This window comes from Amyelois transitella, chromosome 16 (assembly GCF_032362555.1).
Source record: "Amyelois transitella isolate CPQ chromosome 16, ilAmyTran1.1, whole genome shotgun sequence".
Classification (NCBI taxonomy): domain Eukaryota; kingdom Metazoa; phylum Arthropoda; class Insecta; order Lepidoptera; family Pyralidae; genus Amyelois; species Amyelois transitella.
The window spans coordinates 4,265,766-4,554,123 of NC_083519.1; the positions used below are offsets into that span (position 1 = coordinate 4,265,766).

General features: G+C 34.3%; 4 protein-coding genes across 11 annotated transcripts; 3 read left to right on the forward strand and 1 right to left on the reverse strand.

Moving 5' to 3' along the window:
* Positions 1–2,877: 2,877 nt before the first annotated feature.
* LOC106129699 (uncharacterized) lies at positions 2,878–21,330 on the reverse strand. 2 transcript variants are annotated; one of them, XM_013328347.2, is made up of 8 exons: positions 21,017–21,330; positions 17,207–17,391; positions 10,068–10,285; positions 7,945–8,385; positions 6,176–6,440; positions 5,343–5,442; positions 4,826–5,015; positions 2,878–4,273 (listed from the first exon to the last, which is right to left on the reverse strand). In XM_013328347.2, exons 1-8 carry the CDS (start codon positions 21,125–21,127, stop codon positions 3,777–3,779), a joined length of 2,007 nt encoding a protein of 668 aa, XP_013183801.2. In that variant the 5' UTR covers positions 21,128–21,330; the 3' UTR covers positions 2,878–3,776. The 2 variants fall into 2 exon arrangements, with proteins under 2 accessions (XP_013183801.2, XP_013183803.2); XM_013328349.2 differs by lacking the exon at positions 21,017–21,330 and adding an exon at positions 20,368–20,930.
* Positions 21,331–25,067: 3,737 nt separating this feature from the next.
* LOC106129677 (furin-like protease 1) lies at positions 25,068–187,772 on the forward strand. Of its 7 annotated transcripts, none has more exons than XM_060948429.1 (16): positions 25,068–25,200; positions 27,855–28,092; positions 155,889–156,066; positions 156,156–156,316; positions 158,450–158,578; positions 160,775–160,940; positions 166,203–166,375; positions 171,541–171,750; positions 172,869–173,007; positions 175,472–175,695; positions 176,745–176,884; positions 178,424–178,542; positions 179,509–179,961; positions 180,988–181,184; positions 181,948–182,077; positions 185,936–187,772. In XM_060948429.1, exons 2-16 carry the CDS (start codon positions 27,937–27,939, stop codon positions 186,589–186,591), a joined length of 3,231 nt encoding a protein of 1,076 aa, XP_060804412.1. In that variant the 5' UTR covers positions 25,068–25,200; positions 27,855–27,936; the 3' UTR covers positions 186,592–187,772. The 7 variants fall into 7 exon arrangements, with proteins under 7 accessions (XP_060804412.1, XP_060804410.1, XP_013183749.2 ...); XM_060948427.1 differs by having other exon boundaries at positions 25,074–25,202; positions 27,812–28,092; XM_013328295.2 differs by having other exon boundaries at positions 25,074–25,202; positions 27,812–28,092; positions 180,991–181,184.
* Positions 97,810–100,825, forward strand: LOC132902659 (uncharacterized). The gene is made up of 2 exons (XM_060948618.1): positions 97,810–98,442; positions 99,339–100,825. Exon 2 carries the CDS (start codon positions 99,341–99,343, stop codon positions 100,823–100,825), a length of 1,485 nt encoding a protein of 494 aa, XP_060804601.1. The 5' UTR covers positions 97,810–98,442; positions 99,339–99,340.
* On the forward strand, positions 100,835–103,048 carry LOC132902619 (uncharacterized). The gene is made up of 3 exons (XM_060948491.1): positions 100,835–101,761; positions 101,856–101,996; positions 102,080–103,048. The coding sequence occupies exons 1-3, from the start codon at positions 100,973–100,975 to the stop codon at positions 102,572–102,574; spliced, it is 1,425 nt and encodes a 474-aa protein (XP_060804474.1). The 5' UTR covers positions 100,835–100,972; the 3' UTR covers positions 102,575–103,048.
* Positions 187,773–288,358: the final 100,586 nt, after the last annotated feature.

Here is a 288,358-nt window from a genome sequence, read left to right on the forward strand (position 1 = left end):
ATTATTTCAAATTATGTACATGTTTTTATGGCGAGCATCAGTATGGAAGCGAGTGGATCGTTAATTGCATTAATAAATATTTATGTAGCGTGCAATAATTTATGTAAAGATTCATTATGAAAATGTTAAATTTGTTCCGAGCGGTGTTTCCTGTCGAGTCCCGAATGAACTGACTTCTATATTACATATATACAAGACTGAATGAAACATTTCACCTTGTGTACAAATAAAGGCTCTGGGCTCATGTCAATTTAATAAAAAGAAACTATTCGCTTTCTTTATGGTCGATTTTACGACGGATATGAACGGATGGCTGAGACTCGGGGAGCAGTCAGTCAAAGTCAGTTTCAGTTGTTTAGTCATTTGTTGTAGTCTCGGGCGGCGATTGTTGGGTTCCGAGTCGGATTCGGATAGACTGAGTAAAGAATACATCGGAACGCGCCATTGTTTTTGGCCAATGAACCGTTCTGGCGATGAAAGGTTGCTACGTTGTTGGTGTATAAATTGTACAGCTTAGAAAAAAAAACATTTGTATATTTTTGCTTGGACTGGCGGCAAGGATTGGACAAGCGTGATTTGCGTAGAAGTAAGATTTTGTAGAAGTCATTCTAATCAATGCTATTTCGGTTATAAGAAGTGGTAACTGATGTGTTGGGACGGAAATTCGCGTTGATGATTTGTAAACAATTTGACAATGTCCTTTAGTATCATGGCTCTTCGAAAGCCAGTAGTTTTGTCTATTTTTTCAATTTGAATCATTGTTTTTATGAATCGCCAACAATTGGGCATAGTTGAATGGCATATTTTCACCCATGTCACCGAGAGGGCCAAGGCAAAGCAATAGTGTTGCTAGAAAGCATTGTGTTTATCGCATTGGCATTTTTATATTTTGGGTCACAGATCATGTAGTCATCACAAATTACCTTAATCCCAACATTAGCAGTTACTCATTTTGGCTAAGCATGAAGTGTTTTATAACATAAAACATCTTGTTGTGTCGTTTTCATATTTTTAGAGAAAAACTTAGTTAATGCGAGTATAATAATGTCTATATGTGAAGGGCTCCTGAATAATTTTTTGATAAATTATTGTGGACAAATTTACGTGTTCTCCTCGTTAAAATGGATTGTTAATAGTTATTGTACAATCATTGCAGTATAATCGAATGTAATAAAAATAAACATTGTAAGTCTTAATACACGATTAATACCATAGTTGTACCTAATTGTTACTTTCTATTTGCTAGATAGAATAATCAAATTAGATTGGAAATTTTTGAAGTCAAATTGTGTGATCTGTGAGTCGTGTGGCCACGGTGTCGAGTGGCCGCGTGTATGGGGTTTGGGAAAACACAAATTTGCGCGATTTCGCATCGCTTTTGTTATTGTATTGTCTGGCTGTTTTTGCTCTTAACTTACCGGAAAATACGCGACATTGCGTCGCGAATTTGAGTTCGAGCCCACAAAGTATTTCTTTGTCTAAAAGAACAAGGTTGGCACGAAACATGCAACAGTCGAAAACAATAAAACAAAAACTGTGATGAATTCTGCGACTGCAAATGCGACTACTTATTTATTGGAATAAGTGCTTTGGGAAGATATAAATTCATTATCGGCTCACGGTTTTATGCAAACTTTGTTCAGTACATCTAAACTAACTTGTAAAGCACTTTTGATTTCATACTTCGCCAATAATGGTTCCAATACATATTTATTGCAAAGCTTAGAAGTAGAATGTGCGCGAGACTGCCTCGCCCGGCGCCTGACGTGTTCTCTACTAGTTAATTTAAATTATAATTTTAAAAATTCGCTTACTAAGTAAGTCATGTTCAGTCTGTGGGCTTGTGGACGCACGAGGAAGATTATTGAAGAATAGTTATTAACTTTATGTATTATATAAAATACATGATGCTTTTCAAACAGGAATGAATTCTTATTGTAAGTATAAAAATAAATATTAATATTCATAGAAAAACTCTCAGTGTTTATTTTTTCTGTAAGATTTATGGTAAAATTTTGCATACGCAATTTGACTTATATTCAGTTAAGGTCACAACCTTTCAGAAATGGAAAATATTTGTTAACTCATAATTAAATAAAGCTTATTATAAGATATCGGTTTTATTCTTTTAAAGAAAATGGTACATTCTATTGTTTAATGGAAAAGTGGCAGTGCTTCGTTCTGAAGAATAAAGCTTTTCCTTCTTATATTGATGTGAATATTACAATAGATAGTAGGTACTTTTTAAGGTCGTCGTAATTATGGAAACTATTTATTTCGACGGCTATATCTCGCTAACTATATCTGCTAACCAAAGCCAATAAGAATTACATACTAATCTTTATGCTCCCCATTTTTTTTATAATATATGCCTCCCTCCAATTAGTGATACTTTGTAAGCAATACCTTGCGTACATCATGTCCCCGTGACCAGGCTGCTAAAACTACAAAAATGATTTGAGAATTTGATCTGAATCTTGCCTATTTCTTTTAAAAACGTGAGACAACAATGATTGCAGACAAAAGTGACAACGAATGTGAACTTTTGTCTGCAAAAAAAAGGAAGCTAAAGCGTAGGCTGACATTTCAACATTACAAAATGCGAAAGTAAGTTTGTTTGCTTGCTGTCTCTTCACGCCTTATCTACTGAACCAATTAAAAGCGGCGGTAGCATGGCACGCGCGTGGCATTTTATCGCGAGCAAAAGGACGGGGACTGGAGGACAAAGGGTACTTTTCATCCCGGTAAAAACTATAGTTACCGTGGGATTTGCAAAAACCTTTAATTCCTAAATTCCCGCGGGCGAAACTGCGGGTAAAAACTATTAATATCCATAATTTACAGGAGTGACTGCAGATTTGCGTCATTAAAAACAAATTTATCACTTACACATTTATTCCAACTAACATTCGTAAATAGGTCAATGTTCCCGCGACGATCTAAACCTAAATATAGGTAAAGGAACAAGATATAGCTTATAATTTGAACCTTAAAAAAACATTTAACACTGAACAAAATCAGATTTTACATAATTGCACCAAGTATGTAACGTGAAAATGCTTACATTTAATAAACTTAACTCTAAATTATATAACAAAGCACGATTTATAATAAAGTATTGAATTAATTATATATTAATTTTGAAGTCTCAAATAAATACTCGACATGCATTCAAACCTTACTAAAGGCTCCTTGAAATAATACTTAAAATAAAGCATACTTCTCAATCTCACTGATTTAATATTTATTAAAATTCGCTTTTACAAACGATAGGCCAATACTCCAAATAAACTTAACTATCGGAATAGCAACTCCTAAAAATAAAGTAATAATTTTATTGCATCTAATAGTCTGTTTATACGTACATGACGAAATTAATAAGATAATTAATTAAATTATTGCGTGTAAAAATTCACTTAATCGTTCATATGTCTCAAGTTATCAAAAAAAAGCTTAGCTGCGTGGATAAGCAGCATAGAATCGAGTCGAAAAGTAGCTCCCGCACCGCGCGAATTGCATTGGTTAGCGCGGCCTTAACTAAAATGTCATTAGAGAAGAACATAGAAAATTACACTTATGAACTTTATACTTAAATACTTAATGCACGTGTAAACGATCTAAGACAAAAGTTAAAATTAACTTATTAACTTTGTCACTTAATACGTATAAACAGGCTATGTAACGTTAAAATTGTAAATAATTAAAAAATAATCATCTGAAAAGGAAATGTAACAAGAAAAGTACAGAGTAATTAAAAAAATATACAATTAAAATATTTAGAATTCATTAAAAGTGCCGTTGACGACAAAGCTTTTCACTTCTGTTATATTTCTGGTGTCATAATCGGAAATTTCTTCAACCAGTATGTCCTCATTTTTGACGGGTATAAGAGGGAATGCTTCGAGTAGCTCGCCTAGTTTTCTGCCAGTGGAGAGAAGAGCATTAGTCAGCAATCCCTTGTCATCATTGTAAACATCATCGTCGCGCGTTTTTTCTATTTTGTAGAAGTTTTCGTAGTTCTCTTCTTTGACGATCGGCGGCAAATAATCTTTGCCGTCTTCGTAATCGAATTCCAGTTTTTTCATGCGTTTCTTCAGGTTCGGCGGCCAGTCTTCGTCTATGGGGAGGTCTACGTAACCTCCGTACAGTACCTTGGGTGTGTCGAGGTTCTTGACCACCTGGTAGTCGTGGTCGGAGTGGGGGCGGTTGAACGTGATCAGCTCCTCCATGTTGAATTCGCCGTCATCTATCACTGTCTCGTCCAGCGTCATTTCTGTTGACAATAAAAAGAGAATGTTGAATTACCGCTGTTGAATGTGGCAAGAATTTTGTAAAATGTTGCAGAAAAACATTATTTTTTTGTTCCTTCTAGCGTAAATCCCGGTTGTCCTCATCTCTGCAGAGGACCTTGGGCGTCCTGACCCGTGCGCCTTTTGATTATAATCTTGGATTGGGTAAGCCAGGTTTTTAACACAAAACGACTCGCGTCTTACCTCGGTAACCTTTTTGCACTTTCAGCAATCGCACCGTATGGAAACTTGCACATTCAGACAACTGGATGTATAAACCAATAGCAATGAACCAATGCATTTAACTCTGAAAAAAGTCATTTGGTTGATGGCTATAGGACGACCTTGTGACCGTTCGACCACCGACGCTTTCCAGCAAGCGACGAATATAATGTACTCTCTATTGATGGCCGAGAGCAGAACGCAAGTGTCAGATCAACAGCAGCGCCACGCACAATAGCAGAACTAATATACACGTGGCTGCTAACTGATGTAAGGCACACAGGTGGATCTCATGCAGTAGTAATTGCACTCACTGTTGGTGGCGGACAGCAGAGCTCTCGTGATGGCGCGCTGTGCGGGCTGCGAGTGCTGCCGCGGCGCTTGCAGCTCCTCGCGCATCGACGGCAGCGCCACCAGCGCGACGGACAGAAGCAGAACTAACAGACAGGTGGCAGGCTGCGCTGATTTGCTGCTGGAGCCTGTCGTCACGCCTGTTAGAACGTTCTGGAAAGAAAACATACTATTAGACCCTTATTCTCTAACAGAGTTTCATCTATAGTTATTTCCGGGAAAACAATCCGGTGTCTGCCGCATCTCTCTTATTATGTTATTCAGGCAATCACTTTCTGATGTATGTTATTAAGATACGCTGTAAGACCACTAAAATGTAAAGTGCATTTTGAACTATTGCAAATCGGTTCACAGCATTTTTAATACCAATTTAAACTTACTTTCGGTTTTATTTATACATTTGATTGCTATTAAATTTTGTAAACTACATATTTATTGTTATATATTGTCGAATTAATGTAATATAATCGTGTCATTTACCTGTAGCCGCTTCAATTGCGCGCTGAGCGTCTGGTTCTGCGACTGCAGTATCTTTATTCTTCTGATCAGCGTTTGGTTCTCAGCCGTGCACTGTTTGACCCTGCAAGTTCACATCATTAATTTATCTTCTTTCAATCTCTTATTGTTAATAATTTTGGAAGAATAAGTTTTTCCATTAGGTTTTTTTCAGAGTAATAACAGAAGGAAATAATAAGGATGTTTTTTATTTAATTTCTGCAAACGAGTACCCAACTGATAGGTTTTTTACAGGTCAATTGAAAACTGCTATTGTGAAATGATATTACATCATCTATGTAACACAAAATTTTATTGGAAGATAACTCTAGATCTAAAAAGGACAAAAGACAAAACTGCATGTAAACTACTAGGTCAAAATGAATAAAATTTATATGGGACCAAATGGCAAACATTCTGCGTCAATTAAAAAGAAGCTTGTAATCGATGTACACACATTTTTTTGAAGTTTTCCGGTTTAAAATACGAATACAAAGACTTTAATCTCATTATAGCAGTGATTCACAAGGTAATGTAAGTTCACTGCGCAGACGCAGGCGGGCGTAACGTTAAAACAGATGAGTCACTAGTTAATAAGATGCAATGTTTACATCAGACACATTTTGACCACAATGCACCACGTGGACCTAATAGATTAGCCATACAGATGACGAAATTGCCAGGCAACAAGAGGAAACAAGAATAACATTAAAATCAATCACCTTTCACTCTTGTAATAATTTATATCGTAAGTTTTCATATCACTTGGGCCTGACATCTCAAGAGCAGAATCTGGTCAAAAACTGAACAAGTCTCACCTATCTTCAAGCCCGTCAACATATTCCTTCTTCCTCTTTCTAGAATCTTGCGCAGAGATCTTATTCCTGATCTTGCGCCTGATCCTCTTTAATTCCCTCTCCTCGTGTTTAGTTAGGGGGTAGCTCGTCGGCAAAGTGATTCCTTCCTTCGCCAACAGCCGCCTCTCCTCGGCTGTTAGAACGAGACGGGGATAGCCGTTGCGACCGTCGTTCATTTCGCGTTGATCTGCTTCGTCATCCTCGCTCCGTTCGCTCCCCGAGTCGTCTGAAACGATGTAATTTTGCTAAGATACACCTTTTTTTATTTGAAGTGGTAATAATTTTAATCAGGTTGTTAAACGTAAATTTATTTTGAGTAAAATTACCTACTTCTGAAATCGTGCAAACAGAAAGCTGTGCTATTGCTTTAATCTTTGAAAGTATACATATATAATACATATACCTTAAAAATATACACTTTAACGTTTTATGCCATTTAGAAAGTGTTTGAAGTGCATCACTCAAAATTTCTAAATAATGGTTTATTCTAGTTTCATTGTTGTATTTAAATTGAGAGAGACTGTTTTTATCAGAATTCTCTTTCAGAAATATAATATCATTAAATGTGAAATGAGAACTAGATATTTATAATGATAATATATATCATTCGTTTCTATAATTAGATCAAATTTACATTAGATAATATAAAATTCAGCGCGAGCGCATGTTTCGGACAGACACGTTTTAAAACACGTGGACATCTCGCGTATTTGCTTATCGTAGAATTCTTTTAGTCAGTTTAACAAACCGGACTTTCTACTTTTAGATAAAACTAATTTAAAAAACTAGATGGTCTCAAATTCTGTAGCTTTTATAAGATCGTTTTTTATTTTCGGAGATTTCATCAAATTGCACAATAGTCTATTATGTAGGTTCGGTTAGAAGTGATAGTCCATCTAAATAACGGTAAATTAATGATTAAAAGAATTTCGGCGAAGTCTATTTAGTATTTACTTTATCTGAAAATCTATCATTTCATCTATTAAGAATACCGTTAGACTTTACAATACTATTATTGCAATTTTTTTAAAGTTAAACTGTTTGAATCGTCCATGTTTATTTTGATTCTAATTCTTCACATTTGTAAACTTACGTTACCTTATATTAATAATAACTAGAAATAAACATATCTGAAGAAAATAACTACAGTTTCTGAAATAGCTATTGTAGGTTTCCTTTCTATCAAAAGAAGATAAATCAGTATTAATAAATTTCGACTGCTCTTTATTAAAGTCACCACGAGGAAAATCTGTCACGATTACATAAATTATGAGATCATTGACCAAACGCAAAGCGACGACGCTCCTATATTCTCTCAATTGATTCTGGTCATAAAATAATCATAGTTCAGAAATAATCATAGTTCAGAACAAGCCTTGGTTTGGACTATTTCACTTATTTACCTGTAAATTATATATTTATTACATCAAATTTTCTACGCCGTTATCCATTGGAGTCCAGCTGTTAAACGTGAAAGCGTAACAAACAAACAGACACACAAACAAGTGTTATATGTACGAATGGAGAAACACTGCCAGCTTTATATTAAGAAATAGTAAAACATGATAGAAATGATATTTCCCACCACCAGCCATAAAGTGATTATAACTAAACTACCAGTAATAGTAGCACTAGCACTTTGTACGTATTGGTTTCATGCTCTCTTTATATTACATCAAACAACTTCAAACCAATTGAAGTGATAAAGTGCCATTTGCTTGGTAACTCACCACAATTGCTCCGGTCGTATTCGTAATCACTGCGCGACTCCACTTTGAAATCTTGCATCTTGCTGTGCGACAGGAGGTTAGCCGCAGCCAATTTCAAATTAGAATTCTTCAGATCAGCCGCGTTTATAATCTTTATCGATTTCAAATCCTTCATGTCTTTGATTGTTACAGGCAGTAGTATCGACCTTGGATTACCACCCGTCATAGGAGCTACTCTGATCACTCGTCTTTGGGGTGCGACTGTCTCTACTGGTTTCGAGTAGACTTTCGTCTGGGGATTTATGACTTGGATGTTGGATACTTTTACGGGTTTTTGGGGTTGTGCTTTGACAACCAGCTGAGGTTTAGGCGTGGCGGACACTTTTATTAACGGCTTTTGGACTTTAGGCTGAACAGTAGCCTGTGGCGTTTGCGAGAGACGGCGTTTGCGCCCGCCTTTTCCTGTTGAAAACAATTGATATTTTACTTACCCAATCTTGACGATTGAAAATAACAATTAATAATATTCATCCGGCTACATTTTTATATGTAGTTTTACGGACGAGTTCAAAATAGGATTTTACAAGTGAAATAATGATTTATTCAGATCTGTGCGTTTCTAAATGACGCTTTGCTAATTATCTTAGGTCATTACATACTTGTACTTAAACGTAAACTTATCACTCAGTCACCACATTTTCCTTCATATTAAATGTGTGAGTTTAAAGTCGATAAGTACTGCATATTATTTATGTCAAGGAGCCGATAAAAGTAATTAATTGATTCGTTACCACTCTCATTTTCGAAGCGATAATAATGCCAAATGCAAAGAAAGTACTATGCTTGAATTCTTATCAATCGATAACACATGAGTACAAAATGAGGCATGGAGCAAATGGTTTACTAACATTTTCGAGGTGATTATAGGTAACAATTTCGTAACTGGAATTCATTATTTCCATAAATTGAATGACCTTGCAGTAGTTTGATAACCATTAATAAACATTCCATTTCTAAAACGTTTCTAGAATATATTTACACAAGTGCAATAAATGATTCAAAATACCGCATAATAGTATCCGAGTAGGTAGTTACCTGATACAATATCTGATACACAATTTGAAGGCCAAGTCACCAATGTTAAAGCATAACAATATTGTGTGTGGATAATTGGAAGAAGCGAATGATAAGAGAATGTGACTAGTGACACAAAGTAATGAGAGAACAGATAAGCTTACATATCGTGAACACGAACACAAGATTTTAAAATTGATCGATCATTGAACGACATTTACAAAGCCGGACCTGTTGTTATACGAATAATAATAGTTTACAAAAATTGTCTTCACAACAGAATCATTAAATTGATAACACATTTGCAATATAAAAAATTAACTAACGATTGCTACTGCCTTCTCAGAGATGGCACAATAGAAACAGAAACCGCTACATAGAGACCTATTTTGATGCCCGTAAAAAATCTGACGTCAAGGTTGACTTGTATTTTATGTAAGAGACAGAACTGGCTTAATACCAGCGAATGATAACGCAGGTAGCTGTAGATAAAGACGTACTTCCCTGTTACAGTAACACTTCGTGCTCTAGATACCGCGAAAGTTGTTACATGAACCGAATATTTTTTGTAGGTGTGAAAAATTATGTGAATTTGTCTTTTTTATTTTGTTTAACATATTAAGCACAAATTTCTTTTACATCACTATTTTTTGAGCCCTGAAATGACGATACACAATGTTATATTTGGCAAAACTAAAATCCCGTTACTTTCTTAAAGGCCGCACATATCGTATATTATATCGCACATATAGTACAACCCAAAACTGCAAAAATGACAAACTTTATAAACCTTTGACCTTTTGGTCACAAACCTAACTACTCAATAACTTTTCAACTACTGAATAAATTTCTGTGGTATACCAAAACGATATATTTAGAGACAAAGGATTTAATATGTATTTCATGTAGTCTCGAGAGACTCTCAGAAGTTTATCTGGTGAGCTAATGGTCCGATTTCCGAATGTTTCTCTCCACTTTGGCCCGTGTTATTCATCCCAACTTTTAACTACATATTAGCAATTTTATCTTCTTGTTTGACAATAGTATTGTTAAACATCATAATGACTCACCGGGACTTTGGAATGTATTGTTATTGATGAAGCCAGGTACAACGTTTTCCTCGAAGTGCTGCATGTCGAATTCCACGTTGGAGCCGTTGGAGTCTCCCGAGTCTTGGATGACCACCTCCTGCGCGTCCCCGGGGCTAGTGGGCTCCAAGCCGGCCGTGGAGACCTCTTCATCGCAAGAGTTTTGGATAAGGAAAGGCGAGAGTTGCTGCTCGAAGTCACTGAAATAAAAAATAAAATTATCTCAGATTTTATTTGATCAGATCAGCCGTTCAAAATTATCTTTGTTTTTTTTTTACTTTTCTTTACTATATTACTCCATAAATTTTATAATTTATAGATTTTTCATTTATATGAACGAATTAATTTCAATATTATCTAAATAGTACCTCGAATATCAATATGTGATAAATAACTATGTATTATATAATGTAGAAACGTGATCGATAATATAAAATATATATAAAGTGCTTTACTTGTTTACTTATGTAAAATAATATCTGTTTTTCAAATTGGAGTTTTAGAGGCGTGCAAAAAGTAATATTTGCATTTTTTCTAATGATAATAAAGAAATATTGTTTTATCCATAACAATCTAAGTACTGATAAGGCAGGTACGAAGATCGCTTCAAAGAGATAAAACAGTGGAATATAAAATAAAGATAACTGTTTCAGTTAATGTACTTCAATTTGACTATCACAATATTCTAAAAAAAATATCAATAATGTTAAAGAGATGACATATTGAATTAAATAAATGAGACGGATTATAGTAGTCAATATGCACTCTATAAATAAACTGAAACTCAGAGACAGACATACAGGCAGTTTACACAAGCCATAATATTCATGGAAAGGACAACGAGGTAAGACATTTAAGGTAATCGAAAGGGCACACCCAGTTTTATACGCAAGGAAATCAAGAAGATAGCATCAATACTGCGTTTAAGAATAAATATTATTGATATAATTGTTTCTAAAAACCAGAACTTCATACATGTACTTCTTCCTCTTGAAATTACCCTCGGGTATATCTTCACCTCCTTGGAAAAGAGCCCTAGTTGACCATGAAACTGGATCAAGAACTTCATACAAGATATGCTAATAAAAACCTCAAGGAAAGACGGCCAAAGCAAGTGTCTAGAGACTAAATATTGCATAACGATTAAATATAGAGGTAAGAAGATTGATAGACAGAGAATTTAAAATAAAAATTAACAAAAAAGGATGTCAATGAGATTAACGGTTGGCTTCACCTTAAGAATGTGTTTTATTTACAAGGAAACTTATCTGAAGTTTTACAGGCGCAAGATTGGGTCTTGTTGACTTGGGATTACCTCTCAATGTTGTGTTTGATTCAATATTGCGTCATACTCATATGAACAGGAAAATTGTAGGAAATATCAACGAGTTATTTTCAAGCTATATTCTCATAAAATAATTGTAGTAATCTTGCTATTAAGAGTATTAAAATGACATTGTTTGTCAATTATTAGTATAATAACTTTTAAATATATTGCATATTTCATAATAAGTTCGTTCGTCTGTTCGTTTCAATCAAAATATTAAACTACATATTTAAAATCCAACGTTTCCTAAAACTTTCTTGGCTTACAAGCCAATACACCCAAGCGCAAATTGTATTAATCATTGTAAATTTTTACTATTACATATCATATATAATTTATACGTTACACAGCGTACGAAAAGGGTCAACAACCTCATTTATACATGGTCAGTCTAAGTAAGCATTGACCGTTATTTCTACGTCAAAAGGACCAAGGTTGTTAAAACCGACGCTGAACTTGAGCAGCCAAATTCAATCAACTTTACGATGAGCGTCGTATATAAAAAGAGTATTAACTGTTACTCCATCAAATGCTCATGCGTAAAATATTAGTTATCTTTCACAATGCTTAATAACAAGAAACAAAGATAAGATTCGGTAAGACATCATCGGCGACAAGTTAAAATAAAGGCGGTATATGCGGTGAATCGATAAAAATATCTCCATTCGATTACATAAGAGACCGTTATAGTCCGAAAGTATTATTTTAATATTCTGATAGTATTTTTATATTTATAACGTTGTTTGTCTCCTCTGAAATTTATAAGGTCTACAAACTTGTTCTTCGGATTTATTATTTTTACAGTCAGTCCATTATTTCTCTTTTCAATTAAACTTATACAACTAAAGTAAATATATATTTTGTAAACGTCTAAAAACTGTTGTTAGACTAAAACAATCAAACGAACTTCAAATCGCAGTTCATTAAGATTTATTGCCAATAACCCAAATAGTTGAATCGTCAATTCTTGCCACGCTGCATCCGACGGGCAGGCAAGCCGGCTAGAATGTTAAGCAACTACGAAACGAGACCAGCCACGTATGCTAAACCTTTAGTTAAACGAAATGGCAATGGGTTGCATCATACATGACTCAGTTCACGATCACCAACGGGCAAAATAACTAAGAATGTGTGACTCAGATCTTTTCCCTAAGATTTGGTCATTTGTCAACACGGGACGCTTAAAGTTTTGGCATACCGTGTAAAAACAAGAAACACTTTAATACGACAAAAAATACAACATACCGACTTATCGCCTAAGTGTCTTCTCTAATCTTAATCTTCTCCAAAGCAATCATAGATAGATTTGTTTATTTGTAAACTCTTTAAATACTTAATAATAAAGATAGGTACTTAAATAAAGAAATGAAAAAAAACAAACAAGCAACTTCTAAAACGCAGTCAAAACGTCAACTTCCGGACATATAATTTCTTCCAACGAGGATCATGGAGTGTGTGACTTAAATTCTGCAGGACCAGAATGTTATGTAACACCTAAAAAGCAACAATCGCCAACCCGACAGCAAAGTTGAGATTAACAGTAGCGTTGCATCATACGTTTTATATACGAGTTCACGATCACGACTAGTTATAATAACCTATGGCAAGTAATTATATAGGGCATAATGATTTCAACATACATGACATTTTAGCCAATGCAAAAATAATTACTTACTACAAGAGCTGTAAAGCGAACGTTTTGCAAATTCAACTAAAGTACCTACTTTTTCTTCGTTTGTACTTACTTTTATCACATTGAAATATATAGAAATATAAATACAAAGCTTGTTCCGTAAGTTCGACGATACTAACTTTAAATAAGTACTTAAACTAATTTTACAAGATATTTTGGGAATTAAGACAACGTAAATACATGCACATAAACACGTCTATATCCCTTGCGAGGTAGACAGAGCAGTATTGAAAAAACGTTAAGGCTACAGTTAGCTTTTCCGCTTAAAATAGAATTGAGATTTAAATAATGACAGGTTGTTAAACCATCGCCTATTCTGAAGTGCCGAGAACCACTCGGCAAAACTTATAAAACAATACTAGAAAAATGTGATAGGAATAGGACTATACTAAATGCGAATTGCTTAAATGAAGAGAAAGAAATTGATAAAAATTTTAATGAAGCGCAACAGTTAAAGTTTACAATATTTGTGGAAAAACTACCTCGCTTAACTCGCTTTTTGTATCTTGATAAATAACATAGATAAAATACAATAAAATCTTTATTTTGTACACCAGTCATTATCTTATCTTTTGATGATAAATTGTATTTATTGCGCACGGTACATCCGCAGTTTTCCATTTGATTTTTTCTATTTTATCATATCAAATCAAATCTTGTTTTTAACATGTCGAACAAACATTGGTTGATGTCGAAAAAATTAGTTAAAGTGGAGTGCTGCTTCCAAAGCGTCAGTGCAGAACAAGCGGAATCAAACTGCACTGCAGCATGTAATTGAATAACGTTAACTTCACAATCCTAACTTAGAACAACATAGTGGACGAGAGAATAAATTGTAATGATGAATTATCTACTGTCCATGGTTTTCGACAATATGGCAATCTGTTTTATCAATTAACTCATAGCCATGCGAGAGAGTCTGGCATAGCTATGAGTGAAGACATAAAACAGACACAGAATTGCATTCTTCAGCTATTGGTTACATATGGTGAGACTAGTTTAAGACAACAGAAGTGTTATTTTACATTGAAATAATTTGGCTATTTTTTATCAACTGCCTGTTAAAATAAGGAACAAAGAAATAATGGAATTTAAAAAAAAACGTGGAAAATTATTCATACTTGAGTGCTTCAATGATGCCCAAAATAACTATTCCACGCGGACGAAGTCGCGGGCACAGCTAGTCTCAGATATACTATAACAAATGCGCGGTTAACTTTGTAGTAAAACAAGTCCCAAATTTACTATTCTCGTCACCTACAAACCAGCACACGTCAGTTTAACGACATTTTTCATGCGCCCGCGCTGCGCCTCACGCGGAATAAGCAAATATTTCTCAGGGTAACGACCTCAACGACCTTACATTATTTTGTTGATCGCAGTATCTGTCTAATAAATTATCTAAAATATATTTACCGGTGCGTACAAGTGCCCACGAAACGTAACGCTCTCATGTCTATGCCTTATTACATTTTGCTCATCATTCAAACTTTTCGTTTTTCTAAGATCACCTTAATACGAAGTACAAATAAGCACGGAGTATATATACCTATTTAGTGATACCTTGTATCAAATTTAGAAAATAAATCTATTCTATTCTATTAAAATGTTCAAGTTACAATTAGGTCTGTAAGAGGTGTGTTCAAATAAAATGTATTTCAGGAACGTGTGGTTCCCGGCACCAATAAAAAAAAGAATAGGACCACTCCATCTCGTTTCCATGGATGTCGTAAAAGGCGACTAAAGGATAGGTTTATTAACTTGGGATTCTTCTTTTAGGCGATGGGCTAGCAATCTGTCATTATTTCAATCTCAATTCTATCATTAAGCCAAACAACTTGAAGGTGGCCTCAGTCTTTTCGAAATTGTTGGCTGTCTACCCCGCAAGAGATATAGACGTGATTGTATTAGGATAAGTCGTTCTTTTTAATTTCTTAATTTGAAGTTATTTTTATCTACACAGTGAAGCAATCATGTGTGTGTGTTGTGTATTAACTTGATAACAAAACTCCAATGGAACAGAGTCGATACCGTTATCGATTGAAATGTCCTATATTACTATGATGAAATTCTAATAGCTTTCTCTCAACATATCGTATTATCGATTACCTATATTCCGAGTTGACTTCAAAGCTAATTTATAAGAAACCGCTTAAAGACTTATCACACGTTGAGAAAAGATTCTGTAAAGTTTTTAAGACTGACACTAAACGCTTTGGAATTTTTTACCAAATGTATGTACTACTCTGTCAAGAAAGTAGCAGGAAAAGATCAATAATACACAAACTGTTTGTTATTCATCCAAATTTATTTTATCACCTTCAAAATATGCTCCTTTAGAAACGATACACTTACGCCAACGAATAATCCAATCATCAAAACATTTTTTAAACGCTGTTTCCGGAATTGAGGTCAGTTCTCGCCGCGAATTCTCTTTTATGTCTTCTACCGATTGAAAACGGGTGCCACGAAGTGGTAATTTGAGTTTAGGAAAAAGAAAAAAGTCGGCTGGAGCCATATCTGGTGAATATGGTGGTTGCTCGATGGTATTTGTTGAGTGTTTGGTTAAAAATTCGTTCATAATGATGGCCTTGTGCGAAGGTGCATTATCATGGTGCAAAATCCAAGAATTTTCTTTCCACAAATCTGGCCTTTTTCGTCGGATTTGCTCTCTTAAACGCCGCATAACACTCAAATAATATTCCTTATTTACCGTTTGACCTTCCGGCAAGAATTCCGAGTGCACAACACCGCGATATTCAAAGAAAACAGTCAACATGTCTTTGACTTTTGAACGACTTTGGCGTGGTTTTTTCGGTTTCGGTTCAGTTGGAAGGCGCCACTCCGAAGCTTGTTGACTAGTTTGCATGTCAAACTCGTAAACCCACGTCTCGTCACTAGTAACAATGCGTTTCATGAATGTTGGGTCGGAATTGACTCGTTCTAGCATGTCCTCAGCGACTCTCATGCGATTGAGTTTTTGAAAAAAATTCAGGTCTTTTGGGACTAGCCGAGCGGCAACGTGTTTCATACCCAAATTATTAGTTAAAATGGTACGGATCGACTCGTGAGATACAGAAAGTTCGGTGGCTATCTCTCTCAAAGTTGAATGAGGATTTTCAGTCACTATTTCCTTCACTTTTGCGTTGTTAACTTCAGTTGCAGACGTTGATGGCCTACCAGAGCGAGGCAAATCTTCCATCACATCTCGACCGCTTTTGAACGCTTTGTACCACTCATAAGCACGAGTTTTTGATAAAGTCGATTCACCGTAAGCCTTCTGTAACATTTTCAGTGACTCCGAACACGATATTCCATTGGCAATGCAAAATTTAAGACAAACTCTTTGTTCGATGTTTTTATCCATTATGAAATTAGCAATACACACTAGATATGATATAACTAAAAATAGCACTGTATTTAATGTAAACAACAGATGCAACTCAAACTCCGCGCCAAAATGGAAAACAGTTGTGCCAATCTAACAACAACAAAAAAAACAAAAATTTGAATTTGGAACCATAAACAAATAATCCATTCCCGATACTTTTCTGACTGAATGTATAAAATGCCCAAAGCAAGTTTACGTCGTTCAGATGCCTAAATATTTATACGAAATTATTTAGTAGCTGCTATACAAATAGTGAACTGCATTATTGCCGATAGTTTAGCTCGGAAAAATATCGAAAAACCATGTAACCAACAGTTTTGTGGCATCTCGTTTAAATTATGATAATTAATTGCATAGAACCACTATCCATCTCTTTCCCTTGGATGTCGCAAGATAATTCTAAGGAATAGGCTTATAAACTTGGAATAATTCTTTTAGGGGATGGGCTAGCAGCCTGTCCCTTTCAGTATTTGCAAGACTGCTGGCTTTGTCTACCCCGTAAGTGATAAAAGGTTTTGTCGCTATTTAATTAATTGCATATATAAAAATAACCCATCCCTTTTGTTTGAACATGAAGGTCATGAAGAACGAACAAACCAAGAAACACACACCTAGTTATTTTTTTATTTCAGGCTGTTTTGTAATATCGATCAATTATAATAGTATCTTATTTTACACCTATAATATAATGAAAGTATAGGTTTACTTACAATTCAGCCGGATCACTAGACAATCCACTATCAGAGCTGGAACTGCTCAGGGCCTGGGACGGTGGAGGGACGGCGTCTGGGCACAGGCCGAAGTCGGGCATAGACTCCTCGAGGAAGTTCAATGACCCCTGCTCCAAGGAGAATATGTTCTCCAACAGGTCATCTGAAGCTCCCCATGTGTCGGTCTGAAATTAATTGATTGATGACAACCAAAACGTGTGGTTTGGTTGTAACCAAGTGCCGTATGGTTCTCGGCACCTTTACAAAAAAGAATAGGACCACTCCATCTCTTTCCCATGGATGTCGTAAAAGGCGACTAAGGGATAGGTTTACAAACTTGGGATTGTTTTTTAGGCGATGGGCTAGCAACCTGTCACTATTCGAATCTCAATTCTATCATTAAGCCAAATAGCTGACCGTGGCCATTCAGTCCTTTCAAGACTGGTGGCTCTGTCTACCCCGCAAGGGATATAGACGTGACCGTAAGTATGTATGTATGTATACAACCAAACCCCAAAACAAGCGAATAGTTTGAGCATCGATGGTTGAAGGGGTTAGGTGCCTAAGTAAAAAAAAGCGTGATAAACAGGATAGTACGGCGAACTTAGGATATAGGTGTGCCATCTCGCCTTGATTGGTTTATGGGAGGAGCCCTAGGTAATGTGTACCTACATTTTCGATTTTACCGCGGACCACGGCCATTTAAGTGCCAATGATTATTCCTATACTTATACTACATTAGTTTGATTGCTAACCTTATGTTACAGCGAAGAAAAATATCATGAGAAATCAAGCACAACTCTATTTGGATACTACATGGGTTATTACACTTCCATCATTAATAGGAATTTCCAAGAATAAAGTACAGCCTAGTCTATACAGACTTATAGTGCTTATTTCTATCAAAATTGGCAGAGAATTTATTCTATGATTGGCTGGAAATTGTACCTCAAGTTAAAGAGGCAAGAAGGAAATACATGAGGTAAGCAACCTCCTACATACATAGAATGAAGTCTATATCCTTTACGGGGTAGACAGAGCCAAAAATTTTGAAAGGACTGAAGACACATTCAGCTTAGTAATTTAATCGAGATTCAAATAGTATCAGGTTTTTAGCCCATCGCCTACAAGAAGAATCGCAAAGTTATTAGCCTTTCTTTTAGTCGCCTTTTACGACATTCATAGGAATGATATGGAGTGGCCCAGTAGAAGGTACCATTTAACTTTTTTAATAACTTGATAGTTATGTATGTATAGGTACTTATACATTATTTACTGTATTGCAACATAAACAATTCTATTTTATTATGCACAGCTATTATTTAAGTAGGTCATGCATTCTATAAAGGCATCACAATAAAATTATTTACTCATAGAACTAAAATTTTACATAGTAAGAGATTCTAAAGTAGAACCAATTGTCCTAATTAATAGTCTTGATTGTAATAAGATGGTAGTGCGGCTAGTTATTAAACTAATTATAATAATTATGACATCACTATAGTTAAACCAAAATCATGGTCGAACATATCATTTAATAATGTTTTTCTTTTATATTATATATATATTTAGGATGTTTTATAACGCATAAGAATAATGAGATAAGTGTTGTGTTTTTGAGAAAATTGCTGTAATTAAAACGACTAGGGAAGTGGGCAGTAAACTAACATATATTTTTTCAAGTTATTTTAAGCCATTAGGTATTTATCATCACAAAATATGATGATTTTTTGGGCAATTGATAGATAATTATAAATAATAGTACATAAATATATATGGGACATATATAAAGGTTGTGATAATCCTAAAATCACTTCAAGACATTACTAAACTTGGGTATAAAATCTAATGGATTAGACGCTTGACATAATTTATCAGTCTACAAAGTAAGCACTTAATTTATCTTAACTGGATTCACTTTAACTTATAACAGATCAATGATCTAGTCTAGAACCTTGTAATATATTAGTTCACAATAACAAGATGTTTACAAGTAATAGGAGGATAATGTGATGCACAGAGAAACAGAAAGTATATTGACATAAGCTCAAGAGATAAACATGGCTTACAGAGAATAATGAAATACAGAAGCATTGGAGGATTATTTTTAATTATAACTAGCTGTGCCCGTGACTTCGTTTGCATGGAATAGTTATATTGGGCATCATTGAAGCCCTCAAGGATAAATAATTTCCTGTTTTTTTTTCACATTTTCTATCTTTCTTCGCTCCTAATAGTTGCAGCGTGATATTATATAGCCTAAAACCTTTCTCGATAAATGTTTTCAACATAAAAATAAGTTTTCAATTCGATCCAGTACCTAGTTCCTAAGATGAGTGCATTCAAACAAACAAACAAACTCTTCAGCTTTATAATATTAGTATAGATTACAATTTCATTATTTTGTGAAGTGCTTTTGTTAAACAAAAAATTTGTATTATCATTACAAAAATTTTAAATACAGGTCACTTCAAAAGAGCTCTGAATCGATGAGGTTGTACTAGTATGAGATAAAGTATGTATGAATCATAATAAGTGGAAAAACTTTGTCTGTTTATGCCTCTGAGAGTGATGCTATTCAGTGAATGTATGTAAACATTTACTCCTGACTAAAAAGTGTAATTGACAGGTTCAAATCCTAACTTGAATAATTATGTCAATCAATCAATCAAATAACATGTTTTCTTAATTAAATTTAAGCTAATTATAGCTCAGTGAACAGCTGAGAATGCAATTGGAAACGGGTACCTTATAAGAATATTGGAATAATCACCTTAATTTACAACTCACACCAAGAAAATTGAAACCTAAATTAACCTTGAAATGCAACTTTTGTTTTCAAGACTTTTACTTCAAGATAGTTTGAGAGAAAGGTGCTGAAATATAGAGGATATGATATTACATAGTGTGCTTTTATCACATTTTGGTGTTCCATAAACCTTATCACCACACTCAGCATTTGGTACTTCCTTTTGTCATGTTTAATTCAGATAATTTTATTATTAAGCAACTAGGTATAGGTACTATACAATTATCTTTTAGACATAGTACAATTATCTTATCATTTTCTAAGAGATGTGTAATTCAATGAGATTTTATGAACAATGTGAATGAAGTTTTTTACATGCCGAAAGATATTAAAAAGGAAAATAGAATATTACCTCAAGAAGAGATAAGAGATCTAGTTTCTTATCCATTTTGAGCACTTCCAATTGGCATTAATATTGCATCAACATCAGTCACTTAATGGTAAATCACAAGATAAAATCACTGAAAACAGTTCCGCTACACTCTGAATGGTTCACTGTGAGGTCCAAGGAAAGTTATTGATTGTTTCTAATGTTGGCCGGTGAGAACTTAGCTGGCATATGGCAGTGCCGACCGCATGGTGCCGAGGTGGCACGCAATATACTTGTTTACCTAAAACCCGGCGTTTCGCGCGACACCTTATCACACACTAAGGTAATTCCACCACACGCTCGTTACGGATATCCCTCGCGGTAAACACTAATTTAACTAATTGGATTCCTATTAGCAAAGGAATAATAGGAGAAAGACGCAGTGACGGGCGCACCACGGACAATCACCAAATGAAATGAATGTATAACGGTAAAGGTAAGCACGAAAGCTGCTCAACGAGGTTTGACCATCGGCACAATCGCTTATTACCTCACCGAGAGTCTACGTAAACACTCGTATTCTTCACCAAGCGGAATCAGTGATAGCCTTTGACTTGTTACCTTATCACCAGTTATCACTAGAGAAGAAAAGAGGATCGTCAAATACTTAACTTTACACTAAAATACTAACCAATAGCGTTTCTTGCTGAAAGCAATCCATTTTCAAATTTCCTCCTTCTAGTTCCTGGTCATTTTTAAGGTACTCCAGGATCCTGTTCATATCTTCATTGACGAGAGTCATATTGGATTTTTTCTTTTTTACGAATTGAGGTCACCATTATAAATTATGCTTCGCCTTTAATGTTAATATGTTTATAAATTGCACTGAGACCGATAGGATAACTTTTCACAATATTATTTTGATTTACATGAGTTTACAAAATAATTAAAGACATGACATTTCTGTAGAACTTCCAACGTGGAACTAATGACGTCATGAAAGTAGGACACTTTGCGCAATTTGATTGGTGCATTTCATGACAAACAACAGCAGCAAGCAAAGCAAGCAATGTCAATTGTCAAATAACAAGCAAGCATCATCCATATTATAACTAACGCCATCTCGCGCTTCATTTAAAGATTAATAAAAGAACTTTAACCGTACTGCGCTTGCAAGTTTGAAAACCTCATTAATTCTATTGAAATTCGGTAGAGGACCGTGTTTGTATGTTGATACAAACACGGTCCTCTACCGAATTTCAATAGAAAGAACTGATTAGGCAGGTACTGGACTGTTGAGTCCAGTACCTGCCTAATCAGTTCTTTCACCCTGAGTTTAGGCCATTTGATGTCATCCCAGAAAAAAATTATAACTGCCATTACACACACACTAACAGGCCACTGATTGACTGCCTAAACCGCTCGACCCAGATATTAAATTTATTTATATTTATTTAATTAATTTGGCATTGCAGGTTCTCTAAGCGGTCTAGGGGTCCACTAAGGGAGGATTTCCCGAAATTAGCGGTTTAAAAAATTAAGGCCATAATTGTGAAACTACTTACCTATTCAAAATAAAGTCACACTTTTTGTTTTAGTCCCGGCGTAAATCCCGTACTCTCACCTCTCTGGAAAGAAGCGCGGGATGCGCGTTTAGACCATGATTCTGGATTTGTTAAATCAGGTTTATACCCGAGGCGAATTACGGACTATATCCTAATTCAGGTAATCCGAGGATAAAATAAAATTTAGTAAAATTCATAATCGCCTTGGTGATGGAGTGCTAAGTGCACCGCATTAAAATAAACAATTTATTCTCAACTCTTTAAATTTAACTAGGTACCTGCCAGGTAGGTACTGTCTGAGAGGAAAATACGAAACCCAGTGAGAAATCCATTAGTGAGCTGTTGTTCAGGGAAATCTACAAAAGAAATTTCATATTTTCCTGAGAAAACTGAAAGATTACTTAGATGGGTTTTTCTAAAAATGGTGCACTTTGAAGGGCTTTGTGTGAGACCTATTGTATGTTTTACACTAACATGCCCCATTAGGTGATAAAGGAACGAGACAACCTACTACACTACTTTGTCCCTTTATTTTTGCCACTTTGTCGCAAATAAAACTAATAATTTTATTTCTTATACCTTTATCTTTTTAAAATTGAATTCTATCATTAAGCCAAATAGCTTAACGTGGCCTTTGTCTTTTCAAGATTGTTGGCTATGTTTACACCCGAAAAAGTTCTTTAGTTTTTTATATAAATTGTATTTTCATTACTTACCTGTCTACTTTATTATACCTGAACTAGTAAATGAGCCATATCATAGTTTAGAACTCTAGAGTCTATTTGCTCTATCAGAAATTTTGCAAGGGCATCAGAAATATCAACTGGATAGGAAAAACTTGCGCGCCCATTCGGTGACGGCATGGCTATACGAGTTCTAACGTGTATCTTCAGCCCCCCCAAGTATAGGGGTAATACATACAAAATTAAATGGACACTAAAGAGATTTTGTGGGGAGTCAAGAAAATGTGAGTTTTTGGAAAAAGTAATCTCGAGGGCAGCGTATCCCTCTCTTAATTCGGCTCGTATTACCGAAAGGTTGGTTGGTAGAGTACCACCGGAGGTAGGCGAAAGTCGAAGTCCTCAATTTTAAGTGGATTCCGTAGCCTATCTGCTCTGGTGCATATCGATTTATACCTGAATGGTTATCTCCTTATCTCTTATCAATGCGCACTGCTGATTGCATTCACAGCAAGTAGGTTTTTTAGAAGACGTAGTTACTAGGTTTTTGACACAATTGCTCAGGATGATAAAGTTCATGGCCATTATTATCCTTTTATTGCTTTTCACTATTTTTAACTGGTCTGGTAGTAAGGTAGAAGTAAGAAGAACATAGCGGTTGTTGCGGTTAATTTCGCGCTACTAGAAGTACTTACGAAACATACTTGCTAAGCCAATATTTCAATTTCTAAGAACAATTTGCATTAAATTTATATTTTGCTGTAGTCAACGACCTTTATATCACAGTTCTGTAAAAAGAGAGCATATAGGTAATAAAAAATGTTCCAAAAAGGCTGTACCTAATTACTAGAGTGATTTTATTTGCAATCGAAATTCGTCAGTTGCTTTATGTAGCAGAGTAAATTATTATACCTTTGCTTACGGAAAAGGCCGAGACAACTGTCTTAAAAATGTATCAATTTGTGCCGATATGATGGTTTCGACTATGGTATAGATTTCACTGAGACTTAACACGCTATTGGCACTTTTTTCAGACTTGACCCTCACGAAGAGGATATCTCATAAAGTGAGAAGATTTAATTTTTGTATTTTTTAACCTTATTACTCGTATTCACCAAAAAAAATTGTTTATTGGACCGACACTGAAGCTTTTTTCTGCAAATTCACATTGGAAAGGAAAAAACGGAAATTTGTAAAACGCTGGCGGAGCTGCGGTTAACAGGTTGTCATATTAAGAATAGCGATTGTCATCACATTGACTGAAGGTTGAACCATGTTTTATCACATTATGTCAGTAACTCTGCGGTAACTACTATGTGAAAATGCCATTAAATTGGCACAAATGACTGGCAAATGGACGCGCATCCGTAGCCTAATTTTAATTTCAATGGTATAGGTAGGTACATTGTAGACATTACAAGTGTATATTTACATCAAAAGTAAGTAATTTGGCGATTGCAGGCTTGGCAGCTCCGATTAAAAAATAAAAGCTATACCTAATAACCTACTTAACTACTTATTTTATTTTTGAAAACTTTAACGGACCGTCCCGTTGTCAAAGTTCATCAAAATTGGTAGAATGTATATTTTTATCTATATGTACCTACTTCTAATAGATATTTTAAAGTTTGTTAGTTTGATTGATTAAAGGATATAATTAAAAGAACAGGCGGTTATACGGCCTTCTTGATGGTTAGCGGCAAGGCACTTACAGCATTGTGTTATGGACCTTAGGGCCTTAACCTAAACGCATAACCTTCCAGGTGTTTTTCAGGGTTCCATCTAGTTGCGTCCTTCTTGTGGAGGAGCCGGGGTGCGCCTAGGTTTGACCATAAACAAAACAAAACAGACACGGTAGATGTTTATTCCGCATTTTCTTAAGACGAAGGTAAACGACCTTTCGAATGCATAATTTTATGTTAAAAGTAATTTGCACTTAGCAGATTTTTTAATACTATATAAATGCATAATGAGTTATAAGAGTAGAAAGAAATAAGTCTGCTTTATTAATTTTAGTTACGTACCTATATGGAGGACAAAAAATAATAATCTTTATACTACATGCGAATTTTATACCGTGAAGGACATAGGTAGGTATCTGTGATTGTTTACTCGGTGGTCTATGTGTTAGTTGCTTGTACGAGGTAGAAGTTATTTAAGTATGTGAAAAAAATATACAAACCCCTTACATACATTAGCTTTTTTAAGAAAATGTTACATGTGAAATGAGACAAATGTTTTCAATGATTTTGGCTAGATTTAACTTCATATAGAATCTTAACTAATTTAATCCTTAAAAGTTATAAAAAAAGTTTTGAAAACTGTGCTTAAATTTCATACCCCATTTTCCTTAAAGTCACATCATTACTGTGGCATCACTAAATCGCTATGGATTTCCGTAAAATCGGGGAATACTCGCATCCGTGCAACACTCATTTCGTCTCGTGCTCCAATCGCGGTGTGCGACCGAGAGGAGCGAGCGGCGAACCAGTCAGCATCACGTGCGCGGTCGTGACGGGCGTGTATCGCACCGACCCGCTCCTATTATTCACGCGTCACTTGACAGTTGTGCCGTGCAAAATAATGACTGTACACCAATACTGTGAAACCTAGTGCTCGTTTCTACTTATCTGTACGTGTTCAACCATACATTATCTGATTCTGAAAAGCCAAAATGTTAAACAGTGCGGGATGAGAGGTGAACGCTCGTCACAGCGGCGCCGACTCTCACCGGCCACTATTGTCTAAGTGCCACGGAATCTTGGTCCTTCCCATCGGATTCCATCGATGAAACATCCATCTTTCGACGTGGATTGCACGCGAAATGTGACAAAGATCGGCCAATAACGATTGTTTACACAGCGATAGAATACAGCAGATAAGACGAAAGGTCTTCTTGGCAGTTGTTTATTTCTATACTTATTTATGTCAACCTATTTTGCATCTGCACTGACGTTAGAGGAAATACCTAGCGCTAACTGTGAATAAATAACTAAACTTTAGTACCTACGTGTTCGCGTTTACTGGTGTTCCACTTACCTATATTTTGTTTTATTTTTTTGCAAAATAATTGTAGTACTTAAACAGAGTAAACTTTCTAACTGCATAGCGCAACCTGGTTTCACTAGTTGCTACATTGACGGAGTCATCGAATGTGTGAATCTTCAATTAGATTTCATTTTGTACTATGTTGTCATTATGTTGTTTCCGTTGAGGTGTAAACAATCAGCTCAGCTGATTTGTTTACCATAGTTAATACAACACATTATCTAGGTGGGCAACACAGACATACCTTTATACATCTAGTTTGGTATTCTATCTATTAATATTGGTAGTTTACCCAATAAATTGTACTAATTCATCTGGTTCATGTTCATGTTCTGGTCATACTAATTCAATAGGTAGATTACATACCTACCTCTTACACATGAAATCGTTGACATGTAAAGTGAATTGTAATTAAAATGATGGCATGGCATGAAAGTCGTGAAATCCACTAAGTCCCAATGTTATTAATCTGTATTCATAAAAACTGATCAAAAGTCGCACTGTTATTATCACCTGGGTACCTGGAATGATATTGATCTCATTACCGTGCCTATGCAAAAAAAGAATTATCTCTAATCGCATGACCAAAATGACCCAAAATTCGGAGCTTTGAAATTTAAAGAGCTAAAATAAATAACAAAAAACGTAACGTAAGGAAAGGTAAAGCAATCATTTTTTATACAATTACCAAGGTAGGTAGGTACCTACCAAGCCGGGGTAAAGTTACAGAAATGAGAACGTTTTATTTCGCTTAAATTTATATACATGTTATTAAAGGCAAGCTGGTATAAAAAGATAGCTTAGTTATATCGTAAAATCAATGTACGTATGACAATAATAGAAATAAAGACCTTGAGCTGAATGAAAGATCAGTCGTTTCCTCTTCTGAAGCAGGTAAATGTCACGTACGATATTAAAGGAAACAATATAGATAAGTAATTCACTTGTTCCAACAAATATAACAGAACAAAGATAAAACCAAAATAGGTAGGTATCTGAGCTCCATAAAAATGCATAATTAAAAAAATCCTTTTAAGTTAAAAGTAAAAAAAGAAATAAATTTGAGAAAATGTGCTTATATTGAGTGTGTTGCGTGTTACATATTTACCCCGAAACCATAGCTTTTTTATAAGAATATTATTCTAATACATATTAAATAAGTACTTTAAAATATACAGACTTTATTAACTTCCTTCCCACTCATAATCCTGCGATTTTGTCTCACTTTGGAGAATAGCCCAAATCTTTACAACAACATCTAGCTTCGAGTAATTTTGTCAACAATAGATAAATGATAGGTACACCAGCGAAAACTGCGGGAGATCACTTTGATAGGTCAGATAGCCTCACTAGCAAAACAAAAGGGAAAGAGAAGCGAAGAATGAAATATGTACGAAATTTTTGATTTATATGTGCTCAGAAAATAGGATCCTATTTCGAGGGCCGCAAATATGTTTCGTAATTATCTTATTTATCGAGGCCGGGTCAGGTCCAGATAAAGACGAGAGAATAACCAGGGTTATTCACTATCGCGAGAATATGGACCATTGATGATTAATGGCGATATAGTGATAGGCTAATAAAGAGTTATGTAACAAACTTCCTACCCCTCTTGCTGTGTCCTTCGTTTCTGCTTGACCTAGTTTTGTGGTCTACATTCAGAAGAGCTTAATCTGTAGGGAACAATGGCCGATCAATGCATAAAAATTGGCAATGACGATACAGAATACAACTGGCTTTTTTGTGATGGATGGGGGATTAAGATCCGCGCGGCATTCGTTAAGTGGTTCGTAAGCTGTTTCACATTTCGGTGTACTGTACTGTTATGTCCATTATTATAAATATTGATGATGAATTATACCTATGTTAATGATAAAAAAATTACAGTTTGCTATAAGGTTTCTCATCGTCTTATTAAACCTTCACACTGCCCACTGCAAGCCTGTTTCACTGCCTGCATAAGCCTCTTCTAAAAAGACTATGTTTCTAATTAATATTGATGACGGTGGACTCGTTACATAAGGTTCATCGTCATCATATTCCACTGACATTGGCCCACTGTTGGGCAGGCTGAAGAGGCTTGTCCTAAATAGGATTTTTTATAATATCCTTCATATCAATGAGGATTCTGCTAAATTCATTCTCTTTTTTAAATTGTTGGCATAATGTATGGATATGACAGTACATCTTTAGCATTTTCATAATTTGTTTAAAAAAACTATGAACATTGTATGACAGCTCGCTCATTGGCCCGCCGTCTCGTTCAACCCGTATCAGTGTGCAATGCTAACAAGTACTAGCCGGTGATTGTGAGTGTCATGGCGCGAAAGTCTTCCGCCATTTTGTTGGTGTTACCCGTGGTGCTGGAGGTGACTTTGGGGCAGTTCACCTCGCAATGGGCCGTCCACGTGCCGGCGGGGAAGGAAGCAGCCGATGCAGTGGCCAGGGACCACGGTTTTGTCAATTTAGGAGAGGTAAGTTTCTTATTCCAGGGTAGGTAATTACCGTCATCAGGGTGAAGGTCCCCATCAAATGTAGCCTGCCGATAGATATAGATAAAAATTTTTAGTTTTTCCACTGACAAAACCGAACAATATAATAATAATTACAGCTGAACGTGTTCTTACACAAATTTTTAAGTTACCGAAACTGCACATCTCTTATTCTCTGCAATAATTTATTACATAAGACCACCTGAAGCAATGTCGTCTATTTTACATCGCCATCTAATTATGCCAGCATTACTTAAACCAAACGGCACTTAAAATAATTTTCGTAGGAGTAGGTAACATGAATTCCCGTTGTTAAAAATATCTAACAATGCCGCCCATAGTTTTAAAGGTTTTATCGTGTTTGATTTTTCAATATATTTAAAGAAAATCTTTAAACAGTTTTAATAGTACCAAAAGGTTTTTCTTTTAAAATTAATACCCATAATGCACGTGTTTAAAAAATTCTGTCCATACATTAACAGCGTATGCATGTTTTTAAATGCAAAATAATTAAAACGTCCTCACAGTAGGCAAAGTGTTATCGGAAAACTAAAATAACTGCACAGTTAATTACTGGATTTCCTCTCATTAAATGTTCTTTCGATAATGAATGCTAAATAATTAAAGGCAAAGTGACATTTATGTTGTAAAAATAGTCTTATGTATTGTTTTTTGTTTTAAAATCTTCTGCCCCCAGTCGTCTTTGTCATGAGATTTAAATATCCTGCTTGTTAAAATTTTAACAGGTCACTCCTAGAGTTTGTGCAAATAATATAGGAAAATTGTTAGCTGAAAAACGGGCCATTGTCATGTCAAGAGGAACCTTTGTAACCTTGTCCGTTATCAAAGAAATACGTAGTCATTGTCTCTATAACAATTAAGTTATTGTGGTCTTTTGATTAATTACCGGGCAATGACGAAACATTTGTTTCAATAAACACATCAATGACACTGCTAACATTGACCGAGTTGGTTGGACCTCCTGTGGAGGAAGTGCTAAATTTTCTGCCAGAATTGTTTCATTTGAGGTCAATGTTATCTCTCAACTTCTTTAATAATTGAAAACCTATAATAATAAACAATGATAAATTTAAGTTTTCATTTTATACGAGTACATTAGTGTCCATGTCATCTCCAACGCATAAACCATAAGCAGTTTTATGATAATCATTATTAAGTCAGTCAAAATGCCGTTTTATAGCACATGAGAGAGATCAGAAGTGATCAAAAACAAAGTAAGTATTGTCTGAGAGTCCATCTTAGCCTCTACCAACATATTTTCCGCTTCCTTATTGCTGTCGGTCGGACGACCTTTCTTCTCCAAAAATGTTTTTTGAACCACTTGGTTTCTTCGCCTGTTGATTCTCTTGCTAATATACATATAACTTTATCGCGATTAACTATACATTATTTTGTTCCAATATTTTGTGTTAAAATTATTTAGAAATATCTTTTCTGAATAAGTGTATAATCTCCTCCAAGGATGGAAGAAGGAAGGTATTCTGAGAATGTCAGAGATAGGAAGGAAATGCTGGAATAACAGTTTCTTGACTCGATATATCTTTAGTTTTATCAATTCCGAGCAAATTTTGGACTTGTTCCAAAGAGGCGATTCGAAGGATTAAATACTGTGATTGTTACATGCATTTTATGTTAAAACCATGTTACAGACGATACAAAATGACATGTAAGTACTTACGGCAAGAGGGAACTGAGTAAAATTAGCGTGTTATTTCAAGTAGATGCACGAAGATCTCGTCTCGTAATAACAGATTTGAGGAAATTCCCCATTTAGCTGCCTGCATTTGTAAAGTAAAGAGAGTACAAGTACTCACACTTTATATAAGGAAGCATTAAAAAAGTCTAATTATATTCTATCATACAGCCAATCAGCTGAACGTGACCAATCAGTCTTTTAAAGACAGTGGGCTCTGTCTACCCCGCAGGGGACATAGATATGTATGTCCTTTTTTATCAACTGTTCTTTTCACTAAGTGGTTTTTTTGTTCATCTATCTAACGACTCACGACTTAATAAACACAACCTATTTAACTTTAACTATTTTCTAGATATTACAACAAACCATTTTTGGTTAGTACATACATACATATGGTCACGTGTATATCCCTTGCGGGGTAGACAGAGCCAACAGTCTTGAAAAGACTGAATGGCCACGTTAAGCTATTTGGCTTAACAATAGAATTGAGATTCAACTAGTGACAGGTTGCTAGGTTACTTATACCAAAAATTAGAGTAAATTAATAAACCAAAATTCAAAGAGGCTGTTCTTCTGTAACGATTTTATTTTGTACAGACGTTACCATTCCGCCACAATTCATGTGTCTTCAGCATCCACAACTGAGTGAATTAATTAATTCGTATGTAGCTTTTAACTCTTCTGTTGCCTCGCATTAGGATGCGGGATGATGATAGTTTTATATCGTAAGACCTATTTTATAGACGGCTATTGTCGGATTTGACATTCGAACCTGACACTATTTGAATCTAAATTGTATCATTAAGCCTAACAGTTGAACGTAGCCTATCAGTCTTTCAAGACTGCTGGCTCTGTCTACCCCGCAAGAGATATAGACGTGATTATATGAACGAATTAACAGGACTTACCTCAGTATGAAACTATGAATACAAACAATAGTGACGAAATGTCAACTAACTATGTGTTTGAATTAATTTTATTACACAAATGTTTGTCCATCGTCATTTGGTAGATAACGTCACTTCTTGCAGTTAAAATGTGTTTTATTGCTATTCGTCTATTTGACAAATGTTTCATATCCTATTGTGGTATATTTGCAATGGAAAAGTTTCTTTTTCTTGTTTTTATCACATTTATTTTAAGGAGTTTGAACCGTGAATGAAACAACGAAAGCTTTTCAAACACAATACGTACTTTATTTATTATAGGCTTAACAGAGCCAGGGTAATTACTTGTTTAGCCGGACTTATTAATTATGACGAGAATGATCATTTTTATAAGTATCGCATTATTTTAAAACTAATTAAGGGTCGATTAACTAATTGTTGTTTAAATATATTTAAGTAAACAATGATTTATTTTAGAGTTCTTCACCTAGAGATTATAAAAGTGTTTTAATACAAAACATTTTTTTTAAATAAAACAAATAGATACTTACTGTAAACGCGATATGCAAAATCATAAGTCACGAGAAAAATTCAGTTAAATTTATTAAAAAAAGATTAGATATATTTATTTGTATATATCAATTTAGAGTAGGACCACACCATGTCTTTCCTATGGTGGCCGTAAGACTATGGGATAAGCCAATAAACTTTGGATTTATCATGTAGGTGATAAACTAGCAAGCTAGTCGCTATTTGAATCTCAATTCCATCATTAAGCCATATAGATGAACGTGGCCTTTCAGTATTTTCAAAACTATTGGCTCTGTCTGCCTCGCAAGGGCTAAAAACGTGATTATATGTATGTATTATCCAAAATTGGAATAGAGATCTTCCAAAACCAAAACGCCTAAGCCGTGTCCTTAATATTAAAAACATTCCGCTTTTAGCCGACTAGCGTTGCGGACAGAAATACCCTGAAAACTGATGCTATTTGTCAGAGGTGACATCCCTGTTTCATCCGCACATGGGCTCTATTTATAGGGCTGTCCCCGCGGCAAAGTGCATTAGATGTTAATGTAAACAACGCTTATTTAATTTAGTATTATCATTATTTTCACTTTATGAGATTTGAGACTCGTATCGAGACAACGTGAGAGTCAAATCTCAAAGTTGAAGGTGATACTGCATTTTGTGTGATACGATATTCAACACTTTGTTTTAATTTGTCCTATCAACACTCCAGGGATAAACTGACAACATATTGTGAATTATCGATAGTTTTACTATTGAGGTCAACTTCACTTCGGAAATCGTCTCAATAGTAGTATCAAAAACTACAATACTATCGATTGTTATTTCGATATTGCACCTTGAATACTATTGATAGTTTTAGCTTATCGATTACGAGCTTGTCCTCGATAGTATTGCTTATACTATCGGTAGTGCATTCAATGTTTAAGATGTAATACTATAGATTGAATCGTTGGATGTTGTACATATGTAATTTCGGCAACTGAGCTATTGACATTATCGATATTCCTATCGATACTATTGCTCTTACTCAAGAATCCCTTATGTACAAACTGATGAAGATTCAGCAAGCGATAGAAAAAAGTGTCTTTAAAGACTTGAAGTGATTAGTTATTTCATACTATCATAAAATTCAGGCTTTAAGCAAGACGTCGCTACACCGAGCAAGATAAGTCATGATAAGAGAGTAGGCGTTCTAAAATTGACACACATGTTTGATAATAAACAACAATATAGAGGAGAGAAAGCTTTGAAGCGAAAGCGGCAACAAAGGATGCTGTCACTCGCCCCATCGGCTACGTGTGCCATTCGATAACAAAATGTCGTATACAGTCGCCTGCAGGGAAACATGGCCCTCTGTCCATACCAAACAATATGAGTCAGGTTTTGCGAAAGGTGAATGTGAACTAGGAATTAGAGATGTGCACATACAGGGCTAGAACTTACAATCACCATTTGAGGCCTCTGTGATCCAAAACGGCTCGAAAGTTAAACTTCTCTGCAGGCGACGCGACGGTACACTACAAACACAACAAATTAAAGAAGATTAGGTTCCCCCTGAAAAGGTTCCCGGGGTCTTCATGAACACTAAATCAAAAATGGACATTAATTCCAGACTTTTCACAGTCTAGACGAGGCGAATTTCATTAAAGTATTAGATTAAAGTGATCTGCTAAAGTGTCTGGCTGGAATTTTCCAACTGCCTTATTATACAAACGAGTACATCTACTTCACCCTGATTGGTTTTCAGAGAATGTAGAATATATCTGAACATTTTTGATAGAAAGTTATTGATGCAGGTTTTCAAATATCTTTTCTATATGCACAAATATGTCTTTATCTCACGAGGAAGACAAAGCCAATAGTCGCACCAGCCTGAATTTACCTGGATGGATCAAAGATTCAGATTCAGATAGTGAGGTTGCTAATCCTGCTAAATTTGCCTAAATGCCCTTAATAGACTTTTACAATCTGCTGAGAAAGAGAAGCAGATAGCGCATTCTTGTTAAGTTTTCCTTGAGAAGTTTTTAATGATAGTTTCGCAAAAATTCCGACGGCAGTCTATCCCGGGAATAAGTAACGTAGATATATATGTAAATATACCAACAACAGTGGGCAATAACCCTGTGTCCTCTGGTCGTCTAGTGCCACCCGGCTCTGCTTGGGCGGCCAAGCAGCGCTTTACAACTTATTGTTTTAGCGCATTCGTTTCTCATTTAATAGAGCGAGCTAATTGTACTCTTGAAAGTATTTATTTAATTTAGCACTTATAGTACTCATCATGTTTTTATTATACTTCAATCTACCCGCGGCTTCGTTTGCATGTCAATATAATCTGATGCCGTGTGGCTCCCGGCACCAATAGAAAAAAAAGACCACTCTATCTCTTACCCATGGATGTCGTTTTACGACTGTGACAGTGACTAAGCGTTAGGATTATAAACTACAGATTCTTCTTAAGGCGATGGGCTAGCAACTTGTTACTCTTATCATTGAGCCAAACAGCTGAACGTGGTTTACCAGTATTTTCAAGACCGGCTCTGCCTATGTAATATAATCTAATAGGTATATAAATTATATTACTCACCTATAAATTTTGCCTAAGGGAGTTACAAACATATAGTAGGTACTTACGTGTATAATATAACGGAACATAAGATCATAAAACATTGTATTAGAATTAAGTGTAAGATAATTTGTTTTCCAGATTTGAGTACTTAATTTTAAAATTTCTCAAAATAATTGTTTTCAATATAAATAGAATGATTTTGTGTCTTGGTAGAACGAACCGAATTTAACACTGTTTTGAAGGCAGCCATTATAAGAGGCTGTTTTGTGTTTACATTAAAATTGGTTACATGACATCATTCAGTGTCGTTTACAGTGGGTTGCCAAATTAATAGGGACAGTCGAAAAATATTGTTTTTTTACACTTTATTGGTCCATAACTAATTAAAAACGTTGTTTTGAGTTATAATTATATTTAATAATATTAGACACACATCTTACAAGTAGTTTAAACAAAAAAATAACAGTCTTTGGGTAATTAGAAAATATTAGCAGGTATTACGAAAATGGCAATGAGATATTGCTAATATTTTGTCACATTTCCTTTAGCCTGAATGAGTGCTTCGATCCGCCTCGGCATACTTTCTATGCACTGTTTGGCACTTTCCTTTATTTTAGGGTTGTGGTGCCACACATTTATTAATTTTTCGATCAGTTTTACCTTGGTGGTTATCACTTCCTTGGCAATTTCCGCCTTGGTAATTTCCCATAAGTTTTCGATGGGGTTCATGTCTGGAGAATTGCCAGGCCAAGGTAAAACTGGTATATTGTGGTCTGCTAAAAATTTTGTTACACTCCTTGCTTTATGGCATGGTGCTGAGTCATGCATGAACATGAATTCCTCCCCCTCTGAGAACCATTCCCGGAGTTGCGGCAACAAGCGAGTTTCTAGGACCTGCCTGTATTGGTCCTGTCTCATGGTTCCCTGGACAATGTAGAGACGCCCAACCCCTTTAGCACTTATGACAGACCATACCATTATTTTAACAGGGTGTTTAACGCGTTCCACAATGCAGTCAAGGTGAAATTTCTCGCCTGGGCGCCGCCTGACAAAGTTGCTTTTGTCGGCAAGAATCTCAAATGTTGATTCGTCTGAGAAACACACCTGAAAAAATATATTTATAACTTATATGAAAATCTTTTTAGATAATATACCATAATATTAATATAAATTATCAATTGACATTAAAACTGACCTTGCTCCAGTCTTCAACACTCATCAGACGGTGTTCACGAGCCCAAGCAAGTCGTTTCTTCTTCATCGCCTCTGTCAGTCGCGGTTTTTTAGCTGGGCGATGTCCGGTCAGGCCTTCCTCTGCCAACCTACGCTGTACAGTTCTCTTCGAAACTTGTATTCCAGACTCCTGTACCATCTGGGTTAACAATCCAGCACTTTTCTTCCTGTTTTGCAAACACATATCCCTGATTTTCCTATCGGACCGTGGTGTCGTAATCCGTTTTCTTCCGCATTTGCCTTTTCTTTTGGGCAAAAGTGGCTGATCTTGATCCAGATTTATTTTTATTTTATTTACTACCGACTTAGAAACACCAGCCAGTTCTGCTATCTTCCTCTGAGAATGACTTGTGTGCAAAAGAAGGGTTTTAACCTCAGATTTTTTTCTTGGAGACAAATCTACCCCTCGACCCATAGTGAAAGCTGTAAAAATAAAAAATTAATTAATTTCGTCCTAAAATCAGCCCCAAAATACTTAAGATTTAATAAAAATAAAGTAATACTTACTTGCAGTCAATAATAATTTCACAAAATCACAAAATAACTTTTTAAAATAATTAGTTACTTATTTTACTTTTACACGTGTGAAGGACTGCGCGTCTCTCCCGATAATAAAATATTTTTACAAAATAAACAAATCCCATAACACTTGAAATTTACTTTCAAGTTGATCTGTAGAGGTGCTGTGAACATAAAAATACATTCCAGGACCACTTACACCACTTGAAATAGCAGTCAAACGCGCCTGAAGAAAAAATATGATAAAAAATGTGACTGTCCCTATTAATTTGGCAACCCACTGTATATGTTCAAGTGGCTGAGTGTCACTGAACTAATGGAAAATATATCCTATGTTATACTGTTAAACCAGTTATATTTGCATATATATATATTTGTACTCTCGTTTTCGTTGAAATTTGAAATATAAGTGCACAGGTGGGCAAAAAATCGAACAAGCTGCATCCCGCGGTTAGGAAAATAAGATTTGTCCATATATTCACCCAAGATCATTTTCGCATATATGATGGTTGAGGTTACGATAACTGTGATTTTTTGATGTCATTTAAAACGGTCACTAAAAACCACCCAGGTACTATAACAAAGCTAAATGCGCAATTCTTATAGCTGGTATAAAATACCAGATTGATAATATTGAAAGAGACATAATATTTATTAAACACTCTTTAAGTATAATTAAATAATGTCCTAATGAATCACTCACATGGCTAAAGACAGTCAGGTTTGAGGGCAGTGATAAGAAATAACCTTACCCTGATAACACAAATAAATAAGCATGTTGCTTGTCCACATATCGGTTATCAAACTCTTATCAATAAGACGTAAGCGGTAAAATGTGATATGAAACATATTGACAAAGGAAATGTGTTTGTGTATGGTTATCATATCACATTCTGCGTAAGTGGTCAAAACTATCAAACTTTTTTCTCTAATAAATGCTTAAAAATCACTGCTCTCTACAATAGTGTTGCCAGGTCGCATTACGTAATGGCCGGACGGTAATCTTTTTATTTCTCGAGCGTTTGATATTTGTTTGGAGGTATATGTTTCTCAACTTGCTTGGTTTACAGTTTTTGGAGGAATTCTAAAAAGACGGGCATACCGAACTCCTTAAATTTTATTTTTTCTTAATTCCTCCCCGTAATTCGCCCTAAAGGCAATCTATCTCTAGCTAGTACATCAACTTACTAATTTGGGGAAATACCATGAAAATATACCTATGCCTACTCTACGCTTTTTAGTGAAGGAAGGTTACTTGAAATACATATTTTAAGGAGTGTGAATAAATTTTTCATTAAAGAAGGTAAATTAAAAAAAATAAAAACAACACTTTGAAGCCGTCAAAAACTTAACAATCCATTAGTCGTCTTTACCCCAGAAAATACACTTGGCGACAGAAACAGATCCAGTTGCATTATTTTTTGGCAACTCTTCATGTTTGCATAGCGCTGCACGCTATAAAAAATGGATGAAATAGTATTATGCGTCGCCGGCTCGAGTTCATGCGACAGCTCCCAGCAATATGTGGTGACGGAGGTATGGCCGAATGGATGTCTACTAATGGAACTCGCTCGTTTGTCACTTTTGTTTGTATGTCGCTAATGTTTCACTGTCATCACTTATTTAAGCACTTAGTTTTGTGGGATGACCTAGATGGACAAAACTTGTGAAAATAACGCTTATCTCCGCAAATTATGGCATTTGCAATAATAACTATTAAATAAAATGATACAATATAAATGTAGCTTTATATTGGACAAATAGAATTTAAGATATCGTCACGAATAAAGAAGATTGTAGTCTTTTTCACGCCCCTATTAAACATTCAGAACATACGAATTTTTCCGTACTTTCGATAAGCTTTTTTCGTCAATCATCAATAATGACAGTGAGTCAGCCCCTTACTCATACTTTTTATCTATATTTTCTAAAGACTGTTGACTGGCTCATCATGATACTGAAGATAAATACCATACTTGTGATGGGTATTTCAATGGTAAAATATAACGAGCTATTCATAATAATCCTATTCTCTTGTAATTAAAATAAGTAAACAATTGTAAAAAAAATCTAAGTAAACTGAAAAATTTCGACTACAAGCAAGTTCGAATGCAAAATGTAACAAAAAATCACGTCAATATCACGAGCGGGGTAGAGTGCGCGTGCCAAGCTCAGCTGCATGGAAAATATCTTTGTAAAACTTATTAAATATATTTTCCGAAAATGAACTGATTTGGAAATATTTGTCTTCTGGAATTTTCGAATACAATAGTAATGCAACCTGTTTACATTAATCGTAGTAGTTGACGTAGATGGGCTGTGAATTGTGGCTCGGTGTTTACGTTGCCTCCAGCCAGACGCAAACGACCCGTGCTCGGGCTTTACGAACCGTAAATTTACAACTTTTTTCTACGATATCACGTCCAGTAGATATTTGTATTCGACTATGGGGCTCCAAACGTTAGTTTTGACATTAAGTAAGTTAGTAAGTAAATGCTTTATTGTTAACTAAAAGACATTACAAATATAGAACAGTAGTACAGTACAAAGGCAGGCTTATACCTAAGTGAGATCTCATATTTACACTCATACAAAAGACAGCATTCTAGATTCTAGATTCATTCTAGATTCATTTCTAGATTTAAAGGTTTAAAATAGTTTTGTGGTAGAAGCTCCAAACGATGCCATTTGTTCAGAAGTAATCGTTAATACAGTTCAAACTGCTGTAGGAAGTCATTACTTACATAAAACTGTTAAATACTTACTTACTTTTGCGAAGCAGGCCTTTCATAAATAGCTATATGTATAAACTAATTCTCACATCGCCATTTTCAGACAGATCTTGTCGAATATTGAGAGAAGTCAGTTTTTATTACAGACTGTATATAACCTACTCGAGCTTCAATAAAATGTTATTTTATTTCGTACAAACGAACTGTTACAACTTCACAGAACAGCAAATTGGATCCGCCAAATCATCTTCTATATAGTATACCGAAGGTCTATTAAAGCTAGTCTTCCATATTTCTTGGCCGCATCTTGAATATGACAATTTTTGAAGTTTCATTTTGTGTATTACATTTAGTTTCACAAAAGTATTAGTTTATCTACCTCAATATTCGAGTTGTAAAGAGTAATCATTCTGAGAATGCGATGTTTTTAATGGTTATCGTTGAAATTTGAACATTTTTCAGCATTAGAGTCGTGACGGGTCTCTTCTGATGTTATATTTCCTTTGAAATCGCAAGCAAAATTTAAGGAAATTTCCGCGTAGATGCAGACAAATTCAACCGACGTTTAAAAACAAAGGAAGGACGAAGGAAAAAAAATTGAAGGAGAGGCACTTTGTCTCTTTAAATGACACCATCAGTCATTCTAAGCGGCATGAAAGCGTTACGTTTGGAACAAAATGGAGGTGCTGTAATGAAATGACAATCTTTTTGCAGTTAGTGAGGGGTCGTAATGAGAAGGCCCGTAAAAATCTATTGTGACAATCTTGATGTCAAAAGAAGTCCTTTGGAGGATATTAATTTGTATGGATAGGTGAGAGTGCCGTGCCCTTATTGTTTAATGTAGGATTATATCTTTAAATTTGTGTAAATTGCAGGACGTTTGAGATGTGTTAGCCACCGGGCATATCGGCGTGCTATTTCTTTTTTATTTATTCATAAGCCAAGACTCATTGAGCGTTCTTTTGTCATCATCTAATTCTTCTTTCTCCGTTCCTGATTCTACGAGTACTTAAAGCCGTGTATGCTTACTTATTCAACAAAATATCTCTCTTATCTCTGTGTTTCCCAATTTCTCCCTCAGCTACTATACTTCGGTGCCTGGGCTCCGCTTATACCAGAAAATATCACTTATAATTTATTAACACCCACCGACCAAGACTTCTAAAAGTACTTACTTGTTCAATTTGTTCTCAATAGTAGTTCGGTTTTTAGTACCGGAAATGGCAATGATCTCTAGTGAAGCAAGGACGTCAGAACGCGTTAGTTCGGATTCCTTAGTGTTGCCAGGTTCATTGACATTTGGGTTAAACCTACTCGGTGCGAATATTTTCGGCAAACGAAAACAACTATCAATAGTATGTCATTTGAAATTCTTTACTTTTAAATACCTTACCTTGTAGGTACCTTTAGAGTAAAACTTAAGATAGATAGATAGATAGATATCTATCTAACTTAAGTCTGTAAAACTTAAGGTTGTTTTTCCTGCCAAAAATATCTGTTCTAATTACTTAGAAGATGCATGTTAATGAACAGTAATCTATCGATATGATTTGGCTACTAAAGCCGTACTAATTAAAAACAAATGTCATTATTTATGTTACTAACATTAAATTTAAGGACCGACTTGAGATAAGCCAAAACAGACTAGGATATATACATTAATGACGTTATGTGTGTTTTTTTTTCTAAGTAATCTACAAACGAGTAAATTACCTTTTTCTTTTCATGCAGGATTTATGTTATGAGAATAAATTAATCATCCGGCATTGTTTTTCTTTGGTTTTCCTACAAGAGGTGACAAGTGATCTCACCACGACTCTGGGCTGGCTGCCAAGAATCCCATGGCCTCGGAAGTACTTCCTAAATACCAGTCATTCACACGAAATAAATTTCACGAAGGAATTTGTTCTATTTCTTATTAAATAAAAACTTCTGAAAAGGACCCGATTGATGTCGATATGTAAAACAAGACTAAATTAGAAGAATTATGGAATGTTAGGTCATGAGTTCTCTAAAATAAAAATGAATACTTTAATGGAAATACTAAGTATTAAAAGTAAGATTGATAATTTTATTTGGGTAACATGGTCGATTAAATATAATCTAAAGTTATCAAAATATTCGTTTCTATTCTTGGCCTCAGTTCAATTCTTTGAAAGGTAGTTAATGGATGCGTTCCTAATAAAGAATTAAAATAAGTTTTCTAAGATACGTCCGAATTTCTCATTATCGGTAATGTTGGTCGATTAAGAGATTAAAACTAGTCAAATAATAAATTCGCTTTATGTCCTGGGTTCAGATCCTACTAGGTAGGGAGATACGGAGGATTAAAATAAGCTTACAAAGATGCGTTCCACCGCAGTCGCTGGCTTATGTTACGTACACATAGGTACCCGTTATCCAGCTTAGAAAAGGTTCGTAATTAATGCTTTAATTGCAGTCGTATGATAGACTAGACAGTTATCTGTTGCTGGTAGTGGTTTCCAAACTTCAATAGATTTGAAGGAAATACATTTGTATAGGAACACAGATTACTTACCTCCTTTTGTTAGTAGGTTAAGGTTAAGTCTAAGCTAAGTTGGTAATAACATCCACATGAATAGTGTCTAACATTTGCAGTTATTGTGTATAGTAAATTGACAGTGCTGTTACTAAATATTGTTTATTTAAGGTCTTTATTATTAAATAATTTCTTTGGGTTTTTTAACTTATTTTAATATTGGCTCTGTCTACCCCGTAAGGGATAAAGACGTGGTTATAGTATGTACCTATGTATCTTTGAGAATGTCACGCGCGAAGCCGTTTTTATCGGGCGAATAACTTCGCTTCGCTTTTTGTTTTGACGCAAAACGGGACTGAGTTAGATATTCGCGCGATGAAAACGGCGTCGCGCGTGCCATACTAGGCAAGTCTTCAAAATTAGCGCCATTACTGTGATGAGCCGTTGACATGAAAGTTTCTTGCGTTTATTAATGTTTGTATAATGACTCACGTTCACATGACCTTTAAAGAAAGTTAGACAGGATGCACTTCGCTTTTCCTGGCTTTTCGTGTCACAACATGACCCTTGTTCCGACCTACTGTTGACCTGATGTTAACTACTATAGGTATCTTTATAGCCGCTGTTGCTTCTAATGAAGTACAACCGGATCGCTGTTTCCGAGAAAAAATACGACTTGGCTATCATACAAGGCGGGTGTGGTCCAAATTTGCAAAAAAAAATTGCAAATTCTTGTGATATCATGAGGGCTGCTACATTTTGTCTTTGGCTTTCTTGCTTTTAATAACTTTATGCTATGATTCTCACAGAAGAAAGACTTACTAACACACCATTTAAGTCCGTCTAAACTGTGAAGAAATGATAAACCAAATGCTGAGTGGTATGACTAAATGTAGCTTTAGCAGTGCAAAAGAAGTGACCTAAACTAGCTACATCAAAACATTATGAAAGTAATCATAGTTGGTACAATTTTGAGATATATTTACTCCATTCGAAGACAATGAAGATTTATAATTAGAAACTTGCTCTAGAAAATATATTTCATGTAGATTAGAACTGCCAATGTTAATAGATGAAGAGAATTGAAAGAGCGATCGAGTAAGATTCTCAAATTTCCAAACAATGAGCGCAGAGACGGAATGAGATGCCGTTTTCTTTCGAAACCATTCTGCAGCGGAATAGGAAGGAGGTGGGTCCGTGTCTGGCTTTTCTAAGGGGCAATCGTTGGCTTAAACGTTCTCCCTGGAGCCTGAGGGGAGGGGTTACGGGGGAGGGGTAAGACACGGGAGGGTATCTCGCCTTTTGTATGTCGTCGGCTTTATCTGCGACCGGCCAGTCTGGCTCAGGAGCGCTTCAAACCGATTGCATTAAGTCAATGACGTGTAGGTACTGAACACTAGATTAAGTCTTTGGCATTAGGAAGTTTTATTAAAGGATGCTACGGAACCTTAACCTTTTGACCGACTGCGCCAGGAGAGTTATGTTTTTATTGGGAATGAATTGTGTCCTTTACGGCTTGTTTAGATCCAATAGAATGTCATTTACATATTCATTTATTGGTGTCTACTATTTTCTCAGTTTACTAGCAGCTTGTATGTTCTTTCGGTGGCTTCGTTGGTCTATCCATAAAAGGTCAGATGGTTGTCGCTTCGTGTAAAGAACTGACTCGCCCAATTTCGGGTCCATGGACATAGACATACCTACCCCGGGCTCGTCTCCAGAGTGGTGAGGAGGCAACTGGGATTAAAGTCTGGAGGAAGAAGAAGATGGATGATGATAATTAATAGTAATAAAATGACTACATTATGACGTGAATTGTATATAAAATTTTCCAAAAAATTTCATTTATCAAAACTGATTTCCAATATCGTATTTAAGTGTGAAGTACTTGAACAATATCCGACCAATTCTTTATTTTATTTTTAAAAGCAATGCTTTGGTAAATAAAGACACGATTCTCGATTTCCAAAAGGATCGAATACGAATACCGAGTGAAATTCGAAGCGAATTATTTATTTTGGTGCGGTAAAAACAGGAAGCAAGGTAATTGAGTTCTCAAATTATAATTTGTTTATCGGTAGGGTTATTGTCGTACGTATTTCTTTTATTATTGTTGTGCATTTCCGTTATGTCACGCATGTCTATGTACAAACAGCGATAGTTGGGTATACCTATATAATAAAAAAAATGTGAGTCTTATGCCATTGATAAGTTTAATCAAATATCACGTGTTATTTGGCGGAACTCATAAGATGAGATTAGTTTATTATCCTATTTATGATAGTTAACAACAATTGCTAGACTATTGCCGGGGGCTTCGCTCCCGAGAGAATTTTACAAAAAAATAAATATAATAAAGATTTTTTCAAATAAAAATTAATTGTCTCTCATAAAGCTTTATATTAAATAAAATTTAATAAAATTTAATAAGTATAATTAATATTCAAAATAAATTAAAGTTTTATTATTTGCATATCTATACGTATTTTGATGCACACAACAAATACAGAATAGGTATAGACTGGTACCGGAAGAGATGAGAGAGAGGAGGCGGTATAGGCTGCTGCGCGTGCTTAGTTGTATTAAAATGAGAAATATACAACACTAGAGGAAATTTCCTGAAAAAAGTAGCCTAGTTATTTCAAAAGCTCTTATTCTACATGTGTAACAAATTTCATCAAAATCGGTGTAGTAGGTTGAGTTTATACGTTACAAAAATTCAAATGGTTTCTTTTTATTATTAGTGTGGATTATCAAGAGCTTTAAGCTCAGGAATCTGTACAGCTTCCAGTTGTTCGGCTTCCCGAGTTTCCAACTTTAAAGTTTGCACAGTTTTCGAAATTGCATTTCCTTCTGACGTTTGTATCTCCGGCTCACGGCAAGAATGTATTTTAATATGGCCGTAAACTGCTAAGTGCGTCTCAGTTTCCTGTGTCGCAACGCAACAATTTATATTTCATCTTGGCAAATAAAAGTATGCTTTTGTAAGTAAGTTTGTTTTATTTATTTAGGTACGTTCCATTGTGCAAAGAAAGATTCTATAAAAATAAAACTGTTCTTACACTGTACATAGGCATTCATTTATTAGTTTTATATAATGAAAAATTTGATTAAAAACGACCAATTAACTTAATTTATAGAAACGAAGTGTTAGGAAAAATATTGTAAGCTTTCTAGACTTTGACGCTGTCTACCCCTAAGGGATTAAGACCTGATTATATGTATGTGATAACATTGTAATTTTTACATCTCGAACTTCCTTTATCAAATAAAGCGGTTTTAGGCGACATTTAATAAAAGTGTCGAAATTTTAATAAGGTTTTTACGATTCCATCTTGCTCGAGTTTTCGCATAAAAGTTTTGATTCAAAATTGTATTTGTAAAATGAAACTTTTTGAATGAAGCTGCGCCGTAGACTTCGACGCTTACACTGATGTGATGAAATTATGCGCTGGATGAAATGTTATAAGTCAATGGCTGTATAGCATTTTTGTCAATGTCAACAATGACCATGTACCATTGATATTTTATAGAAAATGCAGTCCGATGGTTATAATTACAAATCTGCAGGGGAAGAGAAGCAGCTGGCATAAACTATATTTTTTATTATATATATGTATATATACATAAAATAATAGGTTAGAAAAAAGTAAGATCGTAGCAAGTGGAAGGATGTAGTCTCGGCCTACCCCTCCGGGAAAGAGGCGTGATTTTATGTATATATGTATGTAGAAAAAGTAGGCTTAGCGAATTGAGGGCAAAAGGTCTCAAGGGGTCTTTTATTATATAGTCATGCATACGTTAAAGTACTATAGATTTTGTATTCCAAAAGGTCTGCTTTCAAATCTCTCGGCTTCGTTGACCCGCCAAATTGTCGTCTTAACTAAAGGGAGCCATTTATTTGCGTTTAGTCTCTGATAGTAGGCCTGTGTTATATTATGCAAACGAGTTTTCATTCAGGGCAAGGGATTTGGGACCAGGGCTACCATTGGAAGGATTTTTATATAGCTCGCAGAGAATCTAACCCATAATAACACTTGAAAACTGATGTTAAAATTTATAGAACTGTATTTTTTTTTTAATTTAAATAATATCAGTCAAAAATACCACTCCGGATTATACCCAGCTGAATTGTAACAACACTAGCGGTATTACTCCGATGAATAGACTATTCCTGAAACATATGGCCCAATTTCTACATACATACATATAATCACGCCTATATCCCTTGCGGGGTAGACAGAGCCAACAGTCTTAAAAAGACTGATAGGTCACGTCCAGCCAATTCCTATTCTAAAGATAATTTTATATCAAAACAGAAATAATTTTTAAATTCGGTTAAAAATCATAAACATGCTGGCAACCCTGTTTAAAACGTAAATATTCCAGGGCAATCTCACAGTCGAAAGGGTTCGTCGAAGATGGTGTGTATGTTTTTCCGTTTTCCTGATACTATTTGTGGCCCTATATCAAATAATAAAGTAACAAAGACGTGATTTAGTGGCTGTTATTATGCCGAGTCTCCTTCCTTTTTATAAAAGAGTAAGTAGAAGATTTAGAAAATACGCGTTTTGTCCATAAATAACATATAACACAAAGGCATAATGAGTTGTGATTGGACAAATATACAATTGTTGATTACAATACTTTTTAAGAGACCAATTTTTGTCATTGATGAAGACAAGACCTTATTAAGTCTTTAGTCACTTTTTAACGGACTTGAACTAATTATAAAAGTAATTCAAGTCCGTTAAAAAGTGACTTATTTAAAAATTCAAACTATTCCTTGCTTTACATGTTTTATTTATTCTAGTTTCTAATTAACAGTCGTTGTCCTGATTGCATCAATGTTTGCCGGGAGTTATTTTCATATTTTCCTCAAAAGTTGGCTTCCAATTAACAGTATAGTCACCTACGGTCACAATCAAAACGACTACTATACGTAAGGTTAAAACGCAAACCATAAAATATGTATAGTCATAAATATGAGTTTGCAAATAAAATGCACGACAATTTTTGATTAATATTTTTTTGTGTTTATTAGGTACAAATATTCCTAAGTTGCCTCGTATGACCGGCCACATAATATGTTGATCCCTATCTTAAATTAACCTACAGAATAACAAAACTTGTACCACAAAACAAAATGAGCAATTGCTCACATTTGACACAGCCCTATTGTCGCCACATTAAAATAGATTTAGACCACTTTTTGCTCTTGCGCAGCGCCGACAGTTCAATTTGTGAACCATTCTGTCAACTAATAGTGAATATTGCTTTGATCTCAGGCTCAGAATATAACTTCACTGTGTTATAATCTGTAACATGTTAGGTCGACGACAAAGAAACAAAACGCAACTTCTAAAAGAGAGCAGTGCTTAGTGACGATTTTGTGTATCGAATCCACGAAAAAATCTTAAATCTTAATTATATAAAAGTATAATTAGACTTTTAGATATCATCTATGGTAAAACCCTATTTAAGGTTAATAAATTTATTAATTTGATTCATATATTTTATAACCAAGTTCAAAAAAAGATTATAATACTCCTAATGATCCTCATTAAAAATTGTCGACTGACTCTCACGATCCATCATTTTCACCAAAACATATCCATTTTTTTAAATAAAAACCAAGTCATTTATATAAATAAAAAAAATAATATTTACATTGTACAATTCGCTAGCACGATAACAACATCAAAAGCAAAGGATTAACATGGGCTTAAGGCAATAAAGTTGTAAGGGTGTAAGACGCGATTACACGCTGATGATAAGGTAGAAAAAAACTCGTACCTGCCCTAATGAAGGTGAGGTGGACCCTACAAATTGTGCCTTTCGGTGGGCAATTCATAACTGGAATTAACCAACGTTTTCAGGGTTTTACCACACTTTTTTTTTTGGAAAGAGCAAAGTTATTTGTTTTGTCCTCTAAAAATGCGAAGTTCCTGACAATGTGACAAGGACACAGTGCGCCTTTACGACTTATTTTTACCACTCTCTACCATGTTTGACAAACTTTTTTTGGTTACTAGCTATAGTTTGGCCGTTGAGTCATCCTATTTTTTATATGACGTCATCGATAGATGACCAGACAAATTCAGAGTCAGGTTATATAAATAAAACTTCGGATATAACGATGTAGAACACCTATCTTCCTTTTTCTTTTACCATCAAGTTCTATCGTCCTGATTTAAAATACGTTATACATCCTCCTTCAAAAAAGGTAGTATTCTGAGAACGACCTTCCACAAATTGTCTGTTGCAATGTAACGGTATTTCAAATTACAGTTATTACTAAATTAAATGCTAGTAGAGAGTTTTTTGTTTCCCTGTTTGTTTCACACACATACATATGTATAATCACATTTATATCCTTTGCGGGGTAGACAGAGCCAACCGTCTCTAAAATACCAATAAGCAACGTTTAACTGTACGGCTTAATGATAGAAATGGGATTCAAATAGTGACAGGTTGCTAGCCCATCGCCTAAAACAAGAATCCTAAGTCTATAAGCCCTTAGTCGCCTCTTACGACATCCATGGGAAAGCGAATTTGTTTAACAATGTTACGTTTATTAATGGTTTACTTAGTGTTATAGGTAATTCTATAATTTTAAAATTCATACGATTTTGTTCTTTTTACTACATATCATAACCAAAAAGGATTACAACAGTCTGTCGTTAATATAAAGTCATTATTTTTGAAAAAGGATTCGTGAGCGCTGCTCGCGGTAGGTCGCCGTCGACTTCGTAATAAGTCCATTTGAAACAATCTCCTATCTCTTTTATTTGCCTTAGTCCAGCGCTCAGTCCGTCCCTGTCTTTTTCTTTTTTTTCTCCACGTCTCCGGATTTATTTTTGTATGATTTTTATCTTGAGCTGCCCCTGCGCTTGCTGTTAATTTGGTTTTGAAAACAACATTTTGTGTGTCGTAATTCATTATATGTAGTTACTATAATGAATTACGACAATTACTACTAAATAAACAGAAATTAACAGAAATTACTACTAAATAATGTATTTGGGGAGTAGATCTATGTTTAAGGAATGATATTTACGGTTTGCTTTAGAAAGTTCAAATATTAAATGTATGTTATTTTTTTTCAGGTAATTTTATAGCACCCATCCAAACGACATGTGCATTTCACATCTCAGTGTGTTAAAAAGATTATTCTATCATCATCTAAGATCATGGCATATAAGTATTTTTGTGTTACGCGGGCATTAGAACCGTGAATGACTGATGCACCACTTCTTCTTAAATTTAAGAGCTAACTCTTGTCGGTGGAGTATCCTCCATTCATATCTTTTCTTTGTTATTTTTTTTATTTGATGCACCATAGACCGCCAAATTTAAGGAAGGCTGTATGTCATATAATACTTCTTTGAATACACATAATCAGGCTCTAAATTAAAATTTTATGAGAATTTCAACGTATTGATGTCAATAATATCTAACAACTTAAATGAGCACCTAAATATATTTTCTGCAGGCAAACATATTCCTTTGTCGGTGCAGTCTAGCATATTTATGATTTGGTTCGTTAGGCACATAGACATTATTTCATATCCTGGTCAAAAGACCTCTACCTCAGAGGAAGAGAATGCTATAAATTTTTATTTTCCTTTTCCTAGTGCACGTGCCTTTGAGCTGCGGTACGAATCATTAGCCCTATTGCAGTAAGGGTGATTTGGCTTATTGTTGTAGGTCCAATGTAGTTTTTGAACCCACAAAAGAATTTCTCTAGCGTACTCGTAACGTCCAATTTTTGAAGAGATGGGGCCTTCGCAATAACTTTAAAATGTTCTCTTGTATTGAATTTCTTTGGAGTACTCTCCAGCGTATGAATTTTTCCAATATAACATGTTGAATATATGCTACAATGGTACGTTTTATAGTTTAAGCTATGAATTTAATGGAAAAGTGAGCGGATGGTGTTTTAAAAACACATTTTTTTTATAAAACAGTGTTAATATAAATATTTGGGAAATTATATTTGAAAAAAAGAAACGTTATTCGTCCAATCCCCTTACTTCGGATGTATTTCTCTTTGGATGGCAAAAGAGGCATATTTTATAAGCGAAAGATTTTTCCTCATGTCGAGAAAGGAAAGCCTTGATGTAACAAGAAGAGAGGTTTTCATTACTAATTAAATTCTGTGTGCTTTTACAGGGAATTAATTAAACTTGCCTCTTAAGCGCGGTTTAGTAAGATAACAAATTGTATTTTCAAGTGAATCAACATATTTCTAATTCAAAAATTAAAGATTACACGACATGTGTGTAAATTACTTAATGGTCGTAAAATATTACAATTTGACTTTTTTTTAATACACAATACACATTTGTTTTCGTGGCGTTAAATTTATTTAAGAAAATGAAAACAGCAAAAAGAAAGTTACTCAATATTATTTTAAATTTTGATTATTTACTAGAAATTTCCGCTACATATACAGGTTTTTAAAATGTATATTATGATTGTTTTAAGTATTGTGGTTTCTTTGAAATAATTTATTACTGGCCAGTCTTATATTTAAAAATAAATAAAATAAATTCTCATTTTCGTGAATAGTACACATCTATGTATTTGTATAATTTTGAATAACATATTTTTCTCTATAGTTTCACGGCCATGAATACAAAAGTAATTTAATACACTTTTTTTTTAAATCTACTTTACAAAATTTCTCACGACTTGTTGTAACCATCCTTTTTGGTACCAAAGAGCCCTAGAGTACCGAACAATGAGAAGGCGCGATCATGCAATGCAGCCAGACAGGAGTGTACGGCGAAGATAAGATGCAGAAATAGCAATGACTGTAACGGAACGTTCTCTTTGTACTCCATTGTACAGAACAGCCTGAATTTGTGTAAAGCCAACTGGAAAATGCATTTATATCACTCTTGGTTGAGTTCCTTTAGTTACTCTTCCATTGTTATGGACTTAGGACGCGCTAGGTAGTACAGCTTCTATACTAATATAAAAGATTTTCTTTCCAAATTTAGTATTTTAAGCTCCCGAATAGAAGCCATATTCAATTCCAGAGATCCAGATAAGCTAAAATAGAAAAAATTTTAGTTATAATCCAGTTAGATCCGGTCTCCAAAGCTAAGCCAAACATGCAAAAATGAAATCCATAATTACAGACCTTTATGATACTTATATTTTTAAACTCAGAATTATTTCCCGCCTATATTACTACAGACACTTTTTGGCCCGAACCGTATCAATATTCCGAACACAGGGCGGTCAGCAGGATTCCTAATAAAACGTGATGGCCGCAACATTTGTGGTAAACTTTGGAGAATAACTAACTATAGACCGTAATCTATGGACCCATTTTTGGGAGAGGTCAGATGGGGAAACGGCCCTGGGTCGGCTTAGTGTCTGTCGTGTCATGTAGACACACCCTTTTATCTAAATCACTGAATTTTCTAGTCCAAGATATCTATCAGGTTGTCGCTGTGACTGTCTAATTCAGGTTCATCTGACATATGCTGCCGTGAAATTTATAGTTCTGGGCAATGAAACTTAATGGTGAACGATTTTTTAAAACAAATAGTTGTGTATGTTTATTACGGCTAAGATTCAACTATCACAACATATATGTATTTCTATCAAATACTATTTAACAATAGTAACAACTATCCACCAACCTCACATTTAGCCTTTAAGGAACTTTAACTATTCAATCCAATTCAATATACAAGGTCATCTGTTTAAAAGGGGAGTTCTGAATATATTTCAATGTTTGATATATTTTAAAGGAACCAATATACTTTGGTCTACCCCATCCCTAGTGACAATATTTCTACCTATTTATATATTCACATTTTCCATCAGCAGAGTATTTCGATTGTGGAGAGGAGCCCGGAATTCCGTGCATTAGTTTTGCGAGCTCCTTTGACTGTCAAAGCTGAGGAAACGGCTTTGGCTTGCTTTGAAAAAGTTGGCGAAGATTTACTTTACACATTACATTTAAAAAGGTATTTTTAATTATTGTTTCTTAGGTTTTATGAACTGTGAATAGCCGTCAACTTTTAATCTGATGTATATCTATAGTTATAGAAATAAAATAGTTTGTAATGATCCTTAGTGCAAGCAAAAAACTTGCCGATTTTTCCGGTCTCATATAGTTAGTCTTCCGCTAGTTACGAACTGCTAAATTCCTGAACTTCAACTGATTCCAAATTGGTCCTGCCAACGGTATCTTCAATTTCACTAAATAATATTATAGTTTACCAAACCAGAAGCACAACACAACACGTCATAAAATAAAGCCGAAGTAATCAACAACTACTGTTTGAACTGTTTTTAGCAAGTCCGTCTGACGCAGGAGTTAACACAACTAGTTTACAAATTGTTTTGCCGATATTTACATATCGTCTACGTAACTATTCTCTGACTTATTTATTTCATAAAGTACGTTTGCTTCCGACCAAACGGAAGCGAAGAAGAAGTCGATGAAGCGAAAAAGTAGTATCATGGGTCATGACAAGTGCAAAGTATACACTCAGCTTAGTGAACGCCTCCTTTGCGTACGTAACTTGAGAAAACCTGGAATAATATCATTTACTGACATGCTTGCATAAAAAAGACGATAAGTAACTGTTTGACCAAGTTTACAGGGGAAAAAAGCAATTTGATCTCTGCCCACCCGTCCGGGAAAGAGGAGTGAAAATTATGTATGTAAACTAGGTAAATACAGCATAACTCCACATTTCCATGATGCTAACAGATGATTAATTAACGTGTGCTACACGCCCAGTGTAGCCAACCCCTTAGCTTTAATGATCTACAGTTTTTGGATGTCTTTAATTTTCAGTTTTGCCATCCAATTTCAGTATTTTCTTTCTTTTGTATTTTGTGAAAGAAAAGCTAATTCTGGGAAGAATTTACTTCATGAAATACAAAATAAAAAATCTCATTCCGTAGCGAAAGTGTCCTAAAATCGATCTTTTCACCTCGAAATACGTTGGTAAATTTAATACCATTATTTCATGATAGGGTTGGCAACACTAGCACACGGTAGACATGTCACAGACAAGTTGAGATCGAGACACCTTATACCGTTGTACAATTGTGTAGTTCTCTCCGTATTAGTTGTTTGTTCTTGCATATCGGTTCCGTTTGAACTTATTATTGCTATTTTAACTTCTTTTGCGGGCATATTCACTCTTACGAGTATTTTTTTGGTCATTGTCAGAGAGGACACATGGTTGCGCAGGTTCAAACCCTACCACAGCGATTGTACCAACTTCTCGGAGTTATGTACTTACATTAGTTTAATTGCCAACTGCATTGCGCATACAGTGAAGGCAAACATCATAAGGATTCCTCTACATTCAAGCAACTGGATGTAAGACCGTGATCCAATATTGGTTAGGTTCCCCCTGCACAGATTGCGTGACTCGTTTTGTGTAAAAACTTACCCAATTGGCGGCTCGCGGACTCCTCTACAGAAAGGTGAGGATGTATCAAGGAATAACGTCAGAAGGATAATGGTGACAGAATGAATGTGACTCCACAGAGGATCAATTGGGACTGGTTTGCGATTAGGATTAACGTCAGATTTATCACCACTTCAAGAGACACGTGTCAAACTCGACACCTGTTTCTCAGACGGAGTCAGCATTAAGATTTATTAATAACCAGTTCGCTACCTTAACCCCTTTCCCCACGGTAAAGCCTGTAATCCGATTTGTTAAGGGACACGCGTCTCTTCTATAATTTAGCGCTGTTAGGCGTGATTAGGACGGATTAAAGATGTTAGTAGCATGACTTTATGATTATGTTATCATAAAGGTGATGTTTTAAAGGCAACACTCAACGTATATTTTGAGCTCCGCGTATGGGTCGTGGCCTGACTCATCTGTGAAAACAGAATTTTGTGCGATGCCAAATGACAAAGATCTTAATTACATACATACATATGGTCACGTCTATATCCCCTGCGGGGTAGACAGAGCCAACAGTCTTGAAAAGACTGAATGGCCACGATCAGCTATTTGGCTTAGGTTGCTAACCCATCGCCTAAAAAAGAATCCCAAGTTTGTAAGCCTATTCCTTAGTCGCCTTTTACGACATCCATGGGAAAGAGATGGTGTGGACCTATTGTTTTTTGTATTGGCGCCGGGAACCACAAGGTAATTAATATAAATTAATATCTTGAAATGAGTGCGATTTTCTAAAACTTTAGATAGAGTATAATTTATCGCTTGTATGTACATGTATGGGGATGGTAAATAATAAAAAAATAATTTTCATCATAATATATTTGTATCTTTATGCATACAATTACATGTTTGGCTTTGTTAAGTTCTTCTAAAATTAAACTTTTTTAATTAACTCTTTTGAATTTCTCCGAATGACGATTTTAGTCTCGAATCTGTCTGAATAGCAATAGTTAAACATCTGAAATCCAGCTCCAAAGTCGCGCTCGTCGGGTAATCATTCAGTGCAATTAATTTTAGTCTCCTGTCAGAACTTTGCTGAATTTTCAGCGTTAATTTATATTTCCAAGTATTCAGTTGTGCACTCTATTATTTGTCGAGCGGAAATTCAAATAAACTTGACATACATATATGTTGTTTTCTGTAGAAACGAGCATTTATATCGAAATTGAAATATTTCTTTTTTGGATGAAGTTTCTCGGCTTTAATTTCGTTTTTTTTAACTAGTGGGGGACGTAGACCGACTGGAAACCGCATTTACAGAGTGAGCAATGTTAAAAAACATAGCTGCAATGGTTAGGTACTTAATCTATTTAAAAATATTAATTCTACTTTGTTTTTAATTTGGGAGCTTTTTATCTGTTTTTAGGTTTATCCTCGTTCTTGGGTAGGGAAGGCATTCTAATGATATATGTGTATTATGTAGGTTTGTATTTTTTTTAAAGTAATTGCGTACATATTACATGAAGAAATAAATTTATAGGTTTTATTTGAGACCTAATATGTATTTAAACTTGTATTTTACAAATAATTGTCGATAATTAAATTAACGATGACAATTATGGTTCGTTGGATCTTTTCAGAATTTGTAATTTTTTTTCTATTAGTACAATTTGAAATAGTTTTACAATAAAATGTTGGTTATTTTTAGAATTCAAAACTCATACGCTGGTTTAACCTGTGTGATTGTGTGAAACGCATTTCACCATGACTCCGGTGCTTTCATCACACTGCGATAAAACTCTAAAAAATGTAAAATTAGATTTGCACACTCATAACTCTCCCTTTTTAGTCGGGTAAATAGGGCGTTTCAGATCAGGGTTAGTAGTGTTGAGAGCAAAACCAATTTTAAGCCGAACATGAAGTCACTTTATCCGTTCCATTTGACACTTTCACTATCTGCAAACAATTTATGGCATCCGTTCCGATATAGAACCCAATTAGGGTTGTCAATTGGGTTTCGATAATGTCTAAGTTATTGTTATATATATGTTACACCGAAATAATGAGTAATCAATGTTTTGTAAAGTTACCATGAAAGCAGTAAGCTTTAATATGTAAAACGATTTCTTTGAACAACGGTCACTTATAGAATTCGATAAGTGATGTTATTATCCATTTACGATAGACAGATATCATTTAATAAACATAACTTACAAATAAGAAGACGTCATAAATATACATTTAAAACCAATTTCTTCTGTATAACAACAAAAAGTCAGACGCATTATTAAAATCTTCCATTCCCCTCTCCCGTTCGTCGGGATTATAGAAAATTACAATTAGTAGCATTCTGGAATTCTCCACATAATGCCGGCAATGCAATGTCAAAATTCGTCAGGAGGGCAATTTATCTCCGGGATTTACTTCCCAGTAACGACGTGTCTGCATCAGCGGTGCTCAAACTTTTTCCCGCACAGAACCCTTTTCAATAAACATTTTTTTAGAGTAACCAAAAATAAACCGTCGATGTTGCATGTTTATTTTTGTTTCTGATGGAATAAAAATAGAAACATTGTAGTAATAATGCAATAAATATGATATTTTATTTTGAAACAATCTGATCTGATGCACATGTGTGAGGGAATGTGATAATATACAGTTCAGTTAGTTTTATTAATTAGTAATTTTAGTCTCTCGATGGGAAATATAGTTAGGTATAGTTCTTATATTAGTACTATAACTATATGAAGTTGTTGGCTTGAGGATAGGCTAAAAAAATTATAATGTATGATTTTGGCAAATATAAATTATGAGTTAAAAAAATTTATAATTGACTCAGGGAATGATCACATCACATCACAGGGGAGGTCACAAAACAGTTTGAGCATCATGTTCTTGTGTCTTTGTATCTTGTAAGATTTAATAACAACGCGCATGTAATCTAATTAAAATTTCAATTAAACATATTGCCAAGATAATGTTAAGGTAAATTTATGTTGTAGTATATATGTTGCGGAGTGCACGTATAACATAATGTTATAATCATTCTTGTTACGGTCTATAGTGGTAACAAATATGTAGCTGTTTTTAATTTGACTTCTAACTTTAGCTGGATTATCTGGTTGTTGTGGATAACAATTAATACTATGCCGTGTGGTTCCCGGTACAAATAGAAAAAAGAATAGGACCATTTCATTTCTTTCCCATGGATGTCGTAAAAGGCGACATACGGCTTATAAAGTTGGGATTCTCCTTTTAGGCGATGGACTATCAAGCTGTTACTATTTGAATCGCAATTCTATCATTAACCCCAACAGCTAAACGTGGCCTATCAGTCTTTTCAAGTCTGTTGGCTCTGTCTACCCCACAATGGATACAGACGTGATTATATGTACCTATGTATGAATGTATAATTAATATTGTAGTACTTTTAACCCGAAGAAACTTGTTGGTTTTAAATATTCTTATGTAGCAGCTGAATTTGTCATTTATTTTTGCTTTTTGTGAGAGATGCGTGGAAATCTGGTAATGTTTTTATGATTTTTTGATATAGACTACAACGTGCTTCTTCTTTAAGTCACCATTTAAAAATACCATAATTAAAAGTATATCTACCAAAATTCAGTAGATTCTGAAAAACTGGACATGACAGTCAACACACGAGCTCTATAACGGTTCCATTAGATTTCCTTTGAACTACGGAACCTTTAAATAAATTCAATCAGTGGTCAAAGTGAGAAAATTGTCTTCTTTCCGATTTTCACATTTTCAAACCCACTGAAACGAGAAATCGTTTTCACTCAAACTTAACTCACAGTTTTTCTTCGAGGAAACGATTCTCTTTGAAAGTTTTGCAGCTTTCTAAAAAAATATTCAGCTCGGAAAGCTTAGAAAGCTGCACTTGACGAACTTATTATCCGATCCGACATTCAGTTAGAGTCAAAGAGAGCCGGATCGCAGCACTCAGATTTTTTTATTCAATTGAAATCCGGAAACTGGAGTTATTGAGGTCTCGGGAACGTCAGGTGCGCTCTTTTATCTTCGTCTTTGAGGAATCTGCAAATGAAAATGCAATTCGAAATTGATTTCAACTAACTAGTAGGTACTCCCGTGAGCATTGTGTAAAATCCTTTCTTAAAAGTTGCTATTGTATTCTGCTGTATGTCGTCAAATTTCAGCTAAATCTGTCAAGTGGTTTCGATTGCAATATTACAGTCCGTTGCGTTCATTGTAAATATATATTTTTTTAAATTAAACAACGGAAATGTTAATTTATTAATTGTGGTTAAATAATCCTTTATAAAGCCATACACCTGATTTCCTACAAATCGCAGTACAAAAAGTTCTTTCAGATTAAGCGTAAAAATATAAAAAAAAAACTTTACCTATACTTTCCAATCAAATTTTCGTGCGTCCAATGTGGACAATTATACTTCGTAAAAAACTGAACGCCAAATTATTTATAGCCAGCGTCGTTAAAACTTCACAGCTTGGGTAGGTATAACGTGGTAAGGACCCTCAAGGCTCCATTTCTCCAGGCTAAGAGTCCTTAACCCGGGCGTGCAGGATCATAAGATCATAACATCTACGGTCACGGTAACTAACGAAGGTCTCAAAGGAACACACGGAGTCTAAAGGGCCGGATTTTCAATTTGTGATTTACAAGTGAAGTAAAGAAATAAATTTTACAATCTGTAAAAATTTTATGCAAAACTTCAGAAGATTAAAGTTTAGATGCATACTGCATAAGAAAGACGAAGACTAGGCGCGGACGTTTTTATAACTTAGGGTTATTTCTATTCTTATTTAGGATTAAAAGTTTAATATTATACACATTTTAAGACCTTTTCTTTCCACTTGCCACGTTCCCTTCATACAACTCTCGCTTCATCTACATTCATTACTTTTCATCCAAACTCGCCTACCCCTCCGGGGTGTGATTTTTATCAATGTTTGTTTATGAAATAGAAGAAAGGGACAAATGCCGTCGTTCGTCTATCTTTCTTTCGTGTCTTTGACATCGAAGAGATGGATCTGGCCCTGGGATAACGTTCCAGATGGGTGGTAAGAAGTTCGGTCTGTTTACCAACGCTGATTACGGTGACAACTTTGTTCCTGTTGTCATCGATTAATCAGTCATACTTTATGAGCATGAATTACGAGGTCATAAGCCTTTGTTTTTGACCAAAAACTGAGTATTTTAAACGACAAGCTTTGCTCGTAGCTGCGCCTGCGTAAATCATTTTACCGGAATGAAAAGCACCTTCTCCAGACTTAAGTTAAATACGCAAAATTTCATGAAGATTGGTGCCGTATATAACGCGTAAACTGGTAACAAACAAACTTACTAACTTAATTTGGCATTTATAATATTAGTTGGGACATCAAGAGTATATGTATATGTAAGCTTTAACCCTTAAGTAATTTATTATTCATTGTACACACACCGAGTTAAATAAGCATGTAATATTTTTTGATGAATCACATTTTCGTAGAAAGCATTTATGTGTCTGCTGCCGCCTTATCTCGAGACGTTAACGTAGGCGGTCTCGCATAATATATTCATTGACGAACTAAACATCAATCATAAAAAAAGTCCTTGTATATTAGGTACGCGAAGCCAGACTTCTTAGCAAAATAATATCGCTGTCAAAGTCCGGTTTGCTCTAAGGAAGAAAATTTCAAATAAGTAATCCACGTGGAGAAAATAACAGAATCCATCCCAAGGATGAATAAAAAGGTATGGTAATTTCCAGGAAGACTTAAACGAATAAAATTTTAATTTGCCTACAAAGACAGCGAAATGAGAATGAGCTTTGATTAGATCAAGAACCAATAGGTACTCGTATTGTAGTACTACAAACCATTGAATCTGAACCATTTTTTTTTTATTTTTTGTAGTTGAAATAGACGTATTCTAAGAAAAATCTTTCGGGCGAAGCCGATCGTCACGGCTACTTAGTATATTCTAAATATAGAAATTCATTATCACGTTTCTCAAACAGTCTTTCGCGTACAAATCAAGTTCGTGATTCGTGACCGGCCAACAATTGCTTATGGAAATACAAATCACAGCGTCTTAGTATAGGAAGCGAGGAGTCTATGCTTGCTCGATATACTCGTAATTCGTATACATATTTGCTGTGTGGTTACCGGCACTTTCAATTCCATCACTACTCAGTCTTTGCAAGGCCCTGTCTAACCCTCAAGGGTGATGATTATGCTTCAAGACGTGATGATTATGCTTCAAATAAAGCTTAAACATACCCTACGTATTAACCCTATGCTATCTGACTTTCCTTACGTGTCCATTATTATCTATAGTAATACCTTCAACTTTACCAAGTTCTGTGTTATTCTCGCCTCTATTCCAGGGAACATCTCTAAAGCCACTGATACTTGGTCCGTTGGCATTGAATATTGCTTGATTAATATTTCTATATAATATACTTATTTTTCTTCTTCTTCCTAATGTACTAGCGAAACAAACATACGAAGATTTCAATCTATGAAGCCTAATCTAGCTTAGGACTATCATAAGAGTACAAATCTAGTGTTAACTACACTTCATGTTTATTAAGCGTACATAACTGAGAACTGAGGCTCAATAGTTTAGTGTCTTCACCAGCAAAAAAAAATGTTTTGTCACCACTGTATCGTTATTCCGAATGAAGCTTTGTATTTTTTGCAGTTTGCGTCATCTCCGCCGGTGTGTCCTGTCTGTATCGCCACAGATAAGATGTTCTTGATGGAATTAGCCGGGGTAGTATGGTGGTCGTTTGAGACCTGCCTTTTGATGTGAGATTCGAGAGACTAAATATATAAATAATGACACTTCACTTGATAAATGATAAATTGTCACGTTCTAATGTGGTGTTTCCAACCACGACAGGTTGGTTAATATTTAAAAAAAAAACATACATATATACAATCACGACTATATCCCTTGTGGGGTAAATAGATCAACAGTCTTGAAATTATTGAAAAGACACGGTCAGCTGATGGAATTGAGACAGTGACAGGTTGCTAGCTTTATCGCTTTAGTTAGGCTAATAAGCCTTTCACTTATGTATAGTATTTTATTTTAAAGATAAGTTTTAAACTTTATCGTATCGATCAGTGTTTTCTGTATAAACAACTAGTTTTATTTTTAACTGACTTCAAAAAAGGAGGAAGTTCTCAACTGCACCGTTTTTGTATGTTTAAGAATACCCTTACTTACCAAAATATTTTGTCATAATTTAGAAATTCGACCGATGCTTGAGGTTTCCTTAAAATTTTAAGTAAAATATATCTTGGACGAGCACGGCTTTGTTTTAATGAACACAAATTAGACTAAAACGTCGATATTACACTATTGGCCCATGTTCCGCATAATTTATCGCCCCAATTTGCCCCGAAGACCGTGGCCGTAAAAACAAACGCTTACCTGACCGGCATGGCTGCCTTTTTTGTTTCCAAGATTCAAGACAGGTACAAACACAAATATCTGTAAAGATATTACTTATTCTAACCAGAGGGAGACAACACGCATCTTATTTTATACGTGAAAAAGTATCGACAATTCGTGGGTGACGGGTGACTCATACTATTACCACATAAGTAGGTACTTATAGTACTATACTAGAACGTAGGATAGACACGTATAAGTAAATTTAACACACTCAATCAAATTATGTTATAAAACACGTTTGTCGGCAACATTGGCAGGATAGAGTCGTAATAAAACTGAATTTTCGACAAAGTTCGCGCGTATTTTGTATTCGCGACATTTGGTAAAATTGCGTGGATATCATAATCTGCACATACAAATATGCGTTGGTGTTGATAAACATTGCGAATAATTGTTAATATTTGTTACTTATCTTGATTGCTATCTAAGCCTTACTGTAATTTATGTAATATCATGCCGAGAGAGCAATGTACTTTGCGCTTCTCAAAAAGTTCTTGTGTTCAAAGTTTAGTACAGGAAGTCTCTATAGCTTGGCTAGACAATAGTGTAGGCGACACGATGCGGTTTTTATTCTAGTGCCGGGAATGGTGAATCATGCGTCATTCAGTCATCCGTGCGAACCGCAAGATTTCCATATAATAGTAGTATACTAACAACGAACGAACGAACGACGACGAAAATCTAAACATGTATAGAAAAATCAGATACGGTTTCGTTTTAAGGTTATGGATTATAGAGGATGTTCAAGAATTTTATACATTAAAGACCAGCTCTCTGGGCCCTAATTTTAGACCCGATAGAAAACCGCTATAGACTATTGGAAAAATCATGATGTATTTTTTCTGCAACCCTGAGATACACACATATAAAATGAACCAGTGAAATGAAATTTTCTAATAACGGAAACCGTTTAGATAAATGCATTTACATTCGAAGCGGCGTTGATATTTACCGCAGCCTGTATATCAACGATTATCCCGAAATCTACATTTGTATTCAACTTTGAACCTAATGTTCTTCGTAATAGAGATTCAGAGGAATATGGAAAATATAGTTGTGTCATTTTTAGATAATTTCTGTCCATGTGGACAATTTGATCTTTAACTTTAGGTTTGGGGATTATAAGGATGAAAATATGGCAATAATGTTATGTGATTTCATTGATATACATAGTTTTAACGTAACTGAATCATGGATATAAAAGATATGAATTCTGTTTATCAACTTGAATATATTTTAATACAAAGAACCGTGACAAAAATATCTATAGTCTGACATTGTCCCTGAATTAGTATTGAACGTTGTGGTCTTTGGAGCTTTCGCCATAAGTTCTTTGCTTTTACTAATAAATTAAGTAAAAGAAGATATAATAATTTTGTAAAGCGGGGCCACGTGTACATGAAATAACAACTGTGAATGCGATGAACGTAAAGATGACTTCTTCTTTAAGTAGTTTAACATTATCATCCCCGGGGGTCACTATACATTTAAAATTGTTATATCTCATCGAAATCTGATAATGTAAGGTGCTGATACGGCCTACGTAAGAATGTTGCCATATCATCGATATCAATTTACTGCCTAGAATGAGGATGGAAGGAGATGGGGTCAAGTATGTGGGTTAGCAGTACAGGTGCGCAGTCGGCCCTTCTGCTCGATTTGCATATTAATATGGCTTAAACATGGTTGTTAAACGAGCACGGACAAATTCATTTATTTCATGGCATTTTAAATCCTTTTCCATGTTAATACAGCTTATTTTTGATCATGATACATACATACATATGGTCACGTCTATATCCCTTGCGGGGTAGACAGAGCCAACAGTCTTGAAAAACCTGAATGGCCACGTTCAGCTATTTGGCTAAATGATAGAATTGAGATTAATATATGTAGTGACAGGTTGCTAACCCATCGCCTTAAAAAGAGTCCCAAGCCTAACCCTTTGTCGCCTTTTACGACATCCATGGGAAAGAGATGGAGTGGTCCTATTCTTTTTTGTATTGGTGCTGGGAACCACACGGTACTGCCGGGAACCACACGGCACTTTTGATCATGATTATTGCATGAAAAGAGTAATGAGTGTAGAGGAAGCGGGAGAAGTCTGTAAGGATCGTAGCAAGTAGAATTCCATAGTCTTTGCCTACCTCAATGGGAAATAGGCGTGTATGCATTTTTGATAATTAAAAAAAGAACATGGTAAGCTGTGAAGTAAAACTATGATAGTACATGTCTGCTTCATTTGTAGAAAAATATAGGTTTATTATTAGAAATCATTTTTATTTATTAATATGACAATTTTACAATTTCTGAACTGTACTTATAATAAATATACCTAAATAAATAATATAAACTAATATTAATTATTTTGATTTATTATATCTATTTAATTATGAAATTTGGGAGAAGTTTGCTCAATACAGTCCATTATTTCCTGCAGAAGTTAACATCAGTGATTTATTGCAGACGATTCACTCGAGAAAGTAAAACGGACCATTGTTTTTGTTCAAAATACAAAATCGAAAGCGGAGACTTTCCCTTTTTTGGTAATTTGATATGGTGCATGGTCTCACGACAAGATTTGTAAAACAGAAAATATTTCAAAAGTGATCATCTTAACAATCCATAAAAATGTATGCAAATATTTTAATGTGATAAAGATAACCATATAAAATCTAACCTGTATCGTGTGGTTCCCAGCACCAATAAAAAATTAATAGGACCATGCCTTTTCTTCCCAATGGATGTCGTAAACGGCGGATAGGCTTATTAATTTAAGATTCTTCTTTCAGGCGATGAGCTACGAACTTGTCACTATTTGAATCTCAATATTATCATTAAGCCAAAAAGCTGAACGCGGCCTATCAGTCTTTTCAAGACTGTTGGCTCTGTCAACCCCGTAAGGGATATGGACGTGACTGTTTGTATGTATTTAATCTGAAACAATACATTAAAGGCCTTCAAACAAACAAATATGTGATGGTAAATAACAAATACATTTAACACAAATACCTATAAAAGTAAATAACAACAATAATATACCTATCAACAAAAAAAGTTAACTAGGCACGGTTAAAAAATAAAAGTAATGTGCTGTGCGTGCGAGACTAGACTAACAATTATTCAAATATAATTGAAATTTAAACGCGACCAAACTCACTTGATGCCCTCGATCGTCTGATGATGAATGATGTCATTATGACGGTGTATCCTGTTTTTTTTTTTCCTTTTTGAACCGCATTCGGTCCACCGCGCTTTGATCGCCCTTTTTGTGAGTCAGTAATTTTGTTATCATATTCGTATTGTCGAAAGAAACTGCTTGTCAGCGACCCAATTCAATACGAATAGAGTCATTTTTTCTTCTTATTTAGATCTTGTGTTGGGTGCTGATTTGTAAATATTGAATTGTGGTCATATAATAGATATTTTATAACATCTTTATTGTAGGTAAGAGTGTGTAAAGACATTTTTTGTTGTATTGTTGTGTTCAATGAGCCGTTTCAACAGTGACTAAGAAAAATAACAATTCACTTATTCATATAATCACGTCTAAATCCCTTGCGGGGTAGACAGAGCCAGCAACTGATAGGCCACGTTCAGCTGTTAGGCCTTATGATAGAATTAAGATTCAAATAGTGACAGGTTGCTAGCTCATCGCATAAAAGAAGAATCCCAAGTTTATAAGTCTATCCCTTAGTCGCCTTTTACGACAATAATGGGAATGAGATGGAATAGATGAATAATTGTATTGGTTCTATGCTTTTTTATATAGTTGCTGGTTACTGATAGTTCGTTTGATAGTTCTGCTTATATTCCCTGTAATTTATTAATACAACGCTGGAATACTGCCCTTAGTGTGCTCTTATTGTTATTTTTCTCTGCTATTTACCACATTTATGACTATTAATCCAAATGAAATCATTAGTACTTATACTCATAATAAAATGATTGATCATATAATATCCTTATGTTACCAACAATAGTGGAGTTAACGAAAGGTTATTTTTCACGGGTAATGTGTTGATTGGCCTATATATCAGTGTTTTGATGGATCGTTGGCCATTCCTAGTTCGTTGCAATAAATTGGCTGAATGGCTCGTTTGTTGCCCGGCGTGAACAAACATGACTATCCATCAAAACATATGTTGTCAACAACATTATACTAATTCAAGCATTTTGATACAAGTGCAGATTTCAAAAATAAAAAAAAATCTTCCGTTAATGTGTGATTGACATGCAATAAACAGTAGAAACCACTAATTATAGTCATGAAATTTCCATGTTTAAAATTTCGATGGTAAAGTGAGACTTTTTTTTATATTTCCTGTTATATTTTATTGTTATTGTTCACCTCAAAATAGTTCAAGCATAGACATCGAGCATAAATCGCAATGATGGCCGTTACCATCATTATTTCTGAAAAAAATCTGTTCTGCGAAAGGATGGACGGAAATACGTAACTCCGGCTTCTGCTTGAGTGGCATTGTTTATCAAATAAACGAATGATATGTAAAAACTGTTTCATTATATTATCTTACAACGTTATTCCTATTTAAAACATCATTGTTCATTAAAGAAGTTATTCGGAATCACCGATAATGTTTATCTTTACATTATGAAGTATATAGTTTGTATATTTTCATGAATTATGTGAGCTGCGAATGATTTCATTCTCACGGAGCTGTTTTTCTCATCAAATCAATATTAAGCTAGCCTTTCACACATTATTTTTTATAATAACGTCTATAAGGTCACAATTTTACTAACGGTTAGATTATATTTCTTATGTCTTTTCCTTCATAATATCATAAACTAATTTATCATGAATAATGACTTCAACTTCAGAGACTTCAATAGGTAGCTTCTAGGCATTGAATTTAAGTGACATTGTGATGCGATAATAATTTAATTATGAAAATTTTCTTGTTTCAGGTAAGTGTCTACCAGGTACTCTACCAATCTAATCCGAAGAATGGGGAGAACCCGAAGTCCGCCTATACTACAATCCCGAGTAGGAAAGTTGGGACATTTAGGTATAAGCTCTCATGACCTTTGGGACAAATCGCACAGATTGAGCTAGATACGCTAAAAACATGTGTGGTGTGATGTTAAATTAATTATTCTTTATTTTATAATAAATACCAAGTATATAGGTAATTAAATAAGGATAAACGTCCAATACCTAAATCAATGTGAAGAAGATAATGACAGGGGCGAATCAGGAACTGTGGCTCAGAAGCAACAAGACAACCCCTGCATCAAGCAGGCTACCAAGGGAGGATAAAAAAATGCATACTATCTGAATGCAGCAACATATAATACTCCTTGTCGAATACATTGACAATCGACAAGCGTCGACGCGTGGCGTGCATATAAGGTGAATTGTGCAAATCTGTCGCATTCATGTGGGATGCACATTTTAAAGGTGCCTGTTGGAATTTATGTCAGTCGCATAAATTTGGATATTTATTGCAATCCTGACACTCTCTTTTTGGCGTATTCCGCAAGTAGGCTACACAATTTGGTACAGCATATAACTCATACGTTAATGTGAAACAAACATATGTTATGTCTTTTTCACTCACGAGGTAGAGCAAGCCATCGGTCACAAAGGCCACGGTCAGCTGGATAGCTTAATTATGGAATTATGATAAAGATAGTATCATAAAACATATGGACCAAAAGAATCCCAAGTTGATCGTCCTTTATTGTTTCTTTGAAAACTATTTGTCTGAAAATATCTTGTCTTTGCCTTTCTCGCTCATATAATAGTCACTTGTTTATTTAAGGCACGTTTTTACGTAAACAAATAAATAGGGTCTTTATAAAAGTTCCTTCTCAGATACACCAATTACACGTTATCGATGCAATGGGCACCTATAAAAAACAGTTTGGAAATGTCGGGAGCTATCGGAATCGAATAAAACTAAGTGACTCGGCGCGTGACTCCAACTTGGCACAAGTTAGAAGCTCTGAAAAACTGGAACAGTTTTGGTGCGTTCCCATTGGTGCTATCATCAACACATGTAAGTACGTACAGTCAACAAAAAAATTAAACAAATAAATTCGATTTTATTTCTAATCATCACACACACACACGTCACATCTACGAGTATATCCTTTGCGGGGTATAGAATCGCCTTTTACGATATCCATGGGGAAGATATGGAGTGGTTCTATTCTATCGTACCGGAAACCACGCCGCATAGGATAAGATAAATATTATTAAAATGATAGAAGCTGAAAGGCCTGAAAAAGGGTAAAGGAACTCTACTTAATCAAACCTAAGGTTTATGACTCTGGCAAGTATCGAAAATCCCTTCTCATCAAAATAACAAGTCCCATAGGGATGTCTCTCGGACTCGTTCCCTATTATTCACACATCGACTAAGCAATAACTCAGCGCAGGGAACACCTGTTCTTCCATTACAAACAATCGACGTGTGATCGAAATCCGTGCTCGGATTGGGCCACTGATCAAAGATACAAGGAAATGTGTTTTTTTTGCTGACGCGAAATGTTTGTACTTTTGTCATTAGAAGTCAGTTTGGTCCAAAATTTCCAAAATAAAACAATTTGGCTTGCTCTAAATTTATATGTACGAATAGCACAAATACTATTTTGAACTGATTATAGTAAATATGATATACCTGTTTGAGTATCATACAGTTTCCTATGCAATCTACTAGAATCACTACTGCTGAATGAATAACAAACTTAAATAACTTGGGGCTTTGCTTTTTAAAGTGGTTCTTTTCCCAAGTGACGGAAACTACACGCGACCCTTTCTTTTTAAAGTTACTTATAATTATTTACATACTAGCTTTTACCCATAGCTTTGCCCGCGCTAATTTAGCGCCACCTATAAAGAATTCAGGTTTTTTGCTAATCCCTCGGCACCTTTAGTTTTTACCAGAATGAAAAGTCCCCTTTGTCAAAATATACAAAATTTCAAGAAGATTTGTCCAGCAGATAACACGTGAAGAAGCAATAGGAGGCAATAAACAAAAAAAAACTTACTTTTGAATTTATAAAATAAGTTGGGATTATACCTTTTGGTGTAGGAAAATTCCTGTATTAAAGATTGATATTAAATGTGAGGGAGCTCCAAGCTTTCCTTTATTTATAATTTGGTGACTCAAGTTTCACTAAATACTTCTATCTCCTCCCATCTTAGGTCTAAAGATACAAAAAAGCGATGAGACTGATGGAATCTCATGTTTCCTTTGTACTTATGTCAACCTTTATATTTCATCGGTTTGAGTGCTGCTATTTAAATTCAATGTCTTTAAATTCTTGTTTTTGATCGTTTAAATATGGTGTGCGGTTTGGCTGTGAATAATTTAGTGGGCATTGGTTTGCGATTGTGGTAAGCCTGTCCTAATGGGGATCTGTTAAGTATTTTATTAATTATATCATTCGCTTAAGTGCAATTTGCGTAAGCCCATTAATTAATGTCAGCACAAGGTTTTATGCATGAAGTATTTACATAGTTTTTTTAAGACTGTCTACAAAGTATGTATCCAGTCTAACTAACAATTATGTACATAGTGATCACGCCTGTTTTAGGCGGCTATAGGGTGGGGTTTGACCTGCACTTACTTTAGATCGTCCTCGATTTGATCACGGTACGTTTATCAAGGCCTTGCTCTTTCCATTTACACTTGCCTAGTAATTTGCTTAGAAACCTGCTTTCTTATATCTTAATAATATTGCTAAATTCAAGGACGAGGCTAAATTGCAATGTTATTTTTTAGAACATATTAATTCTTTTATTGTCCTTAAAGTTTTAGGTTTATTGTTCTTATTTCTTAAGACCACACCGTCTGGAGTCTGCCAAAGATTAACGTAAACATTCCATTAACCACATATGCGTTCTCATCAAACCTTATCTCGCACATAAATAACCCGAAACTTTTGAAAACAACCAAATTAGTAGAACACATAAACTTTAATGTCACTTTATTAAGGGTGCGCACTCAGGACATAACACATGTGAACAGAAAGTAATTTCAACTTGTTGGATCGTTAGACTAGACTTTTTCATGCTGTTACGAGTATTTTGTTAAATTCATGAAAAATACAGAAAAATATCCTCCTGGAAGATATTACCTATTCAGTTTTAATCAACGTTGATTAAACCCAAAAATAAACATTCACAAATAAAAAAACACAGAAAATGAATTCTTTGATAAAATACTAATAAGGATTTTATGTGTATTTACCATCTTAATGATTAATAAAGTGTTATTGTATTATCAAGTACACTTAGATTAGTTTTCGAATGGCGGCTTTTTACGGAGCCAACCTACTATTAGCCCCGTATATTGTGTCAACAGCTACAAGAATAGATTTTATTAGTTGGTCGGTAAATTTACTTCTTTTACGGCGCTCATAAACAGAAAGAGTTAAACATCGATTTGCTGCAACCACAAATAGTGTAGTTTATTGCTCACTATTACGTATTTTGGGTGCAAGAATTTGAAACCCGAGTTCACAACGAATGCACGTGTGGAAAATTGCTTGAAAGTCTGGGAACTATAAAGTGTCCAATGATATAAAGTGGGTATGTCTATATTTGCTTTATAAATTACGTTTTCTAGATAAATAAGAAAATGTGTCCAAAGCCCCGAAGCTCAATGATTTATGATGATGATCAACACACAGATGAGAGAGAGTGCGAGAGAGAGGTTATAAAGCTTTAAAAAATTCTGTTGTCATTGTATTCTCAGGCGTTGGTATCAAAACATAGCCTAAAGTAATACTTTGGGAGGATTAACAAATAATGGGTTATCTAACACCGAAATAAATTGCAAATCTTTATCAAGAAATACGCATGGGATTCATCCTTCTACGATCAAATTAATATGTCTTGTTATATTATTTCAAGAAAGAAATAAAAGTTGGAACAAGTGCAATTTAAAAGGTATCCAAGAGAACATTTCTAGATGCACCACTCTGTAACTTATCTAGGAAAAGTGTCGAGATGACTGGCTTCAAGATTGGCATCTATTGTGAGTATTGTGACTGCATTGACGTTATTCGAACCAAGGTCTTTTCTTTGTCATCCAATGAACTGCTAACTCGTATATATCCGGGAGGATTGCTGTCAATTTTATTGATTGTCATATACTTACCCTTTGGTAACACACACCATAGTCTTTGTGATATCAACATTGGTTTACAATTGCTTTGTATTATACATATTGTAAAAAATGTAAAAAAATAATATTAAAATGTTTAATATAACATTGATTACAAGGTCAACTTAGTGTGAGATGTATAACCTGTTACTTTATTATTTTATTTATGCGTTTGAGAATTAGAATATTTACATTTCTCTATTTTGTTTTGAACCAACTTCAGAAACGGATGTAGTTCTCAATTCGACCTTATTTTTTTATTGATTTTCCTTTACCTTATTCACATTAAGCACTAATTCTATTGGCATGCAGTCAATTTTGTTAGTGAACCCAGCTCTCAAATCTGGGTCAATGCGATGATTTTGAATTTGCTCGTACAATGCTTTATTGGCGCAGATTAAATTGAGCGGCTTTTCACAGACGCATTGAATTATATGGTCTCGAGACAATCATATTTATTGGCAGCAATTTATTTAATTAACGAGCGTTGAAAAGCGCCGATGGATTCCGTGTCTGAGTGATTCTGAAGAGGTTTCACTCTCAGTTATCAGTTACTGATTGCGTGTCCGATACTCTATTGTGTTTTTTATTTCCACTAAGTAATGTTTTTGTTTTTTTTCGTATTTGTAATATTTATTTTTGTGGTGGGGACTTTTTGTTTAAAACCTAATTAATACGAGTAGTATAACGGCCGGTTATTACAAGACAACAATAATTTTCAAGTACTTAAGCCTTAAGTACTAATTTATTTTTATTCAAAATTTGAGTACAGTAAGCCACTAGAAACTAACACTAATATGCGTACCAACAACGATACGAAATTACACTTTCTATATGGTCCATTATACCTCAGTTATCGTCACATCCCATCAGTTCGCTCAACCGGATTAAGAACCTAACATGAGGGCATCAGATTTGCGTCTCAAGTGAGGATATTATTCCGAAGTTCATGTCTTCAAAGTGTCACTATCGTGGAACCGATTTAGCGACAAACTTTCGCTATTACTGTCCAAGTTTAACTTGACGAAAGTGAACTAACCTATCTTCTATTTTATGGAATATGTCTTATGTGTTTTTGCTAAATGACCTACTATTTCGTTGTTTTGTTTTAACAAAACATAGCTATTGCTATTTTAAGAAGCTTGATGCTGACTTTTTTGTAATTTTTTTAAAGATTTTTTTACAAAATTTCGTTTTGAGCAACTCTATTATAAGCTTTTTCTTTAATTAATGTTATCTTTATTTATAACAATATCATTAAAGATTTCTTCGAGATTTTCCCTTTCAGCCAATAACCTCAGCTAAGTCAATTTGTTATCACATCGTTCCCACCCTAAAATGATAATAACTTCATTTATATATTTATCAATAGTTTGTGTACTCAAATTCAGTTTATCGGATTCAATATGTCCAACTAAACCATATGCGCCTAATACCTTCAATTTAACTGGTATTCAATCCGGCTGCGTCAAAGGGCTTGTAAGTCCAATCCAGGATTATCGAAGCGGCTACCATACATTTTGAATGTATATATCTTCAGTTTAAACATTATAATGCGCCATACATTATACCTATGTAAAAAAAAATAGCTTACACTAACCGTTTGAGTACTAACCAGTGCTCTAACGGTGAGGGAAAACATCGCGAGGAAACCTGCACATTCAGGCAACTGGATGTAAAAAAAAAGATCCAATACGCATTAAGGTATCCTTGAAAAGGTTGTTGAGGTCAGATGGGAGTCACTTCGTGTAAAAACCTGACTCACCCAATCCAGGATCCATGTTTGTGAATCTTAGGCGCGTACGTTCTTGTATGATTTGAGAAATCAAAAGGCAGTATTTGTATGTGTATGGAATGGAATGCTCATCCCTGGACCTATGTATAGCTATAACATATAGTTAACTTGCTCCCGGATCTCAATGAAAAGTAGCCATACCAGTCGGTTGTTCCTGTTTCATTCAGTGTTGGAGAGGGACGGCGATAGTCATTATACCTTCTCCGTATTGTGTGGCCATGCGATATTTTATTCATGACTCTCATTGTCAATAAAGTACGAATTTCGGTGTATCTATATTATTAGTAAGAATTATAAAGTTTCCACTTTTATTGTAGAAAGTAAGATTGTTATTATAGAGATACGTAAAGAACTTCATAATCCTACCAGAATCCTATTAAGTTCATTCGTTTTAAAAATGTGTGACTTGGTTACATTATAATTATACGTATAAGATGATTTATCACAATGCAAAAAGAAATATGATAATAAAATTATGATAAGTTTTTGTATTAAATTACTTATAATTTTAGTAACCTTCTTAAAATTAAAAGCTAGCTCTTGTCGGCGGAATTAAGTGGAGCGTCCTCCATTCATCAATTTTTTTTGTTATGTTTTTTATTTGTTGGTTTATTCTAGTCATCATTGAACTATAAATGAATACGGCTACTTTTTACTTTATCCATGGCGTGTTTGGTCCGCTCTGTGAAGTTACCGTTCGGGGTGTGATAGAAAAAAGCAAATTGTATTTGTTAGAGGAAAAATTCAATTATTTTATTTCCACCACAAAAACTCCTTTTTCACCGAAATCTAACAACTGGAAATGTAGGTTACGCTGAAATTTTGCAACAAACGTCAGTCAGTCAATCACTTCAATAAATGAAATACCTATATTCAAACTGCGCACCGTATATTTGACAAGAGTCTGCGCTGTCCCACATTTCAAATTGTATGACAGGTTTAAACATATAGACATACATGTTTATAAATGTTTGAAGTGTGGTGTGTGTGAGGGTTCAAACGATGTAGATTGTGTGTGTAGAGATGTTGTACTTTGATAAACCTAAAAAATACCCAAATTTTAACTCAATCATATAATAACCCATTCCCGATTGCAAAAACATCTTTTAATTTTACCAGGAGTTGAAGGCAGTAATTAAAACTGAACGGATATTTATGTGAAATTATTTATTAAAATCATGTACATAGTTGTTGTAATTGCTATTCTTAATATTATTCTTTAACTCGCGCGAGTCACAAAAATAGTTCGAAAATCATACACCAGGATGCACATGGTGCTAAGCAATGCAAGATTTTGCTTGAAGAAATTGCTTGTGTATTGTATGTATATGGTGTTAGATACCGCAAACATACGCTATTACAAAAACCTATCACATAAATATGAAAACGTATGTATTTATTCTAATGTTTATTCATTGAATGATTTCCATTCTAAAAGAGAAATAACAAAAAATAAGAGCAAAAAATAACAGCAATTAAGTTGGTTAATGTATTTCCATGCTAAATTACGAAATGATTTGGATGAATTCAAATCCAATTCTCCCCAATATTAAGTAGATTATGACCTGGATGCATAGATACGGTTCATACTGGCTGGTGAATTGCGAGCACCTTTCAGGGCTCTCACAAATTTAATCAGATGTTCCATTTATCCCTATTCAATCTCTGATGAGCTTATCCAATAAGCAATTTGGTCAGATATGATACTGCTTTAATCAGAAGTTATTTCGATTAATCTTGTGCCTTTATACGTTAATATCGATTCCTTAATAAAGATGACATAATAGTTAGATATATGATTATACGTTTTGGGCATGACTTAAAAATTTCTCTAATTGCTATTGTTCTTCCTTTTCTAGCTTTGCCATTTCTCTCATCTTGGCATTTTGCCATAGCATCCTCCGCCACTAAGTTTATGGGCCTAGGGACCCCGGGGTCCGCTTTCCTGACCTTGTTACCAATACCAAAAAAAGATTGTAGTAATATTATCAATTGATCCAATAAAATATCAGATTGATAAAGGTAGTCAAATAGAGCAGTTTCCTCTACACGCGGCATAGGTTTAGCTGTCACTTAGAAGTGGACACTTCTTACTCCCTCGTGTGGGGTTTCTCCCAAGACTGTTGCACTTGCTGTCGTATCCTTCCTAATAATCCGTCAGAGTCGACTCGCTAAACAAAATAAAATGTTAACCTTATCATGTTGAAAAAATAAATAAACGCTAAAAACCAAACTGGGTGAATAGGTCAAAAGCGAATGTTTATTTACTCGGCAGCCCTGTGACGAACAAAGTATCGCCGTCCATTGTGTACGGGCGCGAGATTGGAGCGTGCGGTTTGCATCCGGCACGTCACAATGTGTTCCGATTAGAATCGCGATCGCATCGGCTGCGATCATACATCCTGCATGGTGCTGTGAGCCTGGTACCGTCGGCTAATTTTAGAGCTAGGTTTTGCCTAATTGTGATCTCAGTCTGGACTCTACGTAAATATCGAGCGAGCTGATAGTCGCTAAAAATACAGATACACCCACTTTTATTTTATGTATAAATTTATTTACCAATTCACCTCACTCAAAAAAATATAAGTATGTAAATGTACTTACAGATATTGTTCATTCCATTAATAACAATGTAATACCGTTCGCTAATTTTTCCTTCATAGGAAAATGTTCATACAATTTCATAGTAAACTTTAAGTTTGACGAATACATCATATTCGAAAACGTCTCAACTTTTGTACGTTTCATGACAAACAGTTCCAACGCTTTAGTGTGGATTTCATTTGCTTTGATCTGTTTTTGTACAGAAAATAAACTCGGAGCTTAAAATATAATATACGCTTTTATGTTCATTTCGGTTTGACTACATCCTTAATGGAGTGACTAAAAGTTAGAACATTAACTGTGTGAAGAAAATGTGGTTACATATGTAAAATATACGTGAGGAGACTTCAAATTTTTGTGTCATTTAGTAACATAATAATAATATAATAACAATGAAATAATAATATACTACAATTACTACAAACTTTATTTTAAAAGGGAAATTTTAGGCTACAATAACCTTCAAGATTGACATTTGTTTAAGTACCTAAACAAATCTACTAAAAATAAACTGAATTTCGATTTCTATTATAGCAAAAACTTTATTTAAACCCTGTTTTCTTGGGATACCAAATACTGCTTAGATTAATAAAATAAATTTCGGAGCTTGAGTTGGGTTGGGATGAGAAAACAAAGAAGATTCACGGAAGATTTTATAATGGGGTCAGGTCAACTTCGGAATAACGGATTGCCTGCGAAACATGTTTATTTAGTTGAGTTTATTGAGACTTAAACTTACATAAGGTGAACGCGTTTTCTGCTAATTAATCGCGAAATGAACAATTAATAAAATATTATATAGTATATTTGTAGCTTACATTTGGATATGTAACTATGATGCCATTTTGATTTTGTTTTACTGCATAGGTTACCGAAGTCAGACTGTAATCGCTTCGTCAAAACATCTGACTTACAAATAAGGAATCGCGGTCACCGGCAAAACCCGGGCTCCTTTCTAGAGAGGTGAGGTTACAATACGTACTACAAGAGTTATCTGAAGTCTTAATACGCAGAACAAATCTACAGCCCAAAAGATAATCCTAAGTCGTGTGATTTCCGGTACTTTAGATTAGGATCACTTTTAAATGGATGTCGTAAAAGGCAACTAAGGGATTGACCAATAAACTTGTTATTCTTCTTTTAGGCGACGGGCTAGCAACTTCGCTATTTGAATCTCAATGCTGAACGTGGCCTTTCAGTCTTTGCGAGACTTTTGGCTCGCTTCGGATAGGGACGTGATCATATACCTATACGTATGTATGCATAATCCTATTTCTGATCTCAGTCGAATGAAATATAGGTACGATAGTCAATCGCACAGCTATAGTTTCACAAATCATCTTGATTTGCTGTGGTTTGTACTTTCCAGGAAAGCTATTATTGTGATTGACACCGCGGTATTAACCTTCTCAAAAGGTGATAAACAAAAGTTACTACTAAGAGAGTTGAGTTGAAGTTGAGTCGTTTCTTTTCTCAAAGCTAGGTATAATGAAAGTTTGATACATAATGTTTTTAAAGGTTCCGAAAGATTTTTATGCTGTATGTTGATAATATTCCCATTATTCAATCCATATCTTTCCCTGTAAAGGTTGTGGAGGTCAAACAGACGGTAGTCACTTAGTGTAAAAATCTGACTTACCCATTAAAGTATTATGTTCATTTATTCAACCGAGGCTCCTTTACAGAGAGGAGACAATCGGAAGTAACGATAGTTGGATGATAATAATTAAGATTTTGGGAATTAGGAATATCTTCCCAATTTCCCTGGCCATTTTTCCATTTCTAGTGGTAAGGAATTGACTTTGCTATTTGACTTTCTCTGTCAAAAGTTATATTTCTTATTAAAGGGTAATAATACAAATGTTAACGCAAAAGGTACTGCTTGTAAATACAACCTTGTTACGAGTTCCAAAAGCTCCCAAATTATGTTAATTTTTTATTTGCCTCCCGATTTCTGTTTGTGCAATAAACGATGCCACCTGGACCTTTCAGTGCCAATTAGTACCTTTATTATGCCTGGGATTTTAATTACTATAGCCAAATGAGTAAATATATACGGATACGACTTTATTACTTTTATTTGAATAAAATTCCAAGGCCTAACCTAGTTTTAGGATCTTGATCTGACCTAAAATTATCTTTAGCTAGCCTAAGGGTTTTACTAACTATAGTTTAAAAACAATTACCTTAGGTTAGTTATTACTTATGTAGTTAATCCATAAAATAAAACTTATCCAAGTAAGAAGCTTTACTCAGGAAATAAAATCAAAATGACAAACACGTGACGTGTTTTAAAGAGCTCCTTAGTCAGTTGAGAAACGCAGTTAAAAGGCTCCTTTAAAACTTCGGCTCACAAGGCATAAAATTTACGCTTTACGATAACAAACTTCTGAAGTCTGATTCTCTGAACGCAAATGAATCTGATCAAGTTACTTTGAAGAAAAAAAACATCACGCACGCACAATTACAAAAAAAAATACAATAAAAAACAAACTACAAGTTTATCTTGTGACACCAATGTCTCCTGAAAAATAACTACTATAATGGAAAAAATCAATGATTCAATGCATGTTGCTTTTGAGTCTTTTGGAGACCATTGGCTGATAGGCAGAGGCCTATCCAGAAAGGAATAAAACGTGATATATTTTTTGTATGTAAGAAAATATAGCCACATAGCGGTCAAAAGTAGAATTAATGGGTATCTATTGCATAGGCATGTTATATACATATTTGTCTTTATCGTCACTAAACATCAGATGAGATGGAATACAAATGCAATATTGAGTAAAGAAAATCTTGGCATTCAGGGTTTTCAAGACTGTTGGCTTTGTCAACACCGCAAGGGATATAGACAAGACTATATGTATGTATGTAAGAATATACATGTATTCCCTCTGAAAAAGTCATAATAAATAGCAACAACCAAACATTGAAACATAATTTTACATCAGTTAATGGTAGTTGGTTAACTCAAACATAAACTATCCCTAATGACATCATTTGACGATCCGCGGTTTAGCATTGTTACAATGATTTGAACCGAATCAATGTTAAAGCAGTAATTAACTAAAATGTCACACTTTGAAGTCATGTATAAAATGGATATGTCAAAACCGCATGGCTGGATGCAATACGAGTATTTTGTTGATCACAAATAGATGAACGTCGTGAATCCATCCGAAAATTTCACTATTTATCATATACAATAGCCTTATCAAAAGGCTAAACATTGATTTTAAAGCCCGCAGATAATACATTTGCTTTTTAACAGTGAAAGAATTTCCATGATCGATTTTACAAACAAACAATCAAAATAACAAATTTAGCTCATTTTAATATAAGTAAAGATGTCAAAATATGTTATGTAGATACTATTAAACAAGTATTCTTTGATGAAATCTTCAGAAACCTATTAAGATTTAAATGGAATCAATTAGAAAGTGAAGACTTACTCTATATTTTTCAAGGAATCCTTTCAACCGACGACAACCCTATGTATATTAAATTATTTTAATATAACCGGAATTTATCAGTACTGTAATGAAACGTTCTATTTAATTATTCTTTTTTTAATGTGCCACGTGCCTCAAATATTGATCGATTAGAGTATTGATCCTGAAAATAAAAACAGTTATACACATGTTTTTTTTTACTAGTTAACAGCTTGACCAGCCCGTTGTTTTTATGATATTTTGTGTGCGTTCGACCTCTATCTGCCTAGTGGTAAGCAAGATGAGGCCTAAAGCCACGCAAGCTGAACAATACTTGGCCACTCTTTTCTTTTCTGACCGAATAAAGACCTAATACTTCATTTTCTTACCACATTTTTAAAGCTCATACAAAGAAATGGAATACAATAAAATGTAGATATTGTGAGAGGCTGGTGCCTATATTAGACTAGCAGTTACATAAAAACATACTTAGAACATATCTCAAGTTATTGTCAAAGTTATGACCTCATTTTATTGTGAATTTATCTCCATCTGACCTTATTACATATGCATGAAAGAATATTCTTCTCGGTCATTCCAATTTCCTCTGGCGATTTCGTCCGGACCATATTTGTGGTTATTATTTTTAATGATATTTTTACGCATTAATACGGCCATGCGTTAATATTACGGTAACGGAATTATCGCACATATTAGCATAACAATTGCTTGGAAATTGGAAATTATCAGTGTAACTAATGTTAATGTTCTGCTACGTAACATCATGCATTTTAAACAGCAGATTTTACAGAAAAGTTTATATTAATGCCTTATAGTACGTCTATGATTAATATACTTGTTTTTCATAGACAGAGAGTTTGTTCTTAAAGAAACTGGGGTAAAAACTAGTATTCAAATCACAAGTCCACTAGCATTGTTGACTTACAAATTGAAATAAAAATTGTACCAATTAACTTCAAATAATATGTTACATAACTCTTTACATAGGTAATTTTTTTTTTTTGGGACAAATTACACTGATTCACGGTAATGTGAACACTATAGACATTATGTAAAATTATTTGCTAAATTGATGTGATGTTAATGATTGTATGTTTTGACTGATATTATGTCGGGATGTGAACCCATGGCCGGTTCAACAAGCCACTGCACCACTGAGGTAGATCTGTTGTATCAGTGATGATTATAAATATTTTACTGTCTTTGTTCTCGTGTAACAATACACTATTACTAATTTCAAAACAAATTGTTATTGTTAAAAATATTGTTTTAGCGATATAAAAGCTGTACATATTTCAATATCAATTTCATAGAATATCCGTAGGATTACAATTTTACTCTGAAAACGGTGTGAATAACAAATGCCAAATTGTTTACCGATAATAATTAATCGATAATCGATACACATATTTCCAGTCAGCAAAACAGCGTAGTGGTCATATTCTCTCTGTATACTTAAAATGGCAACACTTCAACAAATTCACAGCGGTAACGTGTAAACATGGGTTTTCAAATCCTCCAATCACAAAACTTCCCGCGTTTTTAAAGGAGCCAATCACATTAAGTCCCGCAGTATTTATATATTTTATTAATTGAGCCTCACTTGTTTCAAAAAAATTACAAATCAGTGAAACTGATTTTAAATTTTCAGTCCATACTTGACTGAGTGTTATTTAACCAATTAGAGTTATTTATCATTTCTATAAAGCAAGAGGTGATGATAGCTTTCTTTTTAAACCGAATCACCAAGGATTCTGCCTTGAATACTTCAGGGAAAACGTATAAAAAGTATCTTAATTGAAACAGAGTATTTCTTTTCTAAAATTTAGTTTTCTTTTTGTTAGTTTAAATAACATAACATAAGAACCCATAATTCTGTCTATGAGGCTCCAAACTAAATTTGACCTTCGAGTCTTGTGACCATTGGGTTTATCTGCGCCGTAAAGTATGAAGACATGCTATGTATATGAAACCAGGTAATTTTTTTTATTTATTAAAAATTAGACCCTTAAAACCTGACAAATAAATTAATTTCAGGGAAACGCTGTACACACAGATGAATTTTATACTAAACCGGTTCTTTCATGGTTTATTTAGGTTCGCCGGAGTTAACTAATCAACGTTCAGTAAACACCAATCAAATTGTTTCTTTTGAGCAACAAACGTAACTCGATCACATTTTTCAATTAACATGCAAATTTACCTAGATGTGAGTGAGCCCTGATGATAGCACAGTGGCCATTCATTACTCAACTCATTTATTATTCCGATGGTTTATATCAAATTTTCACATGAATTACCGTGGATTTATTGTTTAAAATTTTATGTAAAATTATAATCGGGTGAGCTAAATTTTTAAATAGATAATGGTCAAATGGTTAAGGTATTCGACTTAAAAACATACCTGTTTCAGGGTACTTGGTTTCAATTTTTATTTAATATGCTGTCCACATCTGTTCGTTGTGTCAATAGGGTTACGGAGGAAAAATTAACATACATACATATACTCACGTCTATATCCTTTGCTGTGTAGACAGAGCCAACAGTCTTGAAAATACTGAAAGACCACGTTTGGCCTTACTTTTCATAGAGCATCTTCTATTTGGAAAAAGTTCATCGCCCGTAGATACGTTACAAGTACTTACCTAAATTCTGACGATTATCTTTCTGCTATTCTTATAACTTTTGATAGATTAGGGATTAAAAAAAATTACAAAAAAAACCTATTCTGTTAATTTTTAAATGCATTCATGCGTGTTTAACGCAAAATATATTAAGTTAAAATGGCATCCTTGTCAGGCCCGCTGGTAATTTTGTCGTAAATTGAGCGTTATAATTTCATTAAAGCCTGTTTACTATAGAATTAACCTGGCCAAAAATGATTTATTTTCTCGTTACGCATTCATAATGTACGGTAAAAGGTTCAAATGGAAGTTAATAGGCCTGCTATTTTACTTAATTCAAGAGATATATTTATCAGGAGTAAATTTATAAAAGTTTTAATATAAACATGTAGGAAATTTCATACTATGTGTTCGACCACTTTGTGAGGATTCCAAGAACACGCTCGATGCAGTGCAGTAAAGTTTTAAATAAATAAATAAATTGGTTTATAGAAAAATTGTTCTTAATGTATTAATTTTTAAAACTGTATTTCAACCAAGTATAGAATAATAATTTATTTGGATTTTATGGGTACTATTAATTTCTCTTTTATATAATCATACGTAACGTCCTTACTTCAACGTATTTTAATATAAGACTTTATATAAATATTCTCAAGCGTAAAGCATGAAGCGGAGATATGCGGATCAATGAATAGAAAATGTGTGGAATTTTATTGAAATTCCATATTCCGGAAATATAAAAGGGCTGGTAAGACGTCCATTTGACGTCACCGGAAAATCTTGCGACTGGACCGGCCACATATTGTATCTTATTTGGAGTTTCCCACGAAAATATTTACTTTGTTTTTTTTTTTTTTTTTTGTATAAATGGCCTTTCAAGTCTTGTGTTCCGTAGCCACAGTACAAAGTTTCTCTTAGGCCTTTTGCGAGCACAGCAAAATTTTCATATCAGTTTTATTACTGTAAAATCCAATTATAAAGCTAAAGATAAGGAAAAACATAGAAATCTAGTATCTACTTATATCGAAAAAAAGCGAAACTCGCTCGCAAACTTATGCTCCGCAACTGATGTTTAACCAGGACGTACCCGATTTAATCAAAGAACATTCGTATGATCGGTTCCATTTTATAATTCTTAAATATCTGAATTTAGTGTGTACAAGACCTTATATAATATCGTGCACGATCGAACACGTGTAACGCAGCGGAATACAGCTGTAAATTAAAGGAGAAATCCGTACGAGAGGAAACGCTGAAATGCAATGAAATGCTGACAGAAATATTATGGAACTATTCCAGTCGATGCGCATTTTAAAATATAAATTGTACTCTTGTAAAGTTTTTATAGTCACCTGCCTGAAATGAATGTCTTGGACATTTTTGGGTTGTACACTAGAGTCCCTACGCCAGCGGCTCCGCCCGCGTAAATTAACATGTCTTATTAATTTCCATTTCTATTATTATGTTTATGTATGTGTAGAGAGGGCTGTGACCCCGCCATGTTGCTTTGAGGAAATAATTAGTGAGCTACCAGCAGTCATTTGTTTCACTCACCTCCCGTATTACCAATAGGCACACGAAATCTAAGGTAAGACTTTATTGATCAAATCGGTAAACAAGCTTCGTACTAGAGATGTCAAGTAAACTCGAAGTAAATAAAAGAAATGACCCATATCACTATCAAACAACAACCCATGTCATAACCCGCAACACTTTTCTTATGTATGTATAAGTTAAATAAAAATGACGTAACCTTCTTCTGTTGAGACGTCTACAAGGAGAAACAGAGAACTGTAAGTATCGATTTGATAGCGTTATCATCGGTTTTGTACCTTACCTCTCTGAATCGCCTGTGACCTTGATCCTGGAGCGAGCAAGTATGATTTTTACACGAAGATACTCCCGACTGACCTCCGTAACGTTGAAAAGGAACCCAACCCCTATTGTATGTTAACACACATGCAGGATGTCTAAATTTTATTTTATTTTTTTAATTATCAATATACCTGCATCAATAAAAAAAGAATAGTACCACTCCATCGCTTTCCCGTGGATGTCGTAAAAGGCGCCTAATGGATAGGCTTATAATCTTGATATTTTTGTTTTAGGCGATGGGCTAGCCAAACAGTATCAAAACTTTTACCCCATACAATTCCATCCCCCAAGGGATATGACGTGATGACATGTATGCATGTATGTTCAATAAAATTTTATATGTACATACAAATTTACAGACTTTATTCTAAAAACTATTTTAGTTGAAGATTAATGTACGACAAAAGTGAAATCAAAAGGCAAATTACTGTGGACGATCAAATAAGACACCCTATCTAAACTACAAAGTGCAAAACATATTATATGTCATTAACACATCACACACATTGAACTTATGTTCAAAAGTTAAATCCCTTTCGACGCCGAGATACGAAGTTATTCAAAACTATTTCGTGGTAACATTACACAGTTTGTGAACTGAGTTTTGGTTGATTTACAGTAATACAACAGTAATTATTCAAGGGAGTTGTCTCTCAGAGTAAGCTAGCAATTCATGCGTTGTGAACTTAGTAACTCACGTAAACATAAGTGAGCAGTTGTTCTTCCATGATGTAGGTTTAAATGACTTATGTTTACATAAATAATTTTGTTTATACTTGTTTTAGTTAAAAGGCACAAGAATGACAGAAGCAATGAAAGGCATTTTGTAAAAGTGATTTTCTCTTTCATAAATATATTATTTGAGAAATCTTTATACTAATGTTTATTCACCCAAAAAGTTTATTTAACGAATGACTACGGGTGGACCACTGTCTATCAAAGATCAGATTTATCAGGAAAAATCGTATTGAAACTGAAACTCAAAGTACTATCTACGTAATCAACCTAAATTTATTCAGAAAACATTAATCTTTTGTCTCAATGTCGCAAAGTACTTAGTGTTTATTTGCTCAGGAATATTTAAATGAAATACGGACTTCTGGCACTATAACTAACGAGGTAATCAGGTTTCACCGAGCGGACGCAGTAATAACGTTTTACTGAATAAACAAAAGCTTTCATTTAAACTAATGTTCAGTATTTTTGCAAGGAATGGTAAAAAACGTAATGAAGTTCTTGCAGTCTTATATTAGGTAAATGTTTATTAACTCTTCCTCTATCGGTGTCTTTTATAATGCAATCGCAATTGCATTATCAGCTGTTGTAGTCAAAGTAAGATAAAGACAGAGAGTGTTTTTCAAAAGAAGTCTAATGTATAACGTGTGTTTTGCAAAATGAGCATTCACCTAAAAACATTTTGCAAAGTGTACACTATTCCAAGTGGTCATTATGGCGCATCTGTTTTTACAAAATCAGACCGTAGTTATGGACGCAACCCTGGCTTCTCTTTAGAGAGCTGAGGATGTAACCGGAAGGAATTAAAAGAGGATGATGACTATATAAAAATAGAATCATTATAAACCTCTGCGATTTATTCGGTTATCTTTCTAAATGTGATTTGGGTTAGATAAATCATCGGCGATATTTATTTTGCTCAAAGAAAGATGAAGCAAAGATATTCTCTTGGAGATATTTAACCCTTTTTAACATAATTTTATTTTTAGTTAAGGAGATACTTAACGTTTTAATAATACATTATACCTTGACAGGATTCTCAAGTGTTGGCCCTAACGTCAACTAAAGACAGCTTGTAAATGTGCTGAAGAAATGTTTATGTTATACAAGTACTGTTGGTGTTTTGAAAGACTTATATTATGATCTTTATAGATTGGTATTTTAGGTATATTTATTTCACAAATACAGAATGGTTAATAGCACTGTATATATACATCACATATTCATGTTTGACAGACGTTTTTGGGACCAAAATATAACCTTTCTCGGTAATACTTCATCGAACCTAGGGAATTTATTCGAATCATTTTCTAAGTAATTCGTTTACCCTTATCAAAGCGCGGCGCGTGATATGAATCACAATATTGGGATTTTGAAAGCAATATGTTTTGAGAAAGACACTTTGCAGTCTTTCCATTAAGTGGCAAAGTTCGGACGAGTTAATTAAGCCTTTTGCTGTTCATTAAGACAATAATTAAATAACAAGCGGGTACCTGGCGTCGAGAATTCCAATTTGTTTGTTTGCCAAGCGGGAAAATTGAGTTACATCGGTATTGAATACTCGTTTACTGGTTTTGTCGCTCAATGCACGACTGACCACAGAGAGGGCTGTTACATTTTATGTCATGTATTGTATTGCGATACGTGAGTTTCTCGCCATCCAGTTTGACTATATACATAATTAAAATCGTAAGTGGCGCTAAAGGGCAAATATTCCTTACTCAAACGGGCATAGAAAAATTGACAATCACGTGACGTGCTTGAAAACTTTTCAGAGCATATAAATAAGTAAAGTTAAGTACTTAAATTTTGTCTTTTATTTTTTTCTGGAAAAATGAGCATCATTGAATATTATATGAACAAATAGACTGACAAACCAGTTAAACAAACAATACGGTAACACGTTTCAAAGGATTTAATGTTCTAAACAAACAAAAATATGTAGCATTTCTATCGCCGATTGCCAGTCACCGGGTAACCCTTTTGAGTCAAAGCGACACCGTGCCACCGGACATTCTTCAATATTACGTGACACGGAACGCTCGCCATTCGGGCGTCTGAAAAAACGAAACTAGCGACCGAAAACTGATACGTGTTGCATTTTGTCCGCGCCCGTCGCTTGCATGGTTAAATTTTGATAGGTCATCGAGTGCAATAAATTTTACATAGTTAATTTTACATATATGTATGTATAACATTACGCCTGTTTATCACAAGGGGACACTACGCTTTTCACTTGCTAAGATCTATACTGATAAATTTTTTAGGTAGTTAAGAAAATAATATTTTGATTTACTGTAAAAATATGTTGGGTTACACGAAAAGTGATAAGAAGTGATACCCAACAATTGACATACACTATATATGTATGTATGTCTATGGCAATTTTGTGATATCTTTAGGTATTCCATTACAGGGTAGCCAACAGTCTTGAAAATACGAAATGCTACGTTCAGCTTTATGGCAATGATGGAATTGAGATTCAAATATTGATAGGTTGCTAGCACATCGCCTTAAAGAAGAATCTTAAGATAATAATTATTTCCTTGATTGACTTTAACAACTTGCAGTTGGGATCCGCTATGGGTTTTCTACGCTACTCGTATCAGACCAGCATGGAAGCTATACGAATGTGGTCCTATACCCTTAGTCGCCTTTTACGAGTGAGCCTTTTTTTTGGAGTGGTCTTATTCTTAAGTACCGGAACCATACGGCACATTGTCATGGAAACTGACAAAATAAAAATAATAATTTATAAGTTGCGGTCATAATTTAGTAGTATATTATTAACGAAGTTGACTTAGGTAAGTATTAAACGCTTAAGGATCCATTTTTAACAGCAAATATTATATTCGTAGGTTGACTATGTTTGCTCTAGTGGTTAAAAAAAAGGGTTTTACACTTTTTTTTAGGCATTCCAAAAGATTTGCATGTTTAAGGTTACAATTTATTTTCCCCTATTGCATGACTTAAAAAGTTTAAAAGACCGTTTTGTGATCCAAACGCGTTGAAATTGTGGTTGGGTGAATATAATGAGCGATTCACATCGCATTTTAAATTGCACGCAATTCAAAATGCCTTAAGGATAAGTATAACGTTTTGATATCAAAATTATAAATTTGCGCAAATGCAAGAAATAACTTTGTTATTGTATAAGTGGCCTTATTGTACAAATGTATGTTCTACTGCTTAAGGAGCAGCCTTTATATCCTCTTTGCTTTGTGGCTAGAGGTTCGCTTTTCGACATGCCTTATAAGTAATAAAGTTAAGTCCGTGTTCTGCATGTTGTCATGAGCGTCGCCAAGCCTGGATTTCTTTAGTCTGCCTCTTATTGTCCGGATTTTTGGCGGCAGAGAAATTTGTCTTTGAATGAACAAACATGATGAAACAAGAAATAATGAACGTCTTTATTTCTTGTTTTTTATTCATAGCTCTTAAATAACATTTTACAACACATACAAAATTGTATCAAAATCTGTCTAGTGATTTAGCCGTCATAGCCGAAAGGGTAACGGACAAATAGACAGACATCCGCATTTATAATGTATTTAAGTTAGTATGGATAAAAAATAACATTGTTTTGACCAAGTAGATTCAATCAGAGCATATTTTGGTCATACCAAAACATCTGTTCAGCAATGTTTCCAACTTGTCGTGCTCAGTTTTGGGTGTTGTTTTTTCAGTATTTCCAACTTCATTGTTTGGCGGCACGGCAGGAAACTTGCGGCTACTTTATTTATGGCTCAGGGGCGTGCTGAATATTTTAAAATCCGTTTTTAAAAATACATCTCTGAATAGTAAATGTGTCTTCATGTGAACAAAAGTGAATTTTTGTTGGGAAAAAAAGAAGTACTCGCAGAACGCGTTTTACGAAATGTTTTTATATTTCAGGGAATCAGTATCGAAACTGATCCATGAAAGTACGTGCTGCCTTCTTCACTATATAAACTCTTAAATCTTTTAACGTTTCTTTACCCGTACTCTGTAAAATGTACTTACTTATTTTTAAATCTTATTTGTTCCAGGTAAGCAGTTTTGAAGGGCAACCCAAATGTCGGGCGAAAGTGGCCGATGCGATGGCCGAAGGTAAACTACCATTGAATGTCAGTTGTAGGCGATAGTTCCGTGTGGCCTTGCATCTTGGGCGTAACTTAGTATCTTTATTTCATTGTCATAATCTTTATTGAGGGGGGAAATTACCCACCTTATGGTCCTTACAATGACCTTATTAAAGTTGCAGGAAGACGCTTGATTCGGGCCGTTTCCGAACGGCCAAGGTGGAAATATTTAATCAGTCCAGCAGTAGTTTCATATAAAAATTTAGCGCTAATGTTCTCAACCTTCTTCGTTAACAAAATGATTTCTTAGGCAGGATATTACATACGAGTAATGATAATGCCCATTCAAGAATGATTAAAACATTGCACCTTAAACTGTTGCATAATGCAGTTGAAATGGATGTCATATGACATTTTCTCTCACCTTCGACTGCAGTAATATTCTAATTGGGTTTATCTAGAAATACACTCTTCAATGACACAGTACAGTCTTACTGCAATTCTTAAAGCAAAAAGTGAATAAGGCAAAACTAAGTAAAATGTATGGAAATAAAATTAAATATAGGGAGTTTTAGAAAACATTACACAATGTTCTAAAAAAGTTTATATTCAGAGTATGCCACAAAGTTTCCTCATTATATTTCAACAAAAGTGAGTGTGATAATTCTATAGCTTTGTGTTGTCAACGCTCAACTTGTATTTACATCAGCTATGAGTATAAACTTTCTGTAAAACCATATTGTAATGGAAACAAATTCCTACAAGTAAGAATAAAACTTTGTTTATTTATATTGCTAGAAATGTTGTGTCCAGTGTTACTGCAGTTAGACATAACTTTGGAGATTATTCTAAAGACCTTTGCTAGTCGAGCTGCAAAGTTGTTCAACAGCATTAAAGGAATCCCTGAGGGTACTATTAATTCTAAATTTAATTGTAGAATAAGCTGGAATAATTCGAAGGAGAATAGAGGATTTAGTACAAAGGCTAAGATATGCCAAAGCATAGCTTTTGAAATAACATTTATTATAGTAAGACAGTCGCAGAAGTCGACTGAAGGCTTAAAAAGGCTAGTGCATGAAAAAGTTTCAAGGCGGTATGGTTGTAAACTTTGCGAAATATAGGTATGTATAACGGAATATGCTTCATGTTAAAACCAAAGCGTGTAAAAAAATTTATCAAAACCAGCAATCAATTTAAGATATCTTTATATTTTTTTAAATGATAATATAATTAATGTACATATGGACACGTTCTTATCCCGTGCGGGGTAGACATAGTCAATTGTTGACCTCAAAAACATAGAAACATTTTAAAGCGAAAAAAATTTTGCTTCATTACAAAAATAGACATCAACTGTTTCAACTTAATTTATTATTAGCAATGAAAATTAACGATACAATGCATGTAATACATTGAATCATATCAATGTTGATTCCGATATAATGCAGGCCATTGCAGGCCTTATGAATGGTTACTGATAATAGCAATAGCCATATGTCATGTGTTTAATTATCTTTGTTATGTGTCGCGGTAAACTAAACAAAGGATCTGTAAATACATACATATTTATAATCACGTCTATACCCCACGCGGGGAAGACAGAGCAAACTGTCTTGGAAATTTAGAGCAGAATCCCAAGTTTATTAGCTTTTCCCTTGTCCACTTTGACGACATCAATGGGAAAGATATGGAGTGGTGCTATTCTGAAGTACCCGGAACCACACGGCTTAATAGAATAAATATTTTTTTCAAGTAAATAAATGAAAAACGCAGAATTGCACAGATTATATCCCCTGAACAAGTTAAATTTGTGTTGTGCCATATTTAAAAACAAATAACTACATAATTATATAATAAACAAGCAAGGCTGGGGATTGAACCCATGTAACTTTATTAAGACCGCTTTACCACTAAGCTATAGGGCTCGTGAATGGATCCCCTTTCTAATCTGAATTCAACTACCACATTCTTATTGCTAAACAAAAGATGTGTATAAACTATACATTGAAAAGACTGACAAATAAAAAGAACTTATAGCAATTCATAAAACCATTATGTTATTATGAAGGTTAGATAAGTACATATATCCATCCATATTAATACATAATCAACCGATGAACCATTTAAATGCGGTTTTGTCAAATTTGTTGATAAACTTTCCAGCTCTTCAATACAAGGTCACCTTTTTCACTTTGAGTACATTAAAACTTAGTTTCACATAGACAAAGTCGCAGGCAACAGTTAGTGTCAGATATAAAGGTCGATATAGGTAACATTATATCTCAGAACTAATCAGTTAGCTGCAAAGGTATCCGATACACTGCAATTAGAGCATCCTGATACAACGACCTCGGGCAATTGGCGGGAATTGCCGCAAACTATGTGTTTCCAACAAGACTATCAATTACACGCCCAATCATGAAGAATATTAAGTGGCACGCGCGTTTTTGTTTAAACTATACTTCGTTTTATAAGTATGAAATACGTGTTCAATTATTTTATTTTGTATTCAATGATCTGATCTTTGTGAAATTTTCAAAGCAGAGGCCGTATGTGGGTAGAAAATATTCAAAAAATACATTAGGTACCTTTCCTTGCTTTAAACCAGCTCAAGATATATGTAGTAAAAACGGGAAGGCTATCACTGTCCCGTTTTACGTCATAATAAAAACCGCAACAGGGATACTTCTTCTTTTGCGCGATAAGAACGGCGTCGCGCGTGCCATACTACGGGGCAGGATAAGCGAACAAGTAGTGAATACATAAGTTTTGTTTTGTTACTGAAAACTACGGAAACCCAGCGCTTTGAATAAAAACTTCCCACTTCCTTTAACTTAAAGTACGCAAACTAAGTAACTGTACGCTATCGTATGCATGGGAGAGTTAAATTGGTTTTCAAAGGTTGCTTTTTCTAGATGTAGTAGGCAAGCAATGACAATAAAAGTTAACTTTGTAACTTATTGTTTGTTTTGTAAGGATATTCTTCTGAAATACTGAACCGATTATAAAAAAAAGATGAAAACTAAGTTGTCACATAACTAACACACACACATAGGAGACCTAGAGAACTTTTCCTAACTAGGGGATTACAAACAGACAAGTTTCAACATGTAACAGACGAACCTTTTTCGGTAAACTTTTAGAAACAAGCGAGAGGCGCCGCAAAAACTTTTCCGATGCGTACTTAGTTACTAACGTTGAAAGTGTGCTTGCCCTGATTAACCATCCCTTTGTAGGGATACTAATTAGGGTTTCCAGACCCTGTTAGTTGGGAAAAAGGGCGACTTGTACTTTAGTTTTATTGAAGACTTTTACATAGATATACTATTAAAGTATTTTGAGCGCTGTGTAGAAGACCGCCTAAAATATGATCGATGACACTCACTTAGTGCCTGAATATTTGATTATAGATATTAAAATTTTTGACTTTCAATCGTCGAACGATTGCGTGAAATTCTAATCCAAGAGCATCGTGGTTGAAATGCGTTAATGCCTCGGATTGGAATATGTCAGCAATTATGCGCCGAAATGCAACATTGCTCAAACTGTTACATTATTACCGCAGAGATATCGGGTTTAAAGTTCTAACATTCAGAACAACCTTCCGATCGTTTTAAACAATCACAGCTGATCTCAACTGATGAAGAACTTTTACCACCAATACGTATCGTCTTAACACTTTGACAGCTGGATCAGACGAATCGCTACCTTTACTGTTATCATCGCAAATGAATGTAAACATGACATATAATAAAGTGAACGCTTTATGTTAAAGCCTGACTTACCTAATCCAAGAATCATCGTCAAGGGCGCACCGGAATCCTCTCCAGAGAGGTGAGACTAAGGCAAGGACGAAGAAGTTCGTATAAGTACATTGCGAAACAATACACATCGGGTCTATGTTGTAAATTTCAGAAAAATAATTAAAAAAAAACAGTGTTATATTGTTATTATGTATGAAGTAACTATCTCCATAGACCTGTCACACAGCCAAACCTGCCTGCCAAATCGAACTCAGATCCTGGTATTTCTAAGTAGCGATTCTATTTACATCACGTAGGTAAAATAATAAAGGTATAACTTTCTAGCCTGTCTTGTTACTAGTTGAATGCCCCAAGTTCGCTTGTTACCGATTGTTACTGCAGAACAATTAATTAGCTGCCACTTTGAAGGTTGCATTGTCTCGAAGTTTACTCTCTGTGAGACAAGCCTTCAAGTAGTATTATAAAATAATGAGGGACCAGAAAATTTTAACCTACAAGTATTTATTAATGGGCATATGAAGATATACAAAATGTAGGTATCTACTCATAGTTTAATTTATAGGAAAATTAGTAAAGCATTTCAAGTTCTTTTCATGTGAACAAACTCTTAATTTTTGTGAAGATGGTTACATATGGATCGTGACTAGTGGAAAGATGTCGACATTACTTATAATAATAATAATAATAATAAAAATCTTTATTGGCCTAAAAGAAAACATGTTACATACATTCCATACAAAAGGAAGACATAAAAGTAAATAAAAGTACTTAATATCTAAACTTGGACAGAAACAAAACATGCTACACAGTATTAACAAAGATTCCCACACTAGGCTAAGCCTGTTTCGTGGGTAACCTTTCAAGATGGGATTAACAGTCAGAGTTAAAGCGGACTAAAGAACATCGGTACGATATTATAATTATGGTAAGTAAGCATGCATTAAATATAGTGATAATAACTACATTTACCACACGCTTTTGCTAAAAGCTTCTGTGGTTATGTAGGACCAATTCAACAATTCGGTTTTGATTTTAAATTTTGCTTTGGTCAAAGACATTATGGATTCTACATACCCTATTAAATTTATTATACATGAAGGGCTTTAAATACGGACTAAATCTTTTTGCAAATGCTGTATTAACCAATTTTTGTGGTAGTCTGAATATTCGTCTTCTGCACATACGTTCGTAGTTAGGTGATTTGAGGGTTTCTTTATGTGTAAGAGAAATAACTTTAAATATATAAAATCGTCTGACATTTAAAACCTTGGTTTCTTCAAATAACTGATCCGTGGAGTAGCGGCGAGGTTTCTTGATCATTACTTTTAGCACACTACGTTGTGCTCTCTCTAAGTATATAAGATGGGAAGCAGCCGCTCCACCCCAAGCAAGGATACAATACGTTAGCACTGATTGACATAAAGCAAAATAAATAGTCTTAAGCAACTGGGGTGATGCTACATCACGAAGTACTCTCATTACGTATACTATCTTTCTTATTCTTTTAGACGTTTCAGTAATGTGGTTATTGAAGTTCAATTTTTCGTCAATAATAATACCCAAGTATTTAATGGACTGAGTTCTCATTATACGATCACAAGTGCAAACCGTTGTCATTCGATCACCTGAATCTTGACAGCAAACATGTCTCACCATTTCCGGAACTGATTTCGGTGCGGAAGCGGCTGTTTTGTGAAAACAAATCATTTTTGTTTTAGCTACATTAAGAGATAGGAGGTTATTATCTAGCCAAGACATTATTTCATTCAAGCCACTTTGCAATGAATGAAATACACTAGTCCACGAGTCCCCGTGAAAAAGAATGACAGTGTCGTCGGCGTAGTTAATTATATCAGCCCTTGACAAACTCAATGAAGACAGATCATTCAAGTAAATTAAGAAGAGAGTCGGGCCCAAAATGCTGCCTTGAGGTACTCCAAAAGTTGTTTCCCTGGAGTCACTGACAAAGGAGCTCACTTTAGTGCATTGTCTTCGTTCGGTGAGATAACTGCGAAACCAGTCTAGACAAATACCTTTGATTCCTATAGACTCTAGTTTACTCAAAAGGATTGGAATAGACACCGTGTCGAACGCCTTTGTCAGATCCAGGAAAACGCCCGCGCATTTTCTTCCCTGGTCGAGATGATTTGCTGTTAATGTTGTCAAAAGTGTGACTGCGTCTTCGGTAGATCTACCCTGTCTAAAGCCGAATTGTTGGCTAGATAAGATTTTGTGTGATTCCAGAAATTGCACCAGTTGGGCATTTACTATTCTTTCTAGTAATTTAGAAAAAACACTTAAAAGCGAAATGGGTCTGAAGTTGTTGGGATCATCAGATGGTCCAGATTTGTGTATAGGAATGACTGCTGCAATCTTCCAGATATCGGGGAAAGATCCAGTGGATAGACTTAAGTTAAAAATGTGTGTGAGTGGGTGCAGGATATACGGTTTTATGTATTTAATGAGACCATTGGTAATGCTGTCCAGTCCCGGGGCACAATATTCTTTAAGTTGAGAGATCAACCCGTCTACTTGTTCTGTGTTTGTGGGATGAAAGAAGAAAGAATAAAAAGGGTTTGAAGATTTGATCTTAGCTGCAAGGGAATCCTGAGTTTCATGAAGTCGATCTAAAATTTGATTTGCGAGTTGCTGCCCAATATCAGCAAAGAAGTTATTGCAATAGTTTAAGGATTCTAATGGATTTTCTTTTATTTCACCCAGGTTTTGTGCATTATTTTTGGAGGACTGAGAGTAAGCTATTTCTTTGATTGTATTCCATAATTTGTTAGGGTTGTTTTTGTGACGTTCAATTTCATTTTGTTCATGTTGCCTTTTAAGTTTGCGAAGAAGATCCTGATAGAAATTTCGATAGCGCTTGTAGACGAGCTGTTTTACAGGGTCATTAGGATTTTTCCGAGCATCCATGTGTAGTTTATCTCTATGAATAGAACATTTTATTAAGCCCGGGGTCATCCAGGGCTTTAAGGTATGCTTTGAGCGACTGATTTGAATGACACGCGAGTGAATGCCAATAGACTCGGAAATTATAGACATGAAAACCCTGGCAGCTTCATTTGGACAAGTTACATTTAAAACGTCAGACCAGGTGGCTTTTTGTAGGTCCTCATTTACGGCTCCATAATCAATACGCACTCGAGACCGAACCGTCGGACTAGACTGGACAGGTCTTCTTGAATTAATTCCTAGAATCAATAAATCATGATCTGTTACTGCGGAGGAGCACACCACAGATTCACAAGCTTCCTTTAGCGTAGTAAAGAAGTGATCCAGACATGATAGATCTTTACGTGTAGGTTTGTCTATAGCTGTTCTATAGCCAAGTTCCGACATCATATTTAGGTATTCTGAACCAATGTCCATTTTTAAAATGTCTATGTTTATATCCCCTGTAATAATATTGCAAGGACTCTTAGTCATACTCCCAACAACAGATTCTAAAGAATTAATAAAGTTAGTAGTGTCACTAAACGACGGCGAACGATAAATACCCAATAGGGTCAAACAATTTGGAATATGAACCTGTACACACATTGCATCCTGTAGATCGGGTTCACTAACAATAGGACTCCAGCAGTTTTTAACATAGATTACAACACCACCACATTTATTGATATATTTGGTTGAAGAAAAGGAGGAAAAACCGTTAATTTGACCGATCACTGAGCCGTCGCTAATCCAACACTCCGTGAGTACGATTACGTCAAAGACAATATTCAGCCTTCCAAGAAGTATCAGGAAACTATCAAAATTATGATTAATACTTCTAATATTAAAGTTCAGTATTTTAAGTTTATATTTAGAAATAAAATTCTTACAATCTTCAGCATTTTCTACCCTGTGGCACACAATGTTAAATGAACTATCAATATTATTTAAAACATCAAATTGAGACATTGTAAATATGTTATGGAGGGTGCTGGATTCCAATGAGATACATGTCCACAAGGCAGAGAAAATAGCGAAACTGTTCGTAGTAATTATGTAAGGTATATAGACAGGGTAATTCTTTACCATTTTTAATATATAAGCAGTAGAGTTGAATTCGTTGAGTTTGATATTTAACAATTGAATGCAACAGTGAAGTCAGAAAGCGAAGAAAAATATAATTAACCAATACACTGCTGATCAGAAAACTATGAGATAGGTTGATGAGAGCTGGCTTCTTTATTAGAGACAACCACTTCACTGAAAAGTCTGTCGAGATCCTCTTGTGAGCTGATAGCGACTGCCGGAAACTTCCTGTCTTTTGTATTGGCTGCCTTCCGGACAAATATGCTGCCGTTGCGAATCCAGCAGAAACGAAACTTATGCTGACTTGCTCGTTTTCTCGTCTCTCCGAAGAGTTTGCGGTTAGTTTTTGTCAGACGCTCGTTGAAATACAGATTCGCAGATGTTCCGCTAACAATATCTTGTGACGTTAGACCCCTCCTAGTTTTTGCAGCCGCTAGCAACTCGTCTCTTTTATTTTTGCGAACTAATTTCACAACTAGTGGTCTTGATTTTAGTTCGCTAGTCGTCTCTGAACGATTATGCGGTGCTCCAGCTCTATGCACGTGATCGATATCTGAATCTTGTAGATCAACTCCCAGCTTTTTAGAAGTCACCAACACTAAATGCATTAAATTTTCTGACTGTTGTTCGGGGATTCCAACAATTTCCAGTTCATTTTTAAGGTTATTTTGTTCCTGAGTATTTATTGATCGCTGCATTTCCGCCATTGATGCTTTCAAGAAGTTAATCTCCCGATCCTTATCCTCGAGCTTTCTATCGTACTCAATTATTTTTTGTGAAAGTGTACTATTCACAGTTACAAGTTGCGATTTTATCTCCAAAATATCTTGTCTTATCAGTTTCAATATGTCCGAATCAGTTGGATCATTTGTCTTGCTTCCGGAGGAAGCATTCTGCTTATTGCGGCTGCCTCGGTGTTGGTTAACATTGTCGTCCGAATAAGTACTATTAAGCGAACGAATCGGGGTAGTGGCGTCCCCTAGTTTAGGTCGAGCGCATGTGCATGTGGGACAGTTCCAATTGTCCTTATACTGTTCATCAAATTTAAGGAAGATCTCGACACGTATGTTGAGACATTCTAGATCATATGTTTCCTCGCAATTACCACATTTCATGTAATTTAATGATAAAATGCACTTACCACAAGCGTTGCAATTAGTAGCCATAATGTACGCTCGTTCGAATCCTCGAGGCGTCTTATGCACTCTTCCAATAAATTAATAATATCTATATATTTGCGTATAAAGCTAGCAATAGCATCAAAACAACGACGCCGCTGGCAGCGGTGATGACTCACGGTCCCCGGCGAGTTGCAGGTAGGTACGTCGTCGATGCGACCGCAGAGTTCGGAGCGATAGGTTGAGGTAGGTCCGGGTCATAAAACTGGGCGTCACATAAAATGTTGGAAACTAATCACGTTATAACTTGTGTTGTATATTGAATATTGGCGAAATACTTTCACTCCAGTAAAGGTTACACTTTTGTCTAAAACACGTCGCACAATTCCAATTCCAGTCCTTGATTTATTCAGCCTTAAAGATTAAATAATGCAGAGCACAACAAAATACGCGTTATCCGTTCAAGTACCGCCGAGCGGAAAAAACTTTATGTGTATGTATATGATTTACTGAATCCACATTTTTTATTATAAATTTTACTTTAATGCCAGTATCAAGTATTGAATGATTAAATTTTTGCTACGTATGAACTTGTGTTGAGAAGCCACGTTTAAATTTACCACGGAAAATTCTTGGAAGAAAATTGAGGCAAAGTAGCGAGCCGCTTTTAAATTAAAATGAGATCGTTTTTTTCCGTAATGTGGTCTCGTCGTAAGATTGCTTAATGAACTTTGGTGCACTTTCATTCTCAATTATTATTATAAAAAGGCATTTTAAAACTGCAATATCAAAAATTGCAAAAGCTGGTCGACGTTAGGCAGACAGCATATTTAATAACTTTGATACATCTATTCAAAGCATACTTTAAATGTAAAAAGGTACGTTATTGCATGATGAGTTTATTTTTGAAACTAATTATTCAGAAAGCAATAGGAAAAACATACAAACATAATATGATCATTCTCTTTTACGGAGGCGTAGGCAGGAATTACTAAATAAATAATAAAAAAAAATATCATTACATAAAAAAAAGTTAATCCTTATAAACAAACTTAAACATGCCCCCAAAAGCCTACCTGTGACCCCCCATTTAAATGGGTGTTTATTTCTACATGGAGCATCGTAATTTGCTTTCCCCTAGGCATTTTGGGGATTGGGGATCTTAAAATGAAAACAAACGATGGCAGCGAGATTATAAATTCGTGATTGCTATGCCTTTCTCAGGACTCATTCACACCGACGCCCGAAAAAATGTTTTTTTCTATCATACAGATAATCATACATACATACATAAAATCACGCCTCTTTCCCGGTAATAATAGTCTGAGATAATCATTTATTTTTTTATCGATTGTCTTATATGAACCAGTTATCTCTTCTAGTTCACAGTTGCAATTTCACCGCTAAAAACTTTACCTTATTATACCTAAAAAGTAGTATGTGTATTAAAAAATATTTATAATTTAAAGAACTGCAGTGATTCGGTGAAAAGTGTGATGAGCAAAGAAGTTGATTTTCTGCGATGTTCATATATTCGTTAAATCTAACTATGTATAATGGATACCTATCTAAATTCACATTCAATCAAATTTATTTTTAAGGCGACTGTATAAATTTCAGATTTAGTGTGTATACATCTTTACTTACCTGTGTTTCTCTGCCACCCTTATAACATAGACTATATTCAAGTAAAATAGGGTGGCTGTGTTCTGATCCGTTTATTTCTCTGGAGAAAGTTTATTTTGTTCATTTTCATACGTTTTTTAAAGTAATGCCTATTCTCTATGTGAAATGTGGCATAGAATAAAAGGTATTAAGTATCGCATATAGATAACAGTATTCTTAAACTTTAATATTCTTTGAAAATACGCTTCATATACAGGACCTGCTAGAAGAAATTATTCTAGATATAAGTAGTGCCCTTGTACTGATTTTCCCACTTTTTTTAAGTTTAATTCTTATTTTCCTTGATGTACATAAATGAATAAATAAGAAATCCCTTTTTTTTTGGGCAGTGACCTTTCTCTCATTTTGTTTCATCGATAATTTTGCCTGAATGTGCAGGTTTCCCCAAGATGTTTTACCTCACCGTAAAAGGGCGTGATGTCTTTTTATCAATTAATTAACTACAATCAGGATAAATGTATGTCGGAAAGTGAAAAACATACGTATGAGCGTATGTCAATCAAGTCATACTTATAGTCATGAAATTTTCTTGAAGGTGATGGTCTAGCAACCTGTCACTATTAAAATTATTAATTCCATCATTAAGTCATTTAGACTTTTCAAGACTGTTGGCTCTATCTTCCCCGTAAGGGATGGATACGGGATTATATGTATGTATGTATTAAGTCAGTTAGTTATCTTATCAAGGGATTAATTTCTTAACTGGAGTGCAGGAGTTGAAAGTGCAGTATACTTCGCGTTTTATTAAACCTTTTGTTCGTTAGAAGAAAAGAGAGGAATTCTAAAGCTTTATTGTTGGGTGCGATAGTTTTCAAGTTATTGTATCGATTTCATTGTTTCTCAAAACAATAGAGCTTAAAAGATTATATATTTGAAAATAAAATTCTTACAATATACTTTGATCTTCATCCTTCTTCGGTTCTGAAGTCTCTTATTTCCATGCTCTTCCTTGATTTAAATCTTTAATATCAAATTCTTGCGTGACCAACTGACGGACAAAGTACAACCGAACTGCTATGTAAGAAGATAAAATTATGCATGTATGACATTTTTGGGGGTGTGTAGGAGAACACTAAGAAAGGAATTCTCGGGAAATTCTCACGGGAAAGGGAATTAAGAGGATTGTTATTTTGCTGTTGTAAGCCAAAGTACACTTTGAATTGTAATAAAGGAACCAGGCAATTGAAAGCAAGTATGAATTAAGAATACCAACAATTAAACGAATAAACAGAGCGAAGAACTCAAAAAGAAATACATGCTGAAATACATGAGTATTTCTCAAAATAAATGTACATTCTGGAAAAAAAAAGTGTGCCTTGATAAATTTTGAAAAATACATTCGTTTTTATTTAATCATAGAAATAATTTATACACCAAAATGTAGGATAACTATTAAACTTTAGAATAATGTGAAATAAACAGCTTAATCGTATTATTACTATTTTTTTCGTTTAGTTTTTAAATAACGTTTTTTTACCATTCATACAAAAATCGAATTGCCACCCTACCTACCTCATACTTTTACACTTCATAAAATGCGAACTGTAACATGAATATTGTGCATTTTTGTGTATTGTGGTTCTTCATGAAATGTAGTTACTGAAAATAAGTGATTTTCTATGGGGTTGCTTAATAAATTCATAATTAAATGCAAAAAATATAAATGAGTCGCGTCATTTTACTTTTTAGTAACTACTCTTTAGTTGCGTTTTATTTTACTTCCAAGTAATTTCTGAACGCATTAATTTAATTTTCAAACGGGCAACCCTAGCTGCTTTCTGATTGGTTGTTGGTTTGACGTCTCCGCCATTACATTTATTGTGAAAATCAGATGTACACGTGTTTTGTTGAGTGGGAATACTATTTCGTGACAGGAATTAAAACAGCCTTTTTTCACATAACGGTAAGTCTTGATTTACTCATCTTTTATAAATCGTGTGGTAATATCATTTGGAAAGCCTATATATTGGCAGTTTCAGCTTATAACAAACAATTTCCTTTTTATAACCTCGTTTTGTAAAATTTCTATTACAATTTCGTAACGATTTTTATGAATTTCGTAACGTTACGAAAAAGTACAGTATAAAGCTGTGTTCATACAGTTCCAACCTGATAATATTCACTGCCGAATTCATAAAAAATAGATCTTAGTAATGATAGTGCATCATCAGCAAAAGACTTGACTGCCTCCGTAGACGAGTGGTTAAGGTGTGCGCCTTACAAGAGGAGGTTGTGGGTTCGAATCCCACGGAAAGCATACTTTGTAAAAGTTGTTTTCAGTCGCATTACGACATTGCAAAATTTGATTGTCTGATAAGAAAGATGATGCGTGCTTCGGAGGGCACGTTAAACCGGCGATCCCTGTTGCTGTCTTTGACAGTGGTCGTTATATAAACCATGTCGGAGGCCCTTGACCCGGTTTAAAAGGAAGGTTTTAGTGTATAATATGTTTATGTACCACGAGTGTAAATCGAGGCGGGCGGCTAGTTCAAGATATACTACTTCTGCTGAGGACACTTAATTCTGTAGAGCAGCCATTTTCAACACGTTATGGTGTGTTTACATAAAATTATGAATTTTATGAACTCACTAGCTGTTCCCTGCGGCTCTGCCCGCGACATGTATGTTTTTGTCTAAATCGTGTATTTTTTTATCTAAATTTTTTCAACCCTTTTGTCGTGGAAATAGAACATACTTATGATCACACATACTACACACATTCGCATGTATAATATTAGTAGAAAAGTAGGGATTTGATTTCTTTGTGAGCATAACATTTATATCTTTATTTTATTTTAGGAATGCCACCTAAAACTAATGCCGAAAGGCAAAAAGCTTACAGAGAAAAACTAAAAAAGGAAAAGCCAGCAAAATATGAGAAAATTCGAGTTAAGCATTTGGAAAAAATAAAAGAAAATAACAAAAAGAAAAAGGAAATGCTTACAGAAAAAGAAAAAGAAGAGTTACGAGAAAAGTGGAGACAAGCCAATGCTAAAAGAGCTGAAAGAAAAAAGAAGGCTAACCTTACCACACATGACAAAAATACATTAGAAGTTAGAAAAAACACTTATTCTAATACAAAAATCTTAAAGGAAACACTAAAAAACCTAATTGAAGAAAATAATCAGTTAAAAAGACGTAATAAGAATTTAAAGCAAGCCTGTAATCGGATGAGAAAGCGAATGGTCAATCTGAAAAAACTACTACATCAACAAACTGTGACTAATAATGACGTTATTTCCATTGAACCAACTGCTAAAACACCACAATGTGACGACACACCATTAACGAAATCAAATAGTTTCATAAAAGAAGTTTTACCAAATGTGTCTCTGGTAGAAAAAGAAAGGGTGAAAAAGAAGTTACTTTTACTAAACACAATTACAGATTCTTTAAAGACAGAGTTTAATAAAGCAGATCCCAAAGAGAGGACAATACTAAAAAAGGTAGCTACAAACGAAATTGCAAATAAAAAAAAATTAAAAACAGCTATTTCTAATGTTCTTGGCCTGAAAGGAAGAATCAGAACGACGACAAAAGGAAGTAACCAAATGAGAAAGAAATATAAAAAAGAAATCCAAAATTTCTTTGCAAGAGAAGATGTAAGTAGACCTAGCGCAGGGAAAAAAGAGTGCATAACGAGAAATAAAGAAAAAGTACAAAAGAGATATTTAATTGAACCAATATACAAGCTCTATAGAAAATACAGGACAGAAGGTGGTAAAGCATCTTTGCAAACTTTTTATCGGTTCCGACCATTCTTTGTTGTGAAACCAAGACTTCAAGATAGGAATACTTGTGCTTGCATAAAGCATTGCAATTTATTGTTTAAGGCAATATCTTTGAAGAAGCTAGGTTTACTTCAAACATCTGACATTGATGAACTTATGAAAAATGTAAGTTGCAGCAATTCTTTCAAGTGCATGTACTCCGAGTGTTCTGAATGCAAAGATAAGAAATTAGCTATTGATTTGACGATAAGTGAAGATAGTCCCGTGCAATGGCTCCAATGGAAAATGAGCACGTATACCTATACTAAAATTGGCAAAAAGAAATCAGAAGAAAAACAGACAAAGAAGTATTTAAAACAGATAGTGAAAGGAACAGTGACTACATTAATTAAAGAATTTCAAGATGATATACAAAAATTTAAAACTCATTACTTCAATGTTTCGCATCAGTACTTGGCGTGGAAAAAGTGTATTGAAAACCTTGATGAAGAGGAAGCAGCATTGATTTGCGATTTTTCAGAAAACTTTTCATGCAAGCAATCTGAAGAAATTTAGGCTGTCCACTTTGGAGGATCCCGGAATCAAGTCACATTGCACACTTGCGTTCTTTACAGGAAAAATGCGAATCCCCGATCGATATGCTCCGTATCACCAAGTAATGAGCATGGTCCTGGAGCAATCTGGGCTCATTTGGATCCAATAATGAAACTATGCAAAGGCTTTAACATAAAAAATATTCATATATTTTCTGATAGCCCAGCAACGCAGTACCGCCAAAAACATAATTTCTACTTGTTTCAAAAAAATATAAAAGAATATAAATATGAATATGCTACTTGGAATTTCTTTGAAGCCTCACACGGCAAAGGTCCAGCTGATGGGGTTGGTGGAGCTTTAAAACGACAACTTGATAATCATATTTCACATGGCAATGACATAATCAACGCAAAAGAAGCATATGAATATTTATTAATTAACAGCAGAGTAAAAATGTTTTATATAAATGAAAATAACATACAAAATATGATGAAAATGATACCTAAAAATGTTATTCCCATAAAAGGTACAATGAAGATTCATCAAATCGTAATCGACGATAATACGAAAATTAAATATAAACTGTTGAGCTGCTTTGATTGCAAAAAAAATAACATCTGTTGCGACTGTTACCACACAAAAGAACACGAACTTCTACCCACCAACTACCTAACAGGGCCAAAAGCTGTACCATGTCGTAATAAACGAAACGCCTTAAAAATACAGAACACACCAGCAAAAAGATTCAAAAGAATAAATAGTTCTACTACAACGGAAAGTGACGTCAGTGTAAGATATTATGATGATTTAGATCCGAGAGATGTAGAATTTGAGAGTGAAGGCGATGATAAAATTACAGACTTTATAAAGAATTTTAAAAAAGTAGAGAAAGTTGATCTAGTTTCAGATATAGAAGAGCTAACGCATTTAAGGTTTAAAGATAGAGAAACTCAGGTAAAATACTAAAATAAGTCTCTTTAAATTCAAAATTTACAAATTTCTCATAGCATTTTTCTTAAAAACAAACTTTAATGAACACTTTTTTCAGGACTCAGATGTGGAATTTGAAAATGAAGACAATGATAAAGTTACAGACTTTATGAAGAATTTTGAACAAGAAGTAAAAATTGATCTGGTCTCTGATATTGAAGAGATAACGCAATTTAGGTTTAAAGACAAGGAAACACAGGTAAAATACTACAATAAATCCCTTAAATTACAAATGTCTTATAGCGTTTATTTAAAAACAAACTTTAATGAACATTTTTTCAGGACTCATGGGAAAAGAAAACAGGCAAGAAACGAGAACCTACAGAAAACGAAAAAGTAACAACGTTATCTTCATCAAGATTTATGTCTGCAAATCGTGCTTTCTATAACCCCGAAAATAAAGTCGACAAGGCAGAAGGATTGACTACGGAAAACGAAATATATTCTACACAAGAAGGCAAAGAAACAAGAAAATATAAAGGAAAAGGCATTGGAAAAAAGACAGTAAAACACCAACAACTTATAAAAGAAGAAAAATATCCAATTGATACAATGAATGTATTAAGACAAATAGATGACACAGAACAATCTAGTAAAGATTTAAAAAGTCGCAGAGAAGAAAGATCATCAACTGATTTGAATTCTCTGCCAATTATTTTCTTTGATAATTTAGTAAGTGACGAAGTTTTAGTTACGAACGATGAATATAAGCTTGATGCAACGATATTTAATGAACCAGAATATAATTTAAACTATTTTGATGATAATATATATTGATGATATGATAATAGAAAAGGATAATGCGAAAGAAAATAACACTGAAAATGAGAATGGTAGCAATGAAAGTGTCATACCAATTATAGATACTCACAAAATAAAACGCAAAATACCTGGACTGACTATTATCAAAGACGAAAGACTGGAAAATAAAGATACGAAAAATAAAGTGGTTTATAAGTCACTGAAACCCCTATCATTAAATAATTATATTAATGCACCAAAACGAAATAATAAACCAAAGTCTGAAAAACTTAGATCAGGAACTTCGATTATGAAACAGAATGTTTTTAATTATTATAAAGATAAGGAAGAAATTTACAAAGCTCTAAAGGATACTGACTCAAATTAAAGTTACGAATTTAAATGTTTAAATTACAAACACTGTTTCGATTCCAAAATTTTTTTTTAAACCTATTGTACTACTAAAAATTTAAAAAGCTTGGTAATTTGATTACAATACGTTAATGAATACTCTCTTGTTTTATTTTTAACTCCATAAAATAAATGGTCCCTATAACATAATAATACGAGTATCTAAGTAATATATGTATAAAATTTTATATATACATACATAAACATATTACATACACATATATAGATATACTAGCGGCCCTCTCCGGCTTCGCAGGGTACTTATAAACCTTCCCGGTGAAACCCTGTATCTATTACAAAAAACCGCATCAAAATCCGTTGCGTGCTTTTAAAGATATAAGCATACATAGGGACAGACAGACAGAGCGGGAAGGGACTTTATTTTATACTATTATACATATATTACTTATATGTACACACACACTTATAAAATATGTATGTATATGTATACAATAAATAAACGGGTACATAAATAACTTTGAAAAATATATACGTAAACATATAATATATATAAATAAATGAATTAAATTGTATTTTGTTTGCCATTGTGTAATAAGCCTTACGTTTACTATTTAGTTGCATCTTAGGACTATTTCGTAACAATATTTCGTAACTACTTTTTCGTTACGTACATTTATTTTGAGAAATACTCACATACACTCTTGTGTCTGCGTTCACAAAAATACTTGTAGGAGTGTACCTATAAAGCCACTTTGGTCAAATCGTCCGATGCCAATTCAGTGAAAAATACTCGTACATAGTACATCACAATTGCGCTTCACGTCGCAAGACCGATTTAAAATTTAAGTCTTCGCCGTAAAAGCGGCAAATTAACTCCCCACATCGCAAGTTTTACAATGTGACGTCACAAAAGCAGTTTTTCAATTAAAAAATCAGCCGGTGTTGTGTGGCCCTAACGACTCTCGCGTGGAGTGCTCTCGCGAATAACCGAGGTTACTGCCTTTTTCCATAACCCGACTTAGAATGTTCAACTTATTTTTGAAAGTCATTTTGTTACGCTGTTCTTGCAAAACGTGAAGAGGTTTTTCTGTAAACTTGTTACGGGTTCATGAATTGATCAATTTAGAAATAATTTTTGGGCAAGCGGATAAAATTATTTCAGATTTTGAGTCTGTGTTTGTACTTATATTATGTGTTCCGCTTTTATGTCTTTAAATTTTTCAAAGCGGAAAGCAATTCATTTATTCAGATTCCTATGTGAAATTCTCATTTGCTCGATTTTTTGTAAGGATAGTAAAATTTATATTGCGAAGTTTTTTTTTTAATTTGAATTTCTTTTTTGTTATTCCTGTCTATTAAAACACTATTTACTTTTTATACCGAGTTTAAAATATGAGAGGCGCCACGAACAATCCACCGGTCACTAACTGGCCAGTACTATTTTCGTTTGTTCACTTGCACTGCACCTAAGTGTAATTGATGGTCGGTTTTTGACTGATATATAGCGGAATCCCGGCATTAGATGCAGTCACAGCCTAATGAGAGTACAGAAAGGTAGCGTTTTTATAAAAACAAGTTAAACCAATGAAATATGACTTCTAAATCATGTCAAAATTATCATTAGAGTTGCGTGAAGTAAACTACTGTTGACCCGTTGTTAGCAGATTGCATACCTCAGTCAGAACCGTTATTTTGATGCAGAAATTAATTTATGCTACGAGTACCTTACAGTGACGGCCCACATCTATCGTTCAATATTTTTAATAATTAAAGATAAGGTATATTTAAAAATCAAAGAAAAACAAAAATTTTTGTGCAATCCTGAAAAGGTCGGATCACTTTTTTTTACATTCAAGTTCTTGTTATAATAGTAAGAAGAATAAGTTATATATATATTTACTGTATTCATAATGTTTCTTCTTAATGTCTTGTAATAAATCGTTTAATGCTTGTATTATCTGAATGATGATGAGAATATTGTTGCACAAAATTGCACCTGTACTGTCTCTCTCATCTGTATTCTCTTTGTTTTGAGATACATTCGCGAACATAAGATTTATTTGGCCGCCGACTGGTTAATAGTTCCTAAAATATTTTACTCCAATACTGCGCTAAATGTTGCTAGAATATATGTGCCATTGTTGCAACTAACTGTGCACACGTTTGTTATTGATGAGAGTATGAGCATTAGGTTGGTAAGGATTATTTTCATCAAATGTAAATATGCCGTGTGGGTTCCGGCACCATAGAAAAGGGGCACCATATCTATCCCAAGGATAACGTAAAAGGTGGCTAAGGCAATGGCTAATAAACTTGTGATTCTTCTTGTAGGCGATGGGCTAACAACCTGTCACTATTTGAATCTCACGATCAACGTGGCTCTTGTCGTACCTGTTGGCTTGTGTACCCCGTGGAGGACATGGACGTGTTTATGTGTATCGGTGTGTAAATGTTTATTTAAGGTTATATTTATTTAAGTCTATAAGGATCGTAGCAAGCGGAAAACCATAGTCTCTGCCCAATGAGAGACAGGCGTGATGTTATGTATGTATATAATAATATTTTTGACATGAAGAAGGAATTTTTTATCGCATAGAAAAGTATCTATACTTAACGTGAGATTTATTTTACCATGCAGAAGCGAAGCAGCTGGAAGACAATAAATTTATAGAATAGCTAACAAACACCGTATTCTGACCCGATGAATCATGCCACATACGTATTGATGTAACACAAAGTTATTCTGCCGCTGACTGTATCACCTCGGGCCATTTGGAATTGTCTGAACAGGGATACAAATCATGAACCGACCAATTTATGTTTTGGTCTGACTCATTCGGGTAGCTATAGTAATAATGTTTACATATATCCATATAATTATGTCTATATATATCTCTTACGGCATGGACTGAGTCAATAGTTTTAAAAATGGGAGTAAAATTGATTGAAACTAGTATATTGAGAACGATACTTGAGCTATGGGTTTAATCGATCATATAATCATGCCCCTATTAAATTTTATCACGTTAGTCTCCATTAATTTGCTCACTCCATCAACACCTCGACAGTAACCTGCTAAAATCACGCACACATTTAATCCATTTTCTTACGTGCTTCAAAGGTAATCCCACCGCTGTCACCAAAATAATTGAATCAAAAACAACGGGTGCTAGACAATAATGCTTTATTTTACTTTATTTTATTAACACAATACATATAAAATAATATTTACCTGGTTCTCATTACAAAACTTTATCAGACATACCATTAAATATTGATCTAAAGTTCAGGCGACGCGAGCGGGAAATCAGTTAATTATGATTTGAGAGCTTACAGTAAGCTAATTAAGGAAAGTTTTGGCATAACGTCTTTACAAAACGTCATTAAACAGTGTAGTTTCAGGCTGTATAGGAGTTAGTAAAACTTGAGTAAATTAGGCGATCGCAACTTCTAGAGTTGAAAAATTTGTAATGAACTTTGAAAAACTTTGAAATATTGTGTGGTAGCGATGTGATAGTTTTGAAAATAAAAGTTTTTGCGGTATTTGTTACGTTAAGAGTAAAATGTAGATTCGAAATATGAGTCGTTTATCTTTTTTATTTTTGTATTAATAAGCCAATCCACAAACTGCGTTTAAAACAAAACATAATCTTTTATTGTTCTTCCCCTTTCTTTATCTAAAAAATAAGAAAAATGTGTCCAACGTTTATACCGTAAAAGAATAACAAACAAAACAGTAAGTACGGATCTTTAAAACCGGTGCAGTTCCAAAGGTTTGTTAAATAAATGCTGAACGCCCGTAATGTGTTTCGCGTAATAAAATATTTCGTTTCTACTCAGAAACGTTATAGCTACCCGTTATTCATAGTCGCCGCGTCTTTGAGCTCGACTGAGCCACTTTTCATAGTAACTAACGAACAAAATTATTTATCGCCCGTCAAGGGAAACTTGTTTGGAGGACATGCGGAAGTGTGAGCGTCTGGGGAAGCCTGGATGAATACAAATTGCAAGGGGAAAAAATGTTGCCATTATTTATCGCTTATAAAGCCCTCGCAGTAATTTTGTAATTCTCCCGTGAATTGGGGTGAATGGGAATTCGCAAGAATGACTCTGGGGAATTTCGTTTACTATAATTGAATTTTTTTAAGCTTTTATTTTTCTCGATGTTTACAAGAGGGGTGTAAACAAATTGTGTGGTAAAGTCAGTAAGTAGTTAGATAGGGAAGTTAACGTTGCTGGTTAATGTCGTTAAAATTTGGCATAATAAGGTAGATAGATTTTAGGGGTTTAGCAAAGAAGATTTCTGGGAATTCTCTCTGCCTTTGATAAAGCGCATATTCCACTTGATTAGATGCCCACAGATGACAAAATGATTCAATATTCAGGGTGTGCCTTTTGATCATGGTTAAATGGATCCCGGATTCCTCTTCAGAGAGGTAAAGATTTTACCGGTTCTAACGCTACGAGGAAGTCGAAAAAGTGTATTTTATTCCGAATATCTACAGCTATATCTAAGTTAAATTTCAAGACACACTGATAAATCGCGAGCATATAATTCAATTCACAATCTACCACGTGCTTTAATATCCGATCAAACATCAAGCGATTGCATCGATGCATCGAAAATCGGAAATAACAGAGTAATGAATGGCGTGCACTTTGTCTCTATTTCCAAAATCGATTCCTATTGAATCGAGACGACGAATAGGGCATTCAATATTCGTCTGCTTCAAACCTTTGTTCTGTAATGGATGCGTATTGTCTAGCTATGTTGATAATGCCTCTGAAAACAATGGTATATGAATGTTAGACATTTTCCTTAAGTGTGTTGTATTTATTTGCTACCAATTAGTGAATAAGGAAGGAGGTTATTCACACTTACCTTTGTTTTTATATTATGATAATAAAATGTCTATTAAAGCACTTTCTGTGCATTATAATTGAATTATATATAAAGATAGATGCAAAACTACTATAATAAAATCAGAGAAAGAGAGATTGGAAGGTCTAAATCTTAGAGTTCAAGTTAAATAGTTTTTCTTTTTATATGGCTATGGGAGCAAGGGTGAATAATTGAGAAGCAGAATAAAACAAGGAAAATCGAAATTTTGACCCAAGAAACAGTAACATTAGAATATAGAAAACGGTGATAGAAGATACGTTAAACCGTTAAAAAAAAGAGTCTTATTCAAATTCTCTTATTGGATAAACAAAGTATAAATCAAATTGAAGTTCCAATAAATCTATAAAACCTTTTTAATATCAATGAAAGGCTTGGCTCAGCAAGACTTAACAATTGTTTACATTTCATAACAGTAATTACTGCGAATCTGTTTATTATTTCGCGAAGACGTTCTTGGACAAGATATTTATAGAATTACTGGAATATTCCTGTTGTTATCGTTATTTGTTAGCTACTAAGAACGTTGTGGAAACGAAAATGGAATAAACAACCGAACTCAGTGCATGTTACCTGTCAGAATCGCCCGATCTCCTACTCTGTTCATATCACTGCTACGGGTAGTACTGCTAGAAAGATTTCCACTTGTCCCATGATGGCTTTTTTCAATATGGTTAGAGGGATACACGGAAAGTTTTTCTCGAATCTGGTTCTGTCTCATTTTTTATCATCTTGCTCGTATAACGGGTTCTAGGTTTTGATTTTATTGTCATATTATATTATTTGCCACTTGCAACCAAAAAAGAAGTTGTTTTTAACATACATACATACATATGGTCACGTCTATATCCCAAATAGCTGAACGTGGCCTGTCAGTCTTTTCAAGACTGTTGGCTTTATCTGCCCCGCAAGGGATTGTATGTATGTACCGACAAACAAGCAGTTTATTAATTGAAGTCCGTACTTAGTAATATTACTATCTTACACTCCAGGAAGTACTATCTGCCATTATATAACTGTCACGCCTTTCTCCTCTCCCTAGTACTCGTAACTGGGTCAGCCAAGGGAGCCGAGTATTAATTTGATACTTTAGAGCCATAGCAAAACGACCCGATACATTTGCCGTGGTAGACTGACGATTTTGCGACAATACTGATTTTGCGACATAATATGCAGTATGTATTCAAGAGGAAGACAGAGACTACATCTTTCTTTTTGTTACGATTTGTGTTGTGTTGTCCATGTTTTCATCCACATTCATGCTGTTAATGTGTGCATGAACTAAAAAGTGTTAATTTATTTGTTTATTCCTTAAAGCTCTTAGCAATTACCATAATGATTATTAGTATCTATTGGTTGACATTGTTATTTTTGTACGCTTAATTTCAAAGAAATGTAGACGTATGACTTTGAAATTGGTCACAGAATTGTGGGAGGAGGAGTCATCGTCACTTTTAAGTGTTCTGTAAACTCATGTCTGTAGCCCAATTTCATGTTTATTGGAATTGTTTTATCGGTTTGTGTTTTTTTGGTTCATTGCAATTCTTGGTAGTCACGGCGGCTTGGATACTAAAATAGCCTGTTTACCGCAGATGTTTATTGTCCATAGAAAGATCTGTACATAGGTTTATTTGTTATTAACTAGAATAATTCTATAAGGTGAATTAGAACAACTTTTACAATGGGACCAACTATTAAAATGTGAAAATAAAATCTCTTCGACGGCCTCTGTGGCGCAGCGCTTGTCTGTAACACCGGAGGTTCCGGGTTCGAATCCCGGTCAGGGCATGATGAGAATAGAACTTTTTCTGATTGGCCTGGGTCTTGGATGTTTATCTATATAAGTATTTATTATTTATTATAAAATATAGTATCGTTGAGTTAGTATCTCGTAACACAAGTCTCGAACTTACATCGAGGCTAACTCAATCTGTGTAATTTGTCCCGTATATATAAAAACAAAATCAGCTGTTTTATAAGTTTCGGTTGCCTGTGCGTGCACATATTGTATGAAGCACTTGGTATTTTTTTCGCGATTTCGAAATTGGTTGCATATAAAAAGTTATTCAGTTTGATCTACTGTTTAACCTGTTCAAAGTATTTCAGCTAATTTAAAATTACTCTGTCTGTATAAGTAGGTAGGTTTTGATTTTGCATTGTCAGTCATTGTAGACAGTAGCAAGTCTGCTCTGGTTTTAGACAAAACATTCAATTTTATTGCCAACGCCGTCGTTTTTGTTGCCAGTTTATTGTGAAACGTGACAAACAGTAACAAATTGACAAAATAGGAAGAAATAGATTGATTTGTTCGTGATTTAATGAAAAAGTTTTACAATATTTTTTTCTTATTTTTGTTTATTGATAGAAAAAGATGGCAAACAGTACCTTCTACTCGTATACAATTTTCTATTGCATCGTAGTATAATACGTTGAACCTATACCTACTTAAAGAAAAGAAAAACCATTCTGAATTTTATCTGTTTACTAATCTATCGTACTTTCAAGCGACACAGGTGTTTACTTGTCAAATTAATATTCTTATAAATGTAACAAATTTTTCTTATTATTTTTTCAGGCAAGGTGACATTAAATATATTCTAAAGTCAAGTAATTGAAGGCAAGTAAATTTAATTGGAGTAAGTACTTACACGCGGAATTACTTCTATAGAATTGTGTCATTATTTTCATTAAAAGTTATTAAAAGCTAACACCTGCTCAGCATCGTTGTCATAAATTTTAGATGCAAGTTCTGCTCCGCCCTTGTGCAGTTCTTAGAATAATTAATTCGGGTCAATTCGTATTTATTTTTATTGTTTATTTTTTTTTAAATAATGTTGACGTTTTAATCATTATAACGTTTAATTGAGGAAGCTAAGTGATAGACTGTGAGAGAATAGGACTTTTCATATGATATTTATAGAAAGTTCAAAAGAAAATCATCATCCTAGTTTATGAAAGACAAAGGAAAATTCATCTAAAAATAAAAGACGATATGCGCGCTACATATACTCTATAAAATATCGAAGACTCCATTTAATGAAAGTTTGAACAAAGATTCACGTACAAACGTACAAATAGACATTGCTTTATTACTCGAACAGATTCGGAGGCAGTACGCAGAATGAACTTTGATATTTACAGTTTTACGACGTACAATATGTGCTGACATTTTTCGCTTCAAACTGACGATTGTTAACTCCGGTTTTGCTGGAGTTAGCTTATGCCGCTATTTTTTTATTTTAAATGTTAAATTTATGCAATGCAACAATTTTCATTTATGTCTATTGTTGAATTAAAAATTTCAAAGCAATACACTGACTATGTGTGCTGAATATTTTGGCTCCAATCAGTAGATTGATAAATTCGAGTTTCAGAGAAGTTGGCTCAGACTAGATTTTTTTTTGTGAATCTTATTTTTTTATAAAATGTTAGAAATGTTGCACTTTTTTATTTTGTCGAATTGAAATTTTCAAAGCAACGTACAATATTGGCTGAAAATTTTGCTCCAATCAGTCGATTGTTTCAGCGAAGTTGGCTTAGGTCGCGACATATTTTTTGTAAATTCCAAATTCATGCAATAAAGTGACTGTTAGAATTTTTGTGACGTTTAAAATTTGAAAGCGTTGTACTTTCGTTAAAATGCATTGATTTTACTTTGATTATAAAACAGTTAAGCGGTTAACTTATTTGGTCAAAGATTCGACAAAGAGCATACCTAGCGTTTTTCAACTACCGGAATAATGGACATATTTGGTTTCTTTTTAAAAAAATAAAAAGGATTTTTATATTGCTGTTTCTTTATTTGTAAGAATTGAATAACCAGTGGCGGTATGATTATTTTCAACTAGGAATGGACATCTTACGTTGTAGCTAACATAAAGATTTTGCCCAAACTTCTTCTGTTATTTAAATTGAAAATTATAATTTCCTTCTTATTTCAAAATACTTCCCCCTTTACATAAGTTAAACAAGAGAGGAATAAAAAAGATAAGGTTGCATTGCAGCATTGCAAACTTTGCTACCCTCAAACATATGTTTCGTAAAAACAAGTTTAAAGTTAGGGGAATGTATTTCATTACTCGACCCCTCGGTTTTCTTAGCGTTCTTTATTGCTTTAATATTGTTTCTGTGACAATATATATGTTCACCTTTTTTGTTTTCTTGAGACTTTGATGTGATGTATAAAATTGGTAAAATGTGTTGAAATTAGAACTCAAAGTTTTATCAATGAGTCTGTCTGATTGCCAAATTCCAATTTACATACCTCATATTATTGTTGTAAACTGTAACCGTCAAAAAATACAATTCAATACGATATCTATAAAAAACAAAATGAGTGAACTATTTTTGTTTCACCTAATAATGAGTTAAATTAAAAGTAGCTACATCACGAAACTACTAAAAACTCCCAATACTTTCTACAGCTCTGCAAAACAATTTAAATAGTCAGTGTTGCCAACTTTTGAAATACAAAACGACCACAACGAGAAAAGTTGGTAACTACATTTTGCGTTATTCGTACTTACGATAATTTAGTGATGAGAATAAATGGACTGACTCCTCTCGGTCGAGGTAAATTATCCTACACAACTTCACCGCAAATTCGCCTCTAATACCGCGTCATAGAGTTGCTTGCAGGTTAACTTGATATGCGTCTGACTGCACCTGTAGTAACTTTGTTTTTGCTAATGTTTTGTTCTGTTCATTAAATTGTAATGATTTAGGTACGGATTTGCTTTGGTATTTTTCATTTGTGTGCGTATTTGAGTGATATAAAAATATATTTTATTCATCCTTTTTTCCATACTCTATGCCGTGTAGTTCCCGCCACCAATAAAATGAAGAATAGCATCCCATTGTTGGGTTTGTCTACCCTACAAGGGATATAGACGTGATTATATGTATGTATGTACTTTCTTCTATATTAAAGTGTTAAAGACGTTGTTTGTTGGAATAATTAACAATGCTTCAAATAAATAAAAAGTTTATCATACATAAAAAAAAACTATTATTTTACCGCAACAAAAATATAAGAAACTTTTTGACGCAATAAAAAATAGTGATTTCATATGTAATAATCTTCCTGGCATTGCATGTTTACTTCTAATATCTGTCATTATAAATGTATCGGATCGCGTGATAATTTTCACTAAAGATAGATAACATTCGTGTAACATTTACGTATGATGTGAAACGTGTAATAATATACATTACGTAAAAATAAATGTTAGTAATATAGAGTAAAAATACAGCGTATATTTTAATTCTATCGAAGCTTGATATATTAAAATGCTGTCAAATAATAAAGGGACCATCTTTCTCTTAGTAATAATTATAGCTGATATATGATGTAGGACTTCCACTGATGAACATAGGTCTCCCCCAATGATTTTTACCACGCTCTATTGAAAATAACCTGCATCCAATGCCTTCCTTGGTCCTATTTATAAATAAAATGGGTATTAAATGCACACGTAACGTAACTTTATTTTATGTCGGTCGTTTCAAATCTTTTTACAATGATCAGTGGTCACCGAGCGACGATTCGAATGTTTTAAATGACTTATCCAGTGAGCGGTCTATCTTTGAGGCCTTCCAACGTTGCGCTTTCTACCTTCATAATACTTGTTAGTTTGTTGTTTATAGTTAAAGCTTTAAAAGAAAGAGAAAACCAGACCGCAGAAGGAGATCCTGGCTTGCTGATAACCGTCAATGGTTTCACATCAGCACTTTAGTAAATATGTTATTCTTGTCATTATACCTACCTAAATTAAAAGTTCCGACAAAAAGAACTTTGAATGATCTATGTTTAAGTTTCTTTTTTGTCCCACGAATATCTGAATGAATGAATGAAAATAAATGAAACATATAACGTAGGTATTCATAAAAAAAAACTCTAGTTTCAAGTACAACAATTAGGAAATACCTCGTCTCCCTGTGCAACTCTGCTCACTACCGCTCCTGTGGACGCCCAACTTTTCCAATAATACCGCCAAGAAATTTTCAATTATCAACTTTACCCACAAATCGGTATAAAGAAGCGTGCATAAAGTTCTACGGAATCTTTTATCGACAGAAATTCTAAGGGACAATCGCCTTTGTCCTGTAGGATTTATTTTTAATGCTACTTTAGGGTTGAATAGTGGTAATACCTTTGAAGGACCTTTTCTGTACGTTAATAGGATTTTACTGAAATCTTTGGCAAATTCTTAAGCTTTATATGCTGGTAAATATATGTTTGTAGGTAACTCGTTTGTAGCAGATTTTAATGTTTGTATTTACTCGTGAAGATTTTTATTTATTGGGAAACACTCTGCGTAGAGTTAGTGTCCCATAACAAAAGTCTCAAACGTAAGGAGGCTATTGTATCTGTGTGATTTGTCCGTTATATATATATATATATATATATATATATTATTTCCGTAATTTATAAAAAGAAGTATTTTTTTATGCAGTGCTAGTGCTAATATTTTATCCAAGAAAGAGTGCTGTTGTTTTTATTATCCTGGTACTCGTATTCACAAGCGAACCCGGGGATAAAAATCGGTTAAAAAGCTGTAGTATTTTTGTGTGAAAAGTTTTAAAATATATAAGTTTTTTTGTTTGGTTCTAAAAATTAATTAATTGAATCAGAGAAGCGAGTGCGGTCTACCAATGAAATTTTACCAATCTGTGAATAGAATTCTTTCGAATTTTTTTAAATTCGTCGGGCATCAAGAAGTTCTTGAGATATTCAATACAATAATAAAAATATTATATTTAGAATTTCGTCATCAAAAATATGATGTATGTAAGCAGAGTTCAAAAAGGTTTGAAAGAGACTATACCATGAGAAATATAATATTGTTCGCAGAAGTACCTACTCAATAAAACGTTGTATCATAAAAAGTAGGACGCGTAAAAATGAAAAAATGTACCTATCATATGTTTGATTACTGTTCTTTTTTCCTCAAACGCTTTGTGTATGTTTATTAAAAATTAATGGCAGTGTTGAGTGACAAAGCCGGATCATGACTTATATTAAGAATTCTCTTTTTTCACATTTCAAAAGATTACGCCTTCAAAATAAAATCTTAATCTATATACATAATCTCATTGCCTTTGTTTTTATATGCGTAAAATATATAAAAAAAAATATAAAGCATTTTGAATAAAATATGTACAAATGACTAAACTTACTCACATATTTTTACTATTTCGCGTTATTGACTGAGAAAATTTAATGGAATCAGATATTTGTACCGTATTTTATTTTGAGGCATGGTACCTTAAATATAGTTTCTGAAATTGTATTTTCATTACAAAAAAAATGAGTGTTGCCAACAACACCTTTAATAATCTGTCCAAAAAGTAGGTGCATCGTCCATCATCGCCGCAATGTTTGCACGACACGGTTCAAAGATAAACATCGACAGCAAGTGCATATTGCAAATGTTAAAGATCATAGAAACGAGGAGATGATGAAACCTGATGTATAATGATAATCTTGATAATGAAACCGAAATGTTTTTAATTCAAAGTAGATTTTTTCAGGTCTTACAAATTTAATAATAGAGCTTAACGTGTTAATTGTAACTAATGTAGTTTCCAAGAAGATAATTTGACTAATCTCTTCATAGGTCGTCTAAATTTTAATCGGTATTACTTGTTAATTGATAAGTTTTTAAATAAGCGCTGGCAACTACTGTCGGCTGAGCATTTAATTTGGTTACTTGTTTAAAAACTTCTCAGGTTTTTAGACTTGACCACTCCCGTCTGAATTTCACAACCTGTGCAGGGGAACCTAGCTCATATTAGATCATGGTAAAAGCTGGAATAGACGAATGTACAAAGACCCTATACTACAGTGTTGGGAATCACACGGCAGTTCGGCTCGCAGTATTTCAATTAAAATCGAAAAACAATTATAATGCGGTGAATTGTTATACTTTGACAATAATTCCGTCTTCAATATCTCCTTTTATCAATGATCAGTAACAAGTGCATGTTCACTATAGCACAGTGTTTACGTTATAAAGTGGCACAGCCACAGCTGTCCGACAAATATAGTATGTACTACATAACACAATTTATCAGACTTGTCTGTATGCCGGATTTGCTCTCAACTTTACTTTCAATATTTATTGTTCAATATTCAAGGAAAGCTATTTATATAGTCTTTTAAAATTAAAATTTTAAAACAAGATTTTCAATTCGTCGCGTTTTTATTGTGTTTATTAATAAACGATAAAAACGTTCACCCATACAATTTCTAGTGATAGATGAAATAACAACATCTTTACGCAACATTTCTGACCATTTGTATGAGAAGAAATTCCGAGGATTTCTCAAACGCCTCGGAATTATGAGCTGAAAACGGAGTGTTCCATAAATTCCACACCGCACCACAGTGTATTCGGTATTCTTTAGTGTATAAATGTAAAACATGAGCCAAGTTCTCATCAAAATGAAAAAGAATACTTTTTAATTTCTTTTCTTACTAATTAATCTCAACAGAATATAGGATATGCTAAAATTACGATTATTCTAGAAGGAAAATATAATTTAATAACACCAATCTATTTGAACATGAAAAAGAAACATAAAAATATTGTATTTATATACACACCACTTATTCATAAAAATACCTTTTTTGTTTGGTAAAACCATAGTGTTTCATCTGAATTTCTAAAGATATTTTATTGTTTACTTTCCCTAAAATAAAATCCCCAAACCTATTTCTATTATGGAAATAGCTATTGTTATTCTTTAAATTGACCAACAATTTTAGCACTACGTTTGTAGACGTATAATGGCTTACATAAATAATTGAACTTAACTTGGCTGGACCACAACCGCGCTGCTAAATAACTAACATGATACTGTTTATTTGCTTCCAAATGGCTTTTATGTTCACATTCATCTTGAGGAACGTGACCTGAGACGGATCATTTAATATTAGCGTCTTATAAAGTGCTACTCTATGAATTAAGTTATTTATCTAATACTCCTACATTAGTGTAAACAAAGAGATGATAATACCCATACGTAGCGAAAAATATGCAAATTTTATGAAAATACCAAATTTTGACCGAAATACTTTATAGGATAAATTCCGAGACGATGTCAATGATCGAAGGTATCAGGACATATATTGTTTAGTGAATGACAGACAATGTCAATGAATTTCTTTTTTTTAAATATTGTTCTATGTTGTTTAGGTAAGGGTATTATTGTTCTTTCTTATAATTTTTTTAAATTTTTTACTGATAACCGAAATAAAAATTTGTTAAATTGTGAAACTTAATATTACCTACTTAGGTTTATACAAACATACATACATGTCTATATCCTTTGCTGGGTAGACAGAGCCATCAGTCTTGAAAAGACTGATGGGCCACGTTCAACTGTTTGGCTTTATGATAGAATTGACATTCAAATAGAGACAGGTTGCTAGCCCATCGCCTAAAAGAAGAATCTCAAGTTTATAAGCCAATCTCTTAGTCGCCTTTAACGACATCCATGGGAACGAGACTGAGTGGACCTATTCTTTTTTTATTGCTTTTTTTATTGAACCACACGGCCTATGCCTTTCGTAAGTACTTTATGTTATACGAAATCTGTAGTACGAAACTATATAACCAAACAACGGTACGCTATTAGATTTAAATAAACTAAGCAATATCAGTTGTAGACGCAAAAACAAGACGGTGTAGTGACAACTGGAAACATAGAAATCCCGGGATTTATCCCAGATTGTACGGGATCGGGGGCTTTAGGAGACGGGGGATGGAACTATTAATTATGCAACGCTTACTCAGCTCGGCTGCGACCCAATTTGGGTCCCTTGGGAACCGGCGCGATCGCATCGCGCCGCTCTCGACTTAACTCGACGAATATTGCATATGTGCATTTCGTGTCGCGGTCAAGTTAGTCTAAGTGGCGTAGGTGTTGCGCATTGAGTTTTAATGATGATGTTAACACTCTGCCAGTGACGGGCAGGTTTCACTTCCTATCATGGAAGTTGTTCATCTTCCTATGGAAAGTGGATTCCAGGCCCGAAGGTAATGTGGCCAAAACTAAGAACAGATATCAGAAAGAAAGACCTGTTATAAGATTGACCCATCTTATTTGCACAATTAACGGCAGAAAAGCCTATTCCCTTTGTGTTTCACTGCTACTGATTCTTCTGACGACAAATGCTTTTGTGGACCAAACATCTATTTGTAATTTATTTTGTGACTACTAATTTGAGGAGCAATAACTGGATTTTTATCAAATTACGTTAAAATATAAGAATAAATGCATATGGGTGTATCTTTTTTAATTTATGCCATAATCAAACGGAGTTGTACCTATTCAATTTTAATATTCATTACCTACTTCTTAGATTACTACAAGAGCGTGCCTGTACTGTGAAGCATTATGACAATATACACCAGTGTTACAAATGTCAGGACATTTATTATTAGTCTGGGAAGATAAAGCGCACAATGGCCAATTGATAGTGTGACAACCAACGATTAATTTGTCATCAATAATGCTAGACTTGATGAACACTGTCCTGCGAGGATCTTGCATTAACAGGTCGTTTACACGAATACGCTGCTTTCGTAATGATATGAGCAATGTGTCTAAAGAATATGATTATTCTTGTATACGTACTTTGGTTGCATCTTCATCACTCTGGACAGGAGCCCAGGGTATGCCCCAGACCATGGATCCTGGATTGAGTGAGTCAAGTTTTTACAAGAAGCGATTCACATCCAGTTGCCTGAATGCAGTAGGTTTGCACAATGTTTTTTCTTACTGTAAGAGTAGTTTGAAAAGTATATACTTATAAAACATTTTAATATGAAATGTCACCTGGTAATCTTAATCATAGATTTCTAGAGGTACATAAATATCGTAGTAAATTTATCTCCTTTAAAGATGCCTGATAAATAACAATGCATAGGAACAACTGAAATAAATGGCGTTCTATAAATAGTTTCGCTTAATCTGCTAAAGCAATTTAACTGATCTAAAAAAATATAAAGAAAATGAATAAGAATTATCATCATTTGACATCCATAAAAGTGACAACGAACAAATTTAGAAGAAACTTGAATGCTTGTACTTTGCATTTACTTTGGAGACACATAATGCGTCTTGTTCGAGTACTTCTACAATTTTTTTCGTAAGTCAGACGTAAAACTTTTCATCCATATTTCAGGCTCGGGTTAAATTGCCGGCGTAATAAACTTACAAAGCTTGAGTTTTGTCGAAAGCTCTCAGCAATTTGCAAAAAAGGAATCACGTAATCTTTTCCCTAATTGATGTTAGCTTGGGCTAAGTAAACTCGAAATCCAACAAACGGAATAATCTAATTAAGTTTTAATGATATTGAAAGTCACTCTCCAATTTAAATAATTCTAGTTGTTTGAAGTAAAACAGAAACGGCGGCGGTCCGACTACGAATGAACTCATTCATTTTATTACTTTTCTAGCTGTTGCCCGCAACTTCGTTCGCAGTATAGTCTTTAGAGTTGTGAGAAATGTTTGTTTACCAGTTTTTAAATCTAACCAAGCCTATATACATCCGAAACCGTATTCAAATGGTTGTCGCGTGATGCGAGCACCAAATTAAGACTAGCAAAAATGTGGAGAACCTTAATCCATATTTTCGCTAGTCTTATATACATCCCGGTTATCGATTTTTTGCAAATAACTTTTAAGTACAGACATCGGTCAGTACCTATGTTATTACATACATACTTACGGGACGAAATACACAGATTGAGTTAAAACATGAAGTTATGCTGAGTGAGCGTCGGGAAAACTGATTACAGGCGTTGGTCTTTCGATGGTCGGCTATTTAAGTTAGTCTATCTTGGAACTCCAGTATTTCTAGTCTAAGTTCCGGAGTTGCTGGTCCTCCATTTGACTTAGTTCCGGACGCTCTTGCCTATTAAGAGTCCACAAGTTCGTAGTCAGCTCAATCTTGATGACATCTGCCAATATCGCTGCTTAGAGCTTAGTTCAAATTACAAGTAGCTATCTACTTAAGTTTAGTAACTACTAAACTTTACTGAGGTATATAAAAAGTAAATTTCTTAGCCACGTGTTTTTGATAATGTGCAATTAGACCAGTCGATTTTTTCCGTCAATGTCGAATCGGAAGGTAAAGAATGGCAATAAAACACGATGGCAACTTTAGGTATATTTTTTCAATAAGTACTTAATTTTTAAATTAAACTGTATTTATTAACTACTGTGACATTCCCTTTTAACAGATAAATAAGCACTGCCTATCTGTCTACATCCTAATATTCTCAGTTATGTAAAACTGCAGACGACAGCCTTAGTTAAGTTGAAGGTTCTATTGTGCATTTCCTTTGTTGCGAAAAATGTTTTAGCACGTCACTGGTCTACAAACGAAAGCTTTGCAAAAGTACACGTACAAGTAGAAGATTTGTTTGTAGTACATCCCTCTAATCTGACGATTATATTTTATACCATCTTGACACTACACAAATCAGATTTCTATGTCTTATACTTATGGGCTCAGATATCAGCTATTATGCAAACTGCTCCGAAGTTTGCCAGTACCGAGTTTAGTAATAAACCGCCTCATCTCACATCGTAGTTAATTCGCGAACTTGGTATGAAGTGCACTCGGATTAATTCAAATGTGCTGTAAACGATAAAACCTTTCATGCGAGATGCGCGCGCGGTGCCGCTAGCGTAAACCAAAAATACTGTTAATTCCGTTTCTGAGAAGTCCTTTCTTATTCTTCATTGCTTGATTCTTCATTCCAAATTTGAAAACAGTGTCCTCTTTTTTAATATAATAAATGTAATAAAAAATAAATTGGAATGCGTGCTTTATTATAATTCAGTAGTTACTCTAAGCTTTAAATACCTGTCAGTATGTATATGCCATCATAGCCAAAATATTATATGAGGAATACCTATGCTAATATCCTTATATTTTTTCTGAGGGTGACCATCCTTGTATAAATAAATAAATATATATGGGACAAATTACACTGATTGAGTTAGCCTCGAAGTAAGTTCGAAACTTGTGTTACGAGATACTAACTCAACGATACTATATTTTATAATAAATACTTATATAGATAAACATCCAAGACCCAGGAAAATCAGAAAAAGTTCTTTTCTCATCATGCCTTGACCGGGATTCGAACCCGGGACCTCCGGTGTCACAGACTACTACCGCTGAGCCACAGAGGCCGTCAGTTGTATGGAGAGCCCATGGTTCTTCCGACCAGATAAATGCTCTTTTATTACTGTACCTTCATTATACTATATTTTTATGTTGAAATAAAATCTCTTTAGTACGAACTTATTAACCTAATAAAATTTAATGGCGGTTAACTAAAAAGTAAATGAGTAAAACAGACTACAAAGTTTAAACTATTCTGTAACCCGTTTATATTATGATTGGTGGATCCCAGGCGGGCTATAGAGCATACAAACCATCTGCACCAAGCTGTTTCAAGCCGAAGTTTCACGCTACTTCTGTAATAAACCACCGTCTAACAGCTTTTCCTAACTTATGAAATCGCCCCTCGCATCCCTACTCATATTTCGTTAGAATTATCGATAGTAAAACTATCGATATGTCGGCAACGCTATGTACGGTAGGTGTCTGTATTGTTTTATATTACGAGTATCAATTTAATCTCGTCACTAATTTTGAATTATCTAAGAAAATACCAGCTATATTAGGTAATTTGATTATTAGAATAATGGTCCGCCTTCAGCTATTATTAAATTTAATTCGGAATTTGTTGATTACAAAATTTTTGATATTGTAAGGCATTGATGAAAAGAGAAAATTAAGGGTGAAGTCTGTCAAATTTAAATTAAATTTGCGCGATGTTTGTGTTTTGTTATTAAAATAAGTATTTTATACTAGTTTCTCAAGTTATTAAAGTCATACAATTAATATTTTATAAGTCTCAAGTTCTTTTCATTTGTCCCAATTTAAAAAGTATTATTCATTTTTATTGGCATATTCCATGAACCATTAAAAACAATATTGCATTGCATATATAGATGTAATGAAGTTATGTTCAATTCAAAACTTATAGATAATCCTAAATTGAAAAAACTAAACCAATACCCTTTCAAATATATAGTAATTATTAAATATTTCCCACGGATTTTGAAACTGCGACCTCTACAGATTAATCAAGCACTCGGGTACTGGAGCGCGGAGGATGCAATAAAAATCAATTGATAACTTCTCTCTCACTACACAAAGGAAGATCTGTTATTCTACGAGTTCTAATCCTATTTGAATCTCCTAGCTGATTCAATTTTTCCAGCCTCGAAGCCTGCATATTAAAACCGTACTAACCGTACCGTGAAACTGATCTCGTATATTTGATTGCAAACTAATCTTCTCGGTCTGTTGGATTTTTGGCGGATTCTCGAACAAGAGGGAACAATATAAAGTTGGTATAGAAATGAACATTGCGTTGTATTCTAAATCTTACATTTTCTTTCACTTATTTGTTGTAGAGCCAAAAAAATTGACTCTAACCCCATACAATAAACGTGTTTTCTTTGTATACTTTGTTCAACATTTTCCAAAAATATTTAGTGGTATATTACCTTTTAAAATATAAAAATAAAATAAAAATAAAGTAATTTTTAAAAGGGGCTCACATACAACAATCATAATTATTTGGTCGATTTTAATATACGTAGAAACAAATGGTGTTGATAGTCCGGAGCCCTATTTGTACGAGTCAGACTCCCACTTGACCAATTTTTTATTCCTTTAATTTGGCCATAGATTTTGTTGACATTAAGTCAGTGATGTTATGGTTATTATAATGTAGTAGTAAAATAGTAAAATGTAATAAAAAGGTAATAGACTTGTACTTGTCTCTTAAGAGACAGTTTTCTCCATATTAAGACGAATGTTTTGTTTTATTTTATCCTTATTCATTTAAAGTTAGTGTATACGAACAAAGAAAATCTACGTAATTGTACGGGATCGGGGGCTTTAGGAGACGGGGGATGGAACTATTAATTATGCAACGCTTACTCAGCTCGGCTGCGACCCAATTTGGGTCCCTTGGGAACCGGCGCGATCGCATCGCGCCGCTCTCGACTTAACTCGACGAATATTGCATATGTGCATTTCGTGTCGCGGTCAAGTTAGTCTAAGTGGCGTAGGTGTTGCGCATTGAGTTTTAATGATGATGTTAACACTCTGCCAGTGACGGGCAGGTTTCACTTCCTATCATGGAAGTTGTTCATCTTCCTATGGAAAGTGGATTCCAGGCCCGAAGGTAATGTGGCCAAAACTAAGAACAGATATCAGAAAGAAAGACCTGTTATAAGATTGACCCATCTTATTTGCACAATTAACGGCAGAAAAGCCTATTCCCTTTGTGTTTCACTGCTACTGATTCTTCTGACGACAAATGCTTTTGTGGACCAAACATCTATTTGTAATTTATTTTGTGACTACTAATTTGAGGAGCAATAACTGGATTTTTATCAAATTACGTTAAAATATAAGAATAAATGCATATGGGTGTATCTTTTTTAATTTATGCCATAATCAAACGGAGTTGTACCTATTCAATTTTAATATTCATTACCTACTTCTTAGATTACTACAAGAGCGTGCCTGTACTGTGAAGCATTATGACAATATACACCAGTGTTACAAATGTCAGGACATTTATTATTAGTCTGGGAAGATAAAGCGCACAATGGCCAATTGATAGTGTGACAACCAACGATTAATTTGTCATCAATAATGCTAGACTTGATGAACACTGTCCTGCGAGGATCTTGCATTAACAGGTCGTTTACACGAATACGCTGCTTTCGTAATGATATGAGCAATGTGTCTAAAGAATATGATTATTCTTGTATACGTACTTTGGTTGCATCTTCATCACTCTGGACAGGAGCCCAGGGTATGCCCCAGACCATGGATCCTGGATTGAGTGAGTCAAGTTTTTACAAGAAGCGATTCACATCCAGTTGCCTGAATGCAGTAGGTTTGCACAATGTTTTTTCTTACTGTAAGAGTAGTTTGAAAAGTATATACTTATAAAACATTTTAATATGAAATGTCACCTGGTAATCTTAATCATAGATTTCTAGAGGTACATAAATATCGTAGTAAATTTATCTCCTTTAAAGATGCCTGATAAATAACAATGCATAGGAACAACTGAAATAAATGGCGTTCTATAAATAGTTTCGCTTAATCTGCTAAAGCAATTTAACTGATCTAAAAAAATATAAAGAAAATGAATAAGAATTATCATCATTTGACATCCATAAAAGTGACAACGAACAAATTTAGAAGAAACTTGAATGCTTGTACTTTGCATTTACTTTGGAGACACATAATGCGTCTTGTTCGAGTACTTCTACAATTTTTTTCGTAAGTCAGACGTAAAACTTTTCATCCATATTTCAGGCTCGGGTTAAATTGCCGGCGTAATAAACTTACAAAGCTTGAGTTTTGTCGAAAGCTCTCAGCAATTTGCAAAAAAGGAATCACGTAATCTTTTCCCTAATTGATGTTAGCTTGGGCTAAGTAAACTCGAAATCCAACAAACGGAATAATCTAATTAAGTTTTAATGATATTGAAAGTCACTCTCCAATTTAAATAATTCTAGTTGTTTGAAGTAAAACAGAAACGGCGGCGGTCCGACTACGAATGAACTCATTCATTTTATTACTTTTCTAGCTGTTGCCCGCAACTTCGTTCGCAGTATAGTCTTTAGAGTTGTGAGAAATGTTTGTTTACCAGTTTTTAAATCTAACCAAGCCTATATACATCCGAAACCGTATTCAAATGGTTGTCGCGTGATGCGAGCACCAAATTAAGACTAGCAAAAATGTGGAGAACCTTAATCCATATTTTCGCTAGTCTTATATACATCCCGGTTATCGATTTTTTGCAAATAACTTTTAAGTACAGACATCGGTCAGTACCTATGTTATTACATACATACTTACGGGACGAAATACACAGATTGAGTTAAAACATGAAGTTATGCTGAGTGAGCGTCGGGAAAACTGATTACAGGCGTTGGTCTTTCGATGGTCGGCTATTTAAGTTAGTCTATCTTGGAACTCCAGTATTTCTAGTCTAAGTTCCGGAGTTGCTGGTCCTCCATTTGACTTAGTTCCGGACGCTCTTGCCTATTAAGAGTCCACAAGTTCGTAGTCAGCTCAATCTTGATGACATCTGCCAATATCGCTGCTTAGAGCTTAGTTCAAATTACAAGTAGCTATCTACTTAAGTTTAGTAACTACTAAACTTTACTGAGGTATATAAAAAGTAAATTTCTTAGCCACGTGTTTTTGATAATGTGCAATTAGACCAGTCGATTTTTTCCGTCAATGTCGAATCGGAAGGTAAAGAATGGCAATAAAACACGATGGCAACTTTAGGTATATTTTTTCAATAAGTACTTAATTTTTAAATTAAACTGTATTTATTAACTACTGTGACATTCCCTTTTAACAGATAAATAAGCACTGCCTATCTGTCTACATCCTAATATTCTCAGTTATGTAAAACTGCAGACGACAGCCTTAGTTAAGTTGAAGGTTCTATTGTGCATTTCCTTTGTTGCGAAAAATGTTTTAGCACGTCACTGGTCTACAAACGAAAGCTTTGCAAAAGTACACGTACAAGTAGAAGATTTGTTTGTAGTACATCCCTCTAATCTGACGATTATATTTTATACCATCTTGACACTACACAAATCAGATTTCTATGTCTTATACTTATGGGCTCAGATATCAGCTATTATGCAAACTGCTCCGAAGTTTGCCAGTACCGAGTTTAGTAATAAACCGCCTCATCTCACATCGTAGTTAATTCGCGAACTTGGTATGAAGTGCACTCGGATTAATTCAAATGTGCTGTAAACGATAAAACCTTTCATGCGAGATGCGCGCGCGGTGCCGCTAGCGTAAACCAAAAATACTGTTAATTCCGTTTCTGAGAAGTCCTTTCTTATTCTTCATTGCTTGATTCTTCATTCCAAATTTGAAAACAGTGTCCTCTTTTTTAATATAATAAATGTAATAAAAAATAAATTGGAATGCGTGCTTTATTATAATTCAGTAGTTACTCTAAGCTTTAAATACCTGTCAGTATGTATATGCCATCATAGCCAAAATATTATATGAGGAATACCTATGCTAATATCCTTATATTTTTTCTGAGGGTGACCATCCTTGTATAAATAAATAAATATATATGGGACAAATTACACTGATTGAGTTAGCCTCGAAGTAAGTTCGAAACTTGTGTTACGAGATACTAACTCAACGATACTATATTTTATAATAAATACTTATATAGATAAACATCCAAGACCCAGGAAAATCAGAAAAAGTTCTTTTCTCATCATGCCTTGACCGGGATTCGAACCCGGGACCTCCGGTGTCACAGACTACTACCGCTGAGCCACAGAGGCCGTCAGTTGTATGGAGAGCCCATGGTTCTTCCGACCAGATAAATGCTCTTTTATTACTGTACCTTCATTATACTATATTTTTATGTTGAAATAAAATCTCTTTAGTACGAACTTATTAACCTAATAAAATTTAATGGCGGTTAACTAAAAAGTAAATGAGTAAAACAGACTACAAAGTTTAAACTATTCTGTAACCCGTTTATATTATGATTGGTGGATCCCAGGCGGGCTATAGAGCATACAAACCATCTGCACCAAGCTGTTTCAAGCCGAAGTTTCACGCTACTTCTGTAATAAACCACCGTCTAACAGCTTTTCCTAACTTATGAAATCGCCCCTCGCATCCCTACTCATATTTCGTTAGAATTATCGATAGTAAAACTATCGATATGTCGGCAACGCTATGTACGGTAGGTGTCTGTATTGTTTTATATTACGAGTATCAATTTAATCTCGTCACTAATTTTGAATTATCTAAGAAAATACCAGCTATATTAGGTAATTTGATTATTAGAATAATGGTCCGCCTTCAGCTATTATTAAATTTAATTCGGAATTTGTTGATTACAAAATTTTTGATATTGTAAGGCATTGATGAAAAGAGAAAATTAAGGGTGAAGTCTGTCAAATTTAAATTAAATTTGCGCGATGTTTGTGTTTTGTTATTAAAATAAGTATTTTATACTAGTTTCTCAAGTTATTAAAGTCATACAATTAATATTTTATAAGTCTCAAGTTCTTTTCATTTGTCCCAATTTAAAAAGTATTATTCATTTTTATTGGCATATTCCATGAACCATTAAAAACAATATTGCATTGCATATATAGATGTAATGAAGTTATGTTCAATTCAAAACTTATAGATAATCCTAAATTGAAAAAACTAAACCAATACCCTTTCAAATATATAGTAATTATTAAATATTTCCCACGGATTTTGAAACTGCGACCTCTACAGATTAATCAAGCACTCGGGTACTGGAGCGCGGAGGATGCAATAAAAATCAATTGATAACTTCTCTCTCACTACACAAAGGAAGATCTGTTATTCTACGAGTTCTAATCCTATTTGAATCTCCTAGCTGATTCAATTTTTCCAGCCTCGAAGCCTGCATATTAAAACCGTACTAACCGTACCGTGAAACTGATCTCGTATATTTGATTGCAAACTAATCTTCTCGGTCTGTTGGATTTTTGGCGGATTCTCGAACAAGAGGGAACAATATAAAGTTGGTATAGAAATGAACATTGCGTTGTATTCTAAATCTTACATTTTCTTTCACTTATTTGTTGTAGAGCCAAAAAAATTGACTCTAACCCCATACAATAAACGTGTTTTCTTTGTATACTTTGTTCAACATTTTCCAAAAATATTTAGTGGTATATTACCTTTTAAAATATAAAAATAAAATAAAAATAAAGTAATTTTTAAAAGGGGCTCACATACAACAATCATAATTATTTGGTCGATTTTAATATACGTAGAAACAAATGGTGTTGATAGTCCGGAGCCCTATTTGTACGAGTCAGACTCCCACTTGACCAATTTTTTATTCCTTTAATTTGGCCATAGATTTTGTTGACATTAAGTCAGTGATGTTATGGTTATTATAATGTAGTAGTAAAATAGTAAAATGTAATAAAAAGGTAATAGACTTGTACTTGTCTCTTAAGAGACAGTTTTCTCCATATTAAGACGAATGTTTTGTTTTATTTTATCCTTATTCATTTAAAGTTAGTGTATACGAACAAAGAAAATCTAAAGTTAAAGATAAATGTATTACATAATAATGGCTAAATTAAAATATTTAAAAATCAAGTACAGGGACACTGTTAACCTTTAAATAAATTAAAGTATATAAATAAAAATCTGCTTGTAAAGGCGCAGGAGAATAAGTAATAGGTTTCCTTTATTACCAGAGAGAGTGAAAAGTTTGAATAAATCACTGTAATGGTCTTTTAATCTTTAAAAACACGAAGGCAGAATAAAAAGAAATGATTCTAATATTCGTAATGGATTTAGAGAAACATCTATCCATCTGGAGTGATAACAAGACGCACAGCTCAGCAGAAACGGACAATTATTATAATTAATCTCACTTTATTCAGATATGCATATAACACGACATATGCGTAAAGGACATGTTTGGCATCAAATTAATCGTTGGGAAAATTTTTAATTTCCTTTTTATAAAATACTTGAATGTGTTTTTAATTTACATTTTTTTTGTTTCAGGTAAAATACAAAACAACCAATGTTTGCAAACACAGTATTTTGTAAAAATAGAATATCGGCATTTGTAAGTAAATACGCTCAACAGAACATGTGTCATTTAACAAAATACCTATGCATTTTATTTGGTTTAGAAATTACAAGCCGCATTTTGCCCGTGCCAATTAAGCGCCACCTTCTCGTGCGACTTTAACGCCCCCTACAAAATAAAACAGGTTTTTCGTAAATCTTACGGGAACTTTTATTTTTACCGAGATGAATAATGTATGTCGTTTAATACGTCTCCATATTTTCAATTATACATAAAGCCTCGCCTACATAGGCCTGCAAAATTCAAGATTCAGTAGGTAACGCGTAAAGAGACAACAAACAAACAAATAAATTTACTTCCGCATTAGCATCGATTATTAAAAATGATCTCAAGAAAATATTAAAATTATAAAAGCAAGTACAATAATGGCAACTTATGTCGGTGCTAATTTCAAAAGAAATATCTTCCTCATAGAAAAATACGAACAGAAATGGGAACCAAAGGTATTAAAATACTAGCTATTTACCCTGACATGGCAGAGAAACGTATACTGCTTTACAAACATCCCGCAAGAAATTACAATACGATATAAAAAATATTTTTTTATAGCTATTCATAAGCTTTGATAAGTCATATCTTCTTTCTGTTTATATGTATTCAGTTCCAATATGGTTCTGATGAAGAGCCTTAATGATAAATAGGTAGGTATTTTTTTCCTTTGTTCCTCTGTATCAATCTGTTATACCCATAGTAAATAATATGGGTGTAAGAAATTAGAAATGTTCTTTAGAGGGAAAGAGTGAGAAGTAAGACTAATTTTCTCCAGTGGTCGTGAATAAACTTTCTGCGTAATGGTAATGTTTACCTTTACACAAAAATACCAACCTTATTCTCTCTTAAGCTCTACAACAAAAGTTTTTTTACAAAACGACGAAACAGTTCGAGAAGGTATAAGGTAAGGTAGGTTGGTTCGTCTTGGCACTCGGGCACTCGTGCCCATGATAGGTTAGCCGATCCAGATTTTGTGTTAAATAATTTTGAACCAAAAAAATCATCATTGAAAATTTCGACCGCAAAAATAAACTGGAGCTGTAAAGCCATCAGTATACATGTACTACTTGTCTCCCGTAAAAATACCTCGAATTACGACCGAGCGCGAAAAACCTCATATATTTAACACCATCCGGAAATATCCGAACGGCATCGGTCGCTGCCAAATAAAATATTCAGCGGCCGTAATTTAAAAGCTTCCGGGTCACTTACTCCAAGCTTACCCTGTCATCCCGGTCCTGATTGCGCAAACATATACTTTAATCCACCGCGTTAAAATTTAAATTCCCTTATCCCCCGTCACGCCTGACTTGAATTTGTCTAACTGGAAAAATCTTGATTTGATGTTACGTGAAATATTGGATTTTGTTACAAATAAACTTAATTTGGTTTGTTTTGTATACTTTTGTTTTGACTCGCTTATGACGCCCAGGGCTATGTTCCTCAAGAGTCTAAATATTCCCGTTTAAGAGAGATGGAGAAAACCTTCAACAGGATGTTTTTTAAACAATTTAGAGTAAAAATGGTGAACATATTTCGTATGCGATGTATTTTCAATAATATTTTTACTATTGGAAAACTCATCAAAATGCAATTCTTCTTTTGAAACAGCGAAAGTACGTATGGAAATTGGAACAGGCAAAGATGGAAGACTCTTCCTTACTCTAATGTTTGCGTGTTTTAAGTGTCAGATGTTAAAGAGAAAATTGTTAAAAATTACGTGACAACTCCTTAAATACTAAATTCGCAGAATTTTATTCGCACTGTTTGTTTTCTTTCATGTTGCGTAATAAGAAGTGGAAAGTGGAGACTGTTGGAAGTATTTCCAAATATATACAACTTCCGTAAGAGGGCATTCTAATGCAGTTTAATATATAAGAGAACACTGAGTGATTGACTGACAAATAAACGCACATCCTTAACCGATGTGTATATATAGAGATTAAAAATTTGACATGTAGATTCTTATGTGTTATAAGAGTGCACTATCACCTAACAGGAATCGTAAAACGAAAAATCCATTTCGTCCGCCTTAAAGAAATAAAAACAAAAAATCCTTGGAACGCACGTAATCCTTTAACGCTTTATCCTTTACGCGTGTAATAGAAGTCTAGTTTGCTAGACTTTAATCTATGTTTTATTGAAACCACACACCGTTTGTTAGAGATCTTAAAACAACATCTCTTACGATCTGCGGTGATTTTTCTCGTTCCGATCCAGCTGTTGATTTTTCAAGCTTTTTCAGCTGCTACATTTAGTTGATTTACGAACCGTTTTTAATAATAGCAAACGATCTTTTTCCAATACAATGACCGATTTCGAATCCGATATTTTTGCCGAATCTTTTTACTATAACGTCTCTCGCGTAAGTTGTCTTATTCCAGATTTACATATCATAATTTTAGGGAGCAAGGGATATAGGCGTGATTGTATGTATGCATAAACAAATGGATGGCCTAAACATCTAACACGCTTGCAGATCTGGCTTGATTCCAGCTATAGCCCATATCGATCCGGCGACGCCCTAGCCGCATTGAATTACAAGACGTCATACATTTAACAGTTTAGTGCTAATATGACGTGCAACAATGTATGCAAATGTAGCTGAGCCAATTAAGACTCTGTTTAGTTCTGAATTTATCCGATAATGTTACAGTAGAAACTATCATCATAGCTCTGATATCATTACTTAGCTGTGGACTCAAAACTCCCTCAAAAACAGCATAAATGATTTAGAAAAATGTTTAGTCATCACCTTTAGTCCTGATTGAGTCTTTCTGTTAAGGAGCCAAGAACTATAAATTTGACCGTGAACCTGCATTAGATAAGTCATGTTTTTATAAGAAGCCACTTCCATCTGACTTCCTCACTCTTTACAGGGGAACCTAACCAATATTGGATCATGCATGGTTACACCATACAATAAACCACCATAAATTGGAAAGATTCTTTAAAACGATGAAAACATCTTCATTAAAATACTCGTACAAACTTTTAAATATAAGAAGTCTTGCCATACAAGCAAGTATGATCTAAAGTCAGCAGATTCATTTTTTACAGACATTTCTAGATCAACACAGATTTTTATGTGTGTCATGACAGTAGCAGTCTGTTCTACTGTATAGCAGTTTCGAAGTTTAATGCTCATAAAATTGAACTATCGTTAATGTAATTTTCCCGTTAATTAACCACCCGACTTGGCAATAAATTCAGGCCAGCTTACTGTCACAAGTTACGTACGGTCGGCCGATATTGGAAGAGGTCCAGAGACTCTTATTTCTGTTTATCTTCGCCCAGATATTTCCCATTTTTCTATTTATTTGGCGTAAATTTTATTAATCTTTTGGAGAAAAAAAGAGACACTTCTTTGTATTTTCTTCGGAATTTAAGATTTGCTGAATATTTACTTTATTTATTAGACTAGTGTTTCTTTATAATGCACTAGCTTCTGCGTGGGGCCTCGTCCCGTGAAAATTCCAGAAAAAAAAGTTATGTTACTCCCGAATGTCAAGTCTATATCTGTGCCAAATTTCGTGAAAATCAGCCCAGTAATTTTTGAGTTTATTCATTACATACATAAAAATATAAATTACTACAGTATTATTCTAATGACTTAGAAGGTACCGGTAAAGACTTTATCAGGTCTTTTCATACCATTACGTACAGCAAAGCTTTCAAGTAATCTACGCCATAAATGCAATTGGAAAATAAACTATAGTGCGGGAAAGAGTGGTATTCTTGTGCTGCTTCAAAAATTTTATTTCTTATTTCAGTAACGTGTCGTTAGGAAGTCAAGAGCACGCCTCTTAAACCGAGCTTTGTCATAAACGGTTTTAAGTACTGCTCGCAATCTAAGGACAATTTAGCAAAGTAAAGTTGAATGGTTTTTTTTACGTCGAGCGTTACTGCCCGTTTAACACTCAAGGATTTGAGCATGAGAAAGATATATTTCTAATGGATAAAAGAAGGATATATTGCGCTTTTAAATTAAATTGGTGTTATCTGTGCTGAGAGGAAATGAAATGTGGTTTACCGACACCGCTGGTTTACGTAGAAAATGTTATTCCAAACGAAATTGAAAACAAAAGGTTTTTAGTTTTGGATATATTTAACCTTGTTTCAAATATATCAACTGGTCATATGAACAGTACATTATATGATGTTAAATAATTTGATATTATTTTCTGTTTCATACGATGTTTTTTTTTCATAAGCTAGTCGGTATTTTCTTAGTAAACTTTTTTAAATACAAAAAGATATCTTTGATCTTTCAGCATTCTTAAGACATGGCTTATTCTAAAACTCTAGGTTCGAAAAATCATGTGTAAGTACTTAGATTTCATTTCAATCTTAAAGTGTATGTCCTAGCTACCATCCTATTCAACTTATGTCGAGCCCTTAAACTTACATTAAACTTAGCAAGACGTTAATTTGCAAAGCTTTACTTGTCAAAAAGTTTGGCAATTGTGCGTGTTTGAGTTGGACTAACTTGGCATATTAGGGCAGACAAATACTAAACCGACCACATACCAAGCGCAGTGTAGGGAAAACACCCAGTAGGTCGATGATCTTAATTAAAGATTGCTCCAATATTTATCTCTTTTCTCACAGATCTATTGGAAGAGATTTCAATTGAAATAAGTAGCACCTATGTAGTTCAATATCTACATGTTCTATATAGTATTTTGTGTACATAAATAAATAAAATAAATTGTTTGAATAACTTACATGTAGCGGAATTATTTGCTGCAAATCGACATGAAATTTATCTCTGTATAGTATAAGATAAGGATTCAATCGGTAGAAAAAAAATTGATAGATGCGGTTAATGTGCAGCTGTTATGTAGGTACTATACATATTGAGGAGCTGAGTCTTAGAAAATGCATTTATGTATACCTTAAGCCCTATTACGTTTGGCATTTCCAGCATATTAAAAAAATCATTTGATAAAAATAACATTAACTATAAATACAACCCAGTGTAACAGTCTTGACAATAAATAATCATTTTCTTCCTTATTTTAAGTGTGCGCCGAACCTTTAACTTTACGTAAGACAGGAATATTTCAAATTCAAATTTCCCAGCAATGAAACTTTGATTGCAAAAAGTGAGATCCCACGATTTCTAATAAGACGAATTCAAAATGAGTTTTTGTGTTTTATCCCCGGGATAAATAGGAGATTTGAATTTTGTTTAATGGTTTGGTGTAACTCCAATTTTGGTTTCTGTAATCTTCGCGTTTCCTAAAGTTTCCTGGTCTCACCTGAGAATGATTCATTCTTTGAATTTTGGTGCATTATCTTAAAAGTCTGTCACGAAAGGTCTTTACAAAGTTTATTTTAAATTCTCCATTCCAGTCACTTAAGTAATTCATTTTACTTAAAAGCACCCTGTCTGTTACCATGCCATTCATCATGAAATTGAATCTAAGTAAGGTTTAAACCCCTCAGAGCCCAAATTATAAAAGGGTAAGAGACATCACACGTGCCTTGTGGTGGGTTTAATAATGCCCTTCAACCCTTATAGATGGGCCTTCTATTAAATGAATTTTGGGTGGATTAAAGCCTCCATTAAGAACCTGTTTGAATATGGTCATTGAAATTACGGAATCTATATAATTGTTGGGCTTTGGGAATGTGTGCTCGATGATTCGAGGAATTAGACGTAATTGGTTGGCCGGGAGAGCCCTTTAGGTAGCATTTGAATTTATTTTAATTATATTTTGAAGAAACAAAACAAAGGAACATGAGTATTTTTTCGCCAAACTGTTCAAAGTATAAAGAAGAGAAATAAACATCTACTATCAAAAAAAATTAAATCTTTAACATGCTTGTGTTTTATCATTATGGAATATACTATTTAATTTTCCCTTGTTAAAGCTAAATGTAAATAATAGTCTTCAGGGAAAGACAAGAATAGTTATGTCATCACCGATTTATAAAAGCACAGAATTTAGATACTAATTAAAAGTCTTAAGATAGATGTAAAAGGTAGTTCTAATCACCAGATTAAACTATTGTTGAGAAGTCTGTCTATACTATAAATGACACAATATTCATATACACTGACATATGTATGTTTACTAACTTTGTATGCGATTAATATAATTTCGCGCAGCTTAACCTCGGACGGGCGAACCGAAATCTTCATACACTGACAGAGATTGATGTACTATTATATAGCAATGCCCAAACAAAACATACTTCAATCTTTTCTATATTTATTTGAGAGCCTCATGAAAGGGAAGCGCAAAGATTATGTTCAAACAGTCTTATCGCGAGGGAAGGATTATAATAAATAGCTTCGCTCGGGAATAGAATTTCGCACTACCCTTTTATCCTTCGTCGTCTGATAAAAAGAAGCTCTATAGGCTTTTACAAAGCTCGTTTAGTCAGACTTTTGCATTATATTTAATGAATGAAATTGATTAAAAATACCAATCTACCTATAACTATAATCACTACATAGTATAAAACAAAGTCGCTATTTTAGTCTGTTTGTCTGTATGCTTAAATCTTTAAAATTACGCAACGGATATTGATGTGGTTTTTTGTAACAGGTAGAGTGATTCAAGAGGAAGGTTTTTTTGTATATTTTTTTCCGAATTTTGCACCCGTGCGAAGCCGGGGCGGGTCGCTAGTTACTATTAAACAAAGAGCGTCAGTGGCAAAGTGTTTATCGAAGCAAAATCACAAAGGGTACCGAGTTCGAATGTTTATTGTAGTATATCAATGATTCTTCTTTTAGGCGATGGGCTAGAAACCTGTTACTATTTAAATCTCTGCCAAACAGCCGAACGTGAAGTCTTTTCAAGACTGTTGGCACTGTCTACCCCACAAGAAATAATGACGTGATGATATGTATACTTGTATCTATGATTCTAATCTGAATGATGTTCTTACATCAGTTCGATGTTTTTACGAACTGAATAATATTGTGAAGAAACAAGCCTAACAGATGTCGTGTAAATGCTGTTTTAGCTTTTTGTCTTCGGCAGAGAATGCAACCAGGACGAGAGAAACAACCATTACGCTGATAGAACGGAACGACAGAGTACTTCTATAATGAAATATTTATCTAAACTTCAAGGTAAAATTAACCTTAAACACTTGTCTTTTCTTTGAGGTTAGACATTACACAATTTCACCCCGCGTTTGCGTGGTCTGAATTAAACCACGTAATATCAATTTTCCGTGCTCGACGTCACCCTCTCGAGACAATAACCTGCCCGTAATTAATTATGTTTAATTATGAATAAAGGTTACTCGTGTACCAGCCTCAATGGAGCGCGTCTATAAAGGTATTTAAATTTTGATGTTTTTGAGAGATTTATAAGGAGGCTTCATAATTACGAAATACTTTTAAACGACTGATGTATTTGTCAGAAAAACACCTGAGGTATAGTTAAGCTCGTAAGATTTTCCATTCCCATCAACCCCTTAACCCATAAATTTATGACGGAAAAACCTATATGTCGAAAAACCTATTTCTTATTATAAATATCCTTTTAACTAATACTTCAGAAGCATATTACTCAATACCTTTACTTATATACATTATGGGAAGAAACTCAAACGTAGATAAGGACTATCTCGAGTAAGGCTTTCTTAGAACATACTACTTCCATACCATACTGCTACCATAAACCATCCTAGAGGGGTAGACAGGGACTAAACCAAACACAAAGATAGATATGACTTCGACAGGGAATTTTATATTATAAAGGTAAAGTCATACTAGATAAAACTTAGTGTATACATTTTATTTCCTGGAATATAGAATTTTATTTCAGAAAGAAGTAGCAGTTGTCGTTAGCCGGAACCCTTGAAGTGCATGAACCGTGTAGGCGCGTTAAATTTAACGACGTATATACTTTCTTAGAATTTCTTGATATTTTCTGAAAATAATAATAAACTCTTCGGTATTCTATGAATAAACAGTTGAAACTTGGCTTCGATTAAAAATAACTTTTTGGAGAGAATAAACTTAAGGACGTCCTGGCAAAAGGTCAGGTTATGAATGTGGGTGAAGTGAAAGAAGAATGCAGAGATCGTGGCAAGTGGAAAGATGTAGTCGCTGCCTAGCCCCTCAGGGAAAAAGGTCTGATTTAATGTATGTATACACTGAAGTTAGGTTTACCTAGCAGTAACGTAGAGTCAGAAAAATACCGTCTTAAGTCGAGGTTAATATGAAGTAAACCGAGTCTGACGCTATTTTCCATGGTTGAACCATTTGTGGACAGAATATACTCCTACTTTTCTGTCAATGTAATGTTCAAAGGTGAAAAGTCATGTCACTCAATCTTTTTGATGATGCCAATTGATATCATCAAAGGACAAACCGTCAAAAAGTAGTACACTCAGTAGCCCTATGTTTTCTGCTTAAAAACAGTAATTATACTTCTTTTTTAAGGCATCGACTCTGGCAAATGATATTTGCGAAATCGAGTATGTCGCTACGGATTTGACAATTTGAAAGACAAACGCTTAGGTCATACAGAACCTTCAGTGTCGCAGATGGTAGGACTTGCAAGGCACTACAACAAATGTGCCATCGTCCGACCAGAGACGGGTATCATCATCAGTAATCTTTACTAATATTATACTGTTGAAGGGTTTGTTTGTTTGAACGCGCTAATCTTAGGAATTACTGGTTCGAATTTAAAAATTATTTTTGTGTTGAATAGACCATTTATCGAGGTAGGCTTTAGGCTATATAACATCACGCTGCAAAAAACGAGGAAAATTATTCATCCTTGAGGGCTTCAATGATGCCCAAAATTACTATTCCACGCGGATGAAGTCGCGGGCACAGCTAGTCACACATATAAAATTTAGCCTGTAAATGTTCAGTTAAGCGGCATAAAGGAAAGAACTGTAAGTACTGTATATTTTATTTTTTGTCTATTATAAAAGATTTTCAATGGCCGACGTGTGATGAGGGTACTATTGTTCTGTTTTGACTTGTGTGTTGCTCTGGACAAAGAATGTTGGGTTTATTCGAAAGATATCGATTTAATACATCTGAGTTATAGAAATTTCAGTCTAACCTTGAGAACTGACGTAGAAAGTTACTACTTGCTACCTACCTATTGTTTCGCTTCATCCACATTCAATACTCTTTTCTTGAATACTTGTTATCTTGAACGGATTTATTTTTGTTATGATCTCACAATAACACTTAATTAATTGTATCAAAGGGTATAGCCGGATAAGTATGACGATCTGGCCTCCAAATGAGAACCTTTATCGAAACTTATGTTCTAATATCGCCTTGATGTACAAACACAATTTATGTACTTTTCGCGGCCAGCTTTCGCTTTGACCTTGAGATATGGGAAAAAATAATCGCACGCATGACTTTTATTCAAAGTCATATATCTCAAAAATTAATTACGCTAGAGAGATGAGACCAACGCGAGTTGTTAGATTACATTGCAGAGTATATCATATATTATTTTCAAATTTTTAGAGTATATTTATATATAAAAAAAAATTAAAAAATAAGTAAATCATATTTTTTTTTTCATGTTCTCTGAGACTTACAATCACGAAAATAATATATGTTATGCTCCTTTACGTGCTCTATTACTCATAAAAATTTGGTAAAAAAAAAGTTGGTGCAACACTTTGAAAAAAAAAAATAATGTGATTAGCGCCTTCTACTATACCCTTGTTCTATAAGGCCTACATTACATTTTATTCATTTTTTCGAAGTGTTGCACCAACTTGATTTTATTCACAGGCTCGTATCAATTTTCACAGACTTTATCTTACTTGGCCGAAATAATGGACGATCAAAATAATCTTTTAGTACAATATGTGAAATCAGCATCTAATATCATTAAAGCAGAAGTAAAATCAAGGCATATAAATAGTAAAGTCTATCGTATTTACATTCACTATATTTCCGATGGTAATGATTACAATAGTATTCTCCGTTATTGCTGTGATTGTCCCAATGGCAACCGTACAGTGGGGTGCTGTTCACGTACAGCAGCTATTATTTATTATCTGTCATATGGACGATATTTGTCCAAAATTTTGCGTCCTTCTGAAGTTCTCACTAAAATATTTGCTACTCAAAATGTTCCAGTAATAATTAATTACAATAGTGACGATGATTAATTTTTTTCTCTTTTTGCTATTTTGATTAACACGAAAAGTAATAAAAGTTGTGATAAATATTGGACATTGGTTATTTTTTCTTTTCTTTTTGAACAATTATTCCAACGCTTATCAAGTTGGTGCAACACTTCGAATAAATGAATAAAATGTAATGTAGGCCTTATAGAACAAGGGTATAGTAGAAGGCGCTAATCACATTATTTTTTTTTTCAAAGTGTTGCACCAACTTTTTTTTTACCAAATTTTTATGAGTAATAGAGCACGTAAAGGAGCATAACATATATTATTTTCGTGATTGTAAGTCTCAGAGAACATGAAAAAAAAAATATGATTTACTTATTTTTTAATTTTTTTTATATATAAATATACTCTAAAAATTTGAAAATAATATATGATATACTCTGCAATGTAATCTACAAACTCGCGTTGGTCTCATCTCTCTAGCGTAATTGATTTTTGAGATATATGACTTTGAATAAAAGTCATGCGTGCGATTATTTTTTCCCATATCTCAAGGTCAAAGCGAAAGCTGGCCGCGAAAAGTACATAAATTGTGTTTGTACATCAAGGCGATATTAGAACATAAGTTTCGATAAAGGTTCTCATTTGGAGGCCGGATCGTCATACTTATCCGGCTATACCCTTTACACCCGTTTCTATTTTCTTAAGATTTTCTTTTGTGAATTCTCCTGTTGTAGCTTTGAGGCTTAATAAAGTTGTAGATAATTAAATAAAAACAGACCATATCTTGACAGCAATGGCCGCTAAAGTTTATTTTCCTGCAAGACACTTTATTACTGTCTATGCAGAAATACCTCAAGCACAAAAAATTATTCACCCATTGGAAGTATTTCCGTTTATTCAGACTATATCGTTTCATCCAGATCTATAAAACGCTTAGTCTAAACTAGTTGCTTCCTGTGGTTTCACCGGTAAGATAGCAATACAACAAAATTGGTCCTACAGTTTAGCCGTGATAACGTTACAAACAGACAAACTTTCGTATTTATAAGTATCGTATTTGATAGATGAATAGTTTGATTACGTACTCGTTTGAATATTAGAATTATTTTTGGCCATGTATGTCCCTAAGTATTAGTTCTAGTATTGTATTATTATAAGGTTGGATGTTACTTTTAATATTTATTTAATATTTAACTTTGTACCTATATGCAGTAAATATGGCAGTTTTCATAAATTGTCTGCTAAAAGTGTAGCTCTAGGAGTATGTGTGCTTATTCGACGATATCGTTTCGCGCGGATATTGAAAAACGCTTTAGTTTAAATGTGTTTCGAGAGGCATTTTGTTCACATTAGGTATAGAGATGTGCGGAAAACTGCAGCTTTTATACGTAGACTCGTAATCGAATTTGTTTTGCCAAAACTTGCTAAAGAAGTCAACAATGATACACGTTTGATATTTGATATTTTAGTGATATTAATATAATTTATTCGGATCAAGTGACTTTAGCCAAATTGTGGTCATTGTAATCATGCTGTTTTTTTGTAATAATATAAATTACTGATAAATTTTACTCTTTAAACGCAGATTATTATAAAAGCCTTATAAACGGGAAAGGCTTATTAACTTTTTATGGTATAGATATATACCTACATAAGCTTATAGTCTTCTTAAAAGTGATAGAATAGCATTCTGAGTCAGTATCTCTTAATATCAAATGTGGCTACAAAATAGGTATGTGCCAATGGTACTTGATCACTTTCTAGAGCGGCTGTATCGAAAGTGGAAATTGCCATTATGATTAACAAAGTTGCGTTAGCGAAGGGTACCTAAAGAAAAAGGGTACCTACCTAAAAAATACTAGTCTTGTGACTATGAGTTCTGTTTATCTCGTAGTGGATAAATATATACTTATTATGAAGTGTTCCTTTAACTTTTTTAAACATACCTGCCCCCGTAGTATGGCACGCGCGACGCTTTTTTTATCGCTCTCAAAAGCTATAGCTGTCCCGTTGCACGTCATAATAAAACAGCGATGGTTTTTCGTGCGATAAAAAATGCGTCGCACGTGCCATACTATGGGCAGCTATATTATCATCACCATATTTTTATTTTCTTTTGAAATCGTGTTCTTCAAGATAAAAAGCAAAGTAACCGATTTAAGAACAATTGCAACTTAAACAAAGGACTTTTGTTAGTTAAAAGAGCGCCTGTTGGTTTAGTGCCAAGAAACCGGCTATAGTCGCGAGGAACACCGCGGTATCACATTTTATCATGCTCAAATGAATCATTGTACTCGGAGTTATCTTTTAGTTTTTACTTCTATTTGTGTTGGAAAGTTATTGGCACTGTTATCAAGACAATTATATGAAAGATAAGAAATTGCTTAAACGATAACGTTTGATGTTTATGGCCCTATATGTAGCTTCTGTAAAAACCCGATATTTCGAATCACGTTTGGGCATCTTTTTGATTTTGTCACAAAAGATACATGTAGGTATTCCTTTCCATGATTTAGTTATTTTTGGTAATTTTGTAATCGACATTAAAATCTGTTCTCATATGACACAAATTGAGTAAGTACTCTACTAAAATTACGTAACGTGTGATATACATCTGCCTCAGAAATAAAAATAAATAAAACTGTATGTGTATAGTCAACTCTGTAACAGTTATCGCTCGTAATATATAACATAAAGTTATAGTACCCGGAACGCGATAAAAGGAACGTTTTCTGCGAAGTTGCGGATATATCCAGAGTAATAATAATATCTGAATACAACATAACACTTCATTTTTGTTACGCTTTATAGTATTTTATAACTAAGTGCAAGTTAAGTGTACTTTGCTCTATGTGATAGAAAATTTTCAGTGATGTGACTCGGAGCTCTGCAACTCGGTATGTCGGTTTTGTTTGGTAACAAATTGATTTCCCGCAGATAAAATGAAGAAAAATAAATACTAAATAAGGATATGAACTATTCAGTAAAGGGGATCAGTGGCCAGGGTCGAAATCCTATAAAACATTTACTTTCAGAACATTTTGGTCGGGTATTTAAATTTATTTTAATAAAAGAATGTTAAATAACCGGTTTCAATAATTTGTTAGTTTATTTAACAATATACATTGCATATTTATAGATAATTGATAAAGCGTTAGAGTTGTTTAAAAGCGACAAAATTTTAAATAACACCAAAAAGGTTGTTGTTTAACTGTGATTTTACGAAGTGATCATTGATAAACCAACATTTATAAAAAAAAGTATATAGGTAACTCCAATTCTTTACAATTTACAAGTTCCCCAAATCGTGTGCAAACATAGCTTTTAAATTTAAAAAGGCCTTGTGGCCACAAAATATATATCTTATTGCAATACCAAAACAACAATAAAGCGGACGTGGGCTTCGTTAGTTGTGCAGTAATGTGCAGCATTCAGCCATTTAGCTGTAATGGCTGCGATAACGTTTCTTGATGACAGCACGAGGTTTGATTGTCGTTGGACTGCTAATCGTCTGTTTTTATTTTTGTTTACTTTTTTTTCGAATTGTAAATGGCCAACTATTTCACAAAAATACGTGTTGCCTTTACATGAATGAATCTGCTGCAATCACTTTTTTAATTTTTTTGTAAGTGCAATACAAATTTAGAGGTGAAACATCGTCTGTCATTCAATAAAATACGATAAAAAGCAATAAATTATATTGATTTGTTTTTTATTCTATATCCTAACGATGGAACTAAATACCTATTATGTTTTATGGTAAATTTTATAATAACTGCAAAAAAACTGCCAAATTATAAAATATATGAAACGTTCCTTTCAAATAAGTAAATTTTATTTCACTAAACAGGTAACTCAATTTCTAAAACAACTAACATACAAACCTGTTTGAAAAACATGGAAATCGGATTATGTTTAGGGAGAGGCAAACATTGCATTTCGCATGTGAGCCGGCAGGCAGACAATCCAACTTCAGTCGTTTTATTTAATAAACAGTCACAGAAATAACATTGCCGTACACTCTAAATTTATGTCAGTTCGTTAAATCAACTCTTGCAATTTAAACTTAGTTCATCCGACGCTTGTCATCAGTTATATTTTATAATTAACGTCTCTAAGGCATTGTAGTCTAGCAGTTAATATTACCGCTTAAATTCAAGCGTTAAAGTTACCACGGGGATGTCAATTAAACATAACAAATGAGTGCTGTTTCATTCCCAAAACCATCCACCAGAGGGAGCGCTTTTTATTTTATACCCTCATTTTGTATAAATTTATATACCAGCAAATGGTCCAGGCGATTAAACTCTGTTTACGGGTTATTATTTAAATGTTGTTTGTTGTTTTCGCGATCGTTAATTTGCTTTTGTTCGCTTTGCATTTTTACAGTGAAATAATGAGAATAATTTATTAACGATACCTAACTTATATTGGCTGGATTTCTTTTGGCTTAGATCAGACATGAATACTCATAGTTTTTGATAATTTATATTTTCTATTGGAAAAAAAAATACAGTTTTTATTGAACTATTTCAATATACCTATGCTTCTAAGCTTGTGCCTATGCTTCTAGGCGTGGGCTTTTATTATATTTTTAATAGTTTGTGTTTTTTCTCTTTTTTTAATATTTTCTACGTTTTCTTTACGTAAATCATCCTGACAGTATCATAAATGCGTTTTATCACCAGTCGGTCGTTTATAATTGCAGTACTATTATTTATTTTTTGGTATTCAATTATCAATACGGGGTCCTTTTCATACCTTTATCACGCCATGAAAAAAATATCCTAAAAATCCAATTTACTTACAGTTCACGTTTCAGAATGCCCTTCGAAGCGTAAAACACTAGCTTTAAGGCTTTAAGGAATGAAGTATTAAGTTTATTTATTGCCGTGAACGCGCTCCAAAATGTAGAAATTACTTCACCAACCGTAGAATACTAACTGTGCAATTAGATATATTTATGGTTACGTGTCCGTTTAGTTTACCTCGGCGTTCAGTTAGGAGTCTTAAAACTGTTATTTTTATATCTGTCTTTGAAAAATACATATTAAAAAACTGGTTGCTTGGAAGAGATGGCATTATGCGATAAGGCTGCCTATGTTTTATTCCCAAGTACATACATATAGTCAAGTCTATATCCCTTGCGGGGTAGACAGAGCCAACGGTCCTGAAGAGACTGATAGGTCACATTCAGATGTTTGGCTTTATGATATAATTGAGATTCAAATAATGACAGGTTGCTAGCCCATCGCCTAAAAAAGAATCCCAAGTTTGTAAGCCTATCCCTTAGTCGCCTTTACGACATCCACAGGAAAGAGATGGAGTGGTCCTATTCTTTTTTGTATTGGTGCCGGGAACCACACGGCACTTAAATCTAATTATAACTATACTACCGCTTCCAAAGCGCGCGTGTAGAAGAAGCGGCGGAACAAACTACACTGCAGCCGATACAAAACTATAAAATATATTTCAAACTGCAGTAACTTAGTGGTTTGCCGTAAATTTTCCGTTGTTCAAATACAGGAATTAGTTCTAACAAGCTAACCACGTGGTGTTTGACCAAGGTGCTAAACACACTACCACGGATGTCAAATTGGTCGCACTGGAAACGTTAAGCTACAATAGGAATAATTAGTGCGACGCTAACAGTTCTAAGAAGAACGTTATAAGGTGGGTAACCTGACTGAGATCTTACTTCGGAAATGTGATAATTTTGGACGGGGTTAAAGACCTAGCAACCTGTGGCTTCGAGACTTTTTAAGCCTAATCACTCTATTATCCCGTAAGGGATTAAGACGAGATATGTATGTATAATTTCGGTTTTCAAGTAAAAGTGCCTTCCTGGGTTCGACCCCTGGCAAAGTATATATGTTTTTTCTGCGTTTTTTGCCGTTTTTTTATTTATTTTACTACATTTTATGGTTTCTCCAACATCCAGCAAGCACCGCTAGTTATTTGTGCCGTGTGGTCTCTGGTATTTTTAATATATGTGAAAATGTATTTGTTTGTCCGTTTTTCAAGTCCAAACCTTTGAATCTGTGGTGCTGTATAGCTTCATAATAGTATTGAAATTCAATAGAGTCAGGTTGCTAGCCCGTCGCCTACAAGGAGAATCCCAAGTCATAATCAGTCCTTTAGTGCGTATTACGACATCCATGGGAAATTGGAGTGGCGGGTGACCATACAGCACTCTAGACTATTGAATAAAACTTTATATAAATATAGTTAATTAACCAAGTTCAAACATAGATTAAATTTTTCTGAAAATACCGAAGCGTAACCGCGGAAAAAGGATAGTTAAAAATAAAATCAATGTTCAGAATTTATCACTGTCATAGTAATAATTGCATACAGTTGGTGCACTCATAGTTTGTTTGTTCAACGTAAAGTACCTACATAGTCCGATGCACCCCAAAATGGACACAACTTTATACTCTATTTATATTTCATTAATTTACACACAGTTTTCCGACTTTATTTCGCCTGCGTATTTCCATTGAAACAGCGGTACGTTTATGGGGCAAATATTTTTTTAATCACTTTATCTCTATTCAACTATTAAGCCGTATGTGGCCTTCCAGTTTCTTCAAGATTGTTGCCTCTATCTAAAGTTCCCGTACCCGTAAGAGATAAAGACGTACCTAATTAAATACATGCTGCATATCTTAGTGATAAAATTGAGATTTAAATAGTTGCTAGATTTTCGCCCAAAGGCAGAATCATACGTTTACAATATTAACACATACATAATATGAAATATTAAAAATTATTACTTCTTTTTCAATTAAAACGGTCATTAAACATTGTCGGACGAAACAGAAACGCATCCCAACTCTGATTTTTTCCTTTAATAAATGGGGACAACTGTTAATTTATCTTGGCGTTAATTAAATGTCCTTCTGTTACGGCCGGCCCGAAAACTGAAATTCATTATTTACCGGGCACTTTTTAAATGAGTGTTAATAAAGAAATGGACTTTAATTGGTAATTAAGATTTCTCCGTATTTTGGAAAATTTATGTTTGGAACTTTGTAAGTAATAGACAATTTAAAGGGTACGTGTGGATGGGATTCTACCACCTCTTTTTTTAAACTTATTTTTGCCGAAAATAAATTAATAGGGCGCGATATAATTATATAAATCGTTTAATATGGGATATATGACTAGTTTGTGTTGCCATATAAACGTTAACCTTGCGACTTATTTGACAGGTTTGCTTTTTCAATAAAAAAATTACACACAGAATCTCAAGAAGAGATTGTATGTACCTACTTGTGTTCATCTAGTTAAAATGTTGCCATGTTCCATAAAATTCCTGGAAAACGTTTTCTTTGAAAGGATCTTCAATTCAATAGCAGTGGAACTCGACGGTAGTATCACATAAAGAAAGTTTACACCGGCACACACATTGCAGTCTGCAGGCTATACAAAATCTTTTCTTCGAATTAAATAATGTTGGTATAAGTAAAAAAGGTCAAAGACTTAGTTATGGATTTGTTTTGTATGTGAATGAAAAACGGTAAATTGAGAGAAATCATTGTGCTTTACTTAGTTACTAGGACACGTATGTTTGGTATCTTGCCGTGTGGTTCCTGACACTTCGGCATGTTCTTTAAAGTAGGATAGAATCTAATGAAAGTTAATAACGTGACCTAAGGGTGATCTGACGACAAATATAAGTTGTAGCTTGTCCTGTCCGTTGGTCGAGTGATTTTTATTATACATACATACAATCACATCATCACCTTACGGGGTGGACAGCAATTTCGAAATGTTTCCAGCTGTACGTCCTTATAATAGAATTCTTATATAGAGATTCATTTAGTGACAGGTTATACGTCCATTGCCTAATAGAAGAAACCCAAGTTTATTGATACCATTTCCCTTGATTGACTTTTACAATATACATGGGAAGAGGAGCTTACTTCGCATATTTCGCATTTTCTTATGCCATAACACTCACTTCATCTGCAGATTTTATTTATAGCTTCACTGTCTTTATCCTTAAGGCTAAAATGATTTTCTTAAGCCTCTTACAGAATGGATAAAACCCTGAGAAATGGTACAAAAACAATGTTGTTTACTCTTAATAGCTTCGTTGTTGCGTATTAACAAAGTATCTTTGGATAAGCTTGTTATGGACTTTAATTTTATTCAAGTTTTCAAAACATTATGGGTTTGTGAATATGCGTTTTTCTTAATCATGTTTCTTTTTAAATAACTAAAAATATAATGTAAAAATGCAATGCTATATTTATACAATTAGCAGTATGATAAAACGTTTTCTAAAATGTATACTCGTACATGCCGCCAAGCTGTCTGTAAAAAAGGGACTTAAAATACATAGGGTGCAGATGTGACACTTCGTTTTATATTTGATGTTTTTTCTGTCTTGATGATATAAAACATGCTAAAAATAATAATAAAGGACTACTCAAAATATCCGAGTACGAATAAATAATTATTATAAAACAACGTTTTTAGCAGTTGTTCATTCTTTTTTCAGTTATGCTTTTAGATTCCTAATGCAGTTTTCAATCTTGCCAAATTTTATCACAGCATCAAATTAACGTGTGCCGTCTTTGGGATTATATTTTCTAATCTCATTATCACAAGGCACTTTTGGATGTCGTAGCACTGCTACGTAATTTTAAAGCTACAACGTAGACGTAGACGTACAAAGTGTTCTTAATTTATACATACATACATATAATCACGTCTATATCCCTTGCGGGGTAGACAGAGCCAACAGTCTTGTAAAGACTGATATACCACCTTCAGCTATTTGGCTTTAGGATAGAATTGAGATTCAAATAGTGACAGTCTTAATTTATCATCATAGTATATAAAGATATATCGTACCGTGTGGTTCCTGGCACTAAAAGAAAAAAGAAAAGGACTATTCCGTCTCTTACCCATGGATGTCGTAAAAGGCGATTAAGGGATTGGCTTATTAACTTGGAATTCTTCTTTTAGGCGATAGGCTAGCAACCTGTCACTATCTGAAGCTTAATTCTATCATTAAGCCAAACAACTGAACGTGGCCCTTCAGTCTTTTTAAGATTGTTGTCTGACTGTCTACCCCGCTAGGGATATATGTAGACGTTATATGTATGTATGTATGTGAAGATATTCAGAAACTAGTAGTAAGTCAGATGATATCCCTCTCTTTTAATTTAAAATAAGAAGCATATTATTGCTCTTCACGATGGCTCTCTTGAAATAAAACATGAGTTTCTTTTTTCTGTTCTTTCCATATCTATGTCAGCGTCAGAGCTAGTACTGGGAATTGCAGTAAAAGCGTTGATTTTTACAATAGCGCACGTTCTCGCTACATTGCGCCGTTTCGATCTTATTTCCAATGAATTTCAGCGCCACAGGAATCAGCACGAGGCCATGTACTTTGATATTTGAAACGCTATCTCGTATCTTGATTTATTTTATGTATTGGTAATATTTTTCTTGTAATTCGGACGCTTTTGCTTCAATATGTTTGCTTTACATCATTTCAATGTAAACAATTGTCACATTATTGCTTATTTGAAAGTACAATAATAAATTAATAAACAAAATTTAAGGATTTGCACTATTGTTTTTAAAAAGGTCTTGCTTTGTTTTTTTTTAGTGAAAAGCCTTTTAGGGCTTTGCCTTAGAGCTTTCTACGTGGATAAAAAGACAATATCGATTTTGTTTTTGACCAAAATGCAATTCATAGAATATATTTCATCTTTTATTGAAATCTATCTCTAAATTCGTCGGAATGGAAGCTGGCACCTTTATTGGTCCGTTCTCAAACCACCGGGAGGTTTGTGGTATTGATGTTGACTCCCCAAGGCCTTTGAGCTGTGACCGGAGTCCTAGACACGACACCGTTTGTGTATTGCATTTATTGTTCTATAGTTGTTGGACTAGTTTAAGTAAATCTGATATATGATTGTTAAAAAGAAAGAAGGTAAGCCTGTTCCCGAAATACTTGGTATGTGGAAAGTGAGAGAATGGATTAATATTTTTTTTTTTACTAAGTACTGGCCACTATAACTGCGTGTAATTATTTGACATACCCTACTTTTGTGTGTTTTTTTTTTTGTATAGTTTTTTGGTGAGTATGTGACTTAGGAAAAATTTGTACAAAACAAACAATAATGACCTCTGTGGCGCAGCGGTAGTGGGCTTGTCTGTGACACCAGAAGTCCCGGGTTCGAATTCCGGCCAGGGCAGGATGAGATACTATTTTTTTTAAATTGGCCTTTTAAATCCTAACTCTGAATTGCAATTCCACCATTGAGCCATTCATTTGAACATAGCTCTTCAGTCTCTTTGAGACTGAAGTTGCTCTGTCTGAAAAAAATTATAATAATCACTTAAATAGCCTGAAGCTGTTAGCACACACCTCATTCATAAAACAATAAAAAAGTTGGCTCTTAAATCTTTCGGCATAAAGTTACTTTTCCGAACAGCCATAGGTCTTCAGTCTTGACAGTAACTGTTATCCCACGGGATTTGAACTACGTCGAATTTTGGCATCTAAAAATTTACTGGCAGTGTGTGGCCCGTATCAGAAAGTTTTGTCAGGATAAACAAAGTGTTTTGCTTTTTATCGTTACTGTTGTTTCTTTTTACCAAGCAAAAACAATGTTTAATGTGTTTAAAGTCCGCCTTTCTAAAAATTTGGATTCATAGTGCGGAAAGAAACACACACGCATACAATCACGTCTCCATCCCTTACGGGATAAACAGAGCTGCAACCATGAAAATACTGGGGGCTATGTTTGGGTTTATTGCGGACATATAGAAAGACAAACATTACGAATCAAGTTGTGAACCAGTGGTTCTAGAAGGTTCAATGTTAGCAGAAAGGTCAACTTCTAAAACACAAATTATTGCCATCATTTTCATTTAATAAACTAAATAATAATATCCATGGCTATAATTTTTTAAGTGTGTAACGTACCTACTTTTTACATTTTCCTTTTTACGTACCTACAAACTTTCGTATTACTTCTCTCATAAATAAACAAAATATTGTTTTGGAGCTTACAAACATGTTTTCTCAAAACAAATAACATAAATGTATCTTAAAAGCCGCGTAGATAAAGCAAGTGAGATCATACGGTTATTACTTTGTAAATCTGCCTTTTGCTTTCGTACTCGAGTGTGGACTTAAGTAGTCTACTTACATTTGCTGGCGCTTTTTAACATGAATAAGGTTGTATTTATTTTGGGGAAATTTAACCCTTTCATCATTTGACCATTTCTAAAATAGATTTAGGGTAAGAAAATAAATATTGTTTTATGTTTACTTTTAGTAGATTTACTGAGAAACGTTGATTTATTTATATCCGTAATATGTTTTTGAAGACACTGCCCGCTATTTTGTTCGCGTTTAAATTTAAGGCCATGTGTGGCCATTTTGATGTTTAAAATGTTCAAGAATATCTTGAACATTTTCATCCAATTCCGTTTAATAGTTTTACCATGTAAAAGGATTATAAAACTTTCATACTTATTAGTAAGAAAGAAGATAAAATTTTTACTGATATTTTTATCGATCAAGCTACGCCGTAGAACCGTCTACGGCGTAGGTGATAAGCAAATCGTCGTAGAACGTCTACGATTGCTCCGATGCATATTTCAGATTCTTGCGAGCAACGGCGCAAACACTACATATTTCTCATTCCACGCGAGCATAAGGCTGAATATATTCTTATAGAAAACTACATAAAAGTTGAATCATAAATATCTTTTAAGTGTTGAAAATTGCATATAATATTAAAACAGGTCTGCGATATTGTTATCACCTATTAGTTCTAAACGAACAACTATGTAGTATAACTGTAGTCTCTAACCAACTCTTCTTCTTCCTCCTGACTTTTAGTCCCGGTTGCATCCTCGCTACTGGAGAGGAGCCCGGGGTATGCCTTTGACCATGGACCGTGAGCTGTCTCTAACCGATTGATTAGAACATATTGTTTTCTTTGTATTTCAACATACAATTGTTATATTGTAATTATTATTTGCAGGTCGGCCTAATTTAACCAAATATCTGACCCGTATTTCACCATGCATCATTCCAATTCTAATATATCAATGTTTTGTTATTTTTTTTTTAATCATTACCAAATACATTCAAACTTTTATAGTAGACGATAAAACAACAACTTAAATCCATTTGATTCGCGAAGGTCCCGAAGGGATTATAACTTACTACCTTTCGATATCGGAAATTAAAAATATGCTGAACATGATACATATAACTTACAAACCCTTCATAAAGTAATAACCATTATGATTGTCCATACGATTCACTTGACAAATTGCTTTTTATTTTTCCACACAGGTTTTGTCTAATATCTGTTTCGGTTTTGGGGAGATTATTTACGGTGCAAGGGAGATCAATTTTTGAGGTGGGTCTCGTGTCGCCATGGCAACCGCGACGAGGCATCGACGAGAGTACACTCCCGGGTCACAAATTAAAGAAGACACAGACACCTTAATTTTGACAAATGCAGTAAAAAAATCTATGGTTACCAATATTTCTTTAAAAATTATCGTGTATATTTATTTCTTGCGTTACCGCGTCATCGCTCTGGAAGAGCCCGGCGTGTACTTTTTGCCAATGATTCGGGTTTTTAGGTAAATCAGTCTTATAGTTATGAAAATACAAGTGCTTTTACATAGTGTGTTGTCATTACTTCAATAGAATTTCATGAAACTAAAGATAGAATTATTTAGAGCAATTGAACTTTAATATGCCTCACTCTGTAGTCTCGGTGTTTTATAAATGGGGCTCTTCATTGCTCTTTCTGAAATCATGAAAATACGTTTTCCTCCACGCAGCCATGCCAGCACATCGTATCGATACGACAGTGAAATGTTATAAGTAAATACAAATAGGAAATGTGAGCGATCGTATGTAGATGCAAATAATGTTCTTTTTATAAAGATACTTTAGTGTAACGTATATTTAAAGTGTAAAGTGTATTGTATATTTAAGGCTACCTAGAAATGTAGCCTTAAATATACAATATAGTCTAAAAGAGGAATTCCAAAAACGAAAGCTTAGATCTTTAAATGGGTTACTATTTCTAGGGATAATTTGGAGTGTACACTTTCCAAAACAAATTAACCAACGCCCTCGACCCTTTTACCCTTACCTTTAAAACCTTCTTTTTTAACTCAGTAAATAAACTGCTGTCATGAACTGGCCCGGAAAAAGGACTTATGCAGTCAAGCCGATACAACCTGCGCTTTGGATCGCGAAGTTAACCGGGGCTTAGCGAGCTTTTTGCAAAAATATTCCCAGCAAAAACGTTTGAGGTCTTAAATAAATCCCGTGATATTTTGTCCCCGCACGGATTAGTTTGCACTAGTGTGTGCTCAACATTTTTTACATGAAGTTTCACTATGACTAAACGCTGAAAATGTAATGCTGTTTATTACTCTATTTCAACTAAATGCAGTAAATAGATTTTTTGACAGGGTAGGCAAATTGATTATGGATTCCTTGAACTAAGTCAGACATTGGTCGAGGAATGACAACTATATAATGGAAATGCTTTATCCGATTAATTTCAATATCTTTAATCTCTACACAGCATGTAAAGTGTAACTCATGCTATTGCAGCAGCTAAAATTAAAACAAATACACGCAACTATATTTGATAACTGCATATAAAGCCTTCAAATGCAATAAAGTGTTACAAAAATAAACTCATACAAAATATTTTTACTTAATCTCAGCAATATTAGTTCTCATAACGTCTAACTAAACTCTTCTAGAAAGTCAACCCTAGTAACACACTTGTGCAAATTCTTGTAAATCTAACGCCAGGGGGCGCGCGTGACCTGCGGTAGAAAACTTAACTGCTAACTACCGCAAATGTAGGCACATTTATTTGGGACAAAGACCACTGGAGCGTGTAAAGAAGGCCCTTTGCAAGTAAAATAAGGTGAATCATTACTGAGGATTTCGGAATGTCAAGATTTTCTTTAGATATATCTGTCGGTAAGGTTTACGCATTTTTTTGCTTGTACAACTTCATTTTCTATCTCGTTTGAGTAATACGGTCGCAGATAAGAAAAGAAAAAGAATAACATTATTAAGATAAGATGCAGTGTAGGATAATAACCTTTGTATATATTTTTTTAATATACATAAAGTTACACCTAAGTGTTATGACAGGGAGGCGAGAGCCCGGAAAGTTTCGGACTTTTAGACTCGTCGAATTTAAACGGATTTCTTGGAAAGCGGTTTAAAAAATTCACCGGTTACAAACTGGCCATTACTTCTATATTTACATACATATAATCATGTCCTTATCCCTTACGGGGTGGACATATCCAACAGTCTCAAGTTGAAAGGTTACGTTCCGATGCATCTACTTCTATCATCATAAAAGTGAAGGTTTGTCTGTCCGGCTAGATTTTTTCAAATGTTAATTTTCAGATCATACTGTTTTTCTGGTTATTTCCACGGGAAAGGGAATTTTACGATTACACAAGCAAGGCTGCATGCGATACCTAGTAAGGCGTTCATTTCTTCAGTTTACTAAAGCAACAGCACAGTAAAGTTCCCAGTAGTTTAGTGGACAAAGCTATCTCCTGTTCATGATATACTTAATTTGGAGCATCTTAAGTCATTAAAACGATCATAATCAATTTTATTCGATTTTCACTCCATAACAATAAAACGTTTTTAAAATAGATATAAAATTCATCTGACGGAGAAATAAAGTTATGTATTGATATGAGCGAACCATTATCTGCAATGCGGGATCATACATCCGAATAATTTTATCATTCACTTCTTTACGGCAAGTCTTCCGTGTCGCATCCAGTACTGAATAAAGATATAACATCTTCTGCGCATACATTGAGACACGCATTACATGTGATATTGCGTTGTTCACATTTCGAATATACATATATCACAAAAGAAACTAATACAGAAAGATACTGCATTCAAAACTCCGATGAATTGTAAAGTTTTCATACGGATTATATATGATGGGCCAGAATTACGTGGGCGACTGTACGTCAGCTTTCGCTGTTCTTTTAACTTAGCTTTTTTAACTTATTCCCTCTTGCTTTTGTTGATTGCTACAGTGATAACATCTTTTTAAATGCTTGCGTATGAAACATGAGTCGGAACTTCTTAAGCCAATAAGTCTTACATTTGCCTACAAAAATAAAGTATTTACGAATAAAAACATATTTCATGAAATCCTACCATTGTATTATAACAAAGAATGTCAAGAATGGTGTACATACCTATCTTAGGAAAAAATGTACCATGAGACATATCTACATCCTCATTAGTTTGCATCCATGGTAATATTTCATTTTATTCCTTCACCTAGAAACGAATGTCTGTAACCTTTTATGAGATTCCGAAATCTTCTTTCCTTTCATCAGTGGGTATACAACTTCGTAATGAGATGAAATGTATATTCCTCATTCTGTTTGTTTATGTCATTTTGTAACATCTTAAGATTGGTCCCGGGTCTTCATCCAATTTTTTTTAACTCTATTCAAATTATTTGAAAAAGATTCCTTGAAATTAATAACTAACTTATTAACTTCTCAATAAAAATGTTTTGTAAATACTAAAATTTGATCATTATTTTCTTAACCGCTAGAAAATCTTCAATACTTTTTTAAATTTTTTATATGATTGAACATGCTAAGAAAATCTAAATCGCCGCGGATTTGATTATTAAAATATACGCAGGGGCTAAGGCTATAAAGTTTTCCAATGGATTTATATAGCCAACCTAAAATATTATATTCAGACGCTGACGAACTATCAAATAGACAACATATAAGTATTTTATGTTACATTTCACATATGCAGCGCAATCTGCAATAAGTAATGGAAGAACGAAACTTAATATCCTTATGTTGATTTTATTTATTTACTTCGGTGATAAAACCAATCTAATGTTGAATTAATACATTAAATCAAATTATATATTATTTATTAAAAAAATTATTTTTTTTATGTAATTGAATGTATTGATAAATGTTTTTGTTTATAATGAAAATACTGAGTAAGTATGTAATGAGTCAGTATACCAAATATGCAAATTTAGTCTAATTCTAATCAAAGTCGATTGATTTAGCAATCTGTTTCTGTGCAAATTATGAAAGTTGTGTTGCTTTTATTTAAACATTTTTTGCGCTTTCGTTGTCCATTTTTATAAATATCTGCGTTCCCAGCGCAGAGACAAGGCACTTGGTCATAAATAAAGGTTTATGCTTGGCAAAGATAATATTACATTATATGCTGCATAAATTCCTTGGTGGCTTAAAATCCTCCTTACTACCACTATGCAGTCATATTTTCACACTTAGTTTTACGTTTTATGTCTTCTGTTGGCAGTATTCCAAATTTCATGTTTATTCAATTGGTTGATATATTGGTAGATATTCAATTCTTTGTTATGTTAATTTTGTACTCTGTTATGTTAATTTTGTAAGATCACTTTTATCTATAGACAAAGCAAATAATCCGCTGTGTGATTTTTTTTGCAATGAGAAACCAATTTGGTGGTGCAGCTATCCATTTATGGCCTTGTTTTTAACGTAACAGTGCAAATACATGCTTATAATCACCTTAATCCGTTACGGTGTAGATAGAGTCAACAACCTGGAAAAGCAATTGAGATGGTGCATACAACAAAAGTCAAAATTTAATATATTATTATAATATTTCTGAATACTGGTCCAATGAAATAGTATTAAATTTAAACGTGATTTTGAATGATTACTTACAATTTTAAGGTAAGGATCGTAAATACTATTAAACTAACCACGGTTTAATATAATGCGGTCATATCGGGTGCTTTTGGTTATATCTTACCACTGAAATCAGTAATTTAAATTTTAACTTACAATTTAATTTTACAATGGTACAGATTACGATTTATCTTTAAAAGATGGGAGTCAAAGATTTGAAAAACAAAACATTTACATACAGTACTTTTTTCACGTCTGGGTTTTTATGCATCTTTACTTCCTACAATCATTCAATTTATAAATCTTACTTCATCTAATAATATGTCAAAACTCTTATTACCTATTATATCCCTTAAAAACAGGGATAATCTAGGACCCAAAACATAAGCATCGCCAGTTAGAATGCGATAAAAATAAATTATCGAAACTCATTTTACGATAATTAACAAAAAAATGTATCTTGTTCCAGATATTCGACAACCACTACCACTTCCATCACAATTCCGTGGCGAAGCGGTCGCTTGCGCCGGCGCACCATCACCACGGGCGGCTGGAGGCGGACCAGCGGGTCCACTGGGCGAAACAGCAGCGTGTGCTGTCCAGGAGAAAGAGGGACTTTATCCCTTTACATGACAGTTCTTCTACAGGTACCCATTCCTTAAATTATGATTTTATTTCTGTGACAGCCGGATTGAAAGACCTTTAGGATTTCTTTACAATTAAACCTTCTTTTTAGCTGAAACAAAAACATCAGACGTGCCTTCCCCCTCCTCGGCCTCAAAGCGGGACGCCAACTCCAAGCGGGAATTCCAGCTGCTCAGAGCCAAAGGCCGGCCACGCCTCGCAGATACCAAGTTCCAATTGAACGACCCCAAGTGGCCTCACATGTGGTATTTGGTGAGTAGCTGAACGTTTCCTTTCTGTATTTTTGAAACTGTTGATTTGGCTTGCCTTGTAAGAGGTGGACGTTATATGTATGTATGTTAGAATTTAAATATACATGTGGCATATAATAATATCTAAAAAAACATGAATGGCTAGGGGACGACCTATTTACTATTTTTGCTATTTAGATAGAAGAGAAATAGAAACGTTGGAAAGAAAAGGCTTGGTTGAACGTACCTTGATCAACTTAGGACGTTTTGGTGAAATGTCAAGACAAAAACTATACGGTAATATTGATAAATATGAATGAAGCAAACATAATCAAAACGTCAAACGGGAAAAGTTAAGTAGCGGTAAGTTATTAAAGTCGTGTTTGTCAAATTTAGTTGTATGTATTATATATATCATCCCATTAAGTAAGAATAATGAAGCTCAGTTCATTCCATGCGCGCAGTCTGTGTCCTTAACATTATGAGTTTGGTGTCTCTGATGAGGACTGAAAGATTTTCACGTAGACCAGTTGAAAACCTTTCGTTTCCAGGGGGAAACAGAAAATAACGGAATATGCTTAAAAATTCCCTCACCCTCACATATTCAATAACTCTTTTTAACCTCACCTAGGAATATATATCGAAATTGTAATCGGACACTTTAACTAAAAATTGGAAATGTAAAAATATCTGCAACGGTTGTAAAATGAAATGAAATATCAGCCGCAGAACTGTTCGTACAAATTGCTTTGTACAAAACAATTTTGGAATCACCAAAGCCGGCGGATTTCAATGCGCATACAGAAAAATTGCAGTAATTGAAAAAATCGTATTTTTTTTTAACTTATTGATTCCTATCACTTACATTCCTGATCTATTTGTGCCAGTTACAATTGTTACCTCGAGCAATGATCCCTAAATTTCCTGACGTTAAGTCCCAGTTTAATCGTAACATCTCCAAAGAGCCTTGGTTGCGCCGTTTTCTCATTTTTTTTTTATTTTATTCAGGATTAAGTAAATCTGTTGTTTACATGAAGCGACTTCTGTCCGACTTCCGCACCTTTTGCAGAGGAACCTAATTCCTATTAGATCATGGTTCCACATCCTGAATGTGCAAATTTCCTCACATTGTTTTCTCTTGACTTGAGCAATCTATTCGATTTACCTCATATTAATAAGTATTCCCGATTATATTTCTAGCTGATAGTTTCAAAGCGCTAAAAGTTCATCCCATTCGCTTTTCAAGTAGGCTGCATTACCCGAAGAGTATAGAATATACATACAGACATAAAATCACGCCTCTTTTCTTATATTAAGAAATGTTTTTTTAATTCACAACTGTAAAATTAACCAGATCAGCATGGAAAGTAAAATATTTTCTTAAAAAACTCCAACAAAATTATACCACCTCGTTACATATTTAACGGAGTTTAACAAGTTTTCCAAAACAAACTTTTAACAAGCTAGAATATCAATTCCAATAAAATCAGCATATTTCCTCTTCCCAAAAGCAAAGTGAGAAGAATTCTAAATGAAACACAAATTTTTGGCTCCGTTTCGTCAATATTTTAAGCACAACTCTAAGAAATTCTTAGAGTGAAATTTAACCTTTATGAAGTTTTCAGTAAAATATGCAACTGATTTGCATTTCAAAGGCAATCTCATTTGAAACATAAAATTTGTTAAACCTTTATAACAGTGATGATACAGTCATTTTCTTGAGGAAAGTAAAATTTATGCATTATTTATTTGTTTATATTTATTGCACACATTCTTATCAAGATTGATTACAAAAGGTCAAGGTCTGCAAGTTCACCTATGGAATAATGCTTGTTGTTATAATTGTACTAACTAGGATATTTCATTACCGTCTGCGATTTTTAATCCTGTCTGATACACCAAAATAAATATAAATCGAGTGAGAGATATAACTAAATTAGCGATGGTTCACTGTCTTCAATGCAAATTGACAATGACAATATTGGTCAAGAAAAACATCTTCAACAGGCAAGGTTAGCTAGATAACCGTAAAAAAATCTAAATATATTTAAACATTGGTCGAATCACTACAAAAAATCCATCTTGATGATGATATGATGAATAGGTAACTTTATTGCTACAATAATTAACACAAATATATACATTTGGTCGACAGAATCGTGGTGGGGGTTTGGACATGAATGTGATTCCAGCGTGGCGGGAAGGTATCACGGGCCGCGGAGTGGTGGTGACCATCTTGGATGACGGCCTGGAAACTGACCATCCAGATCTAGTTGCTAATTATGTAAGTACCTCTTTGTTATTTTTATTTAGTAAGGACGTCCTGGTGAAAGTTCGGATCGAGAGAAACCGACGAGCTTGCATGAAGAGAGTTATGTATATGAATGAAGCGAAATAAGTACGTAAGGATAGCGGCAAACGGAAAAGCAGTCTCTGCCTACTCCTCTGGGGCTCAGGCGTGACTTTATACATGTTTGCGCTTTCTTAGTTGTGTTCAATAATCATCGCAATTATGTTTATGTCAAAGTTTTCGGTCCAAAAAACAGCATGTAAGTAAAACCGGTCTCCTGTATTTCTTGTTAGTGCCTCTGACTTTTAGCGAAGTCAAACATATAAGTGATAGCATTTCAATGAAATGGATTTTCGAATCTGGAATCTGTCAGTAAAAATCAATTGCGCGTCCCTGTTGCAATACGAAAACAAACTGCACTCGCCAAACCGAACAAATCCGCTTACAGCAGACACAAAATCTGCGTCACACGGGAACAGTTACCGTTAATGGCTCCTGAAACTCACGTTTGTGGATGCATCACGCATTATAGCTGAAACACCGATATCGCCAAACTAGGTCAAGTGGCAGAAGTGTCGGAACGCCTAAAAGCACACAGAACAAAGGACGTTTCAAATTACGCGATTCATCTCTCTGCCTTTAATTTCACTGTCGGTTCGAAAAATGGGTAATTGGGTCAGTGCATGGCAAGTTAGATAGCACGTGTTTACAATATTTGTTTTTCTTACGAGAAAGAGATATTCTTGCCGCGTCTTCAGAGAAACACTTAAAACGTATTATGAGAAAGCGTTGCATATGCACCTTTTCTACTGAAAGGTAAAATTTTTAGGCATATGGCTTAGTTTTGCTTTTTCTAAGACTTTTTGTAATTTTTTTATTAGATGCCATCTTGATATCAAGCCGGCAAGGGTAATTTTTGGTAAAGTATTAGGTTATTATTCCGTGTTAATACACAGAAAAAGGAATTCTCTTCTCTTTTGAAAATAGGCAGACCGAGTTCTCAGCATCAATGATTTTGCATAATTCAATTAGCGATGTAATAAGAATTAAAACTCCGAGTAAAGGATTCAAAGGAAACAACTACAAAAGAATTTATATCCGACAATTGTTGCAAAAGAGATTCGAGTTTCATGTTCTGTGGCGGAATTAAGGTCTGATTCAGCCGCCTTCAGCTTTTGCAGTGTGCAAACTTTCCTATGGCTATTATTTATATTTCATTCACAAACAGAATATGCCTTTTGATACTTGTTCCTAAATTTGCGTCTAAGTTTGTTTACTCAGAATACTTAAGAAAGTGATAATTTCTTCAGTATTCAGTGGGGCGTAAATTTGTGATTCCATTTTAGAAAACGCCTCCAACGTCCTGTTTTAATTAACCTTGAAATGGTGATTTTCTTTTATTTGTAAGTCTTTTCCTTGAAATTTAATTGATATACTAATGTAATGCTACCGAGTTTGTCTTAGTAGCACGGTAATGGCGTACTCTTGATAAATTTATCTTCCAATCTTTGTCAGTGAGCCCTTGATCGAGATAACTTTAAATTAATCTTTAATCCAATAAATTCTAATGAAATTGAACCTTGGACACTTACAGCCGGTAATCAAATTTTACTTAATACTGGTGGATTAGATTAAACGTAAATTTATGGCCCTTTATTATTTCTTTATATCAACTTTAAGAATAAGTAGTTTTTGCTTTACGCATTCAGACAGTTTAGAGACACGTCGCACGCACAAGCTGGGTGTATTGTATGGAACTGAAAAGAAGACGTAGGACTATCAGGTATCTAAAACCTGATAGTCCTACGCCTGCTATTCTTCAGACATAGAGAGAGAGAAAGGATGACATATGTCATGGTCGTAAAGACACCCCGGGCTCCTTTCCAGAAATGTGAGGATGTAACCGGAACTAACCAGGAGGAAGAAGAAGAACGTCAGTGAAGTCACGAAAATGCTGCTTTAATAACTAGCGGAACGATTTAAAAAAAAACTAATTGCATCTTTTTAATTTCTAATTGGTTCTTTTTTAGGCGATGGGCTAGCAACCTGTCACTATTTGAATCTCAATTCTATCATTAGGGCAAGTAGCTGAACGTGGCCATTCAGTCTTTTCAAGACTCTTGGCTCTGTCCACCCCGCAAGGGATATAGACGTGACCATATGTATGTATGTATGTATCTTTTTAACCAGGATCCAATGGCGTCTTACGACGTGAACGCCCACGACTCAGACCCACAGCCGCGGTACGACATGATCGACTCCAACCGGCACGGCACCAGGTGTGCGGGGGAGGTGGCCGCCACCGCCAACAACTCACTGTGTGCGGTGGGAGTCGCGTATGGAGCTAGCGTCGGGGGTGAGTGTGTCTGCACCTTTATACTGTACACTTGCTCATCGAAGCGTTTTGTTATTTAAATGGTGTTTATCATAATTGGCTTTTAAACAACAGTGTTTTCTATGCAGCCTAATTTCAGCAGTGCACGTATAAAGTTTTAACCCAAAATTAAAGTGGGGATAGAATATTTTGAAATGCCATTCAGCTTTTTTAATTATATATTTTTATATGAATGAAGTAATTTTATTTTGAAAATGATACATTTCGAAAGAGAAAATACACAAAAATTGCATTAAACTTGTTCCTATATCACTGATTAAAAATTTAGCCATGTAAAATGTTTCAATTCGGCTGCTGTTTTGACAAATAATTTTTTAACCTGTAAAGCTGTTTGTCATAAAAAGCACGCCTCAAATAATGTCCATATTTTTAAGCCCGGTATATTAATTTTATTTTTGAACAACACGCCTCGCCAACGCCATATGGGGCAATTTATCTTTTTTTTTTCCTGGCCGAACACTTTCCCATGGGTTGGGCATGTTTTTGTGCGTCTGTAAACTTTTCCCAACCGCTTTTTATGGCCCCGAAGAGGGCATGGTTTTATGATTCGGAAAATAAATTTTTATAGTAAATCTTTTCATAGAAATACATCCTTGTTAGACGGTAAATTGGCCCGTTTTATTTGTTTTTCCAAGCGATCTTTGTGTTCCAATTTGTATTATATTCGGCATTCGTGTGTAAAACATATTTTTTCTAGGGCTTTGTATAACGAGTGTTCAATAAAAATATATATCCTTTGATGCTAGCGTCCGTATTTTTTTATTTCCACATTTTAATATTAAGCTTTGAACTGGAAAAAGGCCATAGTGACTAGCGAAAAAACCTATCTGTCTAAATCAATATTTTATTCGCAGGCAAAATTTCACGTCAGTTCAAATTTCAATAAATTAAATTAAAGTTTTATATCTTTCATATTAATATTTGCCAAAAAGCTACAAACTACCTAAGCACTTAACCCCCTTGAGGCCAGCGTTTTTTTTAAAGAACAGAACGGAAGGTTTGTTAAAACTGTCGCAGAAGTTAGTTAAGCAATCGTACCTATCTAGTTTAATTTAGGCAATTTTATAGCACATATTTTGGATATTAATAACTGAAAATATTGGTGCCGTGGCACCCTAGAACATCTCAGAAATAGGACATCCCCATATTTTTCCAATGGATGTTGTTATAGATGACTAAGGGAAATGCTAATAAACTTATGCTTCTTCTCATGGGCTGTAACCTGTCATTATTTGAATCTTTAGTCCTTTCAATATTTTCAATACTATTTACTCTTTCTACTCTACAAAGAATATATTCGTGATTATATATACGTATTAAGCATAAGATTTTGTAATATTGTAAGACTCCATAGATTAGTAAATTAATTTTTAATGCTCTTTTTAGGAATAATAGTTATTTTTTCCTGTTTTAACGGATCACAATTTCTTAAATGGTTCAGCTGTGTCTCATTTTGCCACAGAGTTGATGAAAAACATCCAAAGAGCTATGTTGTGTGTTTATATAAGATATAATTCTCGCTGTTTCCAACGATGTGAAGTGCCTTCCGGGCATGGCGTTATTACAGTCGTGTGTTTAGCTTGGCTAATATGACCCACTGTTTAAGTTTTACTTCGCTATGTCGTATTTGTTTTTGTAAGAAGAAAATATGAATCTTCACGATTTAATACACATTTATAAATAAATATGTATATACGGGACATATTACACATTATATTTATTTTAGCATTATGCATTAGCATCATTTTATTTTCATTTGTCGCCAAAATATTTGAACAGTGAAGATTATTTCGTTGAATTTCGCTGACAGAGTAGAGAATGCAGCTAGTCTAGGCGTGGTACAGTCTGATTCGACACAGACAATTATTCAAAGACATGCAGACGCAAATTTCACAGCTGTGGCAAATTACTCTGAGCGGCCAGTGGACCGCACTACGATGTGTGAATTTCGGCGCCAAGTCTCCCGTGGGCGCCATTTGAAGATATTAAAGCCGTATTGAGGTTTTAATTAAAGTTCCTAAGTATCTCCTGGCTGTCCTTTCTTGCTTGTAATGTAAGAATGGGACCACTCCATCTCTTTCCCATGGATGTCGTAAAATGCGACTAAGGCATAGGCTTACATACTTGGGATTTTTTTTAGGCGATGGGCTAGCAACCTGTCACTATTAAAATCTCAATTCTATATTAAAGCCAAATAGCTGAACGTGGCCTATCAGTCTTTACAAGACTGTTGGCTCTGTCTACTCCGCAAGGGATATAGACGTGATTATATGTATGTATGTCCTTCTTTTCGGGTTGATGTCAAATGAAATGATGTTACACTTTCGTGTCAGACTGTTTTAAGCATTTGAGTTGTTCTGATGTTTCGTTGAGTAATTTCGTCGTGAAAGGTGGTATATGTGCCAAATGATCTTAAAACTAAAGATGCTGTGCTGTGAGGGGACAAAGTGAAAAGAAAAAATTCAGAAAACGGACCCAAGGCTCCGAAGCAAAGTGGCGAAGGGTGGCAATTGAGCACACATAAAGATGATAGAGATAGGATAAGAGTAAGAAACAAACATATAAACAAAATTTCGCATTTTTAGTACATGATTAAGTCGTGTGATTAGAAAAAAAGGTTAGGACCATTCCATTTCTTTCCCATGGATGTCGTAAAAGGCGACTAAGGGAAAATCTTTTATTCTTGGGATTCTTTTTAGGCGATTGGCTAGCAACCTGTCACTATTTGAATCTCAATTCTATCATTAAGCCAAACAACAGAACGTGGTCATTAATCTATTCAAGATTGTTGGCTCTGTCTACCCCGCGAGGGATAAAGAGGTGATTGTATATATGTAGGGGGAAGTCCCCCAGTGGCGGACACCTAAGGTTATTTCAAAATAAAACATAAAATATTTAAGGAATGTTTATAAAATTATGACTTATATTAGATAACAAAGTTAGAAATCAAATTAATTTTACAAAAATGCAACCTCTGCTAAAAAATAATTAATACTATCAAACAAACTTTGGTAACAAAAAACATAATTTTAAAAAGTGGCACCTAGTACCGGACGAATATTTATGCACGCAACTGACACCAGTTTCATCACAGTTATAAATTCGTGAGGGTGTGAATGTTGTGCTGTTTCATCAGCTTTTCAAGGTTGTCGTAGAAGAGATGCACTCGTGGTTTGTTAAATCCTACGGGGCGCATCATGCTTGTCGATTCCGGTATTCTCAACGAAATGTCAGAATGCCTTTTCATGAAGTCGTAATTTTTTATTGCGACTTTTATTTTTTATTTATCAGCTCTGCCTTTTTCTTTATTAAATCGATGAGGAATCTTCATGACTTCAGCTAAGTCGTATGCTAATTTAAGAAACTTCTTTTTCATGAGCGGCATGCATCTATTCGATAAATTTTTAATGTGGTCCACCAAGACTTCTTCATACTCTGCTGAGAAGGTGTTAGTGAATCTACCTAACTTTGGTTTCATTGTTACTTCTTCTCGATTTAGGACCTTTATTTAATGTATAGTGCTTTTAGGAATATTGTATCGCATTGCAGCTTGTCTTACACTCAGTTCTTTTGACATAACCTTATCAATAGCAGTTTGTAAGCTCTGTGGATCCCAGGATCCTTTCTTTTCTTTCTCTTCCATTTTAACTATCTTCTTTCTTCTATACTCTAAAACAAAATTAAATAATTAGAATAAAATACGTAATTTCTTACAAGAAATATCAATATGTTTACTGTCCGGCACTAAGAGACGACTTAGTGTCCGGTGCTAAGGGACACACATTTTCGTTCATTAGATGGTACCTACTTAAATTGTTTAAAAGATGTAATAATATTCTACCATTTTACGGATAACAATCGAGTACTGATTTTATCTTTGAATACCACTCAAATGTAAATGCATAAATATACTAGAATTACTTACATTGATATTTAGGTGACGCCGTGATTTCGAGCCTAAAACAGCAAATTGTTACTCTTGCCGCGGCCGTGTGCGTCACTGGAGAGGCACGGCGCGTGATCTTGTACCTGTATGCCCCAGCACCCCTTTCACTTGTATTTTGAAACGAACTGATTTGTACTCGCTTGAATAGTACGAGTGTTCGGCGCTAGGTGCCGTCCGGCGTTACGGGACTTCCCCCTATATGATTAATTGCTACGTTGATATTAAGATGTTAATATTAACATTAGACTGATAATGCTTTGCATTAGGTTTCTAGGAATAATATAGTATAATGTTGATGTAATTAATTATTTAATGTAAGCAGAGAATCTCACGAGATTATCATTATTAATGGACGTCTGTATTACATTAATACCTAAGTTAAAAGCCACAATGGGTAGCGTCGGTCGTCGAAATGGTAAGGCGCCCGATTAAAATGCGAGATGCGCATAAAGGCATAGGTTCAAATCCAATCTCAACCATGTACTATGACTATTTTCAATTTTGAATACGAATCGTAGCTCATCAAGTGAGGTAATACATCGTAAGGAAATTTGCACATTCAGGCAGCTGGACGTGGAACCATGATTGATTCAATACGAGTTTGGTTTCCCTTTTAATGTTGCGGAAGTCAGATGGGAGTAGCTTTGCATATTAATCCTTTAGTTTAGTTAGTCCTTTGTGAACAATAAAGCATTTACTTACTTAGGTATGTACCTATTATCTATGTATATGTATCCTTATTATTAGTATGTACTAATAATAAGGAAAGATTAATATATATTTTACATTGAGACGGAAAAAACTGTTAGACAACGTTTCCTCTACTTATTTTTTTAAAATTCCCACGGGATCTAAGGGAATAGGTTTAATAACCGGACATACATACATACATATCATCACGTCTACATCCTTTGCGGGATAGACAGAGCCAGCAGACTTAGAAAGACTAAAACGCCACGTTTAGCTGTATGGCTTAATGATGGAATTCAGAGTGACAGGTCGTTAGCCCATCTCCTACAAGAAGAATCTCAAGCTTAAAAGCCTTTCCCTTAGTCGCCTTTTACAACATCCATGCGGAAAAGATATCAATATGAATTGGGTAATATGCTTTTAAGTGCCGTAAACCACACGGCACACATACACGTTGAACAGACAAGTTCATTTTTTCTTTAATATCTATCTAGAAAATATGGAATTGTAGTGCATTATAATGAGTTACAATTTTTTTTTCTAATCGAGCCTTTTAAAAAAGAAATATACCTATCTTTCCCCCTCAGGAGTTCGAATGCTGGACGGCGAAGTGACAGATGCCGTGGAGGCGCGCTCCCTGAGCCTGAACCCTCAGCATGTGGATATCTACAGCGCCTCCTGGGGCCCTGATGATGACGGGAAGACCGTGGATGGACCGGGAGAGCTGGCCACCAGGGCTTTTATTGAAGGCGTCACTAAGGTTAGTAATAATTATTACTGCCCTATAGTTTCATAAATTTCCTTTTTTTTTTAATTTATTTATTTAAACTTCATTGCACAAGATACAAATGTATAGCACAATTGGCGGACTTAATGCTAGAAGCATTATCTACCAGTCAACCATTGGGTCTTACAGAGAACTTCATGTGGGGTTAAACTAAATAAATATATTTATACCTACACAAAATATAAAATAAAATAATTATAAAATAAAATAATTATTAACTAGAGCACTTGCAAATTTTACGGAACCGCTTACCGCGTTGAACAAAAAAGGATCCAATATTGGTTACGTTCCTCTGCCAAAGTTGGAGTCACTTCGTGTCATCAGACTTATTCAATCCATGATCATGGTCACACCAGTACCACGAACTCCACCTCTCCAGAAAGGTGAGTATGTAACCGGGACTAACGCCAGGAGGAAGAGGAAATATTTTCTGGTTAAAATTTAATATTAAGTAATAATACCTACCTAAATATAAAACTTAAATAATAATTAAATAAATAAATATATACGGGACAAATTACCTTAATTGAGTAAGCCTCGAAGTAAGTTCGAAACTTGTGTTACGAGATACTAACTCAACGATACTATATTTTATTAAAAAAATTCTTAGTCGAATACTCTTGTCAGAGTGGTCGTGGTTGCGCAGACGAGGTACATGGACCTATTCTAAATACTTATATAGATAAACATCCAAGACCCTGGCCAATCAGAAAAAAATCTTTTCTCATCATGCCCTGGCCGGGATTCGAACCCGGGACCTCCGGTGTCAAGACAAGCGTACTACCGCTGCGCCACAGAGGCCGTCAAGTGTATCAAAATAAAGATGTATAGGGTTAGTAACCGAACTGTAATTTTAAATTTATTCATGAAAAACTTCTTGACGCCTCGGGCACAATTTCACAGCAGGCCGTTGTAAATGGAGTGGCTTTCAGAGCGAATTAAGAATTACATAACTTAATAAGTTCCTTAATTGCGTATTGTTCTAAATTATACAGCTGGAGAAGTCCTTCAGATCAGGCCACGAAACAAATATGGCGATCGGATTTTCTTGAAGACCTCTTAAATCGAATCGCTTGTAAAATCCATTTTTTTACCGTTATTTCTAGTCGTAATTTGATAAATTATAAAATTGCATTCATGTAGTTACCTATTTTAGTCGCATTACTTTTACTTCAAAATAATATATAGAAAGACAAAACACACTCACTTACTCATTTATTCATTCACTCTAATCACAAAATTCCAAATACCACTGAGGAAATTTAGCAGGATGGTAAATTGTAACTAGAAGACATCCGCTAAGAAAGGATTTTTGGAAATTACCGTGGAAATGGGCAATAATGGGATTTTTCGTTGTACACGTGCGGAGTCGCGAGCTATCTTTAGTATCATTATATGAAGGTCAAAATTTGCTACGCGCTATCTATAAGTCAATCGGTACCGTTTTCCTTTTTTTACCATTTAACTAATTTATAGGAAACCTGAGACCTGAAAGTGGAGGGCGGGAGTCTACCCAGTATGCTAGTCCTTAATACATACGAGTATTGCTATTTTTTACTCATCGCTAGAAATATCCAAATAATTACCATTTATTCATAGTGTATTCACGCTGGAGTTGTAGCCCAAACTTTGGGTCTCAATTAACCGTGCCTTAATCTTGGGCAAGGCACTCCTGGGATTTTAAGAGGTCCAGCGGAAAAAATGAAGAAAATATTATGATTTAATCTTTTAAGTTACATTGTGCTTTAGTGTATATGAAGCTCTGTAAGTTTAATGTATAATAAGAACCTTGACGTAACTTCTGATAGAGCAAAGTAGACCACTATATAGACTATTTATATCTATCTATATCTTCTTCTATATCTATATCTATCTTCTATCTTCTATACTTATAATAAATCTGTAGAGAGGTCAATTCTGTACATGGAATATATTTTCAAAATAAATATCAGGGGGTGATCAGTGATCGATACTGATGCCAAAAATGCAATCAGTAAAATTTTTGTCTGTCTGTCTGTCTGTCTGTATGTTCTTTATAGAAACAAAAACTACTTGACGGATTTTAACGAAACTTGGTACAGTTATTCTTTATACTCCTGAGCAGGTTATAGTATACTTTTTATTACGCTGCAATCACTAGGAGCAGAGCAGTGAAAGGAAATGTTGGGAAAACGGGAGAAGTTACTTGATTTTTAAGCTACCGTTGCGTGTGCAGCCTTAATGGTTAAAGATATAGTGAAACCATGTATAACGGAAATATTCTACATAAAATTATTAAAAAAATATCCCAAGACAGTATAAGTCTATCTTTTATGGTTGACTCACAATAACATTCGATTTGAAAGATTATTTTTGTGTTGAATAGACCATTTATCGAGGAAGGCTTTAGGCTATATAACGTCTAGCTGCAACTATTAAGAGCGAAGAAATAATGGAAAATGTGAAAAAAATCGGGGAAAGAGCATCCTTGAGGGTTTCAATGATGCCTAAAATAACTATTCCACGCGGACGAAGTCGCAGGCACAGCTAGTTACGAATAAAGTACTCAAGGTGGGTTGGTGACAAAAGCATATTATAAAGAATATAATAACAAGTCAAAGTACATATTATTTAAATGAAAGATAATACCATACATAAAACATTCACCGTCAGTTGACGTGAAATAAATTAAATTATCATAGCAAACAACATTTCATAACCCTTTCAAATGTTTCATATTTTCGTTTCAGCGTTCCCTTTGCCACAATTCGCAAAGCAGATAAATGTTTAAAACATACCATCCTCCAGATATTAAGATAAATATGTACCGTACCCTCTCATTCGGGAAGTATCACTCGCGAATAAAAAGAGAAATTATAACAAAAAGTACTGGCAGCATAATGAAACTCTTTTTTTTTATTTAGCAAACAAACGAGCGTGAATGCCATTTATGAATGTACAGGAGCATATTTTCGCTCCGACTGTACTATTCTATATATAGGTACATCCACAGCTGTGTTAAATTCGCAACTTTAATTTGTCACTTTTCCCACCGCAGTGTATATTGGTCCTTATTTGTAAGGTAATAAGATATATTTTGTTATGTTCCGATGTGATTTTATAACTTAGTTACTGAAGGGTGCAAGCGGTAGCACTCTACACTCGGCACTAGTAATTTCTGTAATGATGCAATTATTTTCCCTCTATTTCCGACACTATATGGTCAAGAGCTTGACGGCCGTAAAATTTGCATAATGTTCCCTTTTCAGTAAACACGATTGCCGTAACTATGTTTAGACAGGTCTCGTTAACGTCAGCCATAACGTTATTCTTGGCTAGCGACGAACCCGACTCGCTTTCATTATAAGACTTGTTATTTTGAAAAAAATGTACAATTAGATTCTTGGCTAAAATTGGAAATTTCATGATTATTCAACCGTGTACGTCTAGTCTTGATCAGTCGAAGCTAAACTATCTATTAACAAACATAACCTAAAAACGGTTTAAATATATACGAGTATAATGACAACCAGCAATTGCACATTATTAGTAAGATTCAGCTCTATTACGATCGTCTATTAACGACAAGAATTTATTAAGTTTTGAAATTTTTACTCTCTTTTTAAGATACAGATACAAGTTAATAAAAAAGCCTTTGCTAAAAAAGCTCAAGTGCCTGTTAAACTTCCGGCTTTAATTGAATCCCATGGATTAGCGAAATTATTTATTTTTATTTTCTCTAGTTATTTATGTCCCATTTCTGAGCAAAGGTCCTTCCAGACATCCCTATCGATTGCCTTCTTCGTCCATTCCTTATCGAATGCCCGCAGATCATCCGACCATCTTTACCTCGGTCAGTGAAATTATACTAAAAGAATATTCCAGAGGATTCTTCTTTTTGGAGATGGGCAACCTGTCACTATTTGATCTCAATTCTATCATTAAGCCAAACAGCTGAACGTGGCCTATCAGTCTTTGAAGACAGTTCGCTCTGTCTACCCCGGAACGGATGTAGACGTGATTGTATGTATGTATATTCCAGAGTCGCTACTAAATCTTTACCGCCACTATGTTTGCTCCGCTGTTACTGACTTTGGTCAAATAATATACATTTTTACACACGACAACGCAACAATATCTACATGTTTTTTCTGTACGCTCATCACTATAATTATACAGGATCAAATGAAATATTGGTGAATTTAATATCACCTAAATATAAAATCCATTGCTCGTATACATACTTATTGTTTTCCGCGAAGTATTGTACACCCACATAATACGTAGGAGTTGTCGTTTCTCATGACGTGTTATTAAATATTTGGTGTCAAGCCGCAAAATGTCTACTTTATGAGGTCGCCCTACATTATAATTATTCGCATAATTCTATTTATAAGGTTAATCCTTATTTAAAAATAACGTTAAAACGTGAGACAGACAGACATTTTAGTTGAATTCAACATGTTGCGGTGTAGGTTAAAGAAAAAGAACGTTTTAGATTTTCGCACGCTTCGTCTAAATACCAGATTTACCCAAACCCAGGTTCATGATCAAAGGGCGACCTTAGGCTTCTTTGCAAAGAGGTAAAAACTTAAGCGCGACCAAATCCCGGTGGATAATTAGTATAACAACAAAAGTCGAGGTTCGCTACAACAGTAACAACTCAGGAACTACGTACGCATATAAACTGGTCCCTAGCCCGCCATTAATTAGCTAAGCCCGAGACAGTTGGGAACTAAATTATCCGCGCAACTGCACTGTTTGTCAGTGATACGTACAACGATGCTGGAACAGTTGCTCTTTTGACGTACAGCTGATTTATGGGCCTAAAATAGGCCACAAATCGTTTAGAGTCGATTTAAAGGTGTATAAATAAACTTAGGATTATTCTTTTAGGCGATGGGCAAGCAACCTGTCACTTTGAATCTCAATCATCCAACTGAACGAATCTTTCCTTCACTGTTTTCTTCCTTCACGTCGGATTTTGATGGGTAAATTTTCAGTGTTATTGTCTAACTAATCGTTTGACGGTTAAGTAAAGCCAAGGCTCCATTCAAACCTTTATAAAACAACAATTCGTTCCAATAGTTACTTATTAATACTATCGTTTTAAAGAGGAAATCGTTGATTTGATCTTAACACCAGATTATCTTCCACAGGGTCGCAACGGCAAAGGCTCCATATTCGTATGGGCGTCAGGGAACGGAGGTCGGGAACACGACAACTGCAACTGTGATGGGTACACCAACTCGATATGGACCCTCTCCATATCTTCGGCGACTGAGAGGGGGGAAGTGCCGTGGTACTCTGAAATGTGCAGTTCTACACTAGCAGCGACCTACAGCAGTGGCACAATTAATGAGAAGCAGGTGAGTTGTCGGACATAAATCTGACCGTTTGGAGTTTTGTTGAAGTAAATTTATATCAGCGGGGCATTGACAAAAGTTTGTCGTCACCGAATGTAAAGTAACCGAAGAATTATCCAAATAGAAGAAGTAAGTGAGAAGATAAGTCATATTGTATGATGTCTCATAAATAAACGTGTGATGGAATTTTAAGAATGCATAGGCTACCGACGTGATTATTTATTATTTATTTATTATGGTTTGATAAGGCGAATATATTAGAAATCTGTATATAAATTTCTCATAATCCAAAAATCACGAAGGAAAAACGTTTTTCTCGAAACGTTGATTAAGTAAGCCATAGAAAAATTTGGCCAAGAACTTCTTCATTGTAATAAGTATAAAAATAATAGATAAACAAAACAACGCGTGTGTGCCATCTGCTTACATTTGCCAAGTTTAATGAGCTGTGCAATTTTTGGCACCCTTATTTGTGTGAAAGGGTCCTTACAATCAAAGTTACTAACTTTCGGGTCGCAAAATCGTTGGCGGCGACGCTCCTATGAAAATAAGAAGGTGCCGCGCTAACAACGTTAGAAATAGATTTCCTTATTTGTGATACAACCCTTATCATGTCGTGTCGGCTGAGGATTTTAATCAAAGGGAGAGTTCGTTTGTTATTTTCACGTGGTAATTTTGTCTGTCTGACCTTTATTGTTTGAACTTCGTTTTAAGTATTTTTATCATATCACGTAGGCACAACCTCCATCTTTAAACCTTATTGTTTCCTGCTTTCTTAAGATTTTTTATTACACCATTTAATTTTGCGAGTGGCCAAAGATAGAAATACAAGGATTATTTTATTTGTTCCAGCCGTTTTCCAAGTTCTCATCGTATACGCACAATTATCGCGTTTTGATCTCATAAGGTCTATCCGCGCACAACAGTGCCGGCACGCGCCGATCAGTATCGTATACATCTAGTATTAGTGAAAAATGATATTGTAGCATATATTTAATACAAAGCTGTTATATGGAAATCGGCCTTTACATAGTATTTTTTTACCAATGTAGAGCTGGTCTTTTATTTCAAAAATATTTATAAGTATCCTATCAATAAATTGATTTCTGTTTGTTTAACAGGTGATAACGACAGACCTCCACCACTCGTGCACGGCGGGCCACACCGGCACGTCCGCGTCTGCGCCGCTCGCGGCCGGCATCTGCGCATTGGCACTGCAAGCTAACAGAGATCTCACTTGGAGAGATATGCAACACATAGGTAAGTGTTTTTATTTTATTAAAAGTGAGTCAATCAATTTTAATGTAAAAGCCACGCATAACATAATACGATATAATATAGGACAAAATAAAAGAGGTGGCAAAGTACGGGCAAGTAATGTTAATCACCACCATCGTTCACCATAACCTTTTCATATTGTTTAATGAATTCTGAGGATTTTTTGACAGATAGTGATCAGAGACACATCATTTATATAGTTTCAAGTTCAATACGTGCCAAGATCCTACTATATTTCTGTTGCTTTTTTCACATTCAACGAAAATTATTTTTTAATTTTTATGATTTTTCACCGATATTTTCATCAGAACAATTAACTTGTCATCTCACTACACACTCCTTGAAGACTCATGGTCTCCTTTACGCTTGTATGTCCACTTCTTTATTTGTATTCCACATTTCCATATCTAATACCGTTTAATAGCAAAACCCAATTTCAGAGAACCTATAAAAATAAAACGTGTATGCCGAGACCAATTTCATCTGCATCTGCAATAACCGTAACGTTAAAGATATCAATTTGCACCGTGGTAAAAGCTGACCGCCATTTTGGCTATTCACATCTATGCCGAATTTCAGAACGAATTATTTCTGTGTTGTAGTAAAATTAATTTATACCCGAATATTGTTTCTTTCTAAGCTGAACAAAGTTGGCCTTTTAAAAAAGTAACGGGGATCAGACGGAAATCGTACAAGAATCGACTTTCGTCTACCCACCATGACCACACTGAGGTCAGTGTGGTCTCTCAAGATGGCCTGTAACCACTCACAGGCAGTCCCCAGGTTTCTACTAAATTAGGACACAACAGGAATACAATTCTGAATCATGATGATATCTATTAATTTCTAATGGATGTTTTTAACACTTGTTATAATATAAGTCAGTAAGTATTTGATTCAAATTTATTTGAAACATATTTACTTAACAATACACACGGATAACCACTTTATCACTTAGGTACGACACCTATTGATGATGTTGTAAGAATAAGAAGAAACCTTGGAGTCTAAGAAGGTTTAGTGCGCTGGTGTTTCTATGCAGATTATATAGACTTAACAAAGATATGTTCTCTCGTAATTGATTTTTGCAATTCAATTAGCGGGTTAAAATTATTTAGGATTTGCTGGCAAAGGTGCACACGAGCGTTGAGTTTTCAAAGCGAAACTTTCGTTTTCCGCGCCGTTGGAACTTCTGCACTTCTGCTGCCAAGTAAATTAGCAATACTAAACAAAGTTTACGGATTCCTACGTGTATAGAGAACATTGTTGAGGATTTGCAATGGTAATGATGCTTTAAGGGGGGATTTAAGATCGAATCGTTACGAACTTTGGCACCCTCTGCAACGCAATTGGGATACTGCTTCCCTCTGAGATATAAGGTCTAGGGTTCGATTCTTGGCCCGGTCAAATTTTGAGATTGGCGCGCATATGGATGATTATGTGAAATCTTAAACTCAATCATGATAATTATGCTTAAGAATAAGCTAAATATATATACATACCTATTTATCTAAACCGCTGTGGGTTTGTTATAATAGAATTTGGAATAACATAATACTCGTACTACAATATGACCCACACGACTTATGACTAGCGAATGAACGTAATCTTTTCATTCAGTCTTTCGTTCATCTTATCTATCCTATCTACTCGAAGAAATAGAGTAATCCAATTCTACTCTGTTTAAAAACAACCAAGACTTAATCATATTACTTATCCAACATTTTAATATAATGCTTAAGTACCTAATTAAAACAAACGTACCTATCTATCTATTCATATATATTCCTCTTATAACATTATAATAATACTCTACTTCAAGGCAATTTATTTTAAGAACTCGTTACCTACGCTGTGTATTCCAATTTCACGGAAGCTTCTAGAAACTCATTTCGCTTATGTTTTAATAACACATTCTTAACAAAATGTGTCCCTCCGATGTTGTCTTACTTGCGTAATCAAAGTCAAGTTTGTATGTTATAAAGTGTCTGTAAAGTTATTTAAACCATAATTTTGCATATCCATTTTAGCAATGATCATTTGGTTACACTAGTCAACACTGCAATGGCTAGCATGGCACGCGCGATGCCGTTTTTGTCGCGCGATAAACTATCGCTGTTTCGTTTTTTATTATGACGTGAAACGGGACAGCTATAGTTTATTCAAACAAGTTTTCAGACACATTATATATAACATACAATCTTTGACTTTGCTCACGCAAGTAAGACAATGTTTGTTTTACCTACAATTTGATATCGGTTACGGAATATTTGATAAGCTATCATTTAGCCGTGGCGGAGTATCATTTGTTCCTTTTTTAAAAACAGGATGGCTCCAACTAAGTTAATGCACCAGATATTTCCGAGGCGGTTCAGTGACTATTGTCACAACTGTGAATTATTATTCTGTGACAATACGAGTACTTTATTTTCTTCTCTCTCCCCAGTGGTCCGAACAGCAAGACCAGAGCGCCTCAGTTTAGGAGGTGAATGGAGGGTCAATGGCGTCGGTCGTAACGTCTCCCATTCCTTCGGGTATGGACTCCTGGATGCAACAGGAATGGTCCGGTTGGCCAAGACTTGGAGACGGGTGCCGCCGCAGAGGAGATGTGAACTGGCCGCGCCCAGAATACAGAGGAATGTTCCGTCCAGATCTACTATTTCATTACAGGTTTGATAATTCTTAGTTACTTTTAAGTTAATTTCTATTGGTATTTAGATAAAAGAAAACAATCTTGAAACGACTTTAATCAAAAAATTAATTGTTAAATTGCTTTTTCTTCTTATAAAAATGTGAGTATTTTTCAAGAAACGTATCAAGATTTTAAACTATAGCTTAAAATCTTGATACGTTTACGTTACTTACTAAGACTAAATTCTACTCTGCTAAAGATATAGAAAATTACAGATGTATATCAACGATCCAGTGATGTGTTTATTATATAATTGTAATTTATTAGGCTCAAATAACACTACACAAACTTAATAAAGCTTAATATTCATAGTAAATTTAACACCATATAATCGGTCCCTTTGGTAGCAGTATTTCATAGCTACAGTTATTTTTGTAGTTGAGAAATACCTTACAAACAAAATAAAAGCCGTGAAACAAGAAATTGTTGAGCAGAGCAAATCTTTAATAAAGCTTTTAATATTGGTCGTTATCTAATGACAAAAATATTTTTCTAATAAGACTTTTGCTAGGAATTCGTTTAGGTTTTTCCTTATTGAAGCCGAAAGGACATAATTGGTAAATCATGAAATAACGATATCGAAAGAAAATTAAGATGTTGTTTTAATTTATATTATTAATTGAGTATACACGCGGCCCCTTCAGCATTTATCGCAAAACCCCCTTTATTTCTATTCACAAGGAAATTTCTGTAAATCCACACTTTGTGTATCTCTAGGTTCGATCCTCTTTTTCGGCTGTACGTTGATATTTCAGTTAATCCATAAGCAATTTCTATTTGAATGAACTATTAAACAAATTATAGATATGTTAGATTCTACAGAATAATTATCCCCAGTATTCTTTAGTAATTTAAAATTGATGGTACTGAGTTTATATGCTTCAAGGTGATAACTGGCACAAACAGGAGGATTATTCAGAGTCCGGGATATAGTATTTTACCTAGCTGATTCGAGGCAGACGGCACAAATTTTTGCTACCATATATTACCTAATTTTTATTTTAAAATGATAAATTTCCTTCTACAGTTGGATGTGGCGTCTTGCCCCGGCGTGAATTACCTGGAACACGTGCAGGCGCGTGTCACGCTGTCTGCTCAGAGGCGAGGCGACCTCAGAATCACTCTCACTTCGCCGGCTGGCACTAATGTCACGTTACTGGCACCAAGGTAACAAATTTAATTCAAAATTTCTTACTATAAATCTTTATTCTTCTATTATGCTGTGTCGTTACGAGTAAATAGCATCTTTGAGCATTCCGCTAAACCTGGCCTTTTAATCTTTCGAGTCTGTAGGCTCCGTACAATATAAAGTATAGACTTTATGCTGTGTCGGTAAATACTTTGAGTATATAACCAAAGTCATTGTTGCTAAATGAAATACATTAAAAAGAAGTATTTCAACCGGTTGAATTCATAAAACTCATATAATAACGTCACTTCACTTAATAGTAATTTTCATACGTTTGCATACCAAGTTCGCGACATCTAATTTCAACACACGGTGTAAAATTGTTCAGGTGGAGTTTATAAACACAATAAGAGCTGCGGAAATGTGCAGCTTAAGCTGAATTAGTGGTAAATGAATACTTGGAACCATGCAAGTGACGAGTCACGTCCCGCATAGCGGTGCGAAACGCCCGAGTGAAATTGTTTCAGAGAAACTGCGACAATGAGATTATGTTTACTCTATGAAATAGTCCGCCGGGATTGTTTTCATTTCGTGTCTTTTTAAAAAAAGAACGTTTAAATTAAAACAGTAACCTATTCTAAATTTAAACTTAGATGCAGCACGATATTATTGTAAGCGAGATGTTAGATTTTAGAACTGGTTACTTCTAAATTTAAATTTCACAAAATTGCAGTCGCCATTTTGTTTATCAATTAAAAACGCCACTCGTTTCTTGTGTAGAATTGAGTACATTATATTCTTGTTTCCTTTCTCAACGTGTAATCGAGATCTCAAGACCCATCCAATCAGAGATACGTAATCAACGAGCCAATTTCCCGCCAAGCCACACGAGTAGTCTCGGGTGCATTACAGTTAACGCTAATTAGATTTCAGTCGGTTTGTAAGTTAATTTGTGTAATTATCACCACTTCCAATAACGTGAACGCGTCGCTGATCTCCATACGGAGTAGCTTATTGCGTAATCAGAATTAAATTCGTGTAATACAGTTTGATATTTGCACGAAATAATATTGAATAATCGAATAGCTTTTTGTTCTTGATTAATTAATTATGTAGGTAATATTATGTACAAAGTATGTGACAATAATAATTAAAAAGATAAAACAGAAATCATCATATTTTTATTTGCATATGAAAGTCCCATACTTACCTAACTAATATTACCATAAATTTTGATGAAAATTCTTTGCAAATTGTTGGCACAGAACCTATCTACTTAATGTTGATGGTTTTTTTTTCTATTCAGTCCAAAAGTTTCATATTATACGTATACCAATAAGAAAAATAATGGAACCACTCCATCTCATTTCCATGGATGTCGTAAAAGACGGCTGAGGGATAGTCTTATAAATTTGGGATTCTTTTTTTAGGCGATGGTCTAGCAACCTGTCACTATTTGAATCTCAATTCTATCATTAAGCCAAACAGATGAACGTGGCCTATCAGTCTTTTCAGGTCTGTTGGATCTGCCTACTCCGTGAGGGATAGAGACGTGATATAATGTTGTTTTTCCACAGGGCGCATGATTCTTCCCGTGCTGGCTTCAACTCCTGGCCATTCATGTCGGTCCACATGTGGGGGGAATCCCCCCTGGGTGTCTGGCAACTGGAAGTATCTAACGAAGGCAGGTACCAAGGTATGTTCACGTTTTGTATATTTACTCATCTGTCAATAAATTAATTTAAATTTTATTTTCTTGTTGATATATAGGATGACTTTGAAATCTTCATTGCATCTTTTAAATTTAAGTAAATATCAAGCTGATCAAACTCATATGAATTAATTAGATCGTTGTTATTTTGTGGGCAAAAAAAAATTGTAAATATATTGTTGAGGAGTACATTTTCTGAGATAACTCAATTCACAGAATATTTAAGTGTTATTTCATCTATGATTTATGACTCACTTTGACCCAACAATTTTGTTATGAAACTTTAAACTCTCATTTCTCATTATGCTTATTAATAATTCCTTTTATTATATCAATTCTTTGTTCCAAAAACTTTGACTTCTCCCATTGTGAAGACGTGGTTACCTAACTAGTTAAGTTGTACAAAGTTTCACTTTGAAGTCTGCCTTTGATTTCATATAAGCAGAAGTTAAAAGGATTGTAAGGTGTTGATAAAGTACCTATTGCAAACCGTTCTAATGTTATTTGAAACTTTAAATTCTTATAAAATTTTTCTTTGTTATTAAAAATTTTGTGACATTGAAAAAGTTGCATTGAAAACGACTTAGTAGGTAACTCTAAGTGGTACTTAAAATTTAATCAATAAACGTCTTAGGATCAGTTATTCAAATTTAAGAACCTCAATAAAAGCTATTTATATAAAAGTATTTTTTTAAGACTCATTAAGACATAGTCATAGATATAGTCTATTATAACGTCAAATTAATCTTCGTTACGATAGGTATTGTATGTTAATATGATAACAAAAGGCATACCTATTAGACACGTAACGATATCAAACTACAGTAACTTTTGATGGCTTTTGTTACGAACTCCAAAAACATGAAAATCAGTTTAGGCCGAGCGGAAAAAGTTCGTCAATTTCGGTGAAAGTGAGGTTGTTTGTATGTAAACTGAATTTCAATACCATAGGTCGGGCTACGTTGCAAGACTGGTCGTTAATGTTGTACGGCACTAGCACGCCGGCTGCTAAAAACGACCCAATCCCGTTCCGCAACCCTGTATCCAGGAATAAGAGCAACGCCACGCGCCCCGTGATGGTGCAGTCTGGCCGGAGGAACAATAAAGGAAAAGCTGTGTCAATAGTGCCGACGTACACTGTCGGGCTTGTCAAGCGAAAGAAGAACAAGAATTCGAAAAATCCCAATCGTAATTCGCAAAAGCCGAAACAGGGTCGACCCGCGACTAGGTCGCCGATCGAAAGTACGACCAGAACCACTACATCGACAACGCCGGATCTAAGCCTCAATTTACGAGGAGACTTAACCGATCCTTTGTCTGACGCCAGAGGACGGAAGATGTCGAATCTCTTCGAGCAATATCCGAAAATCCAGCGTATTTATCCGGCGCCTCTCCGAGCCAATGGTATACCGCTGCATGCATTGATGTATTGTATTCGTCGAATCGTTCTGTGGTAGCGTTTTATTTGGCCCCCTAGTTAGAGCCTGCACGTCAAATACAATATTTAATAATTAGGAATAAAAACAACAAGAATAGATAGAAAAGACCCCTGTCCACCCACACAGGGTCCCTCCTGATGGAGTTTCCATGAGCAGGTGGTGTTTTAGCACGGTAAGAGTCCGGCACTACCTGGGTCCTCCTTCCCAGGCTGTCCATGATGGATTTCACCACCTGCTCATGTAAATAAAAAAAATAAAAAAAAAAAAAAAAAAAAAGAGCCTGCACGTCAATTACCTTTGTTCCGACGTCCAGCGCTCTTTGCATGGTGTGTTTGCATTGTTTAAAATTTATTCCGTAGTGGAAGTTTATTTAATAGAAGTGTTCGTTTGGAATTCTCGTTTCAGCTGAGCAATTAACACATAGGCAGGACGCTAATTTCGTTTGCGTGAATTTTACGTTTTTAATTTCGTTTATTGCTTTGTAGTTTGCTGCCGCTGATATTATTTTTATGCACATTATGCCTTTTGAAATGATTGTTTCGTTGTGTATTGGTAAATTTTGAGAATTTTTGCAACATAATTATAATTTAACATTAATAATGTTGAATTAAAAGTAATTTTAAAAAGAAAAGGAGTCCAACAGTCTTAATTAGTCAGTAACAAGTCTTAATTATAAATTTCTCATTTGCAAAGAGATACCTACCTGTAAATTACCGGATTTTAGCATTCAGTAATTGCATATTTGGAAATTCCTTACGGAAGCAAAACGTTGCGTTAAAGTTGGTTACTAATAAAATGTTAGCATTTTCTATACTCCATACCAGTTCATACATATATATGATCACGTCTGTATCTCTGCGGGGTTGACAAAGCCAACAGTCTTGAAAAGACTGAAAGGCCACGCTCAGTCGTATATAATGTCAACTTCTTTACAAATGCTTAACAAGAGTTGTATTTTAATTGTAATTTTAACGCGATGCCTTTAACTTAGAAGCCGGGCCCCTGACACAATGGGAGCTGATATTCTACGGCACTGAGACACCGCCCCAGGAGTCTGACACCTCCTCCGAGGCGAACCCCCAGGAGACCGGACCCCAGGCGAACCCTGTGGCCCCTGTGACCTCATGGAGCGGAAACAACAACGACATCGATGAAGATGTGCCTTTGGTTTGGCAAAATTCTAATTCGGTAAGTTAATTTTTCATTAGCATATTTTGTACACATTGTAGGCCAGAAATATTGGCTATTTAAAGTATCGTAATTTATGATTTATTATATATTATATTCCCAATAGATGGGTGCATCTATTGGGATTGTTAAAACAGTATATAAATATATCTTATGAACATTTTATTTAATGGTCACTAAGTTTGAATTAAAAATTCTTAACAACTGAATTGAATTTCATTTTCACAAAAATAGGTAGTTAAATTTTATATAACTGACTTTTATTTTCCACGATAGTCAGATAGAAGCGTTTCTTGCAAATTGAAGTTTAATTTTTTCTTATAAAGATAAATATTAGTCGGTGTTTTGAAATTTTAGGTAATATTTTACTTCTGGTGAGAAATGGGCATAGTTACCTGGTATGGCAGTAATTAGAAAACGTGTATAACAATATTATAAACATAGTTCATAAACTAATATTGTCTTTTTAATATATATTGCCCTGTGAAACTTGAAATTTGTAGTAGGTACGATAGTAGTGTAGTAGGACGGTATATTATTTAGTGGTAGTATTTTTCATCTTTACGTTTTATAATTTTAACCTTTGTCAATACGCCTAAAATAAGATAATCACATCGATTTTTTACTAAATTAGCGTAGAATTTAATTTTAAATGACTTACCTAATTAAAACGCATTATTTAAATTAAATACAAAACTAAACGTTAAATATATTACATAACACTTTTGAAAGATTATATTAATACCTATTATGTTTTTGGCAGGTCGACGAAGACAGCCCAGAATCGCCTCCACGAAGTCCGGTCGAAGCACCAGGAGGTCAGAAGTTTGTTGGAGGGAACACAAACAGTGGATGCACCACCTACAGCTCCCAGCCGGTCCACCGCTGCATAGGTTTGTGCCTGTTCCTTCTCCTACTGCTATCCCATATCCCGACGCGAATCCCACGCAGCCAAACTAAACTTAAATCGTGTAAAGACTCCTTTATACGCGACTGTGAACTAACTGCTAACATAAGCTTAGAATTAAGAGACAGCAGGCCGCCTCGTGCGCCCTGCTTACCGACTATGGTGCCCTAGTACTAAGTTATGTTACCTGTCAAAATTGTATAATATTCATGTGTGATTCTGGATGTATATGTACATATAATGCGAATGGCACTGAAGTTAATTTAAGCGGAATTTGGGTCATAGAAACATTTTCAATATAAAAGGCTATGTTGTAGTTGTTACTTTTTGTCGCAACCCAGAATCTCACACTGATTTTACGATTCGTAGACAATTTTTATTTTAAAAACGTAACTGGCAGCGTTGCTGCTTCGCCGATGACGGCATGTGATTTAGTTAAATTTAATTAAAATTAAGTACAAGCTGTTATTAATACCATATCTTAATTTACTTCATTTACTTATTTGATAATAATAAGAGTTTGGGATACTGGCAACATTATTTTCTTTGTAAATAAATCAAATATTATTTGTTTACATACATGGAAAAAAATCATTTTATAATCTGATCAAGATCTGCTATGATATATATATTTTTTTAATTTCCATTAACATTTACTTATTTACTATTTTAACATCTGTGATGATACTGCATTTTACCACATATATAACCTAACCATTGTGGTTTTTGTCAGTGCATATATGAATATTTATATGAAATAAATAAACGTAAAATCAATACTTTATTTACAACAATCTTTTTATTCTTATATTCTTTGAGCTAGCTTTTTTCTTACATACCTACTCATCAATTTGAGTTTAAATTCTATGTATACCTACATTTACCTTTATGTTGCCAGTATTGAAACATTGAACTTAATAAAATTTTATGTGTTTGCTATCGATTATACTTATTATCTGCTTCATAATTGACAGGTAAATTATCAATATTTTTTTTATTATATTTACTTATATTTATACATTTAAATTTTGCATAATTACGTAATACATAGTAATAAATATTTACTTGAGTTACCGCATACACTTTTACAATAAAAGAAAAACAAAAAGTTATAGGAAACTTTATACTTTATAAAGTTTCCTAAAACTATATATATACTTTATAACTTTAAATCAATTTGACGTAATACTTTATTTAAATATTGTGATTATGAAATGAGCAATATTTCTAACAAAATTCTCCATAGTTTGATACAATGATCATCGTTATGTTACGTACCTTCCTACTTTTGTAGGAACCAGATCCGAAAAATGTACCTATTAAACATCATAGAATTATCATCACAAAAATATGTTACTATTCAAAGTTGACTTTAAGTTTTTAAATACATGCACTCCAAATAGCTACCATTTCAATCCAGAGTATGTGGTACAAAATATTTTAACATTAACAATTTTTTTGTCATGTGCCTATCATTATTCCTTTAACGAAAACTTAGGTAAATCTTAAGTGTCATTGCATAATTGTAAATTCATCATAAAATGGCGATCTGCATTGAAGAGCTAGTGACCAAGTGCAATTACATTAAATAATAATGTATATTTACGATTCAAATTGATAACGTCCATTTTGATCGACTAAATTTCATTAAACATAACTGATGGTGGACATTGTAAAATTTGTAAACAGAAGTAGTTTCAATAAATTTAAATAATAAGCAACATTTTTTATGAAGTAATAGTTCAAATTAAAACTAACTACACTTAAAATATTTGTACTTAACATCATTTTGTTCTTCTAGTCAAAAAGTTCTAAAATGAAATCATGATAATTTACTAACATTTCTACATGACGAAGTACCTAACTTTGTACTTTATTAATTTACAAGTAAAATAAGTTTTAAACATTTACAAGTAATTTCAATAATTCTTCATTATGTTCAACTGGCAAAGAACTAAAGCCTTTTGGGCGTAAAAAGAAAGTTTTATATTTTACACATTTATTTTACTTTACACTTCATCTTTTTACATAAAATATTTAAATGTTACGATAGGTAAATATAGTCAATGTGTTAAAGGTGTTATTGCAATGGAGCAGCCATTTTCCCATTAACATGGCAATATAAAATGTATTGGTAAAACGCATTTATCTTGGTTTACATGTTATTTATTTAATTTAATATTAGATAGGGAAATTAATTTGGTTTTGAGGAATAATTTAAGTATACTGAAAATGAAAGGCAACAATCAGGCTGTTTAATTAAATAATATCGCCATCACGTAATAATCATATTATTGCGAACAAACATATCTGTTATAATAAGTTTCAAAGTTATATGTTATATTATAATATCTTTTGTTTTTATCTGTTCAACAAAATATGGCTACATATGGCATTTTCGCACTGACAGCTGTCGAGAGTCATATTGCCAGGAACAGATTATAAACACACACTTAGTGACATGTTTTACGTAAAGTGTAGATATAAAAATAACAATTGCGTATTGTGGTTGTGATGATAGCAGAAAACGGCAATCCATTTAGCGTTTTAAGCTATTTATACACATGATTGTAAATATTAAGTAGATATGTATCGGTAAATATATTTGGAAACTTGTACAAATTGCTCACAAACGTGTAAATTGAAAACGACTGAAAGTTCAAGATTTCTCATCGACTGGTAGTTAAATGTAAATTAATTAATAGGGATTAAACTATAACGTCATTTAATTATCGCACGTGTGTTTGCTGTGATGTGTTTAAGTGATGATAGCTTCAAAAATAATTTGATATTCTTCGACTATTTTCGATTCGCTTGTTATTTTATCTCTCATGATTAAGAGGTTATGTATTTAATATAATTTTAATAAATTATTATGCTCCGTACAATACACGCCCTCGTCAAAAAACCGCATCGCACATGACAGTAAAACACCTTCAGTACAACCTTAATTTTTTATCTTAAAAGACAATTTCTTAAATATGGTTTTAACTATCGCTCGATGTGTCGAAATCGCTTAAGCTCATTTTTATATATTTTTTTTGTTGTATAATCGTAAATTGTTCACTAATTGAAGTTAGGTAGCTACCCAATCGTAATAATGTAAATGTTGATGCATAATTTGTATATATTGAATCTGATGTGAGGAATCATAATAAAACGACCTTTTATTACAAAATTTATAAAGATTTTTATTTGTTTGTATCAAAAAATGAGTCTTGTCTCTGATGTCAATGAATAATTTTAGTTATTATATCTATAGGTAGCAGTTAGTTACACCTCGAATTGTTTTACATTGTTATTGTTTTCACTAATATTATTTAGTTTTATTTACGTTTTAAATGTTGCATGCACTGCTTGGCTTTGACCGTGATCTCTATTAAAATTGAATAACTAGCTTACAGAGCATATTTTAATAGTACTAACAGTCTCATTAATTACACGCACCGCTTTCAATTATTTTTTCTGTTATGTACTCTGTTTCATTGGACCACATTTAATTGCAAATTATTCTCTGATTTCATTTAATTTTGAACACTGTCTTGTGCATGTTTTAGTGTTGTTGTTGTTGTTGTTTTGTCTGTACTTTGTTTAGTCATATTTTAATGTTTCGGTAACAAAATTATTTGAGATCAGCGACAAGATTCTTTACCTTTTCCAACATTTCCGTTTCCATTTTTCCTGTGACATGGCATCGCGCTGCAGTGCATATCTACTACGTGCAGCGCTCCATCGTTCTGCTGGCAACAACTCGCAACCTGCATGGACTCCGGTGCTGGGTGGTGGCGGTCTGTCACTCTTTTATTTATGTAATTAAATACCTTTTATCTCTTTCTTTCACTAGAATGCGCGAAGGGTTTGCACTTGTTCGACGGTCGGTGCTACGATCGTTGTCCAGATGGTACTTACCCCAGCGAGATTCTTACGGAAAGGAGTTCAAGAAGACGAAATCTTACTTACTATTTCGAAGGATCTAATTTGTCATCTGCTGCCAAACGACAGAGTGCTGAAGTAAAACCAGCTGCTTTAGAAGCTTTGGATATGGAACCTAGTGCCAATTCGGCCAAATCTCCTCTTACCTGTTATCCATGTCATTACACGTGCGCGACTTGCTCCGGTCCACATGATAATCAATGTCTTTCATGTTCTGACGATGCACAACTATTTAATGGCACTGACAGTGAATTAAAGACCTACTGTTATTCACATTCGGTTCTATCGAAGTTAACTGAAGCACATTGGCATTCCAGGGTCAATGTGATTCTCTCTATTATACTATTTACGTTATCATTTATTTCCCTTTACTTTTTGATGGTATTTCTCATAAAAAAGTGTGGTGTATACTGCTGTGGATCACACTACAGTTCTAATATAAATATAGCATATAACAAATTGGCTAATGATGAGAAACTCCAAAGCGCCGTGGAAATCGAAGACGAAATTAAAAAGGCCTTAAATGATTCCAGTGAGAGTGAATCTGACGATGATTTGAATTTATAGCGTTTAGTGAATTTTCGTCGCGAATATTACGAATTAGTCGATCAACCGAGTGTTAGTGATTAGGACATATATATGATGGAGTATACCGCAAGTAAAGGTTTCGCAATGTGATATGACTAAACTTATCGTCACAATTATTATACACATTTTTTAAATTTTATAGAACGGCGATGAACGGAGACAAAAAATGGTCGTACAAAAATGGTTTCGGTAGTGTTTAGGTAAACTTAATTTATCCAAAGATAATAAATAATTTCTAAAAGTAAATCTTGAAATTGATGGCTGTATGAATTTCCTCTCTAAAACTTTGAGCTGTTCGTTCAAATATATCTGAAACCGGTCATGTTTTAATCATAGAATTAAAAGTTGAAAAGACACTTCAAATTTTAATTAATACGAGTATGTTATGTACTACCTATCTTAAATTTCATTTCATTCTTTTATTCCTAAAATAACATTCCAATGTAGTTTGTAAATTTCTAGGAAATTTAAGAAGTAGATATAATTTGCTCAAATCGAGACAATAAGCTCAATTTAAAATATTTTATAGTAATAATTGTAATATTCCACAAACCGATTTTTCGTTCGATAAAAAATGCAGATATTGAATTTATATTAATGGTGCATCAAATTTCTTTATAATCCTCTAATCAATTCGTAATAAATTCACATTTTATTTGAAAAAATATTCTTGGGGACCAAAGTAATTTTAATTAAGTATTAGTATTCAGGTAAAATTTTTAATAATGAGTTCTTAATGTGACACATGAAAGAACAATGTTATTTTATGCAGTAGATTTAAGAATTACAATAATTTGTTAGGAAAAATATGAAGGTCAAGAACATAATAATAGATCTTGTAGTATAACAAGGTAAGTTTTCAGGGTCAAAACATAAATTAAGTCGACCTATTCATTTTGAATCTTTCTTTTTATTTTTGAGCATGAAATTGAGTGATTTTTATCAGGGCATATATTTTTTTACTTTTTTTTTCTATTTCAATTAAGTGTAGCTTTTTTTATCTTTAAATACAGGATTATTTTTATTTTCATTTCATCGTTAAAGTCATAAGTTATAAATAATAAAAAATATATTACTCAAGTTGCCATTTTGTTTGTATATGTTGATACTCAACCAATGTGTAAATATTTTGTATGTAAATAAACGAGTTCCTATTTTAATATGGCGTTTCATTCCTACGTTATTTAAATGTATGTAAATAATAAGTAATGAAAAATATAATAATTTGTGTATAAAAAGTAAAGATAGGATGGTGAGAGATCGCTCCTCATCATCTTATCAATATGTTACTGCTTATTAATCAATGACTAACCATTCAACTTGCTGATAAAGAATATGTATCAAAGTCTTAACCGATTCGTCTAAGACTCTAAGTCATATTTTGTGTACCTAGTTCCGAAATTACGGTTACCCGATAAAGAATATGTATAAAAATATTCGTGTTATTGTATACATATTAAAATTTAGACGTTAACTTACATGGCAACACTTACACGTGCCGATTTTCCTTGTTTCCCAGATGCTGTTGTCACATTCCAAAGAATTTTAGGTATAAATTTTCCCCAATATTATGATATTCCAAACATTAACCAAATATTTGGGAATACGATACCTTAATTTGTGATTTGTTATTAAATTTATTACTGAAATATTTTATTTAAGACTTAGGATCGGATAGGGTTTTCATTATGTATGATTGGTACACTCAACTGTTTATCAAGTCCTGAATGGAACTATATGACGGAGTCAAATTTGCAGTCAATTTTGATGACGTGCAGTTGACTGTAGTTTTAAGCTTTGTACCTATCTCAGTAGCAATTTTCTCTTAGTTTTTCTTACTGATGACACCGATCGACCGATCAGCTGTTTTATGTAGTCCACACTGCGACATATACTCGCCTTTAGCCGGCTTTTGCACCCTCACAGTTTAGTCCATGAGTCTATTTATAAATTAAACAAGGCTATGTCTTAATTTCTATTGCTATATTTGAGGTTCGTCTCAGAATTAGATAGAGAAAATCTCATTTTCAAGAACCCTGTAACAATCCCTTCAATAGGTTCAAACTACTCGTACAGGCTACGAGTAGTTTGAACCTACTTTTGTATTATTGTACTATTGAACACACGAAGAACAAAAAAATCATCAAAATCGCTTACAATTCAATCTTCTTTTTTTTTTTAGACACCGAAAAAAAATTCGTTATACATATTAATATAAATATCGATATATTTGTATTTCAACGACGTAATAAAATATAAAAGAACCTATCATGAAATACGATCGAAACTCAATTTACTGGCAGTTTCGAACGTTCTGAGCAAGTTAATTTGCACTCAAAGAACTGTGGTTCTCTATATGTGAGCAACATGTTATATGAGCTTAACACTTACATTACATCTTCAAAGGGCATTGTTAAGCGAAATCTTGAAATAAACGTGTTCGCAAACGATCAATAAAGCTAATGTGTCGGGTAATATAAGCCGCACGTAACAGTACCTATAAGTGACTAGATGTGACATCAAAATTAAATATTGAAAAAAAATATGTGTGTTTATTTTATCTATTTAAGTAAATTATTACTAAGCTAATATTTTACAAAATATGTTAAAGAATTAAGTGTAATAAAGTAGGTAAACTAGAAGCTTATTTTTAGGGAAGATGAAAGATACTCAACAAATTGTGTGGCGCCTTTTTCGCCGCTCATACATTACTTTTAGTTTTTTGCTGTATAACGATTTATCTATCAAATATTGTTTCTTAAAAACTATCCCTTAGTCCTAGTTATTCGATATGATCCAGATAGACAAAGAAACAAATTATTGTCGAAGACAGTCGAAAATAATAGATGTTTTTCACTGTTGTCAGCGCAATTTTGTTTTCACGAAGGTTCATGATTTATTAATTTTTATTTGTAGATATATACACACGCACGTTGTCATAAGAGCATTGGTGGTCGAAATGAAAAAAAACAGTGATCCACAAAGAGGCGCAGGTTCAAATCCTACCTAGGCCATATACCAATAATTCTTTTTGCGTTCGATACATCAGTTTGATAATAACTAATACTTTTACAGCGACGGGAAACATTGTGAGGATACCTGCAAAATCAGACAAATTGATGTGTTACTATGATGCATTTAGAATTAGATTTCCCTGCAAAGATTACAAAGGTCATGTGTTAGAATTTACCCAGTCCAAGATTTTGATCAAAGCGAGAGGTGAAGATGTAACTGGGACTGACGCCAGTAAGGAAAAAGAAGATAATATCTTATAACTAATGTTGAATAGGTATTGCACCTTTATGCTTTTAATAGACAATGTTCTTTGTCATATTTGGATTTGGATTATATTGCAAAAATATTGTTTATCTTAGCTACCGAAAATATTATCTAATAAATGTTTAAGCCTTTACTTACGAAATATATTTTTCTCTCCAACAACTAACATAGTTTAAAGATCTTTTAAAGCTTACAAATTTATCATATATTGATACAAAAATATTATTATTAAATTTTACCAGTTCTATTATTTCGACATCTTTTCAAAACACAGACCCCTAAAGCTAAGTCACCTTCGTAACTGGAGATTCTTCTCAAAAATACCAATAATTACGTGGGGGAGAAAATATCGCTCCCCTTACAACGTTCTGCTACATAGCAATTTTGTTTCATGTCGGCACATGTTGTTTTTATTATCTAAAACTACCCAGAAAGCTTGGCTTGTACGAGCCAGCGTCTAGAATATTGATGTACCTAGGTACTTAAGTATTTTGAAAATAATGGACGAGTAATAAAACTGTTCGTAACTGTTCCTATTCATAACAAAAAGCGACCTTTCTAGAAATATAACCCTTAATATCGAAATCAGAATATCCATCTACATACATACATACATATGGTCACGTCTATATCCCTTGCGGGGTAGACAGAGCCAACAGTCTTGAAGACTGAATGGCGACGTTCAGCTATTTGGCTTAACGATAGAATTAAGATTCAACTAGTGACAGGTTAAAAAAGAATCCCAAGTTTGTAAGCCTATCCCTTAGTCGTCTTTTACGACATCCATGGGAAAGAGATGGAGTGGTCCTATTCTTTTTTGTATTGGTGCCGGGAGCCACACGGCACATAATATCTGTTAATATCCATTTGTTATACACATTACTTTAAGTAAGTATAACGAAAAAACCTTGTCCAACGTGAGTGACAAATAAAAAAAGTATATGTCCTAAAAGTTTAACTTTTTCATATTACTTTTCCTATCAGTTCATAGAGAAAATTTGAAGTTCAAAACCTTCGACAAGAAAAGCGACAAAGGAAATTAAGACGTGTAATTTAATTTTAAAATCTTTCCTTCAACAGGCGTAAACTCTTCATAAATATTTTCCCTAGTGCGATCATTATAATAGAACTTATCCAAACTTGCCAACACGATCTTCAGGGATCGCACAATTCGCTCAGGTTTTTCGTTCCATATTACATTTTACAGTTTACATGTAAACAAATATTACCTCTAAAATAAAACACAGTCATGCCATAACAACCTGGATTCAATTATGCAATGATGCGAGTATTATCGAACCGACTTAAACACCTCGTATACGAAATCTAAATAGGAGGTTAATTAAAACGCCTCCCTGTATTGTTCGTTAATGAAGTCTGTGTTTGTTTGTTCACTCCACATAGTGGACCTGCCAGCACGGCCATTTGGGAAGCTGCGAGTTTTTAATTAAACCCGTACAATATTCTAGGTTTATTTATTAAAATACCGAATACCGTTTACGCCATGCTCGCCTGCACTTAATGGCGAATGCAGGTACTATGCCTCCTGAATTTTTTTTTGATTTTCATTTGGTCAATATGAGTATCAATTTTATACTTTTGTAGTAGTTTTATTAAAAGGATACTATCCGACTACCTATTCATCGGGTATAATTACACGTTTTTCCCAATTTATATACAGTTATCGCGTTACAAACATACATACTTACACATACATTATATTCACCTTAATCATTCTTTGTTTCTTGTCTACATCATAGCAATATCTTAATACAACATTATCAACACAACTCGGTGAGCATTTGAAATCGCAAATGCACAATCGAATGAACTCCGTCGGCGAGAATCGAGTAACAATAATTCCGAGATCTAATTACCGATCGCACTAGAGATTTCCGTCTCATTTGCTTCCCATAATCGACTCCGGTTCGTATCCGATGTCCCACTGTAGCCGTGGCCTATTTTATTTGTGATATCTGACTAGGTTTTGCCCAGGAATTCGCTTTTGTGATAATTTAAAGCAAATTAGGCCTCTCTCATTTTCTTTTATAACTTATTGGAAGTAGCCTGAATTCAACATTTTGCAACTAATAGGTGATATTATGACCTATTAGTTGCAAAATGTTGAATTAATATGTGTAAAAAAATTAGGTAGCCTATGTCGGATGATCTCTTCTTGCGCAGATTGTGAAAGTCAATCAAGCAAGCGGCTTATATAAACTTGTTGTAGATTTGTGTCTAAATGTATTTACTGATGACTTTATTTTGGGATTCTTTCAAACGATGACTATCACTTTTTTTGGATCTCAATTCTATAATAAAACCATTTGATGGGTTTGTGTAATAGATAGATACATAAAATGTGTGTGAGCTTATGCCTACCTGATATGCAAATTTGCGAATCGATTCACTAATTGTTATACTCGTATCTTCGTATCTAAGATCTGAAACTATAGATGTTCCTAACAAAGTTGCAACCTGAAGCGCAGTCGATATACATATGTTTGTTATGTACTTGTATTGCGTTATATTGCTTTGTTCAGAATTTCAGAGTTATTCTGATGCTATTAGATAGAATATCGGGTGCATAGCAATATGAAACTGTAAGAAGATTAACTGTAATATTGAACATAGACTGTTCTATTTCTTATAGTTTGTTATTGATGAAGAAACTCCATAACCCCAGGAATTTAAAAAGAAATTTCGTTAATACCTTAATACATATTTTTATTTCTATATGGGTGTAAAGTGTACTTTTTAATAAGAACGCCGTCTTTGTAAGTATTTTAGTTCTATGAAACATAGTTTCGCTTTAATTTGTAAATTATAGGTGTAGAGTGTACATCATATCCTATCCCACTGAACGTAGCCTTGCAATCTTTTCCAAATTTGTTGTTTTGTCTAGCACCTAAGAGAGATTTGATTATTTATATTCATACATAAATCAGACCTTTACCCCTTACTTAAATGAAACAGATTTATCTAGAAAATCAGATAACGGGGATGTGTGGCGCGATATTTCGCAGGTACCGCGAAACGAAGCATTGCGTCAAGAAGTGCCTTCCAGCCTAAGGGCTCATACACACCACACCACTGACATTCCTAACAAATAATACCTGTTACTGACTGATTCGGTTACAAAACCAGCCTCCAAACGATACTTAACAAAAGTGCAGCTATCTTTCATTTTTAGGGTCCATATTTTCCAGAAACCTCGTGACACATTTTCACCAAAAATCGACTTATCAATCGCACATCCCCGCTCCAGTTATCCATCAAGATCACTCACAAAAGACGCACTAATCATAAATCACTTTATCACAGATCCGATTTAGCAGACCGTAAAAGATATCAGCCCGATGTCCACGTAAGTACGCGCTTGGGTATAAAACAAGTCGTATAAGACTTATCTCTCAAGCCTTTTTTATAGACCTTTTATAGTAAGTCGCCTTTTAAGAGCTATTGGAGAGAAGAGCACATCTATACTTACGAGTCTTAACTGGTTGCATATATGAGGATGAATTATGCGTACATATTATCACGTCTTGCGGGGTAGACAGAGCCAACAGTCTTGAAAAGACCGAAAGGCCACGTTCAGCTCTATGGAAGGCAATACAGCTGAACGTGAAATAAAAAGATAATGGAATCAAGATTCAAATTGTGACAGGTGTGCTAGAAGAATCTCAAGTTATCCTCCAAGCCTATCCCTTAGTCCTATCCCTTAGTCGTCTTTTACGACATATATGAGAAAGAGATGGAGTAGTCCTATTCTTTAATGACGGAATAGTATGTGGACACTCACGGAGTTAATTCGATTCGATAAGCAATTAATTAATTATTGTGGGGCATAATTTTACGATCGCATTCTTGACACATTCTCCTTCCAGTAAAGTTTTTGCGGACCATTTGATGATTTTTACTAAATTTCCTTAGACCTAGAATTCAATAAAATACTTTATAATATTGTATCTCCCAAAAATAATATCAAATAAGCAAAATCACTCTCACAATAAAGACGAAATGGGGGATTTCTAAAACAAAGGCGTTTCAGACTTTGCATGTCTCAGCAAAGCTGCCTAGAACAAAACGCCTTTATGCGTTGTCTCAAACAATATAAGTCACATCGAGACCAATTCTTTTTACATTTTTTTGTGATAGAGTAAAGAAAATGTGATAACTTTTCAAATGTTAAATTTTGCGTGGCCTGCATATCTTAATTCTTATATAACGTATTTTCATTTAAATTTGCATATTATGTGAGTTTTCTCTGTCAAAATAAAACTAAATAAGTACTTAAATTTAATCAACCTCTGGTCGCCACATACGAATACAAAATAATGAGGAAGAAAATACTTAAGTGAAGAGAAGTTTAGTTTGAAGAGTCAAGAATACATCACTGCACTTAATCTCTATGTTTGACCTATTAATATCTGTCGACTAACTCTATACAATATCTATAATTCCCTGTAACCTCTACACAAACTTTAATAGAGAAACATTTCTAATTTTCTACGCCGCTGCCTTTTCACCAGTTTTCTTGGAGGCACTTAATGTATAATTGGGTTTATAACAAGTAAGTCGTATTGACTCCCACTTGCATCGTTATGTTGAACATTTAAAAGGACGTGATTCGGTGAAACACAAAAGACACTTTCTAACTAGAATTAGAATTATGTTATAAAAGTTTCATTATACGAGTATGTATATGTGCGTAAGTAATCTTTGCTTAAACTTTGCAAGGAACCTTATCCATATTATATCATGGTTACATATCCAGTTTCTGCAGATGTGCAGGTTTCCTCACGATGTTTTCCCTCGCAGTAAGAGTATCACCAACCTACCAATTCTAGTATTTGAACCCTTTCACCACCACCACTATCGCTTTGAGCCTTTTTTTCGTTTCATAATAAAACAGATCGATACTTAGGATTCATTGAAAATGTTTCAAAAAATATACATATATTATACATACATGTCCAAGTCGTGATAACATAAAAATATATCATTTTGTATAAATATACACACACTAGATACCTACCTAATCAGATGATTAGGTGTCGTATATTTCAGATAAATCCCCGCCAACGATATATTTGGTAATCTAGCTACAAGGCCAGGACTAATCTTATTAAACTGAATAAATCACTGTTACAATCCTTCTATTGAGCTGTTTCTGTGGTTCCTGGAATAAGTATTATTTAAATGAATGAGTATAAATAAAAAACTAATTTCTTTATGCCGAAAATACTAACATACTCTTTTTAGAAATACAAATATATAAAATTTTCCGTAGTTCACCTACGCGTTTATGCTCCCATACAAAGAGAGGAAAGTGTGGGTAGATTTCATTATCTATTTATAAAGTGCCATTCTCTTTTTGAATACTCGTATGAGAGCTGCGTTACCGTTACTTTTTTCGAGTAAAAGACATTCTATTTTAGGTTTGTCAATGCAAAAAAGTCTCTGTAAAGAGAATAAGTAGGTATATTTTTTTACTTTTTGATTTAATATATAAATACGGAATTTCGACATAGGCTGATCAAGGAAAAAAACCCATAAGGTTAGGTAAGAATGCAGACGGTTGTTATTATTTTCTTTAATAAATGTGCTAAACTATTTACAATGCTTAAATGCTAATATTATTACGTTTAAATTTTAAAGTAAGATACGGGATACAAAATAATTTGCAAGAACCACATATACTTATAATGCTTAATTGGTAATAAAACTTACCTGCTGGTACCAAAAACTAAGGCGCAATTTTTTTTTATTTGAACAATTCATCATGCATTATTGTTTTTGTCATACTTTGTATTTCTATAATATTGGTATGTACAATAAAATACATACATACATATAATCACGTCTATATCACTTGCGAAGTAGACAGAGCCAACAGTCTTGAAATACTGATAGGCCACGTTTAGCTGTTTGGCTTAATGATATAATTTACAATAAAATATTTACAAGCAAACAAACAATTAATTAAAAAAACACTGGAACACAACTTTGTATGAGGAAGCTTCCAGTACGTTAGTACTTATTCTTAGTGAGTAAAAATATACCATTGATATAAAAAAAAATATACCAATATCAACTGATTCTTGATGGAGCCCTATCATCCAATATATTCCAATTTACTCTTATAGTTTTATTTCATTACCTGCTGTCTAGACTTAAGCTTTACAGAGCCCAGCACGTGCCGACTGATATATGTGTGACAGGGGTACGATTTATAGTGTCGCTGACGTGACAACCCTGGACACAACTTGTATTATGATGGAAACTATTGGTTTCAAATCAATTGTCGTACGCGTATTGTTGGAGTTTGAGACCTGAATTAAAATAAATATACATCATCTTGTCGTATGGCCTTTGTGTTTATCTAGTAGACGTACCTACACTATATAGATATATTGGCTAATTTTGGTTTTGGTGTTTTAAAATATTAGTTTCGCAACAACTAAAACATTGGTGAATTAATCGCATCAATAAACAAAAATCTTCCTGGGATATAGTGAAGTACGTATGTAAGTAAATATCACATTATTTGGGCGAATCTGAAACGCCTTAAATAATATGAAACCAAGTTGTGACGATACAGCTTCGTATTTCGTTCTCATCATAAATTGTTTTTATTTGGAAACTAACTTAGTTATTGCTATACCTATTGGATATGATGTCTTAAAAAATATTTTGCATTTTTTATTCACTGATGACATAGCCTTTTTTAATTTCTTTTTTGATTTGAGTTTACCATCATATTTTAATTGACTAAAAAAAATTAACCGGCCCTAATTTTTAAAACTAACTTTTAACTGTCTATACCAAACATTTTATTTTGAGATGTCGTTCTTGCTATATCCAATTTACTCCCAGCTCTAAAATCCCTACGTTGAATGTAAATCATGATCGACTGCAGGAATTGAACGTTGAAAAGTGCCAAGTACAGGCATGAAAATGTGAAAATCCTCTTGAAATGTTTTCAATATCCCGATTCCCTGGAATCTCATAACGTCAGGATTTATATGAAGCTTGCATATTTTCCTGGAATTAATTATTTTTAAGTTCAAGCATTTATTAATAGAAAATTTTTGTGAATACTTTCTTGCCATCTTTTGCGCTAAACTTTTAAAAAACATGAGAAAAAAATGCTACAAACATTCTACGATCGTACGAGTATGTGTAAAGAAGAAAATGAGCTGTTTACTCTGCAAAAAGTTATTTTGATTCAAAGTTTAATTTTTAATTTATATTCAAAGCGATAGTCGGCCTCAAGTTTTATAGTAGTAGACTAGCTGTTGTCGCGACTTCGTCCGCGTAAATTTCGAGTTGAATCTACAATAATGTAAAATACTACTCTGTCAAGAAAGTAGCAGGAAAAGATCAATAATACACAAACTGTTTGTTATTCATCCAAATTTATTTTATCACCTTCAAAATATGCTCCTTTAGAAACGATACACTTACGCCAACGAATAATCCAATCATCAAAACATTTTTTAAACGCTGTTTCCGGAATTGAGGTCAGTTCTCGCCGCGAATTCTCTTTTATGTCTTCTACCGATTGAAAACGGGTGCCACGAAGTGGTAAATTGAGTTTAGGAAAAAGAAAAAAGTCGGCTGGAGCCATATCTGGTGAATATGGTGGTTGCTCGATGGTATTTGTTGAGTGTTTGGTTAAAAATTCGTTCACAATGATGGCCTTGTGCGAAGGTGCATTATCATGGTGCAAAATCCAAGAATTTTCTTTCCACAAATCTGGCCTTTTTCGTCGGATTTGCTCTTTTAAACGCCGCATAACACTCAAATAATATTCCTTATTTACCGTTTGACCTTCCGGCAAGAATTCCGAGTGCACAACACCGCGATAGTCAAAGAAAACAGTCAACATGACTTTGACTTTTGAACGACTTTGGCGTGGTTTTTTCGGTTTCGGTTCAGTTGGAAGGCGCCACTCCGAAGCTTGTTGACTAGTTTGCATGTCAAACTCGTAAACCCACGTCTCGTCACCAGTAACAATGCGTTTCATGAATGTTGGGTCGGAATTGACTCGTTCTAGCATGTCCTCAGCGACTCTCATGCGATTGAGTTTTTGAAAAAAATTCAGGTCTTTTGGGACTAGCCGAGCGGCAACATGTTTCATACCCAAATTATTAGTTAAAATGGTACGGATCGACTCGTGAGATACAGAAAGTTCGGTGGCTATCTCTCTCAAAGTTGAATGAGGATTTTCAGTCACTATTTCCTTCACTTTTGCGATGTTAACTTCAGTTGCAGACGTTGATGGCCTACCAGAGCGAGGCAAATCTTCCATCACATCTCGACCGCTTTTGAACGCTTTGTACCACTCATAAGCACGAGTTTTTGATAAAGTCGATTCACCGTAAGCCTTCTGTAACATTTTCAGTGACTCCGAACACGATATTCCATTGGCAATGCAAAATTTAAGACAAACTCTTTGTTCGATGTTTTTATCCATTATGAAATTAGCAATACACACTAGATATGATATAACTAAAAATAGCACTGTATTTAATGTAAACAACAGATGCAACTCAAACTCCGCGCCAAAATGGAAAACAGTTGTGCCAATCTAACAACAACAAAAAAAACAAAAATTTGAATTTGGAACCATAAATAAATAATCCATTCCCGATACTTTTCTGACTGAATGTAAATCAATATACTAATCGTTTGAAATATTGCAAACTCATGTCTTGAGTTCATTCAAATGACGATAACTTTTTTTTAGTGAACTGATTTTGATGAAACAAACTTTAAATGTTTTTCCGAGTTAAAACAAAGCAATTGATGAACGTTTTAAGTAAATCGGTTCAGTACTTTCGAAGATAAGCGTGATCATACATACAGACAGACAAGACAAAAAATATTTTTTTGCTTTATATTATTCATTCTAAGTGTCCCTCTATCCATTTCAGTCAAAAATACTAAATGTACAGGCAAAATATTTTAATGTTTTATTATATGTATAGATAACTATTGATAATTTGTTAAGTACAATAGGCGAACTTACTGCTAATAGAATTTTCATTATTTACTAGATTATTAACTCTGTCATGACTGAATTCTTCCAAGTAATTATTTTATTTCAACAAAACTAATTTAACATAGGTACAACAAAACAAACAAATTTATAATCTGTTTCAAACAATATCCTAAAGAAGAGATAAACTGATACTACACTCACATTGTTGTATAAAATAAAGCGATCAGTGTCAATGTTTAACAACGAGGAAATAAAAAAGAAAATAGTCACGATGTTTTACGACATTCAAAGTCTTATTGCGTTTATACGTACAGTGGTCGCATCGCAAAGTAGAATGCAATAGAGTTGACAGTTTCAATATGCACTCTGAAATATACGTTTATACAACAGTGACTCTTTTCTGCATTATTTGAATTGTATACCAGAAAGTTTTGCTCAATTTGTCTTGCAAAAGTAGGTTCTTTTTTATTCTGCTTTTGTGGTAACTTTACTAAGAGAGATACTGGAAATTTTAGACGATGTTTATTATAAGGTATGTTATAGTATTTTTTCTAGTAAATAATTTGGTTGTTTTCTTTCATTGCTTGAATTTTTATAACTGATTTACCTTTAAAGGCATTAAGAAGCGGACAGTTCGACAAAATTTCTTGAATTGAGCCAAGTCAATCTAATATATTTAATTACTAGCGCCTCATCACGGCTTCGCCCGTGATACAAATATATTTTAACCCCCGCAAATAATGTTCTTTTTAATGGTGAATTTTCATGATCAATTCAGTATTTCCGACAAACAAAACAATTTACAAACTTAACGTCAAATATTAGTATAAGATTATAGATTTAACAGCACAATATAGGACTCAACAGTAGCACAGACACAAGATACACAATAAACAAGATATACAGCAAACCATATAGTTCCCAATCCAATACAACTTAGGTGCAGATTGTAAACTTTGCAGAGTAATTGCTCCCCTATACAAGTTGCCGCGCCGAATGAACTATTGAACTCGGTTGTTCTAAATTGGTTTTCAGATATTTTAAAGCTAACAGTAACAAACCAATTAAAAAAACACAAGTGGTGAACGAAAGAAGGTGCTAGCTAACTGGAGGGATAAAAATATGATAAATACAAATGTGTTGCGAATATTTGCATATTTCGTCATCCGCTTAAACATTTTTTTAACAATTTTGAGTGTCTTTGACGTCAATCTGTCTGATAGTAAGCAGAATGAGAGAAAAAAAGAAATTAAAGGGTACTACTACCTTAATTCGTATATCTGCATCAATACGAAGTTTTTGGTGACGCTGATTTAAGGCTGATCCGCACACAACGATGCCGGCACGTGCCATGCAGTAATGCCGTTCGTACTCGTTAGTGACACTGCCGACAGTGATAGTGCCACAGACATCACTGTCACTGACAAGTGCGGATAGCGTCGTAGAAATGGTATCCTACAATGTTATTTTTCTGACGGTAACGTTATGGCACAACACGGTACTGTTATGTGCGGATAGGCCTTTAAGATCGCTACATCTGAAAAATTACATGTGCCTAGAAACACTTGTGCCTTTAATATTGTAATTTTAACTTTCAAGCATTTTGTCTAATTTTAAATTTGAATGTATTGAAATGATGAATTATTAATTTATTGATTTTTCTTCTTTAAATCTCACATCTGTAACCCTGTTTTATTTTACTGATAAATGAAAATAATTTAAATAGTGTTTTTTTTTTTGTATGCTGATTGTTTAGAAGTATTATGTTATTAGGTCACGCACTGTTAACAGATATAGACCATTTGTTCGTATCAATTACTATACAGCAGAAATTTAAATTCCTAACTTCCTCTTCACTTCCCAAATTCCTAACTCAATATCTACTGGTATGTCAAACAAAGTTCGCATAACATTTGAACCTCAAATATTTTTTGTTCGCGAAACAAGTCGTTAATTGACTGGACGGAAGCTCGTTATTTATGAAACAACAAAAGCTAAATTTCCAGCCGGTCGGGTTGCGTTGCAGTTGCGTGCCGATACAACAGAGCACTGAAGATCGCCCTGGCTACCGACACTCTCTTCCTTGCTCTCTGAAAATGTAAGTTATGTTTATGAAGAAAAAAAAAACAAATATATAGAAACATTTTTAATGACGATTTTTGCGTGAACACTCAATTTAATGTAATATTATCCTGTATTGTATAAATTTAGTTTTTTATTTTATTGTAACATAAAAATATAACTTTAAAATATATCTGTGAATTTTGATTCGATATTCATTATTATTATATTATCATAAAACCATTGCATAAAATGTTACTTATATATGATTTTGAAAGTAACATAGTTTGTTATTTTTCTGAAAATCAAAATAACGGTAGGGACTAATTAACATAAGAAGACTAGGTAGCATGTATTCGTAATATACCTATCAATGTAGCAATTATATTTTTTGCTACTTCACATCTATTTCCTCCACATTATTCAAATGTGTATTCTTTGAGTTTACACCAAAAAATTTAACTTTGGTTAACAAACCCTTTCGTTAATCTAAAATCACCTTCGTCCAATTCACATTTTTTTGTACATTCGTGCGGTATATTTTTGCGATTTAACCCTAAACCGTGTCGATTCCTAACCGAGTAATATCATCAATCGGTGTAATCCAATCGTTCCTCCCGCCCGGGCTGTGACGTCACGCACACACCCGGGTCATTTGAAGAAGGAAAACACGCAGTTAATCCTGAACCAACGGATAATATTTCACTTACGGATATCTGATCGCATGTCTATTCTTATGTAAATAGAATTAGGTTAGTGTAGAATCGTGTTTTAAATAGGCTAATACGTTACCAAATAACTGTTATAATAAATGAGAAAGAAGGTTTATTTGTTTGTTGGTTTGTTACCTCTTCATATGGGTTATCTACTGATATAGTCTTTTTGAGCTATCAAGTATAATGATTAAGAGACTGGAGAAAGACATAGGATAACTTTCATCCCAGTAAGCTATAGTTCCCGTGGGATTTGCAAAAGCCTGTATTCTCAAGTTGGTAGTGCTAAATTCGACGCTTTATTGTAGATGGCGCTAATTGAAAGCAGTTTAAGTTGCGGGTAAAAGCTAATGTTAAATAATTATAAAATCATGTTTCTTATCCCATAAGAAGTAGACATATCTATTCAGCAGATAGTAACAGGTTGCTAGCCCATGGCTTAAAAGAAGAATTCAAAGCTGTTCAGGTAAATGATGCCTTTCCCTTTTAAGTGATGATCCATAAAATACTAATGATTGATAAACGCCGATAGTATTTACACTGACAACATGAATCATCTCACACAATATACGTGTATATAAATATCACTAGAATGCAGTCCGCGAGCCTGGAAAATTATAACAAAATACGAGTAAACTGCGAGTTTATATAGAGCCTAACATGCTCTCTCTGGATTACTTTTTTTTAAATGTCAACAATAAAATCCTGAAAAACGCAGTCCAGGGTTTTGATCATAGACGCAGACATCACTAACACAAGATTAATATTTTAATTACCACTGAGCAATACAGACATTTTAACTACTCGGTACTTGCTACCTGGTAATTCCAAAACCCGAAACTTTCCAAACCCATCCGAGTAAATAATTAAAAATGCCAAAGTCAACCCACCTTTCGCAAAGCCACGCTACATTAATTTAGAATCGGGATTAGAAAGTATCCCCGTTTCCGTTAAACTCGGCAAACGGTTAATTTATTCCTAATACCTTGTGAGTACATAACTAAGGTCCCAACCCAACTAGCGACCGGAACTTTCAAACAAAGACCAATAAAGGTCCCCGTGGTAGCTTCAGCGTCAAAAGTCACAACTCGACGTACCAACTCAATTAAAAAGTTAACGCAACTTAACTTGTGTCATAACATTTACTATGTATAAACTTGCATTAAGTAGATTAACTATTAGGCGGTTGGAATACTGAGCAGTAAGTATTTTTTTTTGTGTTCTTCTTTCGAATAATAATTATTTAAGAATAACTTGGATGGATGCAACTATTTGCATCCATCCAATATATTCTCTACATAAGACTATTCTTATGTTCATTTTTATCCCAACTCTTTTTATCTTAAAAGTTTTGAGATAATTTATAGATAGTAAATTTTGTAAAACCAAATGCAATGCAAAGAAAACATACGTATTGATATTTAATTACTTACGAAACTTCACGCGTTTTAAATTTACGCAAATAACAAAACAAGAAAAACGGACATAAAATTGAGCTCAAAATTAAATTAAAAACTGTATCGTTTTTTGAAAAGTTGGGTGTTTCTCCTGTCACAACTGATCTGAAGCAGGCCGATTCTGTGCCCTTAGTTAGCAAGTTGTGACGCGGACTAAGATGGATGAGGACAAGTGTCACAAAATCTTGAACACTTTTTCATATATTTTTTTTGTTTTCAAATAGATACCTCTCTTATACTTTAAAAATTATTTTTTAATTAGTTATTTTACGCTTTATAATTTGGTTTGTTTTCAGTCTTTATCAAGATATTTTTTTATATAAATTTATTTGATGTCAGACTAGCTACTTGTTAAAGCAAAGCGTTACCTTAATTTCCATCATTAACTTATTCGTTAAGTTTAACGACCATACGACTAGGCTCAAGGATTAGACTAGGAATTGTTTGTGTCTTAGGATTTGTTATACTTTATAAGACACATTTGTCTGGTGCAGTATTGAGGCGGAAATAAAATTTCGCTAGTACAAGTACTCCAACGGATATTAAATTCGTTGAAAACTCAATTCTATTTCCTAGTAGTGCTGTGAATGTGAAGTTTAAATGGCATGTACATTAATAATAACATATGAAGTACTTTTGTGACTGGGTCTAGTGAAAAAATTTTAATCATTCATATAATCACATCTACATCCGTTGCGATATAAACAGAGCCGGCACTCTTGAAAGACTAACAGGCCACGTTCAGCTGTTAGGCTTATTAAAATTTAAATAGTGACAGGTTGCTAGCCCATCTCCTATAAGAAGAAACCCAAGTTTATGAACCTATCCCTGAGTCGCCTTTTACGACACCCATGGGAAAGAGATGGAGTGGTCCTATTATCTCTTGTCACATTGTTCGTTCCCGTACTCCTCCAAAACGGATTGACCGATTCTCATGAAATTTTGTGAGCATATTGAGTAGGTCTGAGAATCGGCCAAAATCTATTTTTCATACCCCTTAGTGATAAGGGTTGTCCACATATTTTTTTTAACTAGAAATTACTTAAAAATTATTTATACGGCAAAACAACGATTGCCGGACAGCTAGTATATTATATAAATGTACAAGCTCCGAAAACGACATTATATTATCACAGAATTATTAAATAGTACTCTATATAAGTAATCCCAAAGTTCGTAATGTTGTATGAAGAATACTAACCCAACGATATCATACTCGTACCTTACATTAATTTACATCCAAGCTACACAAAATAAAACTAACCATACCCAACACAATGTTTTTGTCGCAATTTTGGGGTCAATAAAGTCCAGTGATTCATAATGCGGAAAATAAGGGACGTCCTTTTTCTTAATTTGAAATTTCCTTTCCAAACCCCACGTGTCTTTCCCTCTGACCTTGTCTTATATCACTAATAGGGTAAGTGGGGTTCGAATCCCCTCGAATTTCCCTTGACCATTGGTAAAACTAAATCAATATCGTTGTAACTATGGAGTTCGTAGTATGGGGCCATAACATAAGTGAATCAGAAGATCGGCTATGACAATAATAAAGTATTCAGTTGAAAGGTCATAGTTTCGATTACAACTAATTCATTCACATTTAATAATTAGTGATAAATAAACACGCGAAATTATATGTGGCAGCATTTTACTTCAGAAGAGTCTAATTTTTTTGTTTGCCGTTTGACTGGAAGAGATCCTTTCATAGGATAAGTCCGCCATTGCAAGTGATTTATTTATTTTATAACTCTATACTATTTTCTTGTTATTGTGTAAATTTCTATGCAATAATGATATTATAAACAAACAAATCTGAGGCTACAAGGTCGCCTCATCACTCTAGAGATTGGGTTAGTCAGGTTTTAATACGAAGCGACTCCCATCTCACCGTGTTTTCCATCACCGTAAGAGCATCGGTTAGTATACAAACTAATTTACATAACTTCTTAAATAATCATTGGTACATCGCCGAGGTGGGATTTGAACCTGTGCCTTTCTGCGCATCACGCATTTTAACCGGGCACCTTACTGATTCAACTACAGATGCTGTACCGAGCATACTGTTTTGAGTTTAACTTTGTCGTGGCTCCTATTTATTAGTGCGCGGTCGCGGTGAGAGCTTGCTCTATCCCAAGTTATTACATGCGAAAAAATCTGATCCCATTTCATTCGTTCATCAAAGGTGCTACAGATACGGATTTCGATAGGTTTTCTGTAATAATTTTTTTAAACCAATGTAGGAAGTTTAATCTCCCCATACTGATCGTGATCGGAATTTTTGATTTGGTCGGAATGTAAATAAATAATCGAAAAATCTCTTTCATGCAAATTTTCGTATGTAAACACGAAATTAAATTAAAATCGTCAGCTGCACAAATTATTAAAAGGGATTAACGATCGTAAAGACGTGGTCTTATATTAAAACAGGTCAATGTGTTCCAAATTATGCTGCTGTAAAGTAAAAACAAATTAAGGAAGGAAAGTACCCGTCCGTTGTATTTTACAGCTCGTGAAATTGAGTTTAGGGCCAGTTCTGAACTTTATAGGTCTCTTGGAGCAACACCTTAAGTTTATCCTTTAAATATCTGCTTGTCTTGTACTTTAGGTAAATCGATAGAGAAAAATAGGATAATTTAACCTTGTTAAACTGATAAGCTTACATATTTTACCGGCAATTAAGTGATGTATATTTTGATTTGAAGGTTTTTAATATTGTGGGCGTAGATTTAAGATTTTGCCTAAAAACTTTTTGAAATTGTAGGAAGGCATTCTCCATGCATTAAATAAAATAGAACTCTTAGTATAACACTGTTTTTTATTCCACAGAAAACAAACAATATCTTCCCATTCGGATAGGCTGAAACCAAAATAAATAGACTACTTTCAAGAATTCATTACCTCGTTATTGTCGTCATAAATATTGTAAGTTGCCAATACAAAGTTAATAGCGTCAAAATGGCGTCGATACGAGTATGACGAATGCCTAGCAATATAGTAGGTGAAGGCCTCTAAGACGACCGATCGGCTGCTCTTTTATTGCTAGACTAGGGTTGTTGAGGATTCGAAATCATCGGCGGATTTTTAATGGATCTTACGCCGCTATGTAGATGCGGATTTCAATAAGTAAGTCTTAATATAAAATTTTAGTTCTTTAAAAACATGAAAAAGTTAAAATTAATTTCAAATTAAAGGTATTAATCAAATCAAAATTTGAAAATCGAACGAAAATTTTTGATTTGGTGTGATTGCCACTTATGTGTGTATGTAATTAAAATAGTCGTGAGCACGTGCCTTTCTGGCAGCCTTTATCGTAAATTTTTCTTAGTGGCGGTCTTCCATATATATTAATCATTGCTTAATTTAAAACGTTTGCGAATGCGGATGGCTGAATGAATGCGAATTAATTGCAATTGAGAATGAATACAAATTATCTGGGGAATCAAATATCTGGCTATGCCGAATCCGACAAGTTGAAAACACACGACAGGTGGAAGAAGCAGGTTGTGAAAGTCCTGGCTTGACTTCGCAAAGGGTGATTGATATACGTTTTATAACTTATGAGGCTGCAGACCAAAAAGAGCGGAAACAGAAATTTCGGAAAGCTGATCCCAGGCTCCCAAAGCATAGCGACAGGAGGTCCAACTGGTAAAGATGAGAGAGAGAATGAGAGATCCGCAATTATAGACGCGGATGTGAATATCCGCAACAGCCCTGCACTAACCACGGTAGGTATAGCAAGGAATTTACGATCCCCTCAAGGAAATAGACCGTTCGATAGTGCTCGTCGGCACTCCGACATAGTTTTCATTGTGATTTATTGTATGTTAGTTAGTATGTATATCTGAGGGCACGGGGAGACGCCTTGGCTGGCTATTGTATTGAGAAATTGGATTCGCTGAGTGTTGGACGTGACAATTGGATATAACTAAGGTTACACATTGTTGCTAGAATTGGATAAAGATATGACCTTTATGGGATAATGTAAAATATGATTTATCGTGTGCAAACCCAAGATCTGTGTTATCGTTTGTTAAGACAAAAGTTACTTTATTAATTTTTACTTATTTTAGTCAAACTATACTGAGTTTTCTTTGAAATGCATGGTCATACTTCCAGACAGAAACAGTTCCTTTAAGAATACCGAATACTTCTACGTATTTGTTCAATTCAATTAATTTTATTAAAAGTCCGTATGAGCAATCCAAATTAAAATTGGTTTCGAACTCAGTACTAAAACCAACTTAAATAACAACCTATAAATAACTTTCAGTAAACTCTATCAATTCATGACGTTTAAGGCATGTCTCCATGAAACTTTACTAAAACAATTCCAAAATATATGATTTGGATAAGAAGTATTTTTCTATATTTTAGAAAAAGGACTTACCCTTTTGTAAGATACCGCTAAATTAGGTTTGAAAATATTAACATTGTGGGACAACAATTTTAAGCCATGTGTGACCTGGGGTTTCGGAACACCTTCATTATAAATACATACATACATACATACATAAACTCACGCTTCTTTTACTCTAAATTTCATAAGAAATGGTACAGTTTCATCCATTAAACCATAGCAGTATACTCAATCTACATTTTGGGTTTTACTTTGAAAATAATAAAAGTATCTAACACTAACTACTATCTTTTCCCTACTCTTAAGTTGGAAACGACATTCGTAGCTTCAATACATGTAGATACCGTCAACCGCATATTAAGTTTCCCTGCATGGAACTCTATGACGCTGTAATAGAGGCGAATTTGCACTGAATTTGGGTAGCGTGACACTTTGTTCACCGTACGTTTTCAACCAGCATTCGTACGAAGCTACACGTTGAAAAACGACAGGGTAAATTGAGCCTTATCTTCTAAAGTGAAGGTTGTAAATTGACAATAGACGTAGTTGCTTACGAAAGCGACTGCAATTTCTGAGTGAGGGCGTACCGATACAGCCATTGGGTCGGTATTGCGACACCAATGGCCAATTTGCATTAATTCGCGATATTTTGTTTGCTGTAATCCTCATTACGTTTTATCGAGCGTCCATTCTAAACTGTTCTTAAGCTTCCAGCTACAGATGTCTGTGATAGAGCAATATCGTGTAATACAACTTTATTGGTTTTCTTTGAAAGGAAATAATGAAAAATACCTTAGAGCTTTAGATGGTAAATAGTTTTAACTAACTGGAAATAATATGGGGGAAACATTAATTGTTATGATACTTTTTGATTAATCTTGAAAAGAAATAAGTAAAATAATTCCACAATTTTAAACAGTACAAAACCTACTTAGAGTAAGTAACCATAAAATAGTTTGTGTAGTCATTTTCTCGGTGATAAGCAAACATTGCATATGCAAATTGTTGCGGTTCATCTTAAGAACTAAATACCTACTTTACATAGTGAAACCTATTTTATTTTTGAAAAGAGATTGCATTTTGTTCGAAGTAGAAGGTAATTTCTTTTTATTTTTATTTTTTAATTTAATTCTTAAGAGTTACTTTTTTTGTGAAGTTATAAAGTATTCTTTTTTTATTCAATAAACATACTTTATTTCTTCTTTTTTACACCATGATATCGAGACTATTTCTTCTCGAAAATACATGGAAAAGAAATGACCATTGGCTCCGAATCATGCACAGTGCACATGCAAATATGATGCAGACTGTTATTATAATTCTTCGTCCATTAGGTATATATTGACCTTTATGTAGCAACATAATTTAAGGTGGCGTACACGAACACAGATTAGTGGGCGGACAAGGATTTTGATGATAATTTAATGCTAGAACTATGAACGCTGGTCTTAAGCAAAGAAGTTCTGTGTGTGACACCTGCTTTTCTTGCTGTTGTTAAAGTCAATCAAGAGAAAGGCTTATGAACATGGGATTATTTATGACGTTGTAGCGAGAGCGATGATTCGGCTCGACCGCCACCAAAGGGAAGATCTTCCGCCAGGCTAGGTGTTATGCCTGGGGAACCGCGGCTCCAACGATGTTGTGTCGGAGGTTGTATATATACATAGCTCCAATCCATGAAATCTCTGAAATCGCGATTTGGATTCTTCGCTGCTATTGGCTGAGCCCGTCAATTTCTTCGCGATGATTGACAGTAGTTGTTTGATTGGATGTTGTGACGAGTGGCGTAGAGATGGCGCCACAACGTCTCCCCGGCGTCCTCCTTCGCCGCCCGGGGACCCTATATAAGCGCGCGCGAGCCCCAGGTTTTTGCCTTTGGTCTGCTTCAGCGCTTATGAAGCAGCTCGTTTTCCTCAAGCCGCTACTTGCTTGATTTCGTGTCTATAACAAAACCCACGCCCTCTTAAAGATTGTAAAACTAGTCCTAATAAAGGTTTTAGTTATTCTATGGATTTTTTAAATATCGCTCATAATACCTTAACGTCATATATTCTTTTAGGCAATGAGCTAGCAATCTGCCAGTATCTCAGTTTTGCCACTAAGCCATTCATCGCAACATGGCTTTCCGGTACTTCCCCATAAGATATAACATGTGTGTCTAAGTCTATTCTTTCTTTATTTGGTCTGTTGGGGTCAAATATGTTGGAGCGAATGCGAATCTGGCGGATCCGATAGGTCCCTCTTCACATTTGATGGGACCGATTTTATTCCTCTTTTTATCTCAAATTACATCGAAGACACTGACTTTTAAAGTGTAACATACCATACTTAAAAAAGAATATATGGGTTTTTTTAGTTTTTATTATTTTATTCACCCAATTTTTATTTATTTCAATAAGATTTTGACAAAAAAGTATCATGCCTACATTAAGTAGAAAAAGACAGTTTCCATGACAAAAAAAAAAACATTAAGGGGAAAAAAATTAGTCGATTATCTCCAAACGTCATATCAGTAGCTAGATATAGTTAGATTGATGCCAGTGAAAAAAAATCAAAGATTGCAATATTTTGGAACGAATATTCATCGGCTTTGAGTGCCTTTGAGCACCACTGACCATCCTTTTCGGCGAGACTGTAAAAGCCATGAATTTTCCCTATTGGCTATTCTCTCTTGGTAGTTGGTACTTTTTAGACGTTCTCATTTTTGAATTTTGTCGATAAGGAACTATATAGTTTTAAGACACCACTACTGATGTACACAGATATTTCGAAAATAAAACCATTGTTGTCTTTATAATTGTGTTTTTATACACATTATGTGATTGTTAGATAATTTAGCAAGTTTATAACTTTCCTAATCCTTTGTACCTCATTACCTGTGTTTTTTTCTGATTTTCTTTGTCTTATGGTGCAATTAAGAGTCTATCTATCTAATCAGGATTTACATTTTAACAATAAACTAAAACTTAGGGCCGAGCTAAAACATTACTTAAGTAATGATTTTAAAAAAATCCTAATTATCTATACTATTAAACCTTCCGTTACTGACTGACTGACTAGTCTCAAAAATATCTTTTATATTTTTTTATGCTTTGTTGGACCCTCCGCCGAAATTCAATTAGATACGGACACCGTTTTTTTAAAACTTCACTCGTCCATCAAATCAAATTTCAAATACAACACCATAGCAATTATAATCGAAGAAACACCTTAGTAATAATACATTTACAATTTTATAACATTTTGATAAACACGGCATAATCCAAAGAATTGCGAACCTCCTCCTTTTAGAAGTTGGTTGAAAATAAAGGAAAAGTTTGGAGTGCCTATCACATGGAAAGTCTCTTCGAGTGACTCCTTCATGGCGTGCCACACTCTATCCAAATCCGCCATGAGTGGCAACTTACACGTCAGATTACGCATCACGACGTAGAAGTAACATATCTAGAAGAGTACCTATTTATTTCGTATTTGCTAGATATGAAACAATGTCGTTTGGCTAGCTGTGTAGGTAATTAAAGAGTCACTGATATCAACGCAAAGCCCAAACCGTTGAATCTAGGGATTTAAATTTCAGCATGTATGTTTAAATTGTTTATTTATTTTATTTATTTATTCCGAAAACTAACAACTGTATATAGCAATTTAATAGACACAAAGCTATTTACAAACTTTAAAGCCATTTACAATTTTTTTTTTCACTTTTTAATATCAACACTACTATGTCTTGAAGACAAAATAAGATAAAGTTAAATTTAGACTTAAAATAAAGCTCAAGAGAAATTGTGATCCAGAAAAGTACAAACTTACAACAAAATATGTGGCTTATTATTCTAGGGTTGTTTAGTATGTGTTTATATGTTTAGATTTTTCTAAAGGTAAACTAAGAAAAGTTTCTGAAAATTCGCACGGGAAGAGAAATTAACGGTATTTTTCGCTTTACATGGGCGGAGTAGCGAGAGTCTCTCTAGTTTTGTACCTATATAGGTAGGTACCTCTCATGAAAAGAATGATAAAAGTGAATGAAGCAAAATCAGTATGCAGCTATCGAAGCAGCCAAAATGATGTAGTATTTTGTAACGGAAAATATTAGTACTCGTAAGTACCTACAATAAAAGAGCATAGATCTTCAACAGGCAGAGTTCTACGTCAAGTTGCATTCCGGCAGGGAGATAAATGAATGTTTCTTTTGTATAAACACCCTTTCTATAAAAGTTAACTCTTTGTTGTTACGTCACGTGCGTGGGAGGAGCGGGAACAGTCGCAGATCAACCAAAGACACGTCCTGACTCCCGAATAACCGAAAATCCGCGTTGCAAATAAATATAGGACTGCGTTTACATACTTTTATAAAATCCTTACTATATGAAAGTTTTCTGTACACTTTCTTGGGCGTATTGCGTGAGATTGCGTTTTTGGAGGAGCTCCGGATTTCAATGGTAAATGGATGTTTCCCAACGTATGGAACCATATTGTATTGTTACCATATTGTATTGTTCTAAAAATAAAAATCATTAAAAAAACAAAAAAAATAACAATGTTGTTATGTTTAGACTTCAAAATTAATAATTGTTATAATGATCACGAAAATCTCATCTCAAAGATCATACGCCCAGCTAGCAAACACAAACCCCTTTTCTTTATGCAATTGTTAATCGCTAAAGTTTTTAACAACTATGTTAAAATTTTTATAGGATTGGCAGTCAATAGATGGTTGTCGACCTTCCGTCGTTAATAATGACTAAAGAAAGATTGAAACCAATCTAATGTAAAAGTAATGAGCACAATTCGAATGAAATGAATTGCATATAAATACATACAAATTTAGTGATTTGCAACTTTTCAAAAGAAATTGTTAGTATGCGGCTAAAAGAAAGCCGTATATTTTTGCCCCTTTTCTGTTCAGACTCCAGGGCCCTGGGGTGCGGACGCGAAATTAATATTTAAAAAGATATCCGCATGCATTGTAAAAGTCGCCTGGGACCCAAACCCGCATATATACACTGTAAGTAAACCTGAAGGTATAAATAATAGGTACAGCGGAAAAACGTTGCATGGCTTTCGGGCATTTTGTCCGATATTGGTAGAGATTATTGTTGGAGCATTAAATAAAAAACCATTTTTGCTTAAAAGCTAGACTGGTAAAAAAGCGGGTTCAAAGTTTGCTTTGAAGCAAAAATGAATTTATGCAAAATAAACTGCGTATATGCTAGCTGCTTCTGTTCCCTCCCTGTAACCAAGGGAAAGGCTTATAAACTAAGGGTTCTTCCATTAGGTGATGAATAAGCAAACTGTCACTATTATAATCGCAAATCAGCTGTTTGTTTTTAGAGCAGAAGGGCCTTAAAAATAGCCGGAAAAATACTTCCGACAACAACGCACCTGCCGCCTAAAATATACGAGTTCCAAAAGACGCAAGGACATGAACTCCAAGGAACTCTTCAGACAAAATAAATTACAGCTATCCTTTACTTTTGCAACTCTCGTAAGCAGTACTTACCTGAGATTGATGTTATGAGATTAGCTCATTTTTAGCCCCGAAAAAAGGCGGTTAAAATTGCAGTCTAGTATGAGTCGGACACGCGCATGAAGAATTCCGTGCTATAATAGAAATTTTCCACTATCTCATAAACTGCTGATGATCTTTTTTAACCAATTTTTGTCTGATGTTTTAAAAGAAATGAAAAGCAAATTTTTTAACTTTACACGAGATAGTTTTAGAGTTAGGGAACCCCACAAACTTATTACTACTTTAAAAGAGAATAATAAATGTTGGCATAATCATAGCCATATGATTTACAAACACCTATCCAACAATTCCTTCTGGAACTGTGCTCTAATAAAGATGATACTTAATGGAACCATAGTAATAGAATGTTAATAGTACCAAAATAAATAGCTTATAGTACCAATGCATAGTCCCTGAACAGAATAGAATAGCTGTGAAATACTGGGTGCTGGGTGGACATAACAAAACTTTAAGGATCCCGTTTTTGCTATTTTGATTTGGAACCCTAATATATCCAATTTTAAGGTTAGACGGAAATTAGTCGTCAGAGCTGTATGAAAACTATTAATCTAGCCCTCGGTACTCATGAAATTAAATGGAGCAGCAAGTTGTAAGCAAATTTTCGATTTTCAAGAAAATTTCAAATTATATAGTTTCCAACTTCTGTTGATTATGTCAGTGAATCGCTGCTTATCATTAAAAGGTTTTGCTTCTGTTAAATTTAAAGTCTATTTTTCCAGCATTTACTGTTATGAAGTTACACAATTTGGAAACGTCTTTCTGTTGATAATAAATAACTTAAATGAAGTTTGGTTAATAGTTATTCGTTAAGACATTAGTAAGAAACATTAGTAATTTCAATTTGCTATTTTTTTTAATATATACGGGACCAATTACACAGATTGAGTTAGCCTCAAAGTTAGTTCGAAACTTGTGTTACGAGATTTTAACTCAACGATACTATATTTTATAATAAATACTTATATAGTTCGTTTCTCCTCATGCCCGGGCCGGGATTAGAACCCGGGACCTCTGGACTACCGCTGCGCCACAGAGGCCGTTTATTTCCTCTCATGGCTTTAAATTCGTTGCGAAAATGTATTTATAACAAGTATTCATTATAAACCTTTATTTCAGTACCTAAAAAATTGGATTATACATGTTTAAAGATAGGGTAAATTATAATTTCAATTTTTTTTAACTAAATTTTGTCACCCATACTTTCCTGGAAATACCAGAACAAATTACATCTAATTATTCCATGTCCATTTCTTGCAGCCGCTCCAGCTTCATTAAAAGTAAAAAAAGAAAAGAGGAGGAAAGAGTTTTAAAACAACTGTTGCCCAAACCGAGGCAAGGGTCGCAATTATTTCGCCAAACAATCTTAAACTCAATTCCGTCATTAAGCCAGTCAACAAGGCATGGCCTTTGAATTTAACGGCTATCGGCTCTGTATACCCCATAAATTATAAACGTGATATATGCTTGTGTGTGTACGATCTGAAATAAATGAAAGAACTAAATGTTTAAACTAAAAACAGCTGAACGTGGCCTATCAGTCGTTTCAAGACTGTTGGCTCTGTCTACCCTGCAAGGTATATAGACGTGATTATATGTATGTATCTATGTACTAAATTTTTCTTCATTGTGGCTTTGATCCTAGGGTACCTTTGAACCGTCTCATCGCTTCTTATGGGTATATAAAAATGTTTCTTGCGTACTGGGCTTAAGTCCTAAAAATATTTGTTTAAGGCATTTAGAGGACTAAGAAACAAGCAGAATGATTACTATGAAGTACAGTATTTGTAGTGGTACACTTACCAAAAACATTTCTTTACTACAACTAAGCACGCTTAATTTAAAAAATTAAAAAAATAAAATTAAATCGTACTTTTAAAATTGTCCACTTTCCAACCAAATACACTTTGGAAGAACAAATAAACTCTGGAAGTCCGCGACGATGACACTAGTTCAGATATTAGATTTTGAGACAAAGAACGAGAGCTCTTAAAGAAAATACTTCAGATTTTAATATAAAAAGTCCTCAAGCTGTATTTTTTGCTCTCCACTCCTGGGGTGTTCGTCCAAGGTGAGAAGTCATTGTGAAAAGGTGAAATTTTTAATTAGACCTACTTTGCTTAAATACTTAGATACTAAATATTAAGAGTAAAATATCTTTGTGAATACTATAGTAGATTATCAATAAAGATTTGAGAAATACTTTATTACTAATTCAATCTTTCTTTTTTTTATATTCGTTAGAATCGATTATCGAATAAATGAAAATTCCGTATGGTTTCCGCACTTTAGAATTGGACCATTATCCATATTTTTGCCATGGATGATGTAAAAGGTGACTAAGTGAAAGATTCGTAAATTTGGGATTCTTCTTTTAATCGATGGATGACCTGTCACTATTTCAATCTCAATTCCATATAGATAAATAAACGTGGCATTTCAAGTTTTTACAAGAACGTGGCATTTTAAGTTTTTTGTTGGCTCTTTCTATCCCGCAAGGGATATAGGCGTGAATATACATATGTATAATTTTGCTACTTACTACTTACCCGTTTCGATAAAATGTATACCTAGTCGTTAGTTAGTTTTATTTCATTTATAAAAATGCACGAGTAGGCTTTTTTTTTCAAAGAGTTAATAGAAGTGAACGCGCCGCTTTATTTTACTGTTCCTATCTCTTTTCATTCCGCACAATACGATAGTGACAGCATATGTTGTTTCGCTTCCGAGCTCGAAAACACTCGATGGCTTACGAATGGAGCCATAGAACATTTCAAATTTAAACCAGTGATCGAAGAAAAAATATGGCCGCATATTGACCGCTCCGCTCACAATTATTAAAAATAGTAAAAGTGCGTGTTTTAATCCTTGAAACAAGAAGAACCCTGGTCAGGGCCCAAGAAGCCAACAAACAAGAAGTTAAGGTACGTGTTGTGCGTTTCACATTCCCGCTTCCCGCTTCTTCCTTTCAGATTTTCAATTTTCACTCTTAACCAAAAATCCAGCGACCTCAATTATTGTTTAACGGCTTTCCCAAGAAGTTAAAGTTAACATCTTTGTTTTTACCGTCACTTACCATTAGATAAATGCCTGATCCAATACTTAATAAAGAATAACCATAATAAAAAAAAAATCCTTGCAATCAAAACGGGAAAGTTTGTCTGGAAGGAAGATTAATTATTAAACATGACGGCGACAAATGGCGGCCCACAGTGTCGTTTTCATTAAAAGTGGTCGATCAATTGAATCAGGCTGCGTCGCGGCCGGTGGGCTAATTAACTGTTTTTTTTTTGACGAGATTAAAAATGAAAAATAATTATGAAAAAAAATACTGTAAAAATTTGCGGTGTCGTTGAGATGTAATGAAAATGTGAAAAACTAGGCTGTATGACGACTATTTGATTTAACTATAGTATGGCTTTTATAGGAAAATGTTTTATTTCTTGTGGAATTCATCTCCATGATGCTGTATTTTTATATAAGTAGTTTCCTCCGCTTTTACCCTCCGCTACATTATTACAGCCTTTGGTCCACTTTTCGGCTTTTTTCTTTCCACCTTGTCAAATTTCCAATTGCTTCAGTTTTAGACCATTGCCGTACACGTCTTTCGTGACGTCATGTAATTATGTCTATGACCTACCCCGTCATTCCGTTTTTATTGCGCGAGAAACTATCGCTGTCCCGTTTCACATCATAATAAAAAGCGAAACAGCGATAGTTTTTCGCGCGTACTATGCTACGGGGACTGCCCTCTATTTCGGCTCGCCAGAGGCTTATGCTGCCAAACATATATAAAATAAAATTTGTATAGATAAGTAGCCAGGATAAAAATAAAAAACTTTGAGTTGGTAAATGAAAATAAAACTAAAATAAAAAAAAAAAACTTAAAAATTAAAATCAAAACTTCGATTGCGTCTTAAAGTCATTGTTGTGAAAATTTAACAAAATACGATCACCATTTTTCTTTTTTAATGAAGATTATTCCAATTTTTGTTAGCAGCCAGTGCGCTATATAATTTAAAACAACATATTACTAGGTACTAGACTCGAATGTTATGTTTCATGCCGTGCATCATTTTCGATCTAGACCCGACTTACATATAATTTGTTTAAAAGCAAGGTCCTCCATAAGGCTCAACATAAAAGATTATTCGTTCACAATAAATATTTATAGGTACATAATAATAACAAATGCGCATTTGGAGCGCTGGATTTCTCTCGCAACGCAATCATGGCAGCGATTAGCTATGTTTACTGCCGCTAATTAGAGCAAAGAGATAATAATTTCCCTATTAAGATGATATTACAGAAGCAATTACGATAACTATTTTGGTTTATTATGATATTTATATAAGACTAGAGGCCGCCCGCGACTTCGTCCGCATGGAAACCCTATCAATCCCGCGGGAACTCTGGGATAAAAAGTAGCCTATGTGTTATTCTGGGTCTTCAGCTACCTACATACTAAATTTCATGGTAATCGGTTCAGTAGTTTTTGCGTGAAAGAGTAACAAACATCCATACATCCATACAAACTTTCGCCTTTATAATAGTAGTAGGATAGTTCTACCGTGTTGTTCTCGGCACTTTAGATTATGACATTTCCTATCGAAGTCGTAAAAGGCGCCTAAAGGATAGGCTAATAATCTTGGGATTCTTCTTTTAGGCGATGGGCTAACAACCTGTCATCTTTAAGCCATACGACTGAACGTGGCCTTTCAGTCTTTTTGAGGCTAATTCCCCTATCTACCCCGTAGGGGATAAAGACGTGATTAGCCAGTTAATTTGTATATAGTCTTCTTGTAAGCTACAAAGCTTTAGAATGGGACCACTCCACATCTTAAAAGTATTAGGTGACTATGGGAAAGGCGTATAAACTTGGGATTTCTTGTAGACGATGGGCTTGCAATCTGTTACTATTTGGATTTTCAATTCCATCATTACGCCATACAGCTGAATGTGGCCTTCTAGTCTTTTCAAGACTGTTGGCTCTATCTGTCCCGTAAAGGATACAGACGTAACTATATGTAGTTACTAACGTAACTAGTTTTTTGTGAGAAAACATACAAATTCTATAAATACTATGTAATACCAGTGTACAATATGTACACGTATTTTGTTAAATATTTACACGTATTTACATAGCTAAGACAACTCTGTACTTGGTATTCGCTATATCTAAGAGCACGGCTGAGTGGAACCTAAAAGCATTATGAATAGTAATGATTACACATGCATCTGGGATTCCTTAGGGAAGCAATGCTTCATGTAATAGAGATACACAATAGAGTTTAATTTGATGAGGTTCATTTTATATTGCAGTAGGATCAAACCATGGCCATTCAATTCAACCATATTTAAATAAAAATAGGTACAATGTAGAGGTTCGACAAATATATATGTATACATACATACATAAAATCACGCCTCTTTCCCGGAGGGGTAGGCAGAGACTACCTCTTTCCACTTGCAACGATCTCTGCATACGTCCTTCGTTTCATCCACATTCATAACTCTCTTCATGCAAGTTTGGCGGTTTCGGGTACTTTTGACCTGACCCTTTACCAGGACGTCCTTAATTTGATCAAGATACGTTCGTCTAGGTCTTCCCACTCCGACCTTTCCCTCCACACTCTCCTTGTATATCTGCTTAGTCAACCTGCTTTCATTCATCCTCTCCATATGACCGAACCATCTTAACATACCCTTTTCTATTCCTGTGACTACATATATATGTATATTCGGAATAAATTACACAAATTGAGTTAGCCTCGAAGTAAGTTTAATACTTGTGTTACGAACTTAACTGTACTACCTATAATTTATAATATCGAAGATGGCCGAAATTCGAAACCAGGACCAGCTCGTGAACTATTCGCTGTCCCGTTTCACGTCATTATGAAAAGCGAAACAGCTATAATAGATAAAAACGGAGTCGCGCGCGCGTACCTTATGACGGGAGAAGAAGAGAAGATGGAAGATGTAAATAAATGTCACATGCCGGTAACTTATATTAAATGAGAGTTATATGCCGTGCGGTTCCAGGCATCAATATAAAAAAGAATAGGACCGCTTCATCTCTTTCCCATGGCTATTGTAAAAGGCGACTAAGGAAAATGCTTATAAACTTCGGACTCTTGTAGACCATGGGCTACCAACATGTCACTATTTGAATCCCAATTCTATCATTAAGTCAAACAGCTGAAAGTGGCCTATCAGTCTTTCCAAGACTGCTGGCTCTGTCTAGCTCGCAAGGATTATAGACGTGACTATATATAAGAATGTATGTTTGTACCTAATCTATTATATTAGACTACCTGATCTAATATCATTTCCTATTCAGCTTCGAGGTCCATGGTTCATTCTTTACTAAATAAAATTACTAAAGCAAAAAGGATTTGCCTGAGAATTGACAATCTTTTGATACCGCCAGGAAGCGGGGTGCACCCGACTTGATTAAACTTTGCCTGTAAAAATATGAGCTCCCGTGGAATACACTTACCTGTTTATTTTTAACTTCGAAGTAAGAGTTAAGCTTTTTTATGAGTTTAGCGTGAATGTTTACGTGAATAATAATTTACAGAATTTACAGTTTAACATTCTAAACTCTTAGAAGAAGAAATTTAGATTTATACTGACATATATTTCATATGAAAAAGAAATAAGTAAAATGATTATCTAAGATACAATTTTGGCTGTTCCTATCCTTAAGTGTTCGCTTTCAATGTGTTATTTATTCTATATGCAATAACGAAGCTTTAAAAATATGATCAAAAAAAGTATTATTCATCTGTGTGTTAGTATTCTTTGAGTATATTGTATTTAAATTTAAAAAAAAAACATGAGTTCTACAAACTGAACCCCCCCTTTCTGAGCTCTCCAACACCATAAAACTAATTAAAAGTTTTCAGACCGTAACAAGGAATATAAGGTCCAATTTGATATCCAATTGAATTCTCGATAAATTATTGCAGCCAACAGCAGCGTTGATTTTAAAAATCGAACGCGAGCAATATAGTATGATTAATTTTATTGTAATTCGATATTTAAAAGTGATAACAAAATAGATTTTTAATGGAATACATTTTGATTGACTGAATAACCTGCCAGTGTTAAATAAACAGGTAAAGTTTTCAAGACAATGTTTTTAAAGGTTTAATACATCAGCAATTCAATTTTATAATATATTTCATCATAATAATTATCTTAGACCTTGATATTTACATTGTGTAGCCCTAGCATGTTCTACAACTTTGGAAATGTCAACCCCAATTTGCGAAGCCTGTATAGCGACTGAAATAACTCTCTAGATTAATTAGCACCCCGAATAGAGTACTAATAACGTGACCTGCAGTAGCTAAGTGCAACTTGTCAATGATGTCGAACGGTAACGCAATCCGTTAATTAATTAGAGATTAACAGGGAACTTATAGTCAAAAAGAAAAAAGAAGACATCAAGATAGTCAACAAGAATCATACGAAAAATAATCGTAAAATTTGAATCTCAATTCTATCATGAAGCAATCAATGCATCTAAACGTGGCCTTTTTTTCTTTTTAACAACCTGTCACTATTTGTATCTAAATTCTATCATTAAGCCAAATAGCTGAACTGTCTGAACTCTGTCTACCCCGCAAGGGATATAGACGTTACCATATGTATGTATGTTTATTCTTTTTAAGGCCCTTTCTTCCCCGTTTTTTTATTGTTTTATTCTGTTTTAGAATTAATATCTTGTGGATGTGGATAGAATATTGTAAAAATTTGTAAAAGTAAGTATGATAAAATAATAATAAGTTATCTGCCTTAAATCTAAACAAAATGACCCCATATGCCATGCCATAGTGCCGTGTGGTTCCCGGCACCAATAAAAAAAAAAAAAGAATAGGACCACTCCCATCTCGATCACATGGATGTCGTAAAAGGCGACTAAGGATAGGCTTATAAACTTGGGATTCTTCTTTAAGGCGATGGGCTAGCAACCCGTCACTATTTGAATCTTAATTCTATCATTCAGGCCAAACAGCTGAACGTGGTCTATCAGTCTTTTCAAGACTGTTGGCTCTGTCTACCCCGTAAGGGATGAAGACGTGATCATATGTATGTATGTATGTATGACCCCATACAGTTTTAAGACACTATTTGATATATATAGAAGTAAAATTTCTATCATAAATTGTGCCAAATTTCTTAAAATGTTTCTTAAAAGATTACTCTAGTCTAATTTACATTTTTCTTAGCTGAAGCCTCCCTGAGACCTATTAAGGGAAATAACGCGGAGGCGAATTTTGTAGTGTTTTAAAGCCTTAGAATTCGTGAGTACGTTTCGAGAATACCTACGTATGCCGTAAAGAGAATATTTTAAGTCAAGCGTCGAAATTTTAGTGTGGGTATAAATAAAACAGATATATACGTTGAATTTTTAAACAATAGCCGCATTATAATGTAATTTAATTCTTTGGAGAGCAGAATAAAGTTTAAAATTTTATACAGAACATTGTTATGGGTTCGTGGGAATTTTCAGACATAAAAAGCAACACAAAACAGTACAAAGAATAACCAACGCCATATTGAACAATGCTATACTTATAACTTAAATTAGGCTTTTTAATCTATATCTATATACTTATAATAAATCTGTAGAGAGGTCAATTCTGTACATGGAATATATTTTCAAAATAACTATCAGGGGGTGATTAGTGATCGATACTGATGCCAAAAATGCAATCAGTAAAATTTTTGTCTGTCTGTCTGTCTGTCTGTCTGTCTGTATGTTCTTTATAGAAACAAAAACTACTTGACGGATTTTAACGAAACTTGGTACAGTTATTCTTCATACTCCTGAGCAGGTTATAGTATACTTTTCATTACGCTACAATCACTAGGAGCAGAGCAGTGAAAGGAAATGTTGGGAAAACGGGAGAAGTTACTTGATTTTTTAAGCTTCCGTCGCGTGTGCAGCCTTAATGGTTAAAGATGCAGCGAAACCATGTATAACGGAAATATTCTACATAAAATTATTAAAAAAATATCCCAAGACAGCATAAGTCTATCTTTTATGGTTGACTCACAATAACACGTGTAATTCCTAATAGCTTAGCAGTTCAGAGATTTCTGATTATATTTCTTTAATCTGATGTTTATAATACCAATAACACTCACACTCATTCGTAATTCTTAAAATTTAATATAAGTACCTATTCAATAAAATCATCGAAATCGGTATAGAAACACCAAACTTATACATGAAATGAAATACGCTAGCAAGCCATCGCGCGTTAATACTGAATCATGCTATAAGGATTATTTTTGCGTAACGGTTACCGCGCTCGACGCGGCTAGCGGCGGCAGGGTAGAAAAGGGACGGGAGGCGAGCGCAAGCTTCATGACCAAGGCAGCCAGGGGGAGACTTCATGCAGTTCTCTCCTCCAGCCTCCCCCTGAGGACGAAGCTCGGGATCTACCAACCGTACGTCAGATCCCGCCTCACGCACGCGGCCCCAGCGTGGTACGCATTCTGCTCTGAGACCAACAGGAGAAGACTCAGAGCCCAAGAGAACCAAAGTCTCAGAGCAGTCGTCGGAGCCCCGCGCTACGTGAGGAACTGGACGATCCGCAGGGACCTGAAGTGGGAGAACCTAGATATTCGAGAGGGCGGACGCTTCATCACACAGCCACCTGCGCGGCATTGCGCCGCTCCACGCCCGCCCTCCGGGCCGTCGGGTGAAACTCTCCCCTCGCTGCCTTGCGGCAGACGTCATCGACCAGTGACGCCGCCGCCGATGGGAACTCCCAGTGTATGAGGTCGTGAAGACCCAGGCCGTCACGGCCGCCCCATCGATCTGCCTACAGTCGTAGGCAGCGATGATGCCATTGAAGAGGGCCAAAAGCCCTCACCAATCTACCCTAAGGAAGTATGGGAAGATAGAATTGCACAGGCGTTTCAACTTTATTTTCATTTCTTTTTCTTTTGTAAGTTGTAGGTACATATATCTGGGTATAATTCTATTACAATATTTTTTTTAGTTTAAATAGGCACTTATATTTATCTATACTAATATTATAAAACAGAAGAGTTTGTTTGTTTGTTTGAATGTGCTAATCTCAAGAACTACTGGTTCGATTTGAAAGATTATTTTTGTGTTGAATAGACCATTTATCGAGGAAGGCTTTAGGCTATACTAGCTGTGCCCGCGACTCCGTCCGCGTGGAATAGTTATTTTGGGCATCATTGCAGCCCTCAAGGGTGAATAATTTTCGCCGTGTTTTTTCACATTTTCCATTATTTCTTCGCTCCTTACAGTTGCAGCGTGATGTTATATAGCCTAAAGCCTTTCTCGATAATTGGTCTATTCAACACAAAAAGATTATTTCAATTCGAATCAGCACTTCCTGAGATTAGCGCGTTCAAACAAACAAACTCTTCAGCTTCAGCGTACAAACATACAGACAGACAGACGGACAGACAGACAGACAGACAGACAAAAATTCTAAAAAAAATTGTTTTGTCTTCTATTGACCCAAAAAGACCCCTTTTTATTTATTTTTCTTAAATATCTTCAATGTTCAGTATGAACACAGACAAAGTTCAGTTACAGTTTTATTATATGTTTGGATAACGTCTAGCTGTAACTATTAGGAGCGAAGAAATAATGGAAAATGTGAAAAAAAATCGGGGAAGGAGCATCCTTGACGGCTTCAATGATGCCCAAAATAACTATTCCACGCGGACGAAGTCGCAGGCACAGCTAGTTTAATAAATAAAATGTGGCACCATGACAAAAAAGAATAGGACCACTTCATCTCTTTCCCACGGAAGTCGTAAAAGGCGACTAAGGGATATGCTTAAAAACTTGGGATTCCTCTTTTAGGCGATGGGCTAGCAACTTGTCAGTATTTGAATCTCAATTCTATCACTAAGCCAAACAGCTGAGCGTAGCCTATCAGTCTTTTCAAGACTGATGGCTCTGTCTACCCCGCTAGGGATATAGACGTGCTCATATGTATGTATGTAATTTAATGAAAATATCTGAAACATTACATGTCGGGTTACTTAACCGAATTTGGTTTTTCCAAGTATCCAGATCAATTAACATCAGTTTATTTAAACTGGACATTTCATTTCCAATTATAACTATTATTTAAATTCCGTGTGAAACAAATAATCATAACAAAGTATTCTCTCGGATGGCGCAGTTTACATAGTCCAGCTACCAAAAAATTCAGCTTGTATTTTATTTATACCTATATGTGACTGACTGTATGTCTACGACTGTCCAATTTATATCAGATTAAAATATGATTACCAAAGCGCTTCAAATGAATGTTTAATCCCCCTATTAGACTTTCAAACTCTCCAGTCCCAGTGAAACAAAAGTTATCTTAGCCAACAGAGCTATTATCTGACGCGTCCTCTATGCTAATTGGTTGGGTTGCTCACAAAGGAAAGTACCACAGTTTGATCCTAGTCTAGTTTGTCCGAAGGCGTCCTGGAGGCGTGACCACACTCTAAGGATTTACGGATAAACGCTCAATCCGTTGAAAGTGACGTTGTTGCAAACGTTTCACTTGGTAAGTATTTTATCTCTCATCTTTGCGTGTTTCCAGTTGCATCTTTAGTCACTCGTTCTGGCGCACGCCAAGATAAAACTCCGGGTCCTCTTATAATAACAGATGAATATGTATATGAAGAGAATTATGAATGTGGATGAAGCGAAGGAAGTATGAGATCGTGGCAAGTGGGAACAGGTAGTCTCTGCTTACCCCTCCGGGAAAGAGGCGTGATTTTATGTATGTATGTATGAATATGTAATTAGGAGAGAAAGATGATTAATATCTACTACATAAATATATGTAATCACGTCTCTATCTCTTATGGGGTATACAGAGCCAACAGTCTCGCGAAGACTGCGAGGCCACGTTTAGCTGTACGGCTTAATGATAGAACTGAGATTGAAATAGTGATAGGTTGTTAGCCCGTTTGCTAAGAGAAGAATCTCAAGTTTATTAGCTCTTAGTCGCCTTTTACGATATCCATGGTAAAGTGATGCAGATGTAGTAGAGGATGACTTACGGGGTAGACAGAGCCAACAGTCTTGAAAAGACTGATAGGCCACGTTTAGCTTTGTGGCTTAATGATAGAATTGAGATTTAAATAGTAACAGGTTGCTAGCTCATCGCCTAAAAAAAGAATCGCACGTTTGTAAGCCTATAGCCCTTAGTCGCATTTTACGACATCTATGAGAAAGAGATGGAGTGGTCCTATTGTGTTTATATGTGGCTTAATAAAGTATCTTGTAAATTCTTTAAAAAAAAACACTACAACAATAAAATTTATATAAAATGAGCCGTTCTAAAAACGTTCTAAGTAAATATATCTTACTTTAAGATTAAATTCGAGGCTACCAATAAATTATATCACACCGTGTTTGAACTTTTCTTGACAACTGACTTGAGTGCTTATTTCTAAATTAAATACAGAAAATTTTTGAGAATTGCTTCAGGATAACGATCAACAATTAAAATTAATCAGCACTTTTTACAAACACTTTAGGAAAAGCAACTGAATTAATATAAAAAACTTTTTAAGTTAAACGGTTTTATGTTAAACATACATTGCAATGTTTAATATAAATGTACTAAAAACCAAAAAATAATAAAATAGATACAGTCGTGGGAATTATAAACATATGCATAGACTAGACTAAATTAAAACCGTGGGGCACGTCAATTGTCTACAAAAGTTTTTTTACCTATTTTATTTGTTTTTGTAACGAATAAACTCAAAAACTACTGGACCGATTTGAATGAAATTTGGCACAGGGATAGACTTAACCTTCAGGAGTAACATAGGCTACATTTTATCCCACTGCTTAGATTTTAATTTTGAATAGTAAATTGTATTCTACTTGTTGAGACCTTTCATTTGATACCCATGTTGATGGGATTGATAAAACCTAAGTTATCCGCCATTCTGTAGAGGCCGCCATCTTGGATTTCAATTTTTTATAGTATATTGTATTCTGCTTGTTGAGCCCTTTCATTTGATACCCATATTGATGGGATTAATGAAACCTAAATTATCCGCCATTTTGTAACGGCGGCCATCTTGAATTTATAATGATAATGAATAAACAAAATTATATTGTCACCAAAATCCAAAGTGTATACAAAATTTCAGATTAATCGGTTGACAGGAAGAGGGTGAAATTTGAATTACTAAATTTGACCCAAGAATAAATAAAACAAACGGGGTGAGCTAAATAAAACCGTTTAATAAAACCGTTTAATAAAAAGTCGTTTTACTCCAATCCAATAATCCAAATACGAAGTAAGCAAGAAATGACATACATACATATAGTTATGTCTATATCCCTTGTGGGGTAGACAGAGCCAACTGTCTTGATAGACTGATAGGCCACATTCAGCTGTTAGGCTTAATGATAGAATTGAGATTCAAATAGTGACAGGTAGTTAGCACATCGCCTAAAAGAATCGCAAGTTTGTAAGCCTATAGCCCTTAGTCGCATTTTACGACATCCATGGGAACGAGATGGAGTGGTCCTATTCTTTTTTGTATTGGTGCCGGGAACCACACATCCAATAATCCATGTAAGCAAGAAATTACATACATACATATGGTCTCGTCTATATTCCTTGTGGGGTAGACAGAGCCAACTGTTTTGATAGACTGATAGGTCACGTTTAGCTGTTTAGCTTGATGATAGAATTGAGATTCAAATAATGACAGGTAGTTAGCATAGCACATCGCCTTAAAGAATCCGAAGTTAATAAGCCTATACCTTGGTCACCTCTTGAACGTCGCCATGGGAACAAGATGGAGTGATGCTTTTTTGTATTTGTGCGGAGAAACACACGATAAATCTTGTTTAATAGCATATATTGTACATGTATCACCTAAAATTTTGTTTACCTCTTTAATGTGAAAGGCATCGCTTATGACTTCAAATTCCTAGACGCCTCGCAAATTACAAAGCCTTAGAGCCTATTAGAGCGAGTAAAGAGCCCTTCTCAGTATCACTTAACTTGTATCTCTCTAGTTTATTGAAGATCACGAGTCTAATTTTAGACTAACTTACTGAATAATTTAATAATGAGGTAATAAAATCAATAAAATAATACAATAAAACCAACATTAAATGGTAACATCGTTCATTCTAAAATAGTTATTTTCAACTGAAAGACTAATTAAAGGTTCTCGAAGGTACGAGAGAGGAGGGACTTGTTTGGAACGAAAAAGGTATTTTATGTTTATATTTTTTAAGGATTCTGAACAATACTTATATTATGTGAATCGAGTTTTACACATTTTATGTAGCGATTTATATTATTTTCAATAAAAACACGTAATCATGTTGTTGACTGTACGTTATAGAATGTTTAGTAGGCAGTTTATTGTCCCAACTAACTTCTACATAAATGACGCAATTCTTTAAAATCTAAAACAACAATAGTAACAGTTAATCTAAAATGAATGATTGGCCCGGGGGATGGGGGATCAAATCGATAGGGGACAATTTCGATCATTCGATACATAAGCTTTATTGGCTGTACCTTCGCGGCAAAAGTGTTTACTTTGTACTTCACAGACTTAGCCAAATAATAGAAAGCTTTATTGCATTTTATCAACGATTCGATTTCTTTAACATTTAGCAGTACGGAGAAGGAAGTAGAGTACTTTTCAAGCGGGTGTAGGTAGGTTAGTAATATTATAAATGCGGAAGTCTGTCTGTCTTCAATGCTTCGGACCGAGATTGGACAAAATTTTGTAATATTATAAATCGTTAATTACGAATTATCCGTGGTCAAAGTTACAAAGAATATTTTTTGTGAAGGAAGAAAGAACGGGAATATGGGAATTCTATTTTAGAGCTGAAGATAAAAGCTTGCAGTTTCATATGCGGATTTCGTGTGTTTAATTTGATTTTACGTCTGTATTCCGCAAGCCAGTAATTATATGAGATAAACCACTACCCGCACTGATGATTTCGTGGTATGATCATGCAATCTGCTTTATACTCGTCATGCCTAATGGCCGCTAAACTAAAACACCAAGTACCTCCGTTTTGCCTCCAGTCCAGTTTGGCAGACAAAATCAGAAAAATTTAAAAATACGTATGAAATGTAATTTTTCCTTTACACGAGTGCATGAGTTTTCAAAACTGATATTAAAAGAGGTTTTGTATGTTAAAAAGAGTTTGCTTTGTGCTCGACTGTTCGCACTAAATATAGAATGGCTTTTATTTTGCACTGAGCTCCCAACCACAATTTGTGAATATAAATACATCTTCTAAAAGGTTCATGCGATGCTTTCATCGTTAATTAATGCTGTTATTTATTATTACATTATTAAAATTGTATTGCTATGCAGTATAACCTATTTTTAAGTATTTTTATTGTTATATTTCAACCAACTGTTTTGGTTTTAGGGTGTCGGGGAAGATAGAGTGAACGAAAAAACATTTGTTTTTATTTTGACACAAACTATTATAAATAAAAACGAAAACGGATATTTCGAACAACATTTTCAGCAAATATTGTAGTAAGCAAAGTATGACTATATGAACACTAAATAATTAAGTTTAGCAAGGAGAACACAATTTCATTATAAAAGTTTCAGTTTGTCACTCACTCGTCCATGCAGGATACCCAAGGTTTATATAGATTTTGATAATTGATTTAACATATTTTTTAATAAAGTGAACGTAATACTTACAAACGTTATTGATTTTCCAACTTTGCAAAGTCATACTCAATATCAAGTGCCCACCAAATACATTCTCCACACCCATCTTAGTGACAGATGGTCCATTTGGCCGCACTTTGCACAAAATTGCAAGCTCCAAGGATCAATAACATTGATCGTCACATTTTTCTGTAGATGACAACGAAATCGCTTTTAGGAATAGAGAGTTAAGACTATTCACACAATTTTCAACCTTAATGCTTAGGATTAGGATGTGAATTTTGAAATGTTTGTTCACTATACTAGCAAGTTCTTTTGGCTTAAGGGATTTTATCCCCTCCATAATTGTATTTTCTATTACTTATTGTATGGTGTATTTATTTTGGGGCACTTTAGTATTTGGGGGTGTATTGCATGGTTTTATTTGATTCATAGGTTTTATTTATGGTGTTATAAGAGTACCTACTATTACAAGCGTCAGTCGGCGTAAAGTATTCATGATGCATTTGTTCAAATCTTACTCGCGACCTTATACTAAGTAATCTTCTCTCAGTTAAGTACATTAGTTTGATTACTAATATATATTAATATGCGTATTTATATTAATTCATATTTTTTGTATACATAAATTAGTATCTTGATCAAATTAAGGTCAGGTCAAAAGTACCTGAAACCGCCGAACTTGCATGAAGAGGGTTATGAATGTAGATGAAGCGAAGAAAGTATGCAGAGATCGTGGCAAGTGGAAAGAGGATTTAATGGATGTATGTATGTAGAAATTAGTAAAAAAATACTATAGGCACTGTTTTAGCATTATAATTTCTAGCAAAGTGAAGCCTTAGACAAAAGCTGATTAGAAAATAAACCCTATCAGTGTCAGACGCTGTATACGTTAGCGTCATTCAAACCAAATTAGGCGGCCACGTGAGCCTAGGTTCCGCCATTCGAGTTTGGCAGCTAGCCAGACTACCTGGCAGTATATCAGTGCTAGGCTTAGTTATAAATTATTTACGACACTAATATAAGACCAGTAAACTATTTCTGTCTAGCCGTTACAATTGACATAACCTTGGCGCATCGGTTAACAAATTTTCGAGAAAGCACAAATATTGAAGTTTGGGCTCAGTATAAGTAAATATAATAACGATACTGCTTATATTGAAGTAAATACTTATACACAAAAATAGAAGAAGAAAGAGAAATAATAAAACTGTTATTTGTATTGTTTTGCATCTTATAGTTTATCAAAGTTATTAATAAATATTTTTAAGGCCCAGACCAGGGTTTCCCAAACATATAAATATATACATATATATATTGAAATGAACAGTAATTTGTCTAAAGTATTTTATACCAAGTACTAAAAAAATAAGAAATAATTAACTTAACCTAAAAGATACAACTTCGTACAAAAACAAACAAACACTACCCTAAAGCGAATCAACATACAAAATGTTTGTTAATCTGTTAATTGATATTGAAAGCCGATACCGCGCCAATGGCGCTTTCTAATTTAGCTAAACCCTCGTTGAAATAGATCGAGCTAATTGATAGCTGATTGTTTTGATTGGCCCGGCTCGTTACAGCGTATTGTGCTTTTAATACAATGTAACTGGAACATAGTGTATGCTAGCTGCTTCTCTTCCCGTTAAGATTGTAAGAATCAATCAATTAAAAGGCTAATAAACATGGAGTTCTTATTTTAGGCGATGGGTTAGCGACCATTGAATCTCAATTTGTTAACTTGGACTCGTCCACGAAGCGTTCCATCCGCGTCATTGTCGAAATTATCCTGTATTACTCATAAAATCTTTTTTTTTCAAACTTATTTTATTTTCCTTTTTGGATTTAATATGTCGTTCTTAACCTTTAATGTGATAGGCGGATCCGCTCTCAGAGATCGCGTTAACATTTAAGTTTAATTTAATTTGTTTTAAGGAAATCGTTAATTTATTTTTAGAAATTACATTATTGTCTTTGCCTTTTCAATTTATCTCATAACACGGTAATCAATTATGATTATTCCTGGTTAAGTGATTTGCGTATTCACTGACTAACGTAGATTGTGTCGGTTTGTGGTTCATTGAATTTTAGTTCGATGTTGATATATTACTTTGTACTAAAGCCCTTACAATTTAGCGGTTATTCAAGATTTCTCGACCTCAGAACGGTCTAGCTATTAACCGTAGCTTTGTTTAAGTAAAATGTTAAGTTTTCGTTCCTACTTTTCATTAATAATTTCAAATATGCGTAGGTAAGGCTTCTAAAAACAAAAACAAATTAGCTTTTTCTACGAAATAAATAATAAAAAGTTACCTTGACCTCGCTTTTTGCCAAATTTAAGTATTTTGATTTTCCTTAAGAAATAACAAAATGTGCGCAATAATCAGCCATATTTTGATCACGTTGATTAACAAGGTATTATTCAGAGCGAAAAAAATGTGAATTAATAAGTAATATAAAGTTACAACTTCATACTTTTAAGCATTTCTGAGAACTTTGACGCTTTGGAAGCGGCACTAAATTTAAACAATTTATTCGACGTCAAAAAAATGAGGTGAAACCAAAAGATATGACAATTAATGAGTGATGTTCGAAATGTCCCATAACATAGAATTTTTTTTTGAACTTATGCATACAGACAGACAGACAGAGAGTTCTGTATTACATGTATCTAATCTATCTAATTTTGTCAAGGTTGTCGTAAACCTAAACCAAATTACACATAATATTGAAACTTGCCTTATAGTCAGATATGTGTACGACTTGAAAATATTCACATGACTATTTCCCCAAAACATTTCCATAAACCCTTTCATATCTGGTCGGAAATAAAACAACATGGCAATACTGGAATATTTCATGCAACAATGTGACACAAACAGTGTCTGCTGCTGTATAATATGTGAAAGTGGTCGTAAAATGAAAATCCCGGGTCGTGGTCTCAATAAGCGAAACCTTAGACTAAGTAAGAGAAGCTTGTTTGTATGGTATATAAAAAAAACCATTAAAATATTACATTTCAAAATAATAATATATTTTAAAGTAAAGCCGACCTTAGGGCCTATTGATAGTGGCAGAGGGTGCAACTGAAAACACACAGGGATGTGATAGGGATTACAATTTAGAAGTACTGGTTGTCCAAAGTTTATATTTTTAAATATAGCAACACTTCAAAACAAACGGACTACTTACGGTTCTGCTTAATTACAATCCAATAAAAAAATATCTACACCTAAGATAATAAGATAATAAACATCGCAAGGCATTTCAGATCGTCTGATTATTAATTTAAGTAAATGTTTACGAGTATGAAGTCCTTCATTCATAAAGTCAAATTAACGTAGAAACTATTTTTTCCCCCAAAAATGTTTTTATCCAAATATAAATGAAAGTTGCCATATTTTTTTTCCGTGAAAAGTGGTCAGTATCAATTTCCAATACATCAACTACGTTTCCTTTATTTCTATTTTTCTGATCTCTGTAACTCATGAACAGGAAAATTATATGAGAAAGAGATTTTCCGGCTCATTTCTACCGTCATTGACCTCTCCGAATGAGTATTGCGTTAAGGACAAATGGCGCATGACTATAAATGGCCCGAAACTAAATAAAAAAATACATGTGTGTTTATAATACCTATAAAAGGGGTTAGTGGAGATGTTTTGTGAGATCATTACATGTGGTAAGCCAAGCCAGTACCTACCTATGTATTATTTTTGTGTCGTTATTATTCGTTGCATCTGTCAACTTCTTCAGTCACATTAATTAGCATTTATTCATAAAAAATGGACATATAAATGGATTAAAATTACAACTTCATACTTGCAAGCATTGGAATCGCCACTTAGTTTTAAGTAATTTATTCTACGAAAAAACGGAAAAACATAGTTTTAAGTTATACATAAATTACAATTACTTACTAGCATAACATTAGCTATGACAAAATCATTGGTAGTAAAACATTATACAAATTTATCGAAACAAAAATACCAACTTATTTAAAGTAATCTGACATTATACATTTTATCTACATCGAACGAGATGAGAGTCATTCGTCTAATATATGTCATTGACCAATTTATTTTAATTCAAACATGGCTCCTTTATCCAACAATACTCCCAAAATTTGTATGAAATCATTTTCTAATGAACACTACTTATTTTGCGTGTCCAATTGCAATAACTTAAAGACCGGCGCGAAACAAAGGGAAATCATTCAATTCCAATGAAACCCCTGAAACTAATTAAATACAAATAAGTTCACTGAACTTAGATTTATTTTCTAATTTGGTTTATACGAGTACAGTCGTCCGCCGCAAACTTAGACGCCGCGCACACTTTTATTTTTTACGAAATTGTAAATATCTTAATAACTACCGATGATAAACAAAAGATTTTGATTCCCTGTGGACTTTTACATTCTGTTAATACATCCTACATACATAGATACATTTTAAATTTAATCAAAATCCGATCAGCGGTTTGAAAGTTATCGCGATACAAAAGCCCCAAGTTGATTGGTAGACTCGCTCGCTTAGCGTACTCAATCAATAACAATTTTAATAAATACAAAATCAGTAAAATTATTCTTAAAATAAACATGTCATTTAATATATCATTCCCCGAGCTCGAAGTGGGCTTATGACTATGATCCTGAATTGGGCAAGTCAGGTTTTCGACGAAGCGACTCCGCCTGGCCTTAGCAACCTTCGCAGGGAATCTAACCCCTTTACAAATGACTCGTCCCAAGTCCTGACTGAGGTACGTCTTACGTCCATGAAGTTAGTTCCTGAGTCAGGAATTGGGAAGCCCCATGGGTTAATTGTCATGGTTAAAGCATACTACTACGTACTAAACGAGTGCGTCTGAACTAAAATCCTTTAGTCGCCTTTTACCTAACTTTTTTATAAAGTGCCAGGAACTCATAATATTATAGATAGCTTAGTTAGCTTTTGCGCTTGGATTCGCTCACGTGGGAAATTCCAAGGAAAAGCAGATACCCTTTATCACTTCCGATGGTTATTCTATATAGGTAATATGTCACATATCGTATCACTAATTTCGTAAAAATCAGTCCAGTAGTTTTTAAGTTTATTCGTTACAAACATACAAAACTACAAATCTTTTCTCTTTATTAATGTGGATGTGGATTTATTTTAATGAAATAAGTTAGTTATCATCGTGTTGTTACTTGCCTTTGAAGTATAAATGAATGAACCTGTTTCAGGTGAGTTGAGTATTCCAATTAGCTAATGTACGGAAAGTACTCGTATATCTATTGAAGTAAAAGACATGAGGTGGAATCATGGAATCGAAATTCAAACAATGACTGGTTTTATTAAGTTGGTATTCTCCATTAAAGTTAAGGCTAGCAGCCTGTCACTATCTCAATCTCAATATCATCATTAAGCCATCAAAATGAATGTGGTCTTCGAGTTTTTGTCTACCCCGTAAAATATATCTGTATCGTAAGACGACATGTCTAGGTGAAACACGGCACGTCCGTAGTCAAAAAAAAATTTGAATGACCTGAATAGCCTTTAATCTTACTAATATAATAACAATGAGAAAGTCTATCTGTCTGTTCCGCTTTCACAGCTAAACTTGAATGAAATTTAATATACATATAGTTAAAACCCCGCTTTCTATCATGGGATATTTAAAAAAATAACAACTTCTAATATACTAAAATGAGGGGTGAAAGTTTGTATGAAAATTAACTGTAAGTTTATTACAGGTGTGGATAGGTAATTGTTGTTCGAAGCGGGTGGGGCCGCGGGCAAAAGTTATATTTAGCTTTAATTTACACAGTTTTATTGATGTTTTAATTTATTTATGCTTCTTAATTTCAAGTATTTAATTTCAACTAGAATTAGCTACACAGATATTTTAATAATAGATATTGCTTTCAGAATTGTCCATTTTCAGGAACAGTCATTACGAGTTTATTCCAGTCTACTTCCCCTTTGTTATAACGACGTTACTTTAGAATTTGGAAGTGACATCATTTCACCACCATTTCGCTGAATAGCTCCAAATAAAATGAGAGAAACACATTTAACTTTTCAATAATGGCGGAACGCACAAAGGAATGACGAATTCAATGTAACTCAATGATAAATGGAAGCTCAAATCCTTGCCAGATGACTTGACTTGTTCAGTACTAGCTTTGGCCTCCGGAATTCATCAACCCCACAATAGATTTTGAATATTAGCCACGGAGGTAAGAGAAGACAAATGAGCATACATACATAAATATAATCACGTCACGGGGTAAACAGAACCAAAAGTATCGCAAAGACTGAAAAGGACTGTTGCGAGCCCGTCGCGTAAAGACGATTCCCAAGTTTATTAGTCTTAATTTTTTTATTTTGTAACTTGTTGTCGCCACAAGTCCATCACAGCACACAATCATAGTTCATTACGCGATTCATGAGTAGGATTCCTTACCTACTCTATTCAAACTAATTAGGACAAGTCGACCATTTTTAAATCCTCTATATCGTATTACGTTTATTTTTATGTGTAGTAGATAATTTAAAAACAAACTAAGTAACGTAGGTGATATAAAAATCATTGAAACATATAGTCATTTTTATTGAACCAGAACGTACCTTCGTTAACTTCTCTACCATAGACGTTTTCAACCATTATAATAAAAAAAAAATTACTCCACACATAAACAAATAATGAACATGAAAGCCCTAATAAATTTCAACTCATTTCATGTTTAATTGACTTCATCAAAACATTATTTACCGTCGCTGGTCAAACATAATGGAAAAGTAATTAATATTACAGATGAGAGCGCGCCATTAATTTCTAATGCTCAATGATAAATGTTTACGGCCGAAATGTAGTAGATTCATCATTTTCATTAATGTACAGTACATGTACAATTTTCATTTTAGGTCCGTGAAAAGGGAATTGTTTTGATTAAACCCGCGGGAGTCATACTAATGGCTTTTATATAGTTGTTTTTAGTTTCGACTGAATATTTTAAGAATTTATTTCAACTTGTGAATCATAGATATTGTCCTATATTATTTAGATTTCTATAGTGTGGATAAATTCGGCTTCCCTCTATATGGCATAATTTCGATGTTTCGAATTTCACTTGGCATAACACATTTGGCATATTTTTTTAAGCCGAATATATTTAATGCATAAAAATTTATTAGTATCATGATCGTTTGGCCGAATGTTTATAAAGCAGAATTTACAATGGCATACTTTTAATGTGGCGGAATTTTGTTTGACATAAATACCTTTGACAGATTTTTCTTTTGCATATTTTCGTTAAGCATAACTTGTACTTAGTCGAATGGTTATTTCTCTTGGTATATTACGGAGTTGGCAGAATGTACTTTGGAATTATTGTAACTAAATGGCATATTGCTATTTAAAATAGTATTCTAAATACAATTGCAATTGGTCTAAAAAAGATACTATTTTGTGCTATAAAACTGCGTGACAGAACGAGTCGCTGCAAAACCGACTCCACGTAGTCTTGTCTGCCCTACCCCTAGAGTGTAACTTAAAAACGCGTAGGCACGGAGGAGCGAGGCGGCCCGCGAGCTGAGGAGCAGGGAGCAGCAAGCTGGCCAGCAAGCCGAAGGTGCGGTGGTGAGACGAAAGCCATCTGCGACGATAAGCTCGCGTGGGACCGCCGGAGCCCCGCAGTGCCGGAGCCGTCACGGAACCCGTGCTTGCTGCATGCTTGCTTGCTGCATGCTTGCTTGCTTGCATGCTGCATGTTTGCTTTGCATGCTGCATGCTTGCTTACTTGTATGCTTGCATGCTACATATTTACTTGCATGTTGCATGCTTGCTTGCATGTTTGCTTGGATGCTGCATGCTGAAACAATACTGTTTAAGATATTTTAACTAAAGATGATTCTTTATATAAACTTTGTGCTATGATAAAGCTAAAAGTATGCCTAAAGATGATTCTAAATGTAAACTTTATGAGTATGAAATTTTTGCCTTTTGATTATTATTTTGTTACAAAATTATGCGTTATGAGTGTATGCTAAATGAGTACATGCCAAATGATGTTCGGCGAAATGAAGATTCTGCCAACCGATATTATGCATTTGAACATTATGCCAAAAAAAATTCGGCAACAAAGGGTAGACCCGATAAATTCTTGTCTTCCCACCCAATGACTATTATCCCTGAAACAAGCCAGGGTTCAGAGTCTTTAAGTTATGCACCTACGCCCCCTACGGGGATGAGGACGTGATTACATGTATGTAAGTGTGCGTTGCTTTCTCTTTTGCTTTCTCTGACAGCGCACTCTTCTTGACTCCTCACAAGTCTTTAGTTTGAGGGCCTATATGTTACGCCTCGGTTATTCAGGCCATAGCTGAATCTTCTCTCCTGAAGATCTCCGATTATTCTTTCGTTAAAATCCTAAGCACCATCCTGGTTTTGTTGAAAATGTTTTGAACCCACAACGTCCGAGCATTATACCGCTAGACGGTTAAATGAACATTTAGCAATGGCAGTTATGACGTCAGCCTAAATTTCTTCTTCTTATATTCATATCGAGAATTTACCACTGACACGTAGTACTCCAGAACAATAGTCAAAATAGTCGAAGACCACGTTTATTTGAACGGCTGAGTGATGGGTAATAGGGAAAGGTTACTGGCTATCATCGTTTAAAATATGTAACATTTCAACTCACACTAAGGTAGTATTTTTATATACATATTTACAGGTTTGAGTTTCAATATAAAACTTAAGTATGAAATAACCAGCATGAGTGTAGAATATTTTTTTAAATGCTTAAACTAAACAGCAACGTTTAAATGTGTCCGGTACCTAGTAAACACAATTATGCCCCTTACGGAGATATATGCTTAACTAGGGAAGTCCACAAATTGAATTACCATGCACCGAGAACCGGGAATTTTATTTTCAGTGAGGGAAATACTTGTGCAAAGTACATACACTATGCTAATTTGCATTATTGTCTAGTTAGTTGAATTAAAGACTATAAGATCAATTCCAAGCTTTTTTACTGCTTTGGGGATCAGCAGCAGACATACAAACTATTTTCATTTTACAAAAAAGGGCAATTCGATATATCTACGGTCTTAAACAAAGAGATTCCCTTAGAGATTTTTTCAAAAACCTAAATATTTTAACTTTGCCCTCCCAATACATATTCGATAACATCATGCATGTTAGGAAAAACTTAGACTCTTTCAAAAAAGTAGGTGAATGTACTAGTAGATCACTGCGGAACAATTACAAGTTGTCGATCCCAGCACATCGGCTGGCTAAGGTAGGGAAATCATTTCTGATTAATTGTATAAGATTTTATAATAAATTACCAAAAAGTGTTTTGAAATGAATGATAGAAAATTCAAACAGTATACTCGTATTAAAGTTGAGCTTTGTAGGAAAGCCTATTACAGCACGGATGATTATATTAATGATAAACATGTGTGGCCCGAGCTGGACATAATGGCCTCTTAAATGCTTGTGTATTTTTGACATGATCTTGACATAATTTGTACAGTATGTACATATTTTATTTTATATTTATTTTATTTGACAAAATATTCGTATTGACATAATCAGTTCTACATTCATACATGTTTTTTAATGTAGACAATGTGCATTCGTCCACGATTTAGATTTAAGAGATCTATATTTGTAAATTGACGTCCTATGAAAATGCTGCAGTGTAGTTTGTTCCGCCGCTTCTTCTACACATGCGCTTTGGAAGCGGTAGTAGTTATAATTAGATTTAAGTTATGTGACGTCAATAAGTGATACCTTGTATCCAATTTTGAAAATAAATCTATTCTATTCTTTAAGGTATTTCGGAATTCAAATTGTACGTACGTACATGTGAACCAAAGTCCTAACTAAATGGACTTGTAGAATTTGTGCTGTTGTTCACAAAGCAAAGCTTGCAGAGACCGTGGCAGTGGAAAAGAAGTATAAAGGGTGGTATTCATTATAGTACATATGTTTGTAAAATCATAAGATTTGTAAATTTGTTTATTATACCTGTTATATTGTTTTTGGTTTATAACGAATAAACTCAATTCTACTCGACGTCTTATTTGGCACAGAATCAGCACCTTCAGAGGTATCAAAGGCTACTTTATTCTAGAAGTTTGGGAGCAAAGGCCAGATTATAATATACCTTTGCGAAGAAATGGATCGAAATATATTAAATTATTAATTTTACCATATTAATTTTGTGATAATACGTCAATTATATACAGATAACATTCAATTCTAACATCAAATTAATAGAATCAAAACTAGAATAACGGAATTATTGCGACAAATTAACATCGCAAATTTCTGTTTATTCAAGTAATACATTTCGTAATTTAATAAATCCAAGTTCATATCGTATTCATATGCAGTAAATAGTTAAATAATTCATATTACGTGGTAAAAGCAAAATGGAATGTAACATTTTGGTTAATTAATTACTCAATATTTGCATATGACCGGATTACTAATGGAATATTACTCTAAGTAATATACCTGGTTCTTTACTCTAAGTAATATATAATCGTGTAGTAATTTGAAGTAAGAAGAGTCTGAATGGGAATGTAAGAAGAGGAAGGCCTAGATGATCGTACCTTATTCAAATCGGGAACGTCTTGATGGAAGGTAAGGTCAAGATTACCCTTAACCAAAGAGCTTACATGAAGAGAGTTAAGAATGTGGATGAAATGATGAATAACATATGAATAATAATGAATAATTTGCATAACCATGGTAGGTTTCGAACCTGTGCACCTTGGAACGCGCACTAATTTTAATCGACCATTGATGATCATAAACCTATAAATTGATGATTATATAATTGCTATATATTGATCACTTGGATAAATGTAGAGCTTTCGAAATTAATAGTAGAATACATAATTTAATATATAAATACATTTTGATTTTATCAATTCGGATCAGATGCCTACGTAATTGTTGGTAATGCCTACATAATTATTAAAATGTAAAAGCATTGAAACGGTTATTAAGTGAGGATCGGTTTATACAGTAATGTGTGTAAGTTTTTTTGATTTTTATATCACAATTTTCGTTTCCGTACCCCTCTGAAACGGTTGGACCGATTCTCATGAAATTTTGTGAGCATATTAAGTAGGTCTGAGAATCGGCCAACATCTATTTTTCATACTCCTTAAACTAGAAATGACCTAAAAATTCTTTATAAGGCAAAACAACATTTGCCGTGTCAGCTAGCCTTATATATAAAATTCTCGTGTCACAATGTTCATTTCCGTACTACTGAAACGGCTTGACCGATTCTCATGAAATTTTTAAGTATATTTAGTAGGTCTGAGAATCAGCCAACATCTATTTTTCATATCCCTTAGTGATTAGCGTTGTCCACCCTTAACATTTTCTTAACAACAATGCATTCTATTATTATACATTTTGTAACATTATTTAAGTTAGGCTAGGTAAAAAAAGATTAACCAACATATCCTTTTACTTCATTGGTTATGAAGTAAATCTGAAACGGAGAACTATTTTACTATATCTAGCTATAAACCATGTAACATGTACCTAAGTATTAAGGCTCTTAAGCTTCCTGTCAATCTCAGTTACAGCATAAGCCCACAGATCCATATCTTAGTATATAATCCACCTTTGTTCATAATAACATATACTATGGATATTTGGTAATAACAGCATGCTAATTCCCATGTATCGGTGACTTGATTAGATAATCATCAGTTCAAATTCTACCAAAAAAATTTTTCGCGAAATTAAGTAACAAAAAAACTGGCAGGGTACGATTGAAACTCTTGCAAGAAGAGTTTCGTACCGTTGTGTTTTCTATTTATTAACTAAATTTTGACTTGAATGAAACTGTTCAACTGAAAGTATTTTACAGTAAAGTATTCATTTGAATCACGTTTTCTTGTTCTTCAATATTACTTCCTTATCCAATCTTAACCGTAATGAAAAGAAAAAAAGAAAGAATGAGAGATTTAATCAATTAACAAATGTACCGTGACCGAATCAATCCAATGTATCGATGCGAGAGTGATATTCAAACATTTAGTGACCGGTCCCTATACAAGCAACCGGTAACAGGCCATGAATATTTTAGTGTCATCAGTGTGTACCGTGGGGATGCAACTGGACTGAACAGGTGGCTACAACAATATATTTGGGTGTAGGAGCAACATAGACCTAGTGTGCCAATGAATGTAGGTACTTCGATGTGATGCCTACATTTTAGAGCCAACGAACGTTCGTGCCAGAGTTTGTTCACTACGATGTGTACGCGTCTTTACTTGTACCTACTACTACTTACGGGGAAGGCTCGTTTTTGGGTAACATTACACGAACATTAATTGATTACTCACTGATGTTGAAGATGAAGAAAAAATCGCGAGGAGACCCGCTATTTCTCATTTTTGGTCAGGCAATTGACGATTATTGCTCGCTTCGTGAAAAACCCCTAGGCTCCTCCCCTGGGAGCGAAGTAATGTATGATGGTATAACGAAGAATATTGTTTACAAAAAAATTATACATTATATTTAGATAATAAATATAATGTATAATAATTATACTTATATGATAATCTATATTGCCGAAAAGTTCTTTTTAGACAGTTTAAAAGATATTTGGAGATAGCGATCTAAATTAGTCAACAGCGGTTTAATATTTTCCATTACTTTTGTGAAAGTCAAATTTCTAACAAAATATAATCAAAGTTATTAAATTAAAACAAATTTCAAGTTAAATTATGATCTGTCGATTAAGACACCAAGAAAGTTTCGCGCAGCTTGAGTTGGGAACAATCGGAAACTTTGAAAGTCAAAACTCAGACTTTCTAAGTTGTTTTTCATACATACAATAAGTAGATAGATAGATAAAACTCTTTATTGCACCATAAGAGTAAAACATACAAAACAGCACAAAACAGATAGAGATGGTACAAAGGCGGACTTATCGCTAATGCCATCTCTTCCAGTCAACCTTTGGCGTTGGCGCAGAGCAAGATAAATAAATGTTTAAACATAATATTATGCACACAGAATATATATCTAGTTATATATAAGTAGTATATATAACTGATTTAAAATTTCGCGTTGCAATATACTATTCATAAATTATAATACAGGAAATGATTCCCAAAGGCGTATAGACAGAGAACAAAATGTTCAGATGGCATGCATCAGAAACAGATGGAGAAAACGATGGTTATACATTTAGAAGAACGAAAACACTTTTACTTAGCAGTGAAACATAGATTTTGAATGCAGACACATCACAATCTAATCAAATTAGAAAATCACAACTTAATAAGCCTTCCGCTTGATAATGCAATCTGCGTGGAAAACCATTTTTTAATTACACAGCTTAACTAATATACAAGCTTTTAAAGAAACAGAAACTGTTTTAAATAGGTATAAAATGTACGACTAAGATACAATAGAAAATCGGGGCACGATATAAATCTAATGAAACAAATCGATACTTTACTTGTTCCTCATTCGACAATCGCTAAATTCGACGACGTTAAACGATACTACAAGTGTTTGATTCAATTTGTCGAAGCCCGCAGAATTTCCCATTTTTCCAACAGCCCTTGACGATTAATCGTTCCTCAGAACCAGCAAATGAGTATTGGATCAATACAAACTTCTTGCGAAGCGGAAACTTCCAATTGGAGTTTGAAATACATCTTTATTGCATTTTCATGTTCTACCGCAGAAATGCTTAAAATTGTGTTTTGAAAGTGTACCTATATTTTTTTTACTGAACTTCCTAGCGAAAGTCTCGGTTACATCCTCACCAGCCCAGGGTGAGCGATTGACCATGGCTCCTGGATTGGGTAAGTCAGGTTCTTACACGAAACGACTTCCATCTGACGTTTGCAAGCTGTGCAGGGGAACCTAACTCGTATTGGATCATGGTTATACATCCAGTTGTCTGAATGTACAGCTTTTGTCAGGATGCTATTCCTCATCGTAAGAGTATCGGTTAGCACTCAAATTAATGTACATAACTTAGAAAAGAGTCATTTGATCGGAGACCTTATCGATTCCACCATGACGCTGTGGAAACAATGAAAAACTATCCAACATATTTATTTTTATATACAATTACTATAACACTAACGTAATAATAAACTCATCAGTTCTGTGATAAATGCGTCACTAAAACTGTTGAAAAGATTTCCTAATTCCAAACTCGAAAGAAAGTAAAACGGATCACAAGTTTTCACGATTCGTTTAAATTACAATTTAATTCAATAAACGTCTGGAAGGCATCCACTGAGAATATATTTTATTACTCCGAAAACTTTTCTAATGTCCTTAATTTTAAATAACGAGAAAAACTCCCGGTGAATATATATTTTTTTTATTAAAAAACTTGAGATCATTACCACATTACGAGGCTCTTTAATTCCGCAATAAATTTCTTGCTTTATGTAATGGCTCTTACCAAAGTTTCCTGAAATTTATCTATTCGTTATCAATTGTGGTACATTTTACTCTACAATATGAAGAGAGTTATGTTTCGATTTCAATATTTATAAAAAAAAAATCTATATCTTTTATTTCATGACATTGTGGCAAATGAAAAGATGTAGTCTTTGCCTACATCTTCAGAAAAGAGGCGTGATTATTTATAATGCACATTCGACCACACAAAGACAAATACCTTTCGAATCGAGGTAGTATACATTTCTATGTGATAGACTGTATATATGTTTTAAGGGGTAAAGGTACGATAATCGTACTGGTCTACTGGTGTATTTCTTCGCCCAACTTTTGTAAGGAGGTAATTTTGTTAAAACTTTCAGTTGCTTTAGAAACTTTTGTCTAGAGTTTATCTGCGATCGCAACTGTGTGGATAGTAATCAATTTAGAGGAACTGAGACTACAGCATTTGTAGTAACAAACTACAGGAGCAATACTCAAGAAACCAAAAGGAATATGTATGTTTAGTGATTTTACGTATGTATATAAATCAATGTAAGTATTAAAAATATTATAATTAAATCAAATTAAAACTAAAGCTAAAACTACTTATAAAAAGAAAGAAAAAAGATACTTACAAACTAATTAATTTAAAACTAAAACTACTTATAAAAATAAAGAAAAAAGATGATTATAAGTAAGTTTAAAAATTTAACGTCAATGGGATGTCTTAAAAACATAAATCACTTAATTAAATAAAGTAAAAATAAAAAAATATTTCACGTCCACATTTTTGCAAATTAATTAATTTACCGAACGTAAGTTCGTAAAATATATGTAATTAATAATCAAATGTAAGATAGTTTTTATCATGATTACATAGATCATGATTTCTTAGTTTTAAGTAATTTATTTGACGTCAACCAATATTGTTAAACCATACGTTTTGACAATTATTAAGCGATATGAAGTATCCTATAATAATGAATAAAAATTTTGAATTGAATTTGAATTTGATTATTCAAAATAACGGTAACTGCTTAAATAGATATTGATAGGTAAGTTTTTATGTGACTGTTACAGATCCAACAGTCTCCACCAAAACGTTTTATCGAATTACCTATAGCAGCACTCGAGCGTATTAGGTACTTATACGTTTCCTCTTATATTCCTCATGACAAGACCTACTGTATAGCAATGAATGCTATGACAGTTATTCAATTACATTACGAGGTTACGAGGCCATCGGGAGGCTTGTGTCAAGGGAGATTTCCTGTAGTGTCGGGACACTTGGCAGAAGCTGCTCTTGACAGGCAATCGATGTTATTATTTGTACGGGAAACTAAATTTGTAACAGTTAACGGAACGTGAAAATAATGTCTTAAACAGATGCCTTTAAACTTACGCGATGTATTGTTAGAAAATTAAAATTTAACAGGATTTAATAGGAACGTACCTTTCCTCTTTTGTTTCCCGGATTCAAACTTTGATCAGATCATAATGGAAATTATATAAACGAGTTTATACTGATTGACTCGGGTGGTGGATTGTTTTAAATAAAATAATAACATCGATGGTATTATTTGTTTGGTAAACTAAAGACCTAATAGTTATTGAAACTAAAATACAACTTTATTATTACTGTCGTATCATAAGACACTGACTTTAATGCTAAACATCTCTGGTCATGTCAAAGTCTCTGTAATCAATCATAAAACTAACTTTGTAAGGTGAATGAAAGAAATCGAATTCACAATCGAGTGCGGAGAACTTTATTTTAAAACATTTCATTTTCATATTGTTAGCTAACATTTGCTAACTACACACGTGTATACATAAAATACTTATCATAAATTTCTTGTTCATTGGATTAGATATATTCTCCCTTAAGATTACACATACATTAGTCACGTCTGTATGCCTTACGGGTAGGCAAAGCCAATAGTTTTGATAAACTTCGCAGTCCATATTGAAATGGCATGATGGAATTGAGATTCAGATAGTGACAGGTGGCTAGCCCATCGGCTAAAAGAGGAATCCTTAGTAAACAAGCCTTTCATTTGATTGTCTTTAGCAAGTTTAATATTAAATTCCTCAGAATTCAACTAGTAACCAACTTCGTAGTTACATGCCGTATTTCCGCCGCTATTTATCTTGTTCACGGCTGGCTGCCCCGCGCGTCTGATGCAAGCTTTATTGACTAAAGTTACAAATCGACAAATTTTATCAACAATTTCGAATCGACGATGATCGAACATATTTTTAAAGCCTTAAATTTATTATGATTGATGGCTTTCATAAAATGGGTTTCGAAATAAATGTCATTGGGTTATGTTTACAAAATCCGTAACAGATGTTCTCCAACAGATGGATATTTTTTTTATTAATGAAAGGAAAAACACAATTAATAAGGTCCTTATATGAATGGACGTGCAAATTAAGTATAAATAAAAATGTAAGTGTTTGTGAATTTATTTAATTATTTTACCACTAAAAACTTGTTTGTTTTATCTCTAATGATCGATTTTTTTACACAAGTCTTGTGTCTTAAATAGTGAATGTTTTTTTATGGATCCTACAAATATATTTTAGGCATAACAATTCAAAAGCTTAATATTTATAAAGGTATGTATCGTTATAGATATGTATCTTTACAAATATTTATGTGCGAATTAATGTTGGATCATTATTTGCCGAATATATCCCAAAATAAGTTACTATTTTCGGCGCCCATCTTTTACAAAATAAATTGGCTATACGGCCTCAGTAAGAAAAGGGACAAATGTAAATTAAATTTTTTTTATGTTACCTAGGACTTAACTTAGGACGCAATTAAATAGGTACCCAGTTAAAAAAATTATATTACAAAGCAAGTCATTTGTTTTAAAGTATTATTAGTTAAACTTGGGATTTTTCTTGTAGGTGATGGGCTAGCAACCTGTCACTATTTGAACGTTAATTCCATCATTAAGCCATATCGCTGATCATCCCTTTTAGACTTTTCAAGACTGTTGGCTCTGTCTTCCCCGCAAGGGCTATAAAGATTATATGTTTGTGTATATTATTTGTTTCTCAATTTAATAACGACATTATTTTTTAACGAATATTGTAACTAATTTTTGAAATGTTAATTTATTTTATGAATAAATATTTAAGTGCATTTATAACTATTTTACTTGAATAAAAATATATCACTATTTGTTAACACGAGCATCAACTCAATCTAAATATTCACTTTTAGGAACATAATCAAACTAATGTATCATAATTTAATATATATTTTTTTACAATGAATATAAAAGTACATCAAAAGTTAAACATAAAACAAAATTGTTTATCTCTTTTCCATCTCATTTTTTCCACTTCCCTAGTTCCGTAGATAAAATAAACACAAAAATATTCCGATGTCTGTTTATTGATGGCGTCATTTGAACACCTGGCTCTATTTGTCTTGTATATTTATTATTATTGTGTTTCTTTACATACAAACAATCACACTTTTCTCACGGTGGGGTAAGCAGAGACTAATTTTTTTTTTATTTACTTAATAGAAACATAAAACCGATTAGTTAATCTAAAATCTAAACACATCAGAAAGATCTAGATCGTTATCGTATGCACTCAGAAAGGCTAAAAATTACACAGGTAACTTATGATCTCACATAACGCACAAAAACACGTTATAAAAAAATAATCAATTGTCGCCTCATTTTGCTTCATCTACGTTCAATCTTTTCAAGCAAACTCGTCGTTATGGGGTAATCACCAGAACGTCCCCAATTTAATCAAGGTTACGGCACTACGCTCGTCTAGGCCTTCCTTTTGACTTTGTATATAAACCTTATTAGCCTGCTTACATTCATCCTCTCAACATAACCAATCTATCTACATGGTCTAAGAAAGGAAGCAATAGTTACTGTTACCGATGTTTGTAAAATAACTAGTACCACGTGATTCAATCTATACTTTATTTATTTATTTTAAATTTTATTGAGCCCCAATGGTGCAATAGCTTGACTTAATGTACACATTATAATACGCGAATGTAAGCTAATGAAGACTGAAGTCGCTTCACACCATCCATCTTATCCATATTATCCAAAATCATGCTTAAAAAGCGCACCCTGGGCTCCTCTCTAGGGAAATTAGCATTTAACCGGGATTAACGCCAGGATTGGCTAATTGAGAATTATCATTATTATTATTCCCTTCTCTATTCCTTTCATTATTTCTCTAGAACCACCAATATCAAGGATCTATGATCGAATTTAAGAACGTCTAAACCATGATTCAGGTGAGGAATTGTAGCAGTGTGATTATGCAAGTTTGGTAGAAACCTTTATTCCAGTATGGGAAAGGTAATATTTTGCCGCGGAATAGAAGCTCCAACTTCTTTATCGTTCAGATAATTTATTAGAGAGTACTAAATAACAAAAACATCTGCAATTAATTCTAACCTTCTAATTGTTGAAGAGGAAACATTTGTGCTTTTTTATGATTTGTTGTAAAGTTTTCACACAAAAATAACTGAAGTAGGAACCTCCAAGAGTAATATAGGCTTCTTTACACAAAACCCACAACCTCGCTCGTGTGAAATAAGCGCCCCCTATAAAAGAATTCCACGCAAATTCCACGGAAACTATAGGTAGATTTTACCGGAATTAAAGGTACCATATGTCTTTCTCCAGACTCTTAATTGTGCTCCGAACTGACTTCAAAACATTACCACAATTCTCTCACTTCTCTCAAGAAGTGTTAAATAAAAAAAATGAAGTTAAGGTAATCCATTAAGTGGCTTTGATGCACTTTGTAAAATAAATAAGGAAGTATTTTCCTTTATAGCGTGTAACTAATGTGTAAATTATTTTATATTTTTCACTAAAACCGAAGTAGGAAAACCTCAACATACAAATATAAGTTTTCGAAACTCATCACCTAAATAGACTTTACAATCATTTAATTGTAAACCAAATCTTTTCTAAATAAGAACTGACTGAAAGCACATTTTAAATTTAAATGCCCCGCTGAACAGAACGGAAGTTAATTTGTGTTTTATTTATATTTTTCACTCAGTAAGGCTCCTATGAATTCATTTGCATGTTACTATATGTCTGTTTACTGGGAAATGGAGTTTATTTGAATCATTTCTGTTTGAATTACCTAACAGTATATATATTTACCTACAAACAAAAGACAAATATATGGATACTATTTTTGTGATTTTCTGAATTGAAATTCCATATTCAGGCATAAAAATACATAACCACTATCCAATCTGCTCAATTTTTTGTGACAAATCCAGTTCTGATGTTGACAAGGCATATGGCTTGTCTTCCCTCTAAATCTATCTTTGAAGTTAACCTAAGACATAGAAAGAGAGAGAAGATAATACATATGCTTTGTAACATATTTGCGTCCGTTTGTGTTCATATCAGAACTAACTTTTACTCGCAGCTCCGCCCGCGCGAATTTCCCGTATACATGCGTGAATTGATTCGCGCAATAAATACAGGTATTTCGAAAATTCCACGATAACTTTCGTTTTTAACGGGATGAAAAGTACCCAATATGTTTATGCGGATTCTTAATTATATTTAGGTACGCAAAATTTCAATAAGATTGGTTCAGCAGATAACGCGTCTTCACGCGAAACGAACAAACAAACTTACTTTCGTTTTTTTAATATTAGTTGGCATTCACCATCAGTTTAATATAGCGAAACAATTCAATATGGCGTTTATCTAAAGACATAAAAAGACAATTCGGTCGACAAAAGATTTCGCGTGGTTTAACGGTTCATAACTAATATTGCATTGAGGGGGTTGAGCTGTAATGCCTCTCCCCCAGTGCCTCATACGTTGAGTTATAAACCACTTTCTGCGATCCCCGAATTTTACTAAGATACACACTAACTGGATAGTGCAAAACAATAGTGCACGTTTTTTTTTTTATTTTTCATAAGTTTGTACCGTCGCACCTAATTTCATCAAATCGTCTAAGTAAATAAGGCTTCGCTATGAACAACAGGCATTAATTTTCTTTTGCTATTTAATCTGTACAATATTCATAATGTCAACACACAGTTATACAAATATAACAAACAGACAAGTCAACTCAATTTGTACCTAAACCTATAAATAAATAAATAATAAATAAATATATACGGGACAAATTACACTGATTGAGTTAGCCTCGAAGTAAGTTCGAAACTTGTGTTACGAGATACTAACTCAACGATACTATATTTTATAATAAATACTTATATAGATAAACATCCAAGACCCAGGACAATCAGAAAAAGTTCTTTTCTCATCATGCCTTGACCGGGATTCGAACCCGGGACCTCCGGTGTCACAGACAAGCGTAGTACCGCTGAGCCACAGAGGCCGCAAACGTTGCAGCTCTTTCACTGTTCTTGCCACTTCCTAATATAAAGTTTAATCCCAGTTGCCTCTCTGTAGACCTAGGACCCGAGGTAGACCTTTACACCTTGTTTGTTTGTTTGTTTATAATATCTCTATTGCATAGAAATTTACACCGTAACAAGAAAAAAGTACAAAGTTATAAAATACCTTAATCCTAGATTGGGCTACACGAAGGAATGGAATATGGTAAACGCTGCACTAGTTGACTATACCTATCTTTAAGTCGCCTTTCACTATATCCATGAGAAACAGAAACAGAAGTAGATGTCTCATCCAGTCACAACCGTTAACTCAATGTTTTCCAACAATTTGCTTCATCACTCGTAATAATGGCGGCGGACAGGCTTTCAGCTTTTATCCGGCTCGTGTGTGAATTGGAGAAACTTGTTTGCAGTGAGTTTTTATGCGCACGTGTAATTGTGATATTAAATGTAAAATGGTTGGCATGTAGACAGGGACCTACTTAGTATGAATCATAATTATAAAAGGACTTTAGAATGGAAGCAATCCGAGGTATATGAAAAGCTTTTTATGGTATAAATATAAATGTATGTATGTACGACTTTGTCCTTCAGCTGAATGGCATATTGATGTTTACAGGATAAAAAGGTATTTAAATTAAGTCATGCAGCTGCCGTGCCGTGTGGTTTCCGGCACCAATAGGAAAAATTATTCTTTCCCATGGATGTCGTAAAAAGCGACTAAGGGATAGGCTTATAAACATGGTATTCTTCTTTTAGGCGATGGGCTAGCAACCTGTCACTATTTGAATCTCAATTTCATCATTAAGTCAAACAGCTGAACGTGGCCTATTGGTCTTTTCAAAACTGTTTGCTCTGTCTATCCCGCATGGGATATAGACGTGATTATATGTTTGTTTGTCTGCCATCCAGCTGATCAACTGTTGGCTCTGTTTGCCCCGTAAGCAATACAGACGTGATAAAGGTGTGTGTATTCAACCTTCACATATAAAACAAAATCTTTCAGTTTCATTCATTCGTGTCACCCGCTTCTCTCTCGCGTCATGTGTGTTTTTCCTTTTACGGTGAGACAAAGATGAAATATCCAGATTTGTCCGTTTTATTTCCTTCATACGAGTACAATCGCAAGTACACAATATAGGGAACAATTTATCATTGTGAGATGTCGTTATCTGTCACAAGTAGTATAAAAGTTTCTTAGCGGTTACAAATTGTTCATATTGGCCGAGCTGAAAGGCAAGTTAATAAAACCGCGTTTTTTGTTTTAAGAAAAATAGGCTCAGCTGTGATGAACATGATGAACATGAGACTGAAATAGGTTGCTAGCCCGTCGCCTACAAAAAGATCCCAAATTTATTAGCCTTTCCCTTAGTCGCCTTTTACGACATATTAACCCTTAGTGCTTATTAACCCTATTTTTCACGTAAAGGATAAAATGCAAAAACGGGACCCTCTGTTTGTCTGTCAGTCACCAGGCTGTATCTCATAAACCGTAATAGCTAGATCTGAAATTTTCACGAATTATGTATTTTTATAAAAATAAATACAAAAATTTTAATATTACGGGGCGTCGCCGTACAAAAAACGTAATTTTTAATAAATTTTTTTTTGGTCGATGTTCATAGCAGGTGAGAACGTCAATACAAACGAAACCGAATCACACTTGGCAGGTTTTTGGAAAACATGAACCCGCAAGGGATATAGACGTGACCATATGTATGTATGTATGTATGATCCCAGCTGTCAAATCACAAACATTCATATGTGTCTATGAAATGGCGAAATAAGGAAGTCAATAAAATGTCCAGTGTGTCGAACAAGGAGATTGTACTTGGTGTCAATTTATGATGCTTGCCAAGACATCTTATCAATATTCGTGAATAAGATGACTGAGGACTTATCAAGAACGTTTAAAGGTCATTATGTCCTATGTCTTATCATCCCACTCCCTTTTTCACTACATATTATAAAGTCTCTTCTATTTTCTCCGTGTATATGTCTCAATCTCGGATAGTTATCAACGGATTTTGTTCCCGTTTAAAAAAAAATCCGAGAAAGGTTAATATTTTAAATGCTACCGATCGAAGCTGGGACGGGACGCCAGTTTTTAATAATCCATTGTCATAAACGACAAGAAGATTATATACGCTTTATCAACGCTATTTCATTATCAGGCTACTGGATCTACGTATATAGGTCTAGCTAAAATCGACCAACGTGAACCCAATCTTAGCGTGTCTCAGGTGCAAACTTCGTAATCATAATGGATCAATTCGGTTAACGGCAACACTGGAGCCGGGAATTGCTTCCATGACGATGTTATGTTAATGAACAAATCGAATCAACTAACTTTACGATGGAAATCGTACACGCCAGATTAGGATAGAGATTATTGCCAAAAATAGGTTAACGCAATTATGGAACGATTTAGACTCTGGAGGGGGAAACGGGGGATTCTAAATTGGGTATGACAAGTTTTTACACGAAGCGACTCTCGTCTGACCTCAAACAGGCCACAGTTAGTTATCTGTGCGCAATTTCCATAGTAAAAAAAAAGAAGAAAAATCTTCCCGCCTTTTTTTGAACGTTTTACCGAATCACACACATCTTTTTATCGAGTCCAGAGTTTTATTTCGTCAAAAATTATAAATCAGGACTCCTCATCACATAGGGTCATGTTAAACTGCACTAAATTAATTCCCTTTATCGCCTTTTGCGACATCTATAGGAAAGAAATAAAGTGGTATTTTTCTATAGTTCTGTAGAACCACACGGCAAGGATAGACTTAATTATAATATACTTTTTAGTAGAACAAACAATTATACTATAAATTATACAAAATTACAATTTAAAATTAAAATAGATTTAACTTATAACTGCTTAAATCCTATTGCCTTTTACCTCTATCGCATGAAATGGGTTTAAACTAATACAATGTATATAAATAACATAACACTAATAAACTCTACATAAAATAAAAAATTATAAAATAACACTTTCAGTAAATTTTCTTAGGCTACTAAATAGATCTATGATATCACAGACAGTAATTTAATGTCTGTATAGACATGATATTCCATGATTAAAATGAATGTTGAGAGAATCAAAATGTTGTGAACAGGCAAAATTTGTATGAATATATTAGTCTAATTTAGTCTTAAGTAAGTAGTTTTAAAGTGTTTTATCAAAGTATATGCCAGTTTATAAGACAAATCCGCCGATTAAAGCAGTTATGCAAATTTTAGGTCTAAAATATTGTCTTAGGCATAAGAATTAAGCTTGAATTAAGCTCTGAAGGGTTAAGTACTACCTCCTAAATAGGCCATTTATTTTTAAATATCTTATTATCTTTTGTACCGGGTGGTTCCCAGAACTTTGGAATAGGACTACTGCCTCTCTTCCCCATGGTTGTCGTAAAAGGCGACTAAGGGATAGGCTAATAATCTTTTAAGCGATGGACTAGCAACCTGTCACTATTTGAATCACAGTTCAAAATACAGCTGAACGTGGACATTCAATCTTTGTTTGACTATTGGCTCTGTCTACCACGTACATGATAAATAAATGATTATACGTTGTCTGGCAGTCATTATCCTACATATCATTAAATAACATACATACATCAATAATTCGTCAATTTAAATAGAATAAACAATATATATATATATAATCAATTAAAAATATATAATATAATAATATAAATAATATATAATTTTTTGTAATGGTGCCGTGTGGTTCCCGGCACCATTACAAAAAAGAATAGGACCACTCCATCTCTTTCCCACGGATGTCGTAAAAGCCGACTAAGGGATTGGCTTGTAAACTTGGGATTCCTGTTTTAGGCGATGGGCTAGCAACCTGTCACTATTTGAATCTCAATTCTATCACTAAGCCAAACAGCTGAGCGTGGCCTATCAGTCTTTTCAAGACTGGTGGCTCTGTCTACCCCGCTAGGGATATAGACGTTATCATATGTATGTATGTAATTAAAAAATATATTTCTTTAAATCATTTCTACTTTCTATCAAGATATTATAGAGACTGAAAGCAACTAGGCAGATTGCATACAGCTGTGCAGTTGCGTTCAGACTGATGAAGTAGTTGCAGTACAGCTTGGAGGACACGGCATCGCGCATGCGCGTTCGACGGCCCTTAATAATTGTTTGCATCAGGCACCCGGCATATTTTATATCTGACTAGCTTTTGCACGCAAACTTAGTAGGTAGAATTATTTTTGTAAAAATTTTGAGTTTTGTATCATAATATATAAATAATGACATCTTACAGTTTTTAGTTAGATTATTAATTATGATACAATTAAAAGAGTGTATTTTTCATTTTTGGTTCCTGTAACCAAAAATGAAACAACGACAACAAAAAAACGGTTATTTTGTCTTCTATTGGCCCTCAAAAGGTTGCTTGTTTATAGCCCAATAAAACAATTCCAAGCTTAGAAGCCTTGACATATCTTGATCTTTGTTGTACAAGAGTTAGATGCGGTGTAAATATAGACAAAAACGCTTTTTTTTTTCGTGTATTAGAAAATCTTTATCACAGGTATACGTACATATTATACAGTGACTTCTTTATCCATTACGGATTAGACAGATCCCACAATCTCGAAAACACTACGAAGGCTACGTTCAGCTGTAATAAAATTGTATAAAAGGTATTAATACAATTAAATTGTACTTGAAATAACACTTCAATTGATTCTCAACTATAGTCGAGAAACTCGATTTTTCACAGTCACCATGTGATATATACGTGTTCGGAACTCAGACGGACGGTATTGCGTTTTAAAGTCAAACTACACATTGCACTAGTAGCTGGCCAATGCATGAGGCCAGTGCTGTATTGTTTCACAAATTATTTACGGGCTATTAAAAGGAACCCTTACGTGATTGAATTAAAAAATAAAATGTAAAATGCTTTCGCTTTTTATGTTTTGAAAAATATATTCGATATTTGAATAAACGGGACAAATTGATTACACGGATTGAGTTAACCTCATAGTAAGTTCTAACTCAACGGTACTATATTTTATACATATATAGATAAACAGTCGTGACCCAGGTCAACCAGAACAAGTTCATTTTTCATCACACCCTGGCCGGGATTCGAACTTGGGACCTTCTGTGTCACAGACAAGCGCACTGCCGCTGCGCCACAGAGGCCTTCAAATAAATATTTGGTTCTTCAAATAAGTATTGTACATGTGTAAATAACTCATTTATCTTTTCTTTTGAGATTAATGTCACAATTCAGCAAGTTTGTATTTATATTTAATTTTGATCGTATAAAGTCCTAGTCGAGTCCCTCATCTGTTTGCTTGACCAATGTGTACAATTGTATAACAGCTTCAACAGCAGTGCTTCGTTTCAACTCTGATGCGATAAACATCTGGATGTAATAGCTTCGACACGATGTACAGGTAAAATGCTACAAACTGGACTTCTAACTCTATGTACACTGGGCGCATACAATAGGATAACACTTTCGCATCAGAGACATATGGAAAATGGTACACTTGTCTAGAAATAACTGATCCCGATCTTAAGAGTACACTTTTCTTTGCCCCTGAATGTACTATTCTGTTTTGAGTAATAGTAATCCACTTTTGTTATTTTACCTAGCCACGAATTTTATCAACTATCAATACCTCGCTAAAGTTCAGTTTTGATCGAAGATTAACTGCGCTGCTTATATACTTTATAGCAAAAGAAATTTATAATATAGAAATACTTCAAGAAAAAAAAAATTAAAAAGGACAGAAAGAGTATATACGTAAGGCAATGTAGAAATTTTTTCAGGACACACTTCAAGTGCAAATGGTTCTGGCCGATCTCTACAAATATCGACCGCACAGAAATATAACGTTTCTTGCTGTTGTGTCGGAGGTTGTATTGTATATATGCTCCAACCCGTGAAATCTTTGCTTGCGCGATTTAGACTTTTCGCTGTTTTTGACTGATAGCGTCGCGTGATTTTATTTTTGTGACTTGTGGCATAGAGATGATGATTTCAATCGGCAGAAAAACAAATATGGACGTAACAAAACTACTTACGGGAGGAAAGTACTTATATATATCTTTCTCTGAGAACGTCTTGAATGTGATTTTTTATGATACGAGTGAGTGTTTTATGACTTATAAAAAACACTAAAAACTAATCTGTGATTGCCGATCAATTGAGAATATGAACTTATATTGGATTTTCCCAGGAGCGAGGAGATCATAATATTTTCTTAGAAAATTCTGAAATTCCCAGAGAATCAAGAAAGAAACCACTCAAGATGCCATACATACTGACGGTAATCGAGAGATATTTGGACAGAAAAATGTTGGTATCACTTTGATATAAGTACCGAGTGGAATAGATAAGAGCCTGAAATGTGCAACAAAGTCACCGTATAAGCTGGTTATATAGCCAGAAAATAAAAAGCCTGATAAAAAAGTATACTGAGTTGGAAACCATGGGATCAAAAGCGAAGCAAAGGAAAGCCACAAAAGATATGGAAGAAGGATCCATAATTTGACGGGCAGCAAATTACTTAATTAGAAATTTAAAAAGACCTATCAAATATCTAAGTAGAAGAATACTTTAGCGGCGTTGTTATCTGCTTTTCATTTATTTGTACAGAAAGGCGACATCGACATGACGCTCGTCACACGAACACACCGCGTAAACTTTTGCCCTTGTCAATGCAAATATTTGTGCGAAATTCCCAGCTTTGGCGCCTTTCCAAGATTAAATAAATTTCCAATCCAATTTACATAACCTTGCTGGGGTTATACTGCTTTTCCTAAGTTAGGTATAGTTTTAAGTTAGGGTAAATAATTTGGTTTATCTTCTCTCATTACATAAAAAAACTTTATGAATTGAAGTTTTAAAAAATAAGGTGTATGGAAACTGATGAAAGTAAAGTCACTAGTAGACGAAAATATCCTCCTTTCTTTCCACTTATCTATCTCATAACTTAAGTGAAGCTGTCACTATCTGAATCGAATCTTAATGCCATCATTTTGCCGTCCAGTTGATCCTATCTCCCGGGGCTCACATATAACCAAAACCTTCGTAAAACAACATTACCCCGTATCTCGGTTACACATCCAGTTGCCTGAATTTCCACTTTTCTCACCGTAAAAGAATCATTTTAATCGGGCACCTTTTACCAATTCAACCACCGATGCTCAATTTTATATCTGGCTATCAAACAACCAATCTGCACTATAAGTCTTATATTATCTTGGAATCCTTTTAAGTAATGGGCTAGCAATCTGTCACTATTTGAATCTTAATTCCATTATTAACCCACACAGCTGATTGTGTAGGTACTTTTATTCTTTTTTAGTATGGCTTTGTCTACAAATATAAAGAGATGATAATATGTATGCCTGTACACAGCTGTCCCTGTGGTCACAGGCTACATTACGGCTCGTTTTGTGCAACGCCATTTGTAATGCAAACAAAACGCATCTGCGGCGGTGCGGTCACGCGTTCAATTCTGAAATATACATTTGTTTACATGTCACGACGAAATGAATTGATTGTCAGAGTGTTGCGGATTATATCGCGTAATTGTTAAAGTCGATATAACAGAATAAAAATGGCGGATAGAGTTGAAAAGTATTGTAATGGATTTTGATTTAATTAGTGTTAACCTTGGCACGTTATGTGCGGTGGTGACTGAATGATACTACGCTTGGATGTAGACACATATGTACATAATGCTTTCTTTTTAGGACTACACAATTTATAAATTTAAGTTTGTAATCAAAATTCAAATTTTTTTTTATTCATTACTATAGGATACTACATATCGCTTAATAATTGTGAAAACGTATGGTTTAACAACTTTAGTTGACGTCAAATAAATTACTTAAAAACTAAGTTTACTGCCGCTTCCAAGGCGTCAGTGCAGAAGAAGCGGTAACAAACTGCACTGCAGCATTTTCTTCATCGTCATTTTTTCATCTTTTTTCTGTCTTTTTTATAAGTAGTTTTAGCTTTAGTTTTGTCACTTCCGTTCCAGGGGACATTTTGAAAAAGCCAATCTTAGTGCCGGCCCCTAGACTCACCCTAGACTGGAAAGGGAACCTACATACCATATTTAATGTCTGTCCCACCCAGCGGTTCAGGATGTGCGTTGATATTTCAGTCAATCAGTCAGTCAGTAACCCCTTTTATTGTATTTGTTTCAGATTGGCCAAAAAAACGTTGTCTCTGTTAGTTCTCCTCTAGTCTGGGTCGCAATTCTAAATTGATTCCCGTGAAATTTGGAAAATACTGCGTAAACACAAGATCTGTGCATTTTGTCGAACTTTTTGCAAACAGGTACAGGGTTTATGTATAATTTTAATAAACATATTATTAGATACACATGATTCATCCTACCAGCGGTATTAATAAACATTTTTCTCATCTAATAATGTAGTCTTAGAATCACCCTTCTATTTATAAATATAAATTAACCTTTTAAGTAAGTATTTTATTTTAAAATACAGATGTTTTTTTCATTATAATAATAAACTTCTAAAATTTTATTTCAAAACGTAAAACACAATTTGCTTCTCAATTCCATAGACTACGCTATAACATACGATAGATTTGCCAAAATCACTCGACTTGTAACTCGTTTGATCCGATATCAGCGCTCGATTAATGAAAACTTTCCCCGATTCGGAACAACCAGGTATTTTGCATTCGACTACAGATTTTACTGCGCACAGGTGCATGTTGTAGTGTAAAGTATGAATATGGTTGCTGTCTTTTATGGTTTTTATAGCGCAAAAGTAAACTCGCTAAATAACTGTTTCTTATTATCGGCGTCACCTTCACAGCTTAGAAAAACTGTATGATTTTCTAACCTTTTTTATTTCGTACACATTATTTTTTTTCAGTTTCTTTTTTTTTTAAAGTCGGCTATCGTCAACGCTATCTTCACTAAGTAGCCGCTAGAGGATAGCGAGCTACTTGGTGAACGCTGATAGCTCCAAAGGCGAAGACCCGGGGAGCCGAGATTCTTAAGGCGGTAAATTTCGTCATTGTCAGGCCACCTTCTAACCTAGATCTTGCCTTGTATTATAATATGTAAGTTGATTAGGACATCCAATGTTACTGTACACAACACAATTAATGGATTGAACTTAAAAAAAAAAGATTAAATATACACCACTAGTTTTATAAAGTAATTCTGAACAAAAGTTTATTTGTGTTAAGTAAGCTAAGTAATCATAGATTAATACAACAACTTCACTTCAAAAACAAATAACATGTAAACCGAAACTGTCGGCAATCGTCGACCATTTCGACACTCAAGTCACGTCACTAGCAGAGAGCTCTCGCTCGATTAGACCCAATGGCACGTCCGCCGGTTTGTCTTGTACTGTGTTGTCGTGTTCCAAGCCGGGAACTACGGAAAAATTATTAGATATATTTGTTTATATCACCGCATTGCGTAGTTTTAGAACGTTGGATTTTGAGATCAAAAAGAAATGGGACCAGCGATATCAATAGGAGGCGGGAAACTTGCTGAGGTTCATTTCAGCCGTAGGACATCCACTATTGAAATGAGGCTTTAGGCCAATGTTTCGTTCATTGTTATGTTTTTAGATAATCGCATTATGGGTATTTTTATACCTTTTGTGATCATAATCGAATGTGGCAAGTCAAGATGGAGGAAGGTCATCTGCCACTCATCAACCCAGTCTACAGAAAACAATGAACTGAAGTTCTTTTAACTGTATTATGATACAATGCGATAGCCTAAAATGGAAAAGGCGGACGAGGAGAACCGTTCCAAATAGACACTAACGAAAGTATGATGACAAAGAATATATTATGTACATCCACAACCAAACTATTAATAAAGAGAATAGATTTGTATTTTTGTACGTTTGTTACCAATAAATTCAAAACTACTGGACTGATTTTCACGTAATTCGGCATTCGAAGTTAGATATAGAATAGATTTTTGAGAGTGACATAGGCTACTTTATTCTGAAATTACCCGCGGGAACGAAGCCCGTGCCAAAACTAGTATTGTTATATATCCATCAACTAAATAATTAGGCTTCCTTGTACAAAAAAAACTCAACACATTTTTCATATAAAATGAGTTCCGAGCCACAAAAGGACCGTCAACTATTTTTGCAGAATCCAGCGTCTGTCAAACTCCCGTCGAGTCGGGAATTAATTTTCGCGTGCAAAGACTGGAATATGAATTAAAATACTTCGTGTAGGTCGTATAAAACAATCACCAGCAAATAGAAGGAAGTTTCGGACACAAAATTTAATTAAAACTCATGAGAAATAATGATACTACATCCTAATATTCCAAACATGCACAAAAATTGTAAGGATGGTATGTCTCAGGGAACTGGCAACATTAATTTTACAGTTATATACCATATATCAGAATGCTACTTTAAGCTCCATTTTATGAACACTCGAGCGAAGCCACGTGCGATCTCTAGTGCTTATATTTATGCGTTGTTTTTAAGTTATGTTTTGCTGTCTAAGTATAACCACAGTATAATAAAGTGTTCAAGCATAATATTACCATAAAATACAATAAGTATGTTTATTTTATTTTTTTGGTATGTTACGAATGTTTGTACTCCGATTAATTCTAACCGTTGATCCGATTAAGAGTATTTATTAGTTCCTGGGGGATAAAAATTGGTTCGTGGGTTTTTCTCAATTTTGTTAGAAATTCAAAGTGTTTGCAAGGTTCAAGTTCGCGGTGAACTACAGTTATTTATGTCTAACAATGTTTAACATTTAATAGTAACAAATTGTGAATACTATCTATAATGTCTCCATTTGTATATGTCAAGCGTTAGGGATCGGCCATCCGACGATGCTTTACTACAATTGGCCTCTAGTCCCATCTATCACGTACAGGTATTGGCACATCTTAGTGTAAGTTTAGCGTCTACAACAAGTCGACAAGAGATGATCTATAGACTGCTCACGACTGAACTTATTTAGCAAAATGTTCTATATTCCAAAAAAGTCACTATTTCTTAAATAATTTTCGTTTGTTAATTTCTAGCGTAAACATGAATCCTATTTATTGGATTTTTATTCATCTACATTAGATAAAGTTTAGTAAAAAGCTTTTAATACTCGTAATATAAAAAAATCCTCTTCAAAGTAAATGAAAATCCAAAAACTTGCTTCTAGAATCACGATTGTATAATGTATTTACCTATCGCCATGGAGAGCGTTCAATAAAACCAATAAAATCGTCAGAATCGGCAAAGCAATAACATTTGTAGGGGCTGGAAGGAATGAACAAACATTGAATTCGACTAATGGAACACTCGTATCGATAGTCGCTTTACACTTAACGATTCTATCGAGAATTTATGAAACAATCGCTTTTGATCGTCCCGATAGCTAAAAGATATTTTCAGCATCAGAAAATAAATTCTTTTGATTCTTGAGTTGATAACGTACTGAAACGTATAAACGGATTTAGCCAAAAGGGAAAACATCATTAAACCACAGGCCGTAACAGAAATCTAAAAAAGCTTAGTAATTAATTAACTCGTGCCTTAATTAATGACTGACTGATAGAAAACGTACAATTATAACTAGGGCATACAAAACTGAAAAAGTATTCTTTGAGAAGTGTAGTGCATCCCAAGAAAGAATTTTAAATTTTTTAAATTCCCACTAGTTCCGAAAAATTAACGATTTTTTTTGGCTGCCAAAGCTACGGGTATCTTTTTTTTTAAATAAGTACATAAATGTAATTTCTTAATTTTTCAAATGTTCATAACCTAAAATAAGAATCGTACAAGTATCATATAAACGCACCTTTTGAAAATAATACCGATGTTAAAGACGGTAAAGCACTCTATAAAAAGTAAAACTTAGATATTCAAATAAACTCGGGATGCTCTTGGGATGAAGTAAAACTGCACTTTGGTTTAACTTTAAATATGCACTGTAATAAACCGCTGAACTTATTGATACAATTATGTTTTAACAATTTGATTTGTACTAGATATTGTCCATTGTAAAAAAGAATCAAATTCACACTTAAAAATTTTCTTTTTCTTTTTTTGTAACTGGCCAGTTATGACACATTCTGAATAAAATAGAAAAAAGGTCGCACAATACAAATTATATTGAACATTCCGCCTCCCAAGGACATCTATTGACGAGATGTCCTTCACAAATATGTTTGTATAACGCTAACCACTATGAATGGTTACAATTTAACTAGATGACATGTAAATCCAAATCTTATCAACCAACAATTTTAAACTTATTTACTATGAAGTCGACCTTTACATCTTTCAATATATTACAATAATAATGGTAAATATGTTAGCTTTAAAAACTTTGACCTTGAGATATATCAACATATTTATTTGACAAAATCGGAATTTTCAGCTACTACACCAGATATGATCCAACCAAAATCTGTGTTTTGAGCAATCATATCGCCCGAAGAACTGCTTAACATATCTTTTTTTATTATGTAGGTATAGGCATCTGCGCCTAACAGAATATCTACCTTGTTTGGTCTATAAAACTCGGGATCAGCTAGAGGTAATGTTTGATCTAACCAATTGATGCAACATTTATTTACAGATTTATGAGGTAAGTACGACGATATATTGTTTACAACATACGCATCGATTTGAAGTTGAAAATTAGGATTAATTTTTGAATTAATGGGAAGTCTTACCATTTTAGTGACATTTGTTAATTTATTATCTCCTAGCCCATTAATAGAGCCATTATATGGGATCTTTTTCAAGTTCAAACATTGTACTGCATTTTCAGTTATAAAACATGATTGTGAACCCTGATCCACTAATGCTCTTAAGACTTTATCATCGTTTGTTTTGGTCTTAACGTTTACTAATGTGGTGGGTAATAAAACCTGTTTCGGTCGAGCCATTTTTGAAAATCTGTTTTGCATTTTGCTCAATGAAATAGCGTTTCTCAGTGGTAACTTCGTCGTACTACTTTGATCTGCCTGATCAGGGTGTAAAAGTGAGTGGTGTCGTTGATTACAAATTCGACATGTATTGGACTTCCTACAATTAGCCACTGTGTGATTACAACCTAAACAATTAGAGCAAGCTTTATTTGTAGCTACAAATTGTGACTTCTGTTCTAAAGACAGTTTAGAGAACTTTTTGCAGAAACATAATTTATGTCTCTTTTCTAAACAATATTCACAAAACTTATTGAATTGTACTTTATTAGGTATGCTATTAGAATGAAATGTGAACGCACTTTTGTACTGATGGTGATCTATCTTAGTCTCTATACTCTCTAAAGCTCGATAACGGGTTTCAATAAAGTATTTAAATTTCTCAAACGATGGTAAATTATTTACATTATCAGAACTATACACACTTAATTGCCACTGTTTGCGAGTCTCTGGGTCCAATTTTTCTGCTAAGACGTGAATAATGAGCACATCCCACGTGCTTACATCGATTTCTAAATTTTTTAAAGCAGTGAGACAGTCACAAGTTGTGTCTAAAAGTTGTTTCAATAATGTTCCTGACTCACTAGCGATGCGGTTTTGAGCAAACAATCTCTTAAGTATATTGTTAACTAAATATTTCTTGTCATTATATCGTTTATCTAGTTTCTCCCAGCATTGAGAATAATTAAAATCTGTGATAGGAATATGTCTGATTAGTTGCTCAGCTTCTCCTGTAAGGTGACATTTCAGGTAATGCAGTTTTTGCACGTTGTCAAGGGAACTATTATTATGAACTAGTGATACAAACAGATTACGAAATGATGTCCACTCCGTATATTCACCAGAGAAAAACGGTATAGAAATTTTTGGCAATTTTACAGGAGAAGTTGAATTATTTACATCATGTTGTGTGTCAGGTAATAAAGACTGTAGTTTCTTCAAATTAAAGATCATTTTTGCCTTGCACATAGTATAAGCATCGGCAACTTCATCATATATACATTTATTAACATAATCGGTATGTAGCAGTTGATCTGGATCTGAAATACTACACAGCCTGATATCATTATCTCTAAATAAATTCCAATCCTGCTCTAAATTACTCAGTCTTACTTCTATGTATTCTGTGGATAAACTCTCCTCCGCACAGTTTTCAAAATGAACTAAAACTTTCAAAATTGTTGATCTGAGTTTCCTTTGCACATTTAATAGAGCTTCCATATTTTACAAGTTAGAAAACAGTGAATATTACAGATACCCCTTGTTTGTCCTTTACATTACATCGGTTAACAAATGGCTTATTTAACGCATAAGAATATATACAAAACTATGTAATTTATAAACGATCTGTAGAAAAATTAAATAATAAATGTTCTTATAATCTTCTAACATTAAAATGAATTTACACACGATAAAACTAAATGTACTCACAAATATGCATTTGCTCTCACAATTACACGCACACCGCTTGTAGACCTCTTGGCGAAGAGCTTCGGGCAGTTGCCTGGCGCTGGGTACGCTCCAGCACTAAGCAATACTCCACTGGACTCAGTTGATGACCGTTTCATGCCGTAGGGACTCAAGTTATTCCCGCTTCTTAGATTTTTGATGAAAAGGCACTCAAAACTTTGTACGTACAGGTAAAAGTGAATGGGAAATTAATGTAAGTACAGGACTTACATACGAAAAAAATATACAAATTGTTCTAATATATGAATGTAAAAGAGTAATCCATATGTATATAGAGAAAGGAAGTTTTGACTATATTTACGACTGTCTTATAATCAGGTAAACATGCGGCTCGATGTAGGACCATGTTAAAGACGGTAAAGCACTCTATAAAAAGTAAAACTTAGATATTCAAATAAACTCGGGATGCTCTTGGGATGAAGTAAAACTGCACTTTGGTTTAACTTTAAATATGCACTGTAATAAACCGCTGAACTTATTGATACAATTATGTTTTAACAATTTGATTTGTACTAGATATTGTCCATTGTAAAAAAGAATCAAATTCACACTTAAAAATTTTCTTTTTCTTTTTTTGTAACTGGCCAGTTATGACACATTCTGAATAAAATAGAAAAAAGGTCGCACAATACAAATTATATTGAACAACCGAATAGCCCCAAATATTTGCGAATATCGGTTTGAATGCGCCTAACTTTAAAATAGTCTGAATATAAATGGGGGCATTACCTAAATTAGTCATTGAAATGCAGGCACCGAAATAAATGGATGCGGTCAGTATTGTCTACGAAAACACATAGTTTATTTTCGCAACTGTAATGTAATTATTGCTTAAAACTTAATTGATAATAGAGAAACTATGGAATTAAACGAAAAATAATTAATAACGCAGACTCGTTGAGATTAGGTACGTTTTAATAGTTATCTTTAAAACCCTACGAAAAATATTGTACATAGTTGATTTAATAAAAAAGTAAAAATACGCAGATTCTAAGAAAACTGAATTTGTTCTCCAAATTTAAAATTTCATGGACAAATTAATACGAAAGTAACTAATGTTACTTTTTATGCTTAGATAAATTAATGTTAGTCTTATAAATAATAAATAATTTTCTTATTTCTCTGTTAAAGAGTTTTTAAATAAGTATGTAAAATTTATCGCTAGGATCTTTAAAATTTTATGTAGATTTCGGCCATGTAGAAACCTACTCCACTATAGGAGGGTACTTTATTTAGTGTCTCATTATACTTCTTTAACAAGGTATCGAAAGACGTACGACTAAGTCAATTCCGAGTATTGGGCTAATCTAATAAAGGGGTATGTCTAGTCTGTATCAAGTAGATTCTAAGTATTGTTAGAGCTCTTTAGCAAATGGGTCGATCGGCTTAGTCGCCGTGATCCGATGGCCAGAGAGATAGAACACGTCTCTAACACTGGAAATATGCCATGGACCACAGATCGATAATAGGTATAAGTAATGAAATAGTCGTAAAGGTCATACTTTTGTATACATACGAATATTCATGTGTGAAATAAATAAACTTTCAAACCTATTTCCTCTTAATATACAAAGTGGACTTAAAATAGATTATAATTTCAATTAATGAATTTGATGAAAATTCCGTAAATTAATTGAATTAATCAACAAATGGAATGATGCTGACGCTGGCAGATCTGGAAATTAATCTCTCAAAAAATTACAGTGGATTTTTAATGTTCAAAGGGAAATATATTTCGGTACAACGAATTTTAGATTAATAATTTTGGAATTGATTAAGAGCGAATTTTCCGTATCTTGGCAATTTTTTGGATGTTGGATGTTTAGAAATTAATAATTAAGGATTTGAATAAAATTTAATTAGTTATATAAAATGAATATAACTAATTAAATTTTATAACAAATACAAATAAATTATATTTTCCCAATTATGTGTCCCATATTATGTGTAATAATAATCATCGTGTACCTACGTGTATCATACAACGAGAAAAAGAGATAACACTACGTATTCCCAAGTACCAATTAATTTACACAGTGTATGGACCAATGGTACTAGAAATTTAACCCTAGTATTCGATGCCTGGTGGACTGCACTCAAAGGGTTATGCGTGAGGGTCCACGAAACAGGTCAAGTGATCCTGATTTGCAGCGTTGGGCAATCCAAACGGCAGAAAACGTATAGTCAGTATATTAAAATATATAGAACCAAAAATTCAACAAATTAAATCAGTACAGTCTTTGAAATTTGAGACAATGTTTGTAATATCTTTTACAACTTATATCTCTAGATATCTTTTGGTCTGTAAATGATATCGAGATAACCTATTTTAAGACCTACCTTTACGAAAATATATATTGCACACTTAAAAGGACAGGAAGGATCCAAATAGAAATAGATTTCTTTTTATAATAATTGAGTGCGCGTGAGTTCAATATGCCTAATGATAAGCAAAATGAGCCCTAAGCACGCAAGCTCAAATCATACATTCACTCTTGCGTTGAAAACTTTATTTTTATTATAGGATACAAAGTATCACTTATTGTCAACAAAACTTAAGTTATCGCTTAGATCGCTTCGCCTGATGAATTACTAGAAGCGAACTCGTGGTCTATTTCCTGTGAAGACTCTGACATATTTTCATTCTAATTCTTCTTCTGCATCCTCACTACTCTTGAAAGGAGCTCAGGGTAAGCCCTTGACCATGGATCCTAGATTGGGTGAGTCAGGTTTTTACATGAAGCGACTCCTGTCTGACCTCCGCAACTTTTGCGGGGGAACCTAACCCGTATTGGATTACATGGTTACACATCTAGTTGCCTGAATGTGCAGGTTTCCTCACGATGTTTAACGCTCACAATAAGAGCGTCTTCTTATTCCTGTTTGTGATTTATAATACATATTTTCATTGTCAATGCCATATAAATTGTTTTGTAATTAGCCTCAAACTACCGATCTGAGGGTATCCAAAACTTTGAGGAGTTAACGTCTTTAATCCCTTGCCCGTATTAATACCACGTCTCAAGCTAGACGTCCCTTTAATCTACGGCCTGACCTAGCAATAACAATTACGGTTTGGAGCCCCGATATCAGAACTGCGGTATATTAAGATAGCATCTAAATTACTGTAAACACCGTTACATAAGGCTGTTCTAGAGATTATCTTTGCTTGTTTCTTGGCCTTCAAAAGTTATGCTGAATGGTCTGACAAGGGTTTATTAACTTCATGAGAACTGAATTAATATTGTAAGATAACTGGATTTGTACCCATAAGAAATACATGAATATGTCTATATTTCTACTACATTTCTTAACGTCTATATGTCTTGCGTGGTAGAAAGAAAAGGGCCAACAGTCTTGAAAAGTCTATAAGCTGTAGATTTTATTTAAAAGGTCCTTAAATTGAGTATCCAAACAAAAAAACTGAAGTTTTCTTTGAGATTATTTCTAAACAAAGCTTTACTGCAGTGCTATTCATTCTGTAAGTAATATATTTCAAAATGTTACGGCCAAAAATTACTGTTGAACATTTCTTTTCGAGACCAAACCCCCTCAGTCTTTAATTAATCATTAATTAGGCAAGGGAGGTAATTATTAATGTAGATTTAAAACCTTGAGCCTTAATTTTAAATAATTATGATTTTTAGCGAATCTTATTGTAACGAGAAGAATTGTTAATTTTTTTACGTACCTTTGTTAAGGTTACATTGCGATTATTAACATGGAATTAAATTTTGTAAAGTTTTCATATGTTTAAACACTGACAAAATAAGCCACAAAAAAAATTCTGTTATTTATAATAACAAAAAAATACCATTAATTAAAAAAAAGGGTGTGTAGAGATTTTGAATTTAAAATGTAGGTTACATATGGGGGTGCACAAAGCGAAAAGGACAAAATTCACGGGCTATTAGAGAGATTTTTCGTTTAACGCAGGCGATGCCGCGGACGCACTGTAGCTAGATATAATCCTTAACAATATTTCACTTTGACGACGAAGTATCAATTAATTAGCAGCTAATTTCACAATAACCACTAATTTCAGAGCCTTTATCTGTTATCAGAGCTTAAACACTGTTAAATATGGATAACACTGTTTAATATTCAGCGTAAAATATCGCTATTACGCTCCTGAAATTGTAAACTAAGTTCTGCTAAAAATCATTGATCTATACGATAGGATTAGAAGAACAAACTATGGTGTTTCACATACATGTACAATACAATACTAATTATCTTTGTTGCCTGTAAAGAATTACATTTGTAGTATAAACTTTAATTAAGAATATGTTGAGCAACGGCAGACTTATCGCTAAGCAATCTTTATAATAATCTATCACGTCTTTATCCCTTACGAGGTAGTCAGAGCCAAGTCTTGTAAAGACCGAAAGGCCACGTTCAGCTGGATGGCTTAATATTGAGATTCAAATAGTGACAGTTTACTAGCCCATCGCCTAAAAGAAAAATCCCAAGGGTAAAAGGCTTTTCTCTGATTGACTTTTTGGGATCGCATCGGAAAGTAAGTCACGTCGGAAAGGAAATGAAAGGAAAGAGACACATGACGGAATCACGTGCTGAAACGCGGTAGAAAAGTTGGTATATTATTGACATGTTTTCAACAGTGACAACAGTGACAGTGACAAAATGTGTGTGGCGACATCTCTACGCCACTCGTCAACAACATCAAATCTCACAACAACTGTCAATCATCGCGAAGAAATTGACGCGCTCAACCAATAGCAACGAAGAATCTAAAACGCGATTTCAGAGATTTCATGGATTGGAACTATATATACAACCTCCGACACAACATCGTCGGAGCCGCGGTTCCCCAGGCATAACACCAAGCCTGGCGGAAGATCTTGCCTTTGGTGGCGGTCGAGCCGAATCATCGCTCCCGCTACATGTGCTTAATGAAAGTCCCTTGGTCGCCTATTACGTTTTCACAGTTATAAAATTCGCGACCCACATGGAACATAAGCGTACCTACACAATAAATATATGAGAAAATATTGTTTTCTCATTTATTCAAAATGAAGATTATATGAAATCCTTTGCTTAGTACTTATCCAACAATTCATAAAACTTCATTAACATTGAATGAGACGCTCCAGAAACAGGAAGTAACCCTTATAGCTATCCTTCCTCGGCTTATGAAATGATGGCAGCCAATTCTCCTTCTCATAAAGTGTGTACAATATATCTTTCTTAGGGACCAGTCCAAGGAGCTTATCAAAAAATGAAGTTCTTTTTTTACTAGGTACATTTTTTCTGCACTATTTCTAGTAGTAAGAGAAATCGGTTTGCAATGCTTATAACGTGTAACATACAAACATATTTTCACGTCTATATCCCTTGCGGGGTGGACAGAGCCAACAGTCTTGAAAAAACCGAAAGGCCACGTTCAGTTGTATGGATTATTATTATGTAACGTTAATTTTACACTAATTTCACATTTAAAAAGTGGGTGTCGTGCTGGTTAATTTATTTATAAGCAACAATGGATATTATTAATAGCTACATTTTATGTCTCGCAATTTCATCTGTCCCTAGTTTCACTTGTGTCCAATTTAATCATGTACCTATTTTTAACACTTTTATAATGTATGTAAAAAAAAAGAAAAGGCGTTTATTTTATTACAATAGTTACAAACAAGAAATTAATAAATAATATTTTTAACGCGTATGTTTGTCCCCACCACTTAATTTCTTAAGCACAATCGCTGTGTTTGATGTTCAGTAAATTCCTGCAAATGCGCTAAACATTCCGCGTTCTAAGCTTCTTGATTCTATATTAGCATAAATTGACATAACGTAATACCGTTCCTTAGGATGGTATTACATTTGTGTAAATATTTGGCATACGCGGTTGTTACGTTTCCACTTTATCCAGACACTACAAACCATTGTTTCACTTTCATATAGCGGGTCTGTGTAAAATAGTCATTTGTTTTTGTATGTGTAATATTTTTTCCAAAGTTAGCGACAGCGTGAGCCTTGTTTATTGCATTGCCTAGTTTGAAAACATTTCTATTTATTCGAACTGTAAATGTTTACTGTAATTTGATTGATTGGGAGCGGCCATAAATTATATTAACCAAATAAAACAGTTGCCGTGTGGTTCCCGGCACCATTACAAAAGAATAGGACCACTCCATCTCTTTCCCACGGATGTCGTAAGAGCCGACTAAGGGATAGACTTGGGATTCCTCTTTAATGTAAATCCCTGCCAATCTAAGGTCTGCCGCGCCGATGGATGCATGGCTAGGGGCGAGCCTAGTCTCGAGCGTGCCACTTCCGCCATGGGGTTGGGCGACCCCCAGGTAATGGCTAGCCTTACCCTGGCATGCGGGGCTCTGCTGGGGCGGACAAAATTTTTCCCTAGCGTCTCGTGGGAATCGCATTATGAACCTTAAAAAGCATATAAATGGCGGCGATGGTGTCCGCACCCCATCACGTCTCGTTCCCGGCGGGAGCGGTATGCGGTCTGCTGAAAGCCGCTTTGCGACGATGAATGTAAGAGGAGGAATGAAGGATAAGATTGAGGAAGTATGCCAGATGATGGATGAAAGACGTTTGGATGTGTTGTGCGTGAATGAAACGAAGCGGAAAGGATGCGACGCGACGCAGCACGGCCCTTACACGGCGTATTGGTCTGGAATTTCCAGTACCAGCCGAGGCTGTCAAGGGGTCGGTCTAATTCTTTCTGCACGAATGGCTGAGTGCGTGAATGAGTATGAGTGTGTCAGCCCTCGTCTTCTATGGATTAGGCTGAAAGTTGGAATCACTCGGATCTTCGTTCTAGGTGTTTATGCACCTTGGGATGTGGGTTCGAGGGGTACAACATCAGCAAAAAGCGAAAACGAGGAGTTCTGGAATAGTGTAAGAGAAGTATTGAAAGTTACCAAGCCAAATGAGAAGATTATTATGTTAGGTGATTTTAATGGATGGGTGGGTGTAAAGCGTGATGGATATGAAAAGGTGCTTGGTGCGTTTGGTGACGAAAAGGTGAATGATAATGGAAGAAGTGTATTAGAAATTTGTCTAGAGTGGGATCTTTTTGTGTCGAACTCAATGTTTCAACATAAAGAGATCCACACCTACACAAGAGTGGAAGGTATTTTAAAAAGTATGATAGACTTTGTGATTGTAGATGAAAGATTGAAGAACAAAGTGCTGGATACCCGTGCATATCGCGGTGCTGGCATTGACTCGGACCATTTACTGGTGATATCCCGGATAAGGGGTATCTTCAATCGCTGGCGGCACAGGGTAAGGGAGCAAACCAGCGCTTTGGAAAGAGTAAAAGTAGAAAATTTGCAAGATATGGATGTAGGTAAGAAGTATATTTATAGACTGAAGGATGAATTTGAAGATTTAGAGGAAATGAGCGATATTGAAGATGGATGGAAGGAATTTAAAGAAAGAATTGTGAAAGTAGCTGTTGAAGTGTGTGGTGTAAGTAGAAGAAGGAAAGGAAAAAATCACAAAAATGCGTGGATGAGTAAAGATGTGCAAGAACTTGTGCGATTAAAGAAGAAAGCATGGCTGGATTTGTTAGCAGCAAAAGCTAACTTAAGAATGCAAGAGGTTATAGATGAAGATGTGAATGAAGCACGTAAGGAATATAAGAAAATGAAAGATTTGGTTAAGAAAGCTGTGATTAGAAAGAAAGAAGAGTATAAAGAGGATTTTGATAAAAGGCTATCAGAAGACTTTCAGTCAAATCTGAAAGTATTCTGGAAATCCGTAAGGTCAGCCCGAGGAAATACTATAACCAGAGAGCTGACTAGGATCAGATGCCAGGATGGTAGCGTTGTGAAAGGAGAAGAATGTGTACTAAAGATATGGAAGGACTATTTTGAAAGTTTATTTGAAAAAAAGGAAGGAAATAAGAAAGATTTCTGCTATAGCGAAGAAAAAGAGAATGAGATGGAAGGCGAAATTGAAATGTTCGAAATTGTGGAAGCACTTAAGAGTGTGCTAGAGTGATAGAGTGTCGGTCGAGATGCTTAAAGCAGGAAAAGGCGTAGTAGCTAGTCAGTTGTACTGCCTTTTCAATTTGTGTTGGAGAAGCGGCCGAGTACCAAAAGATTGGTGTAAGGCTGTTATCGTGCCACTTTACAAAGGAAAAGGGTCACAGCTGGACTGCAAAAATTATCGTGGTATAAGCCTGCTTAGCGTCGTCGGCAAATTGTATGCTAAGGTATTGATTAATAGAGTCAGGAATGAAACTGATGACAAAATATGGGATGCTCAAACGGGATTTCGAAAGGGAATGGGATGTACTGATCACGTCTTTTCCTTGCGGTGCATAGCCGAAAAGTTTTTGGCCAAGAGTCAAAAAGTCTATTGCACATTCGTAGATCTGGAAAAGGCCTATGACAGAGTTGAGAGGAATGAATTGTGGTCAGCACTTTCTATGCATGGGGTGAGCAGTCTCTTAATACGAGCACTGAAATCCTTATATGAGGATTCGAGTGCTTGTGTCAGGATAAACGGAGCGCACACTGAGTGGTTTAAGATTGAGAAAGGCGTTAGGCAAGGATGTGTTGCGTCACCGTGGCTGTTCAACCTATTTATGGATAGCTGTTTGACAGATTTGCAAGAGTCTAAAAGTGGATTAAGGATGAATGAGTTTCTCGTCAAATGTCTGCTCTATGCCGACGATCAGGTTATACTGGCGTCATCAGCGGAGGAGTTACAGGAGATGGTAAACTGTATGCATGAAGCTTTAAAAGAGAAAGGAATGAAAGTGAACGTAAGTAAAACTAAAACACTGGTTTTTGAAATGGAGAAAGAAATGACAGCATGTAATATTTTGATTGGAGGAGAAAAAGTGGAGCAAGTGAAAGAGTTTGTATATCTAGGATCAAAGTTTACATCAGATGGCAAGTATGATAGTGATATTGAAAGGAGAGTGAACGCGGGGAACATGGTGAATGGAGCTTTGCATGCCTTTATGAGCAGTCAGAAACTATCCAAAAAGGCTCGACTGGCTGTGCACAGGGGCGTGTTGGTCCCGACATTAATGTATGGGAGTGAAAGTTGGGTATGGCAAAAGAAGCATGAAAGCAGAATAAATGCAGTGGAAATGAGAGCGTTAAGGAGTATGATGGGTGTGAAATTGAGTGACAGGATAAGGAACAGCGTGATAAGGGAATGTTGTGATGTGAAAGAAGATGTAGTTACAGGAATAGAAAAGGGTATGTTAAGATGGTTCGGTCATGTGGAGAGGATGAATGAAAGCAGGTTGACTAAGCAGATATACAAGGAGAGTGTGGAGGAAAAGGTCGGAGTGGGAAGACCTAGACGAACGTATCTTGATCAAATTAAGGACGTCCTGGTAAAGGGTCAGGTCAAAAGTACCCGAAACCGCCGAGCTTGTATGAAGAGAGTTATGAATGTGGACGAAGCGAAAGAAGTATGCAGAGATCGTGGCAAGTGGAAAGAGGTAGTCTCTGCCTACCCCTCCGGGAAAGAGGCGTGATTTTATGTATGTATGTATGTATGTAAATAAAACAGTTTTTATCAAGAGCAATCAATTCATTAATGCAACAAAAATTACAATTACCAGAAATATATCACCGCGTTAAACTTTAAGAATAATCAAAATTTTATATTTTAATTCTCAGGATTGATTTTAATTTGGCCGAAAAATGTACTTAAAACTTTCTAGCGCGAGTTAAACTTCTGAAGCTTACAAAAAAGGGGTGGTTAAATAAATCATAACTGGTACAAAAAGTTTGTTAGCAAGAATTAGAGGCAAGAAGCCTGGTCCATCATTCACGGCGGCTGTGGCCGAGACGTGTCGTTTATCATGCGTCGTGAATCATGATGTTGACTGGGAGAAGGTCCTGGGAAACCCAGCCAACTTGTGGCCCTTGTAATTACCCACATTTACTTGTTTCTATACAGTAGGGGCGAGTGAGCCCACGACACTAAGTTGGTCTAAACAGGTTAACAAAAAATAAAAGAACAATATGAGATACAGTAAGCTATTGATATGTTATTATAAAAATCGTCTACTTCAATTTGAGACGTTAGGTTACAAATGAGACATCAAATGTACAAAGTCCTTGTAAAAATATAGACATTAAAAATAAAAGAAACTTTATAAAAATTCTGGACAAAACCGTAATTTTTTGGTAATAATAGAAATGGCAAATGAGTTTCAAAAATAATTTTCATGCATAAATTGAAGATCCCATCTCATTTTTAGAACAATTCTTACTCGGAACTTTTTATAGAAAATTAATCATGTTTAAAATCTTGAAGCGTCAACACCTTTAATAAAAGTTAAAGGAAGTTAGCAAGTCGTCGGCTTTTTACAAAAGTATTCAATATTCATAAAACTTTGCCCTCCCAGCACTTGACTTTCGTAACAATATTTTAATAGCTGAGAGCCGCTGATTCGATCTTTGCATAATTTGAAACATTTTAGCATAAAACAATGATAATTATTTCCTTTCTGTTCGTTGTACTCGCCATTTTTGGTCAAAGTTAAGAAATAAAAGTTATTATCACTCTAGACAATAAATTTTCAGAAATAGCGATTCAATATAATACAGTGAACCGGTGTCATGTTACTGTGTATTTGAGTGTACCCACCTACTACTACTATTGACATTCATCACACATACACGACTTTAAGCTCTGTCAGTCTGAGTCATGTCACTACTGCGACATTCCGATATAAGTTAAGAAAAAAAATACCATTATAATAAGATGAAAAATAAAAATAAATACTGACGAATTGTTTAACAGCTAAGTTTAAATAGAGTGAATTTTGTCTCATAATTATTCCGATATGTACAGACTGCTGAACCAATTATTTGATATACACCATTGAACGCTACAAACAACATTTTCGACAGGTAATTCTAAGCATGAGACTGAACAATTTCTTGGCAAAGGAACAAACGGAACTACAAAGGATCTTCATCACTGCTACTGTCATCCTATTAATATCAAGCGGTATATACTCGATACTGTGTATAATATCCACCGCACACAACGTTTGGCAGGAAAATATCTCCATTTACGTATTACTAGGAGCATTGAATGATATAACTAGAAACGACAATTAGACAGAAACAAAATCATAGAAAAAATATGAAAGGCATGTAATAGGTTTTCATTTTCCAGTAATTATCAGATCAAGAACTTGAATACTCTGGTAACTAGGTTTTTATTATTTTATTTAACTAAGTTAATCATTAGTCATTTCTAACCGATGCTCTTACAAGAACGAAAATATCGTCGAGGAATCCTGCTCATTCAGACAACTGCCTATAAAATCATTATACAATAAATTGTAATATTGGTTGGTTTCCCTGGAATGGTTGTGAAAGTCTTATAATTTTCATTTCTTGTAAAAGCCAGTCAGTCTGACCTTCTTCAGTATCACGGTTACAGGTGGACCCCGGGCTCCAAAAAATGCGGACGCACCTAGTAACACCAAATTGCATATTCGGCCGTTTTTCATTATTCTTTTTCGTCATGAAAATATGCAAACAAATACAGTCTACACTAAACTACTATCTGTGTTTACAGTCTAGCTGTAATTAAAGGTAGAACTAAATGCCGTCTCCATGCAAACATTTTCAATGGCAGACCCGTCTCATCTTGTTATTTCGCTCTGGTTTATTTGGCTCGCTGGTGTAAAAGCCGAAAGTAAATTAGATTCCTCGGAATGGCGCAGACCATGGCTTCTGTAGATTAAAAGTAGTAGAGATGAGATCGGTGCCGTCTCGTACTTTGTAAGAGCCTTGATTTAAACATAAGTTTAAGTGTTTGTTTTTTTATCTATCTATTTTAGTGTAGTGCCGGGTTAGACCGATTCGATGCAGAGTCAGTTTTAGAATAGAGCGACTAAAATAGTAAGCACATTCATGTTTCTCAATACTGTACCATGATAGATACTTCCACGCATTCGAAGTCCCAGGTAAGTCACCTCTCAAAAGCACCTTGCTGCACTTTCGGCTATGATCCTAAATTGGTTATGTCAGATTTTTCCTGTCTAACCTAATGGCAACCTTTACAGAGGAATTTAACACATGTTGCGTCATGGGTACACATCCAGTTGCCAGACCGTGAAGGTTTGCTTACGAAAACTCTCACCGTAACAACATCTGCTAGTACTCAAACTAATGTACTTACTAGTTCCCGGTTCGGCCACAGACGTTCAAAGACGCGGGTAACAGCTAGTTTTAAAATAAATATTTTCTGAAGACTTACGAAGATATGCTTATTTGTTTGTTTGTAACTTATCCACCTCACGTGCTTTCCGGAATCGCACTCAGAATGCAATATCACGTGGTTTATTGCATTTTGTGAGCCGAGACAACAGGAATCTGATAAAACTGTGGCTGGAATTTCACATATGGAACCTTTTCGTAATTTCCTTCTTAAATAGTTTTTTTTAAGAAAGAAAAAAACACTTATTTTTACGAGATGTAACCGGTAAATCTATATATATATGTATATACATACATATACTACGATTTTAAGAGTTAAATATTTTTTCATCCGCAATATTTTCAGCTAAAATCTCCGACGAAGAACGAGCTGTTCTGCCACATCGTTAATGGTTGGAATATGAACCTCGAGATACGGTACAACATGTACCATTCTATAAAGGCCGTGAAAATATTAGGCAATGTGGTTGCCAACTTGAAATACAAATAAAACTAACATCTTCAAGTGTGATCTTTAGATCCTCTCTAACTACTATATCCTGTATAACTATTTATAAAAATCTTAATTAGCTTAAAATTAACGAGAAAATTTAAAAAATTCGTCAAAAGAAATTTCAATAAGTGGCCTCTACATACTCTACAGTAATATATTCTTGTCTCTGAAAAAAAAATTCTTCGTTTAATTTAGGTCGTCTCATCCATCTGTAGCATAGAGGCGCCTCGTGCTGGTAATTTATCAAACTTACAAACTGGAAATGTCAACAATCTACTTTAAAGTTTTGCGTCATAGAGAGAAATATAAGTATCACTTTATTTAAGTGGCAACGAGTGAAATCTTTTTTGTTCTAACCTTTTTGGGTGCCTGCCAAGTGTGCGGCTTGGTAAGGCTGGATCAAGACCTTTAATTGGTGAATTCACTAGACGCGTCAGAGAATTGGAATACATACCTTACTACTTTAACTACAAATAATGTATTTTACGGAGCAAACACGGGCGGGAAACAACAACAGTCACAAGATTTAGGCCACAACTTTGTGTCTTCCAGGTAACCTATCAATTGTGTTTAAAACTTCACCTAGAGAATTTTAGGATTAGCAGCTGGCGCTGAGTTCACTTACACACTATTCTATTGTCAATATACCTACTTATATATGTTATCAATATTAATATAAACCTAAAATAAATTAGGGTTAACCTAGGATGTGCACTGAACAAACAAAGCTTCATTTCCATTCTTCATAAGTGAGAAGTTGTGAAGAAAGAAAATGAAGTTAACAAATAAAGACTTTTTAAAGCTATTTGTTTGCACACCCCAAATAGTTTTTTTTTCTCAGATTTCAATGTATTTCCCTTCCATAAACACAAACATACAAATACGTAGATGACCTACTCAACTCATCCAATCCAGGATAACCAAAGGCATACCCCGAACTCCTCTCCAAAGTGGTGAGGAAACAACCGGGACTCAAGCCAGGAGTAAGACGTAGATAACCTACTAGACTTTCGATGATAATGAGCTAACTATGTTTCTCTCAGAGAAGAACAGCAAACTTTGTTTAATCTAGCCTGAAATTAAAAGTCAATGGTAGCGGGTGTGAACAGACTATATGAACAACTGCTGACGTTTGATAATCGCACATTTTAAATTTTATCTTTCTCGAATTCTACATTCGCGTTTTTATTATATTCGGTGACTCATTTTGAATATATTCCTTATAATTTTATATCTTATTTTATATTTTATGCTTCCATGACTACCTAAAATAAGTATATCATGGTAAATGCACAATGTAAAATTTTTGAATGCTTTTTTAGTCAAAATCTATATACAGATTCCTTTATGTTTAACTAATTAAGCTCAAGATAAAATAAACCAACCATATAAGGATACGAAATAAGGTTTTATAAGACCAGATCGAATTAAACACATATACTCATTTCGTATTAACACTTTATTTAAATACTCTCGCTTTTTCATGGATTTAATAAAGCCTTTTGCATTTGACGATCCAATTTTGATTTTGGCAATTAGTAGGACATAGGCCTTAATCCGTACTTTGAAGGTATTTTTAGGCTTTCTTGACCTCAATATCCGAAAAATGTAAACGGTACAGATTTAAGTACAAAGCATAATTGTTATGTCAATACTTGAATTACCAATTTAAAATCAAATTATATTAATGGATCTCGTAGAACTTTGTAGCTCTTCGTAGCACCTCGTAGCGTAACGTTGCACGTCGTAGACGCGAGTCGATTGAATGATTAACCGATTTAAAAGAAGAGGAGGTTTTCAATTTGGTGGTTTGAAGCTTTTGAAGATTACGTGTTAAAATGTAATCACAAAGAAAAGAGGACGCAGAGGAATGCTGCCTCTATATAAAATAGATATAGTCATACATCTTCAATCACTATGCCATATAATGTAATATTGGGAGTTCGAAAATAGCAATCCCTTTCATTTCATTAAGTATGTACAGACAGCCAATAATTACAGAGAGTCAACGTAATTATTAATATCCAATCAAGGGCCTTATATTGACTAGTTGTGCCAATTTGTGCGATATTCAGCAAATAATTTACATACATAAATTGTTATTTACTATATGATATCTGGAAAATGCGGGTAGGTGTGTCTTTTCAATAGAAACAAATTTTAAATTTGTGCCATGGGGTACCCGGCACCAAAACAAAAAAAGAATAGGACCACTCCATCTCCTTCCCATGGATGTCGTAAAAGGCGACTAAAGGATAGGCTTACAAACTTGGGATTCTTTTTTAGGCGATGGGCTAGCAACCTGTCACTATTTGAATCTCAATGCTATCATTAAGCCAAATAGCTGAACGTGGCCTTTTAGTTTTTGTGACCGCAATAACCATAACGTTACCTTAACCGTAAGGTTCAAAGACATGATTATATAATATTATGTATGTAGGTACATTAATATGTATACGTCTTTGCACGAGAAGATGACTCCTGGCGTTACTACTAACCTACCTCTCTGAAGTTGTGGATCCCGGAGTGCGCCTTCAATCTTGATTATGTATTAGATAATTCAGGTTTTTGCAAGGGACTACTCCTATATGACCTACCCATATTGAATCATGACTTTATATCCAATTGCCTGAAGCAACCGATTTAAAATTGAATGTATAGGTTTCCTCACAATATTATCCCTCACCGTCAGACCATCTGTTAGCACTTAAACTAATGTACCTAACTCAGAAAGTTAATTAAGGCATACGCATACACAACACTACACTACCACCAGTATTTGTTCAGCCCTCGTCTTCCTCAGGACTTATCAATTGTTTGGTCAATGTAAGCACTAAATTATCTACATACATACATATGCATGTCCGGTTATCAATGCGCCAGAAGCGCAGTACACACAAGCCAGACAAACCCGGGTGTGTTTGCATATGATTTAGCGCAGGCACTGTGGACTCAACCTCTCAGTACATTTACCTATTGTTATTGCCGGTTTATGTTTAACTAGCTGTTGTATAAGGTTTCACTGCCTTGGGAATTATCGAGTTTTCTTCCTAAGTTACTCTCACATCTTTGCCTGTTTGGCGCAGTTGTCGAATTCTCGCTTCATAAACAAAAGGTCCCGGATTCGATCCCCGGTCAGATTATGATGGAAAAATAATCTTTTGTACTTAACTCTGGACTTGGATGTTTGTCTATGTATATGAAGTATTTATTATGACATATAGTCACGTTAGGTAGGTATTCCCTAACACAAGTCTCGAATTTACTTTGAGGCTAGGTCAATCATATGTGTCAGTGTGATTTGTCCACTACATATAATTATATATATATTTTTGTTTTAAATCAGATCTTTGCCAGTTATGTAAAGGGAGTTCAAGAGGATTTTCAATTTGCTTAACTCTAGTAGTATACATATAAAGACAACGTATCAGCAAGCAAAAAATATATCACCATTCACTCAGTGTTCCGACTATAATTTTTCACTGATTCGCAAAATGGTAGATATATTATTTATAATCTCATAAAAAACCTATTGCAAACGACTAGTACCTAGTTGTATATTATTCAGATATTGCCAATACTAGAGAAACGGAGCAATCTTCAGAAACTGCACCCCAGGTATTCTTCCAATCGTGCGCTTCATAGGTTTCATACAAAGTTTCCAATTCCTAGTTGGCAACTCTGCGAAAAGTAACTTGGAAACCATACGACTAATATTGAATGAAACAGTTTGGGAACTGCTGCAGAAATATAGGAGCTACTTAATCGAAGCGTAAATTGAATTTCTGTTTTAGAATAAGTAGTTGGGTTTTGCTAAGTTTTATTTTGAATAACTGATATTTGATATTTATTACTGGGTTACATAATAGGTTCTATGGAGAGTACTTAACCCCATTAATTATTTTCTAAATTAAAACTGCACAATCTTGTAGCTGCTTATATTACACCTACTTTCCGACAAAAAATTACGCTGACGTACAGACTTACAAGACAAAAATATAAAGGTTCACTATTGCCATTTAGCTTCGGAACCCCCAAAAAGTGGCTAAACATTAAAACAACAGGATTTTTTGGGAAGTCGGATATGGCATAACTGTTTGTACAGAATTCCGAATGAAGTGTATATACACGTGAACGTCACGCGGAAGCGCGAAGGCGTAAGGATAAATATTGGAAATGTTCAAATAACATTTCATCTGGAATATTTACATTATGTATTAACGAGTTACCGCAAATTCAGGGTGAAAATTCGTAATGCGCGTTCAATTCTACACAGGTAATCATTACACAATATTCAGGCTATTTTGGTAAAAAAAATACTATAACAAATCGAAATAAGAGGATTTTATTTGATGCAATGTAATGTATTATAATCATTGTCTGTTAAAAAAATGCTTTAGCACTGCTTAAAATAATGCTTGTCTATTACTGGGAAATATATTTCAAAAGTGGAAAAAAAGAAAAGTTTAAATATATAAAAGACTTCAAAGAACCTACCCCTCGAATATGACAGTCTAAATTAATCTGAAGCACTATACTATGTTCTTAAATATTAAAGAAATTAGACTTTTGCTCCGGGATATTACTCTCGTTGGAACTTTCAGAAAGAAAAGAAGTCTAAGTAGTCTAAACGTAATCAAAATTGGCCAACCTTTTTTTGAGCTTATTCATTAGAAATAAAAATAGAACGCTCTCTTTATAATAGAAATGAAGTATATGTATAGAAAAAAAACAACAATTATTAAAATAAAATAAGAAAGTATTAAGTATTAAACAATTCATGAGAAATTTTCCCAAGTCAGCCCTGTATACTATATTTAATACCAACTTGATTGTTATTCCCCTCAAAATATTCAGAACACGTTCCAGCTTCTTTGAAAATGGACGTGGTAAAACTCAAGGGCCGGGCCCTACTGAAAATTTCATTCGTAATAAAACATGATAAGAAAATGTTGACGGCGCCCTAAGTAGGAAATAAAAATATGGGATTCATTCTGGACCAGCTTTTTGGGTTTTTGTCTCATCAACAAGAGATACAAATGCATGCGATAGAAATTCGTATTCCTAACCTTTCCTTTCATACGTGAAACTAAATCCGCATGTCTGCGGAGCGATAATACGGATACGGACTCGAGATATATACAGAATCCACTCCTTCATAACATGTGTATTAGTTTGTTTGCTATTCTTAACGCTTTGCCTATTTGACCAACGCTTACATATAGTCAGAAGTACAGGGATGGATACGGTATATTCTCAGTCATTTCATAAGGGGCATTGCTCCCATTGCACGTGTCACATCACGTCTATATCCCTTGCGGGGTACACAGAGCCATCAGTCTTGAAAAACTGATAGGCCACGTTCAGTTGTTGGGCTTAATGGTAGAATTGAGATTCATATAGTGACATCATCAAAATTGCCTAAAAGAAGAATCCCAAGTTTATAAGCAGATTCTTTAGTGGCCTTTTACGACAATCATGGGAATGTGAATTCTTTATTTTTATGGTGCCGGGAACCACACGGCTCTCGTTGCATTTGCAATAAACTAAAAAAAAATTAAACTTAAGGTTTATAGATTAATTAAATGAGGGCTAGCTTATGTTTATGCAATTAACAAAAGGGTATTAGATGACGGAAATTCGTGATGGCAGATGACACGCGGAAATAGCATCACGCAAAGAGAAGACGTGACGACCGCAAGAATTCGACCTACCATAAAGCGGATTTAACAGTAAAGGAAATTTATTTCTCTATATAAGTACTTTTGTTACAAATTAATTTCAAAGACTTAAAATAACAGTTAGAAAGAAAACATAAGAGAATACTGTAGATTTTATTTTCTTAAGCAGAACCTTGGATTTTAGTCTTTTTGAAACTGTTGGTCTCTCTAGTTGGACTCTGTCTATCTTGTAAGGGATATAGACGTAATTGTCGATATGATATATTATTATGGAGTCTAGATCTATTCAATCAGGCTTCTATAAAAACAGAAGCCTCACAGGCTTTTGTCAGACTCCTGAACGTCTAGTGCAAGACAGTGCAAGATATACATTACAAAATCGGATCTTCGTTCTTTATTTATTTTAACTAACAATTATCATCAAAGGGAATCCAGTACAGTAACTAAAGCAAATATAAATATCTTAAGTTCAATTTAACATTCAATACGGCTAATTACTAATAACACTACTTCTGCGAATTCATCTACTGATCAAGAACAAATACCTGACTTGTCATTTTAGAAACTAAAGTACTATAATTGTACTTTAGTTCATAGTAGAAACGAATAATCTAAATCTTTATTATTGGTGTAATTCAGAAACGACACCCCGTCTGAAGTACCACAGGCAATCAATACTGGCCGTCAGCACTCAACGCTGTTACCCCGATGTGATAATGCATACAGTCATCCGCTTATGCTACGTTCTGCTTCCCGCTTGTTATACTACCTAATATTCGGCCAGTTCATAATCGAACTTCATTTACATGTTTTATTGTACATTTTGTTCATTATATTGTTTGTCGTATGTATTCTTCAACATGAAAATCTTGAAGATAATTTCTTTTAAATCCTAAAGAAAATACGTATTATGAAATATCAACGAACGAACGAACTAATAATAACGAACAAGTGAATACTTATAATGGATGATGTTTTGCACATAGATTTTCATTTCAAAATGAGTTTTGTAAATGAAAAATCTTCTAAAATTAAAGGCCCCTTATATTGTCATTAATTTCCGTATCACCTTTTTGTTTCTCATTTAGAAACAAATGTTTCTTACAAAGCAAAACTAGTGTTAAGATAAATTACAACAGCCTAAGAATTTTACAAAACTTAGTATGAACGCCGTCACTTCAAGGAAACGTCGTCACGCAAGAAATGACTTCACGTCGAAGGAGAACGTGACAGACGCGACAAATCAAATGACAGCTGGAATCGCTTTTACCCAATTTATTTAATAAGTCTTAATCATTATTTCGGTGTTTGACCGGTCCATTATTGCGAATATATTTTAATAAACAAGTAACTCATTGCTGCTTTGTTTTTATTTGTTTTCACGACACTTCTTAATAAAAACGCCGTTACGCAAGAAATAATGTCACGTCGCGGGAGAACGTGACACATGCGGAAAATCAAACGGTAGGTCACAAAGAAATAATCCTTATCCAATGTAGGTATTAAGTTTTGACATCATTTTTGTCAAGACTAGACTATTATGCGACACGATATGCTATTTATTGGAAGGTCAGAATAAGGCCCAAGAAAATTATTCAATATTTTGAATTCGCAGTTTCAAGTCCAGTATTATAAACAACAAGTTTTAAAGTATTCCTATTTCTATGGTCGCCTCCAAGCCTTTCTCATACAAGTAGGTTTCGAGGTGATATTTTTTCTAATAAACTTAATTTTCTATTAGACGATTGACTAACAACATGTCACATATAACTAAGTCAGCTGAACATGGCTTTTCACTCCTTTCGAGTCTGTTCGCTCTGCCTACCACGGAAGGTATAAAGACGTTTTTGTATGTATGCATACTTTTATATGTTCTACACGTACGATTGGTGTACTCTGAACTATTATAATAGTATACTATACTGTACTATACTAATAGTCTATACTCAACGGTCCTCATAGTTCAGAGTCCGGAACATGTGGCGGTCAGTCCGGCCGACACCGGACTGAGTTCATTTCCTCGCGTCAACTGAGAGCTAACGACATTTTCGTGAAGTTTATATGAATTTATATCTATATAATAGAAGATTTAAAGTCTACATACATACATACATAAAATCACGCCTCTTTCCCGGAGGGGTAGGCAGAGACTACCTCTTTCCACTTGCCACGATCTCTGCATACTTCTTTCGCTTCGTCCACATTCATAACTCTCTTCATACAAGCTCGGCGGTTTCGGGTACTTTTGACCTGACCCTTTACCAGGACGTCCTTAATTTGATCAAGATACGTTCGTCTAGGTCTTCCCACTCCGACCTTTCCCTCCACACTCTCCTTGTATATCTGCTTAGTCAACCTGCTTTCATTCATCCTCTCCACATGACCGAACCATCTTAACATACCCTTTTCTATTCCTGTAACTACATCTTCTTTCACATCACAACATTCCCTTATCACGCTAAAGTTAAAGTCTAGTTTTAGATAATCTGTTTAGGTCAGGTGGTAGAAAGGCAGCCAACAGTAAAGATTTACCTGATGTTACCATGTGTCTCTGATGGATGATGATGTTTTTAACCGAACAGTTGAAAGTACGTTACGTAGAGAGCATATGTCAGAAAATATAATTCACCCTATATTACTCGTAACAAACCCGAGACTTATATTATTTTCTTGTTGGGACAAAAAGGTTTGCAATCTTCAAAATGCCTTATATTGATAGTGTTGGTATTTCACTGCCCTCCCACGTATAAATATTATCGATAAATCGGTTTCTATCTTTGAGTACTTACTCGTAAAGACTATTAAGAATATTCTAATAGTTAGGAGTTAGTTACCTAAGATAGTACTTTGAATTCCTACAACCAAAGTGAAGACTGAAGCTAGCCGGGATATTATGAATTAATAATAGAGGAACGCTTAATATTTAGACCAGTGAGAAATGTAATCTAGTTGAACTATTTAGCAGTTGAAATTAGCAATCCAGAGAAACCAAGCTCAATAGCTTCAGAATTGCATTAATTGCCTACAGGCGGCCATAATAGTTCCGGTTAGCCCAATTGCCCAATTGGCTAAGTTAACATTTTTTATTTATTTATTTCTACTTTATTGTACAAAATACAATTTATATAGTATAATAGGCGGACTTAATACTAAAACCATTGTATGACAGTCTACCATTGGGTTAAATAGACAACCTTCGTGTGGGTGATAATAAATAATGTATAAACAACATAGGTACTATATATACTTGTTAACCACTTTGTTTTAAAATAAAGCAAATCAGTTCCAAATTTTGTTCTGTGATTTATAAATTTTTACATTCATAAATAAATAATTTGTGTCGCTGCCAGCTTGACGTCATATACCGAGCAGTTTTTTGTAGTGGCATTTTCATTTTCTTTTCTTTCACAGCTAATGATTGATTCAATAAATTAGAAGAAACCTTACATTATACAAGATTTTAATTAACAGTTTTAAGTTAATTACTGACCTTCTAAGAAGGTAACGTCACGCTACGCAAAGCTCGCAAATAATAAACCTTTTTATAATACCTGAATTACTGAAAATAAGGTGAAAGGTGAAATACGTAGGTCAAGAAAACTTTACTTAGCCAATTTGGTACGTATCGCAACAATTATAATTCTAGATATAGTTACATGCGTAATAATGTCCAATTAAGGATGGCTTTGTTTGTAATTTGAGATTAGGTTGGATACTGTTTGGCAATTAAACCTATAATTGTCGTATTAAATTAATGCCTTCAATTAAATAATTAATTAAATTAGATAATGTTCTAAAATTATAAATTTAGCGTTTGATACGAACATTGTTGATATACTAGGGATAATGGTTAATGTAATTTGCCTGAATATAGTAAGTCAGGAGTTTCATGAAACGACTCCCGTCTGACCTAAATCTTTGCAGGTGAACCTACCCAGTTGCCAAAATGCTGCAGGATGCATAACACATGTTCTCTCTCCCCATAAACATATCAGTTACAAACCCAAGGTTTGTAAGTACATTACACGAAAAAGAGTCACTACACATCGTTATACTTGAATTTGAACTTTGTGTGCTACATTTTTTTATTCGGACACTCTTCAACGGTATAATAAAGTTACACTAACACTATGAACTTTACCGAACAGACACAACTATTCACGTCACAACTGGTCCGGAATCATAGGGCCGGAGGAGCCGAAGGCTGTCCGTAGCTGTAGTACCTATATTGATGTCTAAAGATAGGAAATCGAGCGGAAACGCACTGCGCCACCCTTATTTCCGCCTCAGCTAGGATCTTGAGAGGCGCCTTGATTTACAGCGAGTTTGCGATTATTTTACATACATATATTCAATCACGTCTATATCCCTTGCGGGGTAGACAGAGCCAGCAGTCTTAAAAAGACTGATAGGTCACGTTCAGCTGTTTGGCTTGATGATAGAATTGAGATTCAAATAGTGACAGGTTGCTAGCCTGTCGCCTAAAAGAAGAATCCCAATTGTATAAGGCTATCCCTTAGTCGCCTTTTACAACATCCATGGGAAGGAGATGGAGTGGTCCTATTATTTTTTTCCATTGGTGCCGGGAACCACACACCACACACTTTCCTTACAATCTCGCGCCAAACTTCCACCCTGTTGTCAAGGCCTTACAGCTGAACGTGGCCCTTCAGTCTTTTTCAGACTGTTGGCTCTGTTTACCCCGCAAAGGATATAGACGTGATGGAATGTCACCCTGTTGACAAACTGTCGACGCAGTCTGTAACGCAGTTTCTCAATTCTACTTTTATTTGGACAGTCCAGCGGTCCAAAGAAGAAAGAAGAAGAAGTGATTGGTTGAGGTCTGGTTCTCTCTTCAAAGACCTGGTATCTTTAACTCGCTATCAAAAAGACCGCAGCCTAATCGGTAACAAGTCGTGGTAACGTGCCAACTGGAAACGTCCAGGGATGACTCTAGAATTTCATTTTTTGCGTTACACGCCATTAGCCATTTGGATTATAGCCGGTCTTATTTTTCTTAACAAAACTGCATTATTTTCTCTAAACAAATACGTAAATCATGTTAGAGATTATACTAAGCGCTTTGTTTTCTTTAGAAGATTAAATATTAGTCTTTTGCTTGTTAAAGATCGAATTTAGTGATAAGGTCGCTATTTGTTGCAGTGTTTTAAGTTAAATGTGAATTCTGTAATATTTGTGGTGCAATAAAGAGTAGTACTTATTGTATAATAATTTAACGCACACATATAAAGCTAGCTAAATATTTAAGGTAAATTAAAGTTAAATACTTTAATTTACTTTAGTAAATATTTTTATTTGTGTTCAATGGTTTATTTTTTTCTTAAATGGCGTAATTATTTATTTTTGAAAGAGAACAAAGCGCTTAGTTTAATCTCTGGCATAATTTATTCCGAAATGTGGATTCTTTTCATTTTATTATTCTATTTGTTTAGCTGTGTAGTAAACTATGTCAGTTTGAAATAAATAATTTATATGTACATACATTTAGTCACGTCTATATCCCTTGAGAGGTAGAGAAAGCCAACAGTCTTTAAAGACTGATAGGCCACATTCAGCTAAAATAATTAAAATAGTCAAATTATTTATAATTTTGGCAAAAAGAAACCGACCCCAAGCCCTGAAGTATTACGCTGGAGAGGTGCACGCGCAAAGATGAAAGAGGAAGAAAAATAAAGAAAAGGTAAAATTCGCCTTTAAATATTACCGAGAAACAAATGGAGTGATCTCCTTAGGGGCTCCACTGTGTTATTAAAAGAATCTTAGAAAATATAGTCAGATTTATTTTCACAGGAAAAAAACGTACTATTTATTGTTATCAACAGATAGATTCTTCATCTTTTTGCTTGGCCTCAAAATTTCGACCAATTCTTACTATTAAATCATACGTGACTGAAAATAATCGATTTAGAGAATACTGAAAATATCCATTTCATCAGTATTTTATAGTATT

What these genes read in the sequence shown, in the direction of transcription:
- LOC132902619 (XM_060948491.1), top strand. Translation starts at nt 100,973, where the DNA reads ATGAAACTATGCAAAGGCTTTAACATAAAAAATATTCATATATTTTCT. An exon ending in TTAAAGATAGAGAAACTCAG is followed by an intron (nt 101,762 to 101,855) that starts GTAAAATACTAA and finishes CACTTTTTTCAG; the next exon opens with GACTCAGATGTGGAATTTGA. An exon ending in TTAAAGACAAGGAAACACAG is followed by an intron (nt 101,997 to 102,079) that starts GTAAAATACTAC and finishes ACATTTTTTCAG; the next exon opens with GACTCATGGGAAAAGAAAAC.
- LOC132902659 (XM_060948618.1), top strand. Translation starts at nt 99,341, where the DNA reads ATGCCACCTAAAACTAATGCCGAAAGGCAAAAAGCTTACAGAGAAAAA.
- LOC106129699 (XM_013328347.2), bottom strand. Translation starts at nt 21,127, where the DNA reads ATGACTCTCGTCAATGAAGATATGAACAGGATCCTGGAGTACCTTAAA. An exon ending in CAATACATTCCAAAGTCCCG is followed by an intron (nt 8,386 to 10,067) that starts GTGAGTCATTAT and finishes TGTTTTCAACAG; the next exon opens with GAAAAGGCGGGCGCAAACGC. An exon ending in TCTGCTGTCCGCCACCAACA is followed by an intron (nt 4,274 to 4,825) that starts GTGAGTGCAATT and finishes TATTGTCAACAG; the next exon opens with AAATGACGCTGGACGAGACA.
- LOC106129677 (XM_060948429.1), top strand. Translation starts at nt 27,937, where the DNA reads ATGGCGCGAAAGTCTTCCGCCATTTTGTTGGTGTTACCCGTGGTGCTG. An exon ending in GATCTACTATTTCATTACAG is followed by an intron (nt 175,696 to 176,744) that starts GTTTGATAATTC and finishes TTCCTTCTACAG; the next exon opens with TTGGATGTGGCGTCTTGCCC. An exon ending in GCCGGTCCACCGCTGCATAG is followed by an intron (nt 182,078 to 185,935) that starts GTTTGTGCCTGT and finishes TTCTTTCACTAG; the next exon opens with AATGCGCGAAGGGTTTGCAC.